Raw genomic sequence first — 225,000 nt, forward strand, 5'->3', positions numbered from 1 at the left:
GACAAGACTGGACCTTCATGGATAGTGTTCCCTCAACCCAAGTATATAATGCCATCTGCTATAACTTCTTTAACCCTTTCAAAGCACTGAAGTAAAATGTACTTCTATCAGCACCGATGTCATCACTTTCACAAGTGTATTCTTTAGGATAGAACATCAAGCAATAAATACAAGACAATAGTTTATCACTTTATTAGTAACATCATTAAATAAACCACACGTCACCTGATCGCTCAGTGCACTTTACACCAATTATATTAGTTTTACACTTAAAAATAGAAATGTGCTTGTTTCCTATATTTCCAGATATCCTGTATAATACAGACATGGTTAGATATATCAGTACATAATGTCTACTACATGACCGAATCCATCTAATACTTAGAAGACGTACAGTTTTGTGTCTATAGCTCCTAGGCAGCATGGTGCATGTGTCCTGGTCAGTCTCCTTTTCACAGTTTCTATACAGGCCTATATGTTTCCATAGACTCCCTGTGCAGTCCGTTTCTGTAGTCGCATTCTGCTTCTTACTCACCTACCAAAGGTATATGAACAGAGACAGGATGACTACAGGATCAGACTACATCAAGTGTGTTTGTAGTCTGTAACCATGGAGACACACAAGTCTGTATTGCAGCTGAAAACATATGATTTTTTTTTTCCTTAAAAGATTATTTGCAAAGTTGCAGTAAAAGGGACATGGTCTTATAATAAGCACAAAGCGAGCAGACGTACACAGTATACATGACACATCCCAAGGGGAAAAACAGGAATCCTGCTTCATCCCCAGAGAAGTCTTATCATGTCAGGGCAGCACATTATTCAGGGAATTCTCCTTTTCCCATGAATATTGTTCATGATGGATGACAGAGGTTTATAAGGTTCACTTGTCACAGTGTCAGCACGTAAAAAATGTATGTAAACCACTTATGGAGAAGCCAGAGTTACACATGTAATAAAGCGTGTGATGTCCCAGTCATGACTGAAGGGAAACTAATGGTGTGGAGCCGTCACCTTTACTCCTACTCAGCGCCAGTCTATTCCAGCAGATGTGGAAGACAGACAAGTAAGTCGGCCAGAGATGTCACTGGGGAATGTGGAAGTCAATCATGTCGGACTCCCACAATGCAACATCTACAGGGTTTTATGTATTCGGAGAAGTAAAAGCTTTGGTGGAGATTCCAGAGAACGTGAAGCCTGCAGTCACAGACCGTGAAGTCAATAGTACTCTATGACAGCTGTAACGCACATACTGTCTGTATAAGTCCAGGTCCTGTGTGTCTGCATGCACGGACTGTGGAATATATACACATAGACTATAATGGGTACCGTCAATAATTGTGGATGCAGACGGCAAATCATGTGTGTCCAGGGCCTTACAAAGAAAAGGTAGATGGGTTACAGGTCTCTAGAAATTACACAAGGATGAATTATCACAATTCCTGAGTGGACAGAGATGAACGAACCTCGAGCATGAGTGGGTTTGTCTGAACGCGAATGCTCGGCATTAGAATACCGGGACTGAAGTTGTTGGATGCAGCCCTAAGGAGTGCTGGAAAACATGGATACAGCCTATGGAGCATGGCTGTATTCATGTTTTCCAGGACTGTTTTCCTAGGGCTGCATCCAACTTCTGCAGCCCCCGGTAATCACGTGCTGAGCGTTTGGGTTCAGACAAACCCGATCGTGCTTGAGGTTTGCTCCTCTCTACGGAACACACAATGCTCGGCTTTAACTTAAAGGGAATCTGTCACTAGGTTTATGCTGCCTTAAACGAGGGCAGCATAAACTAGTGACAGAAAGGCCCCGTTCCCACTGAGCAAAGGTAGCGGAATTCCGCAACGGAATTGTCCGCCGCGGAATGCCGTTAGACTCCCATTATGAGCAGGAGGCTATGGGAGGAGCGCGCTCCCGCTCTGTACGCGCTGAAGAATGAACATGTTGATTCTTCAGCGCGTACAGAGCGGGAGCGCGCTCCTCCCATAGACTCCCATTATGAGCGGGAGGCTAACGGCATTCCGCGGCGGACAATTCCGTCGCGGAATTCCGCTACCTTTGCTCAGTGGGAACGGGGCCAAATGCTGAAAAGATCAGTGTGTTACTTACATCATTCTGTTCAGCCATTCTAATATGTGAGATAATAGTATTTTTGCCACACCCCTCCTCCGCCCTCCAGCCACTGATTGACAGCTGACTGCCTATAATCAGCATGGATAGATTACTGCCAATCAGCAGCTGGTGGGCGGAGTTTTATGCTTCTCATGAATATCCAGGACTACTGAGCTCATGCACATAATGGAGAGGACTACTTATTGTCCATGTTATTCAGCAGGAGATCTCTGGATCAGTTGCACAGAACAATGTAAGTGATACATCATTCTGTTCAGCTTCTCTGTCACTAGTTTATACTACTATGAGATAGGACAGCAGAAACCTACTGCAGAGTCTCTTTAATCTTGGTCACTAAGAGTCAACGGAAGCAAAATTTGACTAGTTCATTGTTTTGGTCACATAACGTACAGTACATTATTACACTGGAATGGGAGAATTGTCCCTTTAATATACTGAGGAAAGGTTGTTCTCAGGTCTAAGCTGCCATACACATATAACAGATCTCTCCTCTATATACATGTACCGCTCAACTCTATATGAGGAGAGAGGAGAAAGCTGCTGTCTGCTTATGTCCCCAAGAACAAAAGGGTCTGACTGTAGAAATACAACATGTCCAACCATAGGGGGTCTCCAATGTTTTACATATTTAAGAAAATAGCCAATAGTCAATAGCCTGACCCCTTCACTTCCCAGGAGATCGGTCTGGCAGTAGATGTTTGCCCCTCACTATCTGCATGTTTATGGGGAGATGATGGGAGACCACTGCTGGCTGGACACGGCCATGGTAAGGGTACGGGCAGCTTTAGGCCGTGCTCACAGGGTGTGTTTTCTGATCATTTACCATTGTTTTCAATAGGAATAATAAGTGCTGTAGTTCACAGTGGGAACCTAAATTTGGAAAATGTGTTGGGAAGCTTGAAAGCAGATTGGACCCAATAAATGAGGACTGCCCCATGGCAATAAAGAGCGAAATACAAGACTGAGTCTCCAATCTCTGCCCCGTATTCCGGCATATTCTTCATTTAAAAAAATGCACCATGTGAACGTCCCCCGAGCGTTACTGCAAATAACATCAGGACCACAATATGGCACAAAGCAGCAGCTGATAAAATGGAATCGTCCTGGATCTAAAGTATAAATTAAAAGTAAAAGTTTCCTCCACTCAAAGACAATATAGATGAATCTATGTCCCACCTCTTAGGGGTTAGGGAAGGTTAAGGACACAATCTGAAAAGGCAGCAAATTATATGGCATCTATATCATCTGGAGGCAGACGGCATAAAAGCAATAGTTAGAGGTGCGGTAGGTTAAAAAAAAAAGTTAAAACAAACAGGAAAGTAATGAGCAATTGGTCGTCAGGTTGTGCTCCCTACTAAGGCACTAAAATAGAATGGTTCCACCCAAGAGCCTGTATGTGGCTGCTGTCTGGGGTCAGAGGTCACGGCTGACATTGACCCTGAACATTATATTATGTGTCATCCTAGAAAATCCAGAACACGTCACACATACATCTGTCTGTACATCAACAACCAGGTTCACAGTCACTGTACAGCGGAAGGGACGAGGTGTAAAGCCATGGATATACCTTCCTACAATAATGTTTGATCCCTTTGGGATACCATAGTGTTATCTCCTATGGGTACAGACTGATTTCTCTAAGCAGTGATCGCTGACGTCATCTCCTCAATGGTGGAGGAGATCTCTCTATCCTGTAGGAACAGAAAAAAATTGGGAAAATGCTATTTGAATAAAAATGATGACACATAAACCCCCCCATAACATACATGGGAAACATCCTACACACCCAGAATATGTGTTACACGACCAGCTGTCCCATCTAAGAGAGACTAGACAAGACTTCATACTTACTTCCCGCGTGCGCTCAGGAAGTTCTGCCGCCAGTTTCAGCCAGTGCGCAGCATCACTATTGTTCCCCAGGTCCCTGTAACACTGAACATACAGAGTCGTGTCACATGACTGCAGGCTGATCTTATGCTATAGTAAAGGGGTGAACAGTTCTCTAGCTAGGGCTGGGTGATTATTTGAATTAATTTGATTAATTTGCCCTTAAAACGGTATTTCGGTGAAAAAGTCAAATCAACTGGTGCAGCCCCCCTTGTGCAGCCCCCAAATACTTACCCTTTCCCACAAGTCCCATTCCTGGAGCCGGTCCCAGGACGAAGATATCAGCGCCTGAAGCTGTGCGCGAGCGCTGCTGAGACGAGTCCGACGCCCATAGAGAATGACGGCTCCATTCATTCTCTATGGGCGTCGGACTGATCTCAGCGGCTCGCGCACACGGCTTCGGGCGCTGATATCTTTATCCCGGGACCGGCTCCAGGAACGGAAAGGGTAAGTATCTGGGGGCTGCATCGGGAGGTTGGGCGGGCTCTGTGCTAACTATGATAACTATGACCTATAAGATAACTTATAGGCTATAAAAATAAATGTATTTGTGGACGTGTAAGAATTAGCACTTACTTTTGCAATGTAAACCCTCAGAGTCTTGGAGAATCCTGGTGACAGCTCTTCAGCCTTAATAGATATAAAAAAAATACAATGGATGATATAACACCACAACAAGCAACGGATGACAAAGCCACAACAGCAGATACCACCGTCTGACACTCACCTTCAGGAGGTTCTGTAAGGCTTCCTCCACAGTGGCGCTTGGTGGCGTGTCATAAAGAGCAGAAGCGGTTTTCCTCTCCAGCCAGCCCAGGTTGGAGACCTGTACAATTAATGGGATATTACCATCAGGTAGTCTGGGAGAGGGAAGGACATGGGAGTGGAACACTGTATAGGGCTATATAGTAAAATGAGAGACTACAGCAGAATGTTATTTCCTGTACAGGTTCCTGGGCGGTTATCACAACCAGCGTCCTCAGCGGGTGTCCAGGATCTACACAACTATCTCAGGGGAGGTGGGATGGGGGCCTCCGGGCAAATGTTTGGCGAAGTAACTAGATATTTTCTCAATGTGTATATTCAACGCCAGGAGGACCTCCCATCTGCTGTGCCCCCTGCAGAGTGGTGGTACTACAGACAGCCACCTAATGCAAGAAGATGGAGGCTGTCAGCAGTACCACCACTCTGGAGGAGGAATCTGAGGCTCACTATAGAGCTGAACTGGTCAGGCTTGGGGAAGCTTTGACTATCCAGATATGTACAGTTATATTACCACAGCTACGGCTCTGTAGTGACCCTTCCTATCCTCATCCTGAGCCCCCTGCAGATTGGTGGTACTGCAGACAGCCTGATGTAATAAAGTGTGTGATGGGTGGCTGTCAGCAGTACCAGCACTCTGCAGGGGGCTCAGGAAGAGGATAGGAAGGGTCACTACAGAGCCAGCAGCTGTCATGAGGGATAAACTACAGCAAGAGCGCCCTCACTGTGGCTTCCCTCTCCCGAAACAAAGGGGTCAGCCATGATTTTCCGTTGTATCCAAGCCCATATCTGGACAGTCAAAGCTTCCCAAGGCCAGGTAAGTTCAGCTCTATAGTGAGCCTTAGGGTCCTATTACATGGCCCGGTGGGGGCCCGATAATAACAGTAAACGAGCACCGATCTGCTAGATTGGCGCTCGTTTACAGGGCCTATTACATGGCCCGATAATTTTTTAACAAGGGTTGCATGGACATCGTTACCGATGTCCTTGCAGCCCTTGCTAAACTGGTATACATTACCTATCCTGGGTCCAGGGCTCCTAAAGCTCCTACGCGCTGCAGCTTCAGAGCAGCCTGTCTCAGCTGACAGGCCGCTCAGCCAATCACCGCGGCGTTCCCGCCCTGTGATTGGCTGAGCGGCCTGTCAGCTAAGACAGGCCGCTCTGGAGCTGCAGCGTGCGGGACCCGGGGAGAAGAAGAGCAGGAGGAGCCCTGGACCATGGATATGTAATGCAATTTCTTTTGCAAATCATTAGCCGCCGGTGGTGGCCGACAATTATAGGCCAGAACCTATATCAACGATCAGCCGATTACAACGATATTCGGCTGATCTTTGTGTTTATTATAAGGAACGATAATCGGCCGGATAGGGCCAATTCGGCAGATTATGGTTCCGTGTAATAGCATCCTTAGATTCCTCCTCCAGAGTGGTGGTACTGCTGACAGCCCCTATCTTATTGCATTAGGTGGCTGTCTGCAGTACCACCACTCAGGAGGCCGCACAGGAAGAGAGTCCCAACAGCTGTGTCAGAAAAAGAACAGTGACATCTACTACCTAGTAGACACAGTGCTGCCAGTCCATCACCCACAGCTTTATATCGTTCTGTTTAATGGAGAGATGATTTTATAGGACCCTCCATAGTTCTCCATTATTGTAATTTTATACCAGAGGCCCAAAGAGCACGATTTCGGGGAGGGAGGCCTACGGACATATTTAGCATATATGTCAGGAGTTTTATGCTAAACGCAGGGCCCAGGTCTCGGTTATATAGAAAGGTTGTGAGAACCGAGCGGATTTACCCCAGAGAAAAGCAAGATCTCTCCATATACATGTCACCAGGCTCTATGTGAACATCTGCGAGCAGTCACAGCGTGTAGACCCGGCAGAAAACATGAGGTCAGTCCGCAACTCAAAACAGGCAAGTGTTGTTTTACATCCCAGAGGAGCTCACAATCTAATTTCCTTATCACGGACACACACATTAGGGCTGATAAACCCATCAGTGCTGTACGTCCGTGGGGGAAGCGGAGAGAACGGCCAAACTCCATGCAGATGTCGCCCCTGGTGGGGTCTGAACTCAGAAAATAGTGGTGGGTTTTCTTGTTTGCTACGATTATATATATATATATATATATATATATATATATATATATATATATATATATATATATATAATACATGTATAATAGTCATGTATTATCTATTATATCATCTATGGCCATACTATGCTTTTGGCTGCCTGCACTCCCTTCTTTGTCTCCTGAGAGGAACATGTCCGCCATCAGTCTAGCGTGTATGGGGCTGTCTAGAACCACCAAAGATGATATCGGTGGTGACAGGGCTCGGGTAAGACGGAAAATCATGGCTGACCCCTTTGTTTCGGGAGAGAGAAGCCACAGTGAGGGAGCTCTAGCTGTAGTTTACCCCCCCACTCTCCATATAGAACACAGGAACGCTCAGGCCATGCCGGATAATACTGTGCATGGGGCGGCAGGTGGGAGATGTAACTCGACAAGACAATCATTCGGCCATCAGTTATTGAAAAAGTGTATGGGGGCTTTAGTCACATATACTTCATAGCACCAGGACACACGACCTTATACCTCCTCATAGCACCAGGACACACTATCTCACACCTCCTCATAGCACCAGGACACACCATCTCACACCTCCTCATAGCACCAGGACACACCATCTCATACCTCCTCATAGCACCAGGACACACTATCTCACACCTCCTCATAGCACCAGGACACACTATCTCACACCTCCTCATAGCACCAGGACACACCATCTCATACCACCAGGACACACCATCTCACACCTCCTCATAGCACCAGGACACACCATCTCATACCTCCTCATAGCACCAGGACACACCATCTCATACCTCCTCATAGCACCAGGACACACCATCTCACACCTCCTCATAGCACCAGGACACACCATCTCATACCTCCTCATAGCACCAACACATACCACCTCATACCACCACCACACACTGCCTCATACCTCCTCATAGCACCAGCATATACCACCTCATACCTCCTCATAGCACCAACACATACCACCTCATACCACCACCACACACCACCTCATACCTCCTCATAGCACCACCACACACCACCTCATACCTCCTCATAGCACCAGCATATACCACCTCATAGCACCAGGACACACGACCTTATACCTCCTCATAGCACCAGGACACACCATCTCATACCTCCTCATAGCACCAGCACACACCACCTCATAGCACCAGCACACACCACCTCATACCTCCTCATAGCACCAGCACACACCACCTCATACCTCCTCATAGCACCAGCATATACCACCTCATACCACCTCATAGCACCAGCACACACCACCTCATAGCACCAGCACATACCACCTCATAGCACCAGCATATACCACCTCATAGCACGAGCATATACCACCTCATAGCACCAGCACACACCACCTCATACCACCTCATAAGCACCAGCACACACCACCTCATAGCACCAGCACATACCACCTCATAGCACCAGCATATACCACCTCATAGCACGAGCATATACCACCTCATAGCACCAGCACACACCACCTCATACCTCCTCATAGCACCAGCACACACCACCTCATACCTCCTCATAGCACCAGCACACACCACCTCATACCTCCTCATAGCACCAGCACATACCACCTCACAGCACCAGCACACACCACCTCATACCTCCTCATAGCACCAGCACATACCACCTCATAGCACCAGCACACACCACCTCATAGCACCAGCACACACCACCTCATAGCACCAGCACACACCACCTCATACCTCCTCATAGCACCAGCATACACCACCTCATACCTCCTCATAGCACCAACACACACCACCTCATACCACCACCACACACCACCTCATAGCACCACCACACACCACCTCATACCTCCTCATAGCACCAGCATACACCACCTCATACCTCCTCATAGCACCAACACACACCACCTCATACCTCCTCATAGCACCAACACACACCACCTCATACCTCCTCATAGCACCAGCACACACCACCTCATACCTCCTCATAGCACCAGCACACACCACCTCATACCTCCTCATAGCACCAGCATATACCACCTCATAGCACCAGCACATACCACCTCATAGCACCAGCACACACCACCTCATACCTCCTCATAGCACCAGCATATACCACCTCATACCTCCTCATAGCACCAGCATATACCACCTCATAGCACCAGCACATACCACCTCATAGCACCAGCACACACCACCTCATACCTCCTCATAGCACCAGCATATACCACCTCATACCTCCTCATAGCACCAGCACATACCACCTCATACCTCCTCATAGCACCAACACATACCACCTCATACCACCACCACACACCACCTCATACCTCCTCATAGCACCACCACACACCACCTCATACCTCCTCATAGCACCAGCATATACCACCTCATAGCACCAGGACACACGACCTTATACCTCCTCATAGCACCAGGACACACCATCTCATACCTCCTCATAGCACCAACACATACCACCTCATAGCACCAGCACACACCACCTCATAGCACCAGCACACACCACCTCATACCTCCTCATAGCACCAGCACACACCACCTCATACCTCCTCATAGCACCAGCATATACCACCTCATACCACCTCATAGCACCAGCACACACCACCTCATAGCACCAGCACATACCACCTCATAGCACCAGCATATACCACCTCATAGCACGAGCATATACCACCTCATAGCACCAGCACACACCACCTCATACCACCTCATAAGCACCAGCACACACCACCTCATAGCACCAGCACATACCACCTCATAGCACCAGCATATACCACCTCATAGCACGAGCATATACCACCTCATAGCACCAGCACACACCACCTCATACCTCCTCATAGCACCAGCACACACCACCTCATACCTCCTCATAGCACCAGCACACACCACCTCATACCTCCTCATAGCACCAGCACATACCACCTCACAGCACCAGCACACACCACCTCATACCTCCTCATAGCACCAGCATATACCACCTCATAGCACCAGCACATACCACCTCATAGCACCAGCACACACCACCTCATAGCACCAGCACACACCACCTCATACCTCCTCATAGCACCAGCATACACCACCTCATACCTCCTCATAGCACCAACACACACCACCTCATACCACCACCACACACCACCTCATAGCACCACCACACACCACCTCATACCTCCTCATAGCACCAGCATACACCACCTCATACCTCCTCATAGCACCAACACACACCACCTCATACCTCCTCATAGCACCAACACACACCACCTCATACCTCCTCATAGCACCAGCACACACCACCTCATACCTCCTCATAGCACCAGCACACACCACCTCATACCTCCTCATAGCACCAGCATATACCACCTCATAGCACCAGCACATACCACCTCATAGCACCAGCACACACCACCTCATACCTCCTCATAGCACCAGCATATACCACCTCATACCTCCTCATAGCACCAGCATATACCACCTCATAGCACCAGCACATACCACCTCATAGCACCAGCACACACCACCTCATACCTCCTCATAGCACCAGCATATACCACCTCATACCTCCTCATAGCACCAGCACATACCACCTCATACCTCCTCATAGCACCAACACATACCACCTCATACCACCACCACACACCACCTCATAGCACCACCACACACCACCTCATACCTCCTCATAGCACCAGCATACACCACCTCATACCTCCTCATAGCACCAACACACACCACCTCATACCTCCTCATAGCACCAGCATACACCACCTCATACCTCCTCATAGCACCAACACACACCACCTCATAGCACCACCACACACACCACCTCATACCTCCTCATAGCACCAGCACATACCACCTCATACCTCCTCATAGCACCAACACACACCACCTCATACCTCCTCATAGCACCAGCACACACACCCTCATAGGACCAGCACATACCTCATAGCACCAGCACATACCTCATAGCACCAGCACATACCTCATAGCACCAGTACATACCTCATAGCACCAGCACATACCTCATAGCACCAGCACATACCTCATAGCACCAGTACATACCTCATAGCACCAGCACATACCTCATAGCACCAGCGGCCTAGTAAGTAGTAACATTGGGGATCAGTCGGCTGTAGTAGAATCGCCTTCTCAATATGTTCCTACAAATAGAAAGTTATGAACATGTTTGTGAAAGAAGACTAGTAAAGAGGACTGGGGACTGTGACGCGGTGGTGAGGTGGGTGAGTATGCTGGCTCCCTCTTTATTTTGCCTACACCCAGGATAGCTTTTGGGAATACTTTTTTCCCCCCACAACCCCTTTAAGAAAAGAACCTCAATAATACAGAGTCAGTCTTATGTATTCTCTGTCAAAGAGAGAAAAAGCAATAAGAAGGCTTACCCTGAATATATATCCAGTCTGAATGCGCTTCTGAATGCCTTCATGCTCCGATAAGTGTCCACAAAGGATGGCAAACCTGCAGAACAACGACAGAGCGATCCATATAGAGAGAAAAGACTGGAGTGCCCCATCATAGTGCCCACAGTATAACAGAGAGATGAGTGCCCCGTGGGGTCCCACCAAGGGTGTTGCTAGTAGTTAAATCCTTTGCAAAAGCCTGTACTTTTTGTATGTAAGTGGTGATGTAGTAGTGTTAACGTTTCGCCACAAGATGTCGCTGTTGTAAGTATATGTACTTAGTTATTGCACGGCTGTAGTATTGAAAGGGTTATTGTTTGTGTGTCACATGGATCTGTAGACCAATGAGAGTACTTTCTTCTTCTATCCTATCATTTCTCTCCTTTCTTCTTCTATATGCACTCTTCACCCATTCACAGCACACCTTACAGGGGCTGTAGATAGGAAGTCACATGGGTAGAGGAAGTGTAGGGTCTTTTGTCGCTAGACTCTGTAGAGGAAGGACACAAGCCAGAACGCTCTCCACAACGGTCCAGTCGGGCCCTGGCCCTCTGCCAGGTCCCCAGTCTCAGTGTCACATGCAGCTTACCTATTCTTCTCAAGTAACTCCACTCAACACTTTGCAGTGTTAAACCCTTCACTAGGGAGGACAAGTCAGAGCAAAAGGCAAGGAACTGATCTGGATAGAGCAAAGTTGGTAAAAGCCTATGAACTGTATCTCGCAGCGTGGATGTAAGCGGGGAACCCTCAGCATCCCAGGCAACAAGGGCTGGGGCTTGTGTCACCCACTAGGACAGGTCCGCCAACACTGGAGGGGCAACTGGTGGTGCAAAGACCAAAGAGTCAAAACACTTGCACAAGTATTCTCTCTCTCACTCGTATTCTTCTATTTCTACCTCCCACCCCAGCAGAGCACAGTACTGCTTGGCTTGAGACTCTCACGGCATCCTCCTCTCTACTGTCCTGATTCTTCTATATAGCTCTCAGCACGCAACCCAGTCGGCATGACTGTACTACTCTCCATACTCTCACTACAGAACTGGATCCTAAACTATCTAGTGTCTTATCAAGTGTAAAGTATTCTATCAATGCAAAGCTGTATTATCTGCTGCATACAAGTATTTTTGGAGTAAACCAGATTTTATTTATGGTAAACAGACTCTGTGATTCCTCTTCAAGCACCAACACAGTACATTCACACTCCTTGGGCCACCTCTCCTTTCTGTGGGTGGCAGTACCGACAGTCCGGGTGGGTCATCATTCCACTCCGGACCACCGTGACAACAGCCCAAGGGACCCCGCAACAACCCTGCTGGTCACTGTCCACAGAAGAACAAGGTGTAACCGGCCTTTTAAAATAAAAGCAGGTGTGCCACCATATCTGTGTGCCCAACCGGCACTGGAGTCACGACATAACATCACTGGGCCAGGCTATATCTCAGCCAACCACCATAGAACTGGCGTCATACTTCATCATCTAGCGAGTGCCCCATCATAGTGCCCACAGTATAACAGAGAGATGAGTGCCCCATCAGTGCCCACAGTATAACAGAGAGATGAGTGCCCCATCATAGTGCCCACAGTATAACAGAGAGATGAGTGCCCCATCATAGTGCCCACAGTATAACAGAGAGATGAGTGCCCCATCATAGTGCCCACAGTATAACAGAGAGATGAGTGCCCCATCATAGTGCCCACAGTATAACAGAGAGATGAGTGCACCATGATAGTGCCCACAGTATAACAGAGAGATGAGTGCCTCATCATAGTGCCCACAGTATAACAGAGAGATGAGTGCCCCATCATAGTGCCCACACAGACACCATACATAAGCCACATGTCTGTAGGCATAATGTTATACATTATACATCAGCTATTACAGGAGTAATGATGCAGCCCATAGACTGTCTGCAAAGACACCCCACAAGTCTGAAAGAAATAACTTGTGCGACACTCACCATTACAAACAAGAGGAGGGAGATTGTGTATAGTAAAAGGGTTATCCAGGCTTAGAAAAACATGGCGGCTTTCTTCCAGAAGCAGAGTCACTCCTGTCCTCAGTTTGGGTCTGGTATTGGGGTACTGCTGCTCAGTCCTATTAAAACGAATAGACCTAAAATTGTAATACCACACATAACCTGAGGACAGAGGTGGCGCTGTTTTTAGCTTTTAGCTTTAATAAGCTGGGATGTTCGTTTCTCACCTGATCGGATCTTAACATGGCAGGGTTGGCCCATCTAAAAAAGTCTTCAAGGAGAGTCTATGGACAATGTCGGCGGGGATAACAAGAGGGCGGCCTGGGGACATGTAACAGGCCCTATAGGAAGGGCAGCTCTGCAGCATACTATCCTTGCATACATATAAACCAAACAGACCAGTCACACAGATGTACCCAGTCTCCTCACACAAGGTGATCACAAAAATTCTGATCATGCAATGTTTTCCTGCCGTGCATGATCTATCAATATGATGCTGGGAGCGGGGAAACTGTTTGAATCTCCGTTGCTGTGTCATTACAGTGCTAGGGAGATTCAAACAGTTTCCCTGCTCCCGGCATCATATTTATACATTATGCCAGGCAGGAAACATTCTATTACAGGGCGTCCGCGTAATTTACGGGATGGGGGAATAAGCCCTAATGCTGCATCCAACTTCTGCAGCCGCAGGTAGTCGAACGCTGAGCATACAGGTTCAGAGAATGTTGCTGAACCCCAACAGTTTTCCAGGTTCACCCATCGCTGATCAGTATTACATGATTCTGCAAAAATTTTTTTCATTTTCTATATTTTGCACCAAAATCCATAAGAATTAGTGGAAATTTCCTGCTGCCGAGTTTTCCGCTAGTCCTGTCCTTGAGAATATGCCAGATCAGCAAATCCGTGTTATTCCGTACAGTCTATAGACGGGGAATGCGGGACAGGCGGAGGGAGAAATGACACAAGACACTCCACTCAATAAAGATGAATCACACACTCTGGTTGTACTAACATTTTTTGCTTTTTGGCAGCGCAGTAAAACCTGCAATTCCCCGACCCCGGATCCCGGCAGACGGCGGCCCCTACACATATCCAGAAAGATAAGACGGACATTTCCCACGGAGCTCAGGCAGCTGAACAAATACTGACATAGTGGGGAGAGAAGAACTGCAGATACATAAAATACCATATCCATTCCCATCTCTGCGGGGGCCGTACATAAACTGTAAGTACAGGCAGGACCATGGGGAGTAACTGCAGGGGGTGGGAAATAAGAGCTGCCTCCATATACAGTGAAAGACCGGCTATATCCAGACTGGGGGCGGCCATATGCAGACTGGGGGCGGCCATATGCAGACTGGGGGCGGCCATGTCCAAATTAGGGGATGGCCATATCCAGAGCTGCCGGCGGCCATATTTAGACTGGGGACGGCCATATACAGACTGGGGGCGGCCATATCCAGAGCTGCCGGTGGCGGCTATAAGCAGAGCTGACGGCGGCCATACCATATCCAGAGCTGCCGTCAGCCATATGCAGACTAGGGGATGGCCATGTCCAGAGCTGCCGGCGGCCATCTGCAGACTGGGGGCAGCCATATCCAGAGCTGCCAGTGGCCATATCCAGACTGGGGGCGGCCATATCCAGAGCTGCCGGCGGCGGCTATAAGCAGAGCTGACGGCGGCCATATCCAGACTGGGGGCGGCCATATCCAGAGCTGCCGGCGGCGGCTATAAGCAGAGCTGCCGGCGGCCAGATCCAGACAGGGGGCGGCCACATCCAGAGCTGCCACTATACGGATCACCATAAATCTAATACGCTCTTTCTTTGACGACAAATGGAGAAGAGCACAACTCGAGCAGGTTTAGTACCGCCTGATCCCGGAAGCCTCGGCGTTTGATTACCGGTGACAGAAGAAGTTGGATGCAACCCTAGGAAGTCCTGGAAGACATGGATTCAGCCTATGGCCACAGCCATGTTTTCTGGTCAGTCCTTGAGCTGCATCCAACTTCGCCAGCCATTGATAATCAAATGGCAAGGCTGTCGGGATCAGGCGGACTTGAAGGGAATCTGTTGCTATGTTTATAATACTTTAAATGAGAGCAGCATAAACTAGTGACACTGACATCATTCTGTTCTCCTAATATGCAGGAGAATCGGATTCTTGCCACACCCCTCCCCCCGCCCTCCAGCTGCTGACAGTTGACAGTTGGCTGCCTATACACAGCATGGATAACTGCCAATCAGCAGCTTGTGGGAGGAGTTTTCTGCTTCTCATGAATATCCAGGAATACTGAGCTCATGCACATAATGGAGAGAACTACTAATATTGCACTAGTGTACTAAAGACTGTAGTTATTTTCACCAACTTCATCTGTGAGTGGACTGTCAGGAGAATGAGACTTTACACTTATGTTGGCCGTCAGACTCCACTGACAGATGATGTAAGAGACAGGGGACAGGTGTAGATAGATAGAAAAGCAATGCCTGACCTCTTTGTTCTCAGCTAAATAAGCTGCAGCCAGAGCTGTCTGGCTGTGGCTTACCCCTCCCCTTTTGAGCTGACAGCTATTGAAGATGTATGACCATATGATCGCTCAGACTAGCCGATGCTAAATGGATGCTGGCTTAGAGAGTCCATGGTCCATAACCCTAATATGGGGGGGTGGAGCGGCAGGGCACTGGCCGTATCTGTCCGTGTCTTACACTCACCACCACACACATCATCTGCTCCTATTTACTGTAATACTCTGAAGCAGAAGGCAGCGTATCCCCTGTAATCCACCACAGCGGACGACACACACCAACATGTTGTTTACCAGTGGCGGTAATATTCCTGTACAGGGTTGGACGACCCCGGGGCCGCATCGTCGCTGGAACGTTGTACATGATGAAATAAGCAAACGCTCAAATTACACAACTACAAGACACTCTGTAAGAAAAAGTCTGCTCTAGGGCGGTATTATATTTCACTATTCACATCATTTAGCAAGAAGGAAAAATCTGTCTACAGCGACAACATCGGAGGCAGAATACTGCAGAATACACATATATGGCGGTATATAGAGGGAGTATACTGCAGAATACACATATATGGTGGTATATAGTGAGAGAATACTGCAGAATACACATATATGGTGGTATATAGAGGGAGTATACTGCAGAATACACATATATGGCGGTATATAGTGAGAGAATACTGCAGACTACACACATATGGCGGCATATAGTGAGAGAATACTGCAGACTACACACATATGGCGGTATATAGAGGGAGTATACAGCAGACTACACAAATATGGCGGTATATAGTGAGAGAATACTGCAGACTACACATATATGGCGGTATATAGAGGGAGTATACGGCAGACTACACAAATATGGCGGTATATAGAGGGAGAATACTGCAGACTACACACATATGGCGGTATATAGAGGGAGTATACGGCAGACTACACACATATGGCGGTATATAGAGGGAGAATACTCCAAACTACACACATATGGCGGTATATAGTGGGAGAATACTGCAGACTACACACATATGGCGGTATATAGAGGGAGTATACGGCAGACTACACAAATATGGCGGTATATAGAGGGAGAATACTGCAGACTACACACATATGGCGGTATATAGAGGGAGTATACGGCAGACTACACACATATGGCGGTATATAGAGCGAGTATACTGCAGACTACACACATATGGCGGTATAGAGAGAATACTGCAGACTACACACATATGGCGGTATATAGAGGGAGTATACGGCAGACTACACACATATGGCGGTATATAGAGCGAGTATACTGCAGACTACACACATATGGCGGTATAGAGAGAATACTGCAGACTACACACATATGGCGGTATATAGAGGGAGTATACTGCAGACTACACACATATGGTGGTATAGAAAGAATACTGCAAGACATACACTGTTTTCTATACACTACACAGACCCTGGGCCAGGAATCTGCTTATGTAAATGGGGCCTTAGTCTGACCCCCCAGGAAAGCCTCTTGCTTGGAGATAGGAAGTTATTTAACCAGCAACCTGAAACAACATTTACTCTGCTGAATCTCTGCACGCAGCTCCTGGGGGGGTCTAGTGTGGGGGCCGACATGTAACCATAAACCATCCCGCAGCACTTACTACCATCAATCTATCAGCCGGGCTGGGACTGAGGCCGTTCTCTGTTCCTCCTGTAGTGACTGCACATGGCCGAGGAGCAGAGCATACACCATAAGGGTCTCCCTGCACATATCCACACAGGACCGACGCCGAACAGCACCAGCCGAGCTCTACAGGACCGTACACCACCACTGAGGGGCAGGAAAGGGCTCACAGGGGATAGACAACAATGGCGGCCTCTCCAACATCAGGCTGGGGGATGATAGAGAACAATGGCGGCCTCTCCAACATCAGGCTGGGGGATGATAGAGAACAATGGCGGCCTCTCCAACATCAGGCTGGGGGAGAACAATGGCGGCCTCTCCAACATCAGGCTGGGGGATGATAGAGAACAATGGCGGACTCTCCAACAATAGGCTGGGGGATGATAGAGAACAATGGCGGCCTCTCTAACAATAGGCTGGGGGATGATAGAGAACAATGGCGGCCTCTCCAACATCAGGCTGGGGGATGATAGAGAACAATGGCGGCCTCTCCAACAATAGGCTGGGGGATGATAGAGAACAATGGCTGCCTCTCCAACAATAGGCTGGGGGATGATAGAGAACAATGGCGGCCTCTCCAACAATAGGCTGGGGGATGATAGAGAACAATGGCGGCCTCACCAACAATAGGCTGGGGAGAACAATGGCGGCCTCTCCAACATCAGGCTGGGGGATGATAGTGAACAATGGCGGCCTCTCCAACAATAGGCTGGGGGATGATAGAGAACAATGGCGGCCTCACCAACAATAGGCTGGGGAGAACAATGGCGGCCTCTCCAACATCAGGCTGGGGGATGATAGAGAACAATGGCGGCCTCTCCAACATCAGGCTGGGGGATGATAGAGAACAATGGCGGCCTCTCCAACAATAGGCTGGGGGATGATAGAGAACAATGGCGGCCTCTCCAACATCAGGCTGGGGGAGAACAATGGCGGCCTCTCCAACATCAGGCTGGGGGATGATAGAGAACAATGGCGGACTCTCCAACAATAGGCTGGGGGATGATAGAGAACAATGGCGGCCTCTCTAACAATAGGCTGGGGGATGATAGAGAACAATGGCGGCCTCTCCAACATCAGGCTGGGGGATGATAGAGAACAATGGCGGCCTCTCCAACAATAGGCTGGGGGATGATAGAGAACAATGGCTGCCTCTCCAACAATAGGCTGGGGGATGATAGAGAACAATGGCGGCCTCTCCAACAATAGGCTGGGGGATGATAGAGAACAATGGCGGCCTCACCAACAATAGGCTGGGGAGAACAATGGCGGCCTCTCCAATATCAGGCTAGGGGGATGATAGAGAACAATGGCGGACTCTCCAACAATAGGCTGGGGGATGATAGAGAACAATGGCGGCCTCTCCAACAATAGGCTGGGGGATGATAGAGAACAATGGCGGCCTCACCAACAATAGGCTGGGGAGAACAATGGCGGCCTCTCCAATATCAGGCTAGGGGGATGATAGAGAACAATGGCGGCCTCTCCAACAATAGGCTGGGGCATGATAAGAGAACAATGGCGGCCTCTCTAACAATAGGCTGGGGGATGATCGATAACAATTTTTCTTTCAAATCAACTGGTATCAGGAAGTTATATAGATTTGTAATTTACTTCTATTTAGAAATCTCAAGTCTTCCAGTACTCATCAGCGGCTGTATGTCCTGCAGGAATTGGTGTATTCTTTCCAATCTGACACAGTGCTCTCTGCTGCCACCTCTGTCCATGTCAGGGACTGTCCAGAGCAGTAGAGGTTTTCTATTGGGATTTGCTGCTGCTCTGGACAGTTCCTGACATGGACAGAGGTGGCAGCAGAGAGCCCTGTGTCAGACTGGAGAGAATACACCACTTCCTGCAGGACATACAGCAGCTGATATGTACTGAAAGACTGGAGATTTTTAAATGGAAGTCAATTTTATTCTATATAAACTTTCTAAAAGCAGTTGATTTGAAAGAAAGATTTTAACTGGAGTACCCTTTTGAGATTATGGAAGATTCATGATTTTCTCGCTATACAAATAAAGGCTTTTTAATTATTATTATGTAGCCCAACTAGTAGTCAGCCCCCCTGTAGTAAGCAACCCCTGTAGGTTACCCCCTTTTATAGTCAATCCCCCCCCCAGTACTAATACTCGTACTCACCTGGCTCCAGCACAATTCCCCTGTCTCCCCTCCAAGCACTGAGTGCTCTGTCACTGCACTGTATGTAACTATAAGCACTCCTTAGGTGCCCTTATAGTTATATGCATAGACAAAGCACCCAGCGAGGTAGGGGGTGCATGTCAGCATGTGTCTGCCTCCCCTTGTAGTGTCCTGGTCTTTTAACTCTTTCAGTGCTGCAGAACGTAAGTGAAACACAGGACTTTTCCGCCTCACTGGCTTCCTGCACTGACAAACCTCCAACCCACCCGCAGTCCCGCTACTTGCAGGCAGTCTCAGAATGAAGGTCGGAGGTTATCAGTGCAGGAACTGAAAGGTTCAAAGACCAGAGCACAGGACACTTGTGCCTTATCAGCTCCTGCACTGACGACCTCCGACCTCCCTGTGCTCTGGTCTTTAACCCTTGCAGTGCTGCAGAATGTAAGTGATGCAGAGCTCAATTACTGTGTAACACGCTGCAGCACACATAGGGTTAAACAGCAGTCACAACATTCATGTGTTATGTGCTGAAGAAGTCCCACAATATGCATGACACCTATATAATACATATTCCTTGTACAAGACCTGGCTGCATGACACCTATATAATACATGACACCTATATCATACACCTTCCTTGTACAAGTTCTGGCGGGTTATTTTTACTCTTACAGACAGATTCGGTAGTTCTCCTGACCGCACTGCTCCTCTCTTGTATACGAGTCCACAAAACATGAGAGTCCTAATGCAAGACAGATGTCGGCTCCCAACTTGTGCAAACCCGCCGGAGCTTCTTCCGATCACTGCCAAATGTGTATAAGGCGGAGCAGGGCGCATGTACATTGCAGCTTATAACAATCCTAGGGATAAGTGGAAAAGCATGGCGATGGCGGGGAGTATCATACACAACACATCACCAGGAGTGCTCCGCCAGTACTAGAGCGCATCAGCCCAGGCGAGCATGCTGTCTGTTTGTGATAATGCACTGGAGACAGCCAATGTGACAGGGCATACAGCTCTAGCATCATGGGAGGTCAGTCCTGGTATATCACACCATATATATGACATCCATATCATATAGTACATACATGATATATGATGTATGCTGCCTCTCCTCCCCTGATGATGATGCTGTGTGCTCTATCTATGAGTGCTGCCCCTCCTCCCCTGATGATGATGTGTGTGCTCTATGAGTGCTGCCCCTCCTCCTCCCCTGATGATGCTGCTGCTGCTGTGCGCTCTATGAGTGCTACCCCTCCTCCTCCGCACTACACATACCATTTGTGACACTCCGCACTCTGACCTTCTTTTTCAAGCGCAACTTCGACTTCTTCTTTCCCTAAGAAAAACAAAAATTTGGTTAATAACATCCACAACCTGAAATCTCCTGCCGCCTACTAACCCCATCCTGGTCATCACCCAGTGTACGGTATCCACTACTGCCGGCACCCAGTGTACGGTATCCACTACTGCCGGCACCCAGTGTACGGTATCCACTACTGCCGGCACCCAGTGTACGGTATCCACTACTGCCGGCACCCAGTGTACGGTATCCACTACTGCCGGCACCCAGTGTACGGTATCCACTACTGCCGGCACCCAGTGTACGGTATCCACTACTGCCGGCACCCAGTGTACGGTATCCACTACTGCCGGCACCCAGTGTACGGTATCCACTACTGCCGGCACCCAGTGTACGGTATCCACTACTGCCGGCACCCAGTGTACGGTATCCACTACTGCCGGCACCCAGTGTACGGTATCCACTACTGCCGGCACCCAGTGTACGGTATACACTACTGCCGGCACCCAGTGTACGGTATACACTACTGCCGGCACCCAGTGTACGGTATACACTACTGCCGGCACCCAGTGTACGGTATACACTACTGCCGGCACCCAGTGTACGGTATACACTACTGCCGGCACCCAGTGTACGGTATACACTACTGCCGGCACCCAGTGTACGGTAACCGGCACCCAGTGTATGGTATCCACTACTGCAGGCACCCAGTGTGCGGTATACATTACTGCCAGTATCCAGTGTATCCATATTAAGCCTATAAACACTAAGAAAATCTGTCCATTTCCACAACCCACCCTCCAGGGCGTAGGACTTCTTCTGTGCGAGGTCTTCAGTAATGTCACACATATCGCTGTAGGACCGCGCTAGTCTCCACAGAAAGTCTTGCCGGTTGCCGTACTAATAAAAAAAAAAAGATATTTTTCATGATTACATAATGGTAATAAACACGTGGGAATCGGGTTTTTGGGAACTGCACTATATAAGGAAAGTACTGTGAAAACCTATGGTGTCGCATCACATTTCCATCAAAGAGAATGGGACTGGATTGTAATACCGCCCCCAAATATAATACCACCCCAAACATGATATACCACCTCCAAATATGCTGACCCATCATCACCCTGCGGTCACAAGCTTTGGTTCTCCGGGCATGATGGGAGTTGTAGTTCTGCAGCAGCTGGAGGGCGGAGGTTCCCTCCCCCTGGGTTACAGGATTCCCACATTACTATAATGGAGAAGACGTTACCAGTAAGCGGTTAGTACACAGCAGCTGGAAGCCTTCCCTCTTCTGCTCGCCGTCCCCATCGTGCAGCTGATCCGACCTCTGAAGCAGGAGCGATAACCCTTCATCTATGGGGTCGGCCGCCAACATTGTCGCTTCGTCATCCGTCACCACGTCCGAGTCCCTCCGCATGGTCCTCACCGTCTCACAGCTTACTTCATCCTCCTCTTCCTCACTGGCTCTGCTGCTCTCCCGGTCATAATCCGATTCGGCATTGGCAGTAGTGTATCTATAAAAGCAATAAACAGAAATATAATTTCAGAACCCAGCACACTTTTCCAGTGCTGTAATATCCCTCCACCATCACGCCTCCTCTCACTATCACTATTTAAAAGGGGTTGTTCACCCCCCAAATATTTTTCAAATCGACTGGTGCCAGGAATTAATAATTTAATTCTATTAAAAATATCTTGAGTCTTCCAGTACTTATCAACTGCTGTATATCCTGCAGGAAGTGGTGTATTCTCTCCAGTGTGACACGGTGCTCTCTGCTGCCACCTCTGTCCATGTCAGGAACTGTTCAGAGCAGCAGCAAATCCCCAAAGAGAACCTCTCCTGCTCTGGACAGTTCCTGACATGGACAGAGATGGCAGCAGAGAGCACTGTGTCAGACTGGAAAGAATACACCACTTCCTGCAAGACATACAGCAGCTGATAAGTACTGGAAGACTCAAGATTTTTTAATAGAAGTAAATTACAAATCTCTGGCACCAGTTGATTTGAAAGAAAAAAAATGAGTGAATAACTTCTTTAGGGAGAATCAGGAGGCCCCCATACATGTCAGATAGTCATCCATCCTCGCTGAAATTGGTGGGTTTTGCTGTCTTTATCTAACATGTTGGTTTAGGTTGTGTTTGCACTGTAGTATTTTAGCTACAGATATCAGACAGGGCGTGTACGTGGCAGTACCATCCGTTCTGACCATCTATCCCCTGTCCGGTAACAATAGCGGGCCAGGGACAGCCGGCTTGGCCCGTACTTTGCTGAGCAGCAGGATTTCTTACATTTCGCTCACGTCAGGATTTGGAGGCTGCGTACCGCCTGAGCTCTGGGGTTTTGGTTTTGCTAAAAAGTTGAAAAATGAAACCGTCAAGAAGGACCCGGAGGATGATCCTGTAACTCAGGGGGGAGAGGAGACCTCCCTGCCATCTCCTCGGCCAAGGAAAACATTCCGGCCGGTCGCCTCCGCAGCTGGGAGATTCACTTACAGTCTTGTCTCCACGACGAGAATATATTCTGCGCTTCTCAAACCTTTTATATATTTTTATAGGCAAAGCCGCACAACAAAGCAGTCCTCCTGCCAGGCTGTAATCTCTAGATGGTTGGCGGTATCCCCAGAGACGCTACACTGCATGGCTAAAGAGGACATGGCGCCACACTACTGAGGAGCCGGGGGAGGCGAGTGCCGCCTTACTACTGAGGAGCCGGGGGAAGGTGAGTGGCCCCTTACTACTGAGGAGCCGGGGGAAGGTGAGTGCCGCCTTACTACTGAGGAGCCGGGGGAGGTGAGTTCCGCCTTACTACTGAGGAGCCGGGGGAGGTGAGTGCCGCCTTACTACTGAGGAGCCGGGGGAGGTGAGTGCCGCCTTACTACTGAGGAGCCGGGGGAGGTGAGTGCCGCCTTACTACTGAGGAGCCGGGGGAGGAGAGTGCCGCCTTACTACTGAGGAGCAGGGGGAGGCGAGTGCCGCCTTACTACTGAGGAGCAGGGGGAGGCGAGTGCCGCCTTACTACTGAGGAGCAGGGGGAGGTCAGTGGTGCCTTACTACTGAGGAGCAGGGGGAGGTCAGTGGTGCCTTACTACTGAGGAGCAGGGGGAGGCGAGTGCCGCCTTACTACTGAGGAGCAGGGGGAGGCGAGTGCCGCCTTACTACTGAGGAGCAGGGGGAGGCGAGTGCCGCCTTACTACTGAGGAGCAGGGGGAGGCGAGTGCCGCCTTACTACTGAGGAGCAGGGGGAGGCGAGTGCCGCCTTACTACTGAGGAGCAGGGGGAGGCGAGTGCCGCCTTACTACTGAGGAGCAGGGGGAGGCGAGTGCCGCCTTACTACTGAGGAGCAGGGGGAGGTCAGTGCCGCCTTACTACTGAGGAGCAGGGGGAGGCGAGTGCCGCCTTACTACTGAGGAGCAGGGGGAGGCGAGTGCCGCCTTACTACTGAGGAGCAGGGGGAGGTCAGTGCCGCCTTACTACTGAGGAGCAGGGGGAGGTCAGTGGTGCCTTACTACTGCGGAGCAGGGGGAGGTCAGTGGTGCCTTACTACTGAGGAGCAGGGGGAGGTCAGAGGTGCCTTACTACTGAGGAGCAGGGGGAGGTCAGTGGTGCCTTACTACTGCGGAGCAGGGGGAGGTCAGTGGTGCCTTACTACTGAGGAGCAGGGGGAGGTCAGAGGTGCCTTACTACTGAGGAGCAGGGGGAGGTCAGTGGTGCCTTACTACTGAGGAGTAGGGGGAGGTGAGCGCCACCCACCTTACTAGTGAGGAGATGGGGGAGGTCAGCCCCAACCTACTACTGAGAAGTCGGGGGAGGCCAGTAGTGCCCCCTCAGGAATATTTTCCCCCGAGTTGTGATGTCCCGGGTGATAGACTGACCGATCAGCTAATCAGTGACTGGAGCGGCGTCCCATCGCAGTCAATGACTGGCTGAGTGGCAAGTCTATCAGCTGGGTAATGACATGTCAGCGCCAGAGATCTCAGAGCCTGACTGGGGTCCCAAGGCTGGTCCTGCCACTCACCGCCACCATGGGGAGAGGTAAGTTCGTACTTGAAATTCCCCCCTGCCGGATTTGTAAAAATGCCTTCTTAAAAATGCCTTCTCCTTTAAACGTGCTCAATATAAGACATTGACCTTGGTTTGTGAGTTGTTCGGTTAGTGACAGGTTACACGAGTCATTACGAGTCTGGAACCTGAACAATCCTGAGTATGAAGGGGCCGCGGAGCTGATCCGGCTTCACTTCATGTCACTATTGTGCTTATATTTTCCCGTCACCTTATGATATTAATGGATGATGGATTGAAGAACTGATGAAACGTTGGGCTCAGAAAACGTCATAACCATTTTATTGCAGAACTCACCCTCCCTCACTTCCGTTATCTTTTAGTAATAACTCTCCCTCGCTTCCATTGTCTTGTAGCACTCACCCTCCCTCACTTCCGTTATCTTTTAGTAATAACTCTCCCTCATTTCGATTATCTTGTAGCACTCACCCTCCCTAGCTTCCATTATCTTGTAGCACTCACCCTCCCTAGCTTCCATTATCTTGTAGCACTCACCCTCCCTAGCTTCCATTATCTTGTAGCACTCACCCTCCCTCACTTCCATTATCTTGTAGCACTCACCCTCCCTCACTTCCATTATCTTGTAGCACTCACCCTCCCTAGCTTCCATTATCTTGTAGCACTCACCCTCCCTCGCTTCTATTGTCTTGTAGCACTCACCCTCCCTCACTTCCATTATCTTGTAGCACTCACCCTCCCTAGCTTCCATTATCTTGTAGCACTCACCCTCCCTCTCTTCCATTATCTGGTAGCACTCACCCTCCCTCGCTTCTATTGTCTTGTAGCACTCACCCTCCCTCGCTTCTATTGTCTTGTAGCACTCCCCCTCGCTCGCTTCCATTGTCTTGTAGCACTCCCCCTCCCTCACTTCCATCATCTTTTAGCACTCAACCTTACTTCCATTGTCTTGTAGCACTCACCCTCCCTCACTTCCATCATCTTGTAGCACTCACCCTTACTTCCATTGTCTTGTAGCACTCACCCTCCCTCACTTCCATCATCTTGTAGCACTCACCCTTACTTCCATTGTCTTGTAGCACTCACCCGCCCTCACTTTCCACATCAGTCTGAGCGGCTCCCCCAGAACTTGCAGTGAAGTAAATGGAGCTGGAGCCTGTGGAGTCCGTCCTCTCTCTGGGGGGCAGGTAGCGTCGCCGTCGTACGGCCCTTTGATTCTCCTCTAAATGTGACCTGAAAAAAAATAACATTTCATTTGTTTGGCGTCACAGACTGTGCTCTGCCAAGGAGTCAGCTCTCCCAGTATCAAAGCGCTTATAACTTTACATCACATAGTTTCCCTATCACTGGATACCTGATGGGGACCCCCCACCACAAAGACTAGCGCAGGGGTTCTATCCTCCCCACTGAAGTAGAACATGGGCACCCCCACCACAGGGCTGTAACATTGTAGCTTCTTTATAATGCTGGGAGGGTTATTCTGAGGTCAAGTTGCTAATGAACTCACTGTGATTATCCCTAACAGCATTACAAAGAAGCTACAATGTTGCAGATAAGGCCTGCCAGTGACTTATTTACATCAGCTGTCTCAGAAGGGAGGGGGGAGAAGGAGAGGAAGACAGAGAGAAAAGCTCACACACAGATTTTTGTGTCTTCAGCAGAAAGCAGCAGCTGAGAACTGGGGGAGAGAGAATGAATAGATAATAACAAGTATGGAAGTAATTGTTAGTCTCACCATGGGCAGCAAAATATCAAAAGTTATGTTTGAGCATTAGGGGTGCAGCAGTGACAGCAGAGGAGAAGGGTTAAACCTATTGAAATCCCTCAGTGAACCTTCACCCACCGTACTTCCCCCACCACGTCTTCGGCCAGGCCGTGCAGGATGTTGCGCAGAGACTCGATCTCCTGGCGCAGCTCGGTGATGCTGCCGAGGACGTAGTCCAGACGGTTCAGTAACTCCAGCTGTTCACTACGGGAGGCGGCTACAAGATCTGTGCTGGCCGACACAGCTGAAAGAAGAGGCAACAATGTATTGACTGAACATCTAAAGCGTTATCCAGGCCTAGAAAAACATGGCCGCTTTCCTCCATAAACAGCCCCTCTCCTGCACTTAGTTTGGGTGTGGGGGTTTAGCAGCTCAGTTCCAGTAAAGTGAATGGAGCTTAAAGTGTCAGTGTCGTTTACAATTTTTTTGCCAACAATCAATAGTCCAGGCGATTTTAAGAAACTTTGTAATTGGGTTTATTAGCGGAAACATGCATTTTTATCATGAAAAAGCAGTTTGAAGCTCTCCCCCCTGTCTTCATGGTTCTCTGTGGAGAGGGGAGGGGTGGACAGGGATGGGGCACCGAAACAAGACAACAAAGAGTTAATTTGCAGCTACATCCCCGAGCTATCTTCTCTTATCTGACCTCTGAATACCGGCTTTCATACAGCTCCCGCTGTGTAATCCTTTGTTCCCTGCTCTCTGCTGGTGACTAATCTCCCTCCTCCCCCCTCCCCTCTCCATAGGTTACACAGGGCTCGACGGATGTAAAAGAGGCAAAATTTCCTGATAATGAGCAGTGAATGAGAGGGGGGGGGGGCCTGGGGAAAGTCTTTTTGAATGCAGATAATGGCATATTTGCCTGATAAACTCAATTACAAAGTTTCCTAAAATCGTCTGGACTATTGATTTCTGCAAAAAAAAACAAACAAACAAAAAAAAACCACAACAGTGACAGTTAAATGTAATACCACACACAACCTGAGGACAGGGGGGGTGCTGGTTTGGCAAGAGGGCAGCAGTGTTTTTTCTAATCCTGGATAAGTCCTTTAGTACAGAGTTCCCCAGCCTCTCAAGCTATTGAAAACTACAACTCCCAGTGTTCCCTGACACCTTAAAGGGGTAGTGCGGCGGTAAACAATTATTCACGAATAACATACATTACAAAGTTATACAACTTTGTAATGTATGTTATGTCTGTGAATGGCCCCCTTCCCCGTGTCCCACCACCCCCACCCGTGTACCCGGAAGTGTGGTGCGCTATACATACCTGTCACGTGCCGACACCAGTCTCCGATCTTCAGTCTGCGATGTCGTCTTCGGACGGCCGGGCCGAATCCCTTTGAGCGTCCTGAGTGCCGGCCGCCCTCTTCAGCGTCATCAGATGCTCAGCCGCGATTGGCTGAGCACAGTTATGACGATGCGCGGCAGAGGGCGGCCAGCACTCAGGACGGACGGAGGGATTCGGCTGAAGACGACATCGCTGACTGAAGATCGGAGACGAGTCGGCACGTGACAGGTATGTATAGCGCACCACACTTCCGGGTACACGGGTGGGGGTGGTGGGACACAAGGAAGGGGGCCATTCACAGACATAACATACATTAAAAAGTTGTATAGCTTTGTAATGTGTGTTATTCTGTGAATAATTGTTTACCGCCGCACTACCCCTTTAAGGCATGCTAGGCGCTGTCGGAAAACACTTAAATGGGTTGTTCACCGACAAAAAAAATTTTTCTTTCAAATCAACTGGTGTCAGAAAGTTCCCGAGATTTGTAATTTACTTCTATTAAAAAATCTCCAGTCTTCCAGTACTTATCAGCTGCTGTATGTCCTGCAGTAAGTGGTGTATTCTCTCCAGTCTGACACAGTGCTCTCTACTGCCACCTCTGTCCATGTCAGGAACTGCCCAGAGCAGGAGAGGTTTTCTATGGGGATTTGCTGCTGCTGTCAGACTGGGGAGAATACACCACTTCCTGCAGGACACACAGCAGCTGATAAGTACTGGAAGACTGAAGATATTTTTAATAGAAGTAAATTACAAATCTCTGGCACCAGTTCATTTGAAATATATATATTTTTTTCCGCCGGAGTACCTCTTTAATATAATAGGCAGCTGTTGCAAAACTACAATTTCCATCATGCCCGGACGGCCCAAGCTTTGGCTTAGGCCATGCAGGCATGATGGGAGTTGTAGTTCTGTAACCGCTGGAGGGCCTGGGATTGACACCTGTGATATAGAACCTGACAAACCTTGTGAATAGCTGGCCGTTATGGGATGACCCCGCTCCCCGCTCCGGTGTACACCATAGCCATTCAGCTTTGTCTCCTTGGTATTACGCTTCCGCTGCCGGTGAACCACGTACACTGCCACCCCAGCCGCCACTCCAGCTGCCAGGCCGAAGCCCACCTGATAGGACAGCAAGTACTTAGACATGGCTCCCACCTGCAAAAGAAAGAAGCTGCAGTTATACAATGTATGTCTATGGGGCCGGCTAGTGGCATGGGCTTATGCTGTGACAACAGCCTTAGAGCGCCCCCTGCAGGTGACACGTGGGATGGGGCAGGAGACACAATGCTCCCCCACCTGAGCTCTCCAGGGGGGGGCGACTACAACTCCTATTATAATCCATGATGGGAGCAGTTAGAGCCAGGCACACAACACAGCAGCACTGAGCAGCCATGATATATATGTTATACACAGGGAGGCGCGCCCCCTAGAGCCCGGCTGCCTCACTGCAGCACTCACGCCTCATTCAAATCACTCTATATCCCGCTATACTGCTTATTTACCGGGAAGAAGCCGGCGTCACGTCACTGCCGTACAGCAAAACCAGCGTGTGAGGGAAGAAGCCGGCGTCACATCACTGCCGTACAGCGACGGTCCCTGCAGCCTGGAGGAGATGTGATGATGACGTAAGCGGTCACATGGGTGGGCGGGGCCCTGACAGCTTTGTGCTGATAGTGAGGGAGCAGGCGGTCAGGTGCAGACTAGATAACATAGAGGCGGCTGTGTGCATCAGGCGGTCTATAGAGCAGAGCTGTGTGTATGTGCCATGTGTATGTAGCAGAGCTGTGTGTATGTGCCATGTGTATGTAGCAAAGCTATGTGTATATAGCAGAGCTGTGTGTGTACCATGTGTATATAGCAGAGCTGTGTGGATGTGCCATGTGTATGTAGCAAAGCTGTGTGTATGTGCCATGTGTATATAGCAGAGCTGTGTGTGTGTGCCATGTGTATGTAGCAAAGCTATGTGTATATAGCAGAGCTGTGTGTGTGTACCATGTGTATGTGGCAGAGCTGTGTGTGTGTACCATGTGTATATAGCGGAGCTGTGTGTGTGTACCATGTGTATATAGCAGAGCTGTGTGTGTGTGCCATGTGTATGTAGCAAAGCTATGTGTATATAGCAGAGCTGTGTGTGTGTGTACCATGTGTATGTAGCAGAGCTGTGTGTGTGTACCATGTGTATGTAGCAGAGCTGTGTGTGTGTGTACCATGTGCATGTGGCAGAGCTGTGTATGTACCATGTGTATATAGCAGAGCTGTGTGTGTACCATGTGTATGTAGTAGAGCTGTGTGTGTACCATGTGTATGTAGCAGAGCTGTGTGTGTACCATGTGTATGTAGCAGAGCTGTGTGTGTACCATGTGTATGTAGCAGAGCTGTGTGTGTACCATGTGTATGTAGCAGAGCTGTGTGTGTGTACCATGTGTATGTAGCAGAGCTGTGTGTGTGTACCATGTGCATGTGGCAGAGCTGTGTATGTTGTACCATGTGTATATAGCAGAGCTGTGTGTGTACTGTGTGTATATAGCAGAGCTGTGTGTATTTATGTGCCATGTGTATGCAGCAGAGCCGTGTGTGTACTATGTATATGTAGCAGAGCTGTGTATGTGCCTTGTGTATATATCAGAGCTGTGTGTGTACCATGTGCATGTGGCAGCGCTATGTGTGTGTACCATGTGTATATAGCAGAGCTGTGTATGTGCCATGTGAATGTGGCAGCGCTATGTGTGTGTGTACCATGTGTATATAGCAGAGCTGTGTATGTGCCATGTGAATGTAGCAGAGCTGTGTGTGTGTACCATGTGTATGTAGCAGAGCTGTGTGTGTACCATGTGTATGTAGCAGAGCTGTGTGTGTACCATGTGTATGTAGCAGAGCTGTGTGTGTGTACCATGTGTATGTAGCAGAGCTGTGTGTGTGTACCATGTGCATGTGGCAGAGCTGTGTATGTACCATGTGTATATAGCAGAGCTGTGTGTACCATGTGCATGTGGCAGAGCTGTGTATGTACCATGTGTATATAGCAGAGCTGTGTGTATTTATGTGCCATGTGTATGCAGCAGAGCCATGTGTGTACTATGTATATGTAGCAGAGCTGTGTATGTGCCTTGTGTATATATCAGAGCTGTGTGTGTACCATGTGCATGTGGCAGCGCTATGTATGTGTACCATGTGTATATAGCAGAGCTGTGTATGTGCCATGTGAATGTGGCAGCGCTATGTGTGTGTACCATGTGTATATAGCAGAGCTGTGTATGTGCCATGTGAATGTGGCAGAGCTGTGTGTGTGTACCATGTGTATATAGCAGAGCTGTGTGTATGTGCCATGTGTATGTGGAAGCGCTATGTGTGTGTACCATGTGTATATAGCAGAGCTGTGTGTATGTATGTGCTATGTGTATGTAGCAGAGCTGTGTGTGTGTGTTTACCATGTGCATGTGGCGGAGCTATGTGTGTACCATGTGTATATAGCAGAGCTGTGTGTATGGGGTGTCATCAGGGTTGGGTGTCATCCTCAGGTCCCCCCCCCTGAGGATGACACCCCACCCTGACGATGACCTTCCTCTACACCCCCTTATGATTATGATGACGACCCCCCCCCCCCCCCCCAGCACAGGAGTTTTTCCTTTTACAAAGCGCTGGATGAAATGTAATTTCTTTCCTATCTGTTTCCTATGAAGCTCCCGGTTATTGAGAATATAATGTGCGCCAATCTGATAAATCTCGGAGGATATGAGACGCCGTCTGGTGTCCGTACACAGGGACGCTGCCGTCACCAGAGGGCACAGTGTGGGCCTAATATCCATATCAGCGGATATTAAAGATAGTATCTGTAGATGAGCGCGGGCGCACCACCTTACTGGTACTGTAATGGTTCCTTCTCTCTGTGGGTGAAACACGCTTTATATAGGAACTATACTGGGCAACATATAGTCACATATACTACAGGTGGTATATATAGTGTAGAGTATATAGTGCCATATGTGTGTAGTCTGCACTCCTCATGGAGCCGCAATAATAAGTTTTTACTCTTGACATTTAAAGAGCCAGAGTGTGTATATATATATATATATATATATATATATATGATGAGTGAACTGCGAGCACGCTCAGGTCCGCCCAAACTCTTGGCATGTTATTACCAGTGGCCGATGAAGTTGAATACAGCCCTATGACTGCCTGGAAAACATGGATACCGTCACTGATAAACAAAGGCTGCAAGTTTGGGTTCGGACGAAGTTTGCTCATCTCTAATACTTACCTGTCCCCTGTCTGCTGCAACTGGTTCCCAGGCCGCCCACGCTTCTGACATCCCATTCCTATAGGAAATAGCCGGCCAGCATAGACTCTGAGTGGTCATTTCCAGTGGGAGTGGCACATCATCGGATGATTTTAAATTACTGACATCAAAGCAAACAGTAGGCAGTTTGGGATCCAGCAACGGAGGGGAAGCAGGACAGGTAAGTATACATTACTATCATGTTCCCTGCAGCATGGCTAAATATGTTTGTTTTCCAGACAATCCCTTTAAGAATAGGTGATCTTTGTTAGGGCTGTGATATATACAAATAAAAAAACTGGCAAGCCATTGTGTGACCCATCTCATCCATCACTCCCATAGACTTCAGTGGAGAGGGCTACATTGATGTCCAAAAAAAAAACCCTGGCAAGCCATTGTGTGACCCATTGCAGCACAAATCATGGCCCCAACATAGATTGGTAGCACCTATGGATAAGTGCATGGGGCCGTAGAAATGAATGAGTTCATATCCAATGGGTTGTTTCTCAAAAACATCTAAAAATGAGTGTTGCACGGAGCCTTATGGTGAGGCACAGGATTCTGCATCTATATCTGTAGAGGATGTATACAGGAGGCAGCCTTGTCCCCTACATCACCCTTATAGACTCTGTACATGTCTCGGCTGCCAGGAGATCCTCTGCCAGAACCGTCTAAAGACTCTTTGGCAGGAACCGTCCATGGACTCGCACCACACGCTACATCTAATGTGTGGGCTGTAACGTGCCTGTTATTAATAACCATGTATAACAAGCATTCATCTCGCAGAAAGCCGCAGTAAATTACTCCAAGCTCTGACAGTGCGGAGACCGCAAGTTCAGTACCGAGACGCTGGAACGTTACACTGAGCCGGAGCTTGAATCAATTGGTCTGCAGAAGTCTGTCTGCTGCCAAGCTGTGAGATTTCCTATGGGATCCGGATCAGCTCTGTGACTGTGGTCAGTCCGGAACAATCCGCTCTACTACCGCAACCTGATCCGTCCCGGTGCAAGGGGTCAGCTGTGCGCCAAGTGGATGGGATCCAGTGATACAGTCTACCAATGCCAAACACACTAAAAAGTAATAGAGTTAACAATTAAAAGTATGCGTGATCCATCCAAAGCCATGGGGGATGACTATTATAGAACTGGGGTTCAGCTGGGGGTTCCCAAAAAAAAAAAAAAAACAACCTAAAGTGCAGTCAGTATGGCCATTTGGGCAGAACCTTAGTAGATGGGTGGACTTTATAAGGACTCTTGTTTTCCATGTACAGTTATTCTTCCTCCTGTCAATGAATAAACTGATGGTGTTACTTGTCATCCATCACTCCCATAGAATTCAGTGGAGAGGGCTACATTGATGTCCATTGCACTGTATGGAGATTTTGATGGCTAAAAAGTTGGAATAGGGTGGTAAATTATGGGGTCGTTAAGGGGTTGGTAAAGTTTACCAGACAGTTAATTAAAGGTGGATAACCCCTTAAAGGGAAATCTGTCAGCTGTACATAATGGTTAGAGCTGCAGATAGGGTGATAAAGCAAATTATAGAGGTCATGCTGAGCTTCAGCATGCATGCCCCCTCTCTCCCCCATTATTAATATACATGACTTAAAGGTGTTATCCAGCACTCTAGTCTCCTGTTCAGGTATGTTATGTAGTTTAACTCCATTCACATCAATGGAACCGAGTTACAAAACGTGCACCCGAACTGGAGACAGAAAGGTGTCGTCTCTGGAAGAAAGAGGCCATGTTTTTGTAGCAATGGAGAACCCCTTTAATGCTGGAAGCCAAACAGGGAGGGGTGGGGGAACAAGGTGGAGTGCATACTGCAGCTCAGCCCGGCTTCTATGATACATAAACATGGAAGGAAAAGGTGAACACCCAAAGTACAGCTCTTCAGAGGTCAGCCCTGGTACAAGGGGCGGATTATATTGTGGGCAGTTTGGGCAACCGGCCAAGGCTACTGGGGGGGCCATGGCCGTGCACTACAGCGCTGTCCCAGGACATAGGCAGTTTCTGTAACACACGCTGTCTGTACCGGAAGACAGCTAGGTATGAGCACGGCTGGGGGGGGGGGGGGCGCAGTTTGGTTGCACAACCCCAGGGCACATTTAATCCACCCATGTCTGGTACTATGTACTTCAACTGGCCATATCCTTTAGATAGCTGTTGGTCGGCCACCACTACCTCTCCTGATATCCTATATACATGTACTGTTGGCTTGGCTGAGGTAACATGTATTTAAATTGACAAGAGGTAGGAGAAAGTCACTGCCAGAGCCCAGTGGCAGCAACTTATCAAGGACTCGGGTTGTGACATGTGAGGTCTGCTTTGCCAGTCAGTGGCGGCCGAACCCCACTATGCCCCCTGACTGGCTGAGTGGACCTCACACGTCACAACCCGGGTCCCTGCTCAGACCAGGAAGCACCGGGGACTGGAGCGGTAGGAAGCGGCCACCAGCGCTGGGGCTAAGAGCATGTTATTTCTTTTATCCTTTACCTCTCCACCACATGGGTCTGGCCAGACTTCTCCTTTAAGAAACTGATCCAATTATACAGCATCCTATAGGAGTGACTAGAGATGAGCGAACCTCGAGCACGTTCAGGTCCATCCGAATCCAAAGTTTGATACTGGTGGCTGAAGAAGTTGGATGCAGCCCTAGGGAGTCCTGGACACCATGAATACAACCTATGACCTATGGCTGTATCCATGTGTTCCAGGCAGCCTTAGGGCTGCATCCAACTTCTTCAGCCACCGGTATTTAATCGGATTTAGACGGATCTGAACGTGCTCGAGGTTCGCTCATCTCTAGTCATTTCTTTAGGATACGGGCTTGGGTTTGGAGAAACCTGAACGTGCTCAAGATCGTCTCATCTCTGGGAGTGACAGCTTTATTGTGCAATGTATTTCAGCCTGGATCCGGCCTTCTTGTTCACACATGGATAAAGCCTCGGCCATGAGGTGGACACATTGCACAATAAGACGGATCCAGTTATGGCAGGAAATCTTATATTGCCCCGTCAGAACGAACTTCATTTGCTATAATGTTGTAATTTCTCTGTCCTGGACTTTTGCAGATGGGACATTGAATACGAGCGACATAAGAGCCAAATAACCTTTGTTCCCATGTTAGGAATGCTGTGAAAAAAAGGCAAAGCAAACAGACCCCCTTCCAAGACCCTTGTTTCTGTTGGCTGCAAATGTTATGTATCACACATCAGGCCGGTCTGAGACTCGCAGGAGCCCCGGCCAAGTGAAATGAGTCGATCCATGTGATAAACTGCCCCTCCGAGATATATTACCCCAAATTTATGGCTTGCTCGCACGCTACTACAGCACAGACATCCCCCCGGGGGATAGAGCATGGGAATATGGAGGCAGAGCAGCAGAAATAGTGGTCTATAACCAAAAGTGTTCAGAATAATAGAGCATTAGGGTCCTATTCTACGGGGCGAGGAGGGCCCGATCAACGATGTAAATGAGCGTCGATCTGCTAGATTGCCACTCGTTTACTGGGCCTATTCCACGGCCCGATGATCGTTGAGCGAGGGCTGCAGGGACATCGTTACCGATGTCCTTGCAGCATCATACATTACCTGTCAGGTCTTCTGCTCCGCTCTGTCTTTCTCCCCGGGTTCCGCGCGCTCTAGCTTCAGAATGGCCTGTCAGCTGACAGGCCACTTAGCCAATCACAGGCCTGTGATTGGCTGAGCGCTCCGTCAGCTGACAGGCCATTCTGAAGCTAGATGGCGCAGGACCCGGGGAGAAAGACAGAGCGGAGGAGAAGACCTGATAGGTAATGTATTGCTACTGCTTCTTCTCAAATCGCCGGTCGCCCACCGCGCACCGCTATTCAACGCGTTGGGGGAACGATGATTTTAGGTCTGGCCCTAAATGAGCGATCAGCCGATGACACGATCATTGGCTGATTGTTCTCTCTATTCCACCAAACAATGATCAGCCGAATCGGGCCAAATGGGGCCGATTATCGTTACTGTGGAATAGGGCCCTTAGGGTAGCTTCACACGTACCGTATTCGATGGAGCAGATCCGCAGCAGATTTGATCTAAATAACTGAACACAGCATCAAATCTGCAGATCCTGTACGTGTGATTGCACCCTTAGGCTATGTTCACACTACGTATAAGTACGGACATTGTTGCCATCGACAACAACGGCCATAGTTTATGCGCCTGTGAACATTGCCTCTACTTCAATGGGATCCCGGCCAGAGCGTATACACATTGTATACGCTCCGGCCGGGAACTCACGCGGACTCGCAAATAACTGTCATGTCAGTTTTCTGCGGCCGCAATTCAGTGAATTGCGGCCGTAGGAAACCCTGTCAGTTCACAAGTTCTGATGCGCTCGCATCAGAACACTACGGCCAGAAAAATCATCCGGCCAGTACTACAGTACCGTCCGGGATGATCCAGACAGGGACCGGCTGTTACGTGACCCGGCCGGTCTAATACGTTGTGTGAACATAGCCTTAAAGTGATATTCCCCCATGATAAGCCTATCTCTGAGGCTTCCACAGAAAATATATAGGGCAGCGGCGCACATGTACATCCTGCATTATGGAAGGAATTGTTAGTCTCACCATGGACAGCCACATATCAAAAGTCTGACCCTCTAAAACCACTAAAATTTTTCATGTGGCCCCATGGGAAAAGTAATAGCCCACCCCTGGGTTAGAGTTATGGTTGAAGTTGCTCCTTGCAATTTCATCATAGACACATTGATTCCTATAGACTCCCTATGTCCCCATTGTCCTCAATGACAGAGGCAGCAGTAAAGGGCAGGTATGAGATCCTACACATGGCATGGCAGGGTATGTTCACAGGGTTACAATTCTGCTTAGCATCTGTGTGGAAACCGCGTCCCATGATTCCCCATTCTTAATATTGTGTGTCCTGGACCTGGATACAGCTTATACACAGCCCTAATGGAACATATGGGAAGCTTTAGTTTAGGGTGGAGTTTCCCTTTACACTTGTGTCCTTATTCAGCCTATCTGGCATATGGGTATGTACGTCCAATCCAAGCTCAGCGTGATACCATTTAGCTATTTTATATATTAGTTATAAATTACTTTTATGGAGCTGTAAGTATGTAACACAGCCCGCAGCTGTGGGTGGCCAGATTGGTGAGAACGGAGAACTTAGAGGTCATGCTGAGCGGCAGATGTTTTACTATGATCAACTCCGGCTTAGAGGACTTGTCCACAGAAAATTATTAACACTTGTTGAAGTTGATCTTACCCCATACCCCCCCCCCTCCCCCGTCATCCCTCCAGGGACGGAACAGGGACAATTCATGGATTAAAAACATGGCTCACCTTTAACCACTTAAAGGCGTAGATGATTTCTAGACAGGTGATGAACGTTGCCTTATCTGAGAGAAGCCTATGATAGAGGGAGAGAAGCTGAGCTCTGTGATATAGGGGATCTTATGATTTGGAGCAAGTATTTCATGTATAAATGTGAACAAATCTTCAGATGTCTCAAGCTAAAGATGGACATGGTAGAAAGAATGGAGGGCCTAGACCTGACAATGGACATGGTGGAGAGGATAGAGAGCAGAGAGGTATTGATGGATATGGTGGAAAGGATAGAAAACAGAGAGGTGATGATGGACATGGTGGAGAGGATAGAGAGCAGAGAGGTATTGATGGATATGGTGGAAAGGATAGAAAACAGAGAGGTGATGATGGACATGGTGGAGAGGATAGAGAGCAGAGAGGTGACGATGGATATGGTGGAGAGGATAGAGAGCATAGACCTTACAATGGACATGGTGGAGCGGATAGAGAGCAAAGAGGTGATGATGGATATGGTGGAAAGGATAGAAAACAGAGAGGTGATGATGGACATGGTGGAGAGGATAGAGAGCAGAGAGGTGATGATGGATATGGTGGAAAGTATAGAGAGCATAGACCTTACAATGGACATGGTGGAGAGGATAGAGAGCAGAGAGGTGATGATGGATATGGTGGAAAGGATAGAAAACAGAGAGGTGATGATGGACATGGTGGAGAGGATAGCGAGCAGAGATGTGACAATGGACATGGTGGAGAGGATAGAGAGCAGAGAGGTGATGATGGACATGGTGGAGCGGATAGAGAGCAGAGAGGTGATGATGGATATGGTAGAGAGGATAGAGAGAAGCGAGGTGATAATGGACATGGTGGAAAGGATAGAAAACAGAGACCTGAGGATGGACATGGTGGATAGAGAGCAGAAAAGTGACAATAGACATGGTGGAGAGGATAGAGAGCAGAGTCCTGAAGATGGACATGTTGGAGAGGATAGAGAGCAGAGATGTAACAATGGACATGGTGAAGAGGTAGATAGCAGAAAAGTGACAATAGACATGGTGGAGAGGATAGAGAGCAGAGATGTGGCGATGGACATGGTGGAGAACATAGAGAGCAAAGATGTGGCGATGGACATGGTGAAGAGGTAGATAGCAGAAAAGTGACAATGGACATGGTGGAGAGAATAGAGAGCAGAGAGGTGGCAATGGACACGGTGGAGAGGATAGAGAGCAGAGAGGTGGCAATGGACACGGTGGAGAGGATAGAGAGCTCAGAAGTGACAATGGACATGGTGGAGTGGTAGATAGCAGAAAAGTGACAATGGACATGGTGGAGAGGATAGAGAGCAGAGATGTGGCGATTGACATGGTGGAGAGGATAGAGAGCAGAGAGGTGGCAATGGACACGGTGGAGAGGATAGAGAGCAGAGAGGTGATGATGGACATGGTGGAGAGGTAGATAGCAGAAAAGTGACAATGGACATGGTGGAGAGGATAGAGAGCAGAGATGTGGTGATGGACATGGTGGAGAGGATAGAGAGCAGAGAAGTGACAATGGACATGGTGGAGAGGATAGAGAGCAGAGAAGTGACAATGGACATGGTGGAGAGGATAGAGAGCAGAGGTGTGGCGATGGACATAGTGGAGAGGAAAGAGAGCAGAGAGGTGGAAATGGACATGGTGGAGAGGATAGAGAGCAGAGAGGTGCCAATGGACATGGTGGAGAGGATAGAGAGCAGAGAAGTGACAATGGACATGGTGGAGAGGATAGAGAGCAGAGAGGTGATCATGGACATGGTGGAGAAGATAGAGAGCAGAGAGGTGACAATGGACATGGTGGAGAGGATATAGAGCAAAGACGTGACAATGGACATGGTGGAGAGGATAGAGAGCAGATACCTGAGGATGGACATGGTGGAGAGGATAGAGAGCAGATACCTGAGGATGGACATGGTGGAGAGGATAGAGAGCAGAGACCTGGGGATGGACATGGTGGAGAGGATAGAGAGCAGAGAAGTGACAATGGACATGGTGGAGAGGATAGAGAGCAGAGAGGTGATCATGGACATGGTGGAGAAGATAGAGAGCAGAGAGGTCACAATGGACATGGTGGAGAGGATAGAGAGCAGAGAGGTGATGATGGACATGGTGGAGCGGATAGAGAGCAGAGAGGTGACAATGGACATGGTGGAGAGGATAGAGAGCAGAGAGGTGATGATGGATATGGTGGAGAGGATAGAGAGAAGCGAGGTGTTAATGGACATGGTGGAGAGGATAGAGAGCAGAGAGGTGATGATGGACATGGTGGAAAGGATAGAAAACAGAGAGGTCATGATGGACATGGTGGAGAGGATAGAGAGCAGAAAAGTAACAATAGACATGTTGGAGAGGATAGAGAGCAGAGACCTGAAGATGGACATGTTGGAGAGGATAGAGAGCAGAGACCTGAGGATGGACATGGTGGAGAGGATAGAGAGCAGAAAAGTGACAATAGACATGGTGGAGAGGATAGAGAGCAGAGTCCTGAAGATGGACATGTTGGAGAGGATAGAGAGCAGAGATGTGGCGATGGACATGGTGAAGAGGTAGATAGCAGAAAAGTGACAATGGACATGGTGGAGAGGATAGAGAGCAGAGAGGTGGCAATGGACACGGTGGAAAGGATAGAGAGCACAGAAGTGACAATGGACATGGTGGAGTGGTAGATAGCAGAAAAGTGACAATGGACATGGTGGAGAGGATAGAGAGCAGAGATGTGGCGATGGACATGGTGGAGTGGTAGATAGCAGAAAAGTGACAATGGACATGGTGGAGAGGATAGAGAGCAGAGATGTGGCGATGGATATGGTGGAGAGGACAGAGAGCAGAGAGGTGGCAATGGACACGGTGGAGAGGATAGAGAGCACAGAAGTGACAATGGACACGGTGGAGAGGATAGAGAGCAGAGATGTGGCGATGGACATAGTGGAGAGGATAGAGAGCAGAGAGGTGGCAATGGACATGGTGGAGAGGATAGAGAGCAGAGAAGTGAAAATGGACATGGTGGAGAGGATAGAGAGCAGAGAGCTGATCATGGACATGGTGGAGAAGATAGAGAGCAGAGAGGTGACAATGGACATGGTGGAGAGGATAGAGAGCAAAGACGTGACAATGGAGAGGATAGAGAGCAGATACCTGAGGATGGACATGGTGGAGAGGATAGAGAGCAGAGACCTGAGGATGGACATGGTGGAGAAGATAGAGAGCAGATACCTGAGGATGGACATGGTGGAGAGGATACAGAGCAGAGACCTGGGGATGGACATGGTGGAGAGGATAGAGAGCAGAGACCTGAGGATGGACATGGTGGAGAGGATAGAGAGCAGAGACCTGGGGATGGACATGGTGGAGAGGATAGAGAGCAGATACCTGAGAATGGACATGGTGGAGAGGATAAAGAGCAGAGAGGTGACAATAGACATGGTGGAGAGGATAGAGAGCAGAGACCTGAGGATGGACATGGTGGAGAGGATAGAGAGCAGAGACCTGAGGATGGACATGGTGGAGAGGATAGAGAGCAGAGACCTGGGGATGTACATGGTGGAGAGGATAGAGAGCAGAGACCTGAGGATGGACATGGTGGAGAGGATAGAGAGCAGAGAGGTGAGGATGGACATGGTGGAGAGGATAGAGAGCAGAGACCTGAGGATGGACATGGTGGAGAGGATAGAGAGCAGAGAGGTGAGGATGGACATGGTGGAGAGGATAGAGAGCAGAGACCTGAGGATGGACATGGTGGAGAGGATAGAGAGCAGAGACCTGGGGATGGACATGGTGGAGAGGATAGAGAGCAGAGACCTGAGGATGGACATGGTGGAGAGTATAGAGCGCAGATACCTGAGGATGGACATGGTGGAGAGGATAGAGAGCAGAGACCTGAGGATGGACATGGTGGAGAGGATAGAGAGCAGAGAGGTGAGGATGGACATGGTGGAGAGGATAGAGAGCAGAGACCTGAGGATGGACATGGTGGAGAGGATAGAGAGCAGATACCTGGGGATGGACATGGTGGAGAGCATAGAGAGCAGATACCTGGGGATGGACATGGTGGAGAGCATAGAGAGCAGAGACCTGAGGATGGACATGGTGGAGAGGATAGAGAGCAGAGACCTGGGGATGGACATGGTGGAGAGGATAGAGAGCAGATACCTGAGGATGGACATGTCTGGAGAGTATAGAGCGCAGATACCTGAGGATGGGCATGGTGGAGAGGATAGAGAGCAGAGACCTGAGGATGGACATGGTGGAGAGGATAGAGAGCAGATACCTGGGGATGGACATGGTGGAGAGCATAGAGAGCAGATACCTGAGGATGGACATGGTGGAGAGGATAGAGAGCAGATACCTGGGGATGGACATGGTGGAGAGCATAGAGAGCAGAGACCTGAGGATGGACATGGTGGAGAGGATACAGAGCAGAGAGGTGAGGATGGACATGGTGGAGAGGATAGAGAGCAGAGGGGTGAGGATGGACATGGTGGAGAGGATAGAGAGCAGAGAGGTGAGGATGGACATGGTGGAGAGGATAGAGAGCAGAGACCTGAGGATGGACATGGTGGAGAGGATAGAGAGCAGATACCTGAGGATGGACATGGTGGAGAGGATACAGAGCAGAGAGGTGACAATGGACATGGTGGAGAGGATAGAGAGCAGAGACCTGAGGATGGACATGGTGGAGAGGATAGAGAGCAGAGACCTGAGGATGGACATGGTGGAGAGGATACAGAGCAGAGACCTGGGGATGGACATGGTGGAGAGGATAGAGAGCAGAGACCTGAGGATGGACATGGTGGAGAGGATAGAGAGCAGAGACCTGGGGATGGACATGGTGGAGAGGATAGAGAGCAGATACCTGAGAATGGACATGGTGGAGAGGATACAGAGCAGAGAGGTGACAATAGACATGGTGGAGAGGATAGAGAGCAGAGACCTGAGGATGGACATGGTGGAGAGGATAGAGAGCAGAGACCTGAGGATGGACATGGTGGAGAGGATAGAGAGCAGAGACCTGGGGATGGACATGGTGGAGAGGATAGAGAGCAGAGACCTGAGGATGGACATGGTGGAGAGGATAGAGAGCAGAGAGGTGAGGATGGACATGGTGGAGAGGATAGAGAGCAGAGACCTGAGGATGGACATGGTGGAGAGGATAGAGAGCAGAGAGGTGAGGATGGACATGGTGGAGAGGATAGAGAGCAGAGACCTGAGGATGGACATGGTGGAGAGGATAGAGAGCAGAGACCTGGGGATGGACATGGTGGAGAGGATAGAGAGCAGAGACCTGAGGATGGACATGGTGGAGAGTATAGAGCGCAGATACCTGAGGATGGACATGGTGGAGAGGATAGAGAGCAGAGACCTGAGGATGGACATGGTGGAGAGGATAGAGAGCAGAGAGGTGAGGATGGACATGGTGGAGAGGATAGAGAGCAGAGACCTGAGGATGGACATGGTGGAGAGGATAGAGAGCAGATACCTGGGGATGGACATGGTGGAGAGCATAGAGAGCAGATACCTGGGGATGGACATGGTGGAGAGCATAGAGAGCAGAGACCTGAGGATGGACATGGTGGAGAGGATAGAGAGCAGAGACCTGGGGATGGACATGGTGGAGAGGATAGAGAGCAGATACCTGAGGATGGACATGGTGGAGAGTATAGAGCGCAGATACCTGAGGATGGACATGGTGGAGAGGATAGAGAGCAGAGAACTGAGGATGGACATGGTGGAGAGGATAGAGAGCAGAGACCTGGGGATGGACATGGTGGAGAGGATAGAGAGCAGATACCTGAGGATGGACATGGTGGAGAGTATAGAGCGCAGATACCTGAGGATGGACATGGTGGAGAGCATAGAGAGCAGAGACCTGGGGATGGACATGGTGGAGAGGATAGAGAGCAGATACCTGAGGATGGACATGGTGGAGAGGATAGAGAGCAGATACCTGAGGATGGACATGGTGGAGAGGATAGAGAGCAGAGACCTGAGGATGGACATGGTGGAGAGGATAGAGAGCAGAGAGGTGAGGATGGACATGGTGGAGAGGATAGAGAGCAGAGAGGTGACAATGGACATGGTGGAGACTTGTGCAGAATTGGTAAACCTGGTAAAAATTAATAAATAACAAAAATAAAATCCAAATAGGAAAGGGGAGGAAATGAAATCAATTATAATATCTGTTTCACTTCCTAATACAAAAGACAAATAAAATAAATATCCACCAGACACCGCTCCATCAACAAGCTTTATTCAGCTAGAAAATAAAAACAAATGAATATGAACCAATAAAGCTGGTTCCATCTCCTACAACCCTATGGGTAACAGTACAGTGGATCCTGTTACCATAGAGACAGCAGCAGCAGTAGCACCTGGGGGAGGGGTCTGTGAGGAAGGATCTGATAGGTGATGATGTCATCCTGTAGTTCCCAGGAAGTCAGCTGACCCTGGGGAGACCATGTCCTCTGACACAGTAAGCAGTGTGACTTTCTGTGGGTCAGGCTGGTGATCACATGACCAAGTTATAGTAATGCAGCTGAGCCGGAATGAAACAGATGGTACTGTAATGGTGGCTGTGCAGCATACTGAGTAATACATGCTTGTATGTCACACCACTAAAGCATTTGTCTCTCTTAGGCTGGGTTCACACTACATTTTTTCAATCCGTTTTTTTGCAAGAAACGGATGAAAAATAGATGCAACTGTGTGCATCCGTTTTTCCATTGACTTCCATTATAAAAAAAAAAAAAGGATCCGTTTTTTTTACAGACACAAATAAGTGGTCGAACATGTTTTTGTGTCTGTCAAAAAAAAAACGGATCCGCTTTTTTATAATGGAAGTCAATGAAAAAGCGGATGCACACAGTTGCATCCGTTTTTTGCGAAAAACGGATTGCAAAAACGTAGAGTGAACCCAACCTTATTTCACTAAAAAGCATCTTAATTCTGTGTAGAATAGTGTCAAAGAGGTGTGGCCTAGGACTGCAGCCTCTCTTTCCTCCATAAGCTGCTCCCCTGCAGAGCCCGACCCACGGTGCAGGGAGTTACTGAAGCCGCCGCCCCGACATGGTGCGCTGATTCTGGAGATGCGGCCGCAGAGTGTCCGGTCAGGTGAGGCCGCAGCTTCAGTAACTCACTGCCCCTGCGCTCCTCTATACCACCAGCACAGCCGTAATAGGATTGCAGGGTGCTCTAAGGATCACCTGTCAATACAGCCGCTAAATTCCTCTCCTAATCCGAAAGTTTGGGTAACCATGGCAACGGACCACGGGGTGACAGAAATGCATGTGACCCCTATTCTGATCCAAAGGGTCACGCACATTTTCATCACCATATGGTCCATTGCTATGGATACCCACACAAATCCTCTGCTGATCCGGCCGTGGCCATCCCTTTAACCCCCAGACAACCCATGACGTAACTGTACGTCATGGGTCTCGAAGATGCTATGAAGTGCGCTCCAGAGCCGAGCGCGCTTCATAGCAGGTGGGGGCTATGACAGGCTGCAGCGATCACACGGCAGCGTGTCATTAACCCCTTAAACGCCGCGATCATGTGACAGAAGCAGCGTCTATCGCTGATCAGGACCCCCGGAGTGTGACTGCGGGGATCCCAATCAATGTAACGGCCGGCCGGAGGTCTATTACCTTCCTCCGTGTAATCCGATCAGTGATCAGCTCATTGAGTCTGCCACAGGCCGGCTCAATGAGAAGAACGCCTAAAACACTGATCAATGCTTTGCCTATGGCACAGCATTGTACAGTGTCTGCAATCTGATAATTGCATGTAATAGTCCCCAAGGGGTCTGAAAAGTGTAAAAAAAAAGAAAAAAGAAAAATGTTTTTAAAAATACCCCAAAACCCCTCCCCCAATAAAAGTTAAAATCAGCCCCCTATCCCATAATATAAATAAAACATATAAAAATAAATAAACATATAATACACCGTAGCGTGCGTAATTGTCCGATCTATTAAAATATAACAAGCGTCATCGTGAGCGCCGTAAACGAAAAGAGGGAAAAAAGCGCCAGGATTGCAGATTTTTTGTTACATTATATTTTTTAAAAAATGTATAAAAAGTGATCAAAAGGTCCGATCTTCACAAATATGGTATTAATAAAAACTAGAGATCATGACGCAAAAAATGACTCCCCATACAGCCCCGTAGGTGAAAAACTAAAACGGTTATAATAATTAATAATTAATTGCCAAAAAAAAAAGAAAAAAGGATTTAATAAACAAATATATATAACATTAGAGAATCTGTGTAACCTGCATATGGTTGTGTTCGGACTGACCTATAGAATAATTGTATCATGTCGCTGTTACCATATAGTGCATTACGTAGACACAGGAACCCCCCAAACCTTACCATATTGCATTCTTATTTACGATTTCACCAATTTATATCTTCATAAATAATATATTTGGAATTCCATCATACATGTTATGGTAAAATGAATGACGCCATTACACAGTACAACTATTCCTGTAACAAATAAGCCATTACACAGTAAGCTATAAACAATTTACCTTTGCCGACACCACTACAAATATGAGATATCCGAATATTATTCTGAGAGCTGAGATAGGACCATGTGGTTTATCTTCTCATATTTGTTACTTTAGTCATTTGTATAACTTTTCTCGATATATTGTTTTTGTATTGTGACACTCCCCATTTGGGATATATACTTTTATCCCATTGTTTGGTAGCACATGAGTATGTTCTATTGTGATGCCGTGGAGCCTAATAGCTCTCAGCACCACCATTTTGGGTTAGGAGGGTATGTGGTTGCACATTGGTTCTGTGCCTGTCATGTGTACTATTTTAAATGTTTTTAATGTTTGTATTTAGCAGTTGTGTTCAATAAAATAGATTTTTTGTGATTTTCATATTTTGCGCCCTTTTGTTTCTAGCTTTCTCCAGGTTTTGGGGCCTTTACAAAGTACAACTAGTGCCAGAAAGTTATATTCATTTGTAATTTACTTCTATTTAAAAAATCTCCAGTCTTCCAGTACTTATCAGCTGCTGTATGTCCCGCAGGAAGTGGTGTATTCCAGTCTGACACAGTGCTCTCTGCTGCCACCTCTGTCCATGTCAGGAACTGTCCAGAGCAGCAGCAAATCCCCGTAGAAAACTTCTCCTGCTCTGGACAGTTCCTGACATGGACAGAGGTGGCAGCAGAGAGCACTGTGTCAGACTGGAGAGAATACACCACTTCCTACAGAACATACAGCAGCTGATAAGTACTGGAAAACTGGAGATTTTAAATCTCTGGCACCAATTAATTCAAAAGATTTTATTTTTTATTTTTTACTACCTCTTTAAGTTGGTGCCTAACTCAAGTGTATTAAAGGGAATCAGATTATAAACTGCTGACGCTGTTAGGACCTTCTATATATCTGTCTGTGCTTCCAGGACACGGAAACTGCTTGTATTCTCCTGCGTTAGAGGATTTCCTGAGCTTCTAATCTGCTGTGCACAGTATCACCTGCTCGCTCCCCCTCCCATTCCGCACAGACTTCTCTCCATTTGCAGGGTGAATGTACGGACATAGCAATCTATATTTAGGGGGATAGTCTGCAATAACCGCTGCGTTTCCATAAGATATTAGTCTGCGCTGTGCGGCATTGGTGTGCGGTTTCTGCAGCTGTGTGAAGAGGACACACGCGTCCACCAGAGCGCCACGACACTTCCGGAGACGCCCCCATGACGTTACGGGAACATAAGCCCGTCTATTGGTGGATTAGCAGGGGCCGGGTCCCTCCTATTGGTGGGGGCGTGGCTGGGCTGGATGCCGAAGGTCAGCGGTGTGTACAGTGCCGTGTACCTGGCAGAGAGAGCGGAGAGAAGCGGCGGCATCACCAGCACCATGCCCTATATACTGATCAGCACCCAGATCCGCATGGTGAGAGAGACCTGCTACCGCTGTGTGTGTACAGTGTGCAAGCTGCGTTATCCCCCTGACCTGTATATAGTGGCTATGCTGGGTTATCCCCTTGACCTGTATATAGTGGCTATGCTGGGTTATCCCCCTGACCTGTATATAGTGGCTATGCTGGGTTATCCCCCTGACCTGTATATAGTGGCTATGCTGTGTTATCCCCCTGACCTGTATGTAGTGGCTATGCTGGGTTATCCCCCTGACCTGTATATAGTGGCTATGCTGGGTTATCCCCTTGACCTGTATATAGTGGCTATGCTGGGTTATCCCCCTGACCTGTATATAGTGGCTATGCTGGGTTATCCCCCTGACCTGTATATAGTGGCTATGCTGTGTTATCCCCCTGACCTGTATGTAGTGGCTATGCTGGGTTATCCCCCTGACCTGTATATAGTGGCTATGCTGGGTTATCCCCCTGACCTGTATATAGTGGCTATGCTGGGTTATCCTGACCTGTATATAGTGGCTATGCTGGGTTATCCTCCTGACCTGTATATAGTGGCTATGCTGGGTTATCCCCCTGACCTGTATATAGTGGCTATGCTGGGTTATCCCCCTGACCTGTATATAGTGGCTATGCTGTGTAATCCCCCTGACCTGTATATAGTGGCTATGCTGGGTTATCCTCCTGACCTGTATATAGTGGCTATGCTGGGTTATCCTCCTGACCCGTATATAGTGGCTATGCTGGGTTATCCTGACCTGTATATAGTGGCTATGCTGGGTTATCCCCCTGACCTGTATATAGTGGCTATGCTGGGTTATCCCCCTGACCTGTATATAGTGGCTATGCTGGGTTATCCCCCTGACCTGTATATAGTGGCTATGCTGGGTTATCCTCCTGTATATAGTGGCTATGCTGGGTTATCCCCCTGACCTGTATATAGTGGCTATGCTGGGTTATCCTGACCTGTATATAGTGGCTATACTGGGTTATCCCCCTGACCTGTATATAGTGGCTATACTGGGTTATCCCCCTGACCTGTATATAGTGGCTATGCTGGGTTATCCCCCTGACCTGTATATAGTGGCTATACTGGGTTATCCTGACCTGTATATAGTGGCTATACTGGGTTATCCCCCTGACCTGTATATAGTGGCTATGCTGGGTTATCCCCCTGACCTGTATATAGTGGCTATGCTGGGTTATCCCCCTGACCTGTATATAGTGGCTATGCTGGGTTATCCCCCTGACCTGTATATAGTGGCTATGCTGGGTTATCCCCCTGACCTGTACATAGTGGCTATGCTGGGTTATCCCCCTGACCTGTATATAGTGGCTATGCTGGGTTATCCTCCTGTATATAGTGGCTATGCTGGGTTATCCCCCTGACCTGTATATAGTGGCTATGCTGGGTTATCCCCCTGACCTGTATATAGTGGCTATGCTGGGTTATCATCCTGACCTGTATATAGTGGCTATGCTGGGTTATCCCCCTGACCTGTATATAGTGGCTATGCTGGGTTATCCCCCTGACCTGTATATAGTGGCTATGCTGTGTAATCCCCCTGACCTGTATATAGTGGCTATGCTGGGTTATCCTCCTGACCTGTATATAGTGGCTATGCTGGGTTATCCTCCTGACCCGTATATAGTGGCTATGCTGGGTTATCCTGACCTGTATATAGTGGCTATGCTGGGTTATCCCCCTGACCTGTATATAGTGGCTATGCTGGGTTATCCCCCTGACCTGTATATAGTGGCTATGCTGGGTTATCCCCCTGACCTGTATATAGTGGCTATGCTGGGTTATCCCCCTGACCTGTATATAGTGGCTATGCTGGGTTATCCTCCTGTATATAGTGGCTATGCTGGGTTATCCCCCTGACCTGTATATAGTGGCTATGCTGGGTTATCCTGACCTGTATATAGTGGCTATACTGGGTTATCCCCCTGACCTGTATATAGTGGCTATACTGGGTTATCCCCCTGACCTGTATATAGTGGCTATGCTGGGTTATCCCCCTGACCTGTATATAGTGGCTATACTGGGTTATCCTGACCTGTATATAGTGGCTATACTGGGTTATCCCCCTGACCTGTATATAGTGGCTATGCTGGGTTATCCCCCCGACCTGTATATAGTGGCTATGCTGGGTTATCCCCCTGACCTGTATATAGTGGCTATGCTGGGTTATCCCCCTGACCTGTACATAGTGGCTATGCTGGGTTATCCCCCTGACCTGTATATAGTGGCTATGCTGGGTTATCCTCCTGTATATAGTGGCTATGCTGGGTTATCCCCCTGACCTGTATATAGTGGCTATGCTGTGTTATCCTCCTGACCTGTATATAGTGGCTATGCTGGGTTATCCCCCTGACCTGTATATAGTGGCTATGCTGGGTTATCCCCCTGACCCGTATATAGTGGCTATGCTGGGTTATCCCCCTGACCTGTATATAGTGGCTATGCTGGGTTATCATCCTGACCTGTATATAGTGGCTATGCTGGGTTATCCCCCTGACCTGTATATAGTGGCTATGCTGGGTTATCCCCCTGACCTGTATATAGTGGCTATGCTGGGTTATCTCCCTGACCTGTATATAGTGGCTATGCTGGGTTATCCCCCTGACCTGTATATAGTGGCTATACTGGGTTATCCCCCTGACCTGTATATAGTGGCTATGCTGGGTTATCCCCCTGACCTGTATATAGTGGCTATGCTATCCCCCTGACCTGTATATAGTGGCTATGCTGGGTTATCCCCCTGACCTGTATATAGTGGCTATGCTGGGTTATCCCCCTGACCTGTATATAGTGGCTATGCTGGGTTATCTCCCTGACCTGTATATAGTGGCTATGCTGGGTTATCCTGACCTGTATATAGTGGCTATGCTGGGTTATCCCCCTGACCTGTATATAGTGGCTATGCTGGGTTATCCCCCTGACCTGTATATAGTGGCTATGCTGGGTTATCCTCCTGTATATAGTGGCTATGCTGGGTTATCCTGACCTGTATATAGTGGCTATGCTGGGTTATCCCCCTGACCTGTATATAGTGGCTATGCTGGGTTATCCTGACCTGTATATAGTGGCTATGCTGGGTTATCCCCCTGACCTGTATATAGTGGCTATGCTGGGTTATCCCCCTGACCTGTATATAGTGGCTATGCTATCCCCCTGACCTGTATATAGTGGCTATGCTGGGTTATCCCCCTGACCTGTATATAGTGGCTATGCTGCGTTATCCCCCTGACCTGTATATAGTGGCTATGCTGTTATCCCCCTGACCTGTATATAGTGGCTATGCTGGGTTATCCCCCTGACCTGTATATAGTGGCTATGCTGCGTTATCCCCCTGACCTGTATATAGTGGCTATGCTGGGTTATTCTCCTGACCTGTATATAGTGGCTATGCTGGGTTATCTCCCTGACCCGTATATAGTGGCTATGCTGGGTTATTCCCCTGACCTGTATATAGTGGCTATGCTGGGTTATCCCCCTGACCTGTATATAGTGGCTATGCTGGGTTATCCCCCTGACCTGTATATAGTGGCTATGCTGTGTTATCCCCCTGACCTGTATATAGTGGCTATGCTATCCCCCTGACCTGTATATAATGGCTATGCTGGGTTATCCTGACCTGTATATAGTGGCTATGCTGGGTTATCCTGACCTGTATATAGTGGCTATGCTGTGTTATCCCCCTGACCTGTATATAGCAGATAGTCATTGTAGTGCAGTGTATGTTATATCTATCTCCTATATGGTTCTCTATAGATACATGTATCAGTGCAGTGAATGTTAGTAGAGTGGTGCTCCTCCTCCTCCTCCTGGCATGCTGGGAGTTGTAGTTAGGTAACAGTTGGAGGTCAGTAGTCTGATGTCTGTAGATCAGGGATGGGACCCTGTGGCCCTCCAGCTGATGGTGCATGTTCACACTGAGTAAGTTAGGTGGAACCCCGCCTTTCTCAGTGCCAGAGCCCCCGCTCCTCACAGAAGGCACAGCGGAGGAGTCTGCCTTCTCCCACAGGTGGGCTCTGGCACACAGGTGGGGGTACCCATTAACTACCCATTTTGCCGTCCAGGCATGCTGGGAGTTGTAGTTTTACAACAGATGGAAGATTGCAGCTTCCCCTTCCCTGCTGTAGTTCCCTAAGCTGTGGGGGATGCTGGGAGTTGGGGCGACAGCTGCTGTACCTGTAATAATGGGGGATGGGTGCTTTCTTACATCCCTATATAATATCCAGTCTGCAGCCTCTTCTCTTCTGGCTGGGGTGTGCCGCTCTGTTCTTCCTCCTGGAAGGTGCACCCAGGTGCCGGTCAGTCGGTGGCCCCGGCCGGTAACACCCAGGTGCCGGTCAGTCGGTGGCCCCGGCCGGTAACACCCAGGTGCCGGTCAGTCGGTGGCCCCGGCCGGTAACACCCAGGTGCCGGTCAGTCGGTGGCCCCGGCCGGTAACACCCAGGTGCCGGTCAGTCGGTGGCCCCGGCCGGTAACACCCAGGTGCCGGTCAGTCGGTGGCCCCGGCCGGTAACACCCAGGTGCCGGTCAGTCGGTGGCCCCGGCCGGTAACACCCAGGTGCCGGTCAGTCGGTGGCTTCGGCCGGTAACACCCAGGTGCCGGTCAGTCGGTGGCCCCGGCCGGTAACACCCAGGTGCCGGTCAGTCGGTGGCCCCGGCCGGCAACACCCAGGTGCCGGTCAGTCGGTGGCTTTGGCCGGTAACACCCAGGTGCCGGTCAGTCGGTGGCCCCGGCCGGTAACACCCAGGTGCCGGTCAGTCGGTGGCTTCGGCCGGTAACACCCAGGTGCCGGTCAGTCGGTGGCTTCGGCCGGTAACACCCAGGTGCCGGTCAGTCGGTGGCTTCGGCCGGTAACACCCAGGTTGCTGGTCAGTCGGTGGCCCCGGCCGGTAACACCCAGGTGCCGGTCAGTGATCACTTTATTTCCGGGAGGAATAAGGCTGCATTCACACATACAGGATCCACAGCAGACTTGATGCTGTGTTCAGTTATTTAGATCTAATCTGCTGCGTATACAGTGTGTGCGCTTGTACCCTAACAGTGGAAGAGCACAGAGCTATAAGAGATGATGATGCAGAATGGTCCTGGTAGAGAGAGTGAGTGCCCCTCTCTATATCCCCCTCCCCCGCCCATGGACCAGACACTCCGTATCAGGAAACCATCACAGGTTATTACATTGCAGCCGCAGTCTGCCGGCTCATACAGTGCGGGAGGCGTCACTGATACAGTGTGGCCGGTGCGGTGAGGAGCTGTGTGATGGCCAGTGCAGTGGGGAGGGATAGAGGGGAGCTGTGTGATGGCCGGTGCGGTGAGGATAGAGGGGAGCTGTGTGATGGCCGGTGGGGAGGGATAGAGGGGAGCTGTGTGATGGCCGGTGCGGTGAGGATAGAGGGGAGCTGTGTGATGGCCAGTGCAGTGGGGAGGGATAGAGGGGAGCTGTGTGATGGCCGGTGAGGATAGAGGGGAGCTGTGTGATGGCCAGTGCAGTGGGGAGGGATAGAGGGGAGCTGTGTGATGGCCGGTGCGGTGAGGATAGAGGGGAGCTGTGTGATGGCCGGTGCGGTGAGGATAGAGGGGAGCTGTGTGATGGCCGGTGCGGTGAGGATAGAGGGGAGCTGTGTGATGGCCGGTGCGGTGAGGATAGAGGGGAGCTGTGTGATGGCCGGTGCGGTGAGGATAGAGGGGAGCTGTGTGATGGCCGGTGCGGTGAGGATAGAGGGGAGCTGTGTGATGGCCGGTGCGGTGAGGATAGAGGGGAGCTGTGTGATGGCCGGTGCGGTGAGGATAGAGGGGAGCTGTGTGATGGCCGGTGCGGTGAGGATAGAGGGGAGCTGTGTGATGGCCGGTGCGGTGAGGATAGAGGGGAGCTGTGTGATGGCCGGTGCGGTGAGGATAGAGGGGAGCTGTGTGATGGCCGGTGCGGTGAGGATAGAGGGGAGCTGTGTGATGGCCGGTGCGGTGAGGATAGAGGGGAGCTGTGTGATGGCCGGTGCGGTGAGGATAGAGGGGAGCTGTGTGATGGCCGGTGCGGTGAGGATAGAGGGGAGCTGTGTGATGGCCGGTGCGGTGAGGATAGAGGGGAGCTGTGTGATGGCCGGTGCGGTGAGGATAGAGGGGAGCTGTGTGATGGCCGGTGCGGTGAGGATAGAGGGGAGCTGTGTGATGGCCGGTGCGGTGAGGATAGAGGGGAGCTGTGTGATGGCCGGTGCGGTGAGGATAGAGGGGAGCTGTGTGATGGCCGGTGCGGTGAGGATAGAGGGGAGCTGTGTGATGGCCGGTGCGGTGAGGATAGAGGGGAGCTGTGTGATGGCCGGTGCGGTGAGGATAGAGGGGAGCTGTGTGATGGCCGGTGCGGTGAGGATAGAGGGGAGCTGTGTGATGGCCGGTGCGGTGAGGATAGAGGGGAGCTGTGTGATGGATAGTGTACTGATGATGGGGCAGGCAGCAATGCTTCGTTATACTGACTATATTTTAGCATTATAATAATTATCAGATAATCAAGTTGTAAACTTATTTTAAATTCTTGCAAAAAACAAGACACCCTCATCCAGGCCCTATCTGGGCGTCAATGGGTTAATATGATTAGGACAGGGACCCCCACCGGATTGCTCAATGTCCTGTCAGAGCTATCCTGGCTTCCATGACCTATGACCTTGTGTCCCTTGTGGTCACCTCAGTCCAGTTCCTAATTCTCCAGCGTCGGGTGCTGCGTGTCTGCAACATCTGCATGTAGGATTGTCCCAGCCATATCATGTATCTCATGTATCCGAGCTCACAGCTGTGACTGCGGAGAACAATAAACTGATTATTCTCCCATTACGTTGCTCCGGCACAGGACGTCTCCCAGTGGTTTCATTTGCTGGAAATTCCCAGAAGTGGCCGTACCCTAATGCTCTGCAGTACAGTAGTCAAGCAACCAGGATCCTACAAGAGGAGACTAAGAGGAGGACTAGAATCTGAAACTGTAAAAAAAAAAAAATACAAAAATCCTAAATATATTTCTTGATTAAAAAGTCCCGTCTACCCCAACCTGGTGCCAATAAAGAGTACTGCACCACACAATACAGCAGGAATGGGGAACCTGCCGCCTTCCAGCTGTTGCAAAACTACAAATCCCAACATGCCTGGACTGCCGAAGGCTGTCCAGGCATGATGGGAATTGTAGTTCTGCAAAAGCTGTTGGGCCGTATTGTTCCCCATCCCTGACATAAAGCATCAGGGCACATCTTCCCTCTACAATGTATATGTTGGTGCTGAGTATCATCCAGCTGCCGGGGCATGCTGGGAGTTGTAGTTGGGTACAGATGCCTGTGATGTAATACTGAGATTACTATAGTGACCATGGTGTCTTTTGCACAGGAGATCGGCCCTACGATTGTTGGCGATGAATCCTCCGATCCACAGTTAATGGCGCAACTTGGAGCCGTCAAAAGGACCGTGCTGGGGAATAACTTGTAAGAAGCTTTTTTTTTTTTTTTTTTTTTTTTTTTTTTTTTCTTTCAAACAAACTTACATCAGAGACTTGTAATTTGTACTATATAAAAAAAAATCTCCAGTACTTATCGGCTGCTGTATGTCCTGCAGGAAGTGGTGTATTCTTTCCAGTCTGACACAGCGCTCTCTGCTGCCACCTCTGTCCATGTCAGGAACTGTCCAGAACAGCAGCAAATCCCCTTCTCTGGACAGTTCCTGACATGGACAGAGGTGGCAGAAGAGAGCACTGTGTCAGACTGGAAAGAATACACTACAACTTTTTTTTCTTTAACTACCCCGGTAAAAAATAATCAGTTTTCTGTATAAATCGATGTCTTTCTTTCTCCCGTAGTGCAGAATACGTTGTGAATGAGCCCCCACGGGTGACATTGGACAAACTTGAAAATCTTGGATACCGGGTGATCAGCATGACGGGAGTCGGGCAAACTCTGGTCTGGTGTCTGCATAAAGAGTAGAGACTCCTATAAACCCCTTCCGGCTATACATATGGACGGTGCGGACCACAGGCTGCAGGACTCGTATAGAGGACACAGACAATGTACTGAAGATCCCTACAATGCTGGACTCCAGGGACCTGATGATGCTTCCTATAGGGGGATGTTCACACCAGGCAGATTTGGTGCAGATGGTTGTTTTGGTGGCATTGGTTTCTACACACCCCATTCAGCTGTATGGGAGAGCAGGAGAAATCTCTGCACCAAATCTGCTGGGTGTGAATATAGCCATAATACAGTAACACTGAGAACTATGGCGCATGTCGCTAGTGATGTCACAGAATTGTTCAGTTCATGTAGAAGCGTCGTGTTACATTGAATTTTAGCCAGAAAATAAGCTGGTCGGTGAGGATCCACCAATCCCGAGGACGGAGAAGATTGTCCCACAACGGACTGAGAATGTATATAGCACCATTGTTTCTAGGGCTAATTTTCAGTGTTCTTAGTATTGGTGGGGGTCCTAGCGGTCAGAACCCCACCACTTTATTTCTGGTGGATAGGAGGTAGCTTTGGAGGTGGGAAAACTCCTTTAAAAAGTGCTGCGCTGACATCTATCCATCGCTCACAGGACACGGCCGGTAGTCACATGTTACACACTATTAAAGCTTAGAAGAAAGCAGAATGATGCCGTCTATTATTTCAGCTCTGATTATAAAGGGATAGGACACATCTTGGATGAGGCCAGAAGCAGAGTGTGTCCTGAATGGGACTATAACATTACAGGAGTATAGGACTGCTGGATCGGTGTGGGGAGCAGAGATCTCCAGCAGGCACTTACCGTACCATGCACTGGATCCTCGGGGGCGGGGTCTCCACTGCTTCCTCTCCCTCCTCTGGGGGGAACTGCGATGCAAATACCAACCTCCCCCAAGCACACAGTGCCATCCTCCATTATGATTATCAGAACTTGGATTCCATTGATCATTAAGTCACGGCATAACTTTGAGTTGTCTAGACCTGAGCTTAGTCTAAGCATCAGATACAATACCTGTCATGTGTCATCCCCTCATGCCTCCACTAAGCAGGACACCCTACCAGTTCTGACTGGAACCATACTCTTATCCACACAGTGCCCCCCTGTAGTACCAGCAACCCATGACCCTGTCATCCATACAGTGCACCCCTATAGTGTCAGCCACCCATGACCCTGTCATCCATACAGTGCACCCCTATAGTACCCTCACCCATAACCCTATCATCCACATAGTGCACCCCTATAGTGCCACGCCCATAACCCTGTCATCCGCACAGTGCACCCCTATAGTGTGAGCCACTCATCACCCAGTCAACCATATAATGCACCCCTATAGTGCCACACCCATAACCCTGTCATCCATATAGTGCACCCCTATAGTGTCAGCCACCCATCACCCTGTCATCCATACAGTGCCCCCCCTATGGTGTCAGCCACTCATCACCCTGTCATCCGCGCAGAGCTGCAGGGTAATGCCACCTGCACCGCCTCTTTCTGACTATAAGCCAGTATGATGGTTTGAGTACGAGCCCTCAATGTTCCCCCTGAACGGCCAGAGTTCCCAGTAGTAATGCCATGCTACACACACACACACACACACACACACACACCTTTTTGTAATGAGATGACACGTTAATATAGAAAATATTTATAATACACTTGGTACTAAAGAAACTAAAACCGAAGTTACGTGTTGGCCTCTTCATCCTCTTGCTGTAGCTGTTCTATTAACCTCTGGCGCTCTGCCGCCTGTCTCATCCGCATCAGCACTAAACTCTCATAGTCCCGCTCTGATCGCAGAGAGTCCTGCAGGAGGAAGATGGAGCAGTGTGAACACGGACATCAAAGAGGAAGGTAGACAAGAAGTCTCATACTAGAACAGGGGCAGGGAACCCAAAACTAGCTGGAGAGCCAAGATTCCCTGCCCCTGTACAAGAATAGGGATCGGTCAGTCCTCCTGACCGTTTTTTAGTAAATTATTAGGAGGCTATAGTGATGGCAGGGTGTCCCATAGAGGGTACTACCTCTGCTTTACTTTAAATCCTTCTTCAGGGTACAGTGTGAGCGCACCCCCACCATGTCAGAGATAAAGCGGTGAATGCCTTCTTACCTGAGCGGAGTTTGAGCCCATCTTGCTGACAGTCTCCGGCATGGCAGACAGTGGAGGGGGAGGAGGATCAAGCCAGGTGATCTGAAGAGGATTATTCAATAAGCCGGCTTCATTTCTCACAGCCAGTTCCTACAAAGCATTACATAGTCCCATCATACAAAGTATACACTCCTATACCTGAGTGCAGTACACAGTAACAGACCTCCCCCTATACAAAGCATTACATAGTCCATCATACAAAGTGTACACTCCTATACCTGGGTGTAGTACACAGTAACAGACCCTCCCCTATACAAAGCATTACATAGTCCATCATACAAAGTGTACACTCCTATACCTGGGTGTAGTACACAGTAACGTCAGACCTCTCTCTATACAAAGTGTACACTCCTATACCTGGGTGCAGTACACAGTAACAGACCCTCCCCTATACAAAGCATTACATAGTCCATCATACAAAGTGTACACTCCTATACCTGGGTGCAGTACACAGTAACAGACCCTCCCCTATACAAAGCATTACATAGTCCATCATACAAAGTGTACACTCCTATACCGGGGTGCAGTACACAGTAACAGACCTCCCCCTATACAAAGTGTACACTCCTATACCGGGGTGCAGTACACAGTAACAGACCTCCCCCTATACAAAGTGTACACTCCTATACCGGGGTGCAGTACACAGACATCCCCCTATACAGAGCATGTTCAGCCAGCTGTAAACATGGAACTAGGGAGATAGCCTGACCTATGTGAAGAGGCTTAGGGCCCTAATACAAAGCCTTACATATAGGAGGGGGGTGGTACGGGGAGAAGTCCAGACCATGGCCCATAGAAGATGGAGACGGTCTGCTGCTGCCACTCCTACTACATGGGGCGACAGTCGCTATTTTTCTTGTTTTTTTTTTTAAAAACAAGCTGTAAGACAATGATCAGCTGACATCGTGCATCGTTGCCTTTTAACTTGACCGATTACAGTAAACGATTATCGTCCGGAACGGTCGGCGATCCTTTGGTGTAATAGAGCCCTTAGTGGCAACTCTTTCCATCCTGGATAGGAGAACCACAGCAGAAGCCTATTCACCCTCATGGCTTCATGATGGAAATGATGAGATGTGCAGCTCCTTCTCTTCCTGCACACAGTCAGCACGCCCCCTATAGGCTCTAGCTCCTCCACCTCTCAAGCTCAGTCTACACGACAGCCACAGCCCTAACTAGATTCTTGGCTTCAAGCTGTGCTTATTAAAGGGGCTATACGCAGGAGTAGAAAAAACACAGCTGTTTTCTTGCAAAAACAGCACCAACCATGTCCTCAGGTTGTATGTGGTATTACAATTCAGCTCCATTCAATTCTACAGAACTGAGCTGCAATACCACATCCAAAGTAGAGACTTGTTGAGTGGTGCTGTTTCTGGAGGAAAGCAGACATGTTTTTTTTTAAGCCTGGACAAGTCATTTAAGAACTGTACAGCCTTTAAGTTGCAGACACAGCACCAGATAAGAATTTATGTAAACTTACCGCAGCCCTGAAAGTGGCGAATTCAGCTATTGCCGATCCTCTCTTCTTGGTGGATACAATTACATTCAAAACGTCTCCATACTGCAATATATATATATATATAAAAGCCAGGTTAGCAGTAGTATAAGTCATACATAGTGAGATCATGAGGATGGGGTTTTCTCTGTGTTATTAAAGGGATTGTTCACCAAGAATTTTTTTTCAAATCAACTTGTGCCAGAAAATGTCAGAGATCTGTAATTTACTTCTATTAAAATATATCAAGTCTTTCAGTACTTATCAGCTGCTGTATGTTCTGCAGGAAGTGGTGTATTTTCTCTAGTCTACACAGTGCTCTCTGCTGCCACCTCTGTCCATGTCAGGAACTGTGAACTGTGTCAGAGCAGCAGTAAATCCCCATTGAAAACCTCTCCTGGTCTCCATACTGGAAAGAGTACATCACTTCCTCCAGGACATACAGCAGCTGATAAGTGCTGGAAGACTAGAGACTTTTTTAATAGAAGCAAATTACAAATCACTGGCACTTTCTGTCATCAGTTGATTTGAAAGACTTTTTTGTTAGTGAACAACCCCTTTAAAGTGTCCCTTTCATTACAAATAAAAATATTGACTCGTCCCAGAGATATGTGAGAATCTTTGATCGGTCAGGGGGTCTCAGTACTCACACCCCAACTGATCAGCAAAATGAGCGGGAAGAAGAAAGCACCTAAGTACTTCTCTCCCCAGCTCGCAGCACTCCATTAGAAAGTCTATGGGAAGAAAGAAGCTGGATGGAGAATGCTGCAAGCTGAGGGGGAAAAAAATCCTTAAAGGGGTACTCCACTTAAAAATAAGTTTTAATATGTTCCCACCCATAAGGATATACATTAGTGTTGTATACAGAATCAATACTCTATATATAAATCAAGCTAGAAACTCCTATCCATCACTAGGAAACAATCCTCCTCCATCCTCCTGGCTGTGAAGGGATTATAGAGCTGTATATAGTGACACTCAGAATGGTACAGGGGTCTCTAACCTTCTGCAGAAGCCGATGTAGCACGTCCTCAGAGTATCCTCCTCTTGTCTCATCCTCCTTTTTGCATTTCCATTTCAGCTGTGAAAAATAAATGGACGGGTTGAGGTCCTTTTACATTTACAGATTAAGTGTCAATCAGCGAGATCATGGCTTGTTTGCAGTGCCTTTACACGGCGTCTGGGCTTCATGAATGATCCTTGTACTGTTCACGCTGTCATGTAAACTGACAGCCCAGAAATCCATATATCCGTGCTGTCAGCTTCCACACAAGCAGTGTATACTTACCAAGTGTGCTGCTGTGATCCGGAATCCCACTCTTGGCCCTCCTATCCAACCACCAGCTGTATCAGGCCTAAAGAATGACTGACAGCCAGAGAAGGCAGCGGCCTGAAGATACAGCAGTGGCCAGAGCCGGAGAAGAGAATGCCAGATCACAAGCAGCGCAGAAGGTAAGTATGCTCTGGATGTGTGATTTAGAAACTGACAATATGGATACATACCGTTGCTGTTGGTTTCTTTTTGCTATTGTCCGTACATAACTGTTTACACAGAAAGATGTGCGGCTGATAAATTTTGAAGCAGCACAAAAGATGGGATCAGCCAAGTATCGGACGTTTTCCCACCACTCAGCTAATTGCTGTCCCTTCCACATTATTGGCCAAATCAGCATTTCTAGCCATAATCCTGGGCCCAAGTAAAATGCACATCCAATATCTGGGCTGGACCCTGGACTACAAGGATAATAAGAGGTCATTCACATGTCCATAGAATTCAGTCCATACACGGACGGTGTTCTAAGGACTGGAGCTGATGTTAGGAGCTGGGCGGCTGTGTCAGTACACTAGCGCAAACTTTCAAACGGCTTAGGAGCTCCCAACATATATAATCCTGATGCTGGGAGCTCCACAGTCCAGTCTGCAGAACATCGTCTGTGTACGGACAGAATTGTACGGACGTGTGAATGACGCCTTAGAGTGTAAAGTACATCAGCCAGGAGTCTAAAGGTTCTATTACACAGAAAGATTATTGTGTGCAAAATCGTGATAAGGTAGAAGTAAATTACAAATCTAAATAACTGGAGTTTCCCTTTAAGCCATAATCTTTCCGTGTGTATGCAGGTAACGATCATACGTCTAATGTAAATTTGCTGTACGTCGTTGATCGCATCTTTGGAACATTGTTAATCGTTGCAAACCTTTCGGTGTAGGTACACAACATTCGTTTATTATTACAATCGTTCGTACACCAGAGTATATGAGCGATCGTAATGGAAACGGAAAATCGCTTTATCTAACAGGACCCTTGTCTGCACGCTCTATACAGCACTGGTATGACTGAACAAATCACCCGCTCCGGGCATTGGATCGCTCTGGGTTTTGTGCTTCTGCATGTAAAAAAAAAAAAACGTTCCCATTCACCGACACCAAGAAATGTATCAAAATGCAAAGTCTATCAGGAAGGAATTACCCCCCTCAGGATAACAGGCTAAGCGGGATGGACGGACGGACGGAGTCTCTCAGCCTCACTATATGCTCTGGTTCCAGTCTACATGGCAGAAGTATTGTCAGCCCTTTGCAAAGATTCAGTATATTGTTTTACCATGTGACAGTGGTTCATGACACTACTAACCTTTACCCTGGCAGATCCTGCAGTATCTGTACCACTATTCCTGTTACCTGAAAAATATTGAAAAAGTCACAGGAATTAATTCACCCAAGCATCACAGGGGAAATCCAATATACAATATACGGCACCTAAACGTATAGTGTGCTACCATGCACTTTAAAGACTAAGGCTGCATTCCCACGTTCCATGTTCCTGACAGAACACGGACGTGGAATGCCAGTAACGGAGTCCCCCCGCGTCTGGACAGCATCTGTAATTAGATGCTGGGAGCGGGGGAACTGTATTCATAAGCGCCGCGCTGTAGTAACAGCACCGCATGGCTGCTTCATTACAGTCTATTCAGTCTCCTTCCCCCAGTTCTGAGCTGCTGCTTTCTGCTGAAAACACAAAAATCTGAGTAAGCCTTTCTCTCTGTCTCCTCCTCCCCCCTCCCTTTTGAGACGGCTGAAGTAAACAAGTTCCTGGAAGTCTGTATCTGTAACATTGCAGCTTCTTGGTAATACTGGGAGGATTAATTACAGTGAGTTCATTAGCAACTTGGCCTCAAATTAAAGGAGAAGTCCAGTGGAAAATTTTATGAAAGTATTGTATTGTCCCACAAAAGTTATACAAATCCCCAATATACACTTATTATGGAAAATGCTTATAAAGTGCTTTTTTTCCCTGCACTTACTACTGCATCAAGGCTTAACTTCCTGGATAACATGGTGATGTCACTTCCTGGATAACATGGTGATGTCACGACCCGACTCCCAGAGCTGTGCGGGCTGTGGCTGCTGGAGAGGATGATGGCTGAGGGATGATCAGTGTCCCTCCAGTGCCCTGTGTCCCTCAGTGTCCCCCTGCCATCATCCTCCCCAGCAGCCACAGCCAGCACTGGTCTGGGAGCCGGGTCGTGACATCACCATTTTATCCAGGAAGTGACATCACCATGTAATCCAGGAAGTGAAGCCTTGATGCAGTAGTATGTGCAGGGAAAAAAGCGCTTTCTAAGCATTTCCCATAATAAGTGTATATTGGGGATTTGTATAATTTTTGGGGGGCAATACAACACTTAAATAAAAATTTCACTGGACTTCTCCTTTAATAGATAATAAGTATGGAAGGAATAGTTAGTCTCACCATAGGCAGCAACATATCAAAAGTTACGTTTGAGTGGAATACCCCTTTAAAGTAAAAGAATAAGTGCCAATCCAGCAAAAAATGCTAGATTATGTGGGCAAAAGGGAGGGATTGACTGACTGACTGACTGCTGGGACTACCCCTTCCCCAGCCACAACAACTGCATACTAACAACAGACAAGGGCTGTGCTGTGCTGGCTGTGATCTGGTGATAGGTAAGGGTCCCAGTAGTCGGATCCCACAGTGATCTCGTGTTCATCATCTAATGGAATCTCCCAGTAAAACAGCAGGCAGTATTATTATGTGTACCTTGTGTCTTCTGCAGATTCTCCATCCTGATCTGCTCTCGCACCAACCTCTGCTGCTCCTCCAGCTGTCTTGACCCTTCCTCGCGCAGTCGTATTATCTAGAAACCATAACCCAGAGACCATTACATATGTGGGAGACAGGAGGATCAGCGCATCGTCTTCTCACAGCAGATATACACAGCATATAACTTGTGGCTAAATGCTCATTAGTCCTTGATCCTTCGGCCTTCCAGCTGTTTCAAACGACAATTCCCATCATGCCTGGACAGCCAAAGCTCTAGCTTCCCACAGGTCACAGGTTCTTTACCCCTGCATTAGATGGTCAACTAGTCCCAATGAAATAGGCAGGTTTGGCTTACATGCGTCTAATGTGGGTGGGGGGCTTTAGAGGCTGTCTGGCAGAGGGGTTGTCAAAGGTTAGAAAAGCATAGATGTTTTCTTCCAAATACAGCACCATTCTTGTCCTCTGGTTGCTTGTGGTATTACAACTTTGCTCCATTCACTTTAACAAAACTGAGCTGCAATACCACACAGACTGATGCAGTTTCTGGAAAAAAAAAATAGCTATAAACTCCAATGTTAGAAAATCCCTTTAAAGTTTCACTGTCGTTTGTTTCTTTTTTGCAGAAATCAATAGTCCAGGCGATTTTAAGAAACTTTATAATTGGGTTTGTTAGGCAAATATGCCATTATCTGCATTCAAAAAGACTTTCCCCAGCCCCCCCCCCTCTCATCCACTGCTCATTATCAGGAAGTCTTGACTCTTTTACATCAGTCGAGCCCTGCCCGCTTCTTCATCATCTCTTCCCTGGAGAGCACAGGGGCCGTCAGTCAGGTTAAGGGCACAGAGGACAGTGGGGGACAGGGGGCACATCTGACTGTGAACAGCTCAGTGCTTATGCTACAGATGGGAAGCGTTACCTCTTGTTCCAAGGTTCGGGCGACATACGCCTCTTCCTCCTCAGTTACACGGGATTGCGCTTCTTTCTCTCTGGCTTCAAGATCTTAAGTGGACGAAGAAAACACAAAAAGTTCAGTACTCCTACATCCACAAAAGTGCTCCACTCCTCCTATGCAGAGGCATCTCTGCGCCCTCCTGCTGCACAGTGTGGCTAGCTGATTCCCACTGAGGCTTGTAGATGGACTGGAAGCCTCAGCTGGGAGGGTAGAAAACATTTGCTTGTAGGGTCTGTACACATGGTCAGTGTGCAGTGCTGCGGCTCTCTCTAAGGCTCTCTTGGCTCTGTAGTGCACAGTCCGTGATGGTGGACGGCTAACAGATCACAATCATAGACTGAGCACTTGTAAAGGGGTCTTAAGTCAATGGAGCTCGGACCACAATCACATTTTGGTGAATGACCCCTTTAAGAGGTCCTATACTGTCTGTAACTGTGGGCTGCAAATCACAGGTGTGTGTAAGGTGTCTGGGCCACTGTCAGTATCGGGAAGCCCGTCTTCAAGCTCCCATTAGCTTTAATGGGACCTTCAGAGTGGAGCTGTGCACTAAGTAGTAATGTCACTTTTTCTTGCAGTTCACCTTCTTTTATTGAAATTGAGTGAGTGTTTTTTGTTTTTTTTTTTAAATAAAGTGAAACCTTGTGGTTTTTGATACAGACAATTGGTTTCCACCTCGAAGGCTTTCAACGATAAGGGTGCGTTCACACTGAGCCACTGTACCACCAGGCCCAGGCTGAAGCACAGGAGGTGGGCCGACCTAGCCTTAGTGGTAGGAAACCCTAGCCCCTCTATGATAGGGTTCCATTCATTCTAATGGAGTCACGTCATGGAGGGGCTGGGGTTTCTTCCCACTGGGGGTGGGTCGGCCCGCCTCGGCGCCTCCAGTGCTTCAGCCTGGGCCTGGTGGTACAGTCACTTTAATACACCCTTTTAGTAGCATGGATCCTCACCGAGTTTGGCCTTCTTTCTTTTATCGTCCAGCTTCTGCGTTCTCTTTGCTGCAGCTTCTTTGGCTTTACGAAGCTTGTCATAGGCTGCCTGAGAAAAGGCAAGAACAGAAGAAGCAAAGTAGTAAAAAGAAGTTCTTGAGTTCAGTTTCTTCCCTCCTGAACCTTATTTAGACCTTTTATACTTGACCGCTTCAATCATGTCCCCCCTTTGTCTTCTTTCCTCCAGACTATAACAGATTTAGATCCTTAAAGGGAATCTGTCACTAGGTTTATTCCACCTTAAATGAGGCCAGCATAAAAATATAGTGATATAAATGCAGGACAGATCGGTGTATTATTTGTATAAAATTGTTCAGCCGTTCTCCTAATATGCAGGAGAATAGGATTCTCTCTCCTCCCGCCCTCCAGCTGCTGATTGATAGGCGACTGCCTATACACAGCATGGATAGATATCAGCAGTTGGTGGGCGGGGTTTTCTGCTTCTCATAAATATCCAGGACTACTGAGCTCATGCACATAATGGAGAGGACTACTTATTGTCCATGTTATTCAGGAGGAGATCTCTGGATCAGCTGCACAGAACTATGTTAGTGATACATCATTCTGTTCAGCTTCTCTGTCACTAGTTTATGCCACCTTGAGATAGGACAGAATAAACCTGCTGACAGAGTCTCTAAGTCTTTCCTGATGTGTTTTATGCCTCCCACCCCCCACCATTTTTGTAGCCTGTCTCAGCAGTGACAAGTCATTATACATAATATTAATCCCCTAGATGCCATGGCTTAAAGGGGTAGTGCGGCACTCAGAAATTATTCACAGAATAACACACATTACAAAGTTATACAACTTTGTAATGTATGTTATGTCTGTGAATCGCCCAGTTCCCCGTGTCCCACCAGCCCCGCACGTGTACCCGGAAGTGTGTGGTGCACTATACATTACCTGATCCGTGTCGAGGGCCGTCCGCCAATCGCGTCTAAGCATCGGATGACGCTGCAGAGGGCGGCCGGCATTTGGGACAGTCGGAGCTGTTCACCGTCCGCCCGAAGAAGACGTCACTCGCTGAAGATCGGAGACGGGGTCGGCATGTGACAGGTGAGTATAGCGCACCACACTTCCGGGTACACGGGTGGGGGGTGGTGGGACACGGGGAAGGGGGCCATTCACAGACATAACATACATTACAAAGTTGTATAACTTTGTAACGTGTGTTAGTCTGTGAATAATTCTTTACCGCCGCACTACCCCTTTAAGGGGTACTCTAGCAATTTTTTTCTTTTAAATCGGCTGGTGTCAGGAAGTTATATAGATTTGTAAATTACTTCTATTTAAAAATCTCCAATGTTCCAGTACTTATCAGCTGCTGTATGTCCTGCAGAAAGTGGTGTATTCTTTCCAGGATGGAGAGCAGGAAAGGTTTTCTATGGAGATTTGCTGCTGCTCTGGACAGCTCCTGACATGGACAGAGGTGGCAGCAGGGAGCACTGTGTCAGACTGGAGAGGATACACCACTTTGTGCAGGACATACAGCAGCTGCTAAGTACTGGAAGTAATTTACAAATCTATATAACTTTCGGACACCAGTTGATATGAAAGAAAAAAAACTTGCTGCAGTTCTTTAACAGCAGGTGGTCAGACTGATAGAACAATTAGATAGCAATATACTGCAGTGCAATGTATGGCGGTATATTGCACAAATCATAAGGTTTAGTCACCTAAGGGAGCTAATGGCATACAAGCATTTACCAAACGGTGATTTTCATTGTAGTTTACAAACCCAATGTGGGACGCAACCTAAGAATCCCCTATTGATGGGCCGAAAACCAATGGTATCCTCTGGGAGAACGATAGGAGTATGGCCTGCAGCCATCTATGCCCCCCTCCCCCCATTATTGTATGTACTTACCCGGGCTGCTCCATCAGTCAGCACCTCTAGGGCCTGGGACAACTGGTGGAAAAGCTCCGCTGGGGGAAAAGCACAGGAGAAGGCAGATGTAATAGGTAGGGATGGCAGTCGGTGGCAGAAGACATCAGCCACAACCAAACGATGTACAAGTCTTTCCATGTTACTGTAATGTGTGATCACTCGATTGTTTTATCCCCATGCTATGCGATCATATGATGGGAGGGGGCCAGGCAGCTAACATGGCAACAGGTAGACCACTGAAGACCTCCAAGTCTGATGTTACTGTTACGGTTATACACAGTGATCGCCTAGTTAAAAAAAAAAAAAAAAAAAAAAAAAAAAAAAAGTATGGCCTTAAAGGGGTTATAGGAATATGGCTGTATTCCTCCAGACACATCCTCACCCTGTCCTCAGTTTGGGTTTAGCAGCTCTGTTCCATTGTAGTGAATGGAGGTGAATTATAATACCACACACACAACCACAGGAGTGGCGCTGTTTTTGCAAGAAAGTGGCTGTTCCTAGATGTCCCCTTTAAATCAGACTGTGCCATAGAATAAAGTTAGAGGGCTATTCCACTGAAACATAACTTTTGATATGTTGCTGCCCATGCATGTGAGCTATTCTGTCTGTCTCCCCCTCGGCTGGTTTTAAGTCCCTGGCAGGCTTTATCTGCAACATTGTAGCTTCTTTGTAATGTTGGGAGGGATAATCAGAGTGACTTCATCAGCAACTTGACCTCAGAATAACCCTCCAGCATTACAAAGAAGCTACAATGTTGCAGATACGGCCATTCAGGGACTTGTTTACATCAGCTGTCTCGGAAGGTGGGGTGGGGGAGAGAAAGGCTCACACACAGACTTTTGTGTCTTCAGCAGAAAGCAGCAGCTGAGAACTGGGGGAAGGAGACTGAATAGATAATAACAAGTAAGGAAGGAATTGTTAGTCTCATCATTGGCAGCAACATATCAGAAGTTATGGTTCAGTGGAATACCCCTTTAACATGTCAAACAGGGCTATTCCTGTCCCTATGCACTACACTAGAGCTGTAATAACATGGACAGTGACAGCAGCCGTACATTATACACCCAGCCTTCACCTCTTACCATCCAGCAGTATCAGGGATGTGTATTACGGCACGCATAGACATCTTACCTGCTCTGGGGTTATCGGGGTTCTTGTCGGGATGGCAGGTTAAGGCTTTCTGTCTGTACGCCTTCTTGATCTAAAAAAAGAAGGAAGAAACGTTACATGAAGAATACCAATGGCTACAACAAAATTATAGGCAGATCAGCAACCCCGCTCCTTTATTATGAATCGGCTGATGACCCGCAGCTCCATCCATTCTCTATGCAGCCACTGTGCTCTGCTCTCCAGCGGCTCCATACAGCCGTGGGTCACACGCCAGCCCATGGTTGGGGTCCCCGATAGAGGGATCCCCTGGGGGTCTGGATGTTAGATCACCCGCGCAATCTCATACGTGTCCCCTATCCTGTGAATAGGGGACAAGTAAACCTCAAATTTACAGCAGTATTTTTTGGTTATTTTATGGTGTATCAACATAGGTACTCTCCAGTAAGACTGTCAGTAAAAAACCCTTTCAGTCATCAGGCAGGTCACAAGTTACTGATCAGAGCGGTTACCTCTCCCCGGCCGTATCTCTGTAGCGGCCAGATCCGGCAATGGAAGTCTATGAGTCAGGATCAGTGGCCATGCTCTCTATATTCTGAGACCCGTTCTCATTAATAACTTTTGATACGCCTGTTGACTTCAAGTTATTGTTGATATCAGGCACTCTTTAAAGGGAATGTGTCACCTAGATTTTCTTTTACCGAAGGACAAAAGATCTTTTATTCTAATCTGTTTCTAATATCTGACTGTAATTTTATGGTGGCGGACATATTGTCTGAGCTGTTTTTAACAGCATTTAGTGACATGCTTTACAGCAAGACTCATGGACATAGACTGCAATAGACAGACTGTCCCCTTGAGATGAATGTGAAACATTACTGAGTGCGCTGTGATGCTGTACAGATCACTTTACAGCAGCCTCCTTATATCACCACAGACACAACAGGAAGTCTCAGCTTAGTTTTAGCCCTTAGTGGTGAGAATGAAAACTGCAAGATGCCAGGATTATTTTGTAGTATAGATAAAAAAAAAAAAAAAAAGTCACCAAAAATGTAAAATATAAAAACATTATTGAAACAATAAGCCAATTTCTGATGACACATTCCCTTTCAACTCTGTGTATTCTATAGAACTCATTGGGGAAGTTAAAAACAGTTGCCTGCTGCCATCTAGTGGCCAATATGGAAATTTCTAATTTTTTTGGGAATTTACATTATAGAAAAAATGTAAAATAATAAAAGCTGCCACTTCCTGCATGTATCCGAGTTTACACTCAGACTCACAAGGGCAGGAGATGCTGCAAAGGACCAGAATGCAGTCAGCGGCTGCTTACATTCAACCCATAGAAGTAAATGGGATCTGTGCCAAGTACATCAAGCAGCAGAACGGTGATGTGAGAGCAACCTCTCTATACGTCAGTGGTCACAGTATTATCCTCCAGCAGTCGGGGCTCCTTTTCTTAGGCTGGGTGTGATATATGTATATCTATCTGTATATACACACACACACAAGGCAGCCCGGCTCCCTCATTTTATCAGAGACTGATGACAACTGGTGGTAAGAACACATCGGTCACCAGGCGTCCCCTCCTGAGCTGTAAGTTACTGGACAGGACGGACAGTGGGCCGCTGCAGGATGGGTTCTCCCATCCTCCATATCTGACTTCCTGATTATATTCAATCATCAGCACATTGCTACTGGAGGGAAACAGCCGGCAGGTATGTGCAGGGGAGGTAACACACTGCTAAGGACCCTCCCCCACCCCAATGTAAGGACCCTCCCCCACACCCCAATGTAAGGACCCTCCCCCACACAGACCCCCCCACCCCAATGTAAGGCCCCTCCCCCACACAGACCCCCCCACCCCAATGTAAGGCCCCTCCCCCACACAGACCCCCCCACCCCAATGTAAGGACCCTCCCCCACACAGACCCCCCCACCCCAATGTAAGGCCCCTCCCGCACACAGACCCCCCCACCCCAATGTAAGGACCCTCCCCTACACTGACCCCCACACCAATGTAAGGACCCTCCCCCACCCCAATGTAAGGACCCTCCCCCACCCAGACCCCCCCACCCCAATGTAAGGCCCCTCCCGCACAGACCCCCCCCCACCCCAATGTAAGGCCCCTCCCCCACACTGACCCCCCCACCCCACCCCAATGTAAGGCCCCTCCCCCACACTGACCCCCCCACCCCACCCCAATGTAAGGACCCTCCCCCACACTGACCCCCCCCAATGTAAGGACCCTCACCAATGTAAGGCCCCTCCCCCACACTGACCCCCCCACCCCAATATAAGGCCCCTCCCCCACACTGACCCCCCACCCCAATGTAAGGACCCTCCCCCACACTGACCCCCCCACCCCAATGTAAGGCCCCTCCCCCACCCCAATGTAAGGCCCCTCCCCTACACTGACCCCCCACCCCAATGTAAGGACCCTCCCCTACACTGATCCCCCCCATGTAAGGACCCTCCCCCACACTGATCCCCCCCATGTAAGGACCCTCCCCCAACCCAATATAAGGACCCTCCCCCACACTGACCCCCCACCCCAATGTAAGGACCCTCCCCCACCCCAATGTAAGGACCCTCCCCTACACTGACCCCCCCCACCCCAATGTAAGGACCCTCCCCCACACAGACCCCCCCACCCCAATGTAAGGCCCCTCCCCCACCCCAATGTAAGGCCCCTCCCCTACACTGACCCCCCACCCCAATGTAAGGACCCTCCCCTACACTGATCCCCCCCCCCATGTAAGGACCCTCCCCCACCCCAATGTAAGGCCCCTCCCCTACACTGACCCCCCCACCCCAATGTAAGGACCCTCCCCTACACTGATACCCCCATGTAAGGACCCTCCCCCACCCCAATGTAAGGATCCTCCCCCACACTGATGCCCCCCACCCCAATGTAAGGCCCCTCCCGCACACAGACCCCCCCCAAATGTAAGGACCCTCCACTGACCCCCACCCCAACGTAAGGATCCTCCCCCACACTCAGCCTCCATAGAGGCAGCTGTAGGCTGAGGGGTTGCTATGGGCAGCCATTCCTCTCACCTCCTTCTCGGTAGCCTCGGCGTCTATGCCCAGCAGCCCGTACAGATCCATCTGCAGCAGCTCCTTGGACGCCGGCCTCTTCCCTGCCGCCATCCTGTAATCTCCCGGACAATTCTATCACCACATGAAGAAGAAGCCGCACTGGTGAGGATTTTCCGGCCGTCGCACGGTCACGTGATCGGCACCAGTCACGTGACCTGCAGCCTCTTCCTGCCCCCAGAAGAAACATGATTGGCAGCTTTGTGCTGACGTCATCACCTGGCGCCTGCGCTGTGTCGCACCACGTGTTATGCTCGCGGTGTGGAGCGGCAGGACAGGACGGCTGTGGGTTGGCAGGAGGGCGCTGTCTGACATGTCACTGAAACCAGGCGAGCCGGCGGGGGAGGGAGGGAAGCGCGGGGGGCGGAAGAGGAAGCCCCGCGGGGAGGCCGGAGAGGGGCGCTACGTGCCGCCGCCCACCAAGCGGAGAGCCGGGGTCAGCTTCGGGGACGAGCACTTCAGAGAGACCGAGTCGTACATAGAGAGCGGCCTGCGGAAGGTCCGCCCATATTACTTCGACTTCGAGACGTACTGTAAGGGGCGCTGGGTGGGGCGGAGCCTGCTGGACGTCTTCAGTAAGGAGTTCCGCTCCGAGCCGCTGGAGTATTACCGGAGGGCGGCCCGGGCCGGGAGGCTGCGGCTCAACCACAACACGGTCACCGAGCTCAGCGTCGTGCTGAAGGTGAGGAGGAGCCGGCGGAGCTCTGCGGGGGAGGGAGGGGGCGGAGCATGAGGAGGAGCTCTGCGGGGGGGGGGGGGGGCGGAGCATGAGGAGGAGCTCTGCGGGGGGGGGGGGGGCGGAGCATGAGGAGGAGCTCTGCGGGGGGGGGCGGAGCATGAGGAGGAGCTCTGCGGGGGAGGGGGCGGAGCATGAGGAGGAGCTCTGCGGGGGAGGGAGGGGCGGAGCATGAGGAGCAGCTCTGCGGGGGAGGGAGGGGCGGAGCATGAGGAGGAGCTCTGCGGGGGGGGGGGGGAGGGGGCGGAGCATGAGGAGGAGCTCTGCGGGGGGGGGGGGGGAGGGGGCGGAGCATGAGGAGGAGCTCTGCGGGGGGGGGAGGGGGCGGAGCATGAGGAGGAGCTCTGCGGGGGGGGGGGGAGGGGGCGGAGCATGAGGAGGAGCTCTGCGGGGGGGGGGGAGGGGGCGGAGCATGAGGAGGAGCTCTGCGGGGGGGAGGGGGCGGAGCATGAGGAGGAGCTCTGCGGGGGGGGGGGAGGGGGCGGAGCATGAGGAGGAGCTCTGCGGGGGGGGGGGGGGCGGAGCATGAGGAGGAGCTCTGCGGGGGGGGGGGGGCGGAGCATGAGGAGGAGCTCTGGGGGGGGGCGGAGCATGAGGAGGAGCTCTGCGGGGGGGGCGGAGCATGAGGAGGAGCTCTGCGGGGGGGGGGCGGAGCATGAGGAGGAGCTCTGCGGGGGAGGGGGCGGAGCATGAGGAGGAGCTCTGCGGGGGAGGGGGCGGAGCATGAGGAGGAGCTCTGCGGGGGAGGGAGGGGCGGAGCATGAGGAGGAGCTCTGCGGGGGAGGGAGGGGCGGAGCATGAGGAGGAGCTCTGCGGGGGGAGGGGGCGGAGCATGAGGAGGAGCTCTGCGGGGGAGGGGGCGGAGCATGAGGAGGAGCTCTGCGGGGGAGGGGGGCGGAGCATGAGGAGGAGCCGGCGGAGCTCTGCGGGGGATGGAGGGGGCGGAGCATGAGGAGGAGCTCTGCGGGGGAGGGGGCGGAGCATGAGGAGGAGCCGGCGGAGCTCTGCGGGGGATGGAGGGGGCGGAGCATGAGGAGGAGCTCTGCGGGGGAGGGAGCCGGCGGAGCATGAGGAAGAGCTCTGCGGGGGAGGGAGCCGGCGGAGCATGAGGAGGAGCTCTGCGGGGGAGGGAGGGGGCGGAGCATGAGGAGGAGCCGGCGGAGCTCTGCGGGGGAGGGAGCCGGCGGAGCATGAGGAGGAGCTCTGCGGGTGAGGGAGGGGGCGGAGCATGAGGAGGAGCCGGCGGAGCTCTGCGGGGGAGGGAGAGGACGGAGCATGAGGAGGGGCCGGCGGAGCTCTGCAGGGGGGGAGGGGCCGGCGGAGCTCTGCTGAGGGAGGGGCGGAGCATGAGGGGGAGGTGGAGCTGGCGGAGCTCTGCGGTGGAAGGAGGGGCGGAGCATGCAGGGGGAGGAGCAGCCGTCTGAGCTCTGTGGAGGAGGAAGGGGAGGAGCTGGCTGAGCTCTGCAGTGGGAGAGGGCGGAGCCTGCATGGAAGGAGGAGCCAGCTGTACCCTGTGGAGGGAGGGGGCGGAGGCTGCATGTGAGGAGGAGCCGACTGTGTCTTCCGCAGGAAGTAGAGGGTGGAGCCTGCAGGGAAGGAGGAGCTGGCTGTGTCCTGGGGAGGAGGGAGGGGGTGGAGTCGGCAGTGCCCTGGGAGGGAGGGGGTGGAGCCTGCAGGGGAGGAGGAGCCGGAGTGCCCTGTGGGGGAGGGAGGCGGCGAAGCCTGCAAGGGAGGAGGAGCCAGCTGTGCTGTACAGAGGGGGGGCCGAGTCTGCAGGAGAGGAGGAGGCGGCTGTGCGGAGGAGGGGAGGGGCGGAGCCTTGTGTGTGCATCCTCTGTACTCTCTCCTGTACACTCTGTGAGTCCCCGGGGGTCTCTTTGCTGGCAGCCTCTATCCTCACTCCTGTACTGTGAGTTCCCGGGGGTCTCTTTGCTGGCAGCCTCTATCCTTGCTCCTGCAGTCTCTGTGAGTCCCCGGGGGTCTCTTTGCTGGCAGCCTCTATCCTCGCTCCTGCAGTCTCTGTGAGTCCCCGGGGGTCTCTTTGCTGGCAGCCTCTATCCTCGCTCCTGCAGTCTCTGTGAGTCCCCGGGGGTCTCTTTGCTGGCAGCCTCTATCCTCGCTCCTGCAGTCTCTGTGAGTTCCCGGGGGTCTCTTTGCTGGCAGCCTCTATCCTCGCTCCTGCAGTCTCTGTGAGTCCCCGGGGGTCTCTTTGCTGGCAGCCTCTATCCTCGCTCCTGCAGTCTCTCTGAGTCCCCGGGGGTCTCAATGCTGGAATCCTCTATCCTCGCACCTGCAGTCTCTGTGAGTCCCCGGGGGTCTCTTTGCTGGCAGCCTCTATCCTCGCTCCTGCAGTCTCTGTGAGTCCCCGGGGGTCTCTTTGCTGGCAGCCTCTATCCTCGCTCCTGCAGTCTCTGTGAGTCCCCGGGGGTCTCTTTGCTGGCAGCCTCTATCCTCGCTCCTGCAGTCTCTCTGTGTCCCCGGGGGTCTCTTTGCTGGCAGCCTCTATCCTCGCTCCTGCAGTCTCTGTGAGTCCCCGGGGGTCTCTTTGCTGGCAGCCTCTATCCTCGCTCCTGCAGTCTCTGTGAGTCCCCGGGGGTCTCTTTGCTGGCAGCCTCTATCCTCGCTCCTGCAGTCTCTGTGAGTCCCCGGGGGTCTCTTTGCTGGCAGCCTCTATCCTTGCTCCTGCAGTCTCTGTGAGTCCCCGGGGGTCTCTTTGCTGGCAGCCTCTATCCTCGCTCCTGCAGTCTCTGTGAGTCCCCGGGGGTCTCTTTGCTGGCAGCCTCTATCCTCGCTCCTGCAGTCTCTGTGAGTCCCCGGGGGTCTCTTTGCTGGCAGCCTCTATCCTCGCTCCTGTAGTCTCTGTGAGTCCCCGCGGGTCTCTTTGCTGGCAGCCTCTATCCTTGCTCCTGTAGTCTCTGTGAGTCCCCGCGGGTCTCTTTGCTGGCAGCCTCTATCCTCGCTCCTGCAGTCTCTGAGTCCCCGCGGGTCTCTTTGCTGGCAGCCTCTATCCTTGCTCCTGTAGTCTCTGTGAGTCCCCGCGGGTCTCTTTGCTGGCAGCCTCTATCCTTTCTCCTGCAGTCTCTGTGAGTCCCCGGGGGTCTCTTTGCTGGCAGCCTCTATCCTCGCTCCTGCAGTCTCTGTGAGTCCCCGGGGGTCTCTTTGCTGGCAGCCTCTATCCTCGCTCCTGCAGTCTCTGTGAGTCCCCGGGGGTCTCGGCTGAGGATGGTATAACAGTGTATCGCCTTCTCCTCCACAGGATAATGACTTCCTCAGGAACACTGTGCATCGGCACGAGCCCCCAGTGACGGCTCAGCCCCTGGGTATCCTGGCCGAGAGCGAGGACATGGTGGTGGTGGACAAGCCCTCGTCTCTGCCCGTCCATCCCTGCGGCCGTTTCCGCCACAACACCGTCATTTTTATTTTGGGCAAAGAGCACAACATGAAGGAGCTGCACACCATTCACCGGCTGGACCGGCTGACCTCCGGGGTCCTCATGTTTGCCAAGACCTCTGAGGTGTCCAAGAAGATGGCCGAGCTAGTGCGAGAGAGGAAGGTGAGATGATGTCACAGTGGTTGATGTCCGTAGATGGCAGGCATGGTGGCTGTCACTAATTCTCCATCTTTCATCTTAAAGGGGTACCCCCGCGAAAATCTTTTCTTTCAAATCAACTGGTTTAAAGTTATAGAGATTTGTAATTTACTTCTGTTTGAAAAACGTCCAGTACTTATCAGCTGCTGTATGTCCTGCAGGAAGTGGTGTATTCTCTCCACTGTGACACAGTGCTCTCTGCTGCCACCTCTGTCCGTGTCAGGTACTTACCAGAGCAGCAGCAAATCCCCATAGAAAACCTATCCTGCTCTGGACAGAGGTGGCAGCAGAGAGCACTGTGTCAGACTGGAAAGTATACACCACTTCCTGCAGGACATATAGCAGCTGATAAGTACTGGAAAACTGGAGAGTTTTTAAATAGAAGTAAATTACAAGTCTATATAAATTTCACTTGATTTGAAAGAAAAATATTTTCGCTTGAGTACCCCTTTAACTCAGCGCCCTGCTATTGGAAGACAGAGGGGCTCCGCCTGCCTGCCAGCTGCCTAGATACTCTGAGCCCTATTGACTGTGGCATCTAGGGGGCTAAATGGTCATATATGGGGTATCTGCTGTCCTGTCCACTGCTGGCGCCTGGGGTGTATGGAGTGCACGGATGGGGGATCCTTCGGCCCTCCAGCTTTTGAAAAACTACAATTCCCATCATTCAGCTGCCTGGGCATGCTGAGAGTTGTAGTTCTGCCCCAGGTTGGTGGACACAGTGCTAGTGCTTACATTTATCAGTCCATTTTCCATATAAGATCCAGTTCTGGACACAAGGATTTATCAAACATGATGTAAAGTGAAACTGGCTCAGTCGCCCCTAGCAACCAATCAGATTCCACCTTTCATTCCTCACAGACTCTTTGGAAAATGAAAGGTGGAATCTGATTGGTTGCTAGCGGCGACTGAGCCAGTTTCACTTTACACCATGTTTGATAAATCTCCCCCCATGACTGATCTCACAGCCTGTGACACTGTGTATAATATCATCCTGTGCAGGTGGAGAAGGAATACGTGTGCAGAGTGTGCGGAGAGTTCCCGGAGGAGACGGTGACCTGCGAGGAGCCCATACTGGTCGTCTCCTATAAGATCGGCGTATGTCGTGTCCATCCCAAAGGCAAAGCCTCCAAAACCGTCTTCCAGAGACTCAGCTACAACGGCCGATCCAGCGTGGTCAAGTGCTTCCCCTACACCGGGCGGACACATCAGATCCGTGTCCATCTACAGTACCTGGGACATCCCATAGTCAACGACCCCATCTACAACACGGAGGCCTGGGGGCCGAACCGAGGGAAAGGGGGCGCTATCAACAAGACGGACGAAGAACTCCTGCGGACTCTGATAGAGGAACACAAGGCCAAGCAGAGCCTGGATATCCTGGACGTAGGGGAGGATGACCTAGTAGGGAGTAGTGGTCGGAGCGAGGAGGCGGCATCAGATGCTGTGACGGGGGACACAGACCCGGCTGGTACTCCTCATCAGGGTGCGGACTCAGCTGGTACTTGTCATCAGGGCACAGACTCAGCATGTAGTCATCATCAGGGCACAGACTTAGCATGTAGTCATCATCAGGGCATGGACTCGGCTGGTACTCATCATCAGGGCGCAGACCCAGCCGGTACTCATCAGGGCACAGACTCAGTGTGTACTCATCAGGGTGCAGACCTGGCTGGTACTCCTCATCAGGGTGCGGACTCAGCCAGTAGTCATCATCAGGGTGCGGACCCAACTGGTACTCGTCATCATCAGGGCACAGACTCAGCGTGTACTCATCAGGGTGCGGACCCGGCTGGTACTCCTCATCAGGGTGCGGACTCAGCCGGTAGTCATCATCAGGGTGCGGACCCAACTGGTACTCGTCATCATCAGGGCACAGACTCAGCGTGTACTCATCAGGGTGCGGACCCGGCTGGTAATCAAGGCACGGACCCGGTGTTGGTTAAGGATTGTGAGGGTCAGGAGGAGGGTGTAGGTAAAGTTGCATCAGGTGCTGATACTGCGGAGAAGGGGCAAGGACTTGTAGACCCCCTATGTGGAGAATGTAAGTTGACCAGGCCCGACCCTTCTCCCAAAGATCTCATCATGTATCTTCACGCCCTGCGGTATAAAGGGGAGGATTTTGACTATTCTACTGAATTACCAGAATGGGCCAAAGACCACTGGACAGATGACTAGGGGAGGAGGGGGAGGAGTCTCCTGCTGTCCGGGACTGAAATAAAACTTTTATTTTATGGAAAATATCATTTTTTTATTTTGCAAAACACTGAACCTATGTTTGTTGTCATTACTTTCTTTCAAATCAACTGGTTTCATAAAGATACAGATTTGTAAATTACTTCTATGTAATAATCTCAAGTCTTCCAGTACTTATCAGCTGCTGGATGTCCTGCAGGAAGTGGTGTATTCTTTCCAGTCTGACACAGTGCTCTCTGCTGCCACCTCTGTCCATGTCAGGAACTGTCCAGAGCAGGAGAGGTTTTCTATGAGGATTTGCTGCTGCTCTGGGCAGTTCCTGACATGGACAGAGGTGGCAGCAGCGTTAATCGCGGTGTAGTAGCAGTGAAAAAAAAATTAAATCTCCTCCACACCAGGGTTCATTGGGTTTGGTAAAGAAACTACACCTAATGCGTCAGCAGCCCGGTGACACATCACAGCCGTATACACACACAGGTTACACTGACAGGTTAGAGAGAATACAATGTTATCATCACATTCAGGAGGTAGAAATGTTTCCCCTGCAGACGACTGGTGAGAAGTATACATGGGAATGCCACAAATCTCATTACTCACAGAGCATGATTAAAATGAGTGGGTGACACACATGAAGTATGTTATATATCTTATTGGTTTCCCTATTCATAAAGGGTTAATGGACAAACTTTAGTGTGCTGGCTGGTTAGTAAGCCTTGGCCCGGCTCATGCTGTGTAAAGGCTGAGCAGGGCTAGTGGAGGATCATGGGATTGGTAGTCACCATATTGCCTTTGCTCAGTTAAAGTGTACCTGCCGTCACAAAAAAGCTTCTGACATGTAAAGACGAGTCCAACAGCAACCAAATGGTAATCTTCAATCTTTATTGATAGCCAAGAAATACAACGTCCAAACGTATTTCTGTATTGGCTACTAATAAAGATTGAAGATCACCATTTGGACGCTGTTTGACTTCCTCTATACAAGTTACATTAACCCACCTTGGAATAGCCGGCCTCCCAGCTGGCATCCTCCGACTATTTACAAACCAGGGACTATTGAGTCTTCATGTCATAGAGACAAAAACAGAAAACTGCTGCAGCGAACTGTAAGTGCTGTCTAGAATTTTTTTTTATTGTTTCCAGTTTGAGTGTTTAAACCTGTACCGATCATGGAGAAGACCGTGCTACTGCGTGTCCACTCTCCGAGTTTGAAGAAAGAGTCGGACTTATAATGGAGCTCTATGGAGCCTGACTCTTTTCTATCTCAGAGCGGGGAGAGGTTGTGCTACAGGGTGGCCCTCTCCCCGCTCTATCTCCCGATCAGTACAGGGGGGAACACTCAGACCAGGGCCGATCAAAACTTTGGACGTGTCATCTCTATCAGATGTCATAAATTTTTGTAACGACAGCGACTTTTTAAAGAGGATGTACCATCAGGTACATCCTCTTGAATTTAACCCACCGATAGAATGGCGCCGTCGTGGGGAAGCCGGGGCGGCCTGCCTCCAGTGTTTGAGCAGCGGGCTGGTACTCGTGCATAGAACGGCACTACACGGGAATCGGGGGACACCAGCTTCCCCATGACGGCGCCGTTCTATCGGTGGGTTAAATTCAAGAGGATGTACTCCAGTCACCAAAGGAATTGGCTGGAGGGCAGGTGGAGAACGAGAGTGTATTGGGGGGGGGGGGGGGGGGGGGGGGAGCGGGTTTGTGTGTGGAGCCCATACCATCATTCCACCGCTACCAACACCTGAAAGCCAAGCTCCTCCGGCAGGAACACCCACAGCTTCCTGATACATGTGGGTCCTCAACTTAAAAATGGTGCAGCCCCACACAGTGACCACCACCGCGACAACGACTGTACCACATGAGGGAGCAGCCCAGTTGCCCAGCAGCCCCCAAGCTGACAGACATTTTAGTTAGTGGGTATATATAGGGTAACAGGATTTTTTCTTTCCATCTGCTTTCCTTGTTTTCATGGTGTCGGTCTCCATTGTGGCGGCCATTGCTGTGGTGGCACTATGTCTGTAGGTGGTGTGGCCTAGAGCCAAGAGGGGGCGATGTCTGGCAGCATGGGCTGCTGGGCACCTGGGCTGCTTCCTCCTGTGGCGCAGTTGTTGTGGTGGCCGTGTGGGGCTGTGCTATCAGGAACCTTGGCGTGGTGTGTGGGGTTATGCACCCTGATCGCAATGTAAGTAACTCCTGATGTTAGTAGTATATAGTGCTGAGAAGCAGATGGTCAGTCATAAGCATTGTGGACGAGCGGCCATGTCTATTTTTTTCTCTCCATAGAGTATATTTAGTATTACAGCCTGCTGTGTATTTATAACAGTATATTGGCTTGGTGACAGGATACCTGAGTTGGATACGTCCTATAGTTTCAGTGGGAGGGCATGCTTTTAGCATAGGCCGGAGTCCCGGGCAGATAAGGGTGGGGTCCCCGAGATTACAGTACTGTGGCAGGCTTCGGCCTGGGTTGTCTAGGGACAGTCCTCTGCATAGACCCACAGGGAAGCAAGTATACACCAAGCCAAGGGTTGGTTAAGGAAGGACGGTGTCTGGAGTAGTGTGACGTGACAGGGTGGTGACCATAACCAATGGAACAATCTTCTAAAGGTCAGTAGTACTGGTAAATGTACTGTACTGATGTGGAGACAGAGGGAATAAATTTAGACGTGGTATTCGGGTGTGAAGTAGAAATTATTATACCTATATACAAGCAGGAAACAGGCAGCTATTTTTGGTCAGTGATGCTGAAAAACACGTCAGACTGTTGTCACAGAAACCTATGTGGTAACCTAAGTGTCTGCCCTCTAATCTCATCCAAAAGTACCAGACTGGGTGTTACAATGGAGTACCCTCACCCGCACTAGGGGAAATCACTGTAAGTTTTATCATTGTACACAAAACAATTCAATAAGGACTAGATCAGGGATGGGGAACCATCGGCCCTCTAGCTGTCGCAAAACTACAATACCCATCGGGCCTGGACAGCTGTCCAGGCATGATGGGAATTGTAGTTTTGCAACAGCTGGAAGGCCTTAGAGTTCCCAATCCCTGATCTAAAAGGTTATGTAATAATAAACCCATAATAGGTCTAAATAGTTTATTTAATAATAGTGGTATAAAAGGTTATGTAATAAGAAACCTATAATTGGTCTAATAGCTTATGTAATAATAGCCATAAGAGAAACAGATCGCTGATCTCAGGGAGACCAGGTAAATGAGAACACTGCCGGTTAAAGCACTCAAAACATCATGTTTCCCAGGGAGCAATGCACCTAGGATTTCACTGCATTGAGTGCTTTAACTAGCAGCCGCCAGTGTTATCGTTTGGCTGTCAGTGATCTTTTTGCTATATGGTTCTACTAGGCATTGCTCCCACCTAGTCAGAATCCTGCTCTACACTGATGAGGGGCAACACCCCGAAACAGCTGTCTGTGGATGGATACCTGGCCTTGGTTTTTCCCTTGTCATTACATTGACTTATAGGGCCACTTAATATGGCGGTTTTGGTGGTTTCCCTACAGCAGCCACCCCATGGCTGGGTCCTTCCCGGAGGGATATCTGGCTGGTCCTGTGTTTTAAGACAGGCTCTTCTTTTGCATATTCATGAAATAATAGCAGTATAATAGGTGTAATAGGCTCTATAATAATAAGCTCAGGTTATAACTATATATATATATAATAACCAGGGCAGTTTCTAGGTTATTTTGACTACAGGGCGAATCTTGATAGAAGCGCCCCCCCCCCCCCCCCCCCCCCATTCAGTGACTCACAGGTGACGTCTTCTTTGATCCAAGGTGTTACTTTCCTTTTCCTCTCCATCCGGCCCAGGCCACCATGATGATTTCTTGCAGCCACAATTCATCTCTTCTGAACCTGCCAGACAAACATCTTAGGGTACGCACTTACAACAACTTCCTTCCACATTTTTGTGTCATATGCAGTAGAGTCAGTAGGTATGCGGGTTGCCTCCTGTATATAGGATCCCCTGCTGTGTCCCCATATAGTAATAATGCCCCCTGAGCCCTGTCTCCATTGTAATACTGTCCTCTGTGCTCTGTCCCCATTGTAATACTGTCCCCCTGTGCTCTGTCCCTATTGTAATACTGTCCCCCTGTGCTCTGTCCCCATTGTAATACTGTCCCTGTGCTCTGTCCCCATTGTAATACTGTCCCTGTGCTCTGTCCCCATTGTAATACTGTCTCTGTGCTCTGTCCTCATTGTAATACTGTCCCCTGTGCTGTCCCCATTGTAATACTGTCCCCTGTGCTGTCCCCATTGTAATACTGTCCCCCTGTGCTCTGTCCTCATTGTAATACTGTCCCCTGTGCTGTCCCCATTGTAATACTGTCCCCCTGTGCTCTGTCCTCATTGTAATACTGTCCCAGTGTGCTGTCCCCATTGTAATACTGTCCCAGTGTGCTGTCCCCATTGTAATACTGTCCCAGTGTGCTGTCCCCATTGTAATACTGTCCCAGTGTGCTGTCCCCATTGTAATACTGTCCCCCAGTGTGCTGTCCCCATTGTAATACTGTCCCCCTGTGCTGTCCCCATTGTAATACCGTCCCTTGTGCTGTCCCCATTGTATACTGTCCCAGTGTGCTGTCCCCATTGTAATACTGTCCCAGTGTGCTGTCCCCATTGTAATACTGTCCCAGTGTGCTGTCCCCATTGTAATACTGTCCCAGTGTGCTGTCCCTATTGTAATACTGTCCCCCTGTGCTCTGTCCCCATTGTAATACTGTCCCTGTGCTCTGTCCCCATTGTAATACTGTCCCAGTGTGCTGTTCCCATTGTATACTGTCCCAGTGTGCTGTCCCCATTGTAATACTGTCCCAGTGTGCTGTCCCTATTGTAATAGTGTCCCAGTGTGCTGTCCCCATTGTAATACTGTCCCAGTGTGCTGTCCCCATTGTATACTGTCCCAGTGTGCTGTTACCATTGTAATACTGTACCCCTGTGCTCTGCCCCCATTGTAATACTGTCCCCCTGTGCTGTCCCCATTGTAATACTGTCCCCCTGTGCTGTCCCCATTGTAACTCTGTCCCCCTGTGCTGTCCCCATTGTAATACTGTCCCAGTGTGTTGTCCCCATTGTAATACTGTCCCAGTGTGTTGTCCCCATTGTAATACTGTCCCCCTGTGCTGTCCCCATTGTAATACTGTCCCCCTGTGCTGTCCCCATTGTAACTCTGTCCCCCTGTGCTGTCCCCATTGTATACTGTCCCAGTGTGCTGTCCCCATTGTAATACTGTCCCAGTGTGCTGTCCCCATTGTAATACTGTCCCCCTGTGCTCTGTCCCCATTGTAATACTGTCCCTGTGCTCTGTCCCCATTGTAATAGTGTCCCAGTGTGCTGTCCCCATTGTAATACTGTCCCAGTGTGCTGTCCCTATTGTAATACTGTCCCAGTGTGCTGTCCCCATTGTATACTGTCCCCCTGTGCTCTGCCCCCATTGTAATACTGTCCCCCTGTGCTGTCCCCATTGTATACTGTCCCAGTGTGCTGTACCCATTGTAATACTGTCCCCTGTGCTTTCCCCATTGTAATACTGTCCCCCTGTACTGTCCCCATTGTAACTCTGTCCCCCTGTGCTGTCCCCATTGTAATACTGTCCCCCTGTGCTGTCCCCATTGTATACTGTCCCAGTGTGCTGTACCCATTGTAATACTGTCCCCTATGCTTTCCCCATTGTAATACTGTCCCCCTGTACTGTCCCCATTGTAACTCTGTCCCCCTGTGCTGTCCCCATTGTATACTGTCCCAGTGTGCTATCCCCATTTTAATACTGTCTCAGTGTGCTGTCCCCATTGTAATACTGTCCCCCTGTGCTCTGTCCCCATTGTAATACTGTCCCCCTGGGCTGTCCCCATTGTAACTCTGTCCCCCTGTGCTGTCCCCATTGTATACTGTCCCAGTGTGCTGTCCCCATTGTAATACTGTCCCAGTGTGCTGTCCCCATTGTAATACTGTCCCAGTGCGCTGTCCCCATTGTAATACTGTCCCAGTGTGCTGTACCCATTGTAATACTGTCCCAGTGTGCTGTCCCCATTGTAACTCTGTCCCCCTGTGCTGTCCCCATTGTATACTGTCCCAGTGTGCTGTCCCCATTGTATACTGTCCCAGTGTGCTGTACCCATTGTAATACTGTCCCAGTGCGCTGTCCCCATTGTAATACTGTCCCCCTGTACTGTCCCCATTGTAACTCTGTCCCCCTGTGCTGTCCCCATTGTATACTGTCCCAGTGTGCTATCCCCATTTTAATACTGTCTCAGTGTGCTGTCCCCATTGTAATACTGTCCCCCTGTGCTGTCCCCATTGTAATACTGTCCCCCTGTGCTGTCCCCATTGTAACTCTGTCCCCCTGTGCTGTCCCCATTGTATACTGTCCCAGTGTGCTGTCCCCATTGTAATACTGTCCCAGTGTGCTGTCCCCATTGTAATACTGTCCCAGTGCGCTGTCCCCATTGTAATACTGTCCCCCTGGGCTGTCCCCATTGTAACTCTGTCCCCCTGTGCTGTCCCCATTGTATACTGTCCCAGTGTGCTGTCCCCATTGTAATACTGTCCCAGTGTGCTGTCCCCATTGTAATACTGTCCCAGTGCGCTGTCCCCATTGTAATACTGTCCCCCTGGGCTGTCCCCATTGTAACTCTGTCCCCCTGTGCTGTCCCCATTGTATACTGTCCCAGTGTGCTGTCCCCATTGTAATACTGTCCCAGTGCGCTGTCCCCATTGTAACTCTGTCCCCCTGTGCTGTCCCCATTGTAATACTGTCCCAGTGCGCTGTCCCCATTGTAATACTGTCCCCCTGGGCTGTCCCCATTGTATACTGTCCTCCTGTGCTGTCCCCATTGTAATAATCCCCTCTGTGCTCCGTCCCAATTGTAAGACTGTCCCCCTATGCTGTGCTGTCCCCATTGTAATACTGTCCCCCTGTACTCTGTCCCTATTGCTATACTGTCTCCTGCATTGCCCAGCACAAAAAAATAAAATTATACTCACCTAATCTTGGAATGGATCGGGTCCCTCTATCTTTGGATCTTCTCCAGCCTGTCACTGCGGGGATGGATCCTGCTGGAGGGAGAGACGACGTCCAATGGCGGCGGCGGCCTGGTCATGTGATCTGCGCAGGGGATGCTGGGCGGCCTGAGCTCAGAAGATGAGCGGGGCGGCCTAACATCAGAAGATGAGTGCGGTCGCAGCTGGGATGCAGCCGGGTTGAGGATGGCGGGGACGTTAGGAGCTGGTGATGTGCGCTCAGAGGATGAGCGCAGTACAGGGGAGATGCAGTCGGGAGGCAAGGGGTGCATCTAGAGCAGGGGTGGGGGCTATATGGATGCAGGGGGGCGGCAGCAGAAGAGCGTGGTGGGCGGCGGCCTGGCATGCTTTCTACCCCGCTGGATGAGGTCCCGTGGGATGGCCACTAGCGCCCCCTAGCTGGCGGCGCCCCGTGCCATCGCCCGGCCCGCCCGGCCTAAGAAACTATTGCCACACTGGACTGAGACGGCTGACTCTGTTTGATCTGTTTCCAGCACCCTCTGTTGCCGAGAATTTTTGTTGTTTTGGCACAGCCAAACGGCAGAGTTAAAAAAAGAAAAAAAAAAAAACTTGGGGAATCTGTGCCATATGCCCGCTCCACACTAGGATGTGCTCTATTTTTTCACGACATGGATCGGCTGAATAGACAGACAGAGGGAGATTTATCAAACATAGTGTAAATTGAAATTGGCTCAGTTGCCCCTAACAACCAATCAGATTCCACCTTTCATTCCTCACAGACTCTTTAAAAAATGAAAGGTTGAATCTGATTGGTTGTTAGGGGCAACTGAGCCAGTTTCACTTTACACCATGTTCGATAAATCTCCCCCATAGAGTTCAATGGGCTCTAAAATTGTCTGTGACCATTATAAATGAAAATGTGTGAAATGTTGTTTTATGAAAATGAAATAATTTCACTGATAAATAAAAAACACAAACGATGAAAAATCTGTAGTTTTTTTTTAATTTAAACTTTATAGACTGTAGTGAAGCAAGGGAAATGCGCTGGACTGTGTTCACTGTAAAAAATATGAAAATTCTCCATGGAAGGCTAAGTTTTAAATGGTGGTAAATAATGAGCATGCTCAGCCAGGTGACTTTCCCATTGACTTCAATAGAGTGCTCCAATGGTGCGTTTACACGTAACGATTATTGTGCGAATTTGCGCGATAACGATCGAATTTGAACGATAATCGTACGTGTAAACGCAGTGAACGATCAAACGACGAACGAAAAATCGTTCATTTTGATCTTTCAACATGTTATCAAATCGTCGTTCGCAAAAAATTCGCAGATCGTTCCATGTGAACAGTCGTTCACCGATTAAACCAATGTGTGAGATAGGCTTAAGTGATCGCAAAACGATTTTCGTACGATATATCGTACCGTCTAAACGCTGATCCTTATGAAAAAAAACATTGTTACTCTGACATCGTTAATCGTACGATCGGGCCAATTATCGTTTCGTGTAAACGCACCTTTAGCTGGATTCACACTACATTTTTGAGTAGCTGACGTTATTTTTGTGTACGTTTAAAAAAAAAAGGATACGTTTTGGTCCGTTTCTCTATGTAATGGAAGTCAATGGAAAAAAATTTACTTTTTTTCCCATCCGTTTTTTGCAAAAACTCGTTTTTTGGGAAAAAACGTAGTGTGAACTCAGCCTTAATAATTTACAGCTGTATTTTGCTATTATTTTTACTGTTTGTAAAACCTTACTTGTACCCCAATAAATAGGTTTTGTAAATTGTCTTGAAAATTATAAAATCTGCCGCTAAACTCACAAGCCTCCTAAAAAAGGACGTCTACAGAATGATGATAATAATGGCGGGCAAGTTGTAAATGTTACTTGAATAATTAACACATTTTTGTTGCATTGAGGAATTTCACATTTTGAAAAATACAAATTGTACAAAATTTTCACATTTTTTTTTCCGCCTTAATTTAACCCCCAATGGCTTAGATGTATCAGACTGTCTGAAACCCCCCCCTTGTCTGGTTTTCCCCCACAGCAACCAATCACATCTACGCTTTCATTTTACTGGAGCTTGTTAAGATATAAAACATGAGCTGTGATTGGTCACTGATCGATTTGGGCCGACATTTCACAAAAACAAAAAAAAAATCTAAAAACTCATAATAAGTAAAACAAATATCACAAAGTTAATCCAACATAAAGACATTGGGAATGGCCAAAATAGGTTTAAAGCTTTGTTTTTTACTCTCATCTTGGTCAATAATTTTATCAAAAACACAAGTGGAAAAAAATAGAATTAAAAGATTTGCAACTTTTTCAAAGTTTTCGATTCTGAACAAAATAAGGATCAAAAATGGCAAAAAAATTAAAATCTGGTGATGTAGTACAGTGCCCTGTACATGAAGGCTTCGTCACTGGCTCAATTTTTTTTTTATTTCCTTCCTCGGCAAGATGTAAAGCTGTGTGTAACTTGTACAGGTCCTTACATTATAGTCAGCACCAGGTATGGGACTGTCAGCCGTCACCTCCCAGCTCACAATGGTCTCCACCATCCTCATCATCATCTGTAAGTATTCTCATTGTCACCGCCATTATCCTGCATGAGGGGATCCTAGGAATATGGTCATAATCTTATCATTTTATGTGTCCATTAGCATCGGCTATACACCATGGGGGAAATTTATCAAGAGCTTTGCGCCTGTTTTTAGGTGAATACTTGAATGTCCCATTCATGAACCAGTGTACGACGGGCGAATATTTTTTAGATGCAACTTTTTTTCTTAATCTGCCCGTTTGGAATATTCATCCCAAAATTTGCATAATCCGGGAATCGGCACCCAATATATTATTTGCCACTTTTTAAAAAATTTCCCAAATTGCTGACGGCCAATGTCTGGTCAGTGCCGGGGGAATGTGTTTGGGATTTTTTGCGACGCATTTACTATGACTTTTCCATAACACACACAATATATTGGAACAGAATAAGTCGCACACATGAGACTAGTGGCACATATTAGACTCCTCAGTAAATGTCCCCTATGTGTTGTGGAATAGCAAATTGCCTGTGACGTGTAGTCGTATAACTCTATTAGTAAATTGTAGCGGTCGGTGTTGGCAAAGCTGAGTGTGACTTCTGATCTACAACCCAAACTGCTGTAGATACTTTGTTGGATACTTTGTGATAGTTGTGTCGCAGCACAATGCACTAACACTAGGTGGAGGGTCGCAATGTGCGGTGTAGCCGTAGCACTGGTCGGAGATGGAAATCAATGAGCAAAACTAAGTAATATCGGAGAGAATATTAGAATACTGTGCACCCCTCTATACTGTGCCCCCTCTATACTGTGCTCCCCTCTATACTGTGCTCCATCTATACTGTGCCCCCTCTATACTGTGTACCCCCTCTATACTGTGCCCCCTCTATACTGTGCACCCCCTCTGTACTGTGTCCCCTTCTATACTGTGCCCTCCTCTATACTGTGCCCCCTCTATACTGTGCATCCCCTCTATACTGTGCCCTCCTCTATATTGTGCCCCGCTCTATACTGTGCCCCCCTCTATACTGTGCCCCCCTCTATACTGTGCACCCCCTCTATACTGTGCACCCCCTCTACACTCTGCCCTCCTCTATACTGTGCATCCCCTCTATTCTGTGCCCCCCTCTATACTGTACACCCCATATCTACTGTGCATCCCCTCTATACTGTGCACCCCCTCTATACTGTGCCCCCTCTATACTGTGCTCTCCTCTATACTGTACCCCCCTCTATACTGTGACCCCCTCTATACTCTGCATCCCCTCTATACTGTGCACCCCCTCTATACTGTGCCCCCCTCTATAATCTGCATCCCCTCTATACTGTGCACCCCCTCTATACTGTGCCCCCCTCTATACTGTGCCCCCTCTATACTGTGCCCCCCTATATACTGTGCACCCCCTCTATACTGTGCATCCCCTCTATACTGTGCCCCCCCTCTATACTGTGCCCCCCTCTATACTGTGCTCTCTATACTGTGCACCCCCTCTATACTGTGCACCCCCTCTGTACTGTGCATCCCCTCTATACTGTGCCCCCCTCTATACCGTGCACCCCATATCTACTGTGCATCCCCTCTATACTGTGCACCCCCTCTATACTGTGTCCCCTTCTATACTATGCACCCCTCTATACTGTGCCCCCTCTATACTGTGCCCCCCTCTATACTGTGCCCCCTCTATACTGTGTCCCCTTCTTTACTATGCACCCCTCTATACTGTGCACTCCTCTGTACTGTGCACCCCCTCTATACTGTGTCCCCTTCTATACTGTTCACCCCTCTATACTGTGCCCCCTCTATACTGTGCCCCCTCTATACTGTGTCCTCTTCTTTACTATGCACCCCTCTGTACTGTGCACCCCCTCCATAATGTGCACCCCTCTATACTGTGCCCCCTTCTATACTGTGCACTCCTCTATACCGTGCACCCCTCTATACTGTGCCCCCTTCTATACTGTGCACTCCTCTATACCGTGCACCCCTCTATACTGTGCCCCCTTCTATACTGTGCACTCCTCTGTACTGTGCACCCCCTCTATACTGTGCCCCCCTCTATACTGTGCCCCTTCTATACTGTGCACCCCCTCTATACTGTGCACCACCTCTATACTGTGCACCCCCTTTATACTGAGCACACCCTCTATACTGTGCACCACCTCTATACTGTGCACCACCTCTATACTGTGTCTCCTTTTATACTGTTCCCCTTCAATACTGTGCACCCCTTCTATACTGTGCCCCCCTCTATACTGTGCCCCCCTCTATACTGTGCCCCCCTCTATACTGTGCCCCCCTCTGTACTGTGTGCCCCCTCTATACTGTGCCCCCCTCTGTACTGTGTGCCCCCTCTATACTGTGCTCTCTGTCTATACTGTGAACTCCCTCTATACTGTGTCCCCTTCTATACTGTGCGCCCTCTATACTGTGTCCCCTCTATACTGTGCCCCCTCTATACTGTGTCCCCTCTATACTGTGCCCCCTCTATACTGTGCCCCCTCTATACTGTGTCCCCTCTATACTGTGCCCCCTCTATACTGTGCACCACCTCTATACTGTGCCCTCCTCTATACTGTGCCCCCCTCTATACTGTGTCCCCTTCTATACTGTGCGCCCTCTATACTGTGCACCACCTCTATACTGTGCCCCCCTCTATACTGTGCACCCCTTCTATACTGTGTCCCCTTCTATACTGTGCGCCCTCTATACTGTGCCCCCTCTATACTGTGCCCCCTCTATACTGTGCACCACCTCTATACTGTGCCCCCCTCTATACTGTGCACCACCTCTATACTGTGCACCTTCTATACTGTGCATCCCCTCTATACTGTGCATCCCCTCTATACTGTGCCCCCTCTATACTGTGCACCCTTTATACTGAGCACACCCTCTATACTGTGCACCACCTCTATACTGTGCACCACCTCTATACTGTGCATCCCTCTATACTGTGTCCCCTTCTATACTGTTCCCCTTCTATACTGTGCACCCCTTCTATACTGTGCCCCCCTCTATACTCTGCCCCCCTCTATACTGTGCCCCCCTCTGTACTGTGTGCCCCCTCTATACTGTGCTCTCTGTCTATACTGTGAACTCCCTCTATACTGTGTCCCCCTCTATACTGTGCCCCCTCTATACTGTGCCCCCCCTCTATACTGTGCACCCCCTCTATACTGTGCACCCCTCTATACTGTGCACCACCTCTATACTGTGCCCCCCTCTATACTGTGCACCACCTCTATACTGTGTCCCCTTCTATACTGTGCACCCCATCTATACTGTGCATCCCCTCTATACTGTGCCCCCTCTATACTGTGCTCTCTATACTGTGCACCCCCTCTATACTGTGCACCCCCTCTGTACTGTGCATCCCCTCTATACTGTGCACCCCATATCTACTGTGCATCCCCTCTATACTGTGCACCCCCTCTATACTGTGTCCCCTTCTATACTATGCACCCCTCTATACTGTGCACCCCCTCTATACTGTGTCCCCTTCTTTACTATGCACCCCTCTATACTGTGCACTCCTCTGTACTGTGCACCCCCTCTATACTGTGTCCCCTTCTATACTGTGCACCCCTCTATACTGTGCCCCCTCTATACTGTGTCCTCTTCTTTACTATGCACCCCTCTGTACTGTGCACCCCCTCCATACTGTGCACCCCTCTATACTGTGCCCCCTTCTATACTGTGCACTCCTCTATACCGTGCACCCCTCTATACTGTGCCCCCTTCTATACTGTGCACTCCTCTATACCGTGCACCCCTCTATACTGTGCCCCCTTCTATACTGTGCACTCCTCTGTACTGTGCACCCCCTCTATACTGTGCCCCCCTCTATACTGTGCACCCCTCTATACTGTGCACCACCTCTATACTGTGCACCACCTCTATACTGTGCCCCCCTCTATACTGTGCCCCCCTCTATACTGTGCCCCCTTCTATACTGTGCCCCCCTCTATACTGTGCCCCCCTCTATACTGTGCCCCCCTCTATACTGTGTGCCCCCTCTATACTGTGCCCCCCTCTGTACTGTGTGCCCCCTCTATACTGTGCTCTCTGTCTATACTGTGAACTCCCTCTATACTGTGCGCCCTCTATACTGTGTCCCCTCTATACTGTGCCCCCTCTATACTGTGCACTCCTTTGTACTGTGCACCCCCTCTATACTGTGCCCCCCTCTATACTGTGCCCCTTCTATACTGTGCACCCCCTCTATACTGTGCACCCCCTTTATACTGAGCACACCCTCTATACTGTGCACCACCTCTATACTGTGCACCACCTCTATACTGTGTCTCCTTCTATACTGTGCCCCTTCTATACTGTGCACCCCCTCTATACTGTGCACCCCCTTTATACTGAGCACACCCTCTATACTGTGCACCACCTCTATACTGTGCACCACCTCTATACTGTGCCCCCCTCTGTACTGTGTGCCCCCTCTATACTGTGCCCCCCTCTGTACTGTGCACCCCTCTATACTGTGCTCTCTGTCTATACTGTGAACTCCCTCTATACTGTGTCCCCTTCTATACTGTGCGCCCTCTATACTGTGTCCCCTCTATACTGTGCCCCCTCTATACTGTGCCCCCTCTATACTGTGCACCACCTCTATACTGTGCCCCCCTCTATACTGTGCACCACCTCTATACTGTGTCCCCTTCTATACTGTGCACCCCATCTATACTGTGCATCCCCTCTATACTGTGCCCCCTCTATACTGTGCCCCCTCTATACTGTGTACCACCTCTATACTGTGCACCCCCTCTATACTGTGCCCCCTCTATACTGTGCCCCCTCTATACTGAGCACACCCTCTATACTGTGCACCCCCTCTATACTGTGCATCCCTCTATACTGTGTCCCCTTCTATACTGTTCCCCTTCTATACTGTGCACCCCTTCTATACTGTGCCCCCCTCTATACTCTGCCCCCCTCTATACTGTGCCCCCCTCTATACTGTGCCCCCCTCTATACTGTGCACCCCTCTATACTGTGTCCCCTTCTATACTGTGCCCCCCTCTATACTGTGCACCCCCTCTATACTGTGCTCTCTGTCTATACTGTGCCCCCTCTATACTGTGTCCCCTTCTATACTGTGCGCCCTCTATACTGTGTCCCCTCTATACTGTGCCCCCTCTATACTGTGCACTCCTCTGTACTGTGCACCCCCTCTATACTGTGCCCCCCTCTATACTGTGCCCCCTCTATACTGTGCACCCCCTCTATACTGTGCCCCCTCTATACTGTGCACCCCCTCTATACTGTGCACCACCTCTATACTGTGCCCCCTCTATACTGTGCACCCCCTCTATACTGTGCCCCCTCTATACTGTGTACCCCCTTTATACTGAGCACACCCTCTATACTGTGCACCACCTCTATACTGTGCACCACCTCTATACTGTGTCTCCTTCTATACTGTGCCCCTTCTATACTGTGCACCCCCTCTATACTGTGCACCCCCTTTATACTGAGCACACCCTCTATACTGTGCACCACCTCTATACTGTGCACCACCTCTATACTGTGTCTCCTTCTATACTGTGCCCCTTCTATACTGTGTACCCCCTCTATACTGTGCACCCCCTCTATACTGTGCACCACCTCTATACTGTGTCTCCTTCTATACTGTGCCCCTTCTATACTGTGCACCCCCTCTATACTGTGCACCCCCTTTATACTGAGCACACCCTCTATACTGTGCACCACCTCTATACTGTGCACCACCTCTATACTGTGCCCCCCTCTATACTGTGCCCCCCTCTGTACTGTGTGCCCCCTCTATACTGTGCCCCCCTCTGTACTGTGTGCCCCCTCTATACTGTGCTCTCTGTCTATACTGTGAACTCCCTCTATACTGTGTCCCCTTCTATACTGTGCGCCCTCTATACTGTGTCCCCTTCTATACTGTGCGCCCTCTATACTGTGTCCCCTCTATACTGTGCCCCCTCTATACTGTGCCCCCTCTATACTGTGCACCACCTCTATACTGTGCCCCCCTCTATACTGTGCACCACCTCTATACTGTGTCCCCTTCTATACTGTGCACCCCATCTATACTGTGCATCCCCTCTATACTGTGCCCCCTCTATACTGTGCACCCTTTATACTGAGCACACCCTCTATACTGTGCACCACCTCTATACTGTGCATCCCTCTATACTGTGTCCCCTTCTATACTGTTCCCCTTCTATACTGTGCACCCCTTCTATACTGTGCCCCCCTCTATACTCTGCCCCCCCTCTATACTGTGCCCCCCTCTATACTGTGCCCCCCTCTATACTGTGCCCCCCTCTATACTGTGCCCCCTCTATACTGTGCACCCCCTCTATACTGTGTCCCCTTCTATACTGTTCCCCTTCTATACTGTGCACCCCTTCTATACTGTGCCCCCCTCTATACTGTGCCCCCCTCTATACTGTGCCCCCCTCTATACTGTGCCCCCCTCTATACTGTGCACCCCTCTATACTGTGTCCCCTTCTATACTGTGCCCCCCTCTATACTGTGCACCCCCTCTATACTGTGCTCTCTGTCTATACTGTGCCCCCTCTATACTGTGTCCCCTTCTATACTGTGCGCCCTCTATACTGTGTCCCCTCTATACTGTGCCCCCTCTATACTGTGCCCCCTCTATACTGTGCACCACCTCTATACTGTGCCCCCTCTATACTGTGCCCCCTCTATACTGTGCGCCCCCTCTATACTGTGCACCCCCTCTATACTGTGCCCCCTCTATACTGTGCACCCCTCTATACTGTGCACTCCCTCTATACTGTGCCCCCTCTATACTGTGCACCCTCTATACTGTGCCCCCTCTATACTGTGCCCCCTCTATACTGTGTCCTCTTCTATACTGTGCCCCCTCTATAGTGTGCACTCCCTCTATACTATGCACCCTCTATACTGTGCACCCCCTCTATACTGTGCCCCCTCTATACTGTGCACTCCTGTTTACCGTGCACCCCTCTATACTGTGCCCCCTTCTATACTGTGCCCCCTCTATACTGTGCACCCCCTCTGTACTGTGTGCCCCCTCTATACTGTGCCCCCCTCTGTACTGTGTGCCCCCTCTATACTGTGCTCTCTGTCTATACTGTGAACTCCCTCTATACTGTGTCCCCCTCTATACTGTGCCCCCTCTATACTGTGCCCCCCCTCTATACTGTGCACCCCCTCTATACTGTGCACCCCTCTATACTGTGCACCACCTCTATACTGTGCCCCCTCTATACTGTGCCCCCTCTATAGTGTGCACTCCTTCTATACTATGCACCCTCTATACTGTGCCCCCTCTATACTGTGCCCCCTCTATAGTGTGCACTCCCTCTATACTATGCACCCTCTATACTGTGCCCCCTCTATACTGTGTCCCCTTCTATACTGTGCGCCCCCTCTATACTGTGCACCCCCTCTATACTGTGCCCCCTCTATACTGTATGCCCCCTCTATACTGTGCCCCCTCTATACTGTGCACCCCTCTATACTGTGCACCCCCTCTATACTGTGCACCCCTCTATACTGTGCACCCCCTCTATACTATGCACCCTCTATACTGTGCTCTCCTCTATACTGTGCTCTCCTCTATACTGTGCCCCCTCTATACTGTGTCCCCTCTATACTGTGCACCCCTTCTATACTGTGTCCCCTCTATACTGTGTCCTCTTCTATACTGTGTCCCCTCTATACTGTGTCCTCTTCTATACTGTGCCCCCTCTATACTATGCACCCACTCTATACTGTGCCCCCCTCTATACTGTGTCTCCTTTATACTGTGCACCCCCTCTATACTATGCACCCCCTGTATACTGTGCCCCCCTCTATTTTTTGCCCCCTCTATACTGTGCACCCCCTCTATACTGTGCACCCCTCTATACTGTGCCCCCTCTATACTGTGCCCCCCCCTGTATACTGTGCACCCCCTCTATACTGTGCACCCCTCTATACTGTGCCCCCTCTATACTGTGCCCCCTCTATACTGTGCCCCCCTCTATACTGTGCCCCCCCTCTATACTGTGCCCCCCCTGTATACTGTGCCCCCCCTGTATACTGTGCACCCCTCTATACTGTGCACCCCCTCTATACTGTGCACCCCCTCTATACTGTGCCCCCCCTCTATACTGTGCCCCCCCTCTATACTGTGCACCCCCTCTATACTGTGCACCATCTCTATACTGTGCCCCCCCTCTATACTGTGCCCCCCCTCTATACTGTGCCCCCCTCTATACTGTGCACCCCCTCTATACTATGCACCCCCTCTATACTGTGCACTCCTCTATACTGTGCACCCCCTCTATACTGTGCCCTCCTCTATACTGTGCACCCCCTCTATACTGTGCACCCCCTCTATACTGTGCACCCCCTCTATACTGTGCCCCCCCTCTATACTGTGCACCATCTCTATACTGTGCCCCCCCTCTATACTGTGCCCCCCCTCTATACTGTGCCCACCTCTATACTGTGCACCCCCTCTATACTATGCACCCCCTCTATACTGTGCACCATCTCTATACTGTGCCCCCCCTCTATACTGTGCCCCCCCTCTATACTGTGCCCCCCTCTATACTGTGCACCCCCTCTATACTATGCACCCCCTCTATACTGTGCACCATCTCTATACTGTGCACCCCTCTATACTGTGCACCCCCTCTATACTGTGCACCCCTCTATACTGTGCACCACCTCTATACTGTGCACCCCCTCTATACTGTGCCCCCTCTATACTGTGCACCCCCTCTATACTGTGCACCCCCTCTATACTGTGCCCCCTCTATACTGTGCACCCCCTCTATACTGTGCACCCCCTCTATACTGTGCCCCCTCTATACTATGCACCCCCTCTATACTGTGCCCTCCATCTATACTGAGCGTCTCCTCTTTTAATAACCTTTGAGGATAAAATAATCTGATACATTACTTCACTTCACTTCTACTACAGTTCCCCCCCCCCCCCTGATCTTATATATAAGATTATATCTGAATAGCTGTGACTATATTATGCAGTACGGCAGCTTTTCCTTGAGTAACGGCATCTATAGGGACAGAAATGATGAATCCTTTTATATGTTTATAGTCTGGTGTATTCTCTATCCGTATAGCATTTATTGCACATCACATCTGATATCATTTTCTCACTTTCGGGTATAAAATTTCGGTTATTCCTTAGGTTTTAGTCATTTTTTATTTTTATCCTGTAAATGAGGAGGCTGTATTGTCTGAACAGCGTCAGTATACCGACCATTATAAGAAGACAGGAGAACATTTGGATCTTTTATTGATGAAACCGGAGACTTTTATTTGCATTGTTTTTTTTTTCTTTTTTATCTCTGTCTTCCAAGAGCTGTAAGTTTTTTATTTCTATCAGCATACCTTGTTTCTGTGGAAATTATTCTGCTAATTTTATTTTTATTCCTTTTTTTTAACATGGTTCACTTTGTGGTATACCTGTGTGTCAGACAATACCAGCAATATTATTATACATCTATGTTTTTTTTATGCTTTACTAATTAAAAACTAGTTAAAAAAATGCTAAAAATAAACCTTAGGTAATTCATTTGCATTTTTTGAATTCTAACACTTAAAATATAAAATATAGATAAAACATACCCAGCGCAAACATAGATACTATAAGAAAACAAATCAGAATAGTTATTATAAAACGGTGCTCTGGACGTATACAGATGAATGCCTCCTATATACAGTAGATGCCCAGTGTCCATACAGTGCCCTACATGTAGACATATGTGACCTATGTTTGATGGGAAGTCCCTGTATAGACGATGTTGATAGGAGATGTGTGCTGACGTTTTCCCCCCATGTCAATAAGCATAAGAAATCCATACTTATCAATGGACTAATGGGCTATGTAATAAAAAATCAGTGATCCTGGCATTTTTTTTTTAAAGCTTTTTGTTCACGCCGTAATAATACTGTTTTATTTAAATAGAGTAGACGATTACGCACGTTACCACATATAATATGTTTACTTATTTTATTACTTTTATGTGTTTTATGTATAAAATGGAAATGAGGGAATGGGGTAATTTAGGCTTTTATTGGGGGAGGGGCTTTGGGGCATTTTTAAAAAACATTTATTTATTTATTTTATTAAACTTTTTAAGTTCTATGGGATTTTTACACAGTCACAGTAGATTTCATACAGTGATCACTGCTATGCCATATGCTATGCAGTGTGATCGGGACCCCAGATTAAGGGGTTAACTGTAAACTTTCAAAGTCCCAGTCCCAGTATTGTATTGCCCCCCCCATAAGTTATACAAATCACCAATATACACAGCAGGACAGGCCGGACCTCTAGAGAATGGGACTTTCTCTTTACAGTGGCCAAGCGACCACAATGACTTAGGGGCCTACTCCACGGAGCGATAATCGGCCGTATTGGGCCGACTATCGATCCGTGGAATAGAGAGAACGATCAGCCGATGATCGTGTCATCGGCTGATCGTTTATTTAGGTTCAAACCTAAAATCGTTGTGCGCCACCCGCACATCGCTACGTGGAATAGCGGTGCGCGGCGGGCGACCGATGATTTAAAAACACCATACTTTACCTGTCCAGGCTGCAGGTCTTCTCCTGCTCTCCTTCTCCCGGTCCGCAGCAGCAGCTTCGGAGAGGCCTGTCTGAGCTGACAGACCGCTCAGCCAATCACTGGCCAGGACAGCTGCGGCCACTGATTCCCTGAGCGGTCTGTCAGCTCAGACAGGCCTCTCCAAAGCTGCTGCTGCGCGTGGGACCGGGAGAAGGAGCGCAGAAGACCTGAAGCCTGGACAGGTAAAGTATGAGGTTTAAACAAGGGCTGCAAGGACATTGGTAACGATGTCCCTGCTGCCCTCGCTAAACGATTATTCGGCCGTGGAATAGGCCCAGTAAACAAGCGCCGATCTAGCAGATCGGCGCTCGTTTACATTGTTGATCGGGCCCCCATCGGCCCATGGAATGGGACCCTTAGAGCTTGCTAATAATATACAGTAAAAAGTGAAAATAAAACCAACAGCTGCAACAATGGAAATTTTCTTGCTGACTTTCTTGCAGAACACTTATAGGAAACTAATACTTTGTTATCTCATCTCATACATTGCGGTTTCTCTTCTGTACTGGACGGTTGTTAACCGCAGTTTAGATGTCCGTTGTCTAGAGAATATCTGTTATTTCCTCTTTTCACAACTGCTGCATATATATAGCGTCACCACATACAATCTCCATAGATGAGAATACTGGTGGGGGTAAAGACCACTATAGGTGGAGAAGCCCCCCTCCCATCCATCTACTGCCTTTATGCAGCTGCTCCACTCCAGGGATATATATGCCGTGGTCCAGGGTGCTGGGTGCAGGTGTGGTGTGCTCTGGGCTCTGGTGTTTTGGTGCCTACTTGTCATGATGGCCAGGAGTGGTAGTACCCACCCCCGGACATACAGACACTGGACCTTTGGTAGAAGTGAGTAAGCTGCAAGTGAGGGTGCAGGTTCGGCGCAATGGAGAGTGAATGGAGAGTGGTATAAGGGCCGGGTAGTTGGTACTGTACTCTGCTGGGATGTGAGAAGAAGTACTTGACTGTAGATAAACTTCTCGTAAGTTTAGATATATCTCTGATATCTGACCGCCTTCTGCCTACACAGTATCAGTGACCTCCCTCCGAGTCCTATGCCTTTGTCTCTAGGTTAAACTCCCACTGAAGACCATCCCGAGTGGACAAGCGTCTGTCAGTAAGGTGCCTCGGCTTTCAGCTTCTTTGCCTTACTGGGGATCAGTCCCTCTGCATTTCCTTTAAGGGGTGACGGTGTTGACTGTAGAATCCACAGCGTAGACAAGGGTTGTCCTATTGTCGAGTTACCCCACCTCTAGGGTTCGGCACTGCATACTGAATGCGTCGGGGACGTGCACTGATTGGCTGAGCAGGACCGATGGAAACCAGGATCCTCACATGCAGCTGCGGTGCCGAGCAGGTAAATATGTGCTGCTGGCAGCGGGGGGTTAAAGGGGTTTTTCCGATTTAAAACTACTGAATAGGGAACAATTATGAGATTGCGTCGACCTACGGCTCTATAGAGAGATCCCTGGGGGGGGGGGGTCACAGACGTTGGACCCACCGCCATCTCATACTTGTTCCCTGTGGATAGGGGGATAAGTATTTTTAAATCGGAAAAGCCCTTTAACCTTATCAACTGTGTAACTATGGCATATCCTTATTCGAGGGCGGTAATATATGGACGAGGATACCAAATCTGCATGTTGAGCCTAAATGCATTATATGTAATGATGTCCATAGATGTTACAGAATTTCTTGATTCGATCATTTTCAGAGACATAAATGGCGGCTATATGTAACATTCTTTCTCTCTTCTCCCTTACAGACATGTGTATAAGAATTACAGGTGAGCACTGTCTATCACAATCTGTTTAATGCAGAACCTAACCAACCCCAAGGATATATTAAAATTAGAGATGAACGAAGCAGCTGGAAATTTGTTTCACAAGCTTCGTAAGTTTTGTTAAGATTCGCGTATTAAATCTTAACGAATTTCATTAAAACAGCCAAACGATGCTAATACTGGGACTATTACATAAGGGAGAATTTGTTAATTCTTGTTGTTGTAAAAGAGTCAAAAATCGGAAAATCACAATTTTAAAAAATGTCAATCAGCCAATTTCCGCTATGGAGTGGACCTCGGTGGATCAGCAGTGTAATATCAATTTTTTTCCCAGTACAGGAGTGGTGTGCGAGTACTGATTATGTAAGACGCACACTCCATTCAATGATCCCAGTAACTTGGTTTAAAGGGGTTATCCAGCACTACATGGCCACTTTCCTCCAGAGACAGCACGACTCTTGTCTCCAGTTGTTACACTTTGTGTGGATACTTTGTGGAAGCCTATGGCTGGTAGGGGTGTACACAGCAGACAACAGTCACAGTAAGTATATGCAGACTCACGTTTTGTTGCAGCAGCGCTGGATGATGTCCGGCAGGTGAGCAGAGTGTGGTTCAGCAGAGCTGGAGTTGGTAAGCGGCTGTTCCACTAACAGATCTGTAGGAAGATAGCACACAGCAGGAGCGGGTCCTGGGTAGGTGAGCGGCAGCGCCGCTGACAGACAGCAGGCAGGATGTGTAGCACTAGGTAAACCTTGCTGAGGAGTTTAAACAGCAGAGTGATCCCATGTGCAGCAGTAGTAATAATCAGGAGGTCTAGTAGCAGGACTCTGGAATAAGAGGACCGCAGCAATATACAAACAGGAGAGTCTGTAAGCTAGAGGCAGACAGAAGCTAAGTTCTAACTGATACTCAGGCAGGGAGGGGCACAGGTGCACACATTATTATAGCCTCAGAGAGCAGGTAAGATGGCCACTGAAGCTGCGGTGGCCATCTTGCAAAGAGGCAGACATGCCCAAAATCACAGCAAAACATAAAACCAGGACTGGATCCTAACACTACCCCCACCTCAGGAGCGGCCTCCGGACGCCCTCTGGCCAGGCTTTCCGGGCTGTCTTCGGTGGAACTCTGACACCAAACGGGGAGCATTAATATTGTTCACAGGTTCCCAAGAATTTTCTTCGGTTGGATACCCTTCCCACTTGACTAAATATTGTAGCCGGTTCCTATGGATCCTAGAGTCGAGAACTTCTTCCACCACAAATTGTTCCTCACCATCAATCAAAACCGGATCGGGTGGTTGGGCAGAGCGACCCGGGAACGGATTAGGGACAGCAGCCTTCAGTAGAGAGACATGGAATACTGGATGGACCTTCATGGTCTTGGGGAGCTTTAGCCGAACAGCCACTGCATTTATAATGGCACTTATTTTGAATGGACCCACAAACTTCTGTCCGAGCTTTGGAGAGGGTACTCTCAGTTTTAAATTTTTAGTGGAGAGCCAGACAGAATCTCCTACTTTGAACCTGGGTGCTGGTCTACGATACTGATCAGCTGATCTTTTATATCTCTCCTGGGCTGAGGTCAAAGTTTCCTTCAGCACATCCAAGTTTCGCTGAAGAGTTGCCACACGTTCTGCAACTGCTGGCATGGCGACATCAACTGGGAGCCTTGGCAGAATCTTGGGATGGAACCCCAGATTGGCATAGAAGGGTGACATCTTTGTGGAGGCACTCTGGGAGTTGTTGTAAGAGAACTCCGCCAGAGGGAGAAGATCCAGCCAATCATCCTGCAAATGACTGATGAAACAACGCAGGTACTGTTCTAAGGTCTGATTAGTCCGTTCAGTCTGGCCATTTGACTGTGGATGATAAGCAGATGACAAGCAGACCTTGATGTCCAATGCCGAGCAAAATCCTTGCCAGAATCTTGCCATAAATTGGGCTCCTCGGTCTGAAATGACCTCATCGGGGACCCCGTGTAGCCGAAAGACATTTTGAATAATTAACTCCACTGTGTCCTTCGCAGATGGTAGTCCAGAACAGGGTATGAAATGAGCAGCCTTGGTTAATCGGTCAACCACTACTAGAATGGTGTTCATTCCTTTAGAGGTGGGCAATTCGACAATGAAGTCCATAGAGATGGAGCCCCACGGACGAGAAGGCACCGGCAATGGTTGTAGTAGTCCAGTCGGAGCAGACCTGGGTGTCTTACACCTGGCACAGACATCACAGGAGCGGACATAACTCTTAACATCCCCCTGATAGCCAGGCCACCAGAAGAATCGCGAAACAAACTCCTGAGTCTTCTGTACCCCTTTATGACCTGCCACCTTTGAGTCATGCATCAGTTTCAGCACTCTTAATCTAGCAGTCTTAGGCACGTAAAGGCATTGGCCATGGAACCACACTCCATTTTTGAAAGTTAAGTGCACGTCATCAGCTGGCCGTGACAAAAGAGGGTCATTGGCATAGGCTTCCTTAAAGATATTGATTAGGTCTTGATTCTGTATCACTCCTACCACATTAGCATCTGGTATTATGGTCTTAGATGATGGTGTAGAATCTAATTCAGTAGAGAACATCCGGGAAAGAGCATCAGCTTTGCTGTTACGCGAACCTGGTCGGTAGGAGATGATGAAATTGAATTGGTTTAGGAATAGGCTCCAGCGAACTTGTCGGGGAGAAAGACATCTTGCCGATCGAACAAATTCTAAATTACGGTGATCAGTGAGTACAACAATTTGCTGAGAAGCTCCCTGCAAGTGATGCCTCCATTCCTTGAACGCAGAGATGATCGCCAATAGTTCCTTGTTTCCAACATCATAGTTCCTCTCAGCAGATGATAACTTTCGAGAGAAGAATGCGCAGGGGTGCAACAGACCTTTTTCTCCTGTTCTCTGGGATAAGACAGCCCCCACGGCACAATCTGAGGCGTCCATCTCAATTATGAATGCCAACTCTGGATCAGGATGTATTAATACTGGGGCAGTTGTGAATTTTGATTTAAGACGGGTGAAAGCCTCCTGGGCCTGAGGTGTCCAATGAAATACTGTCCCCTTCTTGGTAAGTTGGGTGATAGGACTGACGATCTCTGAAAAGTGCTTGATGAAGCGCCGGTAAAAGTTGGCAAAGCCTATAAAACGTTGTACCTCCCGGATGTTTTTTGGGACTGGCCAATCAATAATTGCTTGGATCTTGCTTGTATCCATATGCAACCCTTGTGGCGAGATGACATAGCCCAGAAACTGGATCTCAGTCTGGTGGAACTCACATTTTTCGAGTTTGATGTAAAGATGGTTTACTCGAAGACGGTCCAGAACAGTTCTCACATGTTCCTGATGCTCTTGCAGGGAATTGGAGAAGATAAGTATATCATCTAGGTAGACCACCATGAACTGATCCAAGAGATCCCGGAAGATGTCATTAGCCAGGTGCTGGAAAGTAGCTGGGGCATTGCAAAGCCCAAATGGCATCACGAGGTACTCAAAATGTCCATAGCGACACCGAAAGGCAGTCTTCCACTCGTCTCCAGGTCTAATCCGCACCAAATTGTAAGCTCCACGGAGATCTAATTTGGAGAAAATTTTGGCATGGCGAACTCTTTCCAGAAGTTCAGGAATCAGAGGAAGCGGATAGCGATTTCGGACTGTAACTTTATTCAGCTCCCGATAATCAATGCAGGGTCTAAGAGACCCATCTTTCTTTTTTACAAAGAAAATCGGAGCTCCCGCAGGGGATGAAGAAGGACGGATAAATCCCTTCGCCAGGTTCTCCTCAATGTACTCCTTGAGGGCCTTTAACTCTGGTCCGGCTAGGGGATAGATGTGACCAAAGGGTATCGCTGCACCGGGCAAAAGCTCAATCGGACAGTCATATGGCCGGTGTGGAGGAAGCTTATCCGCATTTTTCTTGTCGCATACATCCAAGAAGTCATGATAGACTGATGGAAAATTGTTAGAGATACTTTCAGGACCGGATTTGGCTAGGCAAATGGCTGAGGTTTTACTTGCTGGGAAGCGTATCTCCCTAGTTTCCCAATTGATAACTGGGTTCTGCTTCCTCAACCATGGGAGGCCTAAGATGATTGGAAAATGAGGAGAGGAGATGAGCATGAAAGAGAGTGTCTCTTGATGGTCGGGTGGCATGGAGACCCTCACGGGTTTAGTTTCCCGATCTATCGGCCCCGAGGTCAGGGGGGAACCATCCACGGTCTCCATAAGCACAGGTGAAGCTTTTAGTTGTGTAGCGATACCATGTTCTTTAGCAAAGGCAAGATCCATGAAGTTGCCACTGGCTCCGGAATCCACCATAGCTGAGGTGGGGACCCAGCAAGTGCTGGTCCAAATCTGAATAGGCAGGAAGCAGTGGGTCTCTTTCTTCTTCTTTTCAAGGTGTGGGGCCACAGAAGACAGGGTCTGAATTACTGCATTCAACTGCTGTGATGCTTCTGAGAGCTCTGATTCAGAGTCAGACAGGTCACCTTCGGCCACGGCTGCAGCTGTTCTGCGAGGCCGATTAGGGCAATTTATAAGAAAGTGGCCAGACTCTCCACAATAAAGACATAAACCTTCCCGCAGCCTGCGCTCTCTGCGAGCATTACTCTCTGATCTCTGTACTGCATCTAATTGCATCGGCTCGATCTCCTGTGGGGATCTATTGGAAGGTTCCCTGGGATATGCAGATGGGGAAGCTGATGGACTGTCCCTTCGATTCAGTGCTGCCCACTTCTCTTGTCTCCGTTCAGATAAGCGGATATCTATCCGAATGCAATGATGCACAAAATCTCCAAATTCTGAGGGAGCCTCACTGCGGGCCAGCTCATCCTTGATGGCGCTAGATAATCCCTTTCTAAACAGAGGGAGTTGTGCCTCAGAATTCCAAGCTGTATCAATGGCCCATCTCTTAAATTCCATGGCGTATTCCGTGACGGAACGTCGGCCCTGTCGGAGTGCCAATAAGTTGGTCTCTGCGGTGATGCGACGATTTGGATCATCAAACATTAGTCTCATGCCAGCAAGGAACTGAGTCAGACTGTTCAAACAGGGATCACCGGTCTCAATTAGCGGATTCGCCCATGCTAGCGCCTTGTGTGTCAAAAGCATGATGATACAGAGTACTTTGGCGCGATCATTCGGAAATTGGCTGGCGTGTGCATCAAAGTATAGCTGACACTGATTTACAAAGCCACGGAACTTGTCACGATCTCCACCAAACCTGAACGGTGGCAATTTCGGAGGACCCAGTACTGCAGCAGGGTGAGCTGGCATCTGCGCCTCAACAGAGGTGGTCCGAGCGCGCAAATCCTGGATTGCTATGTTAAGTTCATGCGCATTTTCATTTGCTTGTGTCTCCAGAGCAATTATTTTAGTCTTTAGCGACTGCACTTCAGTATGTATAGAAGATGTGATTTGATGAAGTCTCTTAATACGGGCTTCCAAATCCCCAGACCCAGCGGCCTCCATCTTGTGGGCCTGAGTATCCTGTTACACTTTGTGTGGATACTTTGTGGAAGCCTATGGCTGGTAGGGGTGTACACAGCAGACAACAGTCACAGTAAGTATATGCAGACTCACGTTTTGTTGCAGCAGCGCTGGATGATGTCCGGCAGGTGAGCAGAGTGTGGTTCAGCAGAGCTGGAGTTGGTAAGCGGCTGTTCCACTAACAGATCTGTAGGAAGATAGCACACAGCAGGAGCGGGTCCTGGGTAGGTGAGCGGCAGCGCCGCTGACAGACAGCAGGCAGGATGTGTAGCACTAGGTAAACCTTGCTGAGGAGTTTAAACAGCAGAGTGATCCCATGTGCAGCAGTAGTAATAATCAGGAGGTCTAGTAGCAGGACTCTGGAATAAGAGGACCGCAGCAATATACAAACAGGAGAGTCTGTAAGCTAGAGGCAGACAGAAGCTAAGTTCTAACTGATACTCAGGCAGGGAGGGGCACAGGTGCACACATTATTATAGCCTCAGAGAGCAGGTAAGATGGCCACTGAAGCTGCGGTGGCCATCTTGCAAAGAGGCAGACATGCCCAAAATCACAGCAAAACATAAAACCAGGACTGGATCCTAACACCAGTTTGGGTGGAGTTTTGCAATTCAATTCAATTGCAAACCACACCTGAACTGGAGACAAGAGCGGTGCTGTCTCTGCAAGAAAGTGGGCATATTTTTGTAGCGCTGGATAACCCCTTTAACTCAATAGTAGTTTACAGTGCCCAGTGAGTCAATAATATGGGTTGTGTTTTTACTGGTCCCATTGAATTCCTATAGGACCCCAGTTACTTGTAAACTGGACACTTGGTTGGCAGCTACGACAAACAATCCCCCACAATCAGCCCTCCTATCTTCTCCTCTCTGTCCCTCCTATCCTCTCCGTCCCTATATTGCTGTTAGTCTCTCCCTGCTCTGCTGTAACTGCCTGCTGCCATTCTGCTCTTTCCTCCACACACAGCCGACTGGCCACCTCCATTACCGAACCTCCTTATTTAGAGGGGGAGGTGCTGACATCACAGAGGGGCCTGCAGCTGATTGGATTGGCGCTAGGGATTATGGTAATCTCTTTCTCCCGCCAAGTGATGCTCCAGACAGCATGTGCTGCTGCCACTTTGTTTTTTGTGAATTTTCTTAACAAAATGGGTGGGAATTTGCTTTGCAGAACAAAGTAAATTGCCGGCCCGATTCGCTGCAAATTTTGATTCACTCATCTAATTAAAATTATTGAAAATCATTGTGAATTGATATAATTGAAGTACTTAGTTGTCCGTAATCTTCAGTCTTTGGTGACAATATCACTAATATGGTGGTGTACACCATGATATGGGTCCTGCAGACTCCTACCAGCAGCCATCACCTCTGCATTAGGCTTGTCAGGCTCTACTGGATCCCCACACTATAGGGACAGGAAACACAGTCGGCCTCTTCTGGCAACCTAAAGGGACCGCTGTTACTGTGGGGGATCATCTTTAATTTGCATTATATTGCCCAACAGTGAGCTGCACCTTTGTTGTGATGCCGACAGGGTTTTCCATGGGTTTACGAAAGTACCACTGGTAAGACCAGGAAAGTTTACTGCTATAGGTAAAGTCCAGTCCTGCCATCTTGTGAGCAAACCGCATTAATGCAGTGACAATTTTTTTCGGCATTTTGGCATATAAATGCAGCAACTCAAAAAGAGTACATGGATTACCCTGGGCCCCCAGCCTGTACGTCCAACCTAGACGCAGTGCACAGACACACTGACGCAGGGCCCTAGAGCAATGAGCTTACTCATATTAGTGCACCCTCTGTTCATTCTCTGAATAGTAGATGGTGCCCTGTGTAGGTCCCCCTGCAGTAGATGGCGCGTTCTGTGCATCCCCCATATATTAAATGCCCCCCTCTGTAGTCACCCCTTTAGTAGATGATTCTGTGTAGTCCCCCTTTAAGTCTATGGCCTCCAGTGTAGTCCTCCCTTATATACACTCACCGGCCACTTTATTAGGTACACCTGTCCAACTGCACGTTACCACTTGATTTCTAATCAGCCAATCACATGGCGGCATTTAGGCATGTAGACATGGTCAAGACAATCTCCTGCAGTTCAAACCGAGCATCAGTATGGGGAAGAAAGGTGATTTGAGGGCCTTTGAACGTGGCATGGTTGTTGGTGCCAGAAGGGCTGGTCTGAGTATTTCAGAAACTGCTGATCTACTGGGATTTTCACGCACAACCATCTCTAGGGTTTACAGAGAATGGTCCTAAAAAGAAAAAACATCCAGTGAGCGGCAGTTCTGTGGGCGGAAATGCCTTGTTGATGCCAGAGGTCAGAGGAGAATGGGCAGACTGGTTCGAGCTGATAGAAAGGCAACAGTGACTCAAATAGCCAACTGTTACAACCAAGGTAGGCAGAAGAGCATCTCTGAACGCACAGTACACAGTATGGGCTACAGCCGCAGAAGACCACACCGGGTGCCACTCCTTTCAGCTAAGAACAGGAAACTGAGGCTACAATTTGCACAAGCTCATCGAATTAGGACAGTAGAAGATTGGAAAAACGTTGCCTGGTCTGATGAGTCTCGATTTCTGCTGCGACATTCGGATGGTAGGGTCAGAATTTGGCGTCAACAACATGACAGCATGGATCCATCCTGCCTTGTATCAACGGTTCAGGCTGGTGGTGGTGGTGTCATGGTGTGGGGAATATTTTCTTGGCACTCTTTGGGCCCCTTGGTACCAATTGTTGCATCGTTGCAACGCCACAGCCTACCTGAGTATTGTTGCTGACCATGTCCATCCCTTTATGACCACAATGTACCCAACATCTGATGGCTACTTTCAGCAGGATAATGCGCCATGTCATAAAGCTAGAATGATCTCAGACTGGTTTCTTGAACATGACAATGAGGTCACTGTACTCCAATGGCCTCCACAGTCACCAGATCTCAATCCAATAGAGCATCTTTGGGATGTGGTGGAACGGGAGATTCGCATCATGGATGTGCAGCCGACAAATCTGCGGCAACTGTGTGATGTCATCATGTCAATATGGACCAAAATCTCTGAGGAAGCTTCCAGCACCTTGTTGTATCTATGCCACCAAGAATTGAGGCAGTTCTGAAGGCAAAAGGGGGTCCAACCCGTTACTAGCATGGTGTACCTAATAAAGTGGCCGGTGAGTGTATATAGCCAGTATATTGCCCCCAATGTAGCCCCCCCCCCTTAAAGGGCCATTGAGCACACAAAAAAAAAACACACAAAAAAAACAGAAAAAAATCCCCTTCCACACACTCCCCTGTCACTGCAGCTCTGCCGACCTCTTCTGGTACAGGCAATGTTTGTCACAGATGCTGCCTGTGCCGGAAGTCCCGGCCACCTGTCAGCGCTGTGTAATTGATGGAACGCTAAGAGGTGGGCTGGATTCCTGGGGCAGGCACCATCTATAACCGGAAGACAGAAGAGGACAGCGTGCCAGGATAGTTGCAGCAACTGTGGGGCATGTATGAGGTAAGGGTTTTTTTTTATCCTTTGACGTAGGTGGTTTGGACCGCGGTGGGTCCACCAAAAGCCTCAGCCGGCGCCTAAACCACCCACATCATAATCCGCCACTGGGTAGTAGTCCCGTTACAGTCTGGTCATGATGCCCATGGTGGCTAGGATTCTCCACCAGACCTTCTGTTGGCGCACTGAGATGGTGTTAGCGTTCTTCTGGCTGGTGTAAGGTGGCCTGTCCTTGACGTTAAAGTACAAAAAGGGAATACATAGCGTTGAATAGATACTGTTACTCACCATTTCCTTTACTTGACAAGATAGCAGAACACTTCCAAGATGGAGGCACACAGTATTTAGAACACAGTTGCGAAAATTGGGCTTGCTGAACTGAATCGGAATTTTACATAGACTCACTCGCTGACACCTTACCCCAGATTATACAGTAAATGGGACCGACACAGTTTACTGTATACTGGTAGTACCAGATAACTGCAGCTGAATTCCCATTTAAATGAATGGTATCTGGCGCCACCACTATACAATGGATGGCACAGGGCTTCTGGCCTGTACTGATGATTGGCGGGAGCCTCAGGTGTTGGAACCCCACTGGTCAGTCATATATTCAAGGAATACACCTTTAAATGAGCACTGTACATCATGCATCATGTTTTTGTGGCTGATATAGACATAGAAGGAGCTCTAGGAATATGCAGTCAGATATATATTCTGTATTCCTATATGTATTACTGTATGTGGAGAGTTATCTTACCTTGTGCAGATGCCCATAGAAACCAATTAGATTCCTGCTGTCTTTTTGAATTTTTTTTTAATCTGATTGGTTGCTAAGGGCAACTGCTCCTCAGTACAAGGATTGATAAATCTTACTGTTTCCGTATACTATATACTTTAATACCTGTGATATTTCCAGAAGCTTCTGTGAGGCCCGCAGTGACCTTCACCCCAATCTGGAACAGGATCCTATATGGAGACTCTGTAACAATGAGCTGTGATGTGGACGTCGCTGTGGAGGGAAACGTCACCTGGTACAGGAACTATGAGAGGATCCATACAGGAGGAGCTTATACCATACAGTCTGCCCAGTCCGGGGATAGTGGGGATTACTGGTGCGGGACCAGTGAGGAGGATATCAGTGAGGCTGTGACACTCAGTGTTGTACATGGTGAGTCGATCCATGTACAGACAATGGGGGGCACATTTATCAAACATGGGCCCTAGTGTACGCAACCGAAATGACGCAGATTTTGGCCTTTTCTGCGATGTGTGCCAGACGTAAGCCCCGCAGGGGCAGGAGGGGGTGAGGGGACTCCTCTCGCACCTAATATATCAAAGTTTACACGTAAACCATGGCAGAGGCCTACATCTGCTCCAGAGCAGGTATAGATGTATACATCCCTGCACAAGCCCTGTGACAGGTGCAGGTCCTGACGGCTTTACTAAGGGGGAAGGGGGGGGGTTCAACCTCTGTGCCCCCTCTCTCTAAATTGGCTTCCCAGCATCTTTGTTATGAATACAGCACTTGGATCTTTCCGGAGGCTTCATAGAGAATAAATGGAGCTGCGGGTCACATGCAGATCTGTGACTCTGCAGTCTCATACTTGTCTCCTATCCTGTGGATAGGGTACATGTAAGTTTAAATTGGTTACCCCTTTAAGAACCGCTTATGAGTATGGTAATCTTAATAAATGCCCCCCATAGTATATATGTGTCTGTGTGTATATATATATATATATATATATATATACTGTATATATATATATATATATATATATATATATATATATATATATATATAAAAAAATAAATTTTAAATTAAAAGATGGAAAGCAATATAATAGTCACATTTCCTGTAAAACCATCAGGCAGTATATATGTCCTACAGAGACTCCAGCTGTGATCTGTGTCCCTTAGGTCCGCTCGTCCTGCAGTCACCGCCCTACATACATGAAGGAGAGGACCTGTCACTGAGATGTCACAGCGGCTCCATGGATTACCAGGGACTAATAGAGTTTTATAGGAACAATGAAATGATCCATTCATCTGCCAGTGACTCTGTATTCCTGGTTGGGGACCATAGAGATGAGACGGCTGTATACAGGTGTACAAAACAAGTACTGATTCCGGTCTATAGTACACACAGCGATGAGACCGACATCAGCGATCAAGGTAAATCTTGTCCGACCTATATATTCTCCATGTGATTGTAAACCAGGTGTCTGTCTGGTCACATCCTCTATATATCATCCAACACTATCACCAGTAGTTACATCACTGTACTCACAGTCCTCTCTATTCTCACTTTATAGTCATGTTACACTGCGCCTAAAAAAAAAAGCTAAAACACACAAGCATTAAATGGTAAAGGAAAATTATTATAGTTATACACAGACACAAGCAAACATTATTAATATTGGAAATGGATAATGTACAAATTTCTGTTCCTAAGCATGAAGCCCCATTAGGAATAATCTTTTTCTAGTTACATTATTTAACCCCTTAAGGACGGGGCCCATTTTTGTTTTTGCATTTACGGTTTTTCCTCCTTGTGTTTAAAAGGCCATAGCACTTGCATTTTTCCACCTAGCCCTTATTTTTTGCGTCACTAATTGTACTTTGCAATGACAGGCTGAATTTTTGCATTTGGTACACTACGAAACCAGGAAAAAATTCAAAGTGTGGTGAAATTGAAAAAAAACAAACGCATTTCTTTTATTTGGGGGAACTTGGTTTTTACGCCATTCACCCTGGGGTAAAACTGACTTGTTATGCATGTTCCTCAAGTCGTTACGATTAAAACGATATATAACATGTATAACTTTTATTGTATCTGATGGCCTGTAAAAAATTCAAACCATTGTTAACAAATATACTGTACGTTCCTTAAAATCGCTCCATTCCCAGGCCTATAACGCTTTTATCCTTTGGTCTATGGGGCTGTGTCAGGTGTCATTTTTTGCGCCATGATGTGTTCTTTCTATTGGTACCTTGATTGCGCATATGCGACTTTTTGATAGCTTTTTATTACATTTTTTCTGGATTTGATGCTACCAAAAATGCGCAATTTTGCACTTTGGGATTTTTTTGCACTGACGCCGTTTACCGTGCGAGATCAGGAATGTGATTAATTAATAGTTCGGCCGATTACGCACGCGGCGATACCAAACATGTTTATTTATTTATTTGTTTACTTTTATTCAAAACCTGGGAAAAGGGGGGTGATTCAGACTTTTATTAGGGGAGGGGGCTTTTTACTATAAACAACACTTTTTTTTTTTTTTTTTTTTTTTTTACACTTATACTAGAAGCCCCCCTGGGGTTAGGGTTATTCCCCCTGGGGGACTTCTGGTATATATGATTTGATCTCTCATTGAGATCTTTGCTGTATAGATATACAGCAAAGATCAATGAGATAGGCACTCGTTTGCTTTCGGCTGCTGCAGCCAGAAGTAAACGAGTGCCGAGCCAGGGACGGCGCCATCTTGGATGAGTCCCCGGCCGGCATCAGACAACGTCCCGGAGGAGCGATCTCCCCCACTAGACACCAGGGAACGGTTGCCTCCGATTAGCTAATTAGTGGGCACGGCGATCAGACCGTGCCCGCTAATAGCAGCGGTCCCGGGCTACACGCGGCACCCGGGACGGCGGCGCTTCAAAGCGGGGTCGCCGCGCGGCCCCGCTTTGAAGTGCTAATGAGGACATATGACGTACGGGTACGTCATATGTCCTTAAGAGGTTAAAGGGGTTGGTAACAATTATTTTTTTTTTAAATCAACCAATGCCAGAAAGCGACAGAGATTTGTAAGTTACTTCTATTTAAAAATCTCCAGTACTTATCAGCAGCTGTATGTCCTGTATGTAGTGGCGTATTCTCTCCAGTGTGACACAGTGCTCTCTGCTGCCGCCTCTGTCCATGTCAGGAACTGTCCAGAGCAGTAGCAAATTGCAGTTGAAAACCTCTCCTTCTCTCCAGACTGGAAAGAATACTCCACTTCCTGCAGGACATACAGTAGTTGATAAGTACTGAAAGGTTTTTTTAATAGAAGTAAATTGCAAATCTCTGGCACTTTATGGCACCAGTTGATTTGAAAGAAAAAAAACATTTGAACAATCCCTTTAAAAAGCAACAAAAATTATAATATAAATTACTAACAGAGGAGGATTTAACACCTAATTGCTTAGACAGTAGAGGGCCCTGTGGCCTACAGCTGGGGGTTGAGGGTTTAGAAAGAACAATGCCATACCACCTGCTAGTATAGCGGAGACACTCAGGACCCGTTCACACCTTAGTAATTCTTGCGGAATTCATTGACTAGGATGTGCACCCTCTGCCGAAAGAATTGACATACGGAGGGCACAATCGGCTCAGCGGGGCGTCCAGACGCTGGGAGCCCCCGGAGCGCGACCCAGTAATGTATGCACCAGGCCTGGGGGGGTTAAGGGGGCTGCCACTTACATACAGCGGGATGACAATTCCCCTGTGAGTATGTAATCCTATAGAAAGTGACTGGGAAGGGATCCGCAGCGAATCAGTTACGTGTGAACCCAGCCTAAAGGTGCAGTATAGATAATACCAAGTTCTTATACACAAGGTGCAGTTTGTTAGCTGGAGCTGTTGGCAGGTCAGGGTTCCTGTTAATACTTGAAATCATTGCTTCAGCAGGTGGTCTGACACTATAGAAACCCTGCAAACGTTTCAGTTCAGTTACTGGAGACTAGTGTGGGAGACTTGGCGACTTGAGGAAACAGGCGGACTACCTTAAGGGGGACCTATCCAATCAGGGCAGTCCTCTGCTGTAAGAACTCTAACCACTTTGGAGTCCGTGGTGATAAACTTGAAGAACAACCTGTACTCACAGCTACAAAGATCTGTCTATTGCTGGGTGAGGGCACCGAGTGACACGTCCAGTAGTATAGGCTCCAGTTAAGGGAGAAGCAGCCATTGGGATTACCCTTAGGTCCTGGCGAGTTGCAGAGGGGTACGTCAGTAAATATGCTCTTCTTCAATTTGATGGTACTGTGTGACTTCACTGCAATGGTGGTTGGTCAGTAGAGTATAGCTCAGACAGGTGGTAGGTTGTCGTGACGCAGCACACAGGTATGAAGGCACACCTGCTTTTAGTTCCTGCAAGACATACAGCAGTTGATAAGTACTGGAAGACTGGAGATTTTTAAATAGAAGTAAATTACAAGTCTGTAAAACTGTCTGAAACCAGCTGATTTGAAAGAAAAAGATTTTCCCTGGAGTGCCCCTTTAAACATTCAGCCATATCTACCATGTGATTATATATTCTTTGATTATTACTGTCGTCTCCTCTGACCAATGTGATGTTTTGCAGGAGCTGCCGCCCCCATCAGGGTGACCTTCTATCCAGACTGGAGAAAGATCTTCACAGGAGAGGAAATAACAATGATGTGTAATGGAGATGGCTATGGGCCATATTACTGGTATAGAGATGATGGATTACTGAGGAATACTACTGGGAATCTTATTAATATCCCTTCTGCCCAGAGAAGTGACAGTGGGACATACCGGTGTGTGACCGGCTCTGGGAATAGTTCTGCAGTCAGGCTGGATGTCAGTGATGGTGAGTTCACTAGTGCGTGTATCTCATACCATATCCAGATAGAAAATAATGTAACAGACGGCGCTCCAATAGTGGGAAGAAAAGCTGGTTTATTCACCTATCAGGTGGGCAACGTTTCGATTCCACCATGTATTCCCTTTAAGCTTGTGTGTGAACCTTGCCTAAGAACTATAGGCAACTACTCAGCAGAATAATACAGTAGAATACAGGCTCTGCACGCCATACAGAAACATAGAAGGATGTTGGCAGAAAAAGACCCTTTTTATTATCTTAGGATAGATATTCGTATATACCAGGCAAGTTTACATTGTGTACCCTACTGTTTTACATTTGGAAACATTGAACTGCAGTTTCCATTATTTTGACCACTTATCTAGTAATGCTAAATCATTTTCCATATTACTGACCCCTCCAGGAATATTAACCCAATTACACACTATTATATCATCAGCAAATAGACAAACCTTACCTACCAATCCAATTCACTTACAAACATATTGAAAAGAATAGGACCCAGATACAGGATAGTGATAATAGAATAGGACCCAATGATTACAGTGCAGTTACATCCAGTGACTGATAGGTGACATCTTCTCTTATTGGAGTTGGTCAATTTCTCTTTAGTTTGTTTGGACAGGCGCCATGACGATTTCTGCCAGTCACAACTGGTCTCTGCAGTATATTCCTAACACCTTGGACTCTACACTCACCCAGCACCCTCCTTATGACAGCCACCGACAACTTCTCTTCTAGGAAGCAGGCAGCTTCATGTCTGAAGCCACTAAAGACCTGGAGCACTTTCACCCTTTGGGGCACATGCACATTGGATGAGGGATGTAATTTTTTTGAGTGTGCACCCCAAAGGAGGAGGACACTCCAGGGATTCTAGTAGTTATAGGCATAAAGCTGGAGGTGAGTGACACTTTTAGGCCATGTTCACAAGGTGTAAGAGACCGTCTGTTCCATGACCCGGCGGTCTCTGAAATAATCAGAAAAGACCGGAGCGGACGGTCTCTGAAAATGATCTTTTCGGCCACATAGTCCTGATGCGGGCGCATCTGTGCGCACCTGCATCATAACTCTCCACAGCACACTATGAAGCTTGCGGCCACAGCCACTCGCTTCATAGTGTGCACTGACATTGTTTCCTACAGGCGCTATTCAATGAATAGCGGGCGCCGAAAACTGACATATCAGTTCTTGGCAGTGCCGCGAGGGATCCCGGACGGAGTGTATACGATGTGCATACGCTCTGGCCGGGATCCCATAGAAGGCAACGCAACGTATGTTTTTTGTACAAAGTAAGGCCGTTGTTGCCGATAGCAACAACGACCGTACTTTTACGAAAACATACGTTGTGTGAACTTAGCCTTAATATGTATACAACAGAGTATACTCAGTCCCCATCACCAGAGTCCTAAAAAGGACTTTTGGATAGCTGCGGATTGCTAACTATTACTAGCTATATACCAGTATACTATTTCGTAGAACCTAATCGCCTGCCTGACTAACCGCACTAAGCCTACACTACCTCTGTCCCTGCTCCAGCAGCTCTTCCTGACAACTAACAGCAACTGAGTTGAGCATCTGGAGACCTGCGTCTATATACACCCAGGTCAGCTGATGCAGCCTGCCAATCACTGTTATGTGAGTGGCTAACATAGGACCTCCCACCCCCTTCCCTACATGTCTATTGGCTGATTAAAGCCGCCGAACATGCAAGGTGGAGACTATTAAATCTATTTGAGCACCATGCGGTATTCGTTCGAGTATTGAGTGCTCTAACGTTTCAGCAAATAGTGAGCACGGACAACCATGTTCGCTCATCTCTAATGATAACATATCAGTAATAACACCATCCGATCCTGTATATTCTGGAGTAATAACAAATGACATTGTGTGTTCTTCCTCTATTATCGCTGCTGTTATTTTATTACATTGTATTTTAGGCCCGGTCATCCTGCAGGCTTCTCTCCATGTATCTAACGGAGGTATATTTATGAGTTGTCGCAGTCGGCCTGAGTATTATGTAAACTCAACAAGCATCTATAAAGGTGATATACTTCTACCGGACTCGGGAGATAAAGTGCTGCACCACAGAGAAGCAGATACAGCCGTGAGATACAGATGTGAGAGAAGACTATACATCTATAATCCTGTATCCTACACTGAGTCCGTGTCTGTTCCCATCAGAGGTAAATCTTCTTATTTACAGGAGTATACAGAAAGGACATATTATTGGAGTGAAGGCGGCTGTATATATGTATATATATAGAGAGAGAGAGAGAGTGTGAGTTTTGCTCAAAAGTTTACATACCCCGGCAGTTTTTTCAGAGAATATGAATGATAATACAACTAGCGATGAGCGAACCGGTTCGGCCGGTATGGGATCCGGTTCGGATTTTTCCAAAAGTCTGAGTCCAATCGGATTCGGATTTTTGGAAGTCCGCTCCGAATTTTTTATTTTTTTTTGCTTTCTGTGCTTGAAAACCTGTCAACCACAGAAAATGATGGAAACACCACAGAAATGGACAGGAAACAGCAGTAATACAGGGATCGGCATTACCGGGGTTAGCGATCCTCTGCAATAATGCCGATCCCTGTATTGGTTAATATATTTAATTAATAAAACACATTTTCGTTCTAATAAAGTCACTTTCGTTGTTCAATTCAATTAAAACCAATCCATACTTGTGCAATTAAATATACTGTTAAAATAAATATATATAAATAAATGTATATATATATATATATATATATATACACATATATATATATATATATATTTTTTTTTACAGTATATTTAATTGCAAAAGTATAGATTTGTTTTATTTAAATTATTGAACAACAAAAGTGACTTTATTAGAACGGAAATGTGTTTTATTAATTAAATATTAACTATTACAGGAAGCTCTATTAAAGCCGGTAATTCATTGTCATGACTGGCAGGAGTAGACAAGAGAAGAGACAGTGGGCCCTAGATCTGAACCCACCCACTGTCACCTGCCTACTTGCCTCAGTCGACCCTAAACGGTCGCGGACAACCATGGAGTCGGTCCCTACACTGCGTAGGTGAATACATAAAACGTAGACAGACAAACGAAACACAATAGAGGATAGTCAACTAGCAGGGTCAAAACCAAACAGACAACGCAGTACAAAATCAGAAGGAGAGCGGATAGTCAAATGTCAGGCAAGAGGTCAGAACACGGGTAGAGCAATAGCAAGGGGATTAGGACAGGGAACGCTGGGAAAGGAGCAGGGGAGCTGGGACTAGAAACAACTAATAACCAGCAGGGAACTGAGGATCTGACTGCTTTTTATCCTGGATCAGAGACTAGGACCAGCTCTGATCCCAGCACCAAGCTCAGCTGAACAGATCTAGCAGTGCAGTAACCCCTGCACTGCCAGAAGTCTGACAGGCAAGGCAGGTGTGGCTGGAAAGTAAAACACAGTTCATTCAGTGCAAACACAGACAGAAATTCAGCGCTTCCTCGGCCGCCCGGCATGGACTGAGGAGCGCAAAGTCACATTCCTAACAGTACCCCCCCTCTTATGAGGGGCCTCAGGACCCTCACTCAAAGGACGAGGCTTAGAGGGGTTACAATTATGAAATTGTCTAATGAGACGAGGAGCGTGGACATCTCGGCTTGCCACCCAAGTCCGTTCTTCCGGGCCGAACCCCTTCCAATGAATGAGGTATTGAACGGAGTTCTGCACCCGGCGAGAGTCCAGAATTTTCTCAATTTCAAACTCAAGCTCCCCTTGAATGACCAGGGGATCTGGAGGAATAGACGGCAACACAGGAGTGATATACCTTTTCAATAGAGCCTTATGGAACACATTATGAATTTTCATGACTCTTGGCAATTGCAACCTGAAAGAAACAGGGTTAATTATCTCAGTGATGACATATGGCCCAATGTATTTGGGTGCCAGTTTTCCAGACGGAACCCTAAGTTTCAAGTTTTTGGTGGAAAGCCACACCTTGTCACCCACTAGGTATTCTGGGCCAGATATGCGTCTTTTGTTGGCTTGTTTTTTCAATAATTCCTGGGCTTTAACCAAGTTCTCAAGAGCTTGGGCCCAGACTGTGCACAGTCTTCTATAGGTTTTTTCAGCTGACGGGTTAACAGATTCAGCAGCATGCGCAGATGAAAACCTCGGATTAAAACCATAATTGCAGAAAAACGGCGACATTTTGGTAGAATGATTTTCTCTATTATTGAGGGCGAATTCTGCCAAGGACAAATACTCCTTCCATTTGTCCTGGGCACTAGAAACAAAGCATCTTAGAAATTGTTCTAATGATTGGTTGACTCTTTCAGTCTGCCCATTGGTCTGAGGATGGAAGGCAGATGAAAATGCCAACGAAGTCCCCAATCGACCACAGAACTCCCTCCAGAACTTAGAGACAAACTGCACCCCTCTATCAGACACAATGTTCTCTGGAACCCCATGAAGTCGTAAAATATGATTGATGAACAGAGATGCTAACGTACGTGCATTAGGGAGTTTCTTAAGGGGAATCAGATGACACATTTTAGAAAATCTATCAGTTACGACCCAGATAACAGTCTTCCCTTTTGAAGGTGGCAAGTCAGTGATAAAATCCATTGAAATGTGGGTCCAGGGTCTCTCAGGCAAAGGGAGAGGATGTAGAAGACCTTCAGGTAATCTACGAGGAACCTTGGACCTGGCACAGACCTCACAGGCCTCAACAAACAGTTTAGTATCTCTGGCCCAAGACGGCCACCAATAATACCGTGAGAGCAGATACTTTGTGCCAGCAATGCCCGGGTGACCTGCTAAAACTGAACAGTGGGTCTCTTCAAGAACTCTGAGTCGAAGGTTGGGGGGTACAAAGAGTTTTCCCTCCGGGATGTTCCTAGGGGCTAGGGATTGTGAATCTACCACCTGGGCGGCAAGGTCAGGTTGGAGGGTGGCAACGACCACACCTGGTGCTAAAATAGTCTCAGGTTCTTCCCTGGGGGCATTGCTGGCCTCAAAGCTGCGAGACAGAGCATCCGCTCGGACATTCTTAGAACCCGGACGGAAGGTAATTTCAAAATGGAACCTGGTAAAAAATAACGCCCACCTTGCCTGTCGAGGAGTAAGGCGCTTAGCTTTATCAAGGTATAAGAGATTTTTATGATCAGTCAAAACCCTGATCTTATGTTTAGCCCCTTCAAGGAAGTGTCTCCACTCATCAAAGGCCCATTTAATGGCCAACAACTCCCTGTTACCAATGTCATAATTACATTCAGTTTTAGAGAACTTCCTTGAAAAATAGGCTACAGGTCTAAGATTAGTGAGGGTCTCGGAACCTTGTGAGAGGACCGCTCCAACCCCCACTTCTGAAGCATCTACCTCGATGATGAATGGCTGATCTAAATCCGGCTGAATAAGCACTGGGGCCTCAGAAAAACATTTTTTCAACTGTCCAAATGCCTGTACAGCTTCGGGACTCCAGTTCACAAGATCAGCTCCTTTTCTGGTTAAGTCAGTCAGTGGTTTGGCAATGACTGAGAAGCCTTTAATAAATTTTCTATAATAATTGGCAAATCCTAAAAATCGTTGCAGGGCCTTTAGACTAGTAGGTCGTTCCCATTTCTCAATAGCAGCCACCTTCAGTGGGTCCATACAGAAGGAGTTAGGGGTGATAATGTAACCCAGAAAAGAGACCTTTTGGATCCCGAACTGGCATTTGGACAGTTTAGCGTACAGATGGTTCAATCTGAGCAATTCCATAACCTTACGAACATGAGCTATGTGTGAGGCCCAATCAGGAGAGAAGATTAAAATGTCATCCAGATAAACTACTAAAAATTGCCCAAGATATTTACGGAAAACATCATTAACAAAATGTTGAAAAACTGCCGGCGCTTTGCTTAACCCAAATGGCATAACCAGATATTCAAAATGCCCTTCAGGCGTATTAAAGGCAGTTTTCCACTCGTCCCCCTCCCTAATTCTTATCAGATTGTAGGCCCCACGTAGGTCAATCTTGGAGAACCACTGGGCGCCCACAATCTGATTGAATAGATCCGGAATCAGGGGAAGGGGATGTTGGTTCTTAATGGTAATCTTGTTTAGTTCACGATAATCAATACAAGGTCTAAGACCACCATCTTTTTTCCCCACAAAAAAGAACCCAGCCCCTAAGGGAGAGCAAGATGGACGAATGTGACCTTTGCGAAGGCTGTCCTGAATATATTCTCGCATGGCCTCCCTCTCAGGTCTAGACAGATTGAAGATTCTTCCCTTAGGATACTTGGACCCTGGCATCAAGTCAATCGCACAATCATAAGGTCGGTGTGGCGGTAGCACCTCCACAGCCTTCTCATCAAAGACATCAGCAAAGTCAGATAAAAACTCAGGAATTGCTCCCTCCACAGGAGAACAATCTGTGACATTCAGCGCAATACAATGAGAAGCACAATTTGGCCCCCATTTAATCAATTCCCTGTTAGACCAGTCAAACACAGGATTATGCTGGTCCAACCAGGGCAAATCCAAAATAATGTCAGAGGATAAGTTATCCATAACCAGAAAATCAAGATTTTCTTTGTGAACTGATCCAATTTGCACCTCAAGATGCGGAGTGATGTACTGGATTTTACCCCGGGCCAAAGGGGTAAAATCAGCACCAGTAATAGTTAATGGACATTTAAGCAGAAGAGGGCAAATTCCCAAGCATGACCAAAATGCAGAGCTAATAAAATTGGCAGAAGCTCCAGAATCCACATGAGCATACCCAGAAATACACTTATTACCTAAAAACAACGAGATGGGCAACATCAATTTGTTCTTATTTTCTAGAGGTACCTGTGCGCCTGAGTGACTCCCTCGACAGTCACTCAGACGCTGGAGTCTTTTCGCCGGTTGACCAGGCTTGGATGGACATTCTTTCACCCAGTGACCAGACTTGCCACAGTACAGGCAGAGATTGTGCTGTAGCCGAAGAGCTCGTCGGGTCTGGGTGTCAGCAGCACCTAGTTGCATGGGGTCTTCTTGTGACAACAGAGGAACAGAAGGATTAGACTTAAGAGTATAGTTAGGGAAAGAAAAAGATTTAGAAGCATCAGAGACGCTCTTTTCCCCACGTCTGTCTCTGAGTCTCCTGTCAACCCTTATCGCCAATGTCATAGTCCCTTCTAACGTGTCAGGGGTAGGGTATTGGCACCTCAATGCTGGATCGTTCCACCCTGAAGGAACACACCACTGCCGGAATTCTGCACAGTACTCCTCTACAGGTCTCTTACCCTGTCGCAGAGAAGTCAGCTGTCGCTCTGCCACAGCGGTTCTGTCTGGGTCATCATATAGTAACCCCAGGGCATCAAAAAATTGGTCCACTGAAGATAATTCCATAGAATCAGGGGGTAACGAAAAAACCCACTCCTGAGGAGGACCCTGCAAGAGAGACATGACAATGCCAACTCTTTGGGTTTCATCTCCTGAAGAGCGGGGACGTAACCGAAAAAATAATTTGCAACCTTCCTTGAAGATCCTGAAGGCCTTCCTGTCCCCTTTAAATTTTTCGGGGAGCAGAATCGGAGGTTCCAGAGGCATTGCCGCGGTCATGGTCACTTGCCGTGGTGTGGACTCCTGCTCCTGCACCTGTTGTGCAAGATTCTGAACTAGCCTGTTCAGACCTTGCATTTGCTCAACCAGAGCTTTCACAGGATCCATGATGCGAGATGACCCTCAAAAGAAAAAAAAAAAAAAAAATATATATATATATATTTTTTTTAAAAGGCTGGTTATTCTGTCATGACTGGCAGGAGTAGACAAGAGACAGTGGGCCCTAGATCTGAACCCACCCACTGTCACCTGCCTACTTGCCTCAGTCGACCCTAAACGGTCGCGGACAACCACGGAGTCGGTCCCTACACTGCGTAGGTGAATACATAAAACGTAGACAGACAAACGAAACACAATAGAGGATAGTCAACTAGCAGGGTCAAAACCAAACAGACAACGCAGTACAAAATCAGAAGGAGAGCGGATAGTCAAATGTCAGGCAAGAGGTCAGAACACGGGTAGAGCAATAGCAAGGGGATTAGGACAGGGAACGCTGGGAAAGGAGCAGGGGAGCTGGGACTAGAAACAACTAATAACCAGCAGGGAACTGAGGATCTGACTGCTTTTTATCCTGGATCAGAGACTAGGACCAGCTCTGATCCCAGCACCAAGCTCAGCTGAACAGATCTAGCAGTGCAGTAACCCCTGCACTGCCAGAAGTCTGACAGGCAAGGCAGGTGTGGCTGGAAAGTAAAACACAGTTCATTCAGTGCAAACACAGACAGAAATTCAGCGCTTCCTCGGCCGCCCGGCACGGACTGAGGAGCGCAAAGTCACATTCCTAACATTCATATTCCCGGTAATAGAGCATTCTGTAATAATTAATACTTTACTTTAATTAAAACATCAAATGTTTCTTCTAATTATGTTATCACAATAGCATTATTAAAAGAAACATTTTGAATCATATGTGCGCTCAGCTGATTGGCTGATCGGCTGAGCGCACATATAAAGAGCCGGTTCGCAGCACAGTGACTTCATTGTGCCACGGACCAGCGAAGATAGAAGATAGAAGAGACAACATCAAGACATCAGAGGGTGAGTATAAAGCTCTCCCCACCCCCTCCCCTGTACTGCACCCATCCCAGCAAGGAAGGGGGGGGGTCACTTAACCCCTTCCTTGCTGATATGGGTGCAGTCTGACATCAGTCTATGCAATGCATCAGTCTATGCAATGCATCCTCCCTTAACCCCTTGGGGGCCAGACTGTAATCAGCGATCTGTAAAGATGCTTCATACTGTAAGGTGCACAACACCGCTCACAATGATGGGTGTTGTGCTCCTGTTTGTGTGTTTCTCCCTTTTTGTTTTTCAGATATCGGTATCCTGTGGATTACGTCAGATTCGATGGACTACGTCGATGACCAGCTGTTGTTTGGATTTTTGTTTGGAACCTATGCGTTTTTTTCATTTAAAAAAAACGCATAGGGTCCCCCCTATTTTTATAACCAGCCGGGTTAAAAACCAAACGACAGCAGCCTGGTAACACCAGGGTGGGAAGCGCCATTGGTTTAGGCCCTCCCCAGCCTAAATATTACGAGCCTGCTGCCGCCCAGTCCAGGAACGCCAATTTTGACGCTCCGGGACCACTGGCACCCGGCTCTTCCCAGTACCCCTGGTGGCATTGGGTACTGGGGTAATAATAGGGGGTTAGTGTTAGCCATTTTATACCGGCTAACACTAGGCCCCGACTTAGTAATGGATTCTGTCTATTAGACGGCTTCCACTACTAAGTCTATAAAGTAAAGAAATAAAGACAAGACACAAGTGAAAACATTTTTTTATTCAAATAAAAACACCCCCACACCCCTCATTGACCATTTTATAAAAAAAAAAAATCCAAACAACCACTGGTCATTGAGGTAGTCCATCGAATCTGAAGTAATCCACAGGATACCGATATCTGAAAAACAAAAAGGGAGAAACACACAAACAGGAGCACAACACCCATCATTGTGAGCGGTGTTGTGCACCTTACAGTATGCAGCATCTTTACAGATCGCTGCTTACAGTCTGGCCCCTCAAGGGGTTAAGGGAGGATGCATTGCTTCCCCCTTAACCCCTTGGGGGCCAGACTGATGTCAGACTGCACCCATACCAGCAAGGAAGGGGTTAAGTGACCCCCCTTCCTTGCTGGGATGGGTGCAGTGCAGGGGAGGGGGTGGGGAGAGCTTTTTACTCACCCTCTGATGTCTTGATGATGTCTCTTCTATCTTCTATCTTCTCTCTTCGCTGGTCTGCGGCACAATGAGGTCACTGTGCTGTGGACTGGCTCTTTATATGTGCGCTCAGCCAATCAGCTGAGTGCACATATGATTCAAAATATTTCTTCTAATAATGCTATTGTGAGTCAGCTCTATTACCGGGAATATGAATTACCGGCTTTAATAGTGCTTCCTGTAATAGTTAATATTTAATTAATAAAACACATTTCCGTTCTAATAAAGTCACTTTCATTGTTCAATAATTTAAATAAAACAAATCTATACTTTTGCAATTAAATATACTGTATATATATATATATATATATATATATATATATACATTTATTTATATATTTATTTTAACAGTATATTTAATTGCACAAGTATGGATTCGTTTTAACTAAATTATTGAACAACGAAAGTGACTTTATTAGAATGGAAATGTGTTTTATTAATTAAATATATTATTAACCAATACAGGGATCGGCATTATTGCAGAGGATCGCTAACCCCGGTAATGCCGATCCCTGTATTACTGATTCCCTGCTTTCCCAGGGAGCTGAAACTTTGATGTTACTGACATGTAGAGCCCTAAATTCAACCAAATACACTACCCCCGTATCATATAGATGCTTTAAACTATGAAATCCGAAAAATACGAAATTCGGTCGAACCAAACTTTAAAAAAAAATCCGGAAGTCTGGTCTGAACGAACTTTTGAAAAGTTCGCTCATCTCTAAATACAACATTTTTTCCCCTCTCATGGTTAGTGGTCGGGTGACGCCATTTATTGTCACATTACTGTGTTTTCTGTTATTAGATCATAATGATAACCAAAAACATTCAAATGACCCTGATCAAAAGTGTACATACCCCAGTTCTTAAAATCGTGTATTGCCCCCTCTAACATTAAAGGAGAAGTCTGGCGAAATTTTTTAAGGTATTGTATTGCCCCTTAAAAGTTGTACAAATCACCAATATGCACTTATTACGGGAAATGCTTATAAAGAGCTTTTTTTCCTGCACTTACTACTGCATCAAGGCTTCACTTCCTGGATAACATGGTGATGTCACTTCCTGGATAACATGGTGATGTCACTTCATGGATAACATGGTGATGTCACTTCATGGATAACATGGTGATGTCACTTCATGGATAACATGGTAATGTCACTTCCTGGATAAAAATGGTGATGTCACTTCCTGGATAACACGGTGATGTCACGACCCGACTCCCAGAGCTGAGCTAGCTATGGCTGCTGGAGAGGATGATGGCAGAGAGATGCTCAGTGTCCCTCCAGTGCCCTGTGTCCCCCTGCCATCATCCTCTCCAGCAGCCACAGCCCGCACAGCTCTGGGAGTCGGGTCATGACATCACCATGTTATCCAGGAAGTTGTAACGCCTGGAGTAGTGGATCCACTGGACCGGCACCAGCGATGGCACAAACCTCACCAGGGAGCGGAGTCTAAGGGGCCGCTGGTTTTCACCAGAGCCCGCCGCAAGGCGGGATGGACTTGCTGCGGCAGGCGACCCCCAGGTCGCTACCCCTGGCTTGGTTGCTGGTGTCGGCAGGCGAGGCGTGGCAGGAGATGGCACAGGCAATGGTCTGCAGATGAGAGAGCACGTGACTGGCTGGACACGGGAACAGGTGGAGTGACAGGGAAACAGGAACCAGGAACAGGGACTTGGGGACCAGGTAACGGACAGGACTCAGGAACAGGGACTTGGGACCAGGTAACGGACCGGACTCAGGAACAGGGACTTGGGACCAGGTAACGGACAGGACACAGGAACAACAGGGAGCTGGGCCAAACGCTATGGGAAGCATGTAGAGGCTCCAACACAGGGGACAGGGCATGCTGGGATTTATAGGGGAGTGATTAGGTGCAACTACCAATTAGGAGCGCACTGCCCCTTTAAATCTGAGACAGCCGGCGCGCGCGCGCCCTAGGAGGCGGGGACGCGCGCGCCGGCCGGCACAGCGGGAGACAGGAGCGTGGAGAGGTGAGGCGCCCCCCGGGGCCGAGGTGATAGCAGCGCCGGGTCCCCGACTATGGACACCGGCTGCTGCATGGGGCAGGAAGCGGTCGCGGCGGCGGCCCGGAACGCGGGACGCCGCCGCGGCCGTGACAGTACCCCCCCCCTTTGGCCTCCCCCTCTTTCTTGCCTGCAGATGGCACAGGAAGCCACAAAGTCTTTGACATCTTGAAACAGACTAGGCCACCAGTAGTGGCGAGAGATCCGTTGGCCGGTCTTACGGACTCCAGGGTGCCCGGCCTCCAACGAGGAATGACCCCACTTCAAAATACCTCTTCGAAGCGCAGGGTGAACATGAGTCTTTCCGGGGGGTACTCTCTGAAGCGAGGAGGTGACGACTGGTGCTAGGCGATCAGGCGGTAAAACATGGCAAGGGACTGTGGGTCTGTGGACGAGGACCTTCTGTAAGTTCTCCCGGTGGTGAGAGGACACGACCTTAGTCTTGGGTACGGAGAGAGGGTACACCTCGGCAGAGAAGGCATCCGCCGAGTCTTGGTCTTCTGCCGGTAGGTCGGGTAGAGGCTTGGCTGGGACAGGAAACGACATAGTACACTTGGTCTGAGGTGACCTGAGACACTGGTTGGAACAGTCCTGACCCCAACTGAGAATCTCCCCGGTTCTCCAGTCCAGTTGAGGGGCATGTTCTTGCAGCCACGGGAGTCCCAGGAGGACCGCGGGGGAAGAATGGGGCAGGACGTAGAAGGATATCTCTTCTTGATGTAAAGGACCCACCTGGAGGACTAAAGGTGCGGTCTGGTAGTACACACGGTCGGTAAGAATTTCGCCTGTGACCGAGGAGATAGACAGGGGCCTGGCTAGTCGGGTCACGGGTAGCCGCCATCTTTGGACCAATGTTGCCGCAATAAAACTGCCTGCTGACCCAGAATCGAGGAAGGCAGTAGTCTGATGATTTCGTCCTGAGAGAGTCCGGATGGAAACTGGCATAGACAGACTTGGAATGGTGGCATTCACACCTAGGGACACCTGTCCCACCGGACCTAGGTGCGAGCATTTTCCGGATGTTTGGGGACGTAGGGGACATCCCAGCCGGAAGTGATCGGAACCACCGCAATAGAGACAGAGATTCTGCTCCAGGCGCCGGATTCTTTCATCAGGCGTCAGGTGAGCCCGTTCCACCTGCATAGGAATCTCAGGAGAGGGTTGGGACATCGAAAGGTCAGGATTCTGGAAAACCGGCGCCAGCTGGGGATGGCGACGGGAACGGGTTAGTAAATGTTCATGCCGAACCTCCTCCTCCCTCTCCGAAAAACGAGTATCAACTCGGGTGGCCAGTAGAATGAGTTCGTTCAGGGAGGTAGGCAGGTCTCGGGCAGCGAGCACGTCTCTCACACGACTAGACAGGCCCTTCTTGAAGGTGGCCAATAGGGCGGCCTCGTTCCAGTCCAATTCGGCTGCCAGGGTGCGGAACTGGATGGCGTAGTCACCAACAGAGGAGCTGCCTTGAGAGAGGTTGAGGAGAGCAGTCTCGGCTGAAGAAGCACGGGCAGGTTCCTCAAAGACGGAGCGAAACTCGAATAGGAAGGCCCGGAGATTGGCAGCAACTGGATCATCACGGTCCCACAGTGGCGTGGCCCAGGCCAGGGCTCTACCTTCTAATAGGCTGATGATGAAAGCCACTTTAGAGCGCTCGGTGGAAAACTGACTACTCAAAAGTTCAATGTGCATGGTGCACTGAGTCAAGAATCCTCTGCACAACTTAGAGTCCCCAGAGTACTTGCTTGGGAGGGCCAGTCGGAGTGAAGAAGAAGCGTCAGGAGGTGGTGTGCGCTGGGCAGTAGTCTGCTGCTGTAAGGCGGCAGTGAGTTGCTGGATCTGCTGTGACTGCTTCTGGATTTGTTGCGCCTGCTGAGTGACCACTCTGGCGACATCACGGAGATCAGGCACCTCGCCGGGATCCATGGTTGGAGCCTACTGTAACGCCTGGAGTAGTGGATCCACTGGACCGGCACCAGCGATGGCACAAACCTCACCAGGGAGCGGAGTCTAAGGGGCCGCTGGTTTTCACCAGAGCCCGCCGCAAGGCGGGATGGACTTGCTGCGGCAGGCGACCCCCAGGTCGCTACCCCTGGCTTGGTTGCTGGTGTCGGCAGGCGAGGCGTGGCAGGAGATGGCACAGGCAATGGTCTGCAGATGAGAGAGCACGTGACTGGCTGGACACGGGAACAGGTGGAGTGACAGGGAAACAGGAACCAGGAACAGGGACTTGGGGACCAGGTAACGGACAGGACTCAGGAACAGGGACTTGGGACCAGGTAACGGACCGGACTCAGGAACAGGGACTTGGGACCAGGTAACGGACAGGACACAGGAACAACAGGGAGCTGGGCCAAACGCTATGGGAAGCATGTAGAGGCTCCAACACAGGGGACAGGGCATGCTGGGATTTATAGGGGAGTGATTAGGTGCAACTACCAATTAGGAGCGCACTGCCCCTTTAAATCTGAGACAGCCGGCGCGCGCGCGCCCTAGGAGGCGGGGACGCGCGCGCCGGCCGGCACAGCGGGAGACAGGAGCGTGGAGAGGTGAGGCGCCCCCCGGGGCCGAGGTGATAGCAGCGCCGGGTCCCCGACTATGGACACCGGCTGCTGCATGGGGCAGGAAGCGGTCGCGGCGGCGGCCCGGAACGCGGGACGCCGCCGCGGCCGTGACAGAAGTGACATCACCATGTTATCCAGGAAGGGACATCACCATGTTATCCAGGAAGTGACATCACCATGTTATCCAGGAAGGGACATCACCATGTTATCCAGGAAGTGACATCACCATGTTATCCAGGAAGTGACATCACCATGTTATCCAGGAAGTGAAGCCTTGATGCAGTAGTAAGTGCAGGAAAAAAAGCTCTTTATAAGCATTTCCCGTAATAAGTGTATATTGGTGATTTGTACAACTTTTGACTGGGGGGGGGGGGGGGGGGAAACAATACTTGAATAAAATTTTTTGCCTGACTTTTCCTTTAATGACAGCCTAATGGCTTTTGTGATAGTTGTGGATAAGGCTCTTTATTTTCTCATATGGTAAAACTGCCCATTCTTCTTAGCAAAAAGCCTCCAGTTCCTGTATACTCCTAGGCTGTCCTGCATGAGCTGTGCACTTGAGATTTCCCAAGAGTGGCTCAATGATATTGAGGTCAGGAGACTGAGATGTTCACTCTAGAACCTTTACTTTGTTCTTCAAACTGTAAATAACAAATGGAAAATCAGGGGCTCTGTAAAAACCAAACCACAGTCAGGTAAACCAACAAAAACTTCAACCACAACTGCCAGGAAAATTGTTTGGGATGCAAAGAAAAACTCACAAATATCAGCTGAAATCCAGGACCCTCTGAAAACTAGCGGTGCGGCTGCTTCAAGATGTATAATAAGGAGCAAAATTGGCTCCATTGTCGAGTCGCCAGAAGAAAGCCATTTCTGCGCAAATGCCACAAAGTATCTCGCCTACAATACACCAAACAGCACAGAGACAAGCCTCAACACTTCTAGAACAAGGTCATTTGGAGTGATGAGACCAAAATCAAACTTTTTGGCAACAACCATAAACGTTATATTTGGAGAGGTGTCAGCACGGCCTATGATGGAAGGAACACCATTCCTACTGTAAAGCACGGAGGTGGATCACTGATGTTTTGGGGATGTGTGAGCTACAAAGGCACAGGAAACGTAGTCAACGTTGAAGGAAAGATGAATGCAGCCGGTTACCATCAAATACTGGAGGCAAAGCTGCGCATGGGACGTTCTTTAACATTTCAGCATGACAACGATCCAAACACAAGGCCAAGTCAACCTGTCACTGGCTACAGCAGAACAAAGTGAAGGTTCTGGAGTGGCCATCTCAGTCTCCTGACCTTAATATCATTGATCCACCCTAGGGAAATCTCAGCGCACAGTTCATTCAAGACAGCCCAGGAGTATACAAGAACTGGAGGCTGTTTGCCAAGTAGAATGGGCAGCTTTACCTTCTGAGAAAATAAAGAGCCTCATCCACAACTACCACAAAAGACTTCAGGCTGTCATTGATGTTAGTGGGGGTAACACACCGAATTAAGGGGTGTTGTGTTATATTTGCTGCAGTCTAAGGCCTCTTACATAGTAATATAAGTCCTGCAATATATACTGTATACTACACCCTTGTGTTACATGTATGATGGTATTTCTCTGGTAATGACATGCTGTGTTGCTCTTATAGGGAAGGACAGACACATCTCATACTTATACCTGCCAGTCTCTCTGGCTCTGCTGATCATCCTCATAGTGTCAGCTATTCTGATCTTCAGACTCCGGCATCAGATAACCAGGTTATTCCCTAAAAGAAACCAAACCAGAGATCCTCAGCCAGGTGACCAGGTTTTTTGTTATTATCTCCTTTTATATTATAAAACTAAATGGGGTTAGGAAAAAGGATTCATAAAAGGGCTTAAAGTGTTCCCGACCTTATAACTTTTAAAATCTAAATCAACAGTAGATATAAAGCAAGTTTGCAATTTACATTATTTTTTTTAGTTAACATGAAAAAAAAAAATACTTTCTGAGTTTAGACTTTTTTTTAAATAGTAAAGTCCCGTGTTTCCCAGGTCATCTGCACACTCAGAGAGAAGGCAGTCATGTGATTGATGGACGCATTGAGTCGTGGCACTCCATACTGGCCGGGACTTCATGTATTTAGTCTCTCCCTTTTTATTTTTTAAACCAGTATATAACAGCACGCGTCTATGTCCATTATCTCCTACCTGCTGCAGTTCACTCTGTCCTGTGGTCATCTAAACACTCTCCTGCTCTGACCTGGCCTCCTGGAGGATTGGGCTCCCTCTAGTGGCAGGCATGTGTCTGTTCACCTGTATTTATAGCTCAGTTGGATATAAGTCAGTATAGCTGTTATATAGCAGCCTTCAGGAGACTGGACCTGGTTACAATAAGTATAGCTGTTATATAGCTGCCTTCAGGAGACTGGACCTGGATACAGTAAGTATAGCTGTTATATAGCAGCCTTCAGGAGACTGGACCTGGTTACAATAAGTATAGCTGTTATATAGCTGCCTTCAGGAGACTGGACCTGGATACAGTAAGTATAGCTGTTATATAGCAGCCTTCAGGAGACTGGACCTGGATACAGTAAGTATAGCTGTATATATAGCAGCCTTCAGGAGACTGGACCTAGATACAGTAAGTATAGCTGTTATATAGCAGCCTTCAGGAGACTGGACCTGGATACAGTAAGTATAGCTGTTATATAGCTGCCTTCAGGAGACTGGACCTGGATACAGTAAGTATAGCTGTTATATAGCAGCCTTCAGGAGACTGGACCTGGATACAGTAAGTATAGCTGTTATATAGCAGCCTTCAGGAGACTGGACCTGGATACAGTAAGTATACTGTAGCTGTTATATAGCTGCCTTCAGGAGACTGGACCTGGATACAGTAAGTATAGCTGTTATATAGCAGCCTTCAGGAGACTGGACCTGGATACAGTAAGTATAGCTGTTATATAGCAGCCTTCAGGAGACTGGACCTGGATACAGTAAGTATAGCTGTTATATAGCAGCCTTCAGGAGACTGGACCTGGATACAGTAAGTATACTTGTTATATAGCAGCCTTCAGGAGACTGGACCTGGATACAGTAAGTATAGCTGTTATATAGCAGCCTTCAGGAGACTGGACCTGAATACAGTAAGTATACTTGTTATATAGCTGCCTTCAGGAGACTGGACCTGGATACAGTAAGTATAGCTGTTATATAGCTGCCTTCAGGAGACTGGACCTGGATACAGTAAGTATAGCTGTTATATAGCTGCCTTCAGCAGTTCTGACATCGAGGACACAGGACAATATACAGGCTCACAGCATTGGGACCAAATGCAACTATTTTAGGTTTACAACCACTGGACCTTGATTTTATTATCTCTATATATTTCTATAGATCTGACTGGAGGAGATGACATCTGTTACACCACTCTCGCCCTCTCTACAGGTCGGTGTTTATTTCTACACAGCACTTTCTACAAATGTATTTTTATATATTTAACCCTTTTAGAATGTTTCTACTATTTTACCCCTTATTGTCCATAGGACATTTTGAAAAAATTTTGTAGAAGGCAACATGCGGCAATTCAGGGTCTAGTGATTATTACACTGTGGCCACAAATCTGCTTAGTGATGTCATCAGTTTCTTATCTACATAGTTTAAATGGTTTAAAGAGGAGTCCACTTTTTCTTATGTTGGCAGTAAGCTTGAGCATATACTTACTTGGGCTGATCTCATTCCCACTAGGGGGCGTTATTTCCCAGTTCTGATGCTGGTCAGCTATGGTCAGCTACTGCTGCCACCTACGTGATCTCTGAGTGTCCACACTCTATAGTGATTTGGAAGAGCTGGAAGTCACTAGGCCTCATTTACTAACAATGCGTCGATTTTAAGCCGTTATGCTGGACGATTTGTGTCTGTTTTTCTTATCAAATTTAATAATGTGGCGCACGCCCTTAGTAAATCTGGAAGGTTTTTCACAGGAAAGAACTAAAACCTGGCCTGAAAATATACAGGAACACTAAAAATGGACAAAAACCTGACAATTTGCTGTCAGGAACATGTTAGTAAATTAGCCCCACTATGTTATATACATCTCCATGAGAACACTCTTGTAGAGACACATATATAGACTCAGCATGTGAGTGCCAAGGGGACCTGTACAGTATCTGAACTAGGAATGTCACGCTGCAGGAACGCCATCAGCTCAGGTAAGTATACAGGCAGCATTCAGCCCTATGGGAACAGAACATCAGATTACAGTCTTCTTACCTGCAGTTAGTTTCCCTTTAAGTCCACTATGTCTCATCTGTGATGTCATCTTCACAGAGTTGGGGTTACATATGTGGCTCTTCAATAGATCTTGATGTGTCTCTACATTTTAGCTGTTGAGTTGAGTGGAGTAGTCTTAGCAGGGGTTTTATGTAGTTTTTTTTTTTTCATTTACCGATCACTGACTTATAATTCAGTATATATATATATATATATATATATATATATATATATATATGTGTATGTGTGTGTGTGCGCTTTATAATGTGTCACATGCTGCCTTTATATTTTTCAGCTACATCGCAGGAAGCCACTGAAACTGTAAGTATGACTTCAAGTATAAGAAGTATAATTTATATAGTCTTCTAACTGGGGCCATACTCTTCTCTCAGTGAATTGTATGGATGATATATTTCTATATCCTTTAGGTAGTATGAGGGTGGCTATATCAACTCTATAATGTACACTCCTTCTTACTATTCCTGCAGTGTCATCTGTTTCATCACAGCTCTGCTACCTCTATACATTTTATTGATATAGCAGGGTCATGTGACTTCTAATTATCCACCATCTTGACTTTTAGATTTCAAACTGCACTCTCTCTCTCCTTCATATTCGCTATCAATTCCATCATGCCTTCTTGCAAAGGCATTAGATGAAGCAGGGGTAAAAGAGGTTAAAGACTCAATGGCTGGGAGCAATATAAAAAGTTAGGACACGTTAAGGGCTGAATTTAATATTGAAGAAAAATGGTGGTTTGACTGTACTCCTATCTTATGTCAGAACAGAATGTGGGGAATAAGAGTAAGGAAAAATGGGAGGCAGTGGCGGGGGAATTAGAAGATATGAAATGGAAGAAGATATTGGCAAGTGTTAAGGAAGTATCCCGAGTTGGTAACCATAGAGTAATACAATTTAACATAATCCACCAACTATATTACACCCTTAATTTCTTATATAGGATAGGGAAACGGAGGAATAGTAATTGCCCGAGATGTGGTAGGGACGAGGCGGATTTTATGCACATGTTGTGGACATGCGAATCTTTGAAGGAGTGTTGGAGATTAGTTCATGAGACAATAGCAACAAAGGTAGAAATTTTATTTGAAATGGACCCAGCTATGGGTTTGTTAGGTGACACTACAAACTTGAAAGTTAGGAAGAGCAGTAAATGCAATATTACTGTATAAGGGGCTAATGTATGTAAGAATTTTGTACAAAAGTTACCGGTGAATGGTATGTTTTTAATGTTATAATATGGAAAAAGAAATAAAGAGATGGAATTCCATCATGCCTTCTTGGGTACAGCTATTGGTGGTGTTTATGGGCAGAAGTGAGACCCCTCTAAATATGTAAACACGGCTCTTTACAACCAATAGAGACACAGTGGGAGAGAGTAGGTACTATGGGGGAGATTCATCAAAGGGTGTAAAATATACACTGGTATAAACTGCCGATAACAACCAATCACAGCTCAGCTTACAGCTCAGGTACAATAAAGCTGAGCTGTGATTGGTTGCTATGGGCAGTTTACACCCATGTATATTTTACACCCTTTGATAAATCTGGGCCTATGGGTCCAGGTACAAGTCTCATGGATAAAGTATATGTTTGACAGGAGTCTGGTAGATTAGACTTACACATACTGTACCATTTGGTCATAAACAGATTGAGCTCGAAGTGATAGATATTACATTGCTTTCAGTCTGTTTCCTCCTTACTCCACAGGTTGTCTATTCAGCAGTCAGAATTAAGGATAGAGAATCCTGAGGATCTACAGACCGGGAGATCAAAGGACTTTGCTGAGTATAAGAGAAGACCCCCATAGCTTATACCAGTAATACATGGTGGACCAGCACAGAGCAGTGTCACTGATAGAGTATTATACAGCATACTGTATTAGTATGGGGGACCTCTTCATGACAATTATTTTTAGAAACTGCTATAGTTCTGTATGTGTAATCAGCTTTATGTTATTGTGTGTCAGCCCAAAGCCATCTATGTAAGAAAGCCGCTGCAATACCATGTGTAATAAAAGGGAAAAAAATTATGGAAATTGTCTTAAACGCTTATAGTGACAGAAGTCCATCACATGCATCCAAGGGCAGAGAAATCTAGGTGAGGGTTTGGGGTTCCTACAGAATGGTCCAGCAACATCCTGTGGCGACTTTAAAAAAATTAATCCTTCAAAATATTAGGGTAATTTTGTTCTTTAACCCTTTCCCGCCGCTGCACTGTAAATTAACGTCGCTGCAGCCTATGCCTGATGCTGCAGCTGCGCCTGTGTCATTCGCGGCAGGTCCCGGCTATCAGTGATCGCTGGAGACCTGCTGCAACTTTCAGCTGAGTTAACCCTATAGATACTGCGGACCGCAGCATCTATAGGGCTCCTGACAGAATTCTGTGGCTGGGCACGCGGGGCGCATGCTCATGAGCTCTGCCCCCTCCCCTCTCTCCCCTGACGCTGTCACAAGATTGGGGAAAGAAGAGGAGAGGGGGCAGACATAGGGACTTGTATACTGTTACTATACTTTGTCTAACTTTCTCCTCTGTGTTTTATATTAAAAGCTTAATAAACCTGGGCCCTGAGTATTTCTAATGAATGTGTGATGACACAGCCTGACAGATCATAATGAAGCAATAACAATAGTCAAGCTTTGGTCTTTGGACATTAAAGGGACTCTTCACAGATAGAATGTGGAGTTATAAGAAAAGTGTCCCAAAATATAACCCATAGTCTACAGTCCGCATATCTACATCTCCAGAACATCCTACTTGCTGTACACTCACATTAGTCCACAGCCCTATCACCCAGAGCCGCCTTTGTCTTGTAATCAAGTATCCGGGTCTCCTAGACTCATACATGAAGTAAGACTCATACATGAGGTCATCTTACCAATGGGACAGAGAAGATTTAGGCAATATACTTGAAATACCTGTATCCATGGCTATGAAGATCTACTGGTTGAGGGCACAGAGTGACACAAATCCAGGAACACAGGCAAAGCTAGCCATCAGACTTCTCCTTAGGACCTAGTGACTTTGCAGCAGACTTCCAAGCTTTATACGACATGGAGAGAGAGGAGAACTGCTGCACCTCACACGTATGGCTGACACTAATACCTTTGGGCTACAATTAAAAACCAATGCCAGGATCTTGTTATATAATTTGATCAAACCATATTGCCTCATGTGGTTCAGGGAAGAAAAAGAGCGCTGCACCTCACACCTATGGCTGATACTAGTACCTCTCGGCTGCATAAAAAACAACAGAATTCTGTATGTGAATTGTGAAGCCACACTGCCCCATGTACCTCGCGCAGGTATCTGATACACATGGGTCCCTACACTGCGCGAGGTACATGGGGCAGTGTGGCTTGATCAATTCACATACAGAATTCTGATGTTTTTTATGCAGCCGAGAGGTACTAGTATCAGCCATAGGTGTGAGGTGCAGCACTCTTTTTCTTCCCTGAACCACATGAGGCAATATGGTTTGATCAAATTATATAACACGATCCTGGCATTGGTTTTTAATTGTAGCCCAAAGATATTAGTGTCAGCCGAGGTGTACACAGATGCTGCAGAGTATTACACCTGCAGACTATAGAAGAGAATACAGCAGTGATCCAATACCAGGTGTACACAGATGCTGCAGAGTATTACACCTGCAGCCTATAGAAGAGTATACAGCAGTGATATCAAATATCTGGTTACATAGATGCTGCAAAGTATTACACCCTGCAGACTATAGAAGAGTATACAGCAGTGATATCAGAAACCAGGTGTACACAGAAGGTTTGAACCTAGAAGGGCTTGGATGGATTCATCATAGGTGAGTGCTTTGCCATTGAGCCACAGTAACCACGTGGTTTTAGCTGGAGGTGCAGATCATGTTAGAGTCATAATAAGGGTCTTTTAATGAGTTTTTACAGTCGTAGAATGAAACTTGAACAAATGACTCCTTTTAGATTATCTTACATATGTCTTATATTGATATTGTTTTTACTAGATCATATTATTTGTCAGACAGCAGTATGTATTACGGTTTTTAAATGGGAACAATGTTTTTAACTAAGAGATGAATGGAGGGTGATGACATGTGACCTCCAGGGTCAGTGATTCTGTTCCGGGTCATTCCATTAAGCTGTACATAAAAGCATGGAGATAAATGAATGTGTGATGTCTGATGAAGGGGGCGCTGGACCCCCGAAACGCGTCACATTTAAACAATAAAGAAGATCACTAATCTGCAAAGAGCCTGACAGCGTCTTCTTCTGAATTGGGAGATCTGAACCTGGCTTTCAAAATGAGTTTTGGCGCCTACGTTTTATCCACCATTATTCTACAAAATTGTGAGATGATGTCTTATATCGTACTCGTCTATGAGGTGACGGCTCGCAGATGTCGCTCTGTAGAATGTGCAGATTGTGGAAGCTTTCTCCGGGCGGGGTACTTCTGTTATGGTTCTATAATGGTAGAGTGGACGCTTACTTTATTATCTTCTTCTTCATTGACAGACGGACGCTGGACGTGATTTACTGTTTGGTGCAGATAGTTTTCCCGCCTGTAAGCGGATAATGTTCCTCCTTCTACTATATGTAAGAATAAGAGAATCTGTGGAGCCAAGTGCTGTCAGATCCGTTTCCTGACTGTATATTACTGATTGTATCCCACCCGCTAATGGTTGGATGGAATTTGCAGCTTATGTCAACAAAAAAACGTTATTTAAAGAATTACTCTCACTTCATTACATAGGTGGACAGTGTCACCTAGGCGGGGCTTCAATACATCGGTGTCACCTAGGCGGGGCTTCATTACGTCGGTGGACAGTGTCCCCTAGGCGGGGCTTCATTACGTCGGTGGACAGTGTCACCTAGGCGGAGCTTCATTACGTCGGTGGACAGTGTCACCTAGGCGGGGCTTCATTACATCGGTGGACAGTGTCACCTAGGTGGGGCTTCATTACATCGGTGGACAGTGTCCCCTAGGCGGGGCTTCATTACGTCGGTGGACAGTGTCTCTTAGGCGGGGCTTCATTACGTCGGTGGACAGTGTCACCTAGGCGGGGCTTCATTACGTCGGTGGACAGTGTCACCTAGGCGGGGCTTCATTACGTCGGTGGACAGTGTCACCTAGGTGGGGCTTCATTACATCGGTGGACAGTGTCCCCTAGGCGGGGCTTCATTACGTCGGTGGACAGTGTCTCTTAGGCGGGGCTTCATTACGTCGGTGGACAGTCACCTAGGCGGGGCTTCATTACGTCGGTGGACAGTGTCACCTAGGCGGGGCTTCATTACGTCGGTGGACAGTGTCTCTTAGGCGGGGCTTCACGGTGGTCGGTCCCCACACGTATTACGCGGTCAGCAGTCGATGATTTTGGTGTAGGACCCTGTTACAGGAAGCCATAACTGACTGAATCCGGCAGATTATGGCTCTGTGTTATAGAGACAACAATCACGGCTGATGGCGTCAAATGGTCCAACACCAAAATCATCGACTGCTGACCGCGTAATACGTGTAATAGTGATGCACGGCCGACGGCTAATGACTGAATAACCTGTTACACATCACCTCTCCCTGCTCTTCTCCTGCCCTCTTCCCGGAAAGTTCCTGACATGGACAGAGGTGGCAGCAGAGAGCACTGTGTCAGCCTGGAGAGAATACACCACTTCCTGTAGGACATACAGCAGCTGATAAGTACTGGAAGATGTTTTAATAGAAAGAAAATTACAAATTTCTGGAACCAGTTGATTTGCAAGAACTGTTTTGGTGACTTCCCCTGTAATCGTGTTATTATGTCTGGGCTGTCGGAGCAGTGTGAGGTGAGAGGTTACTCCCCCTGCTGGACAGTCACAGCTCGGGGGACATTGTGTCAGGGAGATGTAGAAGCTGAGGATGTCACACAGAGAATTTGTGCCCTGGAAATCGGCCACAGGTAAATCCATCACAGGGACGATTATCTGTCCACGTCCGCCATCAATCACCTGGCGAGGAGAACGGGAGAGACGGGAGACTAACCCACAGCTGTAACAGTGGAGGTGACCCCATTAACGCAAATGCCTCAACATAGATTGTATATAAACCTCCAACATATAAGGAACGAGCGCCCCCTTTCCATCACCTGCTTAAAGGGGCTGCGGAGCTTGTACAGTGTGTCCCCCCACTGTGCTATTAGTAGGAGGGGTGCGATACTCTGCAGGGTTGTGTCAGTCAGCTCCTCGCACCGTGGCCAATGATAGTACAGTGTATGCAGGAACATGACGACTAAGGAGGCTGCCGGACTCCTCTGCCAATCTAATATTATAGGGGGTCATCCTGGCTGTTATGTTATATGGGGAGCACATGCACGCTCCCCCCACCCCTATCCACTATCAGCACATGCACGCTCCCCCACCCATCTCCACTATAAGCACATGCACGCTCCCCCACCCATCTCCACTATAAGCACATGCATGCTCCCCCCACTATAAGCACATGCACGCTCCCCCACCCATCTCCACTATAAGCACATGCACGCTCCCCCACCCCTTCCCCACTATAAGCACATGCACGCCCCCCCACCCCTCTCCACTATAAGCACATGCACGCTCCCCCACTATAAGCACATGCACGCCCCCCACCCCTCTCCACTATAAGCACATGCACACTCACCCACCCCTCCCCACTATAAGCACATGTACGCTCCCCCACCCCTCTCCACTATAAGCACATGCACGCTCCCCCACCCCTCTCCACTATAAGCACATGCCCGCTCCCCCACCCCTCTCCACTATAAGCACATGCACGCTCCCCCCACCCCTCTCCACTATAAGCACATGCACGCTCCCCCACCCCTGTCTATTATAAGCACATGCACGCTCCCCCTCTCCACTATAAGCACATGCACGCTCCCCCCACTATAAGCACATGCAAACCCCCCCACCCCTCTCCACTATAAGCACATGAACGCCCCCCCACCCCTCTCCACTATAAGCACATGCACGCTCCCCCACCCCTCTCCACTATAAGCACATGCACGCTCCCCCACCCCCTCCACTATAAGCACATGCACGCTCCCCCACCCCTTTCCACTATAAGCACATGCACGCTCCCCCCAGTCCTCTCCCCCTGTATACAGTGTATACAGCATCATACACCTGTATATAAGAACATAGGGGGAGATTTATCAAACATGGTGTAAAGTGAGACTGTCTCAGTCGCCCCCGGCAACCAATTAGATTCCACCTTACATTCCTCACAGACTCTGGAAAATGAAAGGTAAAATCTGATTGGTTGCTAGGGGTAACTGAGCCAGTTTCACTTTACTCCATGTTTGATAAATCTCCCCCATAGTGTCACCTCTATACAGATCACTGGTCACCACATATGGTATATTCTATATACTGCTCCATACACCTGTATATAAGAGCTGCAGGCAGGCACCATCTCCCATTACACATAGGTCCCGGCTCCCGGCAGCCTCCTCTCTCCCCTCAGGCTCTCTAGCTGCAGGAGTGTCCTCCCTGCCAGGCCCTGGAGCTGGGAGGAGAGAGCGGCCTCTAGTGGCTGCAGGGAGAATATACTGGAGCTGGGAGGAGAGAGCGGCCTCTAGTGGCTGCAGGGAGAATATACTGGAGCTGGGAGGAGAGAGCGGCCTCTAGTGGCTGCAGGGAGAATATACTGGAGCTGGGAGGAGAGAGCGGCCTCTAGTGGCTGCAGGGAGAATATACTGGAGCTGGGAGGAGAGAGCGGCCTCTAGTGGCTGCAGGGAGAATATACTGGAGCTGGGAGGAGAGAGCGGCCTCTAGTGGCTGCAGGGAGAATATACTGGAGCTGGGAGGAGAGAGCGGCCTCTAGTGGCTGCAGGGAGAATATACTGGAGCTGGGAGGAGAGAGCGGCCTCTAGTGGCTGCAGGGAGAATATACAGGCTGCAGCTATAACTGCCACAGTACATTGCTTCTATCTATATGTCTCAGCTTCTATGCATGTGATGTGATGTATGTGTGGATTATATAGAGGGGCAGTATACAGTGTTATCATACATAGGAGATTGCACATCTATTATCTGTCATATTCACTATTAGTGCTGACACTGTCTCCGCATTGCACTAATACTTGTCTCTCCATTGGATTGGCTGCACATTGTCATGTGGAGGTTGTTGGCCCCTCCCCCACAGTTGATGACATCACTGGCTATTGTTGGCCCCTCCCCCAGACATGATGACATCACAAAAGGCTCCTGTATAGGTCATGATGACATCACACACTGTATATAAGCAGCTGCAGAGCTCTAGAATCTCCAGAGGTGTTTAGTGGTTGGTGGAGGTAAGTCTGCTGTGTCCTTCCTTCTCTTCTATAATATAGGAGGAAACTATTGCTAGAATATCCTCATCCCTACAGGTATATACTATATTATATATGATGGGATTACCCCTCTATTCTGATCCCTACAGGTATATACTATATTATATATGATGGGATTACCCCTCTATTCTGATCCCTACAGGTATATACTATATTATATATGACAGGTTCCCCATTGAGTAACTCCTGACTGTTCTTCTTTATTTGTAGGAGAGAGAAAAGCGAGCAGAAGAGTTGGTGTTGGCGGAGGAGGTAGTGTTGGCGGAGGAGGTAGTATCGGTGGAGGAGGTAGTGTTGGCGGTCGAGGAGGTAGTGTCGGTGGAGGAGGTAGTGTCGGAGGAGGAGGAGATGGCGGAGGAGGTAGTGTTGGTGGAGGAGGAGATGACGGGGGTAGTGGTGGAGGATGTGATCGTGCTGATGCAGGATTTGGTGGTTGTTGTGGACGACTTTGTGGTGGAAGGACAGGTGGTGAGAGCGGTGCGTCAGGTGTTGGTGCAGATGGTGATGGCGGTGAGGCGTGTGGTAGTGGACGGAGCGGTAGTGCTGGTGGAGGTGATAGTGATGGTAGTGGATGAGATGGTGGTGATGGAGGCAGTGATGGTGCTGGAGGAGATAGTGGAGGAGGAAGGACTACAGCTGGAGGAGGTGGTGGAGGTGGAGGAGTTGCAGGAGGAGATGGTTGTCGTGGAGGAGGAGGAAGTTGTGGAGGAGGAGGTTGTGATGGAGGAGGAGGCCCTGGAGGAGGATGAGGTGGTGGAGGAGGAGGTGAGGAGGACAGGGTGGTGGAGGAGAGTGTCGAGATGGTTGATGAGATGCTGGAGGAGCGGCTGTTGTGGAGGAGGAGAGGATGAAGGTGATGGATGAGGTGAGGTGGGGACGGGGAGGGGGGGAGAACTATATGGAATTACGAAAAAAAAGAAAAAACAACAAAAAATTTGGTGGCCTGTTACTCCACTCAAAGAATATGTGGACCGAAAGATGATCCCGAGGGGTCTACAAGTAAGAGAACCTCTGAATCCCATGGAAGGCGAAGACTATCCGAATGAGAGGAATGCTGCCTTATCCACCGGCTCTTGCTCCCTCATGGCGACCATTATAGCTAAAGGTAAGAGCAAACTTGTTACATTGGACGCTGCTGTAACTGAATTGGAAATTACACTACAAACTTACCGAGAGTTATCTCATTTTACCTCCATAGTGGAAACAACCAATCAGGTCCTTACAGACTAGGAGAACGCAATTGTGGAAGTAACAAAGGCGGGACGAGGAAGATTCTCACACACCTGTGTCATACAGAGGACGCTCACAAAAGAGATTGGCAAGAGGACGTGGGCGTGCTCAGCAAGCCTACCGAGATCCTCCCCACACCCGCTCCCGGGCCCAGTCGTATAATGAACAGCCAAGGAACGACCACAGCCGTGGAGAGCTGGGAGGAAACACTAAGCGAGGAAACCGCAACAGGCAACAGAGGAGGTAACTACAACCATGACTGTTGATGTTATAGTATGAGCAGATGATGGGGGAGTAGTACCAGGGCTATCCCCATCACCAGCACATCCCTGACACTGATGCACTGCAGTTCACATGCTCTGCCAGGGACTGCAGAGCTCACCGCCGTCCCCGCGTCTTGCCGACTCGTTTCCTCATGTCACCCGAGCTGCCCACCTTCCCCATCTCTCCCCCCGTGCCCTTCCTTCACCCACTACCCCTGCTATCCTGCCCCTGGACCTCAGACCCCGTGTTGAATAACCTGTAATGTTCATATACTTACCATAGCTATTCTCTCCTTGTGCCCTACAGGACAAGAGGATCAGTGGGACCATCTTTGCCATGGATACCCGGCCACCGGCCTTCCATGATCTGCCTTTCCTCCTTCCATCTTTCTCCACCTGGACCTGTGCTTGACCCCACAGATAATCCCCCAACACCTTGGGACCCCACACTCCATTGCTCTCATTATTCCTTTGGGAATTGTTGTTCGTCACTCTAACCAATAAACTTACTTAATTGCATCTGTACTGAGGGTTGTGTGTATGTTCACTGGGGGGCACAGTGAGCCCTAGCAGACCACTGTGCGCCCACCTAGACTGGTGCTTGTTGGCGGGCAAGCCGGTGAGATCACCTGTGGTGCACCCCCGCGGTATTATGGAGGCGATGCGGCCGGTCACTTACTAGATGGTGAAGGGTGACACTAGCTCTATGGTGGTTGGCCGAGATGTAGCTGGACCATAGGGTGTTGTGTCGTGACGCCAGTGCCGATTGGGCACACAGGTATGATGGCACACCTTTTAAAGGGCCGGATACACGGGATATCCCCTGTGTTCAGGGACCTGCCTGGCTGTTGCGGGGTCCCTTGGGCTGTTGTCACGGTGGTCCGGAGTGGAGTAATGACCCACCCGGACTATCGGCACTGCCACCCACGGAAAGGGGAAATGTCCCAAGGATTGTGTGTATACTGTGTTGGTGCAGGATGAGGAATCACAGAGTCTCTTTATCATCAATAGAATCTTGTTAACTCTGAAGATACTTGTGTGCAGCAGAACATACAGCTTTACCTTGACAGAATACTTTACACTTGATTAGACACTTAAAGCGACTCTGTACCCACAATCTGTCCCCCCCCAAACCATTTGTACCGTCAGATAGCTGCTTTTAATCCAAAATCTGTCCTGGGGTCTGTTCGCAGGTGATGCAGTTATTGCCCTAAAAAAAACTTTTAGGGTACCTTCACACGTACCGGATCCGCTGCCTGTATGGGACCCGCCCCTGTAACCCCTCCTCCACCGCCGTTGGCCGCCTGCAGCCCCGGCCCGAGCATACATTACATGCTGGGCGGGGTGGGGGTTAAAGGGGCCGGGTCCCATACAGGCAGCGGATCCGCTGCGTGTATGGGACCCATTCAGCTTCACACTATAGGATCCACAGCGGATTTTACTGCAAACTCGCAGCATGAAATCCGCTGTGGATCCGGTACGTGTGTTCTGTGCCCTAACTTTGCACCACCCCTCCGTCCCTCCTCCCCACCCTCTTCATCATTAGGAATGCCCCTAGAACATTTTCTCCTGAACACTGCACAGGTGCCTTAACGATCCAGCCCATGTGCCGTGCTGACACAGGTGATGAATAGGAGACAATCTGCCTGGAGCATTCCTAATGATGAAGTGGGCGGGAAGGGGGGACAGAGAGGTTGTGCCAGGCTTATGCACAGACAGTCTAGGCCACGGCCGTTTGGCACACCACACACTCCTCTGTGTGCCACTAATAGATTGACACAGGGGTTGTGGGTCCCCGATCCGTACCAACAGCCGGCGCAACTTATTTGGAGTGCGGCTGTTCACTGGGTCCAGGGTCGAGCTGCCTCTGGTTGTGCTGTATGTTCTGACCCTCTAGCGCCCCCTCGTCCAGCCTGGTTGGATCATGCAATGACCTCCAACACCCCCCCACCCCCCCCCCCACCCCCGCTTCCCTCCCCAGTTGCCACCATTGGTTTATGCCTGGCCCGATATGCTTTCCCCCATGGTCCCTTGGTCACTACTGAAGGATTTCCCTGGCTCCTGCATAGGGTCTCCACCCTGCAGGAATTAGCAAGTAAATCTCTTTGGTCCTTCTTTGCCTTGATTTCCTATCACTGTGTGGGGCTATCTCCCGTATTTGACCGTCATACTCTCTGCAACTATCTTTTCTTATTTACCCTCTATTGCACATCTTCTGATCTCACTCTGGCGATCGACTGTTGTGCTGAGGCCAGTACCTGGATGACAGCCGTGGGGCTGAGCTCCGATTCTTGGCTTCGGTGGTTCCCTGGCAATGGCCCGCTCCTACCCCGTCCTGGGCCTCCCCATGACATCACTTCCGGCAGGGCCGCTTTAACCAGAGGGCACATGGTGCACCGGGCCCACTGGTTAAAGGGGCCCATCCTGAGCAGGGCCGGCCTTTGCTCTGTGCGACCAGTGTAGTCCCACAGGGTTCCGGCTACCAGCCTGCCAGGGGGGGGGCGCCATCGAGATGGGTAAGTTACCCATCCATGTCGCCAACTTGCAGGCCCCCCCCCCCCGCCTGCTGTAATGAGCGCTCATAGGTACAGGCAGCAGCAGCGGCACTGACAGGTTGGGTGCCATTGGCCCTATCCCTGTCAGTCATCCTTGTGGCCGCAGGCAGTGCTTTACCTGCGGTCAAAAGAGACTGCTCTCCCGCAGTGGTATCGGCGCATGAGTGACACGGCGAGGGGGGAGAGCGGCCTCTTGTGACTGCAGGCAAAGCACTGCCTGCGGCCACAAGGATGAGGTGAAGTGAACAGAAGAGGAGACGCGCGGACCCAGGTGAGTATACCTTTTTTTTGTCATTTGCTATATGGGAGGGGGAGCACAAAGGGGGAATATATAACGGGGGCAGCACACAGCGGGGGTCTATACTACTAGAGGTGCAACAGGGGGGGCCCTATATACTACTGGGGGGATGGGGCGCACAGGAGGTTATATATAACTGGGGGGGCACACAGGGGGTATATATATAACTGGGGGAGCGCACAGGGGGTATATATAACTGGGGGTGCACAGGGCTTAATATATGACTCAGGAAGCGCACAGGGGGGCTATATACTACTGGGGGTTGCATAGGGGGGTATATATATAACTGGGGTAGCGCACAGCGGGTATATATAATGGGGGGGTGCACAGGGGGGTATATATAACTGGGGGGTGCACAAGGGGGTATATATAACTGGGGGAGTGCAGAGGGGGGCTATATACTATTGGGGGGTGCACAGGGGGGTATATATAACTGGGGGGTGCACAGGGGGGTATATATAACTGGGGGGTGCACAGGGGGTATATATATAACTGGGGGAGTGCACAGGGGGGTTTATATATCTGGGGGTGCACAGGGTTGTATATATAACTGGGGGACCTCAGAGGGGGGCTATATACTACTGGGGGGTGCACAGGGGGGTATATATAACTGGGGGGTGCACGGGGGGGTATATATAACTGGGGGAGCGCAGAGGGGGCTATATACTATTGGGGGGGCGCACAGGGGGTATATATATAATTTGGGGAGCGCACAGGGGGGTTTATATATCTGGGGGTGCACAGGGTTGTATATATAACTGGGGGAGCACAGAGGGGGGCTATATACTACTGGGAGCGCACAGGGGATATATATATCGAACTTGGGGGTGCACAGGGGGACTATATACTACTGGGGGGAGCACAGGGGATATACATACTACTGGGGGTGCACAGGGGCGTTATATATATACTACTGGGGGATGCACAGGGGGGTATATATAACTGGGGGAGCACAGAGGGGCTATATACTACTGGGGCAGCACCTAGTGGTCTATAGTACTAGGGGCAGCACACAAGGGGTCTATATACTACTGGGGCAGCACCTAGTGGTCTATATACTACTTTGGGCAGGGCACAGGGGGTCTATATACTAGTGGGGGCAGCACACAGGGGGACTATATATTACTGGGTGCAGCACCTAGTGGTCTATAGTACTGAGGGCAGCACACAGCTGTCTATACTACCGGGGGCAGCACACAGCTGTCTATACTACTGGGGGTAGCACACAGGGGGTCTATACTACTGGGGGTAGCACACTGGTTTATACTAACATTGGGGCTGCACAGAGGGGCCTATAATATATAGGGGCCTTACTATTATATTGTATTTTGCCTGGATGCTTCAATAAATTTGTGCAGATTACTGCGGACTTTGTCTTTTTTGATCAGGGAACGAGTCGGCAAGACCCAGGCGGCGGTGAGCTCTGCAGTCCCCGGCAGGACATGTGAGCTGCAGTGCATCAGCGGCATGTGCTGGTGATGGGGATAGCCCTGGTACTACTCCCCCATCATCTGCTCATACTACGGGAGGAGTAGTACAGTGTATATGTGACCCACAGCACCGAGCAGGGTGCCCTCCAAATGTATTGATTGAATAAATCTAAAGCAGTGGCGTAGCCACCGTGGTCGCGGGGGTCGCCGCCGCGACCGGGCCCGCCACAAGGGGGGCCCGCGGGGCCCCCCGATCAATCACTCTTGTGACCGCAAGCATTGTTTTGCTTGCGGTCACAAGAGTCTGGCTCCGTCTTTCCCACGGCTGCTGCGCGGCTGCCGGGGGTGTCGCGTCTTACCCCCGGCAGCGCGCGCATCCCAGAACTCCCTGCGCGCCTTGGGCCCTGACTTCCGGTTTCCGGCGCGCAGGGAGTTCTGGGATGCGCGCGCTGCCGGGGATAAGACGCGACACCCCCGGCAGCCGCGCAGCAGCCGGGGACAGATCGAAGGAGTGAGGATCAACGTGGGAGCGAGTTGTCAGGTGAGTTAAGTTTTGTTTTTTTATCAGCCTGTACGGGTGGGGGGAAAGGAGGGGGGCATCTATGAGGGTGGGGGGAAAGGAGGGGGGCATCTATGAGGGTGGGGGGAAAGAGGGGGGCATCTATGAGGGTGGGGGGGAAAGGAGGGGGGCATCTATGAGGGTGGGGGGAAAGGAGGGGGGCATCTATGAGGGTGGGGGGAAAGAGGGGGGCATCTATGAGGGTGGGGGGGAAAGGAGGGGGGCATCTATGAGGGTGGGGGGGAAAGAGGGGGGCATCTATGAGGGTGGGGGGGAAAGGAGGGGGGCATCTATGAGGGTGGGGGGGGAAGGAGGGGGGCATCTATGAGGGTGGGGGGGAAGGAGGGGGGCATCTATGAGGGTGGGGGGAAGAAGGGGGCCATCTATGAGGGAGGGAGGAAGGAAGGGGACCATCTATAAAGGGGGGAAAAGGGGACCATCTATAAGGGACGGGGGGAAAGGGGACCATCTATAAGGGAGGGGGGGGAAGGGGACCATCTATAAGGGAGGGGGGGGGGAAGGGGGCCATCTATAAGGGAGGGGGGAAAGGGGACCATCTATAAGGGAGGGGGGGGGAAGGGGACCATCTATAAGGGAGGGGGGGGGGAAGGGGACCATCTATAAGGGAGGGGGGGGGGGGAAGGGGGCCATCTATAAGGGAGGGGGGGGGGAAAGGGGACCATCTATAAGGGAGGGGGGGGAAAGGGGACCATCTATAAGGGAGGGGGGGAAAGGGGACCATCTATAAGGGAGGGGGGGAAAGGGGACCATCTATAAGGGAGGGGGGGAAAGGGGACCATCTATAAGGGAGGGGGGGAAAGGGGACCATCTATAAGGGAGGGGGGGAAAGGGGACCATCTATAAGGGAGGGGGGGAAGGGGACCATCTATAAGGGAGGGGGGGAAGGGGACCATCTATAAGGGAGGGGGGGGGAAGGGGACCATCTATAAGGGAGGGGAGGGGGAAGGGGACCATCTATAAGGGAGGGGGGGGGAAGGGGACCATCTATAAGGGAGGGGGGGGGGAAGGGGACCATCTATGAGGGAGGGTGGGGGGAGAGGGGGCCATCTATAAGGGAGGGTGGGGGGAGAGGGGGCCATCTATAAGGGAGGGTGGGGGGAGAGGGGACCATCCATAAGGGAGGGTGAGGAGAGAGGGGCCATCTATAAGGGAGGGGGTAGAGGGGGCCATCTATAAGGGAGGGGGTAGAGGGGGCCATCTATTTGGGGGGGGCAACATAGGGGGAGAGGGAATACACAGAGGGGGGCATATATTATTAGGAGGTCACATAGAGTCAGGGCTACCCACTAAAGGAGTGTGTAAAGGGGACAGTACAGATGTGTAGAGAGATGGAGATGGTGTCAGAGTGTGGAGCCTAATATATCTGTCTGGCAGATTCTGTGGATTCGTGGCTCGGAGAAGTTCTCATAACGGCCCAGTGCAGATGGAGAAGATGAAAAGGAAAGAACTCCGATCAGAGAAGACGTCCCCCTGTGAGTCACCTGATATAACTGCACAGTAATGTATATGGTGTATAGAGCCTGTGTAGAGCTGGGGCCACCTCTATATGACTGGATGAGGTGATTTAGTAAACTGGATTTGGTCAGTAACAATATGGTGGTGATGGTAGTGGTTGTGGTGTGGCGGTAATGTTTCCTCCCTATATACTGGTATTACTGGTAATATTGGTCTCAGTATACAGGATTTGGTCGGTAACAGTATGGCGGTAATAGGTAATATCTGTCTTGGTGTGTGTGTGTGTGTGTGTGTATATATATATATATATATATATATATATATATATATATATACATACAGTGGTACCTTGGTTTAAGAGTAACTTCGTTTAAGAGCGTTTTGGTTTAAGAGCTCACAGTTTTTCAAAATTGTGACTTGGTTTAAGAGCATTGCTTTGGTTTAAGAACTTCCTGTATTGGGTGGGAGCACGAGTGGAGAAGGGGCATGGCCTGCATAGCGGGGTCTACAGCACTGTACTCTAAACACCTTCCAAATCATAGCAGATCCCCTTCAGGCTGGGGCTTATATCAGGGGACAGGACTGTGGGGGGGGGGGGGGGTAATCTCTCCATAGCTGTAACCCCTCTCTCCCCGGACAGAGAGTGCTGCATGTATGTGCCCACATCTGTACTGCTCATTCCTTCATGCTCCCTGCAGTCTCTGTCAGCCCTTGTGTTTCCCATCCTCTCCATTACTGTACAGTACAGAATAATAAATATATTTGGGGTGTGGAACCAATTGTCTGCATTTACATGATTTCTTATAGGAAAATTTGCTTTGGTTTAAGAGTGGATTTGGATTACAAGCACGGTCCTGGAACGAATTATGCTCATAATCCAAGGCACCACTGTGTATATATATATATATATATATATATATATATATATATATATATATATATATATATATATATATACACACACACACACACACAACAATAGCATCACTTGGTCGTGAAAGGAGGGGGGGGGGCCCAAGTTGGCCTCTCGCACCAGGGCCCAGGAGACATTAGCTACGCCCCTGATGTAAAGAATACTTTGGGGAGCAAGGACACTGGCTCCCCAAAGTATTCCATAAATTCAATCAATAAAGCATAGTATCCAAAGATTACCCTGGCACTACTGATGTCCATGTGGACTTGGCATGCTCTGCTACTAGTTCACCCTCTGGACGTCAGGTAAGTGAACGGGCCCATTCACTTACTGACCGCGTCCTAATCACCTTAAAGGTGTAGTGCGGTGTATAACATGTGTTTTTCACTAAATAACACACATTACAAAGTTACACAACAGATGTCTTCTGTTATATTCAGCCAATGGCGGCTGAGCAGCTGATGACACGCTGGAGGGGGGGCGGCATGAGGGAGGGCTGGAGCAGGCCGGCCTCCTGAAAAGTGACGTGTTCCTCCCAAGATGGCGCCTGGGGTTGACAGTGATTCCGTGAGTTTAAAGTATCACACTTCCAGGTTAAGCTTCGGGGGGTGGGGGGGACATTCACTTAAATAACACACATTACAATGCTGTATAACTTTGTAATGTGTGTTATTTAGTGATAAAATGTTATACGCCGCACTTCCCCTTTAAGGACAGACAAACAAGACGAACTACAACTCCCAACGACCGCACCAGCAAATCACGTAAAGAAAATACAAATTCCTTTCTCACCTTTTCAACACCGTTTAGCCCAAAATTCAATGAGATCAAAAATATAATAAACAAATACATACCTACTCTACCTCAGGATAAGCAGTGTGAACAGGTCCTTTGTAGTGGAGTCAGATGCGTGGCTAGAAGAGGGGTAACTTTAGGAAATATATCGTCGCCCTCCACTTTGAAACCAAGTACAGAAGATGGAACTAAAGGTAACCGGCTCAGGACAGTGGGTGTCTATAAATGTGCCGCATCTAGGTGTCTCGTGTATTTTTGCCACCATACAAACTACCTTCACTTCATGCGTTACAGGTGGCACATTTAAAATAAAAAAGCTTTATTAGTTGTGCTGCAACACACACGGTATATTTAGCAGAATGCACGGCATGTAACCTACAATATGTGGGCGCAACAAAAATAAAATAAAAAATGCAGATTAGCAAACACTTGAGGGATATACGCATCGGCGCCATTTTAATCATGAGATTTTAGATGTACCGAAAATAAAGATTTGACACTTTTAAGGAGCTGTGGAATCCTTCCATTGTTATTACCTAGTGTATAAGGCAGCTGGAAGCATTGCCCAATACCCCCTGGTCTATGATCATCAGATGAGATTGTTATTTCTACATTATCCTCAGATTTGGTCTCTGGTTTTCCAGCTGCCCCCCACACTAGGACAAAGACAGAAACCGCAGTATTAGTGACTTATTACAAGGATTCTCTCATGACCCCAGATTACTTAGTGATCAGCCTGAGGACGGGATCTTCCATTTAAAACCAGGGTAAAAAGAAAGATAATAACAGCCAATCAGACACCAAACAGAGCAGAGGTAGGCGATGGCCTAGGGCGCCATCTAGTGGTCTAAGACAAGGGGTACAATTTGCTATGGAGTGTAGAGGGACTGATGAGGAAACGTCACTTCTCCTGCAGCAGCTAGAGGGCGCTCTGCTACCTCACATAGTGTGACTGCTCCCTGTGTAAGTACTACAGTACTGGTGGCTGCCGGCTTACACAGAACTACTGCCAGCAGCATATGGGGGTTTAGTTCTACAGGACATGGGATGACAATTTAGGACTACAACTCTCAATGTTGTCTGTGCCCCCCACCTCCCCCCAAGACTTAAAAGGGCACAGGCTGTATGTGGTGGTGTTGTCATAGTCACAGTATGGTGGTATCAGGTCTGATGTGGTGGTGTTATCCAGTCACAGTATGGTAGTATTAAGTCTGGTATGGCGGTGTTATCCAGTCACAGTATGGTGGTATCAGGTCTGGTATGGTGGTGTTATCCAGTCACAGTATGGTGGTATAAGGTCCGGTATAGTGGTGTTATCCAGTCACAGTATGGTGGTATCAGGTCCAGTATGGTGGTGTTATCCAGTCACAGTATGGTGGTATCAGGTCCGGTATGGTGGTTTTATCTTGTCACAGTATAGCACTATTAGTCAGATCTGGTATGGCGAGGTTATTCAGTCACATTATGGTGGTGTTATCCTGTCACAGTATGGTGGTATCAGGTCCAGCATGGTGGTGTTATACAGTCACAGTATGGTGCTATTGTTCTGGTCAGGTATAGCAAGGTTATCCAGTCACAGTATGGTGGTATTAGGTCTGTCATGGCGGTGTTATCCAGTGACAGTATGGTGATATCAGGTCTGGTATGGGAAGGCCTATAGTTAGAGTTCATGCTGCCTTAGGCACTTTCAGGAGAACCTGTGTTACAAATTTTGGGGTGCGGATTCTCTCATGTTCCTTGTGAAATTGAGAAATTTAAAACTAAACAAACACATTATTATTTTTACTATCTAATTTTAAATACTTTCCTCTAATACCTATGGGGTCAAAATGGTCACCACACCCCAAGATGAATTCTTTGAGGGGTGTACTTTCCAAAATGGGGTGACTTTTGGGGGGTTTCTCTTCTGCTGACACTACAGGGGCTCTGCAAACGCACCTGCCGCTCAGAAACTTCTTCAGCAAAATCTGCATTAAAAAAGCTAATTGGCGCTCCTTCCCTTCTGAGACCGGCTGGGTGCCCATACAGTGGTTTACACCCACATATGGGGTACCGTTGTATTCAGGAGAACCTGCGTTACAAATTTTGGCATGCTTTTTTTCTCATGTTCCTTTTGAAAATGAGAAACTTTAATCTAAACGTATATATTATTGGAAATTTTAATTTTCGATTTTTGTTATGGCCTAATTGTGAATACTTTCCTCCAGCCCCTGTAGGGTTAAAATGCTCATTATACGCCTAGATTAATTCTTTAAGGTGTCTAGTTTCCAAAATGGGGTCACTTATGGGGGTTTTCAGTATACAAGCCTTCTAAATCCATTTAAAAAAAGAACTGGTCCCTAAAAAAAATCAGTTTTGGAAATTTTCACAAAATGTGATCATTTGCTAATAAATTTCTAAGCCCCGTAACACCCTTAAAAAGTAAAATATGTTTACCAAATTATGCTAGAATAAAGAGGACATATTGGTAATGTGATTTAGCAACTAATTTATGTGCTATGACTTCCTTTTTTAGAAGCAGAGAATTTCAGAAGTTCATAAAATGCAAAATTTTCAAATTTTTCATGATATTTTGATGTTTTTCACAAAAAATACACAAAGTAGTGACCAAATTTTGCTACTAATATAAATTGTCATATGTGACGAAAAAACAATCTCAGAATCGCTAGCATACGTTAAAGCATCACTGAGCTATAAGCGCATAAAGTGAGACAGGTCAGATTTTGAAAAATGAGCCTGGTCATTAAGGCCAAAACAGGCTGCGGAGGCAAGGGGTTAATACAGCTCTCAGTCTGGTATGGCGGTGTTATCCAGTCACAGTATGGTGGTATCAGGTCTGGTATGGCGGTGTTATCCAATCACAGTATGGTGGTATCAGGTCTGGGATGGCGGTATTATCCAGCCTAAGGCCACATTCACACGTTTGTAGTGCAGCCCACAACCGAGGACCGCACTACGAACGTGCAGCAGTACAGCTCCATGCTTCACAGAGGACATCACTGACATAGCCATCTGTGATGTAAATCCACATCCACATTACAACATGTGCTTTTCTTTTTGCGGTACAGATCACAGATCCATAAACACACGTACAGATGTGTGAACAGGACCATTGAAAAACATTGGTCCTATGTTCTATCTGTAATTGGGTGTCTACTATTGCAGACAGAACTACGGACGTGTGAATAAGGCCTAAGACAAAATGTTACCTTTTTTTTTTTTTTTTTTTTTATTTGGAAAGCTTTGTCGTCTGCTTTGGTTTCCTATGTGTAACATATATATATAGTTAATAGTTAATATATGCACATCGGATATATTTAATCCACAGAATCCCGATTACATATTTTATACAAATTTTTTCTTTTTATCTTTTTCATTTTGTTTTACACCTCCACTATTAGATTTTACATCCTGTATTATCCTATTTTAATTTTTTTTTTCATTTTCTTTTTTATTATCAATATTTTACTTTTCATTTATATTTTTTATTTTTTTTTTCATTTTTACTTCTTCCATTTTATCTGATCACCCTTTTCATTTTAGATGCATCTTTTTATTGTATGACATTATATATTGTATGAATAACAGCTCATGGTTGTATTTATTTCATTGTTTTAAATCTACACATTAAATCTATCTACTTCCAATTTTACCTATTTGCATTTCTAACTAGAGGACCTACACTTTTCTTCTTTTTAAATTATAGAACCTGTCCTATTTTCATCAGGATTTCCTGAACGGGTGCCCCCATAGAAGTCTATGGGAGCTCAGGAAGCCCTGATGCTTTCCTGTTACTTTCCTGATGCGCTTCAGGAAATCCTGAAGACACTACTGATGGTTTCCTGAACATAAAAACTGATTACTGTCAGAAAATCCTGATGCTTTCCTGATTGTTTCCTGAAGCATTTTAAGGAAAACTGACACTGACGTGTAAATGGGGAAGGTAGACACTAATTTCACGTTCAGGAAGACACTAACATTACATTCAGACAACTGGTGAGATGGATACACAGGAATGACACTAATATCAGTACTCACAGAGGATGTTGATCACTGGGTATAGTGACCGTAACCAATGGAACAATGTTGTGAAGGTCAGTAGTACTGGTAAATGTACTGTATTGATGTGGAGGCAGAGGGACTATATTTAGATATGGTATTCAGTTCTGAAGTAGAATTTATCACACCTATACCTATACAAGCAGGAAACAGACAGTCATTTTGGTCAGTGATGCTGAGAAACAGAGTGGACTTCTGTGACAGAAACCTATGTGGTAACCTAAGTTTTTTGGCCCCTAGTCTCATGAGACCAGAAAGTATAAAGAGTGTTAGACCGGGGTACTTGTACCTAAGGTGAAATAATTATCTATACAGGATATTATATTCTCTTTCATTTGCACCAACATTTTTATCATTGCATACAAACTATTTTATAAGGTCTAATAGGTTCTGTAGTAATAAACCCATAACAGGTCTAATAGGTTCTGTAGTAATAATAAACCAGTAATAGGTGTAATAGGTTATGTAATAATAGCTGTATAATAGGTGTAATAGGTTATGTGATAATAGCGGTATAATAGGTTATGTAATAATAGCGGTATAATAGGTGTAATAGGTTATGTAATAATAGCAGTATAATAGGTTATGTAATAATAGCAGTATAATAGGTTATGTAATAATAGCAGTATAATAGGTTATGTAATAATAGCGGTATAATAGGTATAATAGGTGTAATAGGTTATGTAATAATAGCAGTATAATAGGTTATGTAATAATAGCGGTATAATAGGTATAATAGGTTATGTAATTATAGAGGTATAATAGGTGTAATAGGTTATGTAATAATAGCAGTGTAATAGGATCATGGAACATGGGAATGCAGCCTTATTCTGAATGTGCACCAGGATTTGTGCCATCAAATGATGAACTTAGCTTATGCTTAGAATAAAGTTTCCATTCATGAAGCCCTTTTTGTCATTATAGTTAACTAGTAAAAAAAGCTTTTCATTTATGTGCTGGAAATGAAACATTTTTGAAAATTTTTGTAGGGTTTTTACTTTTTTTTTTATGTATAACTTTATATATTTTCATGCCCCTAACTTGTCCCCCAAAAAACAAGCCCTCATACAGCTAAATCAATGAAAAAATTAAAAAGTTATGGCTCTGAAATAAAAAACCAAAATAGGCCCATTGTTTAATGATTTAAAGGGGAACTATCAGCAGGTTAGATGAATTGTGCAGGAGGCGCAGGGGATGCAGGTACGTCTCTTACCTTCCTCCTCAGTGCCATTCTGGTGCTCCCCGATCTGGTGTGACCATTAGGGGCATTGGGGCACCGTTAGGAGCACTGCCCCATCTCCATGTCAACAATGTGGCCCAACCCTGGCCAGCCGGCTCCATTGATGATTATTAGAAAGGGGACGACTGGCTGGGGGCGGAACATCGATATGGGGGCAGGGCAGTGCTCCTAATGGTCACACCGGACCATGGACCACATGACTAACTGAAACAACATGGCACCAAGGAGGAAGGTAAGAGACATAGCTTCCTCCTCGGCATCTCCTGTGCAGTACGGACATAGCAGGTTAAATTAGTCACATTAATTCACTTTATTTAAATTTCCAAAAAATTTTAAAAACAGTCTGTTGAGGTTAAATGTAATCTCTAAAAGGTGTTAATTATGTTATGGGACCTCTACCCCTTTGCAAAACTAATATTGAGAGGGAGGGAGGAGACTAACTACAAGGCCACAGAAGGAGGCGAACTACCACGAGAGATGACTACATGGACAAGAGTAACTACCAGGGGGTCATTACCTACAGTGGGATGCTTACATGGGTTAATCTACATACTGGTGGGCTTTCTACTGGGGTGGGGTGGGGAAACTTACAGGGTGATGCCTATCTATCAGGGACACTACCTACATGGGGATACTACCTACTAGGGGGGCTACCTGCACAGGGAGGCCTGGCTACTAAAAAGGCGGACACTATGGGGGGGTTGTCTGACAACTGTATAGGGGCAAATAGGGGCCTAACTACTATATGGGGGCATAGAAGGGTCTAACTATTATATGGGGGGCACAGAAGGCTCTAACTACTATATGGAGAACCCAAAGGTCTGACTACTATATGAGAGAACAGATGGAGCAAATAGATGTGGAGGATGATGGTGCATGAGTTAGGAGCCTAAAATGTTTGTCTGGCAGATCATACAGGGACAAATTTTGACTAAGAGAAGTCCTCATGATGGACCAGGCTGGATGGAGAGAAAAAGGAAATGTTCAAACGATTTGCTATGGGACAAAGCCATTTCTAGTTACGCCCCTGGTCCATATCATAGTTTTATTGGCTAAAGAATAAATCTTTGTGTAAGCATTTAGGAATGTAAACACTAAGGGGGAGATTTATCAAACATGGTGTAAAGTGAAACTGTCTCAGTTGCCCCTAGCAACCAATCAGATTCCACCTTTCATTCCTCACAGAATCTTTGGAAAATGAAAGGTGGAATCTGATTGGTTGCTAGGGGCAACTGAGCCAGTTTCTCTTCAGACCATGGGGGGAGATTTATCAAATATGGTGTAAAGTAAAACTGGCTCAGTTGCCCCTAGCAACCAATCAGATTCCCTTTTACATTCCTCACAGAAAAGTGGAATCTGATTGGTTGCTAGGGGCAACTGAGCCAGTTTCTCTTCAGACCATGGGGGGAGATTTATCAAATATGGTGTAAAGTAAAACTGGCTCAGTTGCCCCTAGCAACCAATCAGATTCCCTTTTACATTCCTCACAGAAAAGTGGAATCTGATTGGTTGCTAGGGGCAACTGAGCCAGTTTCACTTTACACCATATTTGATAAATCTCCCCCTAAAAGCATTTCAGAAGGTCAGCGTCATATTGTAATGGCTTTAAAAAATATCATCCTCAACAATGTTATGCCTGAAAAAATACTAACAAACCAGACCTCAAAATCCACAAAAGCCCAACTGTGACCTTCGGCAATTATAAGACCTATTTGTTAGGGACCAAGTAAGTTTTGAGGCTGTAATTGTGTGTGAGGATAAAACAATGTGTGAACAGGTGAAAAAGCAGGTAAAAATACTGATCATCTTCATTATGTGGACGGTTGCGATCATTTACGGCCGTTATTCTATACGGTTCGTGCTCTCCTGGCCAAGATGCTCATTTTACAATATTTTTGCAATTTTTTCCCCACCAAATAAATGCTGAATGTATTGACCATAGTTACCCACTATAAACTCAGATGTATTACGCTGCCTGAAACCCCACAGCGACCAATCACAGCCCAGCTTTCATTTTATTTTCAAAAAGTTCATAATCACAATCACAAAGTTAAAGAGACACAGATCAGATTGAAGATGGCCAAAAGTTTCCACTAAGTTTTGGAGTCTCATCTTGGTCAATCAGTCTTGGGCATTTTACCAAAACCACAAGTGAAAAAAAAATTAAACTGAAAGATTTGCAACTTTTTATGATTTGTGGATTCTGCCCTGTACATGTGGATTCTGCCCTATACATGTGGATTCTGCCCTGTACATGTGGATTCTGCCCTATACATGTGGATTCTGCCCTGTACATGTGGATTCTGCCCTATACATGTGGATTCTGCCCTGTACATGTGGGTTCTGCCCTGTACATGTGGATTCTGCCCTGTACATGTGGATTCTGCCCTGTACATGTGGATTCTGCCCTATACATGTGGATTCTGCCCTATACATGTGGATTCTGCCCTGTACATGAAGGCTTTGTCACTGGCTCAGTTTTTTTAGTTTCCTTCCTCGGCAAGATGTAAAGCTGTGTGTAACTTGTACAGGTCCTTACATTATAGTCAGCACCAGGTATGGGACTGTCAGCCGTCACCTCCCAGCTCACAATGGTCTCCACCATCCTCATCATCATCTGTAAGTATTCTCATTGTCACCGCCATTATCCTACATGAGGGGATCCTAGGAATATGGTCATAATCTTATCATTTTATGCTAGGGTATATATATATATATATATATATATATATATATATATATAAAATTATTTATGTAATTATTCACACTGAAATGAACATAATGTTATTATTAAAACTGAGAAAGATATATATATATATATATATATATATATATATATATATATATATATATATTTCTTATATAACAGTGATTAATATTCCTTTTTCTATTACAATGAGTTATAGGTGAGAGCCGATGAGATGTAGACAGGACGCAGCCGCTCTGTACATTTCCATAGGGGCAGCTTTACACTATAGGGGACATTTATTGAGTCCGGCGTTTTTTGCACTGGGCTTAAAAATATTCCAGCAGCGCGAATGCTCCCGACTTTATGTAGAGGCGCACTGCTTCTACATACATCCCATGTGCACCAGTTACAGCTGGCTTAGGTTTCCTTATCATTTTTCAGCTTAAAAAAAATTAATTTAGCAAACCCCTATACTTTGCACCCCCTGTATACTGTCTACCCCTTCTATACTATACTGTGCACCCCTTTTCTAATGATAGTTGAAGATTAACTAATCTCATTTTATATATATATATATATATATATATATATATACTACACATACCCTCACAGTCTTCTACTGTATTTTTCTTTCTTTTTAGTAATTACATAGCTATAATTAAATTAAATCACTTTTTTTTTTTATTTAATTTCTAAGTAAGGAAGCTGATACTATGATTATGCCTGCAGCAAGAAAAAAATCATTAAAGATGAATATACCAAGATACAAACAAGTTACAGAGATTAAAATAAAATGCATAGAAATGTCTTATTTTGGGGAGATATCTGTGATTACAAGTATGTGCCCATGAAAAATAATAGAAAGATTATGGATAGTAAGAAAAAGAGCAGAGTCATCTGGCTTGAGGATTTGTCCAAATCATATCATATATATTTCCATCCCCACATGTGCTTGGGGTAAGGATATGGGGATCTGTATATTTTGTGAATATATTGTGGAATATGGCAGCTCCTTCTTTTCTTTCTCTTTCTGTAACAGCATCTATAGGGGAGGGAACATACATCTTTAGGCTATTTTCACACTACGTACGTCTCCGGACGTAGCGCGTTCCGTGAATAAGCGTCCGGAGACTTACATAGTTTGCTTACAATGGAAAGTATACGATATACGGTATAAAATGAGCCAGACCATTGTTTGAGGACGAAAATGCCGTAACTTACGCCCGTAGCGTAACATGCGGTCTCGTACGGAGTGGTGATTTCTTCTTTTTTGCAGCTTTTTGTGCCGATCCAAAAGGTTCTGTGGGGTGTCCGGGGCTAGGCAAAGCTTTCCAAGTAAAAGACCGCTGTCAGATCGCTACGTAGGGCGCTCAAGAAGCATAAGTAGACTTCTGGCGTAAGTTCGCGCTCCGTACGTAGCCGGCCGCAAGTAGCGTAAATCCCCGGCCGGAGTTTAACGCGTATATGTCCGGCCGTGAAAATATGCGGCCGGACATGTACGCAGTGTGAACATAGCCTTAATCCTCTTCTATATTTCCTAAACTTTTTCTTATATATTAAGGTGGATTCTCTCTCTCCGTTTAGAGGAGATAAATACAATTTGGATCTTTTATTGATTTATTCTTTTTCTTTTTTTCATGCCAAGAGCCGTGATTGTTCTGTCAGTAGAGCTTGTATCTAAGACGGATTGTTTCTCATATCATTTATTATACAATGTACTCACAAACTTCAGACAACAACAGCAATATGTTACATAGTTGCTTTGCATCTGTAAATTCTGAAACTCTTATTTATGTTGTCACGGCCGCGGCGGCGTCCCGTGTTCCGGGCCGCCGCCGCGACCTCCTCCTGCCCCATGCAGCCGCCGGGGTCCTTGTGCAGGGACCCGGCGCTGCTGCTAGTTCGGCCCCTGGGGGCGCCTCACCTCTCCTCCGCTCCTGTCTCCGTCTGTGCCGGCCGGCCGGCGCGCGCGTCCCCGCCTCCTAGGGCGCGCGCGCGCCGGCTGTCTCAGATTTAAAGGGCCAGTCCGCCCTTAATTGGTTAATTGCACCAATCACTCCCTATAAATCCCAGCATGCCCTGTCCCTTGGGTTGGAGCCTCTACATGCTTCCCATAGCGTTTGGCCCAGCCCCCTGTTGTTCCTGATACCTATCCACTACCTGGTCCCTAGTCCTTGTTCCTGTTACCTATCTGCTACCTGGTCCCCAGTCCCTGTTCCTGATTCCTATCCGCTACCTGGTCCCTAGTCCTTGTTCCTGGTTCCTGCTCCCCTGTTACTTCATTGCTCCTGTGTTCAGCCTGTCACCTGCGATTACGCCTACAGACCTCTGCCAGCACCATCTCCTGCCTTCTGCTCCTGCCACGCCTCGCCTGCCGTCACTAGCAACCAAGCCAGGGGTAGCGACCTGGGGGTCGCCTGCCGCAGCAAGTCCATCCCGCCTTGCGGCGGGCTCTGGTGAAAACCAGCGGCCCCTTAGACTCCGCTCCCTGGTGAGGTTAGTGCCATCGCTGGTGACGGTCCAGTGGATCCACTACTCCAGGCGTTACATATGTACAGTAGTTTTAGTGGTTTTGCCGGTATCATTCATTGATAAAAAAAAAAATCAGTTTATTACTTATTTTTTTTATTTATTTATTTATTTGTATTTTATAGCACTCACTGTGTAGTATAAATAATGTTATAATTTCAAAGTGTGGCTTTGCATCAAAACCAATGTCAGTAATGTCTAGCAAAGTCTTTGGTTTCATATGGTTTCACATGAAGAGCCGATAGAGAAGTTATTAAGGATTGAACCTATTCACCTAGAGAGTTCAGTGGGTTTGTTGTTGGTGAAGGATAGATATCAGAGGGTTGTTGTTAATGGTGTATATTCCAAGCAGAGACTGGTTACAAGTGGTGGCCACAAGGGTCTGTGCTGGGTAAGTGACATAGGAGAAGGTTTGGTAGGTAAGGATAGTGACATAGGAGAAGGTCTAGTAGGTAAGGATAGTGACATAGGAGAAGGTTTGATAGGAGATGGTTTGGTAGGTAAGGATAGTGACATAGGAGAAGGGTTGGTAGGTAAGGATAGTGACATAGGAGAAGGTTTGGTAGGTAAGGATAGTGACATAGGAGAAGTTTGGTAGGTAAGGATAGTGACATAGGAGAAGGTTTAGTAGGTAAGGATAGTGACATAGTAGAAGGTTTAGTAGGTAAGGTTAGTGACATAGGAGAAGGTTTAGTAGGTAAGGTTAGTGATATAGGAGAAGGATTGTTAGGTAAGGATAGTGACATAGGAGAAGGTTTGGTAGGTATAGGAGAAGGTTTGGTAGGTAAGCATAGTGACATAGGAGAAGGTTTGGTAGGTAAGGATAGTGACATAGGAGAAGGTTTGGTAGGTAAGGATAGTGACATAGGAGAAGGTTAGGTAGGTAAGGATAGTGACATAGGAGAAGGTTTGGTGGGTAAGAATAGTGACATAGGAGAAGGTTTAGTAGGTAAGGATAGTGACATAGGAGAAGGTTTAGTAGGTAAGGTTAGTGATATAGGAGAAGGATTGGTAGGTAAGGATAGTGACATAGGAGAAGGTTTAGTAGGTAAGGATAGTGACATAGGAGAAGGTTTAGTAGGTAAGGTTAGTGATATAGGAGAAGGATTGGTAGGTAAGGATAGTGACCTAGGAGAAGGTTTGGTAGGTAAGGAGGGTGACATAGGAGAAGGGTTGGTAGGTAAGGATAATGACATAGGAGAAGGTTTAGTAGGTAAGGATAGTGACATAGGAGAAGGTTTAGTAGGTAAGGATAGTGACATAGGAGAAGGTTTGGTAGGTAAGGATAGTGACATAGGAGAAGGGTTGGTAGGTAAGGATAGTGACTAGTGATGAGCGAGTACTAAAATGCTCGGGTGCTCGTTACTCAAGCCGAGTATTTCCCGATACTCGAGTGTTCGTTTCGAGTAATGAACCCCATTAAAGTCAATGGGAGACTCAAGCATTTTTTGAGGGGACCCAAGTTCGGTAGAGGGAAGGTCGTGTGAAAACTTGTCAACCTCAGAAATTGATGGAAACACAACGGAAATGGACAGGAAAGAGCAGGGGCAGCATGTATGCATGCCTCTGAGGCTGCCAAATGGCACCATTATGACTAATTCTGTGCAACAGCCTGATTAAAACAGAGGTAGGCATAGGGACCACCGAAAAACTCAGCCTGACACAGCATGGCATTTAGAACACAGGGAACCATTAAAACAGAGGTAGCTTATCATGAACCACCCAAAAATTCAGCCTGACACAGCATAGTGGTGAGGACAGAGTGAACAAGGTAGAAGCGGTAGTCAGTCAGCCTTCCAGTATGGATGCCAGTAAAGGTCCAGCAGTAGTCAACATGGATGCCAGTAAAGGCCCAGCAGTATTCAACATGGATGCCAGTTAAGGGCCAGCAAAAAGGAGGCAAGGGCAGGCACACCTAGTGAGGCTCCCCAAAACTAGGCCAGACACTGCAGGGCCTTGAACACACAGAGAGCCATTACAAGTGAGTGAGGAAGCTAGTGAGGCTCCCCAAAACTAGGTCAGACAGTGCATGATATTCAGCACACAGAGAGCCATTACAAGTGAGTGAGGAATCAAGTGAGCCCACCCAAAAATTGGAGTCCAGGGGCTGGGATATGTAGAGGACATGAACCCGGGTGCTGACAGCTAACTGGCTAGGCCTGCTCTCACTCCCCACTCACCATCAAGAGTAAACTTGATGCCTCTCGACCGGGGGTGGTGAGGCCCCGGCCACGGCTAGACAAAAAAATAAAATAAAACAGCTGGCTGGTTGGCGGGGGAGCGATCGGCAGGCCCCCGGCAACCAGTCCTGCTCCTCTGCAGACGTAGTGTGACGTCAGGCAGTGAGGACACATAGAACAATACAGTCTTCTTAAGAGGCCCTGGAATTTGAGAGCACGGGGAACCATTAAAACAGAGGTAGCATATCATGAACCACCCAAAAATTCAGCCTGACACAGCATGGCGGTGAGAACAGAGCGAACAAGGTAGAAGCGGTAGTCAGTTAGCCTTCCAAAAATTATACCAGACCTAGCATGGCATTGAGCACACAGAGAATCCTTAAAAGTGAGTGAGGAAGCACGTGAGCCTCCCAAAAATTAGGGCAGAAGCAGCATGGCATTGAGAACCCAGATAACCATTACAAGTCAGTGAGGAGGCAAGTGAGCCTCCCAAAAATTAGGCCAGACACAGCAGGGCCTTGAACACACAGATAACCGTTAGAAGTCAGTGAGGAAGCAAGTGAGCCTCCCAAAAATTGGAGTGAGTCCAGGGGCTGGGATATGTAGTGGACATGAACCCGGGTGGTGACAGCTAACTGGCTAGGCCAGTTTTCAGTCAGCACTCACCATCAATGGTACACTTGATGCCTCTCGACCGGGGGTGGTGAGGCCGCGGCCATGGCTAGACCAAAAAAACTAAAATAAAACAGCTGGCAACCAGTCCCGCTCCTCCGCAGACATCATCCAAGGAAGGTAGACGGTACTGGTGAAAGGCCTGGTCAATCCTGCCTTCAAAACGGCTAAAACATCCAAGGAAGGTAGAAGGTGCTGTTCAGCAGTTTGAGCACCGCCTGTCGGCGCTTACCCACGGCAGTGCTGCTGCGCCTAAAACTAAAATAGCTTATGGCTAGATTTAGCCTCACACCCTCATGCAGTTGTGCGTGATAGGCATCTCTTTGGAGGTAGGGACGAAGAATAACACATAATACAGTCTTCTTAAGAGGCCCCGAGCTAAAAAATGAAAGGACGTCAGAAAACCCCCGCAAGTTGACATCCACAGATCATATGGTTTGAAATAGTTAACACAAGGATGCTAAATTAGGATCCACCATTATCACTGTCTGTTCCGTTGAACAGTGGCGCGTATCTTGGAGATACAATAGATGACCAGACAGCCCTGCAAAATTGCACATGACCATTGGCCATTACCGGCCTTTAGATGAGACAGGCGTGGAACCTCACAAAAATTAGACCTGACACAGTAGAGTAAGAGTAAAAAAAAATAAAATAAAATAGCTGGCTGGTTGGCGGGGGCGCGATCGGCAAGCCCCTGGCAACCAGTGCCGCTCCTCCGCAGACATAGTGTGACGTCAGAGCATGGCAGTGAAGACACAGAGATCAGCAAGGCAAGGGCAGGCACACCAGTAGTCTACATGGATGCCAGTTAAGGCCCAGCAACAACGAGGCAAGGGCAGGCACACCAGTAGTCTACATGGATGCCAGTTAAGGCCCAGCAACAACGAGGCAAGGGCAGGCACACCAGTAGTCTACATGGATGCCAGTTAAGGCCCAGCAACAACGAGGCAAGGGCAGGCACACCAGTAGTCTACATGGGTGCCAGTTAAGGCCCAGCAACAACGAGGCAAGAGAAGGCACACCAGTAGTCTACATGGGTGCCAGTTAAGGCCCAGCAACAACGAGGCAAGGGCAGGCACACCAGTAGTCTACATGGATGCCAGAGGTAGGCATATGGACCACAAATCATTTGGTACGAAATGGACAAAATAATGAGGCAAAATTAGGGACGCCAGTAAACTATAGGCCCAGCAGTAGTCGACATGGATGCCAGTTAAGGCCCAGCCAAAAGGAGGCAAGGGCAGGCACACCAGTAGTCAACATGGATGGCAGAGGTAGGCATATGGACCACAAATCATTTGGTTTGAAATGGACAAAACCGAGGTTGACATCTGGCATTCCACAATGGCTCTGCGTTGCTGGTAAACCCTGGCTACCATCTGGAAGGTGGAATTCCACCTCGTGGGCACGTTGCACAGCAGTCTGTGAGCCGGCAGTTGCAAGCGCCTTTGCACTGCCCTAAGGGTGGCAGCATCCGTGGTTGACTTGCAGAAATGCGCACAGATGTGCCGCACCTTGGTGAGCAAGTCAGCCAAATTGGGGTAGGTCTTAAGAAACAGCTGCAACACTAGGTTGAACACATGGGCCAGCAGTGAAGTTCTATGCAGGATGGACTACAAATCCCAGCAATACAGTGTAGTTTTGGGGGGGCTGTACGGTACAATCCGGCTAGGCCAGCTGTCAGTCACCATCAAGGATACACTTGATGCCTCTCGACCGCCGGTGGAAAGGCTCCGGCCACGGCTAGACAAGAAAAAATTAAATGAAACAGCTGGCTGGTTGGCGGGGGCACGATCGGCGGGCCCCCGGCAACCAGTCCCGCTCCTGTAGCAGTTGGGGTAACATTCCCTGCATCACGTGACTCCCCACACCTACCCCCACCACCCTTTCGATTTTCAATTTAAATGTAGCAGTTGGGGTAACATTCCCTGCATAATGTGATTCACCACCTCTCCCCCCACCGCTTTTTTGATTTTGAAATTGACTTTGATCCTTGAGGATCTGGCAATTGTCTCACCATTACAAGTGAGTGAGGAAGCAAGTGAGGCTCCCAAAACTAGGCCAGACACTGCATGTCATTCAGCACAGAGAGCCATAACAAGTGAGTGAGGAAGCATGTGAGCCCACCCAAAAATTGGAGTGAGTCCAGGGGCTGGGATATGTAGTGGACATGAACCCGGGTGCTGACAGCTAACTGGCTAGGCCTGCTCTCATTCACCACTCACCATCAAGAGTACACTTGATGCCTCTCGACCGGGGGTGGTGAGGCCCCGGCCACGGCTAGACCAAAAAAATAAAACAGCTGGCTGGTTGGCGGGGGCGCGATCGGCGGGCCCCCGGCAACCAGTCCCGCTCCTCCGCAGACGTAGTGTGACGTCAAAGCATGGCAGTGAGAACACCGAGAACCATTAGAAGTGATACAGAAGCAATACAGTGTAGTGCCCACTAGTTTAGGGGGGGGGGGTCTTGATGGTGCTATCTGGTATGGGCAACAACTGTACACACTTTGTTACCCCAATACAATGAGCAGTGAAGTAAGTTCTATGCAGGATGCACTACATATCCCAGCTATACAGTGCAGTTCACACTAGTTTAGGGGGGGCTTGACAGTGCTATCTAGTATGGGCAACAACTGTACACACTTTGTCACCCCAATACAATGAGCAGTGAAGAAAGTCCTATGCAGAATGCACTACAAATCCCAGCTATACAGTGCAGTAAACACTAGTTTAGGGGGGGGGCTTGACGGTGCTATCTAGTATGGGCAACAACTGTACACACTTTGTCACCCCAATACAATGAGTAGTGAAGTAAGTTCTATGCAGGATGCACTACAACTCCCAGCTATACAGTGCAGTACACCAGGACCACCAGCCCCAAAATCAAAAAGGAGTACACTGAGCACTTCTTAGGGGTGTGTATGCAACACCTAATGCCCCCTTTCTGCCAGCAGCCAATCACCACAGTATGCTGGTGAAATCGTGGTAGCAGCACTGCAACTCCCAGCCAGCAGTCTGTAGTAATAGTATTAATAAAAGCTTTTAAGCCCTGAAAAGGTCTGTTTGTTTGTATTGCTAGTATATACCCTGCCTACTGGAACGCTAAATCCTACACTGACACTCTCCCTGACCAGCAGCAGCTCTGTCCCTGATCTCTCACAGCATGCGTCTGAAGCGAGCACTGCCGGCTGCGCGTTTTATATGGCAGGGTCACCTGATCTGGCCAACCAATCGCTGCTATCGACATGTATGGGTCCCACGTCATCGCAGGATGTACCAAAGAGTCTCCTGCATGTTTATTGGCTGCGAAAAAGTGCGCAAACTGACAGGAAACGGATGATGAGATTTCCTCGAGTATCACGAGATGCTCGTCCGAGTAACGAGTACCATCGAGTACCCTAATACTCGATCGAGTACCAAGCTCAGATGAGCATGTTCGCTCATCTCTAGTAGTAATCCTATTGGTTGCTAAGGCTCCCAACTTCCGTTTCTAATTATATCACCTTTGTTTGCAGTGTGGAGATTTTCCCATTCATCTCTATGGGGCACCGCTCTTTCCCCTCCCCCTCTCCTCCTGTACATCTGGCAAGGACGGGACCTTCGCTCTAACCTTCCCGGGCACCCAATGTATCTGTGTGCCAAATTTTGGGTCAAACGGTTCAGGCGTTTGGAAGTCTATACGGGACAGACAGACAGACTTTGATTTTCATTATATAGATTTAACATGATACCGGGGCCGGTGGTGAGCAAAATCCTTTGCCCGAGTAAAAGGCCTTTCAGAGTTTGCAGAGTAGAATAGTGTAGAGCGAAAAGAGAAGACAAAACCAACAGCTGCAAAAATTGAAATTTTCTTGCTGACTTTATTATATGAAGAAAACTTATGAGAAACAAATATAAATAGTTATCTCCAGCTCTCATACATTCACACTTGCAGTTTCTCTTCTGTACTGGACGGGTGTGATGTGTTAGCCGCAGTTGAGATGTCCGTTGTCTAGCGAATATCTGTTATTTCCTCTTTCCACAACCGCTGCATAGATAAAAAAAAAAAAAAAATATATATATATATATATATATATATATATATATACAGTGGCACCTTGGTTTAAGAGTAACTTGGTTTAACAACGTTTTGGTTTAAGAGCTCTCAGTTTTTCAAAATTGTGACTTGGTTTAAGAGCATTGATTTGGTTTAAGAGCTGCCTGCACTGGGTGGGAGGGGGAGTGGGGTAGGGGTATGGTCTTCATAGCGGGGTCTACAGCACTGTACTCTGGCCCAGGAAGCCTCCCTCACCTTCCAAATCATAGCAGATCCACTTCAGGCTGGGGCTTGCATCAGGGGACAGGACTTTGGGGGTAATCTCTCCATAGCTGTAACCCCTCTCTCCCCGTACAGAGAGCGCTGCATGTATGTGCCCACATCTGCCCTGCTCATTCCTTCATACTCCCTGCAGTCTCTGTCCGCCCTTGTGTTTCCCATCCTCTCCATTACTGTACAGTAACTTATAATATCACATATTCTGCTGTTTCTGAATGTTTGTTTCATTTGTTTTACATGTTATTCAGAATAATAAATAATTATTTTTGGAGTGTGGAACCAATTGTCTGCATTTCAATGATATCTAATGAAATTTAGCTTTGCTTTAAGAGTGGATTTGGATTACAAACACAGTCCTGGAACAAATTATGCTCGTAATCCAAGGCACCACTATATATATATATATATATATCGTCACCACATACAATCTTCATAGAAGAGACTCTTAATACTGGTTGGTGGGGAAAAAAAACACAAGAAGTCTTGAAACCCTAAATGTGATTGGATCAGAATGGCAGTCGGGTGCTTTTTCATCACACATGGTTCATAACCATGGATATCTAAGTTCCGAATTAAGAGTTGACTTCACCATTGCAGCGGCCGTTCTGGCAGATACGCTTTAATAACTGTGGTTATGGGAACTCATTACATATCAGGCTATGTCAGGCACTGAAGCAGTGTGCTGCTGTGTTCTCATCCTCCCCCAACAGGAAATGCAGTTTTTGTTCCTCCTCCATAAGGGTACGTGCACAATACGGAATCCCGACGGAAAACCCTTTGCAGATTTCACAGCTCGCACCCGCTCGCAGACTCACGCGGCCAGGGCCGGTTTTAGACTAAATGTGGCCCTGGGCAAAGTTAAAGGTGGGGCCCCAAATGCTGAAATATTTTAGCAACAATTTAAGGTCCCCATACATGTTACTCTTTTGTTGGTGGTACCTGTTGCTCGTGGTGGGTTCGGCCATCAGTGTAAGGTGTATGGGGCTCTCTGGACAGTCCTCTGACAGATGATATCAGTGGACATAGGGGGTCGAGCTTGATGGAAAATTAATGCCCAACCTCTTTGTTCTAAGAGAGATAAGCCGCCATCAGATCTGTATGGCTATGGCTTTCCCCTCTTATAGAAAACACAGGAAAACTCAGATGTGCCAAATTTCTGTGTATGGGGAGGACTGGACCAGATGGGAGAGATAATTGTCAGCTGAAGGATGTTCAGCCAGCAGTTATTGGAAGCATACGGCCACTTTTAAGGCCGTATTACACGGCCTGATATTCTGCAGAAGTGAGCGCCAATCTGGTAGAATGGAGCTCGCTTAGAGAGCCTACTACATGGCTCTTTTATGATGCAGCAAAAGCTATGGAGGAGATTTATCAAACTGATGTAAAGAAGAATTGGCTCAGTTGCCCCTAGCAACCAATCAGATTCCACCTACTTAGAATCTGAGTGATGAAAGGTGGAATCTGATTGGTTGCTAGGGGCAACTGAGCCAGTTTCACTTTACACTATGTTTGATAAATCTCCCCCTATGTGTATATATACAGTATATCATTAGTGATATGTGTGCAATCCTTGCTGTATATAGTAAACAATAAAGATATATACTACCTGATCACGTTCCCCGGTGTCCTCAGGCCATGTCTGTGATATATACTACCTGATCACGTTCCCCGGTGTCCTCAGGCCATGTCTGTGATATATACTACCTGATCACGTTCCCCGGTGTCCTCAGGCCATGTCTGTGATATATACTACCTGATCATGTTCCCCGGTGTCCTCAGGCCTTGTCTGTGATATATACTACCTGATCACGTTCCCCGGTGTCCTCAGGCCATGTCTGTGATATATACTACCTGATCATGTTCCCCAGTGTCCTCACAGAGCGATAGCGTCCTGATTCGGACAATTTTCGCTCCATGTATTAGGGCCCTTACTCAGTTCAGAAGGTTACATGCCGGGACTGCCGCTACATGTCAGGACTGCCGCTACATGCCGGGACCGCCGCTACATTTTGGGACTGCTCCTACATGTTGGGACCGCCCCTACATGTCGGGACTGCCCCTACATGTCGGGACCGCCCCTACATGTCAGGACCGCCGCTACATTCTGGGACTGCCGCTACATGCCAGGACTGCCGCTAAATGCCAGGACTGCCGCTAAATGCCAGGACTGCCCCTACATGCCAGGACTGCCCCTACATGTCAGGACTGCCGCTACATTCTGGGACTGCCCCTACATGTCAGGACTGCCGCTACATTCCGGGACTGCAGCTACATGCCAGGACTGCCGCTACATGCCAGGACTGCCGCTACATGCCAGGACTGCCGCTACATGCCAGGACTGCCGCTACATGCCAGGACAGCCGCTAAATGCCAGGACTGCCCCTACATGCCAGGACTGCCGCTAGTGGTGTAAACACAAGAACTATTTATATGAATTGCTTTAAAAAAATTAATTTAAAAAAATCACTATAATCAGGACCAAATATTACCTCCATACCGTTATTGAAGAAAACATACTATATATAGGTCAATATTACCACCATAAAGTGACCGCCCCATAATGACTCTATATACACTATATACAGACCAATATTACCGCTATAGACTGACCACTGTAATAAATGACTCTATATACACTGTATACAGACCAATATTATGTGGCTGTCACCCTATGGTGGTAATATTGGTCTGTATATAGTGTATATATAGAGTCATTATGTAGCAGTCAATCTATGGCAGTAATAACTCTATATATACGCTATATACAGACCAATATTACCGCCATAGACTGACCACCACATAATAACTCTATATACACACTATATACAGACCAATATTACCGCCATAGATTGACCACTGCATAATGATTCTATAAACAGACCAATATTATTGAAATAGGCTGACCCCTGTATAATGGCTCTATATACACTCTATATACAGACCAATATTACCGCCATAGAGTGACCACTGCATAATGACTCTATATACAGACCAATATTACCGCCATAGAGTGACCACTGCATAATGACTCTATATACAGACTAAAATTACTGCCATAGACTGACCCCTGTATAATGACTCTATATACACACTATATACAGACCAACATTATGTGGCGATCACTCTATGGTTGTACTATTGGTCTGTATATAGTGTGTATATAGAGTCATTATGTGGTAGTCAATCTATGGCAGTAATGACTATATACAGTATATATGCTATATACAGACCAATATTAATGCCAAAGAGTGACCACTGTATAATGACACTTTATACAGACCAATATTACCGCCATAGAGTGACCGCCACATAACTCTATATACACACTATATACAGACCAATATTACCGCCATAGAGTGACCGCCACATAACTCTATATACACACTATATACAGACCAATATTACCGCCATACAGTGACCACCACCTAAAGACTGAATACCACCTTATTTTTTTCCCAATAAAATACACCGTATTGCCTTAGTGATGTCATCATACACTATACATAGGAGCTGCAGCAATTACATAGGACTGATGAGGCCGGAGAATGGCTGCAGCTCCTATATACAGTCTATTCACCTCAACACTTGGAGTCAGCAGTGCTTATACACACACCATTATATATATATATATATATATATATATATATATATATATATATATATATATATATATATATATATATATATATACACACACACACACACACACCCACGAAAACACATTATACAGATACAAACCATCCAGTCCATACGCTATACACAGGACATGTAACACACACTACATTCATCCATTATACACTTACATTCATACACATTACACACTACATATACAGTATACTTACTCTGTCTAGCATGCTGGGTGTAGTGGTGAATCCCCCTCATGTACCATGCAGCAGGCTGTCATCCTCTCCTCCATCGTCCCGACAGCTCCACACCAGAGGAGGAAGTCACGTGCAGTGAGAGGAGCTGGAGGGAGGGGGAGGGGGAGCAGACACCGAGCCCAGAGTCCTGCAGCCTCTGCGTGACCCCTGATAGCAGCAGCCGGGGATCACTGCCAGACGCTGCAGGACGCTCTCCTACTGGAACTGCGGGAGGGGGCCCCTGGGGGATGGGGGCCCTGGGCATTTGCCCTGCTTGCCCCCCCTAACGCCGGCCCTGCACGCGGCCATGCGCATTTCCGCTTGTGCCATAGACTCCATGCACAGGCGGATTCTGCCGTCCGTCCAAAGAATGAACCTGTTCAATAGCTGGAGGTCTAATACTTACTTCACTCAACCCCTTGTTCCAGACTGTAAGCAGCAACCTGTACAGATGTTGCATACTGTAAGGTGCAGAACACCTGTCAAAATGATGGGTGTTCTACTACTTCCTTTTTTTGTGTTTTTCCCTTTTGTTTTTCAGATACCGATATCCAGATTCGGTGAACTATGTATATGACCAGTGTTGTGTTTTTGTTTTTTTTCTCAATTGTGTTTATTTCTTTTTTTACTGGCTTAGTAGTGGAAGCTGCCTGGGCCTAGTGTTAGCTGCTATAAAAGGGCTAACACTAACCCCATATTATAACCCCAGTGCCCACCGCATCATGGGTACTGGGAAGAGCCAGGTACCAGTAGTCCCTTAGCATCAAAATTGGAGCTCCTGGACTGGGCGGTGGCGGGCTGGTATTATTAGGCTGGGGAGAGTCTAATTCCTTTCTGAAGTGGGAGCAATCGGATCTGCATTTTGACCCGAACGAGGACTTCACCATTGAAAAATGCCAAAAGTAAAAAAAAAAATCATTTACACATAAAGTATAAAATGTCAGAAAATACTACATCACAGTGGCATCATCAGAGGAGGGAGATTAGCAATATGCCACAATCAGTGGATACAATAGATGCCTCAAATAATACACACAGTTAAACACACAGGAGACATGCATGCTCCTCCGACCCAGAGAAACGTGTACTGTATAGCTGCAGTTGCAGAGGCCTTGCTGGGGAAACAATGCATGCTGCAACTGCAGCTATACAGTCCATGTTTCTCTAGGTCGGAGGAGCATGCATGTCTCCTGTGTACCTATACCCCGCATTGTGCTAACAAGGTCCAGTGAGTAGCCGCATAGCGGCAAGTCTTATCTGACATTTTCTTGAGCCCTTTTCAATCACAGCTCTATAACCCTCAAATAGGATGCGCCGAGTACATATGGTGATTTAATCTTCATTGTGGGTTTAACTGTGTGTATTATTTGAAGCATCTATTGTATCCACTGATTGTGGCATATTGCTAATCTCCCTCCTCCGATGACGCCACTGTGATGTAGTGGCAGAAACACGTTGGAAGATTACATTTTATAATTGGATACTATCTTGAGGCATACTGTCCTTCAGTATATGATAGATTTTTAACTATTTTTGTTGGAATTGTACGCATTCCAGATGTGCGATGATCCAAGAATATTGTAAATATTTGTAGCTTTGGTGTTGGGCACACTGATATTGGTGTATCTTGACTGTAATATTAAAAGTTACGTTGTAGGCACTATTTCTTTTCATTACACTATTGACTTGCAGGGATAGACTCTAGGACTTGTACCCTGATTGTACAGCCTTATACATGGCTCTTGAAAAGCAAGAAGGGAAAAAGTAAAATGCAACAATGAAAATTGTCACTGTCCACAAGGCCAAAAAAGGATGAAGTGGCATTATATGGAGGAAGATACCAAGTGTGCAATTTAAACCATTCTAAATGTGTTGTGTGTAGAAAATGTCCAGCTCCTATTCTAAAAAGTACTAACCTTCTTCATATGATAATTCTCAATGACTTGAATGTGAAATATATTAACATTCTTTCTCTATTCTCCTTTACAGACATGTGTATAAGAATTACAGGTGAGTTGAAAAACACAAGGTATCACAATATGTAAAACCTAAACATCCTTAAGGATATATATATATAAAAAAAATCTTACAAAATGCTTGAAAATCTTGTGTAGATTGATATAATTGAAGTTAATTGTCTGATCCTTTCAGGATTTGGCGATTATATCATTATTACAGTGGTGTATACCATTATATGGTGTTCTGCAGGCTCCTACCAGCAGTAGTTTCCCCTGCTTCAGGCTTGTCAGACTTTACCAAGACCAGAGCTTCTTATGTCAGACTGTGCAAAACAGGGATCCCCAAGCTCTTCTTTAGATGAGAAAACACTTAGGGAACCAAATGGGGTGGAACACTACATACTCCCCCACTTAGAAGAAGTGGTCCCCAGCGTAACACTAGGGAAAAGTAAAGAGTGAAGATGACAGAGCAAAGGTTAGCATAGATACAGCTGATAAGACATCTAAAAGCATATAGTATAAAACTTTTTAAAGTGCAAGTGTCACAAAGTGCGCCGGACGTAGGTGGGGAACAGAATAAGACAGTGAGCCCTAACCACTAGAACCCACCTTCTGACCCTTTCTACTTGCCTCAACGGCCCTAAACGGCCGTGGACAACCACGGTGTCAGTCCCTGTCCTACACCAGGTGATACACAAAACAAGACAGACGAAACAAACACAATAATGCAAAGTCTACGGTCCGGGTCAGCAACGGCGGTCAGCGAGGTACAAAAACGTAAGGCAGAAGAAGAGTCAGAGACAGACAAGGAGGTCAGGGCAGGCAGCAGACAAAGCAGGTTGGAAGATCAAGCAATAGGTCAGGCAACAGAAGTAACAGAACAAGGAGAGCTGAAGCGCTTAGCTGAGTAACACTCAATAGCCAGCAGGGAAATGAAGAGCCTGCTGCTTTTTTATCTGGAATCAGGGACTGGGTCCAGCACTTGATTGGATCAGCCCTGATCCCAGCACCCAGCTCAGCTGGACAGGTCTATAAGGAGTAACCCCTGCACTGCCAGAGTGTAACAGGCAATGCGGGTGTGGCTGGGAAACTAAGACAGCATTCAGACAGGACTGCAAACAAAAAACAACCAGAGGCTCAGCGCTTCCTCGGTCGCCCAGCACGGACCGAGGAGCGCAAAGTCACATTCCTGACAGTACCCCTCCTCTTAAGAGGGACCTCAGGACCCTTATTTAAAGGACCCGGTTTAGAGGGGTTATGGTCATGAAACTTCCGGATGAGACGTGGGGCATGTATATCCTTACTGGCAACCCACGTATTTTCTTCAGGACCATATCCCTTCCACTGGACAAGATATTGGATGGAATTTTGAATTTGACGAGAGTCCAATATCCTGTCCACTTCAAACTCCAGCTCCCCCTGGATGACCAGAGGAGCAGGGAGGACTGAAGGAAGCACAGGATTAACATATTTTTTGAGAAGAGACTTATGAAATACATTGTGAATTCTCATAGACCCAGGTAATCGTAATCTGAATGAAACAGGATTAATGATCTCTGTGATAACGTACGGACCAATGTACTTGGGTGCTAGTTTACCAGAGGGAACCTTCAATTTCAAGTTTTTAGTTGAGAGCCATACCTTTTCTCCTATACCGTAATCTGGGCCAGATATGCGTCTTTTGTTCGCCTGTTTCTTAGCTGTCTCTTGGGCTTTGACCAAGTTCTGAAGAGCTTGGGCCCAAACTGTGCACAGTTTAGAATAAATACCTTCGGCCGAAGGGTTTACGGACTCTGACGCATGTACAGAAGAATATCTGGGATTAAAGCCATAATTACAATAAAATGGCGACATCTTGAGTGACTGATTTTCACGATTATTTAGAGCAAATTCCGCTAAGGATAGAAACTCTCTCCATTTATCTTGGCTCCCTGCAACAAAACACCTCAAAAATTGTTCCAGAGACTGGTTCACCCTTTCTGTCTGGCCATTAGATTGTGGGTGAAAAGCCGACGAAAAGGATAATGAGATGCCCAGCCGACCACAAAATTCTCTCCAAAATCTGGAGACAAATTGTACCCCCCTGTCAGAAACTACATTTTCTGGAACACCATGCAAACGTAAGATATGGTTTATGAACAATGTAGCCAAGGTACGAGCATTAGGGAGCTTACGCAGGGGAATAAGGTGACACATCTTAGAAAATCTGTCAACAACCACCCAAATGACTGTTTTTCCCTTAGAGGGTGGCAAATCGGTAATAAAATCCATAGAAATATGAGTCCAAGGTCTGGTAGGCACCGGAAGGGGATGGAGGAGACCTTCAGGTAGTCTACGCAGAACCTTGGATCTGGCGCAAGTTTCACAGGCGTCGACAAATGATTTGACATCTCTTGCCCATGAAGGCCACCAATAATGCCGTGAGAGTAAGTACTTAGTACCTGCAATTCCCGGGTGACCAGCCAACACAGAATTATGAATCTCCTCCAAAACCTTAAGTCGAAGGTTTGGAGGAACAAACAGTTTAGACTCAGGAGTGTTCCGGGGAGCCAGAGACTGAGATTCCGCAATCCGAGCTGCCAGATCAGGTTGCAAAGTGGCCACCACCACCCCGGGTGACAGGATGGTCTCTGGTTGCTCCCTGGGAACCGTGTCGATGTCAAAGCTGCGCGATAAGGCGTCAGCTTTAACATTTTTAGACCCAGGTCGAAAAGAAATTTCAAAATTAAATCGTGTAAAGAACAAAGCCCATCTGGCCTGACGAGGAGTGAGACGTTTGGCTTTATCCAGATATATCAGATTCTTATGATCTGTTAACACCTTAATTCTATGTTTAGCCCCTTCCAAAAAATGTCTCCATTCATCAAAGGCTAATTTAATGGCCAGAAGTTCCCTGTTACCTATGTCATAGTTGCTTTCGGCTTTGGAGAACTTCCTAGAAAAGTAGGCTATGGGTCTGAGGTTGGTGAGGGTCTCTGAACCTTGTGAGAGAACTGCTCCTACCCCAACCTCAGATGCGTCAACTTCAATGACAAAGGGTTGTTCAAAGTCAGGCTGAGTTAACACAGGAGCTTCAGCAAAACACCTCTTAAGCTTGTCAAATGCCAGGATAGCCTCAGGACTCCAATTAACCAGGTCTGCCCCCTTTTTGGTTAGATCAGTTAATGGTTTAGCAATAACAGAAAAACCCTTGATGAACTTTCTATAGTAATTGGCGAATCCCAGGAACCTTTGTAGAGCCTTAAGGCTACTGGGTCGCTCCCAATTTTCAATGGCTGTCACTTTAAGGGGATCCATACAAAATGAGTTGGAGGTGATCTTATACCCTAAGAATGAGACCTCCTGTATCCCAAACTGGCATTTTGACAGCTTGGCGCAGAGGTGATTTTGCCTTAGCAGTTCTAACACAGTACGAACATGCTGAACATGAGAGCACCAATCAGGAGAAAATATCAAAATACCATCTAGATATACCACCAAAAAACGACCCAGATGTTCACGGAACACGTCATTAACAAAATGTTGGAAGACTGCCGGAGCATTACATAATCCAAAGGGCATAACGAGGTATTCGAAATGTCCCTCAGGAGTATTAAAGGCAGTCTTCCACTCGTCTCCCTCCTTTACTCTTATTAGGTTGTATGCTCCCCGCAAATCAATCTTAGAGAACCATTTGGCTCCCACAATTTGGTTAAACAAGTCTGGAATGAGAGGCAGAGGGTGTTGATTTTTCACAGTGATCTTATTCAATTCTCGATAATCAATACAGGGGCGTAGACCACCATCTTTTTTACCCACAAAAAAGAATCCCGCCCCCATGGGAGAAGAGGAGGGACGGATGTGACCTTTACGCAAGCTATCCTTGATATAATCTCGCATAGCCTCTCTTTCTGGACAGGACAAATTAAATATTCTACCCTTAGGGTACTTAGACCCTGGTATCAAGTCAATATTGCAATCATAGGGACGATGGGGAGGTAATCCATCCACCGATCTCTCATCAAACACATCAGCATAATCAAGCAGAAACTCCGGAATCTCCCCATCATCAGAAGAACATTCAGCAAGCGACAAAGAAATACAATGAGGAGCACACTCTGGTCCCCATCGAACCAGTTCCCTGTTGGGCCAGTCAAACACAGGGTTATGCTGGTCCAACCAGGGTAACCCCAGAATAATATCAGCAGACAAATTTTCCATAAGCAAAAAGTCAAGCTTTTCAAAATGAACTGATCCCACCTTTACCTCAAGATGGGGGGTAATGTAGGGTATATTACCCTGAGCAAAAGGGGCAGAGTCCGCTCCAGTCACATTCAACGGACATTTAAGCTGAAGCGGACATGCCCCCAGACCAGACCAGAAAACAGTATTAATAAAGTTAGCAGAAGCCCCAGAGTCAACCTGGGCATATCCCGAGATAAATTTATCTCCCAAAGTCAAAGAAATAGGCAACAACAACTTCTTTTTCTTGTCGAAGGTTACCTGTGCACCTGAATGACCCCCTCGATAATCATTCAGGCGCTGAAGTTTTCCGGCGGTGAACCAGGTCTAGCGGTACATTGTCGTACTTGATGCCCCGCTTTGCCACAGTAGAGACACAGATGGTTCTGGAGGCGATATGCACGTCTGGCCTTGGCGTCAGTTGACCCGATCTGCATAGGTTCGTCTTGCGGAGGGGACACAGGAGAGGAAGAAGAAGGTTTAGGAGGTAAGGTCAAAGGGCATGAACCAGAAGGGAATTTAGACGTTTCTCTCTCTTTGCGTCTGTCCCGCATACGCCTATCTACCCGTATGGCTAAGGTCATAGTTTCCTCCAGAGTCTCAGGATTAGGATAGGCTACTAACAAGTCCTTCAGTTGGTCAGACAAGCCCGCACGAAACTGGAAACGCAGAGCTGGGTCATTCCAAGTAGAGGGTACACACCACTGCCTAAAGTCAGCACAGTATTCTTCCACTGGTCTCTTACCCTGTCTGAGTGTCGTCAATTGGCGCTCTGCCTCTGCTGCTCGGTCTGGGTCATCATACAGAAGGCCCAAGGCTGAAAAAAATCTGTCAACGGTCATTAAATCAGGGGAGTCAGAAGGTAGTGAGAATGCCCATTCTTGGGGTGGGCCCTGCAGGAGGGACATAATAATGCCCACCCTCTGGGTCTCATCTCCGGAAGAGCGGGGACGTAGCCGAAAAAATAATCTGCACCCCTCCCGAAAGGTCCGGAAATTTTTCCTGTCCCCCTTAAATTTCTCAGGGAGCTGCACTGGGGGTTCAGGAGCCTGCGGGGGGGTCAGACACATCTGCCTGGGCAAGGACTCTTGTTCCTGCACACGCTCAGCAAGGGTCTGAACCAACGTATTCAGACCCTGCATCTGGGTCACCAGGGTGTTCATAGGGTCCATGATGCAGGTGACCCAAAAATCTACTTTCAGGCTGGCTATTCTGTCACAAAGTGCGCCGGACGTAGGTGGGGAACAGAATAAGACAGTGAGCCCTAACCACTAGAACCCACCTTCTGACCCTACCTACTTGCCTCAACGGCCCTAAACGGCCGTGGACAACCACGGTGTCAGTCCCTGTCCTACACCAGGTGATACACAAAACAAGACAGACGAAACAAACACAATAATGCAAAGTCTACGGTCTAAGGCAGAAGAAGAGTCAGAGACAGACAAGGAGGTCAGGGCAGGCAGCAGACAAAGCAGGTTGGAAGATCAAGCAATAGGTCAGGCAACAGAAGTAACAGAACCAGGAGAGCTGAAGCGCTTAGCTGAGTAACACTCAATAGCCAGCAGGGAAATGAAGAGCCTGCTGCTTTTTTATCTGGAATCAGGGACTGGGTCCAGCACTTGATTGGATCAGCCCTGATCCCAGCACCCAGCTCAGCTGGACAGGTCTATAAGGAGTAACCCCTGCACTGCCAGAGTGTAACAGGCAATGCGGGTGTGGCTGGGAAACTAAGACAGCATTCAGACAGGACTGCAAACAAAAAACAACCAGAGGCTCAGCGCTTCCTCGGTCGCCCAGCACGGACCGAGGAGCGCAAAGTCACATTCCTGACAGCAAGAGGCAATAGCTAAATCGTCCATAGTGTAGCAAACTTTGGTATACACCAGGCAATGGTTAAAATTGCACTATGATGCATCAGTCTTTTCAACAAGTTTGAGGCACCTGTCTTCCTTCAAGAAAGAGGGAAGGGAAAAGTTCATGGCTAGGTCAGGCACGGGACACTTGAACTGTTGCAGGGTGGAACTGAGTCCACAAACAACGTTGCAAATGGCTAACAGGGCCCAGTCTCTTTAAAATAAGAGCAGCTCACTTGCAGGTCAGGACTTCAGAGTATCCTTGACAATGGCAGATCAGGTTAGCTTAGTAAGCCACCTTTCAACTTCCTCCCAGGCCCAAATCTCTTGCAGGCCAGACAGGAGACCACAGCAGTGATGGCTGCTGGTGCAGCAGAAGGAGTAGTCACGGCCAGACTGAAGATGACCTGAGGCTGCACCTGGGTGATTGTGTCTGCGGCCATTGCAGACACTGCACTGATGCAGAGGATCCACAGAGTGTAGAGGTGGCATCTGCCGCCACCAGGGCAGGAGGCTCTTTCTGAGCAGAAGCCTGTCTGTGCTCTACTGGTCGCCTAACATGATAGGCCTCACAGTCGAGGCTTAAAGGGCTCCTGCGTGGGGTATATTTGTCGGGAGACAGCCGCAGCCCACTGGCCTCTCAGTCCAGACAGGAGTGCATTCCACAATTTTCCCCTCTCGCAGGTTATGGCACATAGAGGGCAGATAGTCCTGCTTCACAGCCCGACGATTCACATAGATCCACTATCCGGTGTAAGAATCTTGTAGTAGACCGCAGCCATGGTCTTTGTCAAATTGGAGAACAGTAGCATGTCACCTCTCCAAGGGAGGCCCTTCTGGTCTCAGCCTCTCCCACCGCCAGATGTACTCTGCCTCCAGGGCAGCTGTGGGCACCAATCCTGGGATTGTGCAGGTTCAGAAGCTGCCAAATGATGGCAGGCTTCTGTAGCTGTAGCAGTGGGCAGATATTCTCCCAGCCATTGCCGGACATGGCGGTGGAGGCTTAGCGTTTTGCAGATGCTCCCCAGTGGGCAAAAACACCATCCCTCAGGATGCAGGATCATTCTGGTAGACATAATCCCCCTCGTCCGAGGTACAGAAATCGTCTACCTCAGCGGCCTTATTGTCAGTGGTGTCACCGCCGGTGAAGGGTGTCTTGTCCCAACCAAAGTTGTCTCTTGGGTCAATAGCGAAGGTCAGGGCATCCACCTGTGGCAAGTCCCATGGTGCCAGAAGGCGTAGAGGTGGTAGTTGCACCAGACATGCAGTCGCAACAGAACCACTAATATTTAAACAGTTACAGCACTCCCGACATTGTAATGATACATGATGCTGGGAGGTCTGTGAATGCGGTTCATAGCACACCTTTAGTGCATGGACTGTTTTCAAGGAACGTGTGAATGTGGAAATTGCTTCAAGCTGATGGATTTGTGTAGATCAGCTGATCAGTCAGTTTTGATGGTGTTGCATTTGCTCCTTAGTTCAGTGCCGCTAAGGGTCACTGTGTAATTTCCTGATGTTCATCATTTATCTGCTTCTGCAGTGTCCCAGAACAAAGGAGTTGCTATTAACTGTATGTTTCCTGATTGTTCCTGTTCTGGAAAGGTAATGCTACTGCAAACTGGTTATGTTATGTCACCCCCCTCAGTATTCAGGTCTGATATTTTACCTATTCTATTATGTATATTCATTTATCTGGTGTTCAATGGTGTGATAATGCAATAGGCTTGGTGTCACGTGACTTTCCCCGGCTGCCATAGTAACCCCAATAGCCGTCGAGCTTTGGCTGGGGTTAGTTTGGTCACTTCCTGTCTACCTAAGTCCTCCCTCTACCTTCAAGGGGGAAGGGTGTGTTTCTCTGCTGCTCCTCAGAGACCTTCTCTCCACCTTCAGGGGAGAAGGACGTGTGCTCTGCTGCTCCTGTGGTACAAGGCTGCAGCTCCGCGGTACCCGCTCCAGTGCCGTCCAGAACTACTCCGGTCCAGTAGGGACCTTTCTCATTCTCAAGATTCTCATCTTCAGTAAAGATCTTGGTGTCGTTCTGCAGTCACTACTTCTCTCATCATCCTTCTCATCAACAGCAAGTATTCAGTTCAGTCTATTCCACCCAGTATCATTCTCCACGACTACTACTCCCATCATTCAGTTTCCTCTTGCTAAAAGTAACGTTATCACCACAGCCTATTGCAGCCCATTTCTCCGTTACATTCAAGTCTGCCTCAATCCTGGTTGCATCCAGAGAGACTGTTGCTGTTGACTACCACCGTTATAATAAACGCACAACTACCGTTGTTTCTGAACCCTGGCATTGGTCTAGTTATTGGTGCCTTGACTAGGGACAACGAAGAATTGCGGACCCCGCATGGTCAGGTCCCTGTGGGTTAGTCAGTTCCCCTCGTGCCAATACCGTGACCCAACAACTAACAACTGGCTATCTGGGTGTTACCTACTACTACCCTCAGCAGGTCCGCCCCAGCGCATCACACTTCAGTGACTGTCAGTCTTTTATTGGTGTCTTCCTGTTCCTATTATTTACCTGCTTGTAATGATAAATATATTTGTTCTTGTGACAGTCTTGTTCTTATACAAATCAGCCTCTCTATGTCCTGGGGTTGACTGCTATAGGTAAAGTCCAGTTCTGCCATCTTGTGAAAAATTAGAATGACTAATTTTTCTGCATATAAATGCAGCAACCCAGGGGGAATGCATGGAGAGGAAGCTGCCTTTCGGCAGTGATGGGGGTTGTAGTCCCCTGGTTATGATGTTCATGGTCACAGAGATTCTCCACCAGACCTTCTGTTGGTGCAGTGATAAGGGGGTTGCACTAGAGATGATGGTGTTAGTAGTCTCCTGGCCGGTGTAAGGTGGGGTGTCCTTGATGTTAAAGGGCAAGTGATGGACAGAAAACACATAGCATAGAACAGATAATATAACTCACAGTTTCCTTGACTTGGAAAGGTAGCAGAACACTTCCAAGATGGAGGCCCACAGTCTTTATAAGACAGTTCCAAAATTGGGCTTGCTGAGCTGCAGCAGAATTTCAGACTTTCTAATTCTCACTTGCTGACACCGGAACCCCACTGCCCATCATCAGCTGCTGAGCACCCCAGAATACACAGTGAGTTACTGTATACTGGTAGTGCCGGGCAACTGCAGATGAATTCACATTTAAAAGGATACTGTGGTGAAAAACTTTTTCTTTCAAATCAACCGGTGTTAGACAGTTATAAAGAGGTAAATCTCCAGTCTTCCAGTACTTATCAGCTTCTGCATGTCCTGCAGGAAGTGGTGTATTCTTTGGAGTCTGACACAGTGCTGCTGCCACCTCTGTCAATTTCAGGAACTCTATGGTAAACAGATCACTGATCTCAGGGAGACCAGTCAAAGAAGACACTGTTTCCAAAAAGAATCTGTGGAGTCTCATTAGGGAGTCTCAAAACACAGAACTAGCCAAATATTCCGCCAGGGAAGGGCCCAGCCAAGGGGTGTCTCCTGTAAGGAAACCACCATATGACCAGTCCTGTGTTTCAAGACTCTTAAATGAGGCTCTACAGACTCTTTTTTGCATATTGTATTTCCCAGAGGGAAATGCACATAGGAATTCACTTTAATGAGCGCTGTAACCAGCAGCCAACAGTGTTGGTCTCCCTGAGATCTGTTTGCTGTATTTGTCTACTAGACATTGCTCCCAGCTAGCCAGAATCCTGCTCCACACTGATGAGGGGCAACACCCACGAAACAGCTGTATGTGGACAGATACCTGGCCTTGGTTTTTCCCTTGACATGTCTTTGTGCTTGTAAATTGAGTTGGACATTGACTGCAAGGGAAACTTAATATGGTGGTTTTGGTGGTTTCCTTATCGGAGCTACCCCTTGGCCAGGACCTTTCCTGGATGGATATCTGACTAGTCGTGTGTTACCAGACTCTTAAATGAGGCTCCATGGACTTTTTTTTTGCATATCCAGAGCAGGAGAGGTGTTCTATGAGGATTTGCTGCTGCTCTGGACAGTTCCTGACATGGACAGAGGGGGCAGCAGAGAGCACTGTGTCAGACTGGAAAGAATACACAACTTCCTGCAGGACATACAGCAGCTGATAAGTACTGGAAGAAACTATATATTTTCCTGGTCAGTCAGTGCCACCACTATACAATGCTCCTTAGCATTGTATATCACTATCATTTATTATTTACCTGTGATATTTCCAGAAGCTTCTATGAGACCTGCAGTGACCTTTACTCCAATCTGGAACAAGATCCTATACAGAGATTCTGTGACAATGAGCTGTGATGTGGACGTCGCTGTGGAGGGAAACGTCACCTGGTACAGGAACAATGAGAGGATCCATACAGGAGGAGCTTATACCATACAGTCTGCCCAGTCCTCGGATAGTGGGGATTACTGGTGCGGGACCAGTGAGGAGGATATCAGTGAGGCTGTGACACTCAGTGTTACACCGGGTGAGTAATTGCGTATATATATATATATATATATATATATATATATATATATATATAATCTCATGACTTATAGACACCAGTCCTATGGTAGTTGTGATACAATGTACATGGAGTCAGCAGACAGTATATACAGTATGTCCTATAGAGACTCCAGCTGTGATCTGTGTCCTTTAGGTCCGCTCGTCCTGCAGTCACCGCCCTACATACATGAAGGAGAGGACCTGTCACTGAGATGTCACAGCGGCTCCATGGATTACCAGGGACCAATAGAGTTGTATAGGAACAATGAAATGATCCATTCATCTGCCACTGACTCTGTATTCCTGGTCGGGGACCATAGAGATGAGACGGCTGTATACAGGTGTACAAAACAAGTGCTGATTCCGGTCTATAGTACACACAGCGATGAGACTGACATCAGCAATCAAGGTAAATCTTGGCCGACCTGTATATTCTCCATGTGATTGTAAACCAGGTGTCTGTCTGGTCACATCCTCTATATATCCTCCATCACTGTCACCAGTAAATCACTGGGCTCACAGTCCCCTCTATTCTCACCTTCCAGTCATGTTACACTGCGCCTGTCCTTTACTGGCCTTTCTGCCCGTCAATCATCCCTCTGAGCGCGCTGACAGGCAGAGTGCAGTGACTAGATACGGACGTGGAGCCGCCCACATGACTACCTCACCAACTCTGCCTGTCACGTGCCTGGAGTATTAAAGTCCTTTTTTCCGGTTACACACCTCCTGCTGCAGCTGCTGCTGGTACGTGCCACGGCTGCTGCAGGAGCTGTATACAGCAGTTCAGGGAACCATATCAGACTGATTGGGCTGATTGGTTTCCTTTAAACTCACTTATAATTGGTGAGTGGTGACACCACACTACTCTCCAATAGACAACGCCCAGATAATGTTTGCCAGGTTCGCTACAATCCTTCCAAATGGTGACTCCACCGGCCTCACAGTTAATCCAAGTTAATGCAAAATAGAAAAAAGAGGAGAGCTAGCCATTTCTTCTGATTTAAAGTAATACTTATTAGGCATGTAGCATACTCACTCCTGGGAGGGGAGCTCAAACCCTACTCCCCCCCCCCCCCCCAACACCTGGGAAACTTTTCAAAATATGGATCACCAGCACAGCCTTCCACTGTGTATCCGTCACTTGAAAGCTCCTCAAAATGGAAGTCCTGCGTTATTTCAAAGCAAGGTCAAACGCTACTATACTTTTAGCATGCAACATTTATTGTCAAAACAGGATCCCACGCGTATCGTATCAGGGTCTTACCTCTTCTTCAAGGACATTATAATACTATTGTGGTGTCCCACTGTGGGTGTTGCTATTCTTCACACCCCTCGTAAAAGTCTGTATTTGTTTGTGGTCTTATTGCAGCTACAGTATTACCAAAGATGACCACTAGATGTCGCTGTATTGTGTAACTAAAGTATAGAAGCTGCACAGCTGAAGTATCTCAAGGTTTATTTGTATGTGTATGCACCAGATTCTGTTATCCATGAATACACAAAAAAACTATGGGCATAGATTCTGAATCACTGCAAAATTTATTTATCATAATTATGATGATAACATGATAAAAACAATATATAAAAAATCACTAAAAATATTTAAAAACAACCAGGTACAATACATATATATAATAGACAACAACATAGGATGTATGGGTAATCAAATATTAGGTGCGTCGCAATGGTATGTCATTCCCTAAAACTAAACCGCTGTTCCAGCAATATTATGGCACAAGACAAACCAGAGACAGTCATAAATCTTATGAGCACTCACCCATTGGTCCTATGAGGGTCACAGCTGTCCCTACGTACATTTCACCTCAACCGGGCTTCTTCAGGGAACTGTCCCCCTAAATCCCCCTCTCCCTTATATACATACCGGGCTTCATTATGGATTAGCCCCGCTTCCGGGCTTGTTGGCGCGCCGGACCGGAAGTCGAAACCGCGTCACCTCCGGGTCAGCAGCTCACCCCACGTAAGCACGGCCGCGACATATTGACGTCACGGACATGCGCACTAGGAGTACTGAGGCCACCCGGAAGTGACCGCAGCATCAACGACCGGCCGGGCGCGCACACCCATCTGCGATGACTTACCAGATTAACTATAACCTTGCTGGGACAGCAGTGATTGAATGAACAGGGGTATAGGACATATAATAAAAGCGAGAACAAGAATTATTCCTATTCTCCTAACATACTTCACCGAAATAAATATCATAGTACAATATATCAATTCATAATATTTAAGTGATTTATACAAAATAATGATTACATTCTTAATACAATTATATATATTACAAAAGTGACTAGTGCTATAATAAAACATAAGTGATTTGTTACAAAGCAATAAAGTGCGCGAGAGCTGCGCAAAGAAATACACTAAATTTATGTGTACTACAAAAGTGACTAGTGCTATATTCAAAGCATGATTAGAATATTGCAATACTGTTCTGTTATCCATGCAGATTCTGTTATCCAGTAGGATCACTCCTTTCTTCTATCCTATCTCTTTCCTTTCCCTTTCTCTATTGCACTCTTTCCACCCAACCACAGCGCATCTTACACGCTGGTTAGGAAGTTAGTCCCTTGGGTGGAGGAGGAGTCTTAGCCGAGCTTTGGTGGCGAAAGGATGCAGCTTAGATAGCTCTCCACTGTGGTTCTACCTGGGCCCTGGCCCTCTGCCAGGTCCCCTCTACAAGTTAGCTCTTAGAGCCCTATTACCTTTTATTTGAAGCCAAAGCCAGGACTGGATTTGAAAAGAGGAGAAATTGCAGGCTTTCCTTTATAACCTGATCTCTGTTTATAGTCTGTTCCTGGTTTTGGCTTCAAATTTTTGGCAGATAATCTGTCAGATAATCTTTCTGTGTAAAAGGGCCCTTAGTGAGTACTCCGTATGGGTAGGGCGCTGGACAGAGCCCGCTTACAAACTTCTTTCTTAACCCTTAGGGGACACAGCCAGTTTTCATTTTTGCATTTTCGTTTTTCCCTCCTCGTGTATATATTGCCATAGCGCCTGCATTTTTCCACCTAGAGACCCAAATGAGCCCTTATTTTTTGCGCAACTAATTGTACTTTGCTATGGCAGATGTAATTTTTGCCTAAAATGTGCCGGGAAACCAGAAAAAAATTATATGTGTGGTGAAATTGAAAAAAAAAATGTTTTTTTTTTATTTGGGGGGAGGGTGGTTTTTACTATGTTCGCCCTGAGGTAAAACTGACTCGTTATATATGTTCCTTAAGTTGTTACGATTACAACGATATGTAACATGTATAACTTTTTTTTTATTTGATGGCTTGTAAAAAATTAAAACCTTTTAAAGAAAATATATGTTCCTTAAAATGGCTCCATTCCCAGGCTTATAGCGCTTTTATCCTTTGGTCTCTGGGTCTGTGTCAGGTGTCATTTTTTGCGCCATGATGTGATCTTTCTATCGGTACCTTGATTGCGCATATATGACTTTTTGATCGCTTTTTATTACAATTATTCTGGATTTGATGCGACCAAAAATGCGCAATTTTGCACGTTGGGATTTTTTTGCGCTGACGCCGTTTACCGTGTGAGATCAGGAATGTGATTAATTAATAGTTCGGGCGATTACGCACGCGGCGATAGCAAACATGTTTGTTTATTAATTTATTTATTTATTTTTATTTATAAAATGGGGAAAGGGGGGTGATTCAGACTTTTATTAGGGGAGGGGATTTTGTGTTATTAAAAATACATTTTTCTTTTACTTTACACATATACTAGAAGCCCCCCTGGGGGACTTCTAGTATATGCACTCTGATCTCTCATAGAGATCCCTGCAGTATAGTTATACTGCATGAATCCATGAGATCGGTGTTCTATTACTTTTGGCTGCTGCAGCCAAAAGCAATAGAATGCCGAGCCGGGATCAGCGCCATTACGGAGCAGACCCCGGCCCGGGATGGATGCAGGGATCGCCCCCCCGCTATCGCGCCGCAGGGGGGCGATCCCCCCACTAGACCACCAGGGATGTATAACAGCAAGTATTTAGAAGCAGCTGTCAACTTTGACAGCTGCTTTTAAGTACTTAATTAGCGGGCACGGCGATCGGACCGTGCCCGCTAATAGCCGCGAGCCCGGGCTAAATGCGGCACCCTGGATCGCGGCGACCCCCCTCTGAACTCCCATAGCGGCACGAGGACGTTCAATAACGTCCTGGTGCAGCTATGGGTTAAAGCACCACACATGCTGTGTGATGCACTGTTAAGCCCTTCAGGAGAGGACCAACCTACAGATCATCTCAACCCACGCCGAGGACTAGGAGTAACCACAGTGCAGGACAGTATCCACAAAAGAGCCAAAGAGCTAGGAACTGATCCGGGTGGAGCAAAGTTACTAAAGGTCTATGAACTCCATCTCGCAGTGCGGGTGTACTTAGGAAACCCTAACCATTCTGCTCCTCCCAGGTAACAGGGTCTGGGGCCTGTGTCACCCATCAGTACAGTTCAGCCAAAGCTAGTGGGCATCAGGTGGTGTGAAGACTATAGGAAAGGTCAAAACACAGGCACAGGTAGTTTCTTCTTCTTCTTCTACAAGTATTTTTCTATGCACTCCAACCTTCCGGCAGAGCACATTACTACTTGGGTTATGACTCTCACGGCACCCTCCTCTCTACTACGCTACCTCAGTACAACTCTACCAACTCTACTACATCTTGCTCCGCACTTATCTCACAGATCTGGTGGTTCTATGTTTGTGTATTTATTGGAACTGTATCACGTGTATATTAAGATCCGCTGTATTACCTGCTGCACATTTAGTAGTTAACCCAGTCAACGTTATCCATAGAGTCTGTGATTATTCCCTACCACCTGCACAGCATATACACCGCAACCTTGGGACATTTCCCCTATCTGTGGGTGGTGGGTCCTACCATTATTCGGGAGGGTTACTACACCGCTCTGACCACCTGTAACTACACTATCCCAAGGGACCCTGCAGCAACCCGACAGGACACCGACCACAGGGGAGAAGGGTACAACCGGCCTTACACTGTAAAAAAGGCACTGGCGTCACATGACAAACCCTTAAAGGGAACCAATCAGCCTGTTTGGGCTGATATGGTTCCCTTGAGCATTGTATAAAGCACCTGGAGCAGCCCCGGCACGTACCGGCCGCGGCCGCTTTATAACGGAGAAAATGACTTTTATTCCCCGGCTCGTGACTAGATACAAGCGGGGAAGTAGTCATGGTGGGCGGCTCCCCGCTCGTATGTAGTCACTGCCCTCTGCCTGTCAGCGCGCTCGGCGGGATGATTGACAGGCAGAGAGGCCAGTAACGGACCTCTCGGCCTGTCAATCATCCCCTCTGAGCGTGCTGACAGGCAGAGCGCAGTGACTAGTGTAAGGGATTAGGTAGCAGGAAAGGGTCTCCTGGGGTAGACAGGCACTCTGGGCAGGCACACATGCAGGAGTCAGTCCACACCAAGGTTTGGTATAACTGACCGCAGCCAGTTTTATTTCTCAGGTTGTAGTAAAACAAAATAAAACCGCAAAATAAAACCCTATGCCTGTCCGGCTCTAACTAAACATAAATGCTCCTGGCTACCTCAGTGCAGGCCTAGTACCTGGCACCAACAATACAGAATAGCACAGTCCATACAACCTGATGCAGTGTTAGTGCAGGGCTCTCACAGACACTTGGCCTTAGCTCTTTTCCCCAGGGAGAGAGAGAGACATCTGAGCACCTAGCAGACTTTTATACGGCCATCACACCTGAGTCCTGATTACTCTGTCTCAGAGGTCTAAGACCCGGACTGTCTAGCTGTGGCCTGGACATCAGCACCAATTACCAGGCTTTACACCAGACCTACTGCATACATTCTGATAAAACTTGGGGAAATATATACTCCATCTACAACCTCTCCACATTGTCTGTTACATTAGATACGAGCGGGGAGCCGCCCACCATGACTACTTCCCCGCTCGTATCTAGTCACGAGCCGGGGAATAAAAGTCATTTTCTCCGTTATAAAGCACCTGCTGCGGCCGGTATGTGCCGGGGCGGCTCCAGGTGCTTTATACAATGCTCAAGGGAACCATATCAGCTCAAACGGGCTGATTGGTTCCCTTTAAAGGGGTACTCCCGGCAAAATGTATTTTTAAATATGTTGTTACACAAAGAAAGTTATACAAATCCCTCATATACACTAATTATGGGAAATGCGCATATTCTGCTATTTCCCTCACTTTAGTAGCCCAGGCAGGCTCACTTCCTGAAAAAAAATGTGACGTCACGTCTCAAGTGTATGCAGCAGCAGGGGGTGCATGTAAAAGCATAGAATTAGAATAGACGTCTATTCCCTCCCTCCCTGTGCTGGTAATGTCCCCCCTCCCTCTGTCCCATCCCACTGCCCGGTCCATTACACTTGCTGCAGTGGGGTGAGAGTCAGGCCTGTATTTAGAGTTCATGCTGCCCTAGGCACTTTGCACGCAGAGGTGCCCCCTCCCCCCCCCCCACGTTGCTGTACATGCACGGTATATACCCTGGCACTTGGGTGCCGCTCTGCTTGATGCCCGCTGTTCTCATCAAACAGACGTGATGGAGGAAGGAAGGAGGCCGGGGGACGTCTAAGTTTGGGGACCGGTTCTGTCCAATGTTGGGCTGGGGTACCTGGGGCCCACCAATATAGAACCAGTGAGACACGACATGCTGACCCCGCTCCTTTCCTGGAATCATCTGTATCTGTGACAAATCTCAGAACACCCTCCATTTATACAGCTCTCAGGGTATGCTGGGAGTTGTAGTCTCTGAGAGGACAACCCTGTAATAAATCACTGTGTGCAGAGGCTCCTGGTGGCTGCAATCTGTGGGTGACATCAGCCCTGAAAGTCCAACAATACATCTGTCTACACTGTACTACAACTCCCAGCATATCCTGAGGGATGCAGACTGTCAGTACATGCTGGGAGTTGTAGTGCCTGCAGCTGTTGTAGTTGGGTCCTAGGTGCATTATACACTGGATGCTTTGTGGCATATAAGAATACATAGATCTGTGGGGGCTCAGTGTAGGGAAGTGACCCCAGAACATCACTAATAGGGGATAGAACAAAATCATCTCCCCCTATCCCTATTAGTGATATTCTGGGGTCACTTCCCTGCACTGAGCCCCCACAGATCTCTGTATTCTGATCTCCCACAAAGCATCCAGTGTATAATGCACCTAGGACCCAACTACAACAGCTGCAGGCACTACAACTCCCAGCATTTACTGACAGTCTACAGCCCTCAGGATATGCTGGGAGTTGTAGTGCCTGCAGCTCTTGTAGTTGGGTCCTAGTTTAAAAGTTTGGGTTAGTATACTGTAGTGACCGCAGGGCTGTGTCAGTACACTACCGCAAACAATACACTGACCCATTGAGACCCCAATGGTACACAGGCTCTGCACAATATAGAAGTGATTATAGTGCAGTTACTAATGACTCACAGGTGACGTCTTCTCGAATTGCCGTCGCTAACTTTTTGCTTTCTTCTCCATCTGGCGCAGCATCATGAAGACTTCTCTGACCATAACTCGTCTGCAGGCAGGCAGCTGGGGGTGACTGGGGAAGGGAGGCAGCTGGGGGTGACAGGGGGAGCAGCTGGGGGAGCCAGGGAGAGCAGTTGGGGGGCAGGGGAGCAGCTGGGGCTCAGGGGTAGCGGTAGGAAGGCAGGGGAGAAGCTGGGATTCAGGGGGCGAGGCTGGGGTTCAGGGGGAGGGGCTGACAGGCAGGGGAGCAGCTGAGAATGCAGGGGGGAGAGTCTGGGGGGCAGGGGGAGAGGCTGGGGTCAGGGGAGACGCTGGGGGCAGGGGAGAGGCTGAGGGTTAGAAGGAGAGGCTGGGGACCAGGGGAGAGGCTGGGGGGCAGGGGGAGAGGCTGGGGGGGGGGGCAGTGGAGAGGCTGGGGGGGAGGGGAGAGGCTGGGGGGGCAGGGGTTAGAGGCTGAGGGTTAGGGGGAGAGGCTGGGGGTCAGGTGAGAGGGTTAGGGGGAGAGGCTGGGGGGGCAGGGAAGAGGCTGGGGGGGCAGGGGAGAGGCTGAGAATGCAGGGGGAGAGGCTGGGGGGGCGGGGGAGAGGCTGGGGGGCAGGGGAGAGGCTGAGAATGCAGGGGGAGAGGCTGGGGGGCGGGGGAGAGGCTGGGGGGCAGGGGAGAGGCTGGGGGCAGGGGGAGAGGCTGGGGGGGCAGGGGAGAGGCTGAGAATGCAGGGGGGAGAGGCTGGGGGGCAGGGGGAGAGGCTGAGGGGGTAGGGGAGACGCTGGGGGGCAGGGGAGAGGCTGGGGGGGCAGGGGAGAGGCTGGGGGGCAGGGGATAGGCTGGGGGGCAGGGGAGAGGCTGGGGGGCAGGGGAGAGGCTGGGGGGGCAGGGGGAGAGGCTGGGGGCAGGGGGAGAGGCTGGGGGCAGGGGAGACGTTGGGGGGCAGGGGAGAGGCTGAGGGTTAGGGGGAGAGGCTGGGGGGCAGGGGAGAGGCTGGGGGGCAGGGAAGAGGCTGGGGGGCAGGGGGAGAGGCTGTGGGGCAGGGGGAGAGGCTGGGGTCAGGGGAGACGCTGGGGGGCAGGGGAGAGGCTGAGGGTTAGGTGGAGAGGCTGAGGGTTAGGGGGAGAGGCTGAGGGTTAGGGGGAGAGGCTGGGGGGGGTCAGGGGAGAGGCTGAGGGTTAGGGGGAGAGGCTGGGGGGGGTCAGGGGAGAGGCTGGGGGTCAGGGGAGAGGCTGGGGGGGCAGGGGAGAGGCTGGGGGGCATGGGAGAGGCTGGGGGGGTCAGGGGGAGAGGCTGAGAATGCAGGGGGAGAGGCTGGGGGTCAGGGGGAGAGGCTAGGGGCAGGGGGAGAGGCTGAGAATGCAGGGGGAGAGGCTGGGGGTCAGGGGGAGAGGCTAGGGGCAGGGGGAGAGGCTGAGAATGCAGGGGGAGAGGCTGAGAATGCAGGGGGAGAGGCTGAGGGTCAGGGGAGAGGCTGAGGGGTTAGGGGGAGAGGCTGGGGGTAGGGGGAGAGGCTGGGGGTAGGGGGAGAGGCTGGGGGGCAGGGGAGAGGCTGGGGTTAGGGGGAGAGGCTGGGGGGCAGGGGAGAGGCTGGGGGGTTATAGGGAGAGGCTGGAGGGTTAGGGGGAGAGGCTGGGGGGCAGGGGAGAGGCTGGGGGGTTAGAGGAAGAGGCTGGAGGGTTAGGGGGAGAGGCTGGGGGGGCAGGGGAGAGGCTGGGGGGTTAGAGGAAGAGGCTGGAGGGTTAGGGGGAGAGGCTGTGGGGGCAGGGGAGAGGCTGGGGGGCAGGGGAGAGGCTGAGGCTGGGGGGGCAGGGGAGAGGCTGGGGAAGCAGGGGAGAGGCTGAGGCTGGGGGGCAGGGGAGAGGCTGGGGGGCAGGGGAGAGGCTGGGGGGCAGGGGAGAGGCTAGGGGGCAGGGGGAGAGGCTGGGGAAGCAGGGGAGAGGCTGAGGCTGGGGGGCAGGGGAGAGGCTGAGGCTGGGGGGCAGGGGAGAGGCTGAGGCTGGGGGGCAGGGGAGAGGCTGAGGCTGGGGGGCAGGGGAGAGGCTGCCCCCCAGCAGGGGAGCAGCTGAGGATGCAGGGGGGCCGGAGGCGGGCAGAGGGAAGAGGCTGGGGGGGTGACGGGGCGACCAGGAGCAGGAGCAGGATGGGCAGGCAGGCTGGTTCCCTCCCCCCATTCAGCACCGAGGTCCGGGGTCCGGGGCAGGGGGTGAGCTTCCGGCACACACAGTGTGACAGAGGCCGGAAGCTCACAGCTGCAGCCCCGCGGTCCCGGATCTTCTCTCCTGCTCGGCAATGACGTCACATCACATGAGCGCCGCCGAGCAGGAGAGAAGATCCGGGACTGCGGGGCTGCAGCTGTGAGCTTCCGGCCTCTGTCACACTGTGTGTGCCGGAAGCTCAACACCTGCCCCGCACCCCGGCGCTGCATGGGGGGAGGGAACCAGCCAGCCTGGCCATCCTGCTCCAGGCCGCTCTGGAGTACCGGGCACCGGGGAGACGGGCAGCTAGTTGGGGTGAGCGTCAGATAAGTAACTGTCACCCCACTACAGCCAGTGTAATGGACCGGGCAGTGGGATGGGACAGAGGGAGGGGGGACATTACCAGCACAGGGAGGGAGGGAGAATAGATGTCTATTCTAATGCTATACTTTTACATGCACCCCCTGCTGCTGCATACACTTGAGATGTGACGTCACATTTTTTTTCAGGAAGTGAGCCTGCCTGGGCTACTAAAGTGAGGGAAAAAGCAGAATATGCGCATTTCCCATAATTAGTGTATATGAGGGATTTGTATAACTTTCTTTGTGTAACAACATATTTAAAAATACATTTTGCCCGGAGTACCCCTTTAAGGTCCGGCTGTATCTTGGCCATCCACGTCACACTCTAGCAAGTGACCGGCCGTCCCACGGCTACAACATCATCCGGGGGTCACCACACTAACACCTGTAACACACATTTAAAATGATCCAAAACACCCACCTCCTCAAGGCCCACCCCCTCTCACCGCCACACAAAAAATATAATACTAAGAACTTTATGCATATGTAGATATAAAATCCTGCTAAAATAACTCATTTATATAATTGAAAATATGTATTACAGACAGGACAACTCCTTAAGTGTTAATTCTCCTTCTTATAGTCTGACATAGTTTACAATCTGATGAAGGGATTTATAACTCCAGAAACGCGTTATTGATGTTTTTATGCATGATTTTATATGGTTTTAATCAATAAATAAGCTTTTTTCATTTTTCCAAATCGTTTTTGGCAGCACCAGGAATTCATCCAGGAATCCCTTTTTTCCCCCATCATATTATTGCATATTCATAGTCTGACATGTCCTTCCTACATACTGGAGGCCACAAGGGCACTCCAGCATGTATATAACAAAATCACTTCCACGACTCAAATGGTCATAGATAGATTTCTCCTCACTGGAAATTTTACTCTTTTATCATTTTTGTTTTATTAACTATGTTTGCGCACGTTTTACAATTTTTTTAAATTGCATTTATATATGCATTTAGATCTTTATGGTTGGTTATATTTTTAGTGCTTGAAAAAGCACTATATTGTAATACGTATTTTTCATCTTCTTCGAGCTGTACTTCTGCGATTAATACATCCCGAACCGCTTTCCGCACAGACTCTGTTCAAACTGTGTTTTGAAGCCCTTGAAAGGTGTGCTAAGTATTTTTGGTTTTGATCGCATTTGTCGTTTTTAAGAAATTTACATTTAAAGACACAAAATTTCCCAAAGGAAATAACGGGCCAGCAGAAACAGCCACACAGCAGAACACTAACAGCCAATCATAGCATATATGCAAATAGCTGAAATGTAGCAGCCAATAGAAACTCGCAGGTGTTGTCAGTCAATGCCTGACAACATTCCTGCAGTCACTTGTCCACTATTGGCCAGTAGAAGATGTAGAAGATGAAAGGTCCTTAACGATTTGGTTTCACTGACATAAATACAGATTTGCAATTTGCAATTGGCATATACTCCAGAATGTTATAAAGAGTGATTAGCTTAACACCTATTAATTGCAAAGTCAATATTTGAATAGAAAATGAACTTTATCCCCCAAAACACATTTCAACATCATTGCAGCCCTGCCTTAAAAGGACCAGCTAACATTGTTTCAGTGATTGCTCCATTAACAAAGGTGTGGGTGTTGATGAGGACAGGGCTGGAGATCAATCTGTCATGATTAAGTAAGAATGACACGACTGGACACTTTAAAAGGAGGCTGGTGCTTGGCATCATTGTTTCTCTTCTGTTAACCATGGTTATCTCTAAAGAAACATGAACAGTTATCATTGCACTTCACAAAAATGGCCTAACAGGGAAGAGTATCACAGCTAGAAAGATTGCACCTCAGTCAACAATCTATCGCATCATCAAGAACTTCAAGGAGAGAGGTTCCATTGTTGCCAAAAAGGCTCCAGGGCACCCAAGAAAGACCAGCAAGCGCCAGGACCTTCTCATAAAAGTGTTTCAGCTGCGGGATCGGGCTACCAGCAGTGCAGAGCTTGCTCAGGAATGGCAGCAGGCAGGTGTGAGGGCATCTGCACTGTGCACTGTGAGGTGGAGACTCATAGAGCAAGGCCTGGTCTCAAGGAGGGCAACAAAGAAGCCACTTCTCTCCAGAATAAACATCAGGGACAGACTGATATTCTGCAAAAGGTACAGGGAGTGGACTGCTGAGGACTGGGGGAAAGTCATTTACCCCTTTCCGATTGTTTGGGACATCTGGAAAATGGCTTATTGGGAGAAGACGAGGTGAGCGCTACCACCAGTCTTGTCTCATGCCAACTGTAAAACATCCTGAAACCATTCATGTGTGGGGTTGCTTCTCAGCCAAGGGAATCGGCTCTCTTACAGTCTTGCCTAAAAACACAGCCATGAATAAAGAATGGTACCATAATGTCCTCCAAGAGCAACTTCTCCCAACCGTCCAAGAGCAGTTTGGCCACCAACAATGCCTTTTCCAGCATGATGGAGCCCCTTGCCATAAAGCAAAGGTGATAACTAAATGGCTCAGGGAACAAAACATAGAATTTTTGGGTCCATGGCCTGCAAACTCCCCAGATCTTAATCCCATTGAGAACTTGTGGTCAATCATCAATAGACGAGTGGACAAACAAAAACCAACAAATTCTGAGAAAATGCAAGCATTGATTGTGCAAGAATGGACTGCTATCAGTCAGGATTTGGTCCAGAAGTTGATTGAGAGCAGCCGGGAGAATTGCAGAGGTCCTGAAGAAGAAGGCGAAACACTGCAAATATTGACTTGCTGCAGTAACTCATCTAACTGTCAGTATAAGCTTCTGTTACTCATAATATGATTGCAATTATATTTCTGTATGTGATAAAAACATCTGACAAACACACATAAAAACCAGAGGGCAGCAGATCATGTGAAAATATAATATTTGGGTCATTCTCAAAACTTTTGGCCATGACTGTATATATCTGTTAGCATCTACTAGTTTAAAATATGTTTTTGTAAATGTGTAGGTCTAAGAATGACATCTCATTTTGGCAAAAAATTTATGAATCTCAATCCCAATGAATTATCATAAAAAAACTCATGAACTCTTCTTTAGTGTCCTCCCATAATCAGCAATTCAAAACCCCCCATATAAAAAAAATGCTTTCAAACATAAGGTTAGGTTTAGGTTCTAAAATAAATTCTAAACTATTTAAAATGAGTTGCTTATGGTGAATGGGCATTAAAATATCTTCTAAAAAAACTACCTACCTCTTGCATAGCTTTTCTGTGGGGAATGTTTGCGTATAAAAAAGCCACATCTAGTGTGACTAGAAAATCACCTTCACACCAAATTATATCTTCCACCAATGTAAGAGGATGACCTGAATGGGTAAAGGATAGCACATATTTCTGTAACTGGCGATCTATGTATTGACCAAGATGACTGGACAGGGATACTACACCTGCTATAATGGGTCTCCTGGGGGCAAATTTCGGTTCTTCTGAAGCTTTGGAAGAAAAAAAAGTTATTGTCAGGGGCAGCAAGGTACGGACAGGACAAGATAGTGAGCCCTAGGTCTGAACCCACCCACTGTCCCTGCCTACTTGCCTCAATTGGCCCTAGGCGGCCGTGGACAACCACAAAGACGTTCCCTATACTGAGTATGTGGAACACAAAACAAGACAGACAAACAAACACAATATCGGATAGTACACAAGCCAAGTCAGAACCAAACGGGCAACGCAGTACAAAATCAGCAAACAATCGGATAGTCAAAAGGTTAGGCGGGAAATCAGATAACAAGTCGAGCATGCAGAGGTAATTAGGACGGGGAATAGGCAGGAATAGACAGAAGAGCTGGGACCAGGGTATTAACCTAATAGCCAGCTTTGAGAGACTCCTTCAGCTTAGTTTTATGCTAACCAAGAGCCCGGTCTGGATCCTCATTGGACCGGCGCTCTGATCTCCCAGGCTCCAGACAGGCAGAGGAACAAGTCAGTCAAGAAGCCTGCTCAGCTGCAGTAATCAGATCCTAAGAGGTTAACACCTGCATTGCTGGATGCAGAGGAGCAGTCGGGTGTGTCACATAAATGCAAAAACCAAGCCCAGTTCACACCAGGTTACTGCACGATCCTGACAGATATTCCATAGTTTAGTTCTTATATAATATAATAATAGTTTTTTTTATGAAGTACATTAAATTTTATGTACAAAAGAGAAAATAGGAGGCACTCACTGTTAAAAATCTTTTATTCTTTAAATGGACATAAAAATTTCTGGAGTGAGTATATGGTGGTGAGGACACCAATCAAGTTTTCATGTCCATTTAAAAAAATAAAAGATTTTTAATGTTTTTTGTACTCAATTATCTTCAAATATACTTTGCCTCTTGTTATTACTTGTGTTTCTGCTGCATGTGGTTCCATATGTCCTATGCCATAAACTGTGCTGATTAAGTTGGTTCAGTATCGGATAAGGGAGTGCCAGTTCGCTGTATTTTTTATATACATTAAATTTATGGTCATTACATTGATGACCTGCTGTTTTTATGGGGGGGCGCAAAAGAAGAGCTTATGAGTTTATTGGATAATTCACGGGGATTGAAATTTTGTGAAAATTTTAGCTAAAATGAGATATCATTCTTAGACAGTTAGTAAACATTCCTAAACATTTACATAAAAGATGGGATCTTAAACACAAAAACATATTTTAAATCAATAGATGCTAACGGATATTTACATTACAAGAGTGAACATGATAAAAATTGGAGAAAAAATATTTAGTTTGGACAAATGGATAAGGTGAGATTGCAGTTAAAAAACCGTGTTTAAAGAACAGGCAAAAGTACTAGAAGAAAGGTTTAGGCAGGAGAAATTTCCAAATGAGATTATAGAAGGGGCAAAAAAAAGCTGGAAAAATGTAATGAATGTTACAACTAACGAATGAGGAGAAGAAAAATGTGGAAGAAAAGAGAAAGAAAGAAAGAAGAGAATGAGAACGGTGTGATGTTAATCACAACATATAAAAGCAACTAGGGATGAGCGAACCGAACCGTTACGAACCAGATTCGTTACGAATTTTGCAAAAAGTTTGGAACAAATCTGGTTAAAATAACAACAAAAAATAGAAGAATCTAAACAACCCCTATAAAGTGTGCTACACTGCATACATATAGTAGTATTCGTGTTAACATGTAAATAGCACCATAGGTGAAAACACACAAGTACTGAAATCAGAAGTCTCTAATTAGAGTTGCATAGCCTGTACATGAGTTCACTACCTGTCTCCCGTCGTGCTGTCATGAATTGATGTCTGTTGATGTCCGTTTTCTGCGATCTTGCTATTCAACCATAGCTGTTGCTGTTACAGAGAAAGTTCTTGGTGTCGGGGCTGGGAGCGGGCCCCGGCCGGCGGCTCCGCTGCTACCAAACACCCGGCATAGTGGAGTAAGTTCCAAGGAGTCCACGTAGTAGTGACATCACTTGTGTGGATACGGAGGCCGTTATGGATCCCCAGCCCCGACACCAAGAACTTTCTCTGTAACAGCAGCAGCTATCGTTGAATAGCAAGATCGCAGAAAACGGACATCAACAGACATCAATTCATGACAGCACGACGGGAGACAGGTAGTGAACTCATGTACAGGCTATGCAACTCTAATTAGAGACTTCTGATTTCAGCACTTGTGTGTTTTCACCTATGGTGCTATTTACATGTTAACACGAATACTTAAAAATAAAGAAGCAGATAGGGTCCTCTAAACCAGTTACATAAGGATGATAACCAACATGTACAAATATGTATTAAACAAGATAATGCTGGAAGTTAAAAAATAGAAGTAAATTTATTATACATAAGTTAAAAACCTAAAAATGTGACTGAAAACATAAATCTGGTACCAGAGACTAGTATTTAGAAAAATATACGAGGCTTATCTGATCAATAAAACCAATACAAGAATAAAATGAAATTATAAGAATAGAAACATAAAAATGGAAGTTAAAACATGTGAAAGAAATATATATTAAAAGAAAAAAACAAGGTGGACTAGATGCTGTCCGATGCAGATTCTGCGGGTGAGTAGTGATTGGATGTGAACAGTCAATGAGCTCTCATAAGTAGGGAAATAATTAATCTGAACGGGAGCAGTTCATACAATCATCCAATTAGCTACAATTGATCATCAGTAGTTGGTATGTGGAAAATTAACCCCTTCGTGCTGCAGCTAGTTTGGGCCTTAATGACCAGGCTTATTTTTCAAAATCTGACCTGTCTCACTTTATGCTCTTATAGCTCAGTGATGCTTTAACGTATGCTAGCGATTCCGAGATTGTTTTTTCGTGACATATGGCACTTTATGTTAGTGGCAAAATGTGGTCACTACTTTGTGTGTTTTTTGTGAAAAACATCAAAATATCATGAAAAATTAAAATAATTAGCATTTTATGAACTTTGAAATTCTCTGCTTCTAAAAACAGAATGTCGTAGTACATAAATTAGTTACTAAGTCACATTACCAATATGTCTTCTTTATTCTGGCATAATTTGGTAAACATATTTTACTTTTTTAGGGTGTTACGGGGGTTAGAAATTTATCAGCAAATTTTCACATTTTCATGAAAGTTTCCAAAACTGATTTTTTTAGGGACCAGTTCTTTTTTTTAAATGAATTTAGAAGTCTGGTATCCTGAAAACCCCCATAAGTGACCCCATTTTGGAAACTACACACCTTAAAGAATTAATCTAGGGGTATAATGAGCATTTTAACCCTACAGGGGCTGGAGGAAAGTATTCACAATTAGGCAGTAAAAAAATGGAAAATTAAAATTTTCCAATAATATATACGTTTAGATTAAAGTTTCTCATTTTCAAAAGGAACATGAGAGAAAATGCACCCCAAAATTTGTAACGCAGGTTCTCTTGAGTACAACGGTACCCCATATGTGGGCGTAAACCACTGTATGGGCACACAGCAGGGCTCAGAAGGAAGGGAGCGCCAATTAGCTTTTCCAATGCAGATTTTGCTGAAGAAGTTTCTGAGCGCCAGGTGCGTTTGCAGTGCCCCTGTAGTGTCAGCAGAGAGGAAACCCCCCATAAGTCACCCTATTTTGGAAAGTGCACCCCTCAAAGAATTCATCTTGGTGTGTGGTGACCATTTTGACCCCACAGGTATTACAGGAAAGTAATCAAAAGTAGACAGTAAAAATGAAAAACTAAAATTTTTCCAATAATATGTTCCTTTAGTTTGAAATTTCTCCATTTCACGAGGAACAGGAGAGAAATGTCACCCCAATATATGCAACGCAAGTTCTCCTGAGTAGAACGGTACCCCATATGTGGGCATAAACCACTGCATGGGCACACAGGAGGGCTCAGAAGGAAGGGAGCGCCAATTAGCTTTTCCAATGCAGATTTTGCTGCAGAAGTTTCTGAGCACCAGGTGTGTTTGCAGTGCCCCTGTAGTGTCCGCAGAGTAAAATCTCGCCATAAGTCACCCCATTTTGGAAAGTACACCCCTCAAAGAATTCATTTTGGGGTGTGGTGAGCATTTTGACCCCACAGGTATTAGAGGAAAGTATTCAAAAGTAGACAGTAAAAATGAAAAACTCGAATTTTTCCAATAATATGTTCCTTTAGTTTGAAATTTCTCAATTTCACGAGGAACAGGAGAGAAATGTCACCCCAATATATGTAACGCAGGTTCTCCTGAGTAGAACGGTACCCCATATGTGGGCATAAACCACTGCATGGGCACACAGCCGGGCTCAGAAGGGAAGGAGCGCGAATTAGCATTTTCAGCGCAGATTTTTCTGAAGAAGTTTCTGAGCGCCAGGTGCGTTTGCAGAGCACCTGTAGTGTCAGCTACATAGATTCCCCCCAAAAGTCACCCCATTTTGGAAAGTGCATTTCTCAAAGAATTCATCTTGGGGTGTGGTGACCATTTTTACCCCACAGGTATTAAAGGAAAGTAGTCAAAATTGGCCAGTAAAAATGAAAAACTCGAATTTTTCCAATAATATGTTGGTTTAGTTTGAAATTTCTCAATTTGACGAGGAACAGGAGAGAAAACGTACCCCAAAATCTGTAACGCAGGTTCTTCTGAGTAAAACGGTACCTCATATGTGGGTATAAACCACTGTATGGGCACACAGCAGGGCTCAGAAGGGAAGGAGCGCCAATTTACTGGAACAAAACCGCAGCTAGAAATGGTTATTAGAATAGCGCAGTTACTAAAATAAAATAAAAAAAATGAGATTACAGGTAATGTGGGGTGGTTACGGGCAACCAGGGGTGGTTATGGGCAAACTGAGGTGGTTACAGGTAATCTGGGGTGGTTACGGACAACATGGGGTGGTCACGGGCAACCTGCTGTGGTTACAGGCAACGCGGGGTGGTAACGGGCAACATGCAGTGCTTACAGACAATCTGGGGTGGTTACGGGCAATGTGGGGTGGTTACGGATAAACTGAAGTGCTTATAGGTAATCTCGGGTGGGTACCTGTAATCTGGCATGGTTACCGCAATCTGGAGGGGGTCATTGGCAATTTGGGGTGGTCAGAGGCGACATGTGGTGGTCAGAGGCAACGTGCGGTGGTCAGAGGCATCGTGGCGTGGTCAGAGGCAACGTGCGGTGGTTACGTGCAATCTGGGGGGTTACATGTAATCTGGCGTGATTACGGGGAACCTGGGGGGGTTATGTGCAACCTGGAAGGGTTACCGACAATCTGGGATTGTTACTGATAAACTGAAGTGCTTATAGGTAATCTGGGGTGGGTACATGTAATTTGGGGTGGTTACGGGCAATCTGGAGGGGGTCACTGGCAATTTGGGGTGGTTACGGGCAATGTGCGGTGGTTACGGGCAATCTGGGGGGGGGGTTTAGGGGTAATTTGGGAGTAAACTGCAATTATTACTATAATAAAAAGTGTGTGTTTTATTTTTTTGTATGTTTGTCACTTTTTGTACTTTACACATTCATTTTCACTGTATTACTATGATTACTGTGATATTTTCTATCACAGTAATCATAGTTCAGTGACAGAGACCAAATTGGTCTCTGTCACTTTAAATTCTCAGAGTTGGCACTTCATAACCAGCCAGGACGCCGAAGAGGACGGAGCTCCAGGATCAGGTAACGTATAAGGGGTAGGGGGGGTGACTGGGGGACTGGGGATGACAGGGAGGGTGGGGGGCGACTTGGGGGGTGGGGGGACATCACTTTTTATCCCCTGCCACCAATCATTCATGGTGACAGGGGATAAAAAGTGCCGGGATGCACGTGGCACAAGCGATCAGCGGTATATAGTATATACCGCTGATCGCTTGTACCGGGACCCCACAGGGGGGTCCCCGATCACTGCCCCATGCTCTCCGCTACCTCCGGTGGCGAAGAGCATGGGGTTTTCATTCATTTTAACTTTTCCATCGCTGTGAACAGACATTAGTCTGTTCACAGCGATGGCGGCGGCCATCTTGGATCTGATGGCCGCCGGGGGAGGGGGGTTAGTGATCGCCCTACTAGGGGGGGCTGATCTGAGGTCTGGGGGACACTTATTTCATGAAAGGCGGCGGCGGCACCGATAATCCCCTTTACCGACGGCCGCCGATATAACGTTAATAGCGGCGATCGTCGGTTAGGGGGGGGGGCCGGATGGGGTGGGGATGGGGTGGGGGCCGTCCCGGCCCCGCAGCCTTATTCTCTGCCATCGCTGTAAAAAGCTGATGGCAGCAGAATAAGGACCCTTAGTGACCGCCGTAAAAAGCTGTATTGGCGGTCACTAAGGGGTTAATCTGATCGGGAGCAGTTCATAATGGTACTTTTACACGGAGCGATAATTGGCCCGATTGTACGATTAACGATGTCTGAGTAACCTTTTTTTTTCATAACGATCAGCGTTTAGACGGTGCGATATATCGTACGGAAAAATCGTTTTGCGATCGCGCGCCCGCAGCCCGGCCCGCCCGCTGCCCGGCTCCCCGCTCGCAGCCCGGCCCCCCGCTCATCCGCAGCCCCCTGCGCTTGCTCGATCGACACCCCCGCCGCTCTCATCGCCACCGCCACTCCGGTCGCTACCCCCGCCGCTCCGGTCGCCACCCCCCCGGCGCCGGCGCAGCCCCGATCGCCCCCGCTGGCCCATGGTCATACATTACCTGCTCCGCTCAGCAGGTCTTCAGCCATCCCCGGCTCCGCTCTTCAGTGCACTGATTGGCTGAAGAGGGGAGCCGGGAATTTCAAACGCCTCCCCTTCAGCCAATCAGTGCTCCTCTTCCGCACTGATTGGCTGAAGAGGAGCCGTTTGAAATTCCCGACACCCCTCTACAGCCAATCACTGCTGCCTTGCACTGATTGGCTGAAGAGGAGCTGTTTGAAATTCCCGACTCCCCTCATCAGCCAATCACTACAAGGCAGCACTGATTGGCTGAAGAGGGGAGCCGGGAATTTCAAACGGCTCCTGTTCAGCCAATCAGTGCGGAAGATCGGAGTGGCGGCGGGGGGTGACCGGAGCGGCGGGTGGTGATCAGAGCGGTGGCGATGAGAGCGGCGGGGGTGGCGATCGAGCCGGCGCAGGGGGCTGCGGATGAGCGGGGGGCTGGGCTGCGAGCGGGGGGCAGGGCGGCGGGCGGGGCTGCGGGCGGCCGGACTATCACGCGACGACTGTTTACACGGAACGATCGGCGAATTTTTTGCGAACGACATGTTCAACATGTTTGATGACATGTTGAAAGATCAAAACGGACGATTTCTCGTTCATCTTTTGATCGTTCGCTGCGTTTACACGTACGATAATCGTTCGAATTTGACCGTTATCGTGCAAAAACGAACAATCGTCCTGTGTAAAAGGACCATAAGAATGCAATTATCCAATTAGCTGTAATTGATCATCAATGGTTGGTAAACAGTTGATAATATGCCGGTAATTGAACTCTGTAATGGTGCGTTTACACGAAACGATTATTGGCCCGATCGTACGATTAGCGATGTCGGATTAACAATTTTTTTTTTCATAACGATCAGCGTATAGACGGTACGATATATCGTACGGAAATTCGCTCTGAGATCGTTTTGCGATCGTTTAAGCCTATCTCACACATTGGTTAAATCGGCGAACGACTGTTCACACGGAACGATTTGCGAATTTTTTGCATACGATGAACGACGATTTGATAACCTGTTGAAAGATCAAAATGTACGATTTATCGTGCGTAGTTCGATCGTTCGCTGCGTTTACACGTGCGATTATCGTTCGAATTCGACCGTTATCGCGCAAATTCGCACGATAATCGTTACGTGTAAACGCAGCATAAGCCATGTATAGTATTTGAGCAGTCTTTCACTTATTACTCGATTCGAGTTGTGCCACATGCAATTATGCAATTAAAGGACAACTCCCGCGGGACCCCAAAAAAAAAAAAAACAGACACACACAGACACCATACTCACCATCTCTCCGGTGACGATCGCCACTCGATTCGCCCGCCGTCTGCCTCTCCGTCGCCGCCTTCCGCCATCCAGCGATGTCTCCGACTTCCGGGTCCAGGGGATGGAAAAGGCTGCCAGTGCGCTTGCGCACCGGCAGCCTTTTCATTGGCTAGAGCGCATCACATGGCTTCCAGCAAGCTCAGCCAATCAGGGCTGAGCAAGCTGGAAGCCATGTGATGCGCTCCAGCCAATGAAAAGGCTGCTGGTGCGCATGTGCACCAGCAGCCTTTTCATCCCCATTCACTTTGCATAAAGACGCCGAGGAGGAAGAAGACCCGGACCGCCCCTCGGCTCTGACGTCGTCACCAGATGCCGCCCCGGAGAAGAGGACCGTGACGATCGTAATAGGTAATGTATACATTCCTTAACTTCCGGGGTGGGGGGTCGGGGGTCCGAAAGTGGGGGAAGGGGGCCAGGCCGGGTATTTAACCACATTACAAAGTTATATAACTTTGTAATGTGTGTTAAATGAGCAAAAAAAATTTTTTGTGGGAGTTGTCCTTTAACAAAGGAAGTGATATAAGTGGACAACGGTGCTGGCTAGCTGTGTGCCAGTTATCCTGCGGAATGTCACTCTGTGAGTACTGCGAGTAGTCCAGGTTTCAGCTGATATAATACACTTGTTAGCAACTTTGGAGTATAACTCCTATCATAGCAGTTGATGTAGGTAAATGATGAGAGAGTAGTCCCAGACCGGCTAATCGTATCACTGCTCAGTTGGATAGCGCAGGAGTTTGAACAGTCCCTTTCAAGTAGAATATAGAGTGCTTTCAAGTAGAATATACTGTAGTAATTTACTGCAAGAGCGAGTTTGTTACAAGCTTGTTGTAACCTAATGCTGCGTTTACACGTAACGATTATCGTGCGAATTTGCGCGATAACGGTCGAATTTGAACGATAATCGTACGTGTAAACGCAGCGAACGATTGAACGACGCACGATAAATCGTACATTTTGATCTTTCATCAGGTCATCAAATCGTCGTTCATCGTACGCAAAAAATTTGCAAATCGTTCCATGTGAACAGTCGTTCGCCGATTTAACCAATGTGTGGCTTAAACGATCGCAAAACGATCGCAGTGCGAATTTTCGTACGATATATCGTACCGTCTAAACGCTGATCGTTATAAAAGAAAAAATCGTAAATCCGACATCGCTATTCGTACGATCGGGCCAATAATCGTTACGTGTAAACGCAGCATTAATTAGGACAATCTAAACATGTGGACTTAATTGTAGCTAAGTTCAAATGAGCTGTAGTACTGAATGGTATTCGGCTCTGTAGCGCTCAGTACATACGGTATCTGCTGACAAGACTATAGATCACCTGGAGATAACACTAGTATCTGCTCTCGCAGTAAATTACTATTTTCTACTTGAAAGCACTGTATGGGACTTTACAAACTCCTGCGCTATCCAACTGAGTAGTAGCCAGTCTGGGACTACTCTCATCATTTACCTACATCAACTTCTATGATAGGAGTTATACTCCAATAGCGCTAACAAGTCTATTATATCAGCTGAAACCTGGACTACTCTATGGGAGGCATTTATTAAGTCCGGCGTTTTTTACGCCGGACGTAAAAATGCCCCCGCAGCTCCGGCGCTACGGAGATTTATGTAGAGGCGGACTGCCTCTACATAAATCCCGTGCGCGCCGTTGCGCACAGCTGAAAACCTACGCCAGCTGAGGACTGCGCCCTCCGTTCCGCCCACTCTCCGCCCCTTTTCCGCCCCCTGGCGTACTCGGCGGAAAGTGCCGATTTGCGAATATTTTATTCGCAAATCCGCCATTTTTGCTTAAAAAAAGACGCAAATCGGCACTTTCCGCCGAAAATCATCCATTCGCCGGATGATACATGTGGCCCTTTATCTTTTACCAACATTATCTACTATGATAGGAGTTATACTCCAATAGCGCTAACAAGTTTATCACATCAGCTGAAATCTGGATTACTCTATATCTTTTACCAGCATTATCTACTGTGTTAGGAGCGCTTGGAAGTGCATTTATTATTAGTTTTTTGTAGTTCCAACTACTTTCAAAAAACTTTTTCCGGAGTTCATATATGTACTATTTTAAATGTGTTGTTTTGATGATATGATATGAATTAATATAATCATGTTTTTTTCAATTATTTTGATTTTAATATGACATAGTTTGATATATTCTAATAGTGGTGTTATCTATCTATTTATTTATTTGTTCATTCATGACCTAGAGGACAGACTTTGGTGTTAATTGATTTTTGGATGTTCTTGGATACATTAGGTATTGTATCTTTGTCTAGTTACCTCGGTCTTGATTAATTTGGGTGAAGTGCACCTCTTTTTGTGTTACTAGAATAGTTATGTGATTGATGAGTATTTACTCAAATTTATTGAGGATAATGGGTTGTTTAAACATGATTACTGTGTGCAATTGCTGCCAGTTTACTGTAATCATTGTAATGATGACTGACACTCATATTTCTTTTGTATAATGACTTATTTACTAACATAATTACTGTATGTTGTTAACACTTGTTGAGGCGATTAAGGTGTTGTATTTCAATCGCTCCTTTAGTTGCTCCTTTTTATGTATAATGTCCCCGATCTATATAAAGGTTAGTTAGGGTCACTTCTCACTGTTATCACTTCTAAATGGAGCTTATTTTTATGAAATGTTTCGATCTTATATACGTGCTACAATCTTACTCATGTACAACGATCATGTAATTCTAAGGTGGGCCACCCAGGGTCCCTATGGCTTAAGTTGTTAGATTAACTGGTATTTTTAGGGTCCTTCCTGTACCATAGTTTATGGTTCGAGGTATTCTCTTCTCTTTTTATAAGAAATTTTATGATACTACAAAAAAGGAGCAAAGGCGAACCCTTCAAACCGTGAGGGGTCAGGGTACCCATTCTGTATATCCACTGGGCTTCTGTTTGGATCAGTTTTACGTCTAAGTTCCCTCTTCTGGAGCCCAGTTTAACTGTTTGAATGCCATAAACTCTCAAACATTTAGTAGTATCTAATGTTATTTTATAGTAGCTGTATGGTGGATTACCACCCCTCACAGGTCTCTGCAGCTGTACGGGCTCCCGGCGGCACGGTCTCTGTCTGATGGGAGTTGTAGGTGATGTCTTACTTGGCTGTAATGCAGACTCACAACTGGCAAGGGAAGGATACCTACAACTCCCATCAGACAGAGACCGTGCCGCCGGGAGCCCCTACAGCTGCAGAGATCGGTAATCCACCATACAGCTACTATAAAACAACAGCTGAACAAATACAACTGTATATATACCACCAAAAATCATGAATTATATATACTAATAAGAACCTTATATAAACATAAGGATAAAAGTACACGGCAAACCAATTTGTGCAAGGGCCCTGCACTGCATACACAAGTGGCTAGTCATATATATGTTTTTAATCTACATATCATATTATTGTTACCATTATTATATTATTATTTTTTTAGCATTACCGCAATTATGTATGTATTGTAATCTGTAAGTTTATGAATTAAATATATGAACCTGTTCCATTATTATTCTTTATTCACACTGCTTTTATGACATTTTATTTTATTTCTATCAATATAAAATTAAGAATTTAATATCTACAGTTATTTTTTGTGTTTTTAGAGAGCCTACTATTTTTGTATTAAATATATATATATATATATATATATATATATATATATATATATACACAGTTGTGCCTTGGATTACGAGCATAATTCATTCCGGGACGGCGCTTGTAATCCAAATCCACTCTTAAACCAAAGCAAATTTTTCCATAAGAAATCATAGAAATGCAGACAATTGGTTTCACACCCTGAAAATAATGATTTATTATTCTGAATAACATGTAAAACAGATGAAACAAACATTCAGAAACCGCAGAATCTGTGATATTATAAGTTACTGTACAGTAATGGAGAGGATGGGAACCACAAGGGCGGACAGAGACTGCAGGGGGCAGGAAGGAATGAGCAGGACAGATGGGGGCACATACATGCAGCGCTCTCTGTACGGGGAGAGAGGGGTTACAGCTATGGAGAGATTACCTCCACAGTCCTGTCCCCTGATGTAAGCCCCAGCCTGAAGTGGATCTGCTATGATTTGGAAGGTGAAGGAGACCATACCCCTCCCCCACTCCCCCTCCCACCCAGTAGAGGGAGCTCTTAAACCAAAGCAATGCTCTTAAACCAAGTCACAATTTTGAAAAACTGTGAGCTCTTAAACCAAAACGCTCTTAAACCAAGTTACTCTTAAACCAAGGTACCACTGTATATACACATTTATTTATATTTATTTTTTTATTAAAATTTTATTGCAAAAGCATTAATTCTTTTTAAATATGCTATTGAACAATGGAATTATTATTTTTTTATTAATTAAATATTAACACAGGGTGTCGGCATTATTGCCGGCAGGTTATTTTTCACTATTTTTGCACTTAGATTTTTTACACTTTTTTCATTGTAATAGCAACTGCAACTAAATGAAACTATACCCTATCACACTCCCACTATTGTAGCTGCAATTATTCAGCCTTTATTGCAAGGTTCGTTTTAGGTTCGGTTCGTACGAATCCGAACTTCACAAAAGTTCGCTGGATCGAACCAAACCGAACTTTTCAAAAGTTCGCTCATCCCTAAAAGCAACCATAAAGATATAAAAGAAATATTAAAAAGAATTGGAATATTCTATCAAGACATTTGTTCCTGTCAGATATAGTGAAGTCAGGTGCTAGAATGATTTTTAGGAGATCAACAACCTTGGGCCAATTAATTGCACCGCCATATTAAAAAGGAAATAAAAAAAAGAGACTGAAAAAATCTGAAAGCAAGGCAATTAAATGCAATTAAAAAAATGTGTAAAGTGTACGCCAACATAGTTAATAAAACAAAAATGATAAACAGTACAATTTCCAGTGAGGAGATATCTATCTCTGACCATTTGAGTTGTGGAAGTGATTTTGCTATGACCATGCTGGAGTGCCCTTGTGGCCCCCAATATGTAGGAAGGACATGTCAGACTTTGAGAAAGAGAATTAACACTCATAGATTTAACATCATGCACAGGTTCAATAAACATAGCGTGTCCCGCTATTTCCCACCAAAATGCTGATGTGTTCCCCATTGAGCAAATAGGTCCCCAACCCCATAGATTCTCTAGACTTTGCAGGTGTGAGAGCTATTGAATTTCCCATCTGAACACACTGAGTGGTCTTAACGAAATGTTGGAAAAAGTATAGTGTTTTTAAAAGGAGGGGTTTTTTTAAAGGTTTTTTTTTAGATTTTTTTTGTCTGTAATACATATTTATAATTATATAAATGAGTCATTCTTGCAGGATTTTATATCTACTTATGCATAAGGTTCTTGGTATTATGTTTTGTGTGTGGCGGTAAGAGGGGGCGGGCTTTGAGGAGGCTGGTGTTTTGGATCATTTTAAATGTGTGTTGCAGGTGTTAGTATCATAATGTCTTTGAAGAAGAGGGATGACCCCGATACGATACGCGTGGGACACTGTTTTGACAATAAATGTTGCATGCTAAAAGTATAGTAGTATTGCTTTGAAATAACGCAGGACTGCCATTTTGAAGAGCTTTAAAGTGACGGATACACAGGGGAACGCTGTGCTGGTGATCCATATTTTGAGAACCTTTCCAGGTGTTGGGGGGGGGGGGGGGGGGGGGGGGGGGAGTAGGGTTTGAGCTCCCCTCCCAGGTGTGAGTATGCTACATGCCTTATAAGTATTACTTCAAAGGGGTTATCCAGCGCTACAAAAACATGGCCACTTTCCCCCCTACTCTTGTCTCCAGTTCAGGTGTGGTTTGCAATTAAGCTCCATTTACTTCAATAGAACTGAGTTTTAAAACCCCACCCAACCTGGAGACAACAGTAGGGGGAAAGTGGCCATGTTTTTGGATAACCCCTTTAAGCCAGAAAAAATAGTTCGGTCTTCTCTTTTTTCTATATTGACTAGCACTATACAGAGCAGAGGATCGCAATAAAGAGCAGGGTCCCAACTTTGTGTTCTGGGACAGGACAGCCGCGGCCAGTGATTGGCTGAGTGGCCTCTCACTTCAGAGGAAACAAGCGAATAGTGCCAGCTCATCCTGGTGCTGGGGCTTGAGTCCTTTACTTTATCATTTATTGTATACAACCCCTTTTGATTATTTTCTTAATAAAAGCTCTCTATAAGTGTTGAGCAGACTTGAGAAAACCGTGAATCAAATGCAGAGTGTTCGGGGTCGGAAAAGTTGCCAAACCTGGACAGTTTTTCTTAGGTCCGCTGTATACATGCAGCCATATCTACCCATCAGGGCTGTATTAATACATTGGTGGGCCCAGTGCACAGCCCTCAAGAGTGCCCCCCCTTCCCTTTCGGCACATGGTATAATGTACTGAATTTGCCCCCACACTGTATCAAGAGCCCCAATACATACAGTAGTTACCTTATAACACTATTTCCGCCATACAGTGATTACATATTACATGAAAACTGCACTGAACAAAACAAAGATATCACCAATGATACCATTACATAACACCTCAACATCATGACTCCTTCACTACAAACCTATAACAGAGTGCAGTTACATCCAGTGACTCACCGGGGCGTCTTCTCCGATCAGAGTCTGTCACCTTTACTTTTTCTCTCCATCCAGCCTGGGCCACCTTGATGTCTTCTCCTGGCTGTGAATCTTCTCTCCAGAATCTGCCAGACAAATATTTTAGGCTCCAACACATACAGTAGTTAGGTCCCTTGTACCCCTATACAGTAGTTACACCCCTCTGTACCTCTATATAGTTACACCCCTCTGTACCTCTATATAGTTACACCCCTCTGTACCCCTATATAGTAGTTACACCCCTCCGTACCCCTATATAGTTACACCCCTCTGTGCCTCCATAGTTTTAAGGTGTCCCTATAGTATATAGACCCTTGTGTGGTCCTCCAGTTATATACAGCCCTCCTGTGCGCTCCCCCATTAGTATATAGACCCCCTGTGTGCTCCCCCAGTAGTATATAGCCCTCCTGTGCGCTTCCTAGTAGTATATAGCCCCCTGTGCGCTCCCCAGTAGTATATAGCCCCCTAGTGTGCTCCCCAGTAGTATATAGCCCCTCTGTGTGCTCCCCAGTAATATATATCCCCCCTGTGCGCTCCCCAGTAGTATATAGCCCCTCTGTGTGCTCCCCCAGAAGTATTCCCCATTGAGCAAATAGGTCCCCACCCCATTCTCTAGACTTTGCAGGTGTGAGAGCTCTCCCCAGTAGTATATAGCCCCCCTGTGCACTCTCCACAGTAGTATATAGCCCCTCTGTGCGCTCCCCCAGAGGTATATAGCCCCCTAAGCGCTCCCCCAATAGTATATAGACCCCCTGTGCTCTCCCCAATAGTATATAGCCCCCTTGCTGTGCACTCCCCCAATAGTATATAACCTCCTTGCTGTGCTCTCCTCCAATAGTATATAGCCCCCCTGTGCTCTCCACAATAGTAAATAGCCCCCCCTGTGCTCTCCCCCAATAGTATATAGCCCCCTTGCTGTGGTCTCCCCAATAGTATATAGCCCCCTTGCTGTGGTCTCCCCCAATAGTATATAGCCCCCTTGCTGTGCACTCCCCCAATAGTATATAGCGCCCCCGTGTGCTCTCCCCAATAGTATATAGACCCCCTGTGATCTCCCCAATAGTATATAGCCCCCCTGTGCTGTCCCCCAATAGTATATAGCCCCCTTGCTGTGCGCTCCCCAAATAGTATATAGACCCCCTGTGTGCTCCCCAGTAATATATAGACCCCCTGTGCACTCCCCAGTAGTATATAGCCCCCTGTGTGCTCCCCAGTAGTATATAGCCCCCTTGCTGTGCTCTCCCCCAATAGTTTATAGCCCCCTTGCTGTGCTCTCCCCCAATAGTATATAGCCCCCTTGCTGTGGTCTCCCCCAATAGTATATAGCCCCCTTGCTGTGCACTCCCCCAATAGTATATAGCGCCCCCCGTGTGCTCTCCCCAATAGTATATAGACCCCCTGTGATCTCCCCAATAGTATATAGCCCCCCTGTGCTCTCCCCCAATAGTATATAGCCCCCCTGTGCTCTCCCCAATAGTATATAGCCCCCTTGCTGTGCGCTCCCCAAATAGTATATAGACCCCCTGTGTGCTCCCCAGTAATATATAGACCCCCTGTGCGCTCCCCAGTAGTATATAGCCCCCTGTGTGCTCCCCAGTAGTATATAGCCCCCTTGCTGTGCTCTCCCCCAATAGTATATAGCCCCCTTGCTGTGCTCTCCCCCAATAGTATATAGCCCCCTTGCTGTGGTCTCCCCCAATAGTATATAGACCCCCTGTGATCTCCCCAATAGTATATATACCCCCTTGCTGTGCGCCCCCCCCCCCCTGCTCCCCCTCCCATATATAACATTAAAAAAACCAAACACTTAAACACAACTGAGTCCATGCGTTCCTCTTCTCTTCCCTCTTGTGGCCGCACTGTAGTGCCGGCGCTCCAGTGACGTTGGGCGCTGACACCAGAGGGACAGTGCGGCCTCTTGTGACTGAGAGGGAGGGAGCCAATGGCTCTGTCAGTACCGCTGCTGAGAGGGGGGCCTTTAACCAGTGGGCCTGATGCACGTGCACCATGTGCCCTCTGGTTAAAGCGGCCCTGATACCCATTGAGGCTGGGTTCACACTACGTATATTTCAGTCAGTATTGTGGTCCTCATATTGCAACCAAAACCAGGAGTGGAATAAAAAAAACACAGAAAGGATCTGTTCACACAATGGTGAAACTGAGTGGATGGCCGTCATATAACAGTAAATAACGGCCATTATTTCGATATAACAGCCGTTGTTTTAAAATAACAGCAAATATTTGCCATTAAATGACGGCCATCCACTCAATTTCAACATTGTGTGAACCACAATACTGACTGAAATATACGTAGTGTGAACCCAGCTGATACTGTATTACTTTCTGGTTATTACTGTCTATTCGCCACCGTCTCCTCTGACCAATGTGATGTTTTGCAGGAGCTGCCGCCCCCATCAGGGTGACCTTCTATCCAGACTGGAGGAAGATCTTCATAGGAGACAATATAAGAATGATGTGTGATGGATACTGCTATAAATCATATTACTGGTATAAAGATGATACATTATTGATGGAAACTAATCAGAACTTTATTGATATCCGGTCCGCTCAGAGAAATGAGAGTGGAACGTACTGGTGTAGAACCAGCTCTGGTCTAAGTCCTGGGGTCAGGCTGGATGTCAGTGATGGTGAGTTTCCCAGTACATTTGTCTTACACCATAGTAATACAATGTATGAGCTTCTGCAGAGAAGAAAAAAGGGAAATGTTTATGTACATGTGTATGCAATAACGCTGGCAGAAAAACATCTGTTATCCAGTGAAATGCTACATTACAGGGAAAGTAACAGCAGGTTAGAAGCATCCATCCTGCTGATATGTCCCTATAGCGCACAGCGTCATTTTCCTACCCTGATCCTCAGAGTTCCCAAAACAGACCTATTATAATCCACTACTGCTGCCACCCTTACTGCCATGAATCTACCCCAGCTGGCCTGCTATCCAAATGAATATTGGGGCGATGCTCTGCAGTGACGTCATTACCTCTAATGTAGAACATTAATACATTTTTTTTTACTTTTTTTTAATTCTTTTTTTGGGATGTTTTTTGCATTTATTGTACTGTGTGTGAACCTAGCCTATCATCTATAGGCTATACAATAGTTCAAAGGAACAGCACCGGCTAGGAATATGTGGAATTTTAGAGTGGAGTGCTTGCCTCACCGGATAGGACCCCTCCGTACGGACACAAATCCAAAAATTCAACAGGAGACAGCACCTCTTAGTGAAAAAACGTGATGTCTTTATTCACATCCTACTCCCGCAACGTTTCGGCTGGTTCTCAGCCTTTCTCAAACGCTTGAGAAAGGCTGAGAACCAGCCGAAACGTTGCGGGAGTAGGATGTGAATAAAGACATCACGTTTTTTCACTAAGAGGTGCTGTCTCCTGTTGAATTTTTGGATATCATCTATAGGCAACTACTCACCAGAATAAGACAGTAGAAGCTGGCTGCTGCCCAGCAGACGGGTGGCACTTTTTATGGTAAGCGCATTAGGATTTGCTTACAGATAAAGAGCATTGCTTCCCTGTGTCCACCACAATAATGAACTGTGTGGGCATCCTGAGGACAGGTGACCAAAGCTCAAGGGGCTGGTAAAATCATTAAAACTGCCCCCTTGTGTATATCCCTAGACTGTACACATGTGTACAGCCTTATGGTTGGGAAAGCTAAAGCCATAATAACTCTAATAACTGGGATGCATCCATCCCCAGGCAAATATCCAGGCTTCTAATGGGCCTCTTTGCCTGTCAATCATCCTTGCACTGTGCGCTGACAAGCTGAGAGCTGTGACTAGTTATAGGCTGGCTCCGCCCAGATGACTAGTTTCCTCCTCTCCCTCTGCAGCGTACACCAGACTAAAACCATGTTCTCCTACATACAGTACCGCCTAGTAGGATGGTGCACCCAGTACGGTAAGAGAATGCTTTAGCAGCTCTATTAGGAGCCGCTTATAGCATTATATGTGTTATACTACTGATTGGTTCCCTTTAAAGTATGTTTGTAAACATGTAAATATATTATAAGGAAAAGTTCACAACTTTATCATGTAATTCCCACCACTTTAGCCTCTCTGTGAGCTGTCAGTGAATTATCTAGAGGCTGAAAACATACACAGACCTAATACTTCTTATAGAAAATGTTACTACAATCTATCAGTACAGAAGAGACATTTGTGGTTTTGATGTATTAATAGAGGATACACTGGTTTCAGTTATAACAAACCCTCAGATATCTGAAGTATCTGTGTACAATGGATTTCATGCTCACTGGCAGCTCACGGAGATCTTAAAAATGAGACAATAACTGGTCATTGTCATGTCTAGCAATGTCCCTTTATTATATAGCCTATGTGATCACTTAAAGGGGAACTATCAGCATGTTAAAGGAATCTAACCTGCTGATAGCTCCCTAGTGGGCACGAGGAGCTGAGAATAAAGGTATGTCTCTTACCTTCATCCTCGGCGCCATTCCAGGGCAGTTTATTCTGAAATACTCTGCCCGATACCTTCATCCTCAGTGCCCGTGCCCACTAGGGAGCCATTAGCAGGTTAGATTTGTCTAACCTGCCGATAGTCCACCTTTAATTTACTTCTTATGAGTGCGTTCACAAGTACAAGATCCGCAGCAGATTTGATGGTGCAGATTAGATGCTGTGTTCAGTTATTTAGACGAAATCTGCTGTAAATCTGCTGCAGATCCGCACCATCAAATCAGCTGTGATATGGTATGTGTGAAGCTACCCCATTCACGAAAAATAGCTTTAATGTCTTGGCCACTAGGTGTCTCACTTCTCTGCAATCTGCTATTTACTGCCTGTTGTTAGGGGAATTCTGTCTCTAGAAGCACACACAAAAGCAAGACAGGAAGTGGGGCAGGGCTTAGTGTGTACTTTGTGCAGGGAAAGAGGAGAGAGAAAGTCACGGAACCTGCAAGTTATGTCTTTTCTCCAGATCATCTACACTGTCCATGAAAGGTAAGTTAAGGCCTCCCAGTGCTGCATTATATTCTCCCGCTCACTTTATAAGTTTAGCAGCCGCTCAGTGTGTAGTGTAACCTCTTCCATGCTTTGTAGCTGCTGTTTATTTCTTTGCTGCTCACATACTGCAAAGCCAGTACATCAGTAACCCCTTCCCCCCTACATGCCATCTGTAGTACTGGACAATCAACTAGTACAGGAAGTAATTCTGTGTGCACTACTGGCAAACAACCCAGCTCTGGTCCCATCACCTGGAATGACTGGAATAAGAAATATCTGTGCATCATGCAGAGGACTCTCTGTGGCTCCATAACAGCAGCAACATTACAGACACCACCTTATCACGTGTCTTAAGGGTTAATGTAACTAAAACAGACAAGTCTTCAACAAGACTGAGATCGCCCCCCCCCCCCCCCCCCGGGACGTTGTCCCAGAGGAGCGATCCCTGTGTCTTCACCCGGCGGGGTCTGCGCCGTAATGCCGCTGATCCCGGCTCGGCAAAGATCTCAATGAGAGATCTGTGTACTTATACTAGAATTCCCCACGGGGAATAACCCTAACCCCAGGGGGAATAACCCTAACCCCAGAGGAGAATAACCCTAACCCCAGGGGGGAATAACCCTAACCCCAGGGGGGAATAACCCTAACCCCAGGGGGGAATAACCCTAACCCCAGGGGGGAATAACCCTAACTCCAGGGGGAATAACCCTAACCCCAGGGGGGGAATAGCCCTAACCCCAGGGGGGGAATAGCCCTAACCCCAGGGGGGGAATAACCCTAACCCCAGGGGGGGAAATAACACTAACCCCATAGGGGGAATAACCCTAACCCCAAGGGGGAATAACCCTAACCCCAGGGGGACTTCTAGTATAAGTGTAAAAGAAAAAGAAAAAGCCCCCTCCCCTAATAAAAGTGTGAATCACCCCCCTTTTCCCATGTCATAGATAAAAATAAATAAATAAATAAACATGTTTGCTATCGCCGCGTGCGTAATCGCCTGAACTATTAATTAATCACATTCCTGATCTCGCACGGTAAGCGGTGTAAGCGCAAAAGATCCCAAAGTTCACAATTGCGCATTTTTGGTCGCATCAAATCCAAAAAAATTGTAATAAAAAGCGATCAAAAAGTTGCATATCCGCAATCAAGGTACCGATAGAAAGAACACATCATGGCGCAAAAAATGACACCTGACACAGCCCCATAGACCAAAGGATAAAAGCGCTATAACCCTGGGAATGGAGCGATTTTAAGGAACATATATTTGTTAACAATGGTTTGAATTTTTTACCGGCCATCAGATACAATATAAGTTATACATGTTATATATCATTGTAATCGTAACGACTTGAGGAACATATATAACAAGTCAGTTTTACCCCAGGGCGAACAGCGTAAAAAAAATACCCTCCAAATAAAAGAAATGTGGGGGTTTTTTTCAATTTCACCACACATAGAATTTTTTTTCTGGTTTCGCAGTGTACTTTATGCAAAAATTCAGCCTGTCATTGCAAAGTACAATTAGTGACGCAAAAAATAAGGGCTCATGCGGGTTTCTAGGTGAAAAAATGCAAAAATTGAAATTGGCCTGATCCTCTAAGGGTTAAGTGTGTGTGATGTACAATGTATGATAACATATCAGTAATAGCTCCATCCCATCCTGTATATTGTGGAGTAACAAGAGATGACGTCCTGTGACCTTCCAGTTACCGTCTGCCATTATTACCTTACATTGTATTTCAGGCCCGGTCATCCTGCAGGCTCCTCTCCATGTATCTGGGGTCCTACGTCTGAGATGTCGCAGTGGGCCTGAGTATTCTGTAGACTGGACAAGATTCTATAAAGGAGACAAACTTCTACAGGACTCAGAAGATGTATTATACCTCACACAAGCACAGGTGGCCGGCAGATACAGATGTGAGAAAAGACTATACAGGGATCCCGTATCTTATACTGATTCTGTGTCTGTTCCCATCAGAGGTAAATATATATATATATATGTACAGTGGTGCCTTGGATTACGAGTATAATACCCTCAGGGGCCATACTCGTAATCCAGTATGGTGAGTTCAGGCACATTATAGCAGCAGTGTGTATAGCTGAGTGTAAGTGCAGGCACATTATAGCAGCAGTGTATATAGCTGAGTGTAAGTGCAGGCATATTATAGCAGCAGTGTGTATAGCTGAATGTAGGCATATTATAGCAGCAGTGTGTATAGCTGAGTGTGAGTGCAGGTACATTATAGCAGCAGTGTGTATAGCTGAGTGTAATTGCAGGCACATTATAGCAGCAGTGTGTATAGCTAAGTGTGAGTGCAGGCACATTATAGCAGCAGTGTGTATAGCTGAGTGTAAGTGCAGGCATATTATAGCAGCAGTGTGTACAGCTGAGTGTAGGCATATTATAGCAGCAGTGTGTATAGCTGAGTGTGAGTGCAGGCACATTATAGCAGCAGTGTGTATAGCTAAGTGTGAGTGCAGGCATATCAAAGCAGGAATGGAGAGGATGGGAAACACAAGGGCTGACAGAGACTGCAGGAAGTATGGAGCAATGAGAAGGACTGATGTGGGCACAGAAATGCAGCACTCTCTGTCCGGGGAGAGAGGGGTTACAGCTATGGAGAGATTACCTCCGCAGTCCTGTCCCCTGATGTAAGCCCCAGCCTAAAGTGGATCTGCTATGATTTGGAAGTTGAGGGAGACTTCCTGGGTCAGAGTACAGGGCTGTTGACCACGCTGAGCACGCCATGCCCCTCCCCCACTCCGCCTCCCATGCAGTACACGGAGCTCTTAAACCAAAGCAATGCTCTTAAACCAAGTTACAATTTTGAAAAACTGTAAGCTCTTCTTGCAAAACGCTCTTAAACACAGTTACTCTTAAACCGAGGTACCACTGTACTGTGTTTCCCCGAAAATAAGACATCCTCCTAAAATAGGGCTCCCAAGCTAGCCTACCAACTAGCCTAAAATAAGGCCCCCCCCCCCCCCCCAAAGAAAATAAAGCACCCCCACCCTAAACTAAGGCACTCCCTGAAAGTAAGGCCGCTAATCCCGGTATAGATCAGCAAACTGTGTGGCATAGAGGGTGCAGCAGCTATAAGTGTGGCAACAATGTAGTGAAGCAGAATAAAGTGCTAAACACTCACACAAAGCAGTTCCACAATAAGTCTTTAATTTAAATCTTCATAGTGAGCGGGGAAGTAGGAGAACCGGAAGAAGGAAGAAGTACCGAAACAATCGTTGTTAGTGGAACGCACCTGCACTGTTCTCCTACTAGCCCGCTCACTATGAAGATTTGAAATAAAGACTTATAGTGGAAATGCTTTGGGTGAGTGCTCGGCGCTTTTTTCTACTTTGCTATTGTGGTGTCCTACCACGGGTGTTGCTATTGGTTACACCCTTCGTAAAAGCCTGTACTTTTTAAGTGTAAGTGGTGATGTAGAAGTGCCAGAGTTTCGCCACAAGATGTCGTCATTGCAAGTGTGTACGCTTAGTTACTGCACAGCTGTAGTACTCAAAGGGTCATTGTTTGTTTGTGAGTCACATGGATCTGTACATGCGCTGTAGGAAGGAAGTCACATGGGTGGACGAAGTGTAGGGTCTTTTGCCGTTAGACTCTGTAGAGGTAGGACACAAGCCAGAACGCTCTCTACAGTGGTCCAGTTGGGCCCTGGCTCCTGTCAGGTCCCCAGTCTAAGTTGTGGTCTAGACGCAGAACACATGTACCTAGAGACAGTTTCTTCTCAAGTAACTCCACTCAACACGATGCAGTGTTAAGCCTTCACTAGAGAGGACAAGTCAGGGACCATCCTAAGCCGCGCCATGGACAAGGAGAGACACAGTGCAGGACAGTATGCATAGAAAAGTAAAGGAACTGATCCGGATAGAGCAAAGTTACTAGAAGCCTATGAACTCTATCTCGCAGTGCGGGTGTAAGCAGGGAACCCCCAGCATTCCGCTCATTCCAGGTAACAAAGTCTGGGGCTTATGTCCCCCTCTAGGACGGGTCACTCAACACTGGTGGGCAATAGGTGGTGCAAAGACCAAAGAGTCACAGGCACAAGTATTCTCTCTCTTCTCAAGTATTCTTCTATTTCTACCTCCGAACTTCCGGCAGAGCACAGTACTACATTGGGTTGGGACTCTCTTGACATCCTCCTCTCTACTCCTCCGATCTTCTCTTCTACTTCTCATCAGGCAACTCAGTCAGCACGACTGTACCACTTCTTCTACTCTCGATACAGATCTGGATCCTAAAGTATTAAGTATCTTATCAAGTGTAAAGTATTGTATCAAGGTAAAACCACCTCAAGTATCTTCAGAGTAAACAAGATTATATTTATGCTAAAGAGACTCTGTGATTCCTCATCAAGCACTGACACAGCACACACACCTTCCTTGGGTGATCTCCCCTTTCTGTGGGTGGCAGTCCCAATAGTCCGGGTGGATCACTACTCCACTCCGGACCACCGTGATAAGTGTCCAAGGGACCCTGCAACAGCCTGGCAGGACACTGACCACAGGGGAACAAGGTATAACCGGCCAGTTAAAATAAAAGCAGGGGTGCCACCATCCATTAAAATAAAAGCATGTGTGCCCAACCGGCACTGGTGTCACGACAGATTACCATCACTGGGCACGGCTGTATCTCGGCCAACCACCATAGATCTGGCGTCACACCAAACCATCTGGCAAGTGACTGTCCGTACATCTCCACCGGAGGTGAGCACCACACTATTATAATACTGTGTACTGTAAGGCTATGTTCACACTACGTAAGTGCCGCGGAAATCAGGGCCATTGTTACAACGTCCGTGATTTCAGCGGCACTTACGTAGTGCTGCAGCCTGAGGGAATCTCGGCCACAGTGTATACACTTGGTATACACTCCGGCCGGGATCCCATGCGGCGCCGTAGAAAACTGACATGTCAGTTTTCTGTGTGCGCAGTTCAGTGAATAGCGGCCGCAGAAAACCCTGTCAGTTCACACAACCGTTGCCTCCGGCCGCTTGCTCTATTGTGTGCTGTGGGGAGTTCTGATGTGGCCACGCACGGATGCGCCTGCATCAGAACTCCGCGGGCCGAAAGATCATCCAGCCGTACTGCAGTACGGCCGGGATGATCTTTTCAGAGACTGGCCATTCCATGACCCGGCGGGGTCAAGGAACGGCTGGTCTCTTACGCCATGTGAACATGGCCTAATATTGTATAAAATACTGTAATATATACTGTATACTACACCCTTGTGTTACATGTATGATGGTATCTCTCTGGTAATGACATGCTGTGTTGCTCTCATAGAGAATGACGGACACAGACACGGACACATCTCATACTTACACCTGACAGTCTCTGTGGCTCTGCTGATCATCCTCATAGTGTCAGCTATTCTGATCTTCAGACTCCGGCATCAGATAACCAGGTTATTCCCTAAAAGAAACCGAACCAGAGATCCTCAGCCAGGTGCCCAGGTTTACTTTCATGTTATTATGTCCTTTAATATTATAAAACTAAATGGGATTAGAAAAAGGTTTCATAAAAAAGCTTAGAGAACATGTACGCTCTTCTTCTTCTGACTTCTATATATAGTGCGCCCTCTGCTGGACACTCTATGGATTCAATTGATGTGTATGTAAAAATGTAATGTACAGTATGTTTTTGATTGAATACATTTATGGAATACTTTGAGGAGCAAGTGTTCTTGCTCCCAAAAGTATTCCATAAATGTATTAAATCAATACATTTGGAGGGCAAAGAACAGGGAGATGGAGAGAGGTGTCTGTGCATCTAACTACCTCCCCGCTCCCTTCCTGCTCAGTGCTGGGCACATACTGTATACACAGTACTACTCTTCCAATCATCTGCTCATAGTATGAGCAGATGATGGGGGAGTACTACCAGGGCCATCACCAAACAGTCCATATGTAATATGCTGGGGGCCAGATACTGGGATCTGTTGTATGCTGGGGGCCTGATACTGGGGTCTGTTATATGCTGGGGGCCAGATACTGGGATCTGTTGTATGCTGGGGGCCTGATACTGGGGTCTGTTATATGCTGGGGGCCTGATACTGGGGTCTGTTGTATGCTGGAGGCCTGATAATGGGGTCTGTTGTATGCTGGGGGCCTGATACTGGGGTCTGTTATATGCTGGGGGCCTGATACTGGGGTCTGTTGTATGCTGGGGGCCTGATACTGGGGTCTGTTATATGCTGGGGGCCTGATACTGGGGTCTGTTATATGCTGGGGGCCTGCTACTGGAGTCTGTAATATGCTGGGGGCTTGATACTGGGGTCTGTTATATGCTGGGGGCCTGATACTGGGGTCTGTAATATGCTGGGTGAATGATACTGGGGAGTATAATATGCTGGGGGCCTGATACTGGCGTCTGGAATATTCTGGGGGCTTGATACTGGGGTGTGTAATATGCTGGGGCCTGATACTGAGGCCTGTAATATGCTGGGGCTGATACTGGGGTATATAATGTGCTGGGGGTCTGTAATATGCATATCCTTACAATAAGAATGAAGGGAAAATTCCGACCAGCCGAACCCTGCAAACCACACCCACATAGGCCACACCCCACCACCACAGCTACACCCCTCCATGTCAAAGACATGTCGGGATAATATTTAATGATGGGAACACCCTACAGCTAAAGATTAGTTCTAAAGGCCCCTGAAGAACCTCCTCATGTACATTATACACAGAGCAGACTCCATTAATACTTCAGGTGTTTGTGCTGCCTCTTAAAGTGTCACTGTCGTGAATTTTTTTTGCAGAAATCAATAGTCCAGGCGATTTTAAGAAACTTTGTAATTAGGTTTATTAGCCCAAAAATGCATTTTTATCATGAAAAAGCAGTTTGAAGCTCTCCCCCCTGTCTTCATTGTTCTCCTATGGAGAGAGCTAAAGAAAAGACCAAAACAGGACAACAAAGAGTTAATGACCTGTCTGAGCTCAGATTACAGCTGTCACCCAGCTCTGTGCCTGTAATCCTCTGTTAGGCTACGTTCACATCAGCGTTTGACCATCCGGCACCATTCCGTCTACCTTTTCCGTTTTGGAGTAAGCAAACCGGAGACTGTCAGATCCGTTAAA

At 47.7% G+C, this 225,000-nt stretch overlaps 6 protein-coding genes and 1 long non-coding RNA gene across 9 annotated transcripts in view; 5 read left to right on the forward strand and 2 right to left on the reverse strand.

The window, feature by feature from the left end:
- Positions 1–2,054: 2,054 nt before the first annotated feature.
- On the reverse strand, positions 2,055–29,559 carry RMDN3 (regulator of microtubule dynamics 3). 2 transcript variants are annotated; one of them, XM_069949329.1, is made up of 13 exons: positions 29,458–29,559; positions 28,918–29,110; positions 26,743–26,908; positions 25,986–26,132; positions 22,132–22,396; positions 21,680–21,782; positions 20,858–20,918; positions 11,271–11,346; positions 10,953–11,030; positions 4,745–4,843; positions 4,594–4,647; positions 3,982–4,062; positions 2,055–3,821 (listed from the first exon to the last, which is right to left on the reverse strand). In XM_069949329.1, the coding sequence occupies exons 2-13, from the start codon at positions 29,099–29,101 to the stop codon at positions 3,768–3,770; spliced, it is 1,368 nt and encodes a 455-aa protein (XP_069805430.1). In that variant the 5' UTR covers positions 29,102–29,110; positions 29,458–29,559; the 3' UTR covers positions 2,055–3,767. The 2 variants fall into 2 exon arrangements, with proteins under 2 accessions (XP_069805430.1, XP_069805431.1); XM_069949330.1 differs by lacking the exons at positions 2,055–3,821; positions 3,982–4,062; positions 4,594–4,647 and adding an exon at positions 13,247–13,383 and having other exon boundaries at positions 4,763–4,843.
- A 17,795-nt stretch (positions 29,560–47,354) lies between these two features.
- GCHFR (GTP cyclohydrolase I feedback regulator) lies at positions 47,355–56,108 on the forward strand. Of its 2 annotated transcripts, none has more exons than XM_069949733.1 (3): positions 47,355–47,495; positions 54,861–54,952; positions 55,324–56,108. In XM_069949733.1, exons 1-3 carry the CDS (start codon positions 47,382–47,384, stop codon positions 55,445–55,447), a joined length of 330 nt encoding a protein of 109 aa, XP_069805834.1. In that variant the 5' UTR covers positions 47,355–47,381; the 3' UTR covers positions 55,448–56,108. The 2 variants fall into 2 exon arrangements, with proteins under 2 accessions (XP_069805834.1, XP_069805833.1); XM_069949732.1 differs by having other exon boundaries at positions 47,359–47,495; positions 54,858–54,952.
- A 984-nt stretch (positions 56,109–57,092) lies between these two features.
- DNAJC17 (DnaJ heat shock protein family (Hsp40) member C17) lies at positions 57,093–71,605 on the reverse strand. The gene is made up of 11 exons (XM_069949731.1): positions 71,165–71,605; positions 68,129–68,198; positions 66,977–67,035; positions 65,071–65,158; positions 64,085–64,167; positions 63,165–63,261; positions 61,737–61,783; positions 60,108–60,185; positions 59,090–59,170; positions 57,571–57,699; positions 57,093–57,266 (listed from the first exon to the last, which is right to left on the reverse strand). Exons 1-11 carry the CDS (start codon positions 71,255–71,257, stop codon positions 57,147–57,149), a joined length of 945 nt encoding a protein of 314 aa, XP_069805832.1. The 5' UTR covers positions 71,258–71,605; the 3' UTR covers positions 57,093–57,146.
- On the forward strand, positions 71,430–77,863 carry RPUSD2 (RNA pseudouridine synthase domain containing 2). The gene is made up of 3 exons (XM_069949730.1): positions 71,430–71,885; positions 75,196–75,492; positions 76,531–77,863. Exons 1-3 carry the CDS (start codon positions 71,454–71,456, stop codon positions 77,704–77,706), a joined length of 1,905 nt encoding a protein of 634 aa, XP_069805831.1. The 5' UTR covers positions 71,430–71,453; the 3' UTR covers positions 77,707–77,863.
- A 2,407-nt stretch (positions 77,864–80,270) lies between these two features.
- LOC138770410 (uncharacterized) lies at positions 80,271–142,088 on the forward strand. The gene is made up of 12 exons (XM_069949512.1): positions 80,271–80,337; positions 99,659–99,679; positions 109,566–109,817; positions 110,567–110,821; positions 113,992–114,240; positions 116,190–116,435; positions 130,273–130,422; positions 132,002–132,052; positions 133,173–133,198; positions 133,526–133,586; positions 133,661–133,782; positions 141,435–142,088. Exons 1-12 carry the CDS (start codon positions 80,319–80,321, stop codon positions 142,086–142,088), a joined length of 2,106 nt encoding a protein of 701 aa, XP_069805613.1. The 5' UTR covers positions 80,271–80,318.
- Positions 142,089–142,115: 27 nt separating this feature from the next.
- LOC138771304 (uncharacterized) lies at positions 142,116–143,242 on the forward strand. Its single transcript, XR_011359596.1, has 3 exons — positions 142,116–142,329; positions 142,423–142,697; positions 143,025–143,242. It is a non-coding gene; the product is annotated as an uncharacterized lncRNA (long non-coding RNA).
- Positions 143,243–172,596: 29,354 nt separating this feature from the next.
- The window catches only part of LOC138770411 (uncharacterized), a 62,028-nt gene continuing 9,624 nt past the window's right edge, over positions 172,597–225,000 (forward strand). Inside the window, exons 1-8 of the mRNA XM_069949515.1 lie at positions 172,597–172,720; positions 172,831–172,849; positions 174,279–174,299; positions 182,215–182,405; positions 184,530–184,781; positions 184,956–185,210; positions 215,304–215,552; positions 219,644–219,880. Of these exons, the coding sequence (XP_069805616.1) occupies positions 172,597–172,720; positions 172,831–172,849; positions 174,279–174,299; positions 182,215–182,405; positions 184,530–184,781; positions 184,956–185,210; positions 215,304–215,552; positions 219,644–219,880 (1,348 nt within the window). The remainder of the gene's footprint in view (positions 172,721–172,830; positions 172,850–174,278; positions 174,300–182,214; positions 182,406–184,529; positions 184,782–184,955; positions 185,211–215,303; positions 215,553–219,643; positions 219,881–225,000) is intronic.

The sequence above is a fragment of the Dendropsophus ebraccatus genome, chromosome 13 (assembly GCF_027789765.1).
Source record: "Dendropsophus ebraccatus isolate aDenEbr1 chromosome 13, aDenEbr1.pat, whole genome shotgun sequence".
NCBI classification, from domain to species: Eukaryota; Metazoa; Chordata; class Amphibia; order Anura; family Hylidae; genus Dendropsophus; species Dendropsophus ebraccatus.

Coding starts and splice junctions, on each gene's coding strand:
- RMDN3 (XM_069949329.1), bottom strand. CDS start 29,101: ATGTCTAAGTACTTGCTGTCCTATCAGGTGGGCTTCGGCCTGGCAGCT. Junction 21,783..22,131: donor TGTGTACTAACCGCTTACTG/GTAACGTCTTCT, acceptor TTTTTTTATTAG/TACGGCAACCGGCAAGACTT. Junction 4,648..4,744: donor CCTTACAGAACCTCCTGAAG/GTGAGTGTCAGA, acceptor ATATCTATTAAG/GCTGAAGAGCTGTCACCAGG.
- GCHFR (XM_069949732.1), top strand. CDS start 47,382: ATGCCGAAGGTCAGCGGTGTGTACAGTGCCGTGTACCTGGCAGAGAGA. Junction 47,496..54,857: donor TCAGCACCCAGATCCGCATG/GTGAGAGAGACC, acceptor TCTTTTGCACAG/GAGATCGGCCCTACGATTGT. Junction 54,953..55,323: donor ACCGTGCTGGGGAATAACTT/GTAAGAAGCTTT, acceptor TTTCTCCCGTAG/TGCAGAATACGTTGTGAATG.
- DNAJC17 (XM_069949731.1), bottom strand. CDS start 71,257: ATGGCGGCAGGGAAGAGGCCGGCGTCCAAGGAGCTGCTGCAGATGGAT. Junction 67,036..68,128: donor CCCCGATAACCCCAGAGCAG/GTAAGATGTCTA, acceptor CTTTTCCCCCAG/CGGAGCTTTTCCACCAGTTG. Junction 57,700..59,089: donor TCGCCACTTTCAGGGCTGCG/GTAAGTTTACAT, acceptor AATGCTTTGTAG/GAACTGGCTGTGAGAAATGA.
- RPUSD2 (XM_069949730.1), top strand. CDS start 71,454: ATGCTCGCGGTGTGGAGCGGCAGGACAGGACGGCTGTGGGTTGGCAGG. Junction 71,886..75,195: donor AGCTCAGCGTCGTGCTGAAG/GTGAGGAGGAGC, acceptor TCTCCTCCACAG/GATAATGACTTCCTCAGGAA. Junction 75,493..76,530: donor AGCTAGTGCGAGAGAGGAAG/GTGAGATGATGT, acceptor CATCCTGTGCAG/GTGGAGAAGGAATACGTGTG.
- LOC138770410 (XM_069949512.1), top strand. Junction 114,241..116,189: donor CAGGCTGGATGTCAGTGATG/GTGAGTTCACTA, acceptor ATTGTATTTTAG/GCCCGGTCATCCTGCAGGCT. Junction 116,436..130,272: donor CGTGTCTGTTCCCATCAGAG/GTAAATCTTCTT, acceptor TTGCTCTTATAG/GGAAGGACAGACACATCTCA.